The sequence below is a fragment of the Anolis carolinensis genome, chromosome 1 (assembly GCF_035594765.1).
Source record: "Anolis carolinensis isolate JA03-04 chromosome 1, rAnoCar3.1.pri, whole genome shotgun sequence".
NCBI lineage: Eukaryota > Metazoa > Chordata > Lepidosauria > Squamata > Dactyloidae > Anolis > Anolis carolinensis.
This window is the reverse complement of record NC_085841.1, coordinates 109,295,815-109,555,855: the sequence shown is the minus strand read 5'-3', so window position 1 is coordinate 109,555,855 and position 260,041 is coordinate 109,295,815. Positions and strand designations below refer to the sequence as shown.

The 260,041-nt window shown below is 40.4% G+C and overlaps 3 protein-coding genes across 12 annotated transcripts; 1 reads left to right on the top strand and 2 right to left on the bottom strand.

The window, feature by feature from the left end:
* Positions 1-63,167: 63,167 nt before the first annotated feature.
* gpr63 (G protein-coupled receptor 63) lies at positions 63,168-98,647 on the bottom strand. Of its 4 annotated transcripts, XM_008119318.3 has the most exons (3): positions 98,244-98,647; positions 81,600-81,724; positions 63,168-65,144 (listed from the first exon to the last, which is right to left on the bottom strand). In XM_008119318.3, the coding sequence occupies exon 3, from the start codon at positions 65,006-65,008 to the stop codon at positions 63,752-63,754; it is 1,257 nt and encodes a 418-aa protein (XP_008117525.1). In that variant the 5' UTR covers positions 65,009-65,144; positions 81,600-81,724; positions 98,244-98,647; the 3' UTR covers positions 63,168-63,751. The 4 variants fall into 4 exon arrangements, with proteins under 4 accessions (XP_008117525.1, XP_003215571.1, XP_016852754.1 ...); XM_003215523.4 differs by lacking the exon at positions 81,600-81,724; XM_016997265.2 differs by lacking the exon at positions 81,600-81,724 and having other exon boundaries at positions 98,273-98,647.
* Positions 98,648-123,323: 24,676 nt separating this feature from the next.
* On the bottom strand, positions 123,324-130,227 carry ndufaf4 (NADH:ubiquinone oxidoreductase complex assembly factor 4). The gene is made up of 3 exons (XM_062969043.1): positions 130,034-130,227; positions 127,686-127,783; positions 123,324-124,349 (listed from the first exon to the last, which is right to left on the bottom strand). The coding sequence occupies exons 1-3, from the start codon at positions 130,164-130,166 to the stop codon at positions 124,068-124,070; spliced, it is 513 nt and encodes a 170-aa protein (XP_062825113.1). The 5' UTR covers positions 130,167-130,227; the 3' UTR covers positions 123,324-124,067.
* Positions 130,228-149,446: 19,219 nt separating this feature from the next.
* On the top strand, positions 149,447-255,086 carry klhl32 (kelch like family member 32). Of its 7 annotated transcripts, none has more exons than XM_008119236.2 (12): positions 149,448-149,781; positions 152,152-152,211; positions 166,860-166,936; positions 173,582-173,762; positions 186,860-186,967; positions 202,318-202,416; positions 216,832-217,047; positions 242,183-242,909; positions 248,429-248,487; positions 252,029-252,221; positions 252,987-253,081; positions 253,787-255,086. In XM_008119236.2, the coding sequence occupies exons 3-12, from the start codon at positions 166,914-166,916 to the stop codon at positions 253,946-253,948; spliced, it is 1,863 nt and encodes a 620-aa protein (XP_008117443.1). In that variant the 5' UTR covers positions 149,448-149,781; positions 152,152-152,211; positions 166,860-166,913; the 3' UTR covers positions 253,949-255,086. The 7 variants fall into 7 exon arrangements, with proteins under 7 accessions (XP_008117477.1, XP_008117443.1, XP_008117459.1 ...); XM_008119240.2 differs by lacking the exon at positions 149,448-149,781 and adding an exon at positions 149,814-149,923; XM_008119270.2 differs by lacking the exon at positions 216,832-217,047 and having other exon boundaries at positions 149,447-149,781.
* The last annotated feature ends 4,955 nt before the right edge of the window (positions 255,087-260,041 follow it).

The following is a 260,041-nucleotide window of genomic DNA, read 5'->3' as shown; positions in this document are numbered from 1 at the left end:
GGGGCGCTAGGGGTTCAACCCCTCCTTCCCCCCCCACACACATTTTTCAGGTTTTTTAAAAAACTTGGTTTACTCATTAATTTTAACTGGTTAACAAAAATCCTCATGAGTGTCCACTGAAGTTTATCAATGGAGCCTGATTTCTAAATTATTTTGTGTTATGGAACTACTGTACTATTCATGATTTGCTAAAAAAAAGTTTCAACACCCCCTCACGAATTTTTTTCCTGGCTATGGCCCTGCTAGGGACACATGAACTGAGGTATTTTCCACACTCAACTACAGCCCCAATGGGTAGAATATAGTGTTCTATTTTCTAAGTGCCAAGGCAACATCTGATGAAACTGGGAAACTTATAGTGTGATGAGGCATAGAGTTCTCCAATTGCCAGAAGGAAGTGCCCAGCCACATGGATCAGGGGTCAGCAATGGAGGAGCTCATCCCCTGCTGGCAAACCACCACCTCTCTGGCAACATGGCTCCAGCAGTCCTTGCCTCATCAGTGGTCCCATACGGCTCAGCACCTCATTCTGATGCCAGTGGGAATGGCAGCAGCAGAGCCAGTAGGGCTCCAGGGAGGTGCTTTTGTCAAGAAGAGAAAAGGGACAGTGGGATCAAACTCCTCAATCACTGATCAGTTATTCATATGTCTGGGTGCTTCATTCACACACCATAACAATGGTCCCAGTACCAGTGAGGCTTAAGGGAAGTGTTTTGATAGGAAGGCGGCAGCAGCAGCCTCAGGGAGAAGGGGACAACAAAGTGATGCCAATTTGGATGTGAGCAGGAGAACTGTTTGAAAAGAAAAAGATGGCTTCAGATAACTTTATTGGTAGTTGTAGTGCAAACAGATGAATCCGAGCTGTTCTGGGGCAAAATACTCTGGTTTGCATACAGGTTGGTCGATCTACCTCATGGCTGATCACATGTGGCTAGGCACCTCATTCTGAGTGAGCAAATAGCACAACCAACAGAGGAAGTGTTTTGCCAGGAAGGCAACATCCCATCCCTATTCGGATATCAGCCAGCCCACCAATGCCTTAAATCAAGAAATAGTTTTCTAAGATCTACAGAAATACTCACAGGAACACCTCAGCAAGTGAGAGTCCAAAAGTGGCAGGCTAAAACCCGGAACCTCAAGCCATGGCTGATGCTGAATGAGAGACTCTCAAGAGAAACTCCCAGGAAAAGACTGGGCGACTTGGAAGGTGCTGAACAGATTGTGCTCTGGCACCACGTGATGCAGAGCCAACCTTAAAAAATGGGGCCACAAAGTGGAGAAGAGCAAACCACAGACCACGTATTACAATGCAGTCTGAGCTCTGTCACATGCACAATGGAGGACCTTCTTACAGCAACATCAGAGCCACAAGTGGCTAGCTACTGGTCAAAGGACATTTAGTATAATGCCAAGTTTTTAACTTTGTGTTTTTAAATACATTACAACTGTACCCTCAGTTTGCTTCTGACACGATAAATAAATAAAGTAGCTCTGACCCCAAAGAGAAAAGAAGGCAATGGCAAATCACATTGAAAAAGGTTGCTAAGTTAGGAAGGCAGTAGCAGTGACCCCAAAGAGAAAGAAGGATTAAGGACCTCCCTCTCCACACTTTGCCACTTCCCAGAGCAGAAATTAAGGTATCCCTAATATCTTTAATATCATCTCAGCAAGTAGAACTGCACATTTTTAAAAAAATTGGCAATGCTTGCCATCTGTCCCAACAGTCTTCCCCAAAACTACCCCAATCTAGATGTATACACATAGAAAAACACAGACTTCATTGTGGGGGACGAAGCCATGCAAAATACAAATGCTACCTATCTAAATAAAGGAATAACTAGTAATGTGGGACTGTCTCAAAAACATGGAGTAGAAAAATGTTTTGCTATATAATTTTACAAAGCTAACATGATCATAGTACACTCCAACTTGTTTTGTCACTTTTTGAAAGGTATAACTCTAAACTCTAGAAAACACACTTTGAATTCCTTGTATCACAAATGACCAGAGATTCACCTTTCAGTATGACTGGCTTGTCATCATTCCTCAGACACATAAGACAAAGCAGTCTCTGAACAGTATCAAGAGCAACCTAAACACAGAAAACATTCTCAAATACTTCTAACACTTATTTGTTCTGTAGGAAATGAAAAATGGCATAGACGGTTAGTGAGTCTCAAGTGTTTACTTCTAGGTCTGTCCTATGGCATTATCCCACCAGCCTGTTGTTCTGCAGCAATCATGTTGTTTAAGGAAATGAACACATACTAGAATAGAAACAGTCACTATCACACTTCTCTGCAATTGTTATGATGCTCCTGTAGTGATGCGTAGTCTTGCTATCGGCCTTTCCACCCATGTCTGCCCTACTTAGAGCATGCATGCCATTTATTTTAAATTTTTGCTGCAATTATATAGTTGCAACAAAAATGTCTAAAATGCTTATTTGTTTTGTCACCTAAGACTATCTCCCGTCTCTACTTCCTTTCTCTCCCCTTTATGTTTGCAAGTAATGCAGGTTTTTTTCTGCCTGTATAAGAAATGTGTGTGTGTGTGTGTGTGTGTGTACTAATGGGAGAGAGCCTGGTGCTCACAATCTGCCTCATTTCTCTTTGCCACCTCTGCCAGTGCCTGATTCCCAGGCCAGTGAAGCCCATCCATTGTAGGTTTCTCTAGGAGCAAACTATATCATAGAGATTTTGCCATAAATAAATATTTATATTCATACTGAATCAACTAGGAGAAGTTTTAAAAGGCCTTTAAGCAATTGTGAGACCTAGATTTTTTTTTTCATCTCAAAGATATCCAGGTGTCCTCTGTAATTTTATTTTTTTAATCCTGCAGCATTTCCCTTCTCTGTTTGTCCTAGTTTGTCCTCCTTGCCTGCTATGTTCTTATTGTACAAATATAACAGGAATATCAGCATTTCAGCACTGTTCAACTCCAGTTGTATGAAATATTGACCAAATTCCTATAGCAGTTATTTAGTTAAAGTATACTTCAATTTCCTGACTCAATACCCCCAAATCTGAAGTGCTATGAGCTTCAGTTGCTGGCAGAATGGACCTCCTTTTCCCCATGCAAATGATGCATGGTAAAGTAGGTTGTGTAATGATTATAGCAATAGTGATTTAGGACCTCATCACATTGGGAAAATTCCTCATCGTAAAACACGTTGCCGGATCTCATCACGTGACACACAGCTGCTTTCAACAAGGCTCCGTGCTGGCTACATCGGCAACATGTTCTACAACAGAGAATTCTGAACACAGGAGACTACTTGTGTTCAGATTTAAAATGTTGGGAGTGCAGGAACACCCTGGAAAGATACGTTTTCTGGCATGTGATGGGAAAGTGGATGATGCGGGCAATGTAGAGTGTTGGGTGATGGATTCGCCCTGCTGCCCCATGATTTTCTCTGTTGCCCTATGAATCCCCCCGCTGTCCCCTGCATCAAGGTTCTAAGTAGCAATTGGAAATACAAAACAATTACAGATGAGCAAATCTAGGTCATTGTTTTGTATTCATGATTACTATTTTGTTATGACTGAGACACTACTGCCACAATTGTAATCGCTCCACCCCCAATAAAACCTACTTTGGTGGGGATCCGCTGCATGAAGAAAAGAAGGTCCATTCTGCCAATACATAGAGTGCAGGGAAATGCTATTTCATTTTCTGTCCAGTTTGGTGGTGTCAGGCCAGGAGAGATTACTTGGTTAACTAGCTGATACCAGAGGCTTTTGCTTATCTGATATGCTAGGGACTGCAGCATTGTTCGAAAATGTAATCCTTTATAGCGTGGAAATTGGGGTGGGGTTTTTTTAGCACTTGGCTGTTCAAAAATGTAAATAACACACCACAGTATACTGTAGTGAACGTGCAAGTGGGCCAATGGCAAAAAGAACTGATGAAGGAGTGGAGCTCTAATTAAATTAATGGAACGTGCTGTAATTTGCAAGTATTGAGAGAGTGAGTAATCAGAAAACAAGTAATCCAAAAGCAGGGAAAACCTGTACAGTATTCTAGCCATTTTACAATGTTATATCAGAAAAAGCCACATAAAATACCAGCTGCTTTTCTTTTTCCACAAATCAGGAATGAGGAACATGTGAATCTCCAGATTTGTTGGACCGCGGTTCCAGATCTCCTGTGATCAGCTCTCCCAGATGGAGCTTCCTGATCACAAAACAAGGAAATGTATTTCTTTTCATGTATTCGGAAATGTGCATATTGGTCAAAATGGAATGGCTGGAATTCAATGACAATATTGTATGTAGATGGAAATTAAATGATCAGATTAACACAATTGTCTAAGAATACATAAGACTGGCCTTGTTCTTGTTAATTACAACAACTGAGATCACCTTGGAATCATATAATCATATGGTAGGAAAAGATAACATGGGTCATCTAGTCCAACCCCCTGCCATGCAGGAAAAGCACATTCAAAGTACCCCTGACAGATGGCCATCCAGCCTCTGTTTAAAAGCCTTCAAAGAAGGAACCTTCACCACACTTCGTGGCAGTGAGTTCCACTGTTGAACAGTTCTTATGGTCAGGAAGTTCTTCCTAATGTTCAATTGGAATCTCCTTTCCTGTAATTTGGACTCATTGCTCCAAGTCCAAGTTTTGCATATTTAAACATGGCTATCATGTCTCCTCTCAACTTTCTCTTCTGCACGCTTTAAGCCTCTCCTCATAGGGCATGGTCTCCAGACCCTTGATCATTTTAGTCGCCCTCCTCTGAACACATTCCAGCTTGTCAATATCTCTCTTAAATTGTGGTGCCCAGAACTGGACACCATATTCCAAGTGTGGTCTGGCCAAAGCAAAATAGAGAGGCACTATGACCTCCCTTGACCTAAACACTATGCTCCTTTTGATGCAGCTCAAAATCCCATTGGCTTGTTTAGCTGCTGCATCACATTGTTTGCTCATGTTTAACTTGTTGTCCACTATGACTCCAAGATCTTTTTCACATGGACTGTTGTCAAGGCAGGTGTCACCCATCCTATGAATTTCTTTTCTTTTTCTGCCTAAGTGAAGTAACTTACATTTCTCCTCGATGAAATTCGTTTTGCTAGTTTTGGTCCAACTCTCTAATCTGTTAAGGTAATTCGGAATTCTGATCCTGTCTTCTGGATTATTCGCTATCCCTCCTAATTTGGTATCATCCGCAAACTTGATAAGCATGCCCTCTGCATCTTCATCTAAGTCATTGATAAAGATGTTGAACAGAACTGGGCCCAGGACCAAACCCTGTGACACACTACTAGTCACTTCTTTCCAGGATGAAGAAGAACCATTGGTGAGCACCCTTTGGGTTCAGTCAGTTAACCAATTATAAATCTACCTAACAGTGGCGTTGTCTAGACCACATTTTTCCAGTTTGTTTGAAAGATGATCATGGAGGATCTTGTCAAAGACCTTACTTAGATTAAGATATACTACATCCACAGTATTCCCTGCATCTACTAAGCTTGTAACTCTATCAAAAAAAGAGGTAAGATTAGTCTGGCATGACCTTTTTTTGATAAATCCATGTTGACTTTTAGTGATCACAGCATTCTTTTCTAAGTGATTGCCGACTGCCTCCTTAATGATCTGCTCCAGAATCTTTCCTGGAATTGATATCAGGCTGACAGGTCATTAATTGTTCAGGTCCTCTTTTTCCCCGTCTTGAAGATAGGGACATTTGCCCTCTTCCAGTCTGCTGGTAATTCTCCTATTCACCAAGAATTCTCAAAGAATATTGCCTCTGGTTCTGAAATTACTTTTGCTAGTTCTTTAACCTGAACAATCCACAATTGCTTTAATTTTTTTTCTCTTCCTCTATAATGTTCTCTGTTTGCCAACTTCTAACAAGATTTATACAATTCTTCAGTAAGGTGGTATGCAACTGCAACTATAGTTCTTTTAAAAATGAGTGTGTTAGAGACTAACACACTCATTTTTAAAAGAACTACATAAAATGAGCATAAAATGGAGAGGATGTTGGATAAAACAGTTAATAGTTAATAGTATGCAACATTAATTGGTTTATTTTAACATTGGGATATATCACAAATTACAGCTCAGAACAGAAGTTTGAACAGAGATAATAGTTTTATATACATTAAAATTCAAGATCCTAATACTGCGATGTCTAAAAATATGCCTAGAAGAGGAATCTCACCCCAAAGGGTTATCTAGCCCAGGAAACTGGTTTTCCTCAACATTTTTTAAAACTTTTATTAGGTATTGCTTTACGTATTGACTTTCTTAAGCGTTGTTTTAGGTATTGCTTTCACACCCCAGAGCAAAGAGCTTTTGCATAGGCCTGCGTCACCAAAAAAAGTCCTTGAAGGCATTTCATCTTTGGGTGAGTCTACATTGGTTGGCAAATCTGGGCAAATCTGGGATAAATCTGAAGCAGAAATTCTCTTGAGCCTGTGGCAGCAGTTAATTGAAGTCTACATGACTCAGCTTGGCTGATATCACATTGATTCCACTGGGCTGTCACCTATGTCATCATTGCTACTGTAAGATGGCCGCAAAGCTCCATGTGAGCTCCTAACATTGTGAGCTCCTAATTATTGAGCTCCATGTGAGCTCCTGGCCATTGTGAGAAGGAAGGAAGGAAGGAATCAATTGGTGGTGACATGCAGAGCAGGTCCAAGGTCATTTTCAAGTATAGGCGAACAGAAATTTTGGTCCCCCCCCCCCCCCTCAAAACCAATAACTGAAAAATAAAAGCATTGGATAAGCAAAAATGATGGATAATAAGGAAGGATTAAGGAAAAGCCTAAATAAAGAACAACACTCAGGGGAAATCCAGACAGGAAGCAATCAGGGACAGCTAACACCTCCCAAAAAAAGATTCTCCCAGGCAAGAGGAAGCCAGGCCTTGAAGCCACAGGGCCATTAAATGCTAATCAAAGTGATTAATTACATCCACACCTGCCTCCCAACAGACAAGAGCTCTTTCTCCCACCCTGGACATTATTCCATAGACAAATAAGCCACACTTGCCTTGCTTCCAACAGATGGCAGCGGGCTCCAGAAGGCCCAGCACAGGCTCCAGAAGGCCTGCCCAGCCCGCCGGAAGGGCCGACGCGGGCTCCAGAAGGCCTGCCCAGCCCACCCAAAGGGCCGACGTGGGCTCCGGAGTGCCCGATGCAGGCTCCAGAAGGCCCAGGGCAGGCTCCGGAAGGCCTAGCACGGGCTCCAAAAGGCCCGCCCGGCCCACCGGAAGGGCCGACACGGGCTCCGGAGTGCCCGACACAGGTTCCAGAAGGCCCAGCGCAGGCTCCGGAAGGCCCGCCTGGCCCACCGGAAGGGCCAACGCAGGGTTCCGGAGCCTGCGCTGGGCCTTCCAGAGCCCGTGTCAGGCACTCCGGAGCCCGCAGCGGCTTTTCCGGTGGGCCGGGTGGCCCGAAGAAGGCCCGCAAGGCCCGAAGGAGGCGGGGGGTGGCGCCATCCTCCCGGGGGCCTCACCGCACCCCCGGAATGATTGCACCACAAGCGACCGCTTAAATGACCTCGCCGGTGGACCGCCTCTGGTGACATGGGGACAGTCCATTCTTTTCCCCTGTGCTTATGAGCTGTGAAGCCATGGGATTACTCTGGAGTTTCAAGCAAACTCTGGAGCATCCCCTGACCTTTCCCAATGTGGGGCCTGATTTTCCCTGTAATAGTTACTGGAAGTGGAAGAACTTCATGGGAACAGCCAGGAGTGAACACAGGATAATTGTGATTATAATGTCTGTGTAGATACGCCCAACATCACAAAAGGCATCTTTCTGTATACTTATACACTGTGATTTCAATCCCCAGGACCCCATAATTCCAGTTCACCTACAGTTGTACTTCTATCTCCATGACTCCACCTGCAGAAGTAAATCGATGTCTCCAAAAGCTCCTGCCAATGTAATATTTAACCATATTCCATGAAGGTCAGAATCAAAAAGAGTACGTTGATTTAAAGATTGAATTTTTCTGTCACAGGTTTTCTATTTTCTAGTTCTTCATCCTCTGCAGTACCATATAAAGGTCTTAGAACATTTAGTTTAGTGTCCTTACATTCCTTGTGGGGTCAGTATGGAAAGGACAAGAGTGTATAATGTATTGTGAGAAATGATTTTTTACAGTTTTTAAAATACTGAATGGCAATAGGAGTTCAATGCAACCTTGAAAATTAACAATTTCATTGTTGGCTTTGGTATACTTTAGCTTATATTATTGGGTGAAAAAATTAAGCAGTGTTACTTGAAAGATGAGAAGACAAAGCTTATTTCTGCATTGTGGGAAATCCAGTCAAGACACAGCTTTACCAGTTCTATTAAAATATAAGCTATTTCACTAGGTGAAACAATAACTGGATTACTGAGTTTTTATTTGTATAACTCTCAGGATCTATCACACACATTTAGATAGAAAACCTGCATTGCCTCAATCATACTGAGTCACACTATTGTGATGCTATACTTAACGTTCCATCCCTGTCCTCACCTTCAGATATTGCTAACTGAGCACTTACAAAGAATTTTAAAAGGCCTACTTATTACCAGCTGTGTGAATGTTCTTGCCTTTTCAGATATTGATGTAAACTAATTAATTCAGCAAGAAAGCACAACTGCTGAATCTGTATTGGTCTAAGCAACTAAACTAAGGCTATAAACATTGCAGACCTACGTGGCTGAAATTTAGTTGCTTTACATTTTTTGCCATATGGGATTTTTGCCAATTAAAAAATAGATAGACAAACCGAGTCGGCAAGAAAATGTTGCAAAGGGCACATCCAGACCTTTAGTCCAATTCTCCTGTTTAGGATTTCAGTAGCCTTGATAATTATAGGAGCCAAAGAGTGCTCTTAAGACCTCTTGAAGACAAGTATAAGCTGTTAGGTTCCTGAGAAGGTGCCCTCCCTCTTCTATTGCCTTCAAGTTATAGTCCAAATTATACACCATCAACATAGACAATAGGGTTGTGGAATTCGGCTGAACCACGATCCGTTTTGGTATCTGAATTTCTGCCAACCAATGGATCAGTTTTTGGGAGCCTCCCAAAAACGGCCAGTGTCTGAAAACTATTTTTGGGTCTGCAGCCAAAAAATGTGGGAAAATCCATCATTGGTGGCAATTGGGAGGAAGGGGCTTCCCAGGCTCCCCTTCGCATCATTTTTAGGGCTATCAAGATGAAAATGGCGACACTTCAAGGACACATCTACCACTGTCAGTCCAGGCTTTTTTGTGATTTTTTGAATAGAAGTTATTCCTGAAGGAGCTAAGACAAAAGGCTGGATACAGTGTGTTCCTTCAGACAAAGGCTAGGCTTCTGCTTTGCCCAATTTTTTTCTCTTGGCACAACAGCCAAGAGAGGGGGGGGGGGGGTCTTCTTCAACTATTTTCACCCTCACACCACCACACTTCCCCAAAAATGACTGAAATGTAATGAACAGAAGAAATTTAGAGAAAGGAGAAAAATGGATGAGACTACAAATGAAAGAAATTAAGGATTGGGACTTAGGTATGTGTCTGCTGATGGAGGTTGGAGTTAGAGGAGTAATGATGGGTTCTGTAGTGTAGTTCTGTAGGCAAAGCTTCAACAAAAGCCAAGCCCAATGTATACTATTTTTAAACACCAGCCAAATTAAATGAAATATAGTAAGAAATTAAGAGCAATGAAAGAAATATTTGGATTTAATAAAACAACAGAGAGAACTTGTTAAGATTGCAAAAGAAAAATTAGTTATTGGTAGGTAGGTACTTAGGTAGGTAGGTACTGGTACTGGGGTAGGGAGTGGTTTTTCTGAGACTGAGGCTTTGCTGTTTGCTGGAATTATTATTAATAATCTTTTAAAAGTATTTTCTGAAGGAGGGGAGAGAGGAGAAAAAATATGAAGAGAGGAGAGAAGCTAAAGAGGGTGAGTCAAGGCTCAGAGCCACCCTAATATATTTAAAGAAAAACCCTCACTCACCCAAGAGATTCTGTTTCTCTCATGTCTTCAAACACCCACCCACACTTTCCAACGCCCAATCCCACTGAATAAAGAATCAAGGAAATAAAGGAAAAGCAAATACATAATAAAACTAGATTCAAAGAAATAGATTTTCTGCTGTTAGTGCTATTTGTTTTGGAGCCAAAATCCTAGTAGAAGGCCAAGCCAAGCCAAACGCTAAAGCTGCAAGTGGCAATCGGACTAAAGCACAATAGATCTGCCTCTCTCTAGACCTAGGATACCAATGAGAAATGGAGGTGCCTGCTCCATTTATATAGACCCAGCTTGGGTAAGACATGTCACGGTTTTCTTCTATTCTGATTAGTTCAACAGGCAAGGCTCACAGGAAACCCCTTGCGAGCACATGGCGACTTCTCTGCGCTCCTCATGTTCCTGAATAAAAACTGAAAGTAGCCACGATTAGTAGCTGCATGATCCATTTTGGACAAACAAAGATGATGGTGGAGCCCTTGCCATTACGGACATCCAAATAAGCTGAATCAGTCGAACCAACTAAAGATCTTTTTTTTAAAAAAAAAACGGTTCCATTCATAACCTTAATAGACAGCACCAGCAAGAGAGTAAAGGCCTCTGGCATAGTGGGGACAAAAGAAGAAAGATGTGGGAAAAACAGGTGGTTCTGAACAGACTTCATCTGCCTTCACTCACTATTGCTGTGTGATTCAGAGAGAAGTGCAACTACCAGCTCAGTACACCAAAGGAATTCTGGCACATTTTTTAAAAACTACTTTTGGGGGGGGGTCAATTTCATCACCACTCTGATAGTTACCCAAGTTCTCTATCTGAGCAAATACTACCCTGTTTCCCCTAAAATAAGACATCCCCAGAAAATAAGACCTAGCAGAGGTTTTGCTGAATTGCTAAATATAAGGCCTCCCCCGAAAGTAAGACCTAGCAAAGTTTTTGTTTGGAAGCATACCTGCCGAACATAACACCAGAGCATGCAGGATCGGTAAATGTACGTACCATAAAGTGTTGTACATGGAAATATTAGTAGTAACAAGAAATTCTTGATAGGATTCAGTTTGTCTGGTTATGCTGGTTTATGATGACAACTACTGTACAGTATATAATAAATGTTCATTTTTTGTTCAACAATAAATGTGAATTCTTCTTCATGGAAAAATAAGACATCCCCTGAAAATAAGACCTAAAGCATCTTTGGGAGCAAAAATTAATATAAGACACTGTCTTATTTTCGGGGAAACACGGTATTAGGAATATATTCATAACCTGTTAGGATTATGATACCAATATGGTTAGATATTGATGCAGAGTAACAAAAAATACAGAAGTCTAGGAGTTTATGTGAGCGGAGGTGAGAAAAAGCAAAATAGCCAGCCTCCCTTTTTCTTTAAAGAGTCATGCGCATAAAATAAACATCAGAGACATCAAAAGTAAAATAGTAAAAACACGTTTACTCACAATCTTGTATGATGATGGTCATACAGGTAAAAACATTTTAGTTCTAAAAGAATACAGTTCAGGATACTACATATTTCTTAACAAGAAGTAACATCAGCATGGCAGAATCAAGAAGCAGGAAGGGCAGGAAGAAGCAGGAAGAAGCAGGAAGAGAGAGAACAAAAGAAAGTCTCCCCTTTTAGGCCCAAATGTCACTTCCTGTAAGTCTCCAGGAAGTATACTCCCATTTCCCACATCACATGCAAAACCCCTAAAATGGTGCCATCAACTCTGGAATGCAGCTTTGGCTTCAGGTTACTAAGCAACAAACAAAACTAACTGCATAAACCATCCCACATTGAAAATGCATGCATGATTGCTAGATAACCCAGCAAATACTGACTGGAAACCTGTTGTTGATTCGCAACTAGAGTAGGCCCACTGACTCAACTACTGAATGGTGAGTCAACACATAGATAAATCCAACTGATTAAATGGCTCTACTATATTTAGGCCAGTATTATAGCAGTGGATGCATATTAGATAAAGTGGAAATAGTGTATTTTATGTATTCATCATTGATTTATTCATGATGTTTACATATCACTTAATACAAGAAAATGTTAGTCACATGCGTGTTTATATGAGTTGGCTTTGCCAGAAGTGGAGGAGGATTCACCCACTAGGGTTGTGTGTGTGTCATTCTCCTGTTGCACATAGAATAAAACATCATCCTAACTTGGAAAAATATTTAATCTTGTAACTGTTTTTCAAGACCTACTTGGGGGGGGGGGGGGGGGACTTTGGTTTTGCTAATAAGGATTACATTATTCTGCTATATTCTCCTCAGTGACAAAATAGTATATGACAACTTAATGGAACTGTTCCTATAAACACACAATTAGATCCCAAAGCCTATTTCCATAACTGTTTCAACTGAGGATTGCCCTGGGCATTTCTTAGTCAGTTCCATCAAAATCCCCCATTTTTCAAAATGCATAAAATGATGAAAACAAGTATTTGCTTTCAAATGCCTAAGAAAACCCACCCATTCCCAAATTGTATCTTTGGCTTGAAGTCTTTAGTCCAAATCCTATTTCTTGTTGTGTGTCTTCAAATTATTTCTAACTTATGGCAACCCAAAGGCAACCATGTCATGTGATTTTCTGGAGCCAACAATGTGTTCACTTGACATGAGTCACCCAGTGAGTTCCTATGGCCAAGTGGAGAACTGAACCCTGATCTCCGTACTTAAATGAAGCTTCGGTAAACCTAATTGATTTTTGTTTGATCCATCCCTTATAATCATTCTGCCTCCCAATTCTATCATCTCTCTTTTTTCTCTTACCTTTTGATCCTTTTCTTTCTTTTCTTCTCTTGGTTGTTTCTCCCCATCTTTCTCATAAAACACCATGGTAGCTATCTTATTACCTGTACTAAGAACACCATACACGATCATTAAGTAGAAAAAACAAATATTTAAAAATGTTTTTAATGTTAATCCCTGATGTTTTGCCATGTCAAAACAAACCCTAAGAAAAACATCAACCATCAGAGATTTCTCCCCTATTTTAGGAAATTGTGTCAACACAAAGGTATTGTATCTTGTAAGGAAGGGAGACAGACAGACAGAGCATGTTTGTGCAAAAAAGTTTTGTGTATGTATGTGTCTAAAATCAATCTCTTAGTGGGAAAAAAACCTTACCAAAAAGCCCTGCAATACCAAAAATAACATCAGAAATGCAGAAGACTCTAATAATTGCACCCAGCACAGAGAAATAATTTGATACTGTGTTTGTGTGTGATCGTGCACAGGAGTGAAATAAATGAAGATTTACAACCCTTATCATGACTATACTGCTTGGTAGTATTGAGGACTACAATTTAAATTATCTGAAGCAAAATGATATCTGGTTTCCTGGACCTGGGGTAAATATTATATGGATGTCCAGAAATACATATGAAACCATTATCTTTATCAAACAACCTCTTAGAAAGTTATGAGGTTTACTGGGATTCAAACTGAAGATTTTAGCACTTTTACCATGACCAGAAATGCACTCCCAAACCCACCTTAAAATTCAGGAAGTCTTACTGAAGCACTATGTATGAAGGAAGAGTCAGATCCAGAGACAGAGTGTGGCCATGATATTAAAGCTATGTGTGTGATTGTGTGATTCAGGATATCGGACACTGTTTTTTGCCACCCAAGATCTTTTACTTATTTTCCTCCATGTTTGTACATTCCTTGGGGCATTTCCATATCTTCTTTTGTGCTTCAGCTTTTCAAATACCATAAAGTACAATGTGCAATGACATTACTGTTGAAGATCGTACATTGGAGTATAACATAAAACACCTTCATGTGAGGTTACATACTGATTCTGCTACATGGCCCATATGTTGAATGCCAATGTCGTACCACCAAACATAATCTGATCTGCAATTGAAGATGCAATGCCACCAATTTCAGAAGAGGCAGTCAGCTAGATATCAGATGAGAATGTGGAACCACATTTGCAACAACATTGCATGCGCAATTCCACTTTTGAGATCTTGAACTCACTGTAGACATTTTGCATCAAACAAATCTCCAATCACTTCTATGGGGCAATTTGTGCATGCATAAAATACTAAAATAAGTCTGGCCATCTTGTAATCATAATAGTAGCAGCAACATAAAAATAATGTCAGGGGTCCTATGCAGTCATTAATCTCCTGTTCTTGCGGAAGTTACTCTATTAGTTCTGGTTAAGGAACCAGGTATCCAAAACACAATTGTAGTAGTCTTCCGCTCAAACAACAAAACATGCAGGTACTTTTGTTCTTTCCCAAATAAGCAAGAAGACTTTTCTTTCTCCCTTGTTGCAGCAGTATGCATAGTATATACAAAACATACAAATGTAAACATACATTTACAGCTTCTTCAGTAACAATTCCTCAACACACTCTCTAAACCACCATCTGTCCCTCGTCAAACTTACTCAGTATAACTGCAACCTATATACTACTCCCATGGAATTAAGCACCACGCCATAATTACAGTGGCTTAGCTCTCAGGTAATTTCCAAATCCTGACAGATGATATCAACTATAGCCTCTGATCAAATATGGCATGCCAGGAGCCAATGGTGTGCATGCATAATCTACTGGAAACCTTCTTCAATTGTTTGGGTGAAGAAAGACCAGCAGTAACTATATTATTTAGCAACCTCACCAGGGCTTCAGATTCATCTCAAGGATTTTGAAAATGCAATCCTGAGTCTTGGATCAAGAAGTGGAATTCTATGTCCATCACACTCATTGGCATAAGCTTTCACCACACTAGGACTGAACACTGTGCACATGTAGTCTCCAACTGAATTGGGATATCTGTGCCTAACGTCTCTGCACTAGTTTAATTATTTTCATTCTTCTTGGATTGGCATTCACAGGGGGATACACCATGAGAATGCTACTTGCTAAGAAAACTACTATAAACTATAAATATTAAAACAACAGGGAAAATGAAGCATCAGTATAAATCATTTCTTTATGCATCAACAGACTTTTGTTGTTATCATTCACATGCAGCTTTTGTAACCACAATTTGTAGAACACAGCAGGAAGCCAAGTAGTTTGAACTCATAAAGAAACATTTATGGTTTATTTAAGGCAAAACTATATTAATAGCAGATAGTCTGCTTTGCAAAAATTCCAGTACTCATTTGACAACTTAAAGTGGCTTTTGTGTGTATGTGTCTTCAAAACACCTGTCACCTTATGGCAACTGCATGAATTTCACAGGGTTCTCTTTGGCAAGGAATACACAAAGGTAGCTCTTGCTGTACTTATGCGGAAATGTAACCCACAGCACCAGGTATTTGTTGGGGGTCTCCCATTCAGGGTTGAACCTGCTTAGCTTTCAAGGCAGACATGATCTGGTACATTGAGGGTACCTAGAATCCTGTCTGAAGTCCAGTGATTTCTAAAAATGTCAAGAGATCTATTATCAGAGAGAGAGAGAGAGAGAGAGAGAGAGAGAGAGAGAGAGAGAGAGAGAGAGAGAGAGAGAGAGAGAGAGAGAAGACGGGAAAATCTGTGGTGGACTCTGTGACCACTTCTCAGTCCCATCCATCAACTCTCCAGTCTGCCCCTGACACCCTTGTTGTCTCTGAGAAGGGCAAGATGGCTATTGTCCAGTAAAGATCTCCAGAGGTGAACACCCCCTTCAAAAGCTCGGTTGGTGGGAACGAGAGAGGGAGCCTCCTCTGTGATCGCTCCCCATTTCTGCATGCTGCTGCTCAATCGCATAGTCGTTTCCGACTCTTCGTGACCTCATGGACCAGTTCACGCCAGAGCTCCCTGTCGGCTGTCACCACCCCCAGTTCCTCCAAGGTCAAGCCAGTCACTTCAAGGATACCGTCCATCCTTCTCGCCCTTGGTCGGCCTCTCTTCCTTTTAACTTCCATTTTTCCCAGCATTGTGATCTTTTCCAAGCTTTCCTGTCATCTCTTGATGTGGCCAAAATACTTCAACTTTGCCTCTAATATCCTTCCCTCTAGTGAGCAGCTGGGCATTATTTCCTGGAGTATGGACTGGTTGGATCTTTTTGGCTTTGTTCTCTATGGTGTCTCTTTTTACATTGACTTGGGCATTGCTGAGACTGTTATAGCAAAGAAAAGGAGAAAGTAGACCTAAGACAGCCTGAGAATGATCTCTGTTATAGGAAACAATATAAATTTATATTTTGTATTGTGTGAAGCAGTTTATCAGGTTGAGTAGAATGTATAATAGCTTTGCTTTTTAGAGACGCCAGCTGTTCCTAGCAAACAGCATCCAACCAAGCAGATGAAAGCATTTGAAGCAAAGGAAAACAAGCCTGTCTCCTTTCCTTGGCTTGAAGAGAAGTCAGCCCTAGGATGAAACAAGTTCTCTCTCTGACTCTCTCTCTCTCTCTTGGCTAAAATCTCTTCCCTCTCTATGAATAGTTTCCTAGGGAACTGAGGAGCCAAGCACTGGAAGAAGGCAGTGTCTATTTAATTGGAATGCCCTTTCTTTCCTAGAACACACTTTCTTGTTCTTTCCCTGCAGCACCAAGACTGATGAGCACTTAAAACACTGTCAGTTTAGGATGATTCATGATCCAACTGAAAAAGCAAATAAATAAATAAATGGTGGTCTGTATCCATCTCAATTAAAGCAAATCAAATATAGCATTTTTACTTATTGCAGGTGGTCCTGAAACATAACCCCCGCGATAAGTGAGGGAACACTGTATTTGTATTCTGCCCTTCTCACCCTAAAAGGGGACTTAGGGCAGCCTTATAGCAGGCAGCAATTCGATGCCAATACATATAAATATAAATATAAACAGATATAATTAAAAACCATACAATTAAACATTAATTGTAAACATCAATTAAAATCATGCAATCCAGACTGGTAGTCCAAGACCTGTTTAATTGTCAATTCCACTAATCCTTCATCATTGTTGCACTGTTTACTGGTTGAATGCATGGTCCTACAGCTGCATCTTAAGATTTTTTTCTGAAAGACAGGAGGTAGAGGGCTGACCTGATTTCATTGGGGAGGGAGTTCATAGACAAGGGGCCACCACTGAATCATAGAGTTGGAAGAGACCTTGTGGGCCAGGAGAACGGTGGCACATATTTCACATTGGCTGCTACCTTGTAATGAAATACTGGAGGGCTTATACAATGGTTCCCTAGACTATTGGATACACAGGGATTGTGAATCCAAATCTGTTAGAATACATTGCATAGCTCTAGGTTACACATTCATAACGCCATCGTGAATTCCAGCCTGCATTTCTAAATGCTGACCTAAAGTTTTAAGTTACTGGAATGGTAGAAGGTTGGGGAGTAAAGGAAAATTTTACAAGGAGAAAGAATTCCGATTTGAGGAACAATTTGTCTCCTTTGTAGCTACTCCCCTGAAAGTGATCTTTATTTGTTTTTGTTTTTTTTAAAAGCCTTCTGTCTTTGTCTAGGGATAATGAAAGCTGTTGTACCCTGCCTTTCAACCTGCTGCCAGATGCTACACTGTCTGACAGATTGGCTTTGTATGGCATGTAGTGAGGGATAAGCAGAGGAAGTGTAGACTGCGTTAGTAGGTGGTAGGCAACTGCATATTTGTTGTAGTTCAGCCTGTGATACCTGTGATAGTGTCTGATATCAATGGGGGTGCTGGGGTTTCTGGGCCTGCATCTGATGGTAATGGGAATTATGGTTTTCCCGGCAGGCCTGGTTCCAAGAGGCCTGAGGTTTCCCTTGAACAGAATGTGGATGCTCAAGGCCAAATTCCTGAGAGAGACCCTCAGCAGTCTTTCTCTGAGAATCAGTCTTCTGAGGATGATTTGTTAGGTGCATAATTTAATGAGCTTCAAGATAGAAGACAAGACTTTTACAAACAAAGGGAAACTTCACAGGTCTATCAAAGGTCAGCCCATCTCTGAGAAAAAAAGAAAATAAATCTTTATCTGGTGGGAAAGTGAAATGGGATGTATTCATTTAATAGCATGAGACAGGAAAGGCTTTATAAGGGACAAGGGAATGATTTTTACCTCTGTCTGGTCAACGATGAATTTTCATGTCAGTCTTGTTTCCAAGTGGATTTCTAGTTTCATGGTTCCTGTTTTGCCAAGTTCCTGTTCTGAGTTTTGGGATCCTAAGCTGCCTTGTTCTTGTGAATTTTGCAACCCTGTTCCTTGTGTTTTATCTTTGTACATGGAGATTCATGGATAGAGTTACGAGTTGGGTTGATACAGGGAACTCTGTGGATGTAGCCTACTTGGATTTCAGTAAGGCCTTCGACAAGGTAACTAGTAAAATGTGGGCTAGACAAAACTACGGTTAGGTGGATCTGTAATTGGCTAAGCAAATGAACCCAAAGGGTGCTCACCAATGCATCGTCTTCATCTTGGAAAGAAGTGATGAGTGGAGTGCCACAGGGTTTCGTCCTGGGCCCGGTTCTGTTCAATATCTTTATTAATGACTTAGACGAAGGGTTAGAAGGCACAATTATCAAGTTTGCAGATGACACCAAACTGGGAGGGATAGCTAACACTCCAGAAGATAGGAGCAGAATTCAAAACGATCTTGACAGACTAGAGAGATGGGCCGAAACTAACAAAATGAAGTTCAACAGGGACAAATGCAAGATACTTCACTTCGGCAGAAAAAATGGAATGCAAAGATACAGAATGGGCGACTCCTGGCTCAATAGCAGTACGTGTGAAAAAGATCTTGGAGTCCTCGTGGACAACAAGTTAAATATGAGCCTACAATGTGATGCGGCTGCTAAAAAAGCCAACGGGATTCTGGCCTGCATAAATAGGGGTATAGCATCTAGATCCAGGGAAGTCATGCTACGCCTCTATTCTGCCTTGGTCAGGCCACACCTGGAATACTATGTCTAATTCTGGGCACCGCAGTTGAAGGGAGATGTTGACAAGCTGGAAAGCGTCCAGAGAAGAGCAACTAAAATGATCAAGGGTCTGGAGAACAAGCCCTATGAGGAGCGGCTTAAAGAACAAGGCATGTTTAGCCTGCAGAAGAGAAGGCTGAGAAGAGACATGATCGCCATGTACAAATACATGAAGGGAAGTCATAGGGAGGAGGGAGCAAGCTTGTTTTCTGCTGCCCTGAAGACTAGGATGCGGAACAATGGCTTCAAACTACAGGAACACCTGAACATCAGGAAGAATTTCCTCACTGTGAGGGCTGTTTGGCAGTGGAACTCTCTGCCCCGGAGTGTGGTGGAGGCTCCTTCTTTGGAGGCTTTTAAGCAGAGGCTGGATGGCCATCTGTCAGGGGTGCTTTGAATGTGATTTCCTGCTTCTTGGCGGGGGGTTGGACTGGATGGCCCATGAGGTCTCTTCCAACTCTACTATTCTATGGTTCTATGATTCTATGATTCTAATTGTTGCCTATTGAAGATACCTTTTTATTGCTTTTCTCTCGTATATTCTTCAATAAACTGCCTGCTGATTATACTCAACTGGTGTGGTGTCTAAGGTCAGAGGGGTTCCTGCTCTAGGATACAACAATAATACACCAGTAAGTTTCACCAAATAAGGCTGCATGATTCAACAATTAGAAGCAGGATCCTATCACTGGTAGGTCCATAAACTGAATTTTGAGCGCAGTGAATATTTGATCCAGTGACTATTTGATCCATATACTACTTGCATGTCCCATGTGTTGCTCTGCCCCAATTGCAAAAAAATTTCGGTGAGAACTAGGTGTCATTGCCTTCCATTTGTAACCCATTAAAATCTGGTAGAGGAAAGACAGAAAATACCTTTTGGTTAAAAGCACTGGGACTTCTCCATCTGAAACTGCTTTGATGCTATCATCTAGTTAGGAAGAAAAAGCAACTTAGGCATAACTGCAAATAGTCATTGGTGCAAATAAATAGCTAGTATTACAAGTCATAGTCTCTAGTTCACAAGCAAAGCCTAGGAAATGTGACATTGCTGTTCAAAATAATTTGGATTTGCATTGTAGCCTCAAAGTACATTTTGTAGTCTTATAGAAATACTTTTATCTGAGTTTGTTTTTGAAAGTCTACCAGTGGCTTCTTCAGCAGTTTTATTATTATAAGCTGGAAAATTACCTTGAAAAGCACAATGAACAAAACGACAACTGATTGTTCTGCAAAAAAAGGGTAATTCTGCCAAAGAATACCTATCTCAGGGAGCCTGCACCCACCTACCACACGCTGCAGTTCAGAAATAATGAAAGGAATAAGCTGATGCAAAAAGAAGGAATTAATCAAAGCACTGTCCTTTATCCCCCTTTTCTGAGTGTCTCTTTTCAAGTGCTTTGGAACAATTTCTCAGAGCAAATAATTCAGCTATTTTCAGAGCTTTTTATTTCTCACTGCTATTACCTAGATAACATTTTTTCTATATCCTAATTTTAATCCTTATCATTACAATTTTATGTTTGGATGCTTGGTGAGGCAGTCTAACAGCCATGACTATTTCAGTACAGTTAGCCTGCAAGGCTTTAGACCTCATTCCCATAGTATTTTTTGCCCGGAGAAGGCTGCAGAAACTGGAAGGGTGGCATGGAGTGGACTGCCTTCATAATGGGTTCACACTGAGCCCAATTTATGTGCTTACACTTGGCAAATATGTTTATAGATGCTGACCTGTGGGGGAGACTATTCAGGCCAAAGCACATCTCCTAGGAAATAATGAGCAGGCCAGCATGAATATACACAGAACACCTTCCCAGGCAGAGCTGAAAGTAAGTAAGGAACATGTTCCAGCCCAAGTAAAATTCTTTATTCCATAGTTTGACCAAATGATTGGTTGGGCTGTGGCAGAAGCTGCAAAGTAATAATAAAACAGCAGAGAATCTGGCAGATGGCTATTTGGGACCTTGGACAGTTCTGCTATTGGTCACTGAATACGGCAATCATGGATGGACAAAGTAGAAAAAAGTATCCAGTGGCTAAGCAACAGGGGCAGCCATTTTTGGTCATTTTTGACCCAAAAATATTGGAGTTCAATTAATCATAGAATCATAGAGTTGGAAGAGACCTTGTGAGCCATTGAGTCCAACCCAATATACCAAGATCTTTGTCTGTCTCTTCTTATTACTAGAGGGAAGATCCACTTCACCAGGCTCAGTGGGAGGAAGACCCAGGGCCTGTACCCCTGCCTGGTCAGAACCATTGTCCCCACCACACAAGGTACTTACTCCCCTTCCAAATTAAGTTCCTTTTTCTGGATTCCTGTGACCTACCTTATCTAACCTTGTGCTCCTTTTTCATGTCAGCGGCACAGTCTCGGGACATGGAGGTAAAATGCTTTTATCTTTGGAGCATCTTAATTAAAGCACCAGCAAGCCTTGAGAAGAAGTGTTGTAATTCCCAGTGTTTGGAGTTTTCAGTTTTCTGTTTTGGGATTCTTTCTGTTTTTAGTTTATATAGTTCTAGTTAGAAATTGCTCAGCAGTGGGTATTGTTTGCAGAGTAACAGAGATAAGTCTGAGCAACAAGGAGTAGGTAGAGGCAGAAGCAACACAAGTAATGCGAGCAAATAATGATTCCCATAAGGCCATTCAGTGCTTTTCAACCTGGCCAACCAAGATTTCCCCTAGGTGAAAAATCCCCAGGCTTTGAAGCCACAAAGCTACTCCATCCCATTCAACCTGACCTAACAAGGATGCCCTATGTAGAAAGCAGCCAGGCTTTTAAGCTGCAAGACTATTCAGTGCAATTCAATCTGGCCAAACAATGATTCCCCTACAAAGGACGTAGCCAGGCCTCACAGCGGTTCTTTAATTGAGGGTGCTACTCCAGCTACTCGAGAAAACGGCCAGGCTTTGAGGCTGCAAGGCGATTCACTGCTATTCCACCTGGCCAACAAATGATTGCCATAAGCCACAGCAACGCGTGGCCGGGTAAAGCTAGTTCTTTCTGATTTTTACGGTTATTATGTGCTATACAATTGGCCAGAAATGTTTAATTAAAAACAACAGAAAACATTATTTAAAAGCTTCGGGTTCTCTCTAGACAAAGAAAACAAACAAAGCTCCAATTCTCCACCAGTTACCACAAATCATTGAATGCAGTTCCTCCATCTTCCTTTCATTTTTTTTTTAAATCTCGCAGCAAGTCGCTTGGCAAACCTGCATGAGTCACCCAGAGCTATTGATTTGTTCAGTCCCTCCCTTCTGCTTATTCTCTACTTTGGGTACACTGTGGCCTGGCATAGATTGCAAAGGCTTTTCTGAAAAGAGAGAGAAATATACTCATTGTTTTGGGGCAAGCGGTTGAATGCTAAAACTCCACAGCTCTGAAATGAGAGTGGTTTTTCTTACCCTATGAAATATTACAGTGCAATAAGACATAGACTGACAGATTTATGAGATGTCAGATAAAAACCCAGACAGGTAAAAAGGGGGTTTCTCTGAATCAATCTAATTAATTGCCACTTGAACAGTTAAACCAAATCAGTTTGGCAGAGCAGTTGGAATGCAAATGTACCTCCCCACTCAGCCATGAAGCTTACTAAATGATGTTGAGGTAGTCATTACCTCATTGACTCAATTGTGTCATAGGATTGTTGTGAGCATAAAATGGAAACACTGTCTTGAAGGAATGGAGATTTGCTGGATGAAAGTATCATTTATAGTGTAGTCAGAAAACTTTCTGCCTTTCAGTTTCTTTGAGAGAAAGCAGCTTGGAAAGGAGTTTGGGTACCTCTACATGGTAGAATTAATACAGTTTGACCACTTTAGCTGCCATGGCTCGATGCTATGGAATCATTGTCATTTTCCAAGGTCTTTAGCCTTTTCTGCCAAAGAATACTGGTGCCTCAAGGAAACTACAAACCCCATTATTCCAGAACACTGAATCAAGGAAGTTAAAGTGATTTCATGATGTCAAGTTGCATTAATTCTACAGTGCAGATGCACCCAGGGTGGGAAAAGAAGGGCACCAAATTCTTTCTCTCCCCCCCCCCCCCACCCTACCTTTTAAAAAATTACTTTAATTGATAGGTAAAGATAATGGTTTTGCCCTGACATTAAGTGTAGTCATATCTGACTCTGGGAATTGGTGCTCATCTCCAAAGAGCTGGTGTTGTCCATAGACACCTCCAAGGTCATGTGGCCGGCATGACTTCATGGAGCTCCATTACCCTCCCGCCGGAGCGGTACCTATTGATATACTCACATTTGCATGTTTTCGAACTGCTAGGTTGACAGAAGCTGAGGCTAACAGATTCGAATTGCTGACTTTTTGATCAGCAAGTTCAGCAGCTCAGTGGTTTAACCCACTGCACCACCAGGGGCATTAAATTGATACAACCATTTAATTAACAAACTTTTGCCATACAAGTCTTATCTCGATATACATTATTCCAAAAGCCACTTTACTTTATATGACACTTTATACATTACTTAGATGTGTATTTCCCATTACCCATGCCCTCCCCCTCCCATTTCCTCCTCCCTCCTGGAACAGCAATTATAAATGATGTCATTGCATCAATCTAACCATGTAGAAAGCCTGGTTCAAAGTCCTATATCTATCATCTCTGTCTATTTTGTCAGTTAGAATAAACCATTTTCTATACCAGTCTTGTTTTGTATGACTATTCATATACTTGTTTTTCCTTTGATGAATGAAATCATTGATTATATATTCCAATAGATAGGACCACCAAGTTTCTAAATCCCATCTCGTATTGTCTCCCCATCCTTGGGCTATCATAGCCTGTATCATATATTTTAGGATTTCTGTCCAGTTATTTTTATCTTCCTTTCACCATTTTTCTTCTGAAATTCTACCCACCAGAAGAAGTTTTGCAATGGAAAAACAGCCAACAGAGTGGAAGACTTCTTTGTGCCATTAGAGAACATGACTTGTTAGAACACAAATGTGGTGGAATTAATGCATGTGGAAAAAGAGTGGTCTCCAACATAAGTTGATTTGAGAGGATGAAGAATGTGTACACATATTCATGCACATGGGCCTGGGGAATCTGTGCAGTTGCGAATCTTGCCATTTTGGGACTTTCAGTTGTATGGAGAACTTCCTGTGGGAGCTCTATTTAGATTTTATAGTAAATAGCTGTAGCTCTGAGATGAGCACTAACAGAATAATCCTACCACATCCTGCAAATGTTTATCCACACTGATTGTCTGAAAAGCCCTGGCATAGCAAGAATCTATGTGGGCATAGCCAAGGCAAGAGAGGCAGAGTGGCATAGCCATGGGCAGCTTGATCCCTATCACAGATGCTTTGTGAGAATCAGAGTGAGCAGAAGCTTCTCCAATATAGTCAGCATTGTGTGTACTAAAGCTAATTTGTACATTCAGGCAGAACAAGAAAGAGATGCATTGGAAAGGAAATGCAACACATAATACATTCTTAACATTGCCAACAGCAAATGTCTATTATAAACATGTTGACCATGCCAAATGTTTAGGTTTCAGAATTCAAGGAAGTAAGGTCAGTTCTTAATTAAAAGGCATTTCCTCACAATACACATAGCCATATAGCACTGGGTCTTTTTTCTTCAGGGAATTTTTTTAACAAAATTGAAGATTTGATATTGATATTAATGTCCATTGCCCTACAACATGTACATATAAATGTATATACATGCATCTATATCTGAGAACTCATTATTTCCATGAAAATGTATGGTTCTCTCCATAATAATATCATACTCTACATTTACTTATTTGGTGAAAAGTTTGATCAACAGCACTACAAAGTTAGGTCTCCTTTGAATGGGGAGCAGGAGAAACATATAGTATCTTTATCATATGCTTTGTTTAAAAAGAAACAAGAAAGCGTGTTGTCAAACAAGAAAGCATCAGTAAAAGTAAACAAGCATTCCTTCGATGGACAACAACTCTACTGATCTTAGAGTCTTGAATGCAATAAGCATGAGGGGAAAGTTCACTCATCACATGGATGTTTCCCCCATGTTGTCTCAGTTCTCGCACACTGGTGAAACGAAGAACCCATAACACACAGTCACCCGTGGGACTCCATCTTGCTAGCATGCTACAAGGGAGAGAAGACTCCCTTCTCAGGAGTCAGGTAACACCCAGAAAGTGAGGGAAAAGCAATGGAAAGTAAAAAGAAGACGGGAAAAGGTTGTGGGATGACTGGCCATCCCCGAAGACGGACCCTGCTGGAAAAGAACATGGTATAATGTTTTCTCCACTCCTCCCAACACTTTCCCCTGTTTCCCTCCTGCCCATTTGAAGTCCTTAGGTCCCCACACACCCAAGGCCATTTCAGAAAAACAGTTCTTTTAGGCCTGATCAACATCCAAGGTAAAAAAAAACTGCTGTCAGAAAAAACTGTCATTAAAATTTCATATTATTAACAAACAAGGAACTCCTCCCATAATATTGAGTAATTTTCATATTTGTGCATGTTTTGTATATTACATTTATATTTGTGCATTTAAGAAGATTACATATTCTTAAAATGACTTTAACTAATCTGATCTTCACTGTCCCATTGATCACAATGAATTTAGTCCCTTTCTTCACATATTCTAATGCAGTTAGGAGTTTGGTGCCCATTTGGGTAGCAAATCTCAAAGCCCTTTTTCAATGCATTGAAGGCAATAGGAAAGACATAACATGAGCTGAACCATAGAATCATAGAGTTGGAATAGACCTCATTGGCCATCCAGTCCAACTCCCTGCCAAGAAGCAGGAAAATCACATTCAAAGCAACCCCGACAGATGGCTATCCAGCCTCTGCTTAAAAGCCTCCAAAGAAGGAGGCTTGAAGCCACATTTGGATCACTTTGTCCATCCCTGATATAGGCTCTCAGTTGGAAAGTAATAATATAATAATAAAACTTTATTTATACCCCGCCACCATCTCCCCAACGGGGACTCGGGGCGGCTTACATGGGGCCATGCCCAAAACAATACAATGTAAACAGCATATAAAAGAACAGCACAACACAATACAATAAGCAATACAGTAAATAATATCCATTAAAAAATAAAACAAGGAGACAATAAAAACAAAAAAGTAGTCCCTTCTATGGTCTCTACTCTGAAGTTTAAGCATTGGCTATAGGAATTAGACATTCTGTGCCTCATAGACATAAAGATATACCATACTATGTGTTTAGTAGAAATGAGTATTTATAATCCCAATAATCCAATGCTTCTGAAACTATCTGATGTGGGAACCAGCAGGGTTTTCCCCAGTGCATGTGCCAGTGTTTCAGATATGTTTTTGCCCCTGAAGCCTGAATATTAAGAATGTAAGTGTGTCTGTGGAGAATAAAAAGCCAAATATCTTTGCAAAGTTAACTAGCTTGTGGCTCTATATAGTAGATGGTAATTCCTTGCAAATCTAAGACTATATGTCTACTTCATAATGATAATGATGCTCGCTAAAATGCTAAGGTGATGTCAGATGTGTGATGCCATACATGAAGTGAAAGGTTTATATAAAAACTATGGGCCCAGACAATAAGACATCTATGTTACTCAATGGATGTGTGTGTGTGTGTGTGTGTGTTTGCAATGTTATATACTTAAGATATACTAAAATAGCCTAAAAGATTATTAAGTTGTCTGCTTTATTACAGTTCAACTGGGACCCCAGATAGAGAGGTTCATGCTTCTGCTAAACCAAAATAGCCAGGATAGAAAACAAGCACTCCAGGTTGAAGGCATAGTTTATTCAGTGTAGCCAAAAGGGATGCAAGTTCCAGCAATAGCTTCAAATGTACAAGCACGCCTTCACAGAAAAAATACAAGACTTTATGCAGTTCTGACAGCTATTCAGACTTTCCATGTCTCCCTCTAATTGGCTGAAAAATAATGCCGGCTAGGATCAATGCAGGGATTGGCCAAAGGTATCTCTGATGTCACTGATAGAAAGAGGAGATCCTATGGTGGGAAGAAGAACAGCAGATGGTTGGTTAGTGTAAAGGTCCAGTCCATTGCAGTGACATCCCCTGGGAGGGTGCAAAACTGGGGGAAGTGATGATGTAGATGATTCCTTAATTAACTTTAGTATCCAGTTCCACAGAAACAAAGGTGTAGACTCAAAAGACAAACCCAAATAACCAGAGGCTCAGCTGCCTATTCAGAAGGTAATTTAGCTTTCTCTTCTGTGAGAATGACAATCTCTAGCCTTGTTTAAACAGGAAAACATCTTAAGTTCATCTTAGTGACAAAAGGGTCATCTGTCTCTCTCTCTCTCTCTCTCACACACACACACACACACACACACACACACAAATAAAGGGTTTGGTTTTATCTGGCTTGGGAGATGGCTAGAATGAACTTTGTTAATTATGTTGTGATCTCCGTTTCCAGGAGCCTATGCAAACAGGGGCTACAGGGATAGCAGATGCTATCAGGATATATTTGATGCAAGTTTATACATTTAAGAATTGACACAAGCAATACAAGTTACACAAAAAGTAACATTTTTATACATTTATTAAAGAGTTTAGATTTGATCAGGTTTGACATACAGCTGTTGCTGGATCCCACTAGAACCTGCAGCAGCTTCGATATTGCAAAATTAGAAACTGCAAAAAATGTTGCTTTCATGAAACCTTTGGGGGGTTGCTGTGGTTTGACAACATGCTCATGTTTTCATAATAAAAATTCAAAAATTTAATTATGAATGCGTACATGAATGTGTGCAGGGGCATGCACACATGCCCCTGGTGGCACAGTGTGTTAAAGCGCTGAGCTGCTGAACTTGCGGACCAAAAGGTCCCAGGTTCAAATCCCGGAAGCGGAATGAGCGCCCGCTGTTAGCCCCAGCTCCTGCCAGCCTCAACCTCTGTAGCTCTTCTGTAGAAAAAAGAGAGGGCCTAGCAAGAAAGCTCTGTGCAGGCAAATGGACTGTAGTGAAACTTCCACCTATTAATTAATTTCTCCATGGCAGATAACTGAAAAGTTACTGAGTTAGTGAGTACAACAAACTCATTAATTCTTCAATATTCTGTCTCCTGAATATTGGTTTACTATATTTCTACCCCACTCTTCTCACCCGGAAGGGGACTCAGAGCAGCACTTCAGTGCCACATTGCAAATACACAGTGTATAAATATGATACAATACAAATCAAAGCACATTTAACATAAAATCCAAGACAAAAATCACACAAAGCATAATAACGGATGCTTTGGATGGTCCAAGACTACAAGAAACAAGAAGATGGTGACAATTCAATTTCATATACAATCAGAATTTGTAGCAGAATCTTATTTCAGTACCACCAATTCTGTTTCTTTTCATGATACAGTTATCTGTACCCAGGTCCTCCCTTACTATGGCTATGTCTTCAGTACAAGGAACTGCACAATAACAGTTACAGGAACACTGTCAGAATAAAAAGAACAGTACAAATGATGAAACAGACAACTGGGGAGTCAGTACATCACTTGGAAAATAAATAAAACTCAAATATTTGGTCAATTAAGTTGGAGAAAACAGAATGAGATGCCCTTAGGCTCCTCTAGTACATCTATGGGAATCTGACAAATTATTTTTAAGAAGAATGGCAATCATGACATACTGAATCCATTCCTAAGCCCTGCATTATGTACAGGATGATGTTCTGGGTATAAACTTTCCAAATTCTGTGGCATCTGGAATAGTTGGTCTGCTGTATTTAAAAGACACTGGCCAGTTTAAGAGACACTGAAAGGAGAGAACTTTAGTAATGTGAGCTTTTTATACATTTCAAGGTTGCTTTTCCTGTTACAAAGGCACAATGGTGACAAGATATATTTATCCTTCTGTTGATAGAGGCCACCCAATTCTTTGGCTGGATATAATTCTGTTCTCAATTCAGTACCATGATTTTATTGTTGATTTCAACAAACAGCAAAATTACATTTTGAGAGTTTGATGAGTAGAGTCTTTCACAGGCAATTTTGATTTCAAATAGTTTTTTTTCCAAATATTTAGCATAGAAGAAGAAATAAAAATATGTAATTTACCATCTGTTTTAAATTTTCCAGCTTATCCAACATATATAAAAGAGGTGATATTGAGAAATTGAACCCCCAAATTATGAATTATATAAAATTATATGAAATGGAAACCATGACTCCACAAAAATAAGCCACACCTTCTGTCTAAGATTAACCTTTTATGTAATGTGTTCCTGGAATGTTGTCAGGTCACACCCAAGACCCCTGCCTTTCATTTCCATAATCTCCTCACAATGGACTGGGAGACGGGGGGAAGGGGGGTAATTACTCTAATTCAGTGGTTCTCAACCTGGGATCTCCAGATGTTTTTGGCCTTCAGCTCCCAGAAATCCTAACAGCTGGTAAACTGGCTGGGATTTCTGGGAGTTGTAGGCCAAAACCATCTGGGGACCCCAAGTTGAGAACCACTGTTCTAACTCAAGCATGGGAAAACTTCAGCCCTCCGGGTTTTTTAGACTTCAACTCCTACAATTCCTAACAACAAGTAAGCTAGATAAGTTTTCTGGGAGTTGAAGTCCAAAAACAGCTGAAGGACTGAAGCTCACCCATGCCGGCTCTAACTCTTTATGTATTGACACTGTATTCCTTTTGATTGCGCCCCTCTAACAAATTGATACTTCAAATGCTACAATTATAGTTTATTGAATATCCCACCACCACCAATTGCCACTCAGGACACGGATCCTAGCTGGACTGTTTTCCAACCAATTGGAGCAGGTGCGGGTTTCTTGGATAGCTGTCAAGTGACACACTAAAATGTTCTGCATTCACAATTGTGATATGTCAGTACTTTGGAGTGCTTTTTTCTGTGAGAATAAACCTTGTTCTATGCTTTCTGGCCTGTCTGTGTCTGATTTGGTCTTCTGGATTAGCTAGACACACCTGACTTCCAAACCCACAGTTTTTGCAGCAACTGAAAGCACTCATCAGAAGGACAGGTGTAAACCTTTTCCTGCCAGGTTTTTACTTCTGCAGGTTTACTGGCTAAATATGTGGCATGCAGATAAATAGATGAGCAACAAAATCGTCATGTCACAGGTAGTCTGGTACCCTTCATATTGATTGGCACAGTTGAGGCATTACTGGCATATTATTGTATCTACTACCCTTTTCCGCATATACAAGGAAAATATATGTACATGACACAAGCTCACCAACTACTTTCAAGTGAAAAAGTCTCAGAGTTGCTAAGCAACTAATATAAATTTCGTAACCCCCCCCCCTTCAAATTTGAAAAATGGCTGTCTGAATTGTAAGATTGTATTTTAAATGGAATAGATAAAGTTAAGTACATATTCAAATGTTAGAGATATTGTCTTGCAAACATTTCCAAGGTTCAAAAATGTTTGAGAGGTGTGTGTGTGTAGAGGGAAGGAGGAGGCATTCATGAGAATAAATCTAATTTCCAAGTTATTACACATGTTTCATAATGTGAATTACTGCATCCACACTTAATGGAGTGAATATGTAGAAAAATATATTCCTATACCTTTTGCACATATTGCATGTCTTCAGGAAAAAGCAAGTGCAGCTGTCTAAAATCTAGAAGGAAGAAGAGCTGTTATTCAATCCTGCCCCGATTCAAGACAAGCATTAAATTCCCCATGTTTCATTGCTGCATTCCACACCTGTATGAGAAAGCAATGAGGCACAAGTTTATCCCTGTCCCTTAAGCTGGTTTCTGTTGTCTCTACGGTCTAGGACACATGAGAAAGAATTCTAAAATATAGCATAGTCAAGGAAAAGGATCAAAAGGATGTAGTTTAACTATTTACAGCTCTGATCCACAACCTGTTAAAAATGATTACCTATACGATCAAGACTGGAGATTTTTCCAAGCAATGACTGAATTCTAGAAGTATCCTGAGTCTTTCCTCCTAGGTTCTGAAAATCCAGATTCCATTATTTCATTCAAATCTAATTTGAGATTATATGGATTCAAACTGAAGAATCGGTGCTGCCTGGAGACCTGCAGTCAGTGAACAATGACATAACAGATGGGGTAAAATCTTTCTGCAACATAGTGTCCCCATAGCTCCCCATGTTGTATTGTGCAGAGGGAGAGTGTGATGATGTGTTCAGACAGGCATGTAGCTGGGGGGGGGGGGCTTGAGGGGCTTCACCCCCCCCCCCCCAAATTCTCAGGTTGGTCCACAAGAAGGCCTTACTGGTATTATTTAAACTGTTTTGTTTATTCATATCATGATCTGATCACCGTGCTCAATATATCCCATATGCATGGAGGTATTGGGATAACGATACAAAAGGTTTGCTAGGGTAGATCCTGTCTCACCCAGACTAAGCCCCCCCCCCCCCGAATCAAAATCCCAGCCCCGCCCAAATCAAAATCCTGGCTACGGGCCTGTGTTCAGACTTCTGCCACACAAAAGATGAACCTAGAGAAACATGCCATGCCTGCAGTGTTATACACTCTTATGGGGTTGGGGACACCAGTGGAACCTACTGCTGTGTCAGCAGACAGAACTGCAAGAAAAAATTTCCATTTGGGTGATGGCACATCTAAAGTCACAAGGTTAAACTATTGCTGGACATTATACAATTAATCAATTTTAACAATTGTGACTGTTTGCTTTTTAATATCATTAATATTTAATTCTATTTTAATGTTTGTATATTTTTAGATATAAAATTGTATTGCATTGGTTTTATTATAAGAGCCACTTTGAGTTTCTGTTGTAGAAAGAAAAAGCAGGGTATAAATAATAATAACTCTCCAGCAATCTCTGCCTTGCTCAGATCATATATTTAGTCAAGTATCCATTACGATTTGGTTCCAGGACTCCCTCTGGATGGATACCAAAAGCTGTGGATACTGAAGTGCCATTATATACAATGATATTGCCAAATGGTGTTCCTTATACCTGCTTTTCAGATTAAAAAAATATTTTCCAGGTGTGGATAATTGACTCCCTAGATGCAGAATCTGTGGGTATGGAAAGCTGGCTGTAAGCAAAAGTAATGCTACAAGTATGTGTGACAGATCTTGGACAAATCTGCTTTAAGGCGTCTTACCACTTAAAAGTAAGGAACTCATGTAGAATTATGATAATGATGGTGGTAGTAGGCTCCTTTCACTTCTTGTAAATTGGATATAAGTTACCAACAATATGTCAAAATTAAATTATAAAATGCTACCACCTTTGTACTGAACATAAGCATACAGCTGCCAGGAAAAAATAAATTTCATTAATCCCTTGACAACTACAGTAAACAAAACAAAGTTGCTTCTGTAGCCAGAAGCAACCATACATTAGTGTAAATATGTGAGTCAGTTTCAAAATGGAAAACAAATGAGAATCTAAAAGGAGACAAAATATCTCTTGGAAAAGATGGACTCTGACCCCTAATTGATCTGAAATGCCAGTAGTGGTCCTTGCAAAATGAAGAGGGCAGGCATTCTTTATAAAGGCTTTATTCACTTTCAATATTACATAGTGTATATGTGCATGTGTGTGTTTATATGCCTATTCTTCACACCCACAGTCTATCAACATATGGGTTAACCATGGCTTCCATGCCTCCTGATTTCCAGAAAAATGACTAAACAAACCACACCCTTGATCATATGTTGTCCTGCAGAAACTTGTTCTTTCTCGTGTTGTGACACAAGAGCCAGATTGACATATGAGCCCATCACTGACAACAAAAATGCAGAGGATCCCTAGATGTCTCTACCCTTGCAATATTTACAGGGACCCCTTTTGATATCAAATGCAACACAGTATTTAACAAAACATATCTACTTAGTTACAATTTTGAAAACATACTTTGTGTTGGAAATAGTTTTGAGGATTATTGATGAGGCAAGAAATATGAAGGTACTCAACTAAACTGTCATATGTCATCTGCAACTTTGTACAGAGGGTGAAAGTCTCCTTACACTACAGGTGTACTATATCAGGAAGAGCTACCTTGATTTCATTTCAGTTGATACATTTTTCCTTGAATCCTTTATCTGATCAACACAAATCCACTTTTATTTATGCACACACACAAGGAATCACTTTCTGACACTAAAAAAATAGAGGACTTCCATTTCTGGTTCCCCAAGATGTACTAATTGTGAAGTGGCAGAACACATAACCAAAGTTTTTTCCATAATTCCTTTTTATTCATCATGAATGTTTTCTGAATATCAGTTATATCTTCATTATGGACCCCAGGGAAGATATGTTTCACATTCTGTTCTATCTTCTGGAGGTTATTTTTCTATAAATAGCTGCCTCTAACTCTTGTCTCAGTTTTCTCATTTGAGTCACTATGTGTTTGTGAAAAAAAAAGGTGGTGGTTGTAATTTTTCCTGGAAATTAGTCAATTGAATGTCTTTCCCTGGTTCATCAATAGAAAGGTAATTATTAGACTTGTGCATTTGTATAAAATTACGTATTATTTCTATTGGTTCCATTCGTATGGCCCCGTTTTTGTCCGCTGCTTATGGAAACGGGCGCCTATATGAATGGGCTTTTCTGTCCAAGGTCCAAAAAAAAACCCAAAGATTTTTCAGGCCTTGGGCAGCAAAGCATCAGGCCCTGCAAGCCAGATCTACTAGCCATTGAACACTCAATGGCATGTAGGCCTGGCTCGCAGGGCCTACAGTTGAACGCTTGACAGTAGGCCTGGCAGGCAGGGCCTACAAGCCATTGAGCTCTCAGTGCTTGGCTGTAGGCCCTGCAAACCAGGGCCTACATCCAAGCACCAAAAATCAGCCAACCAAATGGCTTCCATTTCCTTTTTTAATTTGTTTCACTGTTTCTTTTGTTCCTGTGGGGTTGTGCCATTCTTTGCAATTTGAATGGACAAAACAGTACAAAACCACAAAAGAAACAGATGAAACAGGATTCGGGCCCTACTCTAGTAATTATTATTATTTTTTATTAATGTTCAACTGTGAACTTGCCTTTGACCTTTCTTCTTTGACTTTCTTCAGTTCCAAATATTTGCGCTTTTCATGCTTGTAGTATGGTGTTAGCTACATACCTTAAATTGTTGGTGTTCCTTCCTCCATTTTTCATGCCATCTTCCTCAGATTTAATCCATCTTTACATATGATACATTCTTTACATACCATATGACAAGTTAAACAGCTTTGCTTGACCCCTTGCCAACTGGAAACCATTCTGTTTCTCCATATCATGCCCTGACTCTAGCCTCTTATCCAGAGTACAAGTTATGTATCAGGATAATCAAATGTTGTGGTGCACTCATTTCTTTAAGAGTGATCCATAGCTTTTTATGATTCAAACAGTCATATGTGGTGTTTTTTTCTTGACTCATTTGATGTGCTCTATTATCTAACATATGTTTGCAATCTCTATCATTCCTCTGGCATACACATCTGTTGATTGATGAGCTTGAGTTTTTGGTCCAATACCAGAACTTTGGAATGACAGAAAAGATCCATATGGGTGGATGCTTTGTTTGGTCAACCTGCCACCAAACGATTTAGGAAATGTGTCCACACCTGAGTTGAGCATGACCCTATTTTGCATCACACCTCCAGTATTCCTTAAAGCAGGGGTCCTCAAACCTTTTAAGCAGAGGGGTGGTTGACGGTCCCTCAGACAAATGCATCCCTGTACACACTGTGCATATCGTATTTGTAGTGCAAAAAAGAATGAAAGAACAATAGAATATTTAAAATGAAGAACAATTTTAACCAACATAAACCTACCAGTATTTCAATTGAAAGTTTGGCCCTGCTTTTAGTTGATGAGATAGTCACATTAATTAGAATCGTTGTTGTGTGCCTTCAAGTCATTTCAAACTTAGAGCAACCTTAAGACTAAAGTTTAGAGCAGGGGGCAGATAAAGGACCTTGGAGGGCTGCATCCAGCCTATAGGCCTTACCTTGGGGACACCTGCCTTAAGGGGATCACTTATTAAGGCACTTATAGATGTCTCAGACCTAGGATCGATGCCAACTGCCCCAAAGTCAGGCTGGGAAGGAACCTCCTTTGAGCCTGCTTTCCACCAACTCACCACTGCTGCAACCAACACCAAAGAGCCTACTGCGCACATGTTTACAAGCAGGCTCCATGGCCTGTCATTACCTGGGAAATGTACAGCCCTTTCAAGGCATGAAGACCAAGTCCTCAAATTCCTGACATAGTCATAGCACCCATAAGTCTTCCATTTCTGTCAGGATTGCCATGACTTTGCTGGGCTACTCCCCTTATCTTCATTTAACACATCAATAGTCCTACAATTCCAGCCTAACAAATGCCATTTCCACTTCTCTTTCAATCTTGCCCTAAAATGTAATGCACTGTGATGCATCATTTCAGACTGTTAGTGCTCTCTGCATCCACTAAGCCCAACACAGTGTCCTCCATCTATAAGCCAGGCTCACCTGCTCTCAATGCTGTTCTGCAATTGAACAGACAGCTTCTTATCACATATCTAAAAATAAAATCATTGTTAGTAAGGCTCTGAATGGACCAAACATTGAGTTAAAGCAGTGTAGTAGACAGCTGTAGACACAGAATCTGGAAAAGTGAAGAAATACTATCAGTTTCCTTAACTTATTTTTTAATCCCCCATAGATGTTACCTTAAGTTCCATATGAAGCAGAATTTAGCACCAGGTTGTTGTACATATCCATAAAAATGGATCCTTTCCCACAGAAGAGTTCACAACCTAATTAATACAGATACTAGAATTGTTCACCTGACAGTCTGACTTCACAAGTTAAAGTCTTCAGTTATCTCAAACCTCAAAGATATATAAACCCCAAAGGTTCTCTAAACAGAAAATGTTTAACATATGTCAACATTACAGTTGACCTTTTCAGAACACTGATCCTTAAGTTGTGCTGTTCAATTGAATATGTATTATAAAGGGCAAAAGGTTTTAATCCAAGCATTTCTACAAGTAAGGAGCACATTTTAAGGTATTAAGAATGGTTTCCCTGAATTTAAATTTACTGAAAATGGAAAAGAACTGAAAAATGGTATGTGATTCTGTTCAGCCATTTTCTGTGTCCTTAGACTTGAGCAAAATTCAGCGCAAAATCGTGTTCTGAATATTTAAAAAGATTTATAAAGCTAAACAATTTCAGTATCATTTACTCAGTTTAATTGTAGAAATGGCAGAAATTGGCAGAAATGCTCATATGTTAGAGATTTTCAGGAGAAAATAATAGCCAAAATCAAAAATCTCAAATGCATGACATCTATATACAAGGGTTGAATGAAAAATAATGCCTCCACCTTTGTAACTCCTCAACAGATGGCAGTACTGGTAGGCGGCAGGTACTGACTTGTTCAGTACACTCTCCTCTGCAGTTCCATTTGGCAGGAAGCCTTAGCAATGAATGGTTGTGTTGTTAAAGTGTGAAGTATGGAACCCTGCACAGATGGTTGGTCAATGTGACGTAAGCAATGTGCAGTCATTGAATTCTTGACAGCAGAAAGTGTCACCGCAAAGGAGATTCATCAGAGAATGCAAGCTGTTTATGGTGATTGTGTTGATGTGAGTACTGTGTGTCATTGGGCGAGTAAGTTTAAAGATGTTGAGGTGGGAACATGTGACTTGCGTGACAAAGAGTTGGAGGTCCTGTGACAGCAACCACTGAGTTTCACAGGTAAAAGGTTGACAGATTAATTTAGGACGATCATCCTATCACTCAGAGAGATATTTCAAGCATAATCGGCATTTCACAAGAATGTGTGGGTCACATTATTGCTTTGCTTGGCTATCAGAAGATCTGTGCACAATGGGTACTGTGAGACATTGGTTGTGAAAACAGAGTGTCAACTTCTTCTGTGACAGCTTCAGAAAACTTGTTCATCGTTGGCAGAAATGTATCCAATTGTCTGGTGATTATGTGGAAAAGTGAATAGTGGTAGTTAAAGAGCACATTCTAAGGATTATTTCTGTGTTTGATTTATTAAAATATTCCCATCCAGAGGCATTACTTTTCATCCAAATCTTGTACTACATATATAACTAAACTGGATTAATTATCAGATAGCTAAATATGGGTCCTTCTACACATGGCTAAAAACCTGGAAGTAACCGGGAATAAAGGAGGGGTGGCTAAACGACAATTGGGGAAAGTGCGAGTGGAATCGGATTAACAGCTGAAAAAGACATGTTAAGAAAGGTGCACTTAAAACCCAATTTTGCCTGGAAAATGTGCACCTTCGCATGATTGTATATTCCTGCAATAATGCAAACTGCTCCAGTGCATATGCACTTTTTAAAAGCCTGAAACAAGTGATTAGCTGATTGGGCTGTCAATTGGACAAACAGATGGGTCAAGTAAGCACAAATGCAAGGCAATTAGAACTCTCTGAAACTCTGTTTTGCACTTTATAATATTAAACAGTTTGAATTAACATTTGGATAAAGAGAGAGGTAAAAAATTAGCTTGTGTTTACATCAACATATTTGCATGTGCTCATATCAGGTCCAGTGCAAAGAAGTTACTTTAAAAAAAACTTCCATCATATGCCCTCCATCTGCCCTCCATCTTGATCCGCTTCAATGGAAGATATGAGGACAGCTGAGAACCATTTCTCAGGATTCACAGGTCTGTGTGTGGACCTACTTATCAGGTCCTGGGATTTTTTGCCCCAGATTTAATACAAGCATTTTGGTGCTGTCTGGAAGAGCCCTATGTTAACCTGTTTCAGAATTAGCTAATACACTGTTTTTATAGGGAGTTATTTGGGCAAATAATTACTCTTGCAAAAATAATCTGGGATTTAGTTACTTTTTTTTTTACTTCTAATGGCCATTGTTGAATTCAGTGCTTTTTAGTGGCATGAGAACAATAACTCCCCTTTGCTCCTTGGCAATATAAGGATGAATGGCTGTGTGAGTTACAGCCTTGTGCTTGCATTTTTCTCAGAATTTCCGAAGTGCAGTATCTGAATTGGACATTTGGAGGAACCAACTTATGCTAGTGGCTCTATAGAAACAGTAATGGTAATGCCATGTGTTTACCTTCCTGGATTTCTTTAAGAATAATAAGGAATGATCCCTTGAGTTAGGAGAATATAACTTGATTTTTTAATAAATGTAACATTCTGTTACAGCCAAATCCCATTAATGAAAACATGTGGAAGAAAAAATAATCGAACAACAAAAAATCAAGTTATTGACCCAGGAATTTAAAAAGGAACAATTTTATAAGATTATCTCTTCGCAAACATCTACTTCTTCAAATGGTTTTAACTTATTCTTTAGCGCATTTACTTGGGAACAAGCACCATTTAATTTAGTGGAACTTGAATCTGATCTGATATGCATATGACTGATCTATTAATCATTCATCCCCACCCACATTCTAGCTAGCTTGGGCTGGCCTTGGAAATATGGCATCTTTTTCCGATGATTAAAAAAAATCAAATTGTTAAAAATAATTCTAGCAGCTCAGGTTTAAAAATAGGGTTGCATGGCACACTTTTTATTTTTAATAAGCCTGGTTGCCTTTCTAACATGCACTCTTGAATAAAATGAGCTGAGGGAAGAAGGCCACCTCCTCCTCATTGCAAAGCATATGTCATTTACTATTGATACAAAAAGTCCTGGCACTTTAAATGGCCAAAAATGGAATCTGAAATGTTCAACATTTTTTTAAAAGTAACTCAGAACATAGTTTGGGGAAAACAAAAGGTGGTTTCTCAGGTTTTTTTAACCCAAACAACCTCACTTTATTATTTGACAAATCAGGCCATGCCAATGGTTGCCAAAATGGCCAAGACTCCTTCCCTGTTCAGGAAGGGCAGTGCTACATTGATTGAATTATCTTTTTAGAAAATCTAGACAGGCCTAAACATTGAAAATTACAAATATAGTGCTACTTGAAAGAAATAGCAATTAAAACAACGAGAACTAAGAGACAGCAATAAAAGTTGGATATGAACTATGGTCCCATCTACATTGACAATTTAATGCAGTTCAAATGTAGCTTTAAACTGCAATGGCCAGACAGCAAACCTCCACAAAAGCATGTGAAAGAAAGCGCTTAATGTGCATCAGTGCTTTGTGGTTTATGTAATCACCATCCAGGCCTGAAACTGGTTCCAGGATTTCCTATGCAATCATCTTTATCACTTTTGATAAACTGCATTGAATGGTCACTGTAAATGAGACCTATGAGAAAGAATTGTTACTGAGATTAGTACTCTTTGTGGTTTACTCAAACATGACGTGTGTGCCTTCAGGTTACCTGTCAACCTATGGCAACTCTATGAATCCCATAGGGCTTTATTAGGCAAAGAATACTCAGAGGTGATTTTGCTAGTTCCTTCCTTTGAAATATGGCAGCCTTCCATCCAAGTAATTATCACTGTTGACCTTCGTAGCTTTCAAGATCAAATGGGATCTGGTGTCTTCTGTAGGAACAGTTGGGATCTATAGCAGAACAGTATGCGGCACAGCCAATCCTATATATGAGCTTACGGTCAGAAACAGGAGAGAAAATGCACAGGATGCTCTGGTAAGGTTTTAAAAAGATTTTTAAAAATCATGTTTATTGTTGCAGGTAATACAACTTGGCGTTACCTAACTTTGATAGAAGAGTCCCTAATGCTGACTCTCATTTACCCACCCACAACGAAATAACGAGACAAGACAACTGTGTTGGGATAACTATGGGCAACCTTTATTAATTGTTACCTATTTAAACTTTCTCCATGATCTGCAACTGATTATAAGTGGGTTTGTACTTGATGTTGGATAAGCTGAGGCAGTGGCCTTACCAGACACACTCCTCAGCTAATTTGGGTGAGACACCTCAGTTCCCTGCATAACTCATCTGAATCATAAACAGGGAACTGCTTGGGAAACTGCATAGAATATTCAAACCCCCAGTTGAGAGACTTCCGGGTTTAGAATTCTCATACAGCTCCAAGGCCATTTCTGTTTGCCCCTGAACTCAACGCAGGAGCCAAAATAGGGAGTGCCAATACAGGTTCTGCCCCCACTTCTTTTAAGAAGTTTGCCTCACTTCATTGGGGCAGCATAATAATAATAATAATAATAATAATAATAATAATAATAATAATAATAGCAAAAACACTTTATTTATATTCTGCTCTATCTCCTTGAGGGAACTCAGAGCGGATTACTACATACATAGGCAAACATTCAATACAGTGGAATAACAATAAAAAAATAACAATGACATACAAATACACAGAACAAAGGTAAAGGTTTCCCCTTTCATTTCCAGCTCTCTGGAGACGGTGCTCAACTCTGGCCATGGGGAGGTGCTCTTGTTCCATTTCCCAGCCGAGGAGCCTGTTGTCCGTAGACACCTCCTGGTCATGTTCCCAGCATGGCTGCATGGGCAACTTTATTACCTTCCCGCCAAAGCGGTACCTATTGAAATGTGAGCGGTACTCACATTTGCATGTTTTTGAACTGCTAGGTTGTCAGGAGCTAGGGCTAACAGTGGGAGCTCACCCTAACCCGCAGCTTCAAATTGCCAACCTTTAGGTCAACAGATCTAACAGTTAAACAGTTTAACCCATTGCGCCACCACAGCCTTAAATAGCCCTCCCCTCCCAGGCTTGCAGGAAGGGGAAAGCAGTCTCTGTGTGAGACATATTGAGGCAGAAAAGACTCATGATGCTCCCTTCTCCACATTAATAAAGTATTAAAGACCTTTGGGAAGAAGGGGGATTGACCTCTACATGTAGTAAGGAAGCAAAATGTCTTGAGTTACATACATCTGGGAAATAGAAGTGAAAACAAGACCGCAGGCATAAACCACAGAGTTCCCTCTGTCCTTAATTGCTCTATATCAGGGGTCCTTCAGCTTTTGAAGCAGAGGGTCGGTTTCATGGTTTGAAGAAAACATGAACAAATTCCTATGCACACTGCACACATCTTATTTGTAGTGCAAAAAATGAAAGACAATATTTAAAATGAAGACCAATTTTAACCAACATAAATTTACCAGTATTTCAGTGGGATCTGTGGGCCTGATTTTGGTTGATGAGATATTCAAGTTAATTAGGATTGTTGCTGTTGTGTACCTTCAAGTTTTTTCAGACTTAAGGTGAACCAACATCTAAAGTTTAGAGCGGGAGACAGGTAAAGGATCTTGGAAGGCTGCATTGGGCCCACAGGCCTTACTTTGGGGAGCTCTGCACTTCCAACACTTTCAGGGTAAGAGGAATTTAATGTTTAATACTTTATTAAGAATTACTTTCCCGTTCTGTATGTTTAGGTTTAATAACAGTTGGATAATGGAACAAGACATATTGTTAGCAAATGGAAATATAGTTGAGCTACTTAGCGTCTCGGTGTCTCAGCTCTGTCATTCTAATTGATATTTGCAGGTATTGTGAAAATAGGCTACTGGGCTCATTCAATTATCCCTATGACCCATATAAAACAGATTTTACCTCAATCCATCTTGCATTGTTCAGTTCTATTTTGGAAGCTAGTTATCTTTCTTTGGTTGGGGGGGGGGGTTGCTTTTTAAACAAGCTACTGCTTGTCATCTTCATAGCTGCCTTGAGATGCTAGTTATAGTATCAACCTACTTCTCTCTAAGAATAAAGTTACTTTGAAAAATCATTCTGCTGCAATGCAAGCACTATCATGGTTCCAAGGCAAAGAACAATTAGAACCTTTAAACTTGCAGATGAGTCAGGCAGATAGCGAACGATGATGACATCTTAAGTCTGCAGTTACATATAAATAGAAATGTCTGAAATAGAACAGTCAGAATATATACAGCATTGGGTTGCTGTGAATCTTTCGGGCTGTATGGCCATGTTTCAGAAGCTTTCTCTCCTGAAGTTTTGCCCACATCTATGGCAGGCATCCTCAGAGGTTCTCAAGCAGAAGGGTATGCCCAAAGCAAAAAATTTCCATCAAGAGGAGGCATTAATTTTCCATGAAATTATCTACAGTACTGTAAATATAAAACAAAGATAACTGCACTAGTATTATTATTATTATTATTATTATTATTATTATTATTATTATTATTATTATTTTCATTTATATTTTGCTTTATCTTTCCTGGAAGAGACTCAAAGTGGCTTAACATAAAAGAATTAGCATAGAATTTAAAATATAGAAATATGCAAACATTAAACATTAACAGAATTAAATATAAAACAGTATTAAAATCACATCCAAGATCCATTAAAATGTATTCAAAACTGTATTCAGATTTCAGTAATCTTAGCTCTTTTCAGATCATAGCATTACAATTACAATTGTCCCTTAGATTCTGTGGAATGTGCCCACAAGTGAATAGGGGAGACTTTTTTAAAATTCAAAATGCAAGTTTCAGCCATTAAGTCCAATATAAATAAGCTTGTCAGTGAAATACGGCGCCAGCTTTCCCATTAATTTAAATTAGCAAGTAATATGAGACCATGGTTCAACTTTCAGGAATGATGATGAAATCATTCCAATAAAAGTATTATAACAGAAGTGTGTGCATTTATTTATTTATTTCTTCCTGTTCTCCACATTTGAAGACTCTTGATGAGCAATTTTAAATAATTGATACACTTTAGGATTTTAAAACTTGAAAGAAGTCTTGGAGGTCTGCAGCAACAAAAGATTTTTAAAGGGGATCTCTGGTAAACAAAGGGTTAAGGATCACTGTAGAGTCTATATTGTATTATGCTTATGCTCAGCTTTGTAAAGCAGCACTATGGAAGGGCATCTGGGAAGGCTGCTGTGTCTTACTGCCAAACATGATGATGATCCAGTCTTTCTGTGCTTCTTCAGAGACTTGATTTTTTACTTCCAAATGGATATCCATACTGGATATACCCACAGTAAATCAGATGGGTTTATTTCATTACATGAATAGTGAACACTTATATCACCAAGGGAAAAGTATAGTAGTGACAAACTCAAGGACTTCATGAGAAGAAATGACATGCTGTTGGCCTCCTGGGTTAAAAAAAAAGAAGAAGATGATGAGGGGAAAAGGCTAAAGCTGGATGGAAAGGCATAGGCTTTTCTCCTTCTCCTTCTTCACTTTATTTATGCCCCACCTTTCTTTCTAAGGAGACTCAAGGAGGTTAACAACCACACACTTTGATCAATTTAAAACAAAGCAAATACATAAAAAAAAATAATTGCACAGTATTCTTGGCAACCCAGACTTCTTAATTGTGAATGTATATACTGGAGTTGGGCTTGGTCCCCATGTGAACCACTCTGAGTCCGCTCAGGGAGATAGAAGTGGTTATAAATAAAGTTTTATTATTATTTATTTCTTATTATTTTTGATGTTTCTTACTATTACTTGATGCTTCTTACTATTACTTTTGAATAGTCATGGAAATAGCTAGTGGTAGAATTCAAAGATCTGCTTTTTTATGTTCTTTAAGAGTCCAGAGACGCACTCCCGCTTTGAGAACTTGAAGTTAAGTTAATGCTTTGTTTCCCTTTTTACCAAATGTATTGCTTTAGATCAATGATTCCCAAAGTGGGCGCTACTGCCCCCTGGTGGGCGCTGCAGCAATCCAGGGGGGTGGTGATGGCCACAGATGCATTTGGGGGCGATGAATAACTGTAAGGGGATGGTGAAAGCATAAAAGAAAGAAGAGAAGATTTAGAAAAATTGAGTTATGTATTCCACTCATAACGCTTAATTTTTCTTTGAACAACGTACTGGATGTTGGCTCGGTTCCCGCTTACTCCCTCACTTGCATTGAGGTATGTTCAATCACACACTGCTACTGTTCACGTGGTACTACTGAATAGCCATTCCAAAACACGTGAGCACTACAAGCATTGCTGCAGCAACTTCCACTCGTGCGATTGGTCGATCGCAAGGCCAAAGCCTGGAACGGCAGTGGCAGTACTGGCTACTGGCAGTACTACCAGCAGATTTTGGAGCACACTATGAATCAGGAGATTTCCCATAATTATTATGGTAAAATTACGGCGTAATATAACTCTAAGTTAGATTGTTGTGATATTGTGACAAATTAAAGTTAACTAACAAATAGTGCGACTATAATTGGTGATTATTAGTTATTTCTTTTGTAATAATTATATGTGCTTTACAATTAATAATATGTTTATTTCATTAATATTTATTTTAATTTGTTTTTTTACAAACATATTGCAAAAAATTGCAAAAAAAATTAATTAAAAATATCTCTATAAATTTTTTTTTTTACAAACAATGGCTCAACAAAAGAAAACATGTAGAGAATATAATATTGAATATTTGAAATATGGCTTTATTGAGTCGCTTGTATACAATACATTACCAATGTGCCTGATTTGCCAGAAAGTTTTATCAGACGAAGCTATGAAGCCTTTCAGACTACAAGAACATTTGACTAAAGTTCATGGTGATAAAAAAAGATAAGGATTTATCTTATTTTTGAACACTAAAAGAAAATTTTATCAAACAACCTACATTAGCAAAACTCTTTTCAACCGCAACCACACAAGATGGCATTGGCTTGCTTGCTTCTTACATGTTTTCGTTAATTATTGCCAAATCAGGAAAACCTCATACTATGGTGAATAAATAATTATACTGGCTATAAGTGAAGTAATACGTACTGTGCTACACAAGCCAGCATCTGATATTATCAAGATTATATTATATTATTCACGTAACCGTGAAACCAACAGGAAACTGAAAGTTACTTGGGAAGGCCAAGAGCTCGAATACTATTTCCATCCTAAATATCTTGGTGTCACCTTAAACCGAACACTAACATATAAGAAACACTGCATGAACACCAAGCACAAAATAGCTGCACGCAATAACATCCTGCAGAAACTGACTGGCAGTGCATGGGGAGCAGACCCACAAGTAATAAGAAGATCAGCCCTGGCCTTGTCTTTCTCAACTGCAGAGTATGCCTGTCCTGTTTGGCACAAGTCTGCCCATGCGAAGCAAGTGGACATAACACTGAATGAAACATGTAGAATAATCACAGGATGCCTTAAACCTACACCTGTTGATAAACTCTATAAGCTAGCTGGCATTGCCCCGCCTGATGTGCGACGGGAAGTTGTTGCTGTGAGAGAAATAAGGTCAAACATTGTGAAAGCCACACACTGCATGACTATCAGCCTCCTCCCACCAGACTCAAATCAAGGAAGGGCTTCATGGGAACCACCACTCCTCTTGATGTTCCCCCAGCAACAGCAAGGGTGTCCCTCTGGGCAGCTAAACCAGGCAATCCCAACTGGATGGCCCCTCATGAGGTTCTGCCTCCGGGGCAAACCAAGAATGGTCAATTTGGAAATCCCTAAACAGACTCAGAAGCGGAGAGGCAGATCAAAAGACAACCTGGTAAAGATGACACTACCTGGAGGAATCTTCCACCTTGTGTGACTGTGGAACTGAACAAATGTATGTATGCTTGCCCACAATGCCCTGCCTCATGCATGGAAAAGGAGTTGTTTAAACCTACGGACAATGCAATTGCTGTTGCCCACTTTTGGTCCAAAACTATTTAGTTGTTTGTGATTCCTTTATTTTATCACTTTTAAACTTATTTATTATGCAGTGCTTTTGACACGAAATAAATAAAACCAAGAAAAATTTGTTGAGCAATAATATAGTGCAAAGAATTGATGAAATGGTTCAAGATGTTGAAGATTCATCGTGTGGCTATTTAAAAACATCTCGGTTTTCAATTCAACTTGATGAGTCAACTTTGTTAGGAAATGAAGCTTTACTTTTAGCATACGTGCGGTTCACAAAGAACAAATTTGCCAAGAATTATTATTTGTTAAATATTTGCAAACTGATACTAAAGGAGAATCAATATTTCATGCACTGGATAAGTTTTTGAAAGAAAAAGAAATATCTCTGAGTAATATCAGTAGCCACAGATGGTGCTCCAGCAATGGTAGAATGCTACAGGGGTTTTCTTGCATATTTAAAAAAGGAGGTGCCGAATGCATTCACAGTACATTGTATCATCCATCGTCAACATCTAGTTGCCAAAAATTTAAGTGCACGCCTACCTAATTCATTACAATATGTAATTAAAACTATCAACACAATCAGAAGCAAATCATTGAATGATAGATTATTTAAACAGCTTTGTATTGAAAACGATGAAGAATTTAATCGTTTGCTGCTTCATACAGAAGTTCGTTGGTTGTCAAAGAGTGCCTGTTTAGATAGGCTTTATAAGCTGTTTAACTCGGTGCTGGAGTTCTTGAAAGGTAAAAATGATGCTTTACGATCCAATTTAATTCAATCCAAAAGTGACATCTCTTACTTGACCGACTTATTTAAAAAATTTAATGAAAGCAATCTTCAGCTTCAAGGTGATGAACTGAATTTAATAAAAACAAAATCTGTTATTTCTGCATTTGTGACAAAAATTTCTTCTGTACAAACGAAATTTTGGATGAGGTGAATTCAGACAGTTCCCAAATTTATCAGGAGCAGGAAAAAAAAGATGAAGACATACTTTCTTATTGTGAGCACTTGGATGCTCTCCATTCAGATTTTAATAAACGATTTGATGATATTTTGGAAATGAACATACCTGATTGGATTTTGGATCCTTTTTCAAGTGCAAACACAGAAGAATCTCCACAATTACAAGAAGAACTGATGGAAGTAACTACAAATGATGAACTGAAATTTAAATTCAAAAGTGGCTACCAACAATTCTGGATGCAAAAGGAGATCCTTACAGCTTATCCTGAAATATGGGCTGTAATTCAGTTCTTAATTTCATTTCCTTCATCATATTCAGTGGAACATGGATTCAGTGCGGTAACCAATTATTAACAAAAAAAGAAACCGACTGCAAATAGTCAATCACGGTGATTTAGATTACTGCTGATGAAAATAGAGCCGAGGATTACTAAATTGGCAGCAGAATACCAGATTCATCCTTCTCATTAAGATGATTTTGAATGTTTTAACTTTTTTTGTATTACCTTTCTATTCTGAGTTCAAAAAATGATTTCATAATTTCAAACTTCAATGTTTTTAATTTACACCTTTCTTTACTATATTTTATGAAAAAGGTAGAAAAATTAATACATATATATTTCTGTTTAATTGCTATTATTTAAAAAAAAATTCCAGGGGGAGCTGAGTAATATTTTTTCTGGAAAGGGGGCAGTAGGCCAAATAAGGTTGGGAACCACTGCTTTAGACAGTGGTGTGAAAATGCCGCTCACATGCTGTATGATCGACTTACAATTCTGTTCATATGAGAAGCTGGCCATGACCTGGAGAAAAAACTGACAAATCTTTTCAAATCTTGACAGTGGTACCAAGAAAGAAAAGGAAAGCAGCAGTTCATGGCACCTGATTGCTAAGAGCAACAAATATCTGACTCAGCTACTGAACACTATATTAGGCACTAAAAATGTTACTGCAAATTAAGAGTTAGTAGTTCAACCAATTAAGAGTTAATGGAAATCAGTTGCCTAGGGAACCTCTTTGGAACTCTGCAAGAAAAAGCAGGAAAGACATCTAAACTACCAATAACAGAAGTTATTTGTCTACATATATCAGTTTTCTAAATCAGGAAACTTTACCATCTTTAATGGTCCATATGGGCTTTTTGAGGACGGGGATTTGTGTTGAGCACTGGAAGAAGTGAGTAAATTAAAACTTTTTTAAAGCAGTTGTGGCTCCAGATTTTGTTGGGCTGCTTCTCCACTAGTTATGTTGTTTAAGGCTGAGGGGAATTGTAATACAGAAATATCTATAGGGCCACAGCTGATCACCCCTGCTATAAAGCCTTTTGTGAAATAGATACAAAATAGTAATTGTAACACAAGGCACTCTCTGATTACCTCATTACATTACCTGTGGGATGCACCACCCATTGTGGTGAAACCAGTGTGGAGTGTAGGGAACCCGTCACCCCATGCCTCGCATTGCCCAGCTTCTCCTTTACCCATCTCACAAGGGTAAGCATCCACTGCCCAGCTTCCCCCTGTTGTTGGCCTCCTGTGTTGCTGCTGATGTATGACGTTCATACTTTGTGCCACAGAGACCTGCCAGAAGTAATTTCACATCCTGGGATTGGGGCCGGTGGGCTCCATGGTGCAAGTAGAGTAGGACCGTCATAGACAGGCAATTTTGTCCATCTGATGAGGTCCTGAGTGATTATTAGGACCAATCCTAAATGTAGAAATATGGCAGTAGCAAAGGCAACAGGGTCCTTGTGATTCTGTTCTGTGGATCACAAAACTAAAGTCAAGACAAGAATCAAACATATGTTTTGTCCCATAGTAAAGGAATGTGCAGAAGACATCCTATAGCCTCTGTTTAACTGCCTGAGCATGTTTCTTTTCAAATCTAGAACATCCCATTGTTTGAACTGGCCCAGCAAAAGTTTATTCATAGGACTGAGTTTTGAATCCATTGATTAGTTGCTATGTGCCTTCAAGTTGTTCCCAAGCTACTATGACCCCAAGGCTATAAAGAGGATTTGACCCTATTTCTTTGCCGGCAGGTTTTCTTGATTTGTTTACCATTGCCTTCCTCTAAGGTTATGAGAGTATAGCTTGCTCAAGGTCATCCAATTAGGCTTCATGGCCAAGTGGGGATTCAAGCCCCTGGTCTTCAGACTTATACATCAATGCTCAAAGCACCATTTCATATTGTATTATTTAAGCTTAACCAACTTTTCCATTAGTCATGTTCCAAGAGTTATTTGTCTCTCTCGTAGAATCAGAGTTGGAAGAGACCTCATGGGCCATCCAGTCCAACCCCCTGTCAAGAAGCAGCAAAATTGCACTCAAAGCACCCCCAACAGATGGCCATCCAGCCTCTGCTTAAAACTCTCATGTAGTTCCGGCATGAATGCATTGAGTGAAAAGTGAGAGTGGTGAGTTTGGTTTTGCTTTGAAACTGGCACAAAATATCTGGAGGAGGCAGTGGATGTAAATTCATTCAAAATCCTTATAATGTACATATTGGCACACCTTTATTTTGACTTGTAATTTGGGGCTAATCGGCTCAGCACACATAAATCTGCCTGTTGAGACTGTCAATTAATGCCAGTTTTGATGACAGCTTGTTACATTTTCGAAAGGTCACTTAGACATTCATCTTCCCTGACACCCTATCAGAACCAGCTAGATATAAATAATACCTCACTGAGATTTGTCAGCATTGCTTCTACCTTATTTAGCACAGTGCTAAGTGGAAATTTCAGAATATTTCAGGCTCGCAGTGTTCTGCAGCAGAGACTATATTTAGTGACCTTATGCACAATGGCCGAATGCAGAAGGTTCATTCATCCAGTCAACAGATTGTGGAAACAATTCTCTGCATGGCTGATTTGCAGAGTGAAAAAGGAAAGTTTCAAGAGGAAAAACACTATTGATCGTGATTTGGAATGTGAAAACTAACAATGTGTTTACTGAGTACAGAAATTTGACCAACTAAAATGTGATATATTTTACGAATTAATTTTCTATCCATTACATAGATAACTCTAGCATATACTATGTTTCTCTGAACTGTGAGATTCCAGATACTTTGTACTTTCACATCTGCCGCAGCAAAGCATAATTGTACAGCAGTTTGCACTCCTCAACTAGGGCTGTCTATATATGTTCCTTATGTGTATGGTTCTGTATTTGTTGACCTACTTTATGCAATACTCTAAGTTTAGATTTTGCTTTGCTTTTCCCAAAAGAAACATGGTATACACCAGTGCCAGTTAGTCTATGTATGAAAACCTAAAACAGAACTTGGGAGGAGGAGATCTGGACAAGAACTGCCAGAATCCTACTCGGAGTCGACATTGACTATGCTGACTAGCTGTTCTGAGAGTTGTTAGCCAAAAAAGAGACATTATTTATTTATTATTATTGATTTACCGCATTTGTAGCCCACCTTTCTCCACCCTGAAGGGGACTCAAGGCAGCTTACACAGGCACTTGTTCAATGTGTACAGAATACATATTCGACATACATTTTAAAAATCACAAAATTAAAATTCAAACAATAGCATTAAAAACTGACAATCAATTAAAATCACATTACCAAGCTTTGTTCATATTACACTAACACTTCACCTGTTGCAATGGTTTTTGAATTAATTTTGAACTCAAGTCAGTATGCCTTGCAAATAGCAGCAAATTAGAAGGATTACCTATTTCAACACATCCTTATCTCTTCTTCAGGAACCCTGCCATTTGAGAAGTTTTTGTTTTCATGTCAGGAACAACTTGAGAAACTGCAAGTCACTTCTGGTGTAAGAGAATTGGCCATCTGCAAGGATATTGCCCAGGGGACGCCCGGATGTTTTGATGTTTTTACCATCCATGTGGGAGGCTTCTCTCATGACCCCGCATGGAGCTGGAGCTGGTAGAGGGAGCTCACCCACACTCTTCACTTTGAGAAGTGACAGATTGCTATGACAGAAAGGGCCTTTTCTCCACTTTCTTCTATATAAATTAAGTAAATCTGTAATTTGTGAACTGGTCTTTCCCATACATAAGATAGAATATTCATGACTTCAACAACTAGCTTTTAAATTGTGACATTCTTATCAGTTGTACTGATCATATAGCAGAACTTTGGTTTAAATGCTTTACTTCAAAATGAATAAAACATACCCCAGAATGGTGTATCATCAGCCACCCATAGCGGCTATCTTTTATAATTTAGTTTCCCTTTAATTGCAATTCATATCAATTGGGCATTATAGCCTTTGCCTTTGAGACACCAAACAGAATGTGTTGCTTAGCAATGGTGGCCTTCATGGAAATTAGTTTGTGCATCAAAAGCACAAAACATCTCTTATTAGGCATGGGTTTCAAAATAATGAATTCTCCTGAGAGTTTTATTAGGATCAATGTGGAGTCAACCTTTCCTGGGCAACAGCAACTAGAGAGATCTTCAGCTCCACATGACAAAGAAAGTGATCTTTGTCAACTCATTTTCTTGCAATCTTTATGTTTAATATGCCAAGTCTCTACATTGTGTCAAACTAATGCAAAATCTTTATGGAAAATGAATTGCACCACTAATAACATGGTTAATTACATGTTTTTCACAAGCTGTATTTATTTATGTTTAAAACTGAACAATTTAGTATGGGTAGATTCTTTTAAGATGAGATAGACTCTAACATCTATTAAATTAAGACTTTACTAGACTCAATATTTTGTGTCCCAAGACAGGGAAGGTACATCTATGCTGTAGAACTGATGTAGTTTGATGCCACTTTAATAACCATGGCTCAATGCTGTTGTGGAATTTATAGTTTCACAAGGTCTTCAGCCTTCTCTGATAAAGAGTGCTGGTGGTTTACCAATCTACAAATCCCAGGACTTCATATTATTGAGCCATGACAATTAAAATGGCATCAAACTGCAATAATTCTAGTGTGGATGCATGCAAAGAAATCTTGCTAAGACTACTGTTGTGCATATGGGGATAATACAAATCACCTTTTTAATGTAAGATAATCTTTAAGTTGATTAGATAGATAGATAATAGACAGACAGACAGACAGACAGACAGACTGTAGTCACGGAATGCCCTGTGATCAAGTTTTTATGATCCAATACTTGTGATGCACAATAAGCAAATTATATTCAAATCTGGCCAAGAACTTTATGCCATCCTTCCAAGAGATCGGTGCCTGGTTAAGCCTAGGATGGAGAAAAAAGATGGAAAGGCTGAATGCCAGTGTGGGAAAAGAAAATGAGTTGACAAAGAAAAAAGAGAAAGAGCATTGGCATGGTGCATCTGTATGTATGTGTATGTGTGTTATAACTGGCACAATTGGCTGGTACAGGCCAACTAAGTATAAGGGCAGAGGAAAATACAAACCCATCATGAAAGACACAGAGTTGGAAATGGGAGAAAGAAAGCAAGAGGGTGGTGAAGATAATGAATCTTTAGCCCGGGGAAAGTTAAGTACTTTCAGAAGTTAAGGCACATGCTACCTTTTCCCTTCTGTATGTTCATGTCATCTGCTGATGTATAGCAACTCTGAATTTCATGGAATTTTCTTAGGCAAGAAATACTCATAGGTGGTTTGCTATTGCATCTCTCTGACATTTAGTCTATGGCATCCTACTACATCATTAAAATCTTAATAGGAAGCCTTGTTTATTCTGCCACAAGTTATGGAATCTCATTTAGGATGACCATGATTTTCCCCATGGTACAACTGATCTTCCAGATGCCGTTTTCCATCAGAGACCCAAAGGAATTAGTAAAAGAAATCACTCACTGAAGGAATTATTTGTATATGGTTATACAGTCTACTACATGTGAGACAAATATGTTTCATTGGTAATGATTGTTTATAATTTTGAATATGGGTTCAATGGATACTTTGATGTTACACACTGCTTTGAGGGTTCTAATACTATGCAGCATTACAAAGGTTTAAAGAAGCCAGAAAGGGAACTTTTCACTCCGCGTTTCTTCTTCAGCAGAATACAGTCACCATTAGTCTAGCAAGAGTGGGAATCATGCACACCACACCCAGATATTGTTGGATTGCAACTTCTAGGAGTCCTAGATATTAAAAGAAATGAGCAACATCTGAGGGCACCATCTTGTTCCCACACCTGGCCTAAACATTTGTCAAGACCCAGGCTACAGAACACCAATAACCATGCGCAGAGGCCGGATTCTATCTAATATCTTTATTATAGGAATATATAAAGTCAATAAAAACAAGTGAAGAATATAGTTCAGAAGTAGACCTTTCAGGAAAGGTCAAATATATGTCCAATATGTGATATTAGAGTCCAAAGTTATAATCCACTTGACCGAAACACACACTATTTGGCAAGCAATAGTGTGGGGAACTGTCCATAGTCTTTCGAGGCTTAAGGTAAATCCGAAGGAAACTGGAAAAACAAGGCTTGAATCTAGGAAGCAAGGTCCGTGGTTTAAAACGCAAGGCAAGGCAAGACTTGAAACTTGGCAAGATCAAACTTGAAACAAGGCAAACATGAAACAAGAACTGAGTCCATAGAAGTCCGTGGAACAAGGCAAGGCTGGAAACTTGATCCGGGAAACAGGGAACTGGAGTACGAAGTCTACACACGATCTCACTCCTCAAGCTGACGAATTGACTCCGCAAGGTTTCTTTTGTGGCAAGACACCTAAATAGGGTCTCGTTTCCCGCCAGAAGAACACTTTCCCTGGAGAACTAGAAGTGAAACCCAACTCTGTCCAGATGCATGACTCCTTAGAATTTCCCAAGGGAAGCAAACCTAATCAGCTAATTGTTTGGCTGCGATTCTGGCGCTCCGGCGATTCGCCTCCCTAGTTCCTCTATCTCTATTATAATTGTCCCTTCGAGAAAACGGGGGAGAATTCTGTCCAAAGCTTGTTTGGCTGACTTCTTGAGGGCAAACATCCTCCAGGTGCAGGGGCTCCGATTCTGGCTGAACCGGTGGAAATCCCATGTTTTCCTCCTCATCTGCCACAATAGTACTAGGAACGGGACTACAAGGCCCATGAGACATCACAACATTATAAATTGTATTACACCAAGATGCAATTTTGTAGACAAGTGTATAAAGTACAACTATATAAGCACACGCTATAAAGAGAGGCAGAGGATCATAAAGGTCATTGCATTGTTTGGAAAATAAATCATGCACTGTAGCAATGTTTCTTTGTAGTAATGCCATCCGGTACTACTACAGACTTTCTGCAGTCTGTGTGTGGAAGAGGCCTTATTGGTGGCTGCTCCCAAGCTGTGAAAATCTTTTCCACTAGGAGAATAGGCTAGTCCCCTTTCTGTTCTCTTCCTACCAGCAGGGAAAAGACATTACTTTATTTAGACTGGCATTTGGCAACTGCATTAGTTGCACACATGTGTGCACGTGCTGTTTTATATTTAATGCTTTCAAACTTTGTTAAATCAGTGCTTAATAAAATATATATATTTAACATTTTTAGAATCAATGTATTTCAGCTGTATTTTGTTTTTACTGTTTGCTATGAGTTATACAATGGGGGGGGGGAAGTATTTAGTCAGATACCAATTGTACAAGTTCTCCCACTTAAAAAGATGAGAGAGGCCTGTAATTGACATCATAGGTAGACCTCAACTATGAGAGACAACATGAGAGAACACATCCAGAAAATCACATTGTCTGATTTTTCACAAATTTATTTGCAAATTATGGTGGAAAGTAAGTATTTGGTCGATAACAAAAGTTCATCTCAATAATTTGTTATATATCCTTTATTGGCAATGACAGAGGTGAAACATCTTCTGTAAGTCCTCACAAGGTTGGCACACACTGTTGTTGGCCCATTCCTCCATGCAGATCTCCTCAAGAGCAGTGATGTTTTGGGGCTGTCACTGGGCAACATGGACTTTCAACTCTCTCCCACGATTTTCTATAGGGTTGAGATCTGGAGACCAGCTAGGCCACACCAGGACCTTGAAATGCTTCTTATGAAGCCACTCCTTCGTTGCCCTGGTGGTGTGCTTGGGATCATTGTCATGCAGAAAGACCCAGCCACGTTTCATCTTCAGTGCCCTTGCTGATGGAAGGAGGTTTGCACTCAAAATCTCACGATACATGGCCCCATTCATTCTTTCAAGTATATGGATCAGTTGCCCTGGCCCTTTTGCAGATAAACAGCCCCAAAGCATGATGTTGCGATCCCCATGCTTCACAGTAGGTATGGTGTTCTTTGGATGCAACTCAGTATTCTTTTTCCACCAAACACGACGAGTTGTGTTTCGCCAAACAGTACTACTTTGGTTTCATCTGACCATATGACATTCTCCCAATACTCTTCTGGATCATCCAAATGCTCTCTAGCAAACTTCAGTTGGGCCTGGACATGTCCTGGCTTAAGCAGGGGGACACGTCTGGCACGGCAGGATCTGAGTCCCGGACGGCGTTGTGTGTTACTGATGCCAGCCTTTGTGATGTTGGTCCCAGCTCTTTGCAAGTCATTCACTAGGTTCCTCCATGTGGTTCTGGGATTTTTGCTCACCGTTCTTGTGATCATTTTGACTCCACGGGGTAAGATTTTGCGTGGAGCCCCAGATCAAGGGAGATTATCCGTGGTCTTGTATCTCTTCCATTTTCTAATTATTGCTCCCACAGTTGCTTTCTTCACACCAGGCTGCTTAGCTATTGCAGATTCAGTCTTCCCAGTCTGGTGCTGTCAGGACCCTGGCTGCAGAGCACCAATAACCTTACACAGAGGCCAGTCTCTATCTAATATCTTTATTAAAGAAATATATAAAATCAATAAAAACAAGTGAAGAATATAGTTCAGAAGCAGACCTTTCAGATGAGGTCAAATATAGTCCAGAAATGTATTGTCCAATATAAGATATTAGAGTTCAAAGTTTTAATCCACTTGACCGAAACACACACTTTGCCAAGCAATAGTGTGGGGAAATAACGGAGTCTTTAAAGTCCAATGAAGCTTGACAACAAGGCTGGAAATAAACTTGATTCTTGACTAGATCCGTGACTGGAGGCAAGACGAACATGAAGCATGAACAGAGTCTGTGGTAAAACCGTGAGACAAGGCAAGGCTTGATGCTAGATCCGGAAAGCAAGGAACTGGGATTACGAAGTCCACACACGATCTCTCTCCTCAAGCTGATCAATTGACTCCGCAAAGAATCCCTCGCGCCAAACACCTATATTGGGTCTCGTTTTCCCGCCAACAGAACTCTTTCCCTAGAGAACGAGAAGCGAAACCCAACTCTGTCCAGATGCATGACTCCTTAGAATTTCCCAAGGGAAGCAGACCTAATCAGCCATTTGTTTGGCAGCGATTCTCAGGCTTCTCCGATTAGCCTCCCTGACTCCCCTATCTTTAGAATAATTTTTCCTCCTGGAAAACGGGGGGGGGAGTTCTGCCCAAGGCCTGTTTGGCTGAATTCTTGAGGGCAAACATCAACATCCTGCAGGTGAAGAGACTCCGGCTCTTGCTGAACCGGCGAAAACCCCATGTTTTCCTCTTTGTCTGCCACAATAGTACTAGGAACAGGACTACAAGGCCCATGAGTCATCACAGGTGCAGGGCTACAATTTTGTTTCTGGTGTCCTTCGATAGCAATTTTGGTCTTCATCATAATGGAGTTTGCAGTGTGACTGCTTGAGGTTGTGGACAGGTGTCTTTTATACTGATAACAAGTTCAGATAGGTGCCATTACTACAGACAATGAGTGGAGGACAGAGGGACCTTTTGAAGAAGTTGTTACAGGTCTGTGAGACCCAGAAATCTTGCTTATTTGCAGGTGACTAAATACTTATTTTCCACCATACTTTGCAAATAAATTCATGAAAAATCAGACAATGTGATTTTCTGGATGTGTTTTCTCATGTTGCCTCTCAAAGTTGAGGTCTACCTATGATGTCAATTACAGGCTCTCTTATCTTTTTAAGTGGGAGAACTTGTACAATTGGTATCTGACTAAATACTCCCCCCCCCCCCGCCACTGTATAGGGTCTCATACTCTGAGAAAGATGGAAGGGATAAATGACATATTTTATTAGATGAGGGTAAATGAAATTGTGGGTCTGGCAGATACAGGGATCTTATTGTATAAATATATGAATAAAATTATTAAAACTATTAATTTATAGCATGTTTACCTTGTCCTTTAGAATATTGTCTGGTCTTTAAAGTTCAACTTTTATGGTGGTAGGCCTTCTACATTCTACTTTGCAGAATGAACTCCATAGTACCTTCATTTCTTTATATAACCAGTTTCCAGTGGAATCTTGATCTCCTTAACATAATCTCCCATCAAAAAATATTTCTTATTGCAATATCATATTCAGGAAAATAATTGTATTACTTACTAACAGAAAATGGAGTGACTCATAAAGGTCATTGCATTGTTTGAAAAATGAATCATGCATGGTAGCAATGCCTCTAGCATGTTCTGTTTACTTCAAACATTTACTCAGCTATTAGTACAGCTACTTTAGGGAAACAGTAATAGGTTGGTTCATGCACTCTTCCACATAGAGGCCTTGTAGATGGTGACATTGGAAACACTAATGCAGTACAAACATGACAAAAAGAAATTTTCTCATCAGCAGATATCTTTAAATGCACTTACTAACCTTTGCTTTCTTGTGGAAGTCTTCTCTTTCTACCATGCACAGAGATATGTGAAACAAATGATTAGTGCCACTTACCAATGTGACTATCTTGGTTGATTCTCCTGTTACATTTGGAAAGAATTCAGTATTGAGAAGCATACTTTGTGTACACATTCACACGTGAAAAAGATTTAAGTAATGAGAAAAAACTTCCCCATGAATCTGGAGACAAGGCGATGTGAATATGGGACCTTGCCTTATAGCTGCTCAGACTCTTGCTAGATGGAGCAACAGTCTGAGCTGCTATAAGGCAAGGTTCCATATTCATATGCGTATAGAGGAGTTTCTGAGTGTATCAAAGGGTCCAGCTCTCATCTATCCTGGGACCACAGTGTTCAGAGTTCCAAATAGCCATGATCAGCATTATGTAGTGTAGAACTATTTGCACTGGAAATCACAAGCCAATGAAACCCCCTGGAATAGGATAGCAGACTTTAAAAAAAGCTGTGTTGATCATGAGTAAAATCCCAAATCAGGGGCAACCGTCTAAAGTATCATTTTAAGAAGGTGAGTTTTCAAAATATCCAGGACTCTTCAGCTCTGAATGGGAGGCAGGAAGAGGAATTGAAGAGCCTCAAGATCATCCTAGCTAGATGATGAAACCATGATATCTGTCATTAGACTGAAGTCCTAGAGCAGAGGCCATTCACATTAAACAAATATAGTGTGATATTCTACTTTGTCATGACAACATCCTATGCACCCCTGGGAGTTAATAGAGTTCTATGGTGAGAATTCTAAATGTTTCTCTATAAATTACCATATTGGCATTTTATGGACTTCACTACCAGTGTAGTTAAAATGGGCTATAGCACTATCATTCTGTAATGTGAACAGATCCAGAATCTTCAAAGCTAAAGAATGATTTTGAGCTATAGTAGTATCTGGTTTCACGGTAGAAAATATTTTCTACTGTTTTCCTTTCTCTAAACAAAAGGTTTCCTGTCACTTAGTGAATTCTCCTTTGTCTTTATTCAAAACACACAGCTAACTGGGAGCAAAAGGACCACAAACATGATCCTTTAATTTTACCAGAAATCTTAGTCATACACCTCCCGTTCCATTTATCTGACATGCTGTGATGTTATCCGAAGCAATTCATAGCTCCCATCTGAATGGCAATATATATGCTGTCCATATTAGGTGCCAGTCTTCACAATATGGAGTCTAATATTTCTTAGTGTTCAAACACATACACACACATATAAAATGAATTACTATAAAAATTTTAATAGGTCAGCCTTTCAAGATTGAAAATAATTGGTCAAGAGTAGTAGACATAATCTGGACTGATAGGGAAAAAAACCTTTCCCATTAGTTTTCTTCTATTATTACCACTGAAATCATATATACACCATTCAGTTTTAATTTAAAACTATACATTTGAGTTCACCTTATATATACTGTTTTGTGGTGTTTTTCTAAAGAAAGAAAATCATTTAATTAATTACCAATATTAATTCTTAAAAGAAATACATTTAAGAAACGTATCATTTTTTCATTTGCAACAAATGCACATTCTGTTGCCTTGTTATTACATTGCAAAAATAAATACATCTGTCTGTGAGAACAATGTTGTTTGGACATTAACTATATTGATTAAAGTATTATGCTGATAGCATGACTGAAGTCCCTCGATTAAAGAGTAGTAAACTCTGGCAGCGACCAAAGCATAAACTGGGTTTCCTAAAAATATGAGTCCAAGTAGAAAAGGAGGTGAAATCAAATTATTCTCTATACAAATGAAAAAAAAGTATACATCAACATCCCTTCAAGGCATGTTCAATGTCCCTTTAGAATTCCCAAGAAGGGGTAAAATCCCTTTCAGCAACAGATACATACAATAAGAGTGTGATAGTGTTGACATATTTCTGTTCAAAGTAATTACATATTTTTTTTAAAAAAAAATCAATTTGATCTTTCATCTCATCCGTCTGTTTTGTTCCCTAGCAATATAAAGCATACAACATCAAGCAAAAATATATTTGGAAATAAAATGGTACAATCCATACAGTCAGTGCTCTCATCAATAGATTGGTTTTCATCATACTTTTAAACCACCTATTTGTTGCCTTCTGAAATGCATACAAATAACGCTTGTAAACATGGGTGTAAACTTCAAAGAAGATATGTGCCCAATTACCACTGAGAGTGAAAGATTCTCAAGTCTGAGGATATAAAAATTCGTCTCAAATTAAGAAGGCACTGTCCTAAAACATTTTAAAAACAACTGAGCCAAATGTGCTTTAATACAAAATTATTTAAATCCACGTGTTGAAACTTTCCCCTTCAACATAAAACCTTGTGTTTTCCTGATTCACAAAGGTTCTCTTTATATCTGCCTATTCTAAATACAGCAGAATCCAGAAAATCTAATCAGAAAGATGGGGTGATAATGTTTTCTTTAAAAAAAAAAACAGAATCAGGAGTTGCTGCAATAAAAAAGATATCAGAAAGTTCTCTCTCTTAGGACAGTGGTTCTCACCCTGTGGATCCCCAGATATTTTTGGCCTTCAACTCCCAGAAATCCTAACAGCTGGTAAACTGGCTGGGATTTCTGGGAATTATAACCCAAGAATCTGAGAACCCACAGGTTGAGAGCCACTGTCTTAGGGTGTAACTAGACTGTATGGTTATAGCAGCTTCATATCACTTAATCCCTTTCTACACATAAAAATCTCCATATAATGAAATGCAGGGAGGTTGAGTCTAGAGTCAGTTGCTAGCAAGCCTAGTTCCTGTCTAGACACATGGCTAAGAATATATGTAAACTACAAATCCCAAATTCCTTAAATTGAGCTACAATAATTGCTATGTCATGGGAATGATATAACTGTACTGTACACATGCAGTCTGTTCCAAATATCAAATTCTTCTCTTGTAAATTTAGGTGCATAGCAATAATACAATCTTGCTCTGTCTTCCAAAGGGGTTAAGAGGGTTGTTAACTCAAACTAGAACACTTAAACTGGAGCAAGAAGCAATTAACATAACTTTGAACTGAACCAAGGCAATGCTCAATCTTGTGTCCAAGGACTATCTCCTTGTATTGATTGTAATGAGAGATTTGCCTTTCCTCTCTGTAATGTCAATGCCCTTCAAATTCCTTAGCTCACTGTGAACAATTAGTGAAATATGGCAGATGAAAAACTATGCAGGGTGAAAAGTCACATCCAATTTATTTGCCATTTTCTGTCAAGCACCCATTTATACCATAGCATACCATCCACTGCCATTTAACACAAGAACCATAAATTTTTTATAAAGATATGCTCTGAATGCTGATCTGTTGCTCAAAATTTCTATGCATAAAAAGAATGTAATGGGGGAAAATCCAATCCAAGAATGCATTAACTGTTAAGAACTTAAAGGAACATATATCCCCACACTTATTCTTTAAAATGCATTTCTAGATTATAGGCATACCATTTTCTTGGGGACATCATTTTTCTCTCTCTCCATGATAAACCTATGATAAACAACAGTCTTAAAACTGATTGTATCTGACCTAGCACCTTTCTTCAGGTATTATTAGAACCTGCACATATAGGCTCTTCTCTCCCCAAAGGGGTCCCAAATTGAAAGGAATATTGGGGCCTTGATGCTGGAGTTGCTTAGTCCTATTCACTGAGACTGGAACACTAGCCAACAGACAAGGGAGCTGAGAAAGTCCATGCAAGACACCTATGAATTTAGCATTCCAGCTGCAATTAACATCTGTGGGCAGTGAGGTCCACCTCCAAAAGTTTCTGAGATCAGATGCCTCAATCAATCTGGAGCAGTTGTTCTCAAGCTGTGGGTCCCTAGGTGTTTTGGCCTACAACTCCCAGAAATCCCAGTCCGTTTACCAGCTCTTAGGGTTTCTGGGAGTTGAAGTCTAAAATACCTGGGAATCCACAGGTTGAGAACCACTTATCTGGAAGAAAGGAGTCATTAGTCTTGGAGGCAAGGTCAGCAATATGACTCTACAAGAGATGCTCTTCAAACAATGAACACATGATGAGTCTTATGATACAATATGTTGGAAGACAGAACAATGGGATTGGGATTAGCAATGGCACATTACTTTATTGAGAGCAATAATATTTTAAAGAAGAAGTTATATCACTGCTGAGGCGCAAAATGGAAAATCTTTTTTACAGTAAAATAAAATAGCGAGCCCGAACTGATCGTTCTGAATCAGTTGACCTACTTCAAAGCACACAGATTTTTTAAAAGACCTTCACTGTTTTTCTCCTTTAGAAGTACTGTATTGCTTCAAGTAATGCCATTTGCTGCTATTAAAGAATCCAAAGGGGAGTGGTTCAATAAGACACAATAAACCTAAAAATAGCTTTCATGCATTCACATTACTCAAATTCATTTAACATATTACAGATAAGTCTTCTAAGAGGATTCTTGATAGTAATATTTATTTCTCTACCCTCCCTTCCATCTTTTCTCAAATAGGAATGGATGCATTGAGGGAAAATATCAAGAGACAGAGGTAGTGGCTGATACAACTCCACAAAAAAAGCTTGACTAATGGAAGGAGAGAGAAATGTCAGGGCTGGTTCATAACCCATTCCCAGTGGGAGTATAGAAAATGTTCATTCTCACTCAACGTTTTTTAATTTTGTTACTCCTCCAAAAGTCAATTCTATTGAAGAAATCAGTGTTATTAATAGCTACAATTTATAATAAATCACAAGTTAGCATTTTCACCTTGTAAGACTCTTGCCATCTTGGAATAAGTACTTCCATATTTTTCCTTCTTGGGAATCTATTTTAATCTGAATCAAAGTTTAGATGTGTGTTCAATAACCACATCAATCTGCTCCATGATACATTTCTTTTAAAATCATGAATTGTTTCAAAAAGCAGTCTGTTACATTAAATAAGGCAGTGTTATTTCAAAGAAAAGTCAAAATGTCTACTGGACAGCATGCTTATGATATTCCTAAAGCAGCTCTTTGGATCCTGACATTCTGATACTTTTTAAAATACAGCTGAACAGGGCTTAGCCTATGACATAGAACATGCCCAGTCTACAGAAATCTAACTCACACCTATATTCCACTGAAAAACACGACTAAAACCAAGCCTTCAAATTCACAGGATTAATTCTTACTGAGTTCCAGCTGGACTGCACTGAGAGTTACATATAAACTATCAGTGGAAATATATGCATGAAATACTTCTAAAATTCAAGTAAACTCAAGAGAGACAGTAAATCTGTGAGATCAAAAACAAAAAATGCTCGTTGTCATTTACTGAAAGAGATTCATTAACAAAACTTTTACAGGAAGGAATGAAACAAAATAGAATACTTATACACACAAACTAAAAGGTATTGTAAAGTGCACAGAGGTGCTATACTCTATTTTTCATATCACTGTAACTCTTGGATATTTTAAGAAAATAAGAAATTTCTTGGCTCTACTTCATTGGCATAAAGCAGGAATGTGATTTCAATTCTGCCAATGAACCATAAAATAGCAGCATTAAAAACATCTACAATTAAACAGATCTCTAGTCTTTAGCATCAACCCTGACAAATCAAACTGAGTTTTGTCTCTTCACCACAGAACCCTGGAGGTAGTGACCACAATCCATAGGCAGCTGCAGGTATGTGTAAGGAAAATCTTTACATGTCGTAGGGTTTCTTAAACTGTGCTCCTCCAGGTGTTTTGAACTTTAGCTTCCCGAAATCCCAGCTAGCTTACCATCTGTTAGGAATTATGGGATCTGAAATCCAAAACATCTGGGGGAGAACAGTTTGAGAAACTCTAATCTAGAGCAATGGTTCCCAACCTTTGGACCTCCAGTTGGTAAGCTGGTTGGGATTGCTGGGAGTTGAAGCCTGGAGGCCCAAAGGTTGGGAACCACTGATCTAGAGCAGTGATTCTCAACCTGTGTGTCCCCAGATGTTTTGGCCATCAATTCCCAAAATCCTAACAGGTGGTTAATTGGCTGGGATTTCTCGGAGTTGTAGGCCAAAACACCTGGGGACACATAGGTTGAGAACCACTGATCTAGAGTGTTGACTTCTGGTTTGTTGGCATATTTCAGCCAACAAACCAGACAGTACTTATGTACTGAATGGCTCTTCTCCATATCAACCCTTGCATACACCCCAATCATCTCCGACGATGCATTGGGACACTCTCTAGAAGAGATTGTAGGATGTGTACAAGGAGCTGGAGAAGAAGAAGGAAATCTCCCATGGCAGAAATGGCAACCCGAATTTAGAATGTTTATTTTTTTCTATTTATTTATTGAATTACAGCCAGCCCTCCATATTTGATGGAGTTAGGGGCACAGAGCCCTTGAGAAAATGAAAAACCATGAAAAAAGAAGTTGCTAAATATCTCTCTAGGAATTTCTAAGCTTTCTATCACAAGAGGTGTTATCTTTCGAAATCTTTGGTCCTCCGGTATGACGAGGAAATTGACTAGAGTCATGCTGGAGGACCTAGAGATTCCTAGAAATAACATTTGAAATCAAATAGATAATCAAATCCACAAAAGTAAAAATCCCCAAATGTGAAAGGACAACTGTAATTATTTATATCCCACCTTTCTCTCAAGATGGGATTCAAGGCAAATGTTGAATTGAACTCGTGTCTGCTGAAAAGAAAATAAACTGTGGCTGCTTTCTAAAACTTTTTAGCCCATAACTTTGTTGAGTTATACTCCGGCAGCAACTGTAATATTTTTCTTGAAATTGGACATTTTACTGGACTATACACTAAAAGTTGTAAATATGGCTGCTAAAGAAGCCATGTAAAAAAATTCACCAAGACAAGTATACATCAGAAAAGAGCTATGGTTCCAAGTTTTACACTACTGACCGGTGCTCCCCACACACATACACAGCACTAGGCCGGATACGTCTTCTGGTGTTACCAGGTAGCTGTGGCAAAAATTTGAAGTACTTGGGCATCAAGTCTAAGCACGCATCATGAAACTTCTTGATCCTCCAATAGTAAATCAGTGGGTTCAATGCTGACTTGAGGTAGCAGAGCCAAAGAAGCCAAGTGCTTATCTCAAAAAAGTTGTGCTTGTGGTAAAAGTGGCTGTTGAATGTAGCAATAAGGCTGTAGGTGGTGAAGGGGGCCCAGCAGATAATGAAGACAATGAACAGAATCAAGATGGTTGTGAAGGCACGAGTTTTAAAGCTCATATCAATGTTCATTTGAAAGGGTCTCTGGAGGCTCATGAGACCAAGTTTGCTGGCTTGACTGAGGCAAATGCTATCTGGGTAGCTATGGATGCGAACTGCGTTGTGCCGTACCGTGTTGAGGATGCCCATAAAGGAATATAACATCACCAGGAATGGAATAAAAAAGGAGATCAGGACCACCAGTATCACGTAGGCACGGTAGCCAGGGCTTGTTGAGTAGCCAAACACACACTGAGGTGCTTTAGAAGGTATCTGTAGGCTTGGGTTCCCCACAGAGAGTGGGAAAGCAACTACAAAGGCTGTAGCCCAGGAGACAGCAATAAGGACTTTTGCACGGTAAGGATTCAGCTTATCCTGCCTCTGAACTATAATAAGGAATCTGTCAATGCTAATGATGAGCAGAATGGCAACACCTTCAATGACAAACAGCCAGAAGAACATAGCAGAAACTCTGCAAAAGGTATCGCCAAAAACCCATCGAGTTGTGATTATAGTTATCAGAGCAAAAGGCATATTCAGCAGAGCAAGCAGCATGTCTGCAAAAGCCAAGCTAGCTAGGAGAATGTTAATAGCAGATCGCATTGCAGTCTTCTGATAGACCATGAGGCAGACAACAAGGTTACCAAGGAAAGAAACTAGGAATATAAATACCATGACAGCAGAAAGTATGATCTGAAATGGCAGGCTCAAGTTCTTGAAGTCTTGCAAAGGAAGGGCAGGTGTACTGCTGTCTGTCAAAGCTGTTGCCTCAGTGGTAACCATGGCACCTAAGTGGTATTTCAGTGGCCGCACTGTACCACTACGAACCAAGAAGAAAGGAGTGGTGATATTTCCATAGGCATTTTCATAGACAATGAAAGTTGCATTGAGGATTGCAGAGTGAGCACGGGTCAGCATTCCAGAAAGAACCATCACTTCAGCAGAGCAGAACGAAGCTTCAAGGCATTTTAATTAATAAGGGTAGTATGTCATGATCCATGGGCCAAACTGTAGTTACATATCCAACAGGAGGAAAGTAGCGCTTCACTCATTGTGGCAGCCCTTTGGTCTGGAGGAGGGAAAAACAAAATGATAATGGTGAATACAGTTCTTTGGATTTTACTAACAATTGCTATGGCATACAGCATTGATGCCCAGTGGGTTCTGAAAAAGAGTGGGAGAGAAGAACTATAGTTCAAGGCACAATGAGTCAAGTTACAAACACATAACCAGATATCATGAAAGAGCTGTGGGCATTTATTTCTAACCAAAGCAAGGAAGATCAACAGGTGAAAGAAGCATCTCTTACCACTATGCAGAACAGGGGAGGGTGGAGGGATGATAATGATCAAAATAGAATTAACACGGAATTTGGCTGAATATTGTTTACATTCACATTTAAATGGTACCATTTAAATGCTATAGTAGAACATCGTACAGCCTATTTGGTGAAAGTACCTGGTCTATATTCCAGCTGTATGGCAACTAACAGCCCAGGCTACTCCATGTTTGACTGGTATGCCATCCAAGGCCAATCTGTAAGGAAGTGTCACATCTGGCAGCAAACTGAAAATATACACCAGATTCAATAATCCCTATTAAAAGACAGGAGGATTTCTTTCACAAACATCACTTTTAGGGGAAGAGCTATGGGAAATGTGTAATATGAGACTGTTGCCCTCTAAAACAAAAATCCCTTCTCGTGGAATTTTCTTTTAGTTCCTCAATTTCTAGCATTGCAATAACTTAAGACTTCAGTTTTCACTACAGACATTCAAGGAAAAGGGACAGGCAAATTACCAAGTAAATGGGAACACAAAAGAATTAAGAATTCTGGGTGTAAATGATAATTTCATTGAAGGACATTCAGTGTTTGTACGCAAACGGTGTATTAGAACCAGTAAAATGCATGCATCATTAGTGAAGCTTTTTAATGGGTTTAAGCATAAGGAGAAATATATTAGTTTTGGGTGCTTAGTGAAAATTGTGGTTCAAAATAGGAAATAATGTAATAAATTGAGAGAAAATGAGAACTACATTAGATTAACAAACTGAATATTCTAATTCTCAGTGGTTAAAATGAGGATGTACAATATTCTAGCCAGTTTCAGCTTCATCATTTTTGGCTATTTATTATTTGTATAATGGTGCACACTGATAATTACAACAACAACAACAACAACAACAACAACTTTAATTTTGTATCCCACCTCCATCTCCCCGAAGGGCCTTGGGGCAGCTTACACGGGGACACACCCAATCAACATAATAGATAACATAATAAAATTCATAAAACAACATTATAACAGAACAATATAAAATAACAGTATAAAACACCATCGAACAAATCACCAATGGACTGAGTAGTAAACCGCTTCTGAGGGGTGGGTGGGCTAGTGCAAATCAGCTGCAAGGACAGAGCTGATGGATAAAGTGCAGAAGCCAGATGACAAAATTAGCAATGGAGGGCAATATGAGATAGAGCACTATATCTCTGGGTAGGGAGCAGTAGTAAAGTGCAAGGACTAGACTTGGCTATAACTGGGGCTTTAAGTCTTATTATTTATGTTACATGTATAGAGAGGTAATCTATACTGTTCATGTTTAGAATGTTTGTGTTCAAAGTTTTTACAGAATTGCTGTTACGAAGTAGGATTTATTACGCTGGTTAACTTTCTTCATTTTTGTAGGATGTCTTTTGCCATTATCTTATTCCATTGCCTTGTTATGTTTGTTTGAAACTGCATTATTTTAACATGTTATATAAGGGATTCTAATTTAATTGTTACCTATACAGTGATACATTCTCAGAAGAATCTGTAATCCTTGAGGACTCATTAACTGTAGGTTCACACCCGATTGTAGCCTTGACTCTGGATATCATAATCAATGACAGAGAGCCAGGGAGGTTGGAGTGGACTATATAAACAGTGTCTCTGTGTTTTGGCATCAAGCCTTGAGGTGTGAAGGAGAAGAGGTATTTTTTGTCAAAGACAGAACGCCACAAGATCAAAGATAACAGAGTTTATTGGATAACAGAACTCAAAATGCCCGTAAAATACAAGGGCCAGGCAGTATTAGCCTTTAAAAGCAAAAAGGGGCAAGGAAAAACGTTCAAAAGATAAACCGGATTAAACCGGAGTTTAATCCGGGTAAAAACAAAACAGCTTGCTTCAGCCTGGGGATAAACAAAACAGAAGCCGGGGAACAAAGTGTTCAAAAGAATGCAATTAATTGGCAGCAGATTCCTCTCTGCTGCCAGCACTGTGCTTTGAGTAACTTGAGTCACTCCTCCACACAGCAGGCAAGATTTCCAATACACACAGATCAGCCGAGGATTGAAGCAGTAGAGTAGACCCAGTTCCTTTCCGCAGTTCAAGCCAGAAGCAGACGTTTGTAGTTTCACCAAGTCCGAGTAGGGGGGAAGTCAAGCCGTGGTCAGTTCAGTCCGAAATCCAAAGCAGGAGATGGCGTCCGTCAAGAAGACGACGGAAGGTCAAAGCTAATGAGATTAAGCACAAGTTTGCACAAACAAAAGCCCACACAATTCCTCCCGCCGTCTGACCCCAAATTCCAAAACAACTTACGTATCAGCACACGAAAACACACCAGTCTTCAGGAAAGCGTCCCACACAGATCCCAAGCGTTCGTCCAGATTACCTTGCCCAACGCAATTTGCAATTGCTCCCAAGCCTCATTTTATGCCAGTTACAAATCCTCATCACTATCAGCTGCCCTCCTTAACCCGGGCGTTTCCTCATCACTTTCCTCATCAGAGCTGGAACACCTCTGACTACGCCCCACAGTATCCCCAGCTGTGGATCCCGTCCCATCCCTCCAGCTTGTCCATGGGTCTAATCCTGAAGGTCCCCATTCATCTTCCATCCCATCATTGCCAGTGGCACCCAATTCCTCCCTCACCCGAGTCCAATCCATCTCATCCTCCTCCGAGCTAACCAGCCCCTCCTCCATTCTCTCCGTAAACCCCTCAAAAGACTCTTCGTCAGATGGTGCTGCAAAGATATCTCGCAGTCTCTTTCTTTCTCGCTCCTCGAGAGTATCTGACTCTCGAGGAGTCTTACGCCCACGTCTGCCAGTAACAGAGCCATGAGGCTCAATCATAACACTATCCCCTCTCACAAAGGCCTCCTCCCCCGAAGGCGGAGAGGTGGCAGTGATACCCTCCGCTATAGCACCACCACGACTGGAGGTATCTAATTTTAACAGTGAACGATGGAAAACTGGATGGACCTTTAAACTAGACGGTAAACGCAAACGAAACGCAACGGAAGAAATCTTTTTAACGATAGGAAAGGGACCCAAATACCGAGGCGCAAACTTTCCCCCAGCCTGTTTAATATGTTTGGAAGACAACCACACCAAATCCCCTTCTTCCAACTCCTCCCCTGCCTGCCTGCGGCGATCGGCCTGAGTCTTTTGCGTTGCCTTAGCTTCCAACAGTAAGCGACGGGCAACATCATGCAACGCAGCCATTTCCGAAGAGCGGTACACAGGGTCAGAAGAGACCACATTGGTCGACGGCGCCACACCTCCCCGTGGGTGAAAACCATACATTAGTTCAAATGGCGTATGCTGACTAGACGTGTGCACCGCATTGTTGTAAGCGAACTCCGCCACCGGTAGCCACTTCACCCAAGCAGTGGGTTGATCTAAACAAAAACAACGTAAATATTGCTCTAAGAGCCCATTAACCCGTTCCGACTGACCATCCGTTTGCGGATGAAACGCTGAAGAAACGTTTAACTTAGTACCTAAGCACTCATGGAAGTGTTTCCAAAAGCGTGACACAAATTGCGGAGCCCTATCCGAAATAATCACCTCGGGAGCTCCATGCAAACGATAGATGTGTTTAGTGAACAGTAAGGCCAACGTAGGGGCCGCCGGAATGGTTGAACAAGGAATAAAATGAGCCAGTTTGCTAAATAAATCCACCACCACCCAAATACAAGTATAACCCCCAGACTTAGGCAAATCCGAAATAAAATCCATGGAAATGATTTGCCATGGCCTCTCAGGAACAGGTAGAGACGACAACAAACCTCTAGGGCGCCCAACAGGCGTCTTACTCTGCTGGCAAACAGCGCAGCTGTCACAAAAGCGCAGAATGTCTTGCCGCATCTTTGGCCACCAGTAGCTCCTGGTGATAAGCTGCACGGTCTTGAACCTGCCAAAGTGCCCAGCCATGGGTTCGTCATGGTGGGCTCTAATCACCTCCAACCTGAGGGCCCCCACTGGTACATAGACCTGCCCCCTGCGTACCAATACTCCGTCTTGATCTTGTAGATGAGGCAGTATTGTACGGTTACCTGCTGATAACAGCATAAGTTGCTCCTGAGTCCACACATCGTCCCTCTGAGCCTCAAGGATCTGGTCATGTAACCCGAGCTCATTATCTACAACACATAGAGAGGCAGTAGGCAAGATGGTCTGACATACTACCTGCTCATTGGTCTTAAACTCCGGCTTGCGGGACAAGGCGTCGGCCCGCAAGTTTGCCTTCCCCTCCACGAACTGCACTTTGAAGTTAAACCTGGAGAAAAACAAAGCCCATCGGATTTGACGCTGGTTTAACTTTTTTGCTGTTTGCAAGTGCTCCAAATTCTTGTGATCAGACCTGACCACGATTTGGTGCCGCGCCCCTTCTAGCCAGTGCCGCCACACCTCAAACGCCACCTTAATCGCCAACAACTCCTTCTCCCATATGGTATAGTTCTGCTCGAATGGTGTTAGTTGCCGCGAGTAAAATCCACAGGGACGCAAGGTCCCTGAGGAATCTTTCTGAGACAATACAGCCCCCAACGCGTAGCTAGAAGCGTCCGCTTCTACCACGAACGGTTTGTCAACATCAGGATGTGTTAGTATGTTGTCTGATTGAAAGCTAGACTTTAGTTGTAAAAACGCGTCGTGAGCTTCCCGCCCCCACACAAATGGCTGTTTCTTACGCAGGAGCTGCGTCAAAGGCACCGTGAGCTTTGCAAAATTAGGGATAAACTCCCGGTAGTAATTAGCGAATCCTAAGAACCTTTGCACATCCTTCTTAGTCTTAAGCTCCTGCCATGAGTTGACGGCGTCAACCTTATGTGGGTCCATTTTAAGTTCCCTACCTGACACTACATGACCTAGGAACTCCACTTCAGGCACATGAAAGACGCACTTGGAAGCCTTGGCGAAGAGCCCATTAGCCCGCAGACGGTGCAGAACCTGCTTGACATGTTGACGATGTTCTTTCTCGTCCTTAGAAAAAATCAAGATATCATCCAAATAAATCACTAAAAATTGGTCAATTAGGTCCCTAAACACATCGTTCATGAACCTCTGGAAGACCGCAGGAGCATTGCAAAGTCCGAAAGGCATGACTCGGAACTCGTGGCATCCGAAGCACGTGTTAAATGCCGTCTTCCATTCATCACCTTCCCGTATTCGGATTAAGTTATACGCCCCCCGCAGGTCAAGCTTGCTAAAGACCTTAGCCCCTTGCACCCTTGATAACAGTTCCGAGATTAAAGGCAGCGGGTACCTATTCCGAATGGTGTATTTGTTTAGGATCCGATAATTGCAGACCAACCTAAGTTCCCCAGTCTTTTTGGCTACAAAGAATACCGGTGCCGCAGTTGGAGAGCTAGATGGGCGAATAAACCCCTTGGCTAAATTTTCATCTAGGAACTCTCGCAAAGCTTGCCTTTCCGGTACAGTCAAGGCATACAGCCTTCCTGCTGGCAATTTCGCACCTTCCGCTAGCTTAATGGCGCAATCATACGGCCTGTGCGGCGGTAACTTGTCCGCTTCTTTTTTACAAAATACATCAGAGAACTCCCCATACTCAGCAGGCACTCCCTCCATATCAGATTGAGAAACGTTCAGAGTGCAACAATCCTGCCTCTTTAAGGTCAACTTACGCGTCACCCAATCTACTTGTGGATTTACTACAGCTAGCCAATCCATCCCCAGGATCACATCTGGGCAAGCTTGTAATATCCCACACAAACGTTCCCGTTACTCCCTGCACCTCCCACATTACTGCTGAGGTCTCATGGTTAACCACCCCAGTCTCCAGCAGTCTCCCATCCGCTCCTTCCACCCACACGTCGCATGCCTTGCGCACTCTAGGAATGCCATGCTTCCTAGCAAACTCAATATCCACGTAAGAGACCGTAGCCCCTGAGTCCAGCAGTGCCAAAGTAGAAACAAGTTCCTTTCCCCCAACAGATAATGTAATGGGTACGAAAACATGCTTCCTCCCCTCAGTTGACTGCTTTAGTAGCCCTAATGCGTTGGACTCACGTCGCACTAGGGCTGGCCTTTTCCCGAAAGCTGGGAAGGTTTCACATTACAGTTTTTGGCAAAATGCCCAGCATTCCCACAGTACAAACACAACCCCAGCTGCCTCCTGCGGTTCTTTTCTTCTGTAGACAGCTTTTTAAAGACCCCAAGCTCCATAGGCTCTTCCCCCATCACCACAGGTGCCCTGGTTACATGCATAGGTGGCGCACACATTGCTTTCGAGTGTTTACGGGACTCGAACCTGGCGTCCAAACGCAGCACCTTAGCTACTAAGGCATCCCAATTCTCAGCCGGCTCCAAGCGTGCTAATTCATCCTGGAGATAATCACTTAACCCAGCAGTAAACAAAAGCATGAATGCATTTTCCCCCCAGTCCAGCTGGTGGCGATACAAATTAAACTTATTTAAATAATCCAAAACAGTCCCCTTTCCCTGTTTCAACCGATACAGAGCCCACCCAGCATTCTCCGTGCGGAGAGGGTCCCCAAAAGTGTCAGTTAGTAACTTCTTGAAATTATTCAAATTGTCCTTGACTGGGTCATTTCCCAAAATTAAATTAGTGGCCCATTGTCCTGCAGGACCAGTCAACAAACTCAAAATAAATGCCACCTTGCTAGTGTCTGTAGGGTAAGCATGAGCACTGAGCTGGGAAAAATAAAGCTCAACTTGTGCCAAAAAAGTTGGCAACTTGCACCTGGTTCCGTCAAAGCGTTCAGGAGTTAAAACATGTCCTTTAACAGCATTAGCTGTTTGACTGACAGTAAAGGCCGTCTGTAATTGATCGAACTTAGCCCTTAACTCATCCATCGTCTTCCTGACGGGATTTATTACTGCAATAAACCTTTTTTATGGCGTTGGGCAATCTGTCAAAGACAGAACGCCACAAGATCAAAGATAACAGAGTTTATTGGATAACAGAACTCAAAATGCCCGTAAAATACAAGGGCCAGGCAGTATTAGCCTTTAAAAGCAAAAAGGGGCAAGGAAAAACGTTCAAAAGATAAACCGGATTAAACCGGAGTTTAATCCGGGTAAAAACAAAACAGCTTGCTTCAGCCTGGGGATAAACAAAACAGAAGCCGGGGAACAAAGTGTTCAAAAGAATGCAATTAATTGGCAGCAGATTCCTCTCTGCTGCCAGCACTGTGCTTTGAGTAACTTGAGTCACTCCTCCACACAGCAGGCAAGATTTCCAATACACACAGATCAGCCGAGGATTGAAGCAGTAGAGTAGACCCAGTTCCTTTCCGCAGTTCAAGCCAGAAGCAGACGTTTGTAGTTTCACCAAGTCCGAGTAGGGGGGAAGTCAAGCCGTGGTCAGTTCAGTCCGAAATCCAAAGCAGGAGATGGCGTCCGTCAAGAAGACGACGGAAGGTCAAAGCTAATGAGATTAAGCACAAGTTTGCACAAACAAAAGCCCACACAATTCCTCCCGCCGTCTGACCCCAAATTCCAAAACAACTTACGTATCAGCACACGAAAACACACCAGTCTTCAGGAAAGCGTCCCACACAGATCCCAAGCGTTCGTCCAGATTACCTTGCCCAACGCAATTTGCAATTGCTCCCAAGCCTCATTTTATGCCAGTTACAAATCCTCATCACTATCAGCTGCCCTCCTTAACCCGGGCGTTTCCTCATCACTTTCCTCATCAGAGCTGGAACACCTCTGACTACGCTCCACAGTATCCCCAGCTGTGGATCCCGTCCCATCCCTCCAGCTTGTCCATGGGTCTAATCCTGAAGGTCCCCATTCATCTTCCATCCCATCATTGCCAGTGGCACCCAATTCCTCCCTCACCCGAGTCCAATCCATCTCATCCTCCTCCGAGCTAACCAGCCCCTCCTCCATTCTCTCCGTAAACCCCTCAAAAGACTCTTCGTCAGATGGTGCTGCAAAGATATCTCGCAGTCTCTTTCTTTCTCGCTCCTCGAGAGTATCTGACTCTCGAGGAGTCTTACGCCCACGTCTGCCAGTAACAGAGCCATGAGGCTCAATCATAACATTTTTATATTGTATAAATCAAATGTTGTTAAGTATTTGGCTGAAGTTGTTTCTTTGTAAATATGTCTATCTTGAATATCAATATGAGTATGTATTTTCCCCAACACTTTAGACATTTGTCTGGAGGAAATATTAGGCAACATAAGATTTACTGATGAAGACTTTAAACAGTGTTGCTATTCCTTCCAAGAGCAGGGGTGAGGTGTAGTGTACTTGCATTAGAGCAGTGGTTCTCAACTTGTGGGCTATGAGAACGAAAATCTGGTCCACAAACCTCCTTCCTCTTTATTTATTTTATTTTATTAATTTTCTTTCTGCTCCTTTCTGCAGAGCTGACCATTAATAATCAGCTAGATTATTAAATATGGTTTTCTGTGAGTGAGCAGATGGCAACTACTGGATGGCATATGTTCTGCATCAGAAACTAGAGCTGATGTGGTCTATTCAATGCAATTTTCTGAATCAGCACCCCAAATAACCAAACCAAATCTAAAGTTGACCAAAAATTGATTTGTAACCCTTTTGGTACTAATGTTGGAAAGTGGTCCCTGGTCAAAGTGGTCCCTGGTTTAAAAAAAAAGGTTGGGAACCACTGCATTTGAGTATGAAATCCTCAATCCTTGTATGAATATATATATTCTTATCAGGGACATGCTCTTTTACAGAGAGAACAAAATAATTAAATACTTTCACAAAACAAGAATGATTATCATCCATGATTAATTGGTTTTTCACATAGACTTGTGGGCTCCTTTCTTTCCCATTTCACTTTCCTTTGATATTAATACTAATGCAGCCCACACTAGTGTTAATAATTAACTGGATATAAACACTAGGACAACAGCAAGGAAACATTTCAAAACTTTACCGAGATAAAGCAAACACATTTATTTCAACCAAGACTATATTTTAGTCCAAATGCTAATGTGCAATTTATAACCACCAAAGGAAATACACTGATTGTGTTCTTTCCAGTTGTGAAGAATAATTTAGCATCAACATCTCTAGCAACAAGGCTCACAAAGGCCTATGATTCAAATACCGCAGAAAAGCAATGAAGGAAGACGGCTGTATCCCTCAGGGGAATTATGTGAAACAAAGCATGACAGGAACAAATAATTCAGGATAAAGAATGGCAGGTAACACAAAACATGGCAAGTCTTTATGTTTATGTTCTTTAGTTATTTTGTAGCATCTATAGTCAAGTCAATCGGTAAAAATAACCAGGTAAGTGGAAATCCTAGAAGTTCAGGATATATTACTGAGGCTATATGCCGAAGGGTGCTCCAATTCAGGGGAAAGCTTAATTCTAAAAAATACCTAATTCTTCAGTTCAGCTAACCGATAATTGAGGCAGATGAATGCAATTTTATCAGGAAAGAGAAAAATTCTAGAATCTACCTCACTCGTTCTGAAGAATGAAGAATGGCATCTAATCAAGAATAACCTGAGTTGCACCACTTTCACCGTAAGCTGGCGAGAAGATTTCCTATGCAGCTCTAAAATGATGAATGTAATTCATCACATGTGTCATTCTTACCAGGTCTGCCTCCTTTCTCCAAGCAAATTGCCAATTTTTATTTATGTGTTTATTTAAATAATTTCTGTATTGCCTTCCAACCCACAAGGGCTCCTCAGATGATTAACAAATAAAAACCAATTAGAACAATACAAAGATGAAAACATCTTAAAACACATTCAAATGATATTTAAAATCCCCAAAGGCAGTCTAAGGACCTCTTCACATAGGGCATTTTAGCCCCGTTTTGCCACTTTTATTTATGGCTTGGATGGGGGCTGCCACGTCACATCACACAACGCATGGCAGACCCCGCCCACATTTCTCCGAAAGTAGAGGGGAAGCACCAAAAAGCGCTTCCTCCACCACTACCATCCCCATATGATCCCCACTTTCTCCTATCTGATGGGGACAGCGGCAGGGTGCCAATGCACCCTGTTCCACCCCAACCGTATGATGGGGGAAGGAGGGAAGGCGCACAGGGTACCATGAGCTGCCCCGCATGCCTTCCCTTTCGCCGGTGACTGCCAGTGAAACACATAGCTCGAAAGGGCAGTGTGAAGAGGCCCTCAAAGCAATCTTAGAACTCAGTTTTGAAACACTTAATGCCATACAGAACAGTATTTATCTGCATGCTGAAGATTTAAAAGAGAAGGGATCAGTCTAACTTCCTCAGGTAGGGAGTTTCACAGTCAATGTGCTTCTATGGAGAAAGCCCTGTTATACCTCACCACCAATGTAACTTCACAAGTTATTCAGACACATAACACAGCCTCCTCTAAAGATCTCAACTTTCTGGCAAACTCATATGGGAGAAGGCGGTCAATCAGGTATCCTAACCCCAAGTCATTTGAGGTTTTATAGGTCAAATTTAGCACAATGAATTAAGTTTGGAAGCAAATTGGCAGCCATTGTAGTGCTTGTAGAATTGGTGTGACATGGTTTCCAAAACAGTTTCTGCAATGTGTACTAGCTGTAGTTGCCAAACACTTTTCAAGGCCAGCCTCGCATACAGCTGTTATATTAGCCTAACTGAGAAGTGATTAAGACATGACACATGGTGGCCAGATCTACCTTCCCCAAGAAAAGGTGCAGCAGATGCACTAACAAAAGCTGACCAAAGGCGCTCCTGGACACTGAAGCAATCTGGCATTCCAAGAGCAGAACTGGGTCCAAGAGCACCCCAAGCTATAAACCTGATCTTTCCAAGGGAGGGTCTCATCCAGAGCAGGCTGTTATCTCAATCCCAGGTTGGCTTTTGTAATGACCAACAGCACTTCTGACTTGCCTGGATTAAGCGCCAGTGAATTCATCTGCCTCCAGTCTTTTACTGTGTCCAGACAATGATCCAGGACTACCACAGCCTCAATTTATCACAATCTGAATTGGGAAGAACAATATCTATCTCACTCAGTATCTTGCTATAACACAATGGCCAGAAATGTAGAATGAAGCCTTATAAAATGAAAGAGAGTAAGCGGGCAAAGCAGGTCAAGAGGTTTCATCAGTCTGCATGAAGTGATTACAGTGTTGCATATCTATTCATCACCATTACTAAAACTCTTTTCCACATTTTGTTCTGTTCCAACTTGGAAGTAAAATGGATTAAACGGTCTGTGTTACTCTTGATGAACACAAATACGAACTAGCATGTGCTGTTTGCTTCAGAATTCATCATGGAATCATAGAGTCGGAAGAGACCACATGGGCCATCTAGTCCAATCCTCTGCTATGCAGGAAAAGCACAATCAAAGTACTTCTGACATACGGCCATCCAGCCTCTGTTTAAAAGCCTCCAAGGAAGGAGCTTCCACAAGACTGTGAGGCTGAGAGCTCCACTGCTGAACAGCTCTTACAGCCAGGAAGTTCTTCCTAATGTTTAGGTGGAATCTCCTTTCCTGTAATTTGAACCCATTGCTCTGAGTCCTAGTTTCCAGGGCAGCAGAAAACAAGTTTTTTCCCCTCTTCCTTATGACACCCTTTCACAAATTTATGCATGGCTATCATGTCTCCTCTTAAACTTCTCTTCTGAAAGCTAAACATACCCAGTTCTTTAAGATGCTCCTCATAGGCCAAGGTCTCCAGATCTTTGATCATTGCCTTCCTCTGGATCCCTTGCAGCTTGTCAATATCCCTCTTGAACTGTGGTGCCCAGTCCCAGAGGGATATTGACAAGCTGGAAGGGATCCAGTTGATGTCTAACCAAAGTCGAATAGAGAGGCACCATGACTTCTCTCAATCTAGACACTATACTCCTTTTGATGCAGCCCAAAATCCCATTGGCTTTTTAGCTGTTGCATCACACTGTTGGCTCATGTTTAACTTGTTGTCCATGAAGACTCCAAGACCTATTTCACATGGACAAATCCCTTAAATCAATACTTGGTAGAAACCTCTTTGGGAGCAATTGCAAGAGTGAGTCTTTGTGGGGAGTCTTTGCACATCTGGATCCTGATTTTTTACCCATTCTTCCTGACAAAACAGCTTCAGTTCTGTCAGGTTTTATGAGGACTATTAGTTAACAGCAACTGTGAAGTGTTGAGATTGAATCGCGGTTGGACAAACATCTAACCTTTGGGCTATTCCAAGACATCAACGTTCTTCCTTTTAAACCACTCATCAGACGGAGATCCATAAGTGAGGGGACAGTGGAGGAATCCATGGGGCATTGGGGCAAATCCAAAGGGGCAGTGCTTCGTATCACCCTCTTACCATCACACGGCATTTCCCAAATGCCCCCGGCTTCATGCCATGCTGTCCCTGGCATCATGAATGAGAACACTCATGTTCTCAGGGCAGCCTCTAAACACACTGCCAAGATGCAGCCAGGGAGCAGTCCCGCTGGAAGTAAGAATGAACTTAGGACCACATGCATGTGTCATGCGATGGGCTCTGGTGGCGTCTCAGAAGCATCATAGGACAGGGGAAAAGCCGTGTGATGAGGTCAAAAGTGAACCTCCACCTCAGTATCAGGTTCATGGCAGAGTAAAACAGGTTTTCACTAAGCTCCATCTATCCTGCCTTCAATCCTAACCAATTTCCCAGTACCTGACAAGAAAAAGCAGTTACGTAATATGATGCTGCTATCACTATGTTTCTTGACAAGAATAGTGGCAAGGAGAACCACTGTTAATTCTCCTCTACATATGTCATTTTGTTGTAAGACCATGTATTTCAGTTTTGGTTTTTTCAGACCAGAAAGCCTTTGTTCACATGTTCACACGTTTCCCACATGGACAGTGATCTGGTTTATTTCAGCAATCACGTTTTCCTACTATTCCTCCATAAACCCAGTTTATGCAGTATGTGATTGACAGGTGTACCATGAACAGCTTCTTTCATTTCAGCTGGGGGAAGTAACAACTACCCTCTTGGCAGGATGTCTAATACATGGTTGCTGCATTTTATGCAAAATTATGTAATAGTGCTCTAGAGATGTTCAGAACGTGGCATGGCTTTTAAAATAACCAAACCCTGATTGGTGTTTGTAAAACCTTGTCTGGACTAGTTCTGATACTTCCTATATCTTCATGATGCTTTTGTTAAGATAGGTTCATCAAAAGACTTGTGGGGTGCATCTATACATTAGAATTAATGCATTCTGAAACCACTTTAACTGCTATGACCTAATTATATGAAATCCTGGGAGTTGTAGTTTAGTGAGGCATCAACACCCGCTGAGAGGGCTAAAGATCTTGTAAAACTTCAACTCCCAGGATTCTATAGCATTGAGCCACAACAGTTTAAGTCTGTGGAACTCAACCTGTGGGTCACCACATGTTTCGGCCTTCAACTCCCAGAAATCCTAACAACTGGTAAACTGGCTGGGATTTCTGGAAGTTGAAGGCCAAAAAGCCTGGGAACCCACAGGCTGAGAATCACTGGTTTAAGTGGTATCAAACTGTATTAATTAGTGTGGGTACATTCTGGGGCTTCCAGAAAAAGTTACATGCAAACTGAGATCATGTGCTACTGAAATCACACAAGTGAAGGTCATTCACTGACTCCTGGAGGCAGTGGTGCATGACAGCTAACAGGCTGAACTGCAACAAGTAATTGACAATTTGAATTTATTTACTTAAATATGGTGTCACAATAAAAAAAATATTTGGTTCCTTCAGAGTGTTGAGAATCTTGTGTACATCAAATTGTACCAAGGTCCATTAAACCAAGGTTGCAACACAACAAAATTTGGAAAAATCACATTGGCGATAATATTTCTGCAAGTCACTGTAAAGAGGAGAATAGAAAAGTACTTCATGGTCCATCTAGACAATTCTTGTTTACACTGTATCCAGGGTTTGGGGTAGGATTCATATTCACCATTACCTGAATATGCCAAAGAATGAACTTAGGAATACGTGCATGTAAACCATGCCTTCTCGCACTGAGTTACAGTCTTTAACTCTGCTGCTGTAAGTATATAATGCTTTATTTGATGGTTGAACAGCAAAAGCAGATTTTGCTAACATGAGAGGGAAATAGAAACTGGTTACACATTTCAACTCATTATTTTAATTTTTATATGGTCCACTGTGTTTAATCAGCAGGGTATTGTTTATCTAGGACGAAGATGATAAACCTGTTGGTTTCCAGCTTATTTTGTAAAAAGGCCCTGATGAGTCACAAAAAGGATGCATTTTCTAGCAGTCCGTTCCCAGCCACTACTTTTGAAGAAAGACATACAAATATAAGTGAGTATTTCAAAAGGCTCTTCTTTTTTTCTCAAAGGAACTAATAGTGTTAAAGGTCCTTGAAGCCATCTTAGAGGTCCTTTCCACATCTATGATCTCAGTCAATTATATCTCAAACAATTTGCAAAAGATAGCGAGAGAAAACTTGATGGAGAAAAAAAACTGCCTTCTTAAGGAGAGGCAAACACCTCTCCTTCTTCAAGAATGTTGTTGTTTCAGCTGGTATGCAATTAAGAATTCTATAGACAGGCCACTATAGGTATCTCAAATGAACTTGTTCAATATTGATTGACTGTTTACATGCTCTGACTCAAGAGAGGCAATGGTGCTGCTCTATTCAGCTTCGGTCAGACATCACCTGGAGTACTTTATCCAATTCTGGGCAATACTGTTAAAAAAACATCTTGACAAGCTGAGATTATTCAGAGGAGGGCAAGCAAGATGGAAATAATGTCTTATGAGAAATAACTTCAGGAAATGGGACTGTTTGACTTTGAAAAGAGAAGACAGAGGAGAAATGATAGCCAGTGATAGAGCTCCAATATATCTTTTTGGGTTTTTTAAATACATTTTTCATTTTCATAAGCAATTACAATCAACTCTCTCAAATTACTCCCAAATTTTATTTAACCATTCTGAAATTGGAGATTTACTCTGGCTATCTATCCTGCCTTCTTTCCTGCTGCAGAAAGGAAATGAAAAAGTAGATTGTTAATGAACTACAGAACAAGGAAGTCATTAACTGAGCTGAACTAAGTGAGTGTGTTCTGTCAATCTATGAAGAAAGGTTTTTATATGGCATTGAAAGTTTGCCTCTCTATATGTTGTAAGCCGCCCTGAGTCCCCACTGGGTAGGTAGCGCAGGATAGAAATAAAGTATCATTCATTTACATGCTAAAGCTGGGGTGCTTTGAATGCAATTTCCTGTTTCTTGGCAGGGGAGCTGGACTGGATGGCTCATGAGGTCTCTTCCAACTCTCTATGATTCTATGATTCTAAAACTGCCCACTGTCTCCAGTTCCATGACCCATGTGGAAAGCTATGTGGACACAATCCAATTTTCATGCTTATATCATGAATGTTCAGAGCTACTGTTGTAAGCTCCCCCCCCCCCCAAATTCATAGGAAAATCCAAATGTCTGCCTTAAGTAGCAAAGACATCTTTACTTCCATGAATGAAAATAATTTTTGCATCAGTCCTTTTACATAACTACTCCATCTGCTCCAAAGAGATGAGTGGCCCTTTGGAACAGCATGAGAGGCTATGAAAGAAGGGAAGGATGTGCTAAAAATCATCTTCCACCCACTCTTATTCACAGAAACTTCTATTGGGGCATGTTATCTTTGTGATCAGAGGAATGTGAAAAGCAGTCATTCAATAAATAGAACTGTATACCTGACAAGCATTTTATCATTATCATTTTGCTACTCCTTTTGCTTCTCCACAACTACCATATACATCTCCTCTTCCCCCAAAATATATGCATACATGTACATTTTTGCGATGTACTCTGACATTATTTGAGTTCAACAGGAATCAGATCTGCATCTGCATGCTCAGAGTCTACCTGCAAATTGATAAAATTCTCACCCACTAATTTAACATGTATTATGCTTGTCTGTCTGCAATCCATATCCCCTTTATGAAGAGCAGCCCTATCAGATTCAAATTGGCTTTATCTTCAGCCTTATGCCTGCTTTGAGACTTGTCTCTGACAATAATTCTTTATGTGAACAAAGGAGTTCCACCCACACACTGAAGTCTGCAAGAGAGTAGGCGAAGTATATAACCATTTATTAATGAGGATGCAATCTGAAAAGGCATAATAAGGATAGCCAAAACTGTTTTTATATCGTTAAGATGAAGATCTCTTCAGACTTTTTCTTGCATTACATAAGCTACTCTCAATTTGCCCTAAACAGAGGAAACAACACTATGGCTGTAATTCCCCAAAAGATGAATCCTGCAAGTGACTAATCACCAAAGCTTTATAGAAATGCATACCAGGTAGCTGACAGAAAACACCTGCTTTGTATGATTGAAAATGTAATCCTTGCTTGAAGTGGATTCCACAGAATAATGGAACTTGCCTCTAATAATCATTTTCATTCCAAGAAATGCCAGGGCACCTGAAATCAAATAAAATGAAAGATATGGCAGAAGTGTTCTTGACTACAGAACAAGAATAGTCATAGTGGTTTGATCATTAGACTACGGTTCTAGAGAGCAGGGTTTGATTCCCCATTCAGCCATTGAAATCTACTGGGTGACCTTGGACTAGACATGGCCCATCGTCTTACAGCTGCCATTGAGCAAAAGCAACTTGAAGGCACACAACAACATGAAGTTCTTGATAAGAAATGCAAAAAAAGGCATAGGAACAGGCCTTTGATAAATAGTGCAGTGCAATAATTTTATCTGGAAATCATACAATGGCTTATGGAATGGCTTTAGAACTTGTCTTTGGATAATGTGTCTCATATTGGAATGTATTTTCATTATGCTTTTATGTCTGTTTTAATTTTAATAATGTTATTCATGTCTGTGTTTTATGCCCAAGGCACTGCACAAGTGCCGTTGGTAAGCTGCCTTGAGTCCCCCTCGGGGTAGAGAAAGGCGGGATATAAATATTGTAAATAAATAAAATAATAAAGGAAAACATTTTTGGCATGATTCAAAATATAATGATCAGTATGAAAACAATTTTCCACAAGTTATTGTCTAAAATATAGTTAATCTTTATTTAATTTGGAGAACTAACAGCAACGGAGTCCAACTCTTCACTTTAATTGTTAGATCTTTTCGATTGTATGGCTCAGGGATATGAGATGTTGGTGGATTATATCTTGTATCAGACCTAAATATAATAGGTAATAGTGAAAAATGATAGAAAGCCAACTGGATCTGCAGTCCAGAAATATCTGCAGAGTCACTTTTTCACATTGTTAATCTAGGCATGGATCAAAATCTGTACTACATTCATTTTGCATTTTTCAAAAACTGTATTAAAATTTGTTTTTATCTTGCATTCATCACTTGTTGGCATTTGAGATAATTGGGATGCGCAACCATGAATGCAAGCAGTTAGATTAGTGGCTAGCAAAAGCAGCAATTGAAAAACCATAAAGCTATTCTGAACTTGTTGAAAGAAAGAGTGGGATACAGTGTTATAAATGTAGAGACACTCACTTCTCTAGGAGGGGACCTCTCATTTGTATATCTGTGCACACACAAAACATTTGAATGTTTTCTCTCATTTTCTCATAAGCATAAGCTCTTTGGCATACATCAGTGAAAATTAGCAAGGTATATTCTGAAAGTCTGAAAATTAATTTTTCATCCTTCTGCTTTATCAGTCTACATAGATGTAAAATACCAGGTCCAAACAGCATGATGTTCTATGGACATTCTGTTGCCACTTCATTTCCAAGTCTGTTTCCTTAGCAACACCTTAATCCATCTGGCTGCAGGCTTCAATTTTTTACTGTCATGTCCCTATCTATACTAGAAATAGACTACAAAGGAATTTATAACACCAATCATGCAAAGTCACTAAAATAATTAATCATGCTAATAAAACAAATAGTGAGATTAACACTACATAATTGGAGAGTGAGGTTGGCTTATTAGATATAACATGCTTATTATCACCAATCAATAACTGAAATGTCAACTAGCTTCCAATCCAGGTTTGCTTGGAAAATTTTGCCTACCTCTTCCTGCCAAACAGACACGGTAGACTCCAGACACAGTAATCAGCAAAATAAATACAAGATGGCTGCTCTCTGTTTGATATGGAATAAAAGGTTATTGTTATGCAGTTTAGCAAGCCATATTTTGATTCTAGCCCACTCGCCAATTTAAATAACCCGACAAGGTTCTAAACCAGTGGTTCTCAATCTGTGGGTCCCTGGATGTTTTGGCCTACAGCTCCCAGAAATCCCAGCTGTTAGGATTTCTGGGAGTTGAAGGCCAAAACATCTGGGGACCCACTGGTTGAGAATCACTGTTCTATCTAAATTTCGTATCTGGCACCATTTCCTCACCGGCTGCACTTTTGCCTTGTTAATCTTGAGATAGCCACAGGATCCACCCCATTCCAAGGTGCTCTCTCAAGAATTTGCAGCACTTTATCAACTACCTCAGGTTTACAAAATTCTCTTGGCGCACTTCGCCCAGTTCATTTTTATGATTTTTATTTTCGTGTTTAAATCATGTTTTATTGATGTTTGCCATTTTATCCTTATATGTTAATGTTTAAAATTTTATATTTGCGCATGGTCTTGTCATTTGATGTGTGTTATGCTGTTATTGTTTTTATGTGGGCTCAACCCCATGTAAGCTGCCCCGAGTCCCCTCAGGGATATGGCGGCGGGGTATAAAAATAAAGTTGTTGTTGTTGTTGTTGTTATTATTATTATTCTAAACAGAAGGATATTTTTAATCTTACCCCAAGTATTTGTTGAACTAAGTGATTTCCCCCATCATCGTATGCAGTTGTTATACTCCTTGAGTCCCCCACAGGGTGAGAAAGGTGGGATATAAATGAAGCAAATAAATAAATACTCCACATACAGTACATATTTTTATACAAAAGTGGCTCATATTTGCACACTAGAATTATTTTGGGTTGTTGTTGCTGTGGCTTATAGTGAAAAAGTAAAACGTCCAGGCTGTTACAAACATCATTTGAAAATTTTGGAACTACTGCATGAAGCAAGACTGAAGGCTGCTTTTCTTGTGTGGCAAGAGCTTGGACCGGATAGCCCTTTTGGTTTCTTCCAACTCTTGTTATTCTGTGATTCTTTTCCAGAAAAAAAGACTAGAGCACCTTTGACTCAGATTTCCTTTTGTTGTTCTTTGAATCCTGGTGTGTGTAGCTCTTTGCACAGCTCCTCATGCCCATTTATCTGCTATTAACTGTTCCTTTCTTCCTACTTTTATGCTGTCTGTAAAATTGCTCTCTATTCTCTGGCCTGATTTTGCCGTCTGTCAAGTCACTGTCCCATCTAACCTTAACACTGACCTTCTAAGACAATTTCTATAAAAGTTTTAGCAAGTTTTTTTCTTGTCCATGGCATTTTCTATCCTAGTTTTTATTTACCTGTATCTTCACATTTCTTTATGAAATTTGTGTACCGCTTTCTTATTGTAAAAATGTTACTGCAACATCACAAAAGCATACATAATAAAATATAACAGTATTTCCTGGGAATTCACTATTGCAAATCATAACAAATTGTAAATAGTCTTGCCAAGATGTTAATCAGAGTGCCTCATGTTAATGGATATATAGCTAAGATTAAACAATTCATCCAGTCACAAATCTCAAACCAGCCCAAACTCTGATCGCATCCACAGTTGTGGTGTGGCAAACGTACTCTAGATTTTCCCCATGTTCCTCTCATCTGAACAGGAGCTCTGCTGGTTCTGTTCTCTGAAGGGATAGGGTCCCATTCCAATACAGTTTCCAATTGAATCAAAGCAGCTGCAGGAGAAGGACCACTAAAATCCAGAGTAGTCTGAACCTTCTCTCAGAAGTGGATTGATCAGTCTCATACCATACACTGCTTGATATCTTCATGTCCATTCAGTGTCAGGAGCAGCCATGAAACTGGAAGCAATCTAGGCCCCAGCCTGCTGGGCCAGGTGGAAGAAGGTCAGCAATCTGGCTACTTCATTTGCTGAGTTCAACTCATGTTTCAAACTTAATACTAAGATATAAAATTTTGGACATTTAAATCAAGTACATAAGCAGGAAGGCAAGCAAGCAAAAAAAAAATATTTAGTCTAGTCTATATGTATAGCTACACAGATCTCATGCTCATGCATAATGATAATCATGTGATTCGCATTAACAGAAATAGATATTCTTGATGGTAAGATTTTGAAATGCATGTTCAAGCAGCCATCTTTAAAGTGGTATATTGCAAATAGGAATGGAATGGATGAACATTTGTGTCTGGATGTCCTAATTTTGCCCAATCATTTAGATTGGTTGCTAAGTTTTTTCTTATAATAAATGACCATGAAAAATATGACATAATGTAAGAATGTGTTCAAAACTTTGAATGACATTCAACATTTTGGATCTATTCATGTATGTCTTGTTTCCTGATTTTTTCAAAGACAGATGGGTTGGTGAAAGGTTTTAATGTGAACCTCTGCAATGTGATGACAGCATGATGTTATATTGCCTCAACCCCATTTTAAATAAGTCATTAAAAACATCATGCCAAACAGTAAAGAAGGAAAAGAAAGAAAACAAATAGGGAATGGGCAAAATTGGATGCTTGGGCCTTAAGTTTTTGCATGAAAACTAGAGTCATCTAGTCATGTTCAAATTCCCACACCATCAACAAAGAGATTACTGTACAAAATAGTTTTCTCCAACTTCCTCTATCCATAGCAACTAATCATGGCAATCTTGTCATCTTTTAAACTAGGGTTAGGCAACATGCATCTCTCCAAGTGTGATTGGTGGGTGAATTCCAGCATTTCTCTCTACTGGCAATGCTGGTAAAGATTGCTGGGACTTGCAGGTTGACAACCGCCTGAGGGCTGCATGTTTCCTACCAGTAGTATAAACTGTCTTGCATGGTGAGAGGACAGGAAAGTAAGGCAAATACAAGCATGCACATGGATAGAAGCAGCTCGATCAATCAGATTTTCCTTTATGTTTTCCTGACTACTTCACTCGTATTCTTCTATTCTCAAAGGTAGATTTCCAAAGTTATTGAGGACTACAGTGGGACAGACTGATTAAAAAGCCCCACCACATAATTGTCATGTAGTGTCTGAATTCAAGAAAATGTGTGGTTTATAATTACAGTCAATATTGCATTAGTATTTTAAATGGTATTTAAGAGTCCTAGAATATATTCTTAAATATTATATCCATAGTTCAAACCCTAGAATGCTTCCACTAACACAGCAGCCAAGTGCTCTACAGATGGCTTTTCATACCCCCAGTTTCTACATCCAAGGATTCAAACATTCATGGTTTGAAAAAAAATGAAAATGATCCCAAAAGCAAACCTTGGTTTTACTCTTTTATATAAAGAAAGACATGTTACTATGCCGTTATATATAATAGAATTAAGGCTGGCAGATACCAAGGGCTCATTGTACGTACTTGCATTATTGGAAATTTGTCGATTTAAATCATAATTAATGTCTCAAGAGATATCACAACAGAAGAAGCAAGCATCCAGCCCCATAGCATAGCATTTTTGCAGCTGAACTGCTAAGTTTCAGTTCTAACTTCACCCTAGAGCAGGGGTCCCCAAACTAAGGCCACATGTGGCCCATTGAAGCCATTTATCCAGCCCCTGCGGCGGCAGCTCCCTCCTCCTCCGCCAAGGAAGTGCATGCGGCATGGGGTAGGAGGGAAAGGCGCACACCTTTCCCATCTCCTCCCTCGTCTGGTGCGTGCCTTCCAAAGCTTTGCTTGTTTATAATGTTATTTTAGTTATTATTTAATTATTAATGGGTGCTTTGCTATTGCTTTTGGTACACAAAGGCAGAAGGAGGTTAGACTAAATGGCCCAAGGGGTTTCTTCCCAACACTCTTTACTATTTTTATTATGATTATGATTAACAATGAGACTGCATTTATTCCTGTTTTGTTTTTTTACTTCAAAATGAGATATGCAGTGTGCACTGCATAGGAATTTGTTCATAGCTTTTTAAAAACTATAGTCCGGCCCTCCAACGATCTGAGGGACCGTGAACTGGCCCCCTGTTCAAAACGTTTGGGCACCCCTGCCCTACAGCTTTAGCAGTTTATTCTATTTCAAAGGCAAAACTGAATGGCAAAGACCTTTTCTACAGCATTCTCACAGAAAAGGCTGCAATGCTTTTGTAGAAATCTAGTGACAAGATACTGGAATACAACATTTACTTGATTGGGTTGTTGTGTGTTTTCCAGGCTGTATGGCCATGTTCCAGAAATATTCTCTCCTGACGTTTCGCCCACATCTATGGCAGTCATCCTCAGAGCTTGTGAGGTATAATATACCTCACAACCACTGAGGATGCCTGCCATAGATGTGGGCGAAACGTCAGAAGAGAATACTTCTGGAACATGACCACACAGTCCGGAAAACACACAACAACCCTGTTATTCCGGCCATGAAAGCCTTTGACAACACATATACTTGATTCTAGTCAAATAAGTAATTAATCCAAGGTCCTCTTCACACTCAAGCAGAAAGGAGAGAAAACCCTTGTGGTTAGACTGCCTCGTGAAACAGAAGGAGATACTAAAAAAGATATGCCAGGGAACTATTGTTTTGAAGAGTACTGTACCTCTGCCAAGGCAAAATGTCAGTGACAGTAGATTCTGTAAGCAGTTCAAATAAATGAGGGCCTGTCATTGAAAAAGATGTATTTGTGTGCCATGCATTTCTAACTTAAAATTCACATGGGGGGGAGGGGCATTAACACCTCACTGGCATGCAAAGCCTAGAAAGTAGCAGTTTTGGTTCAAAACTCCCTAAACAATTTTATATCTACCACTGAAATAATGCAGCCAGTTCCCTGTATAGTTCAGTTAACGAAGGGGCAGAAATAACGTGGAAAGAATTGAGAAAGGTTCCTATTGCATAAAAATGAATATGCGTTCAATGTGTTTCAGCAAACTTTTTATTAACTAAGTCTTGCAAGAGTAAACAAAAATATTTTGAATCTTTTCTAGATTATTTGATCCCACCCACAAATGCACCTGGGTGAAATAGCTAAATATGTTGTAAAACTACAACTCTCAGGATTCCGTAGAATTAAGCCATGGCAGTTGAAGTGGTATCAAACTGCTTTAATTCGACGATGTAGTGTAGATATTTAAATCCAGGGATTCTTGAAGAAGTTGCTTCTTACCTTGCCTGTTGGTTGCAAGCACATATAGTCACACTTTTTTTTCCCAGCTAAAGATTTATTGCCTTGTTTACTTAAGTCACACTGTTGTCTTCATTCACTATTCACTATTCCCCTACCCACTGTGAGAGGTGTACTTGCATTTCTAAAGAATAATTTAACAATGACAGAAATCATGTATAACAGTTCTGATCAATTTCAGAGGGCATCCCAAAACACTATGTTATGAAATATAGAGAACATCTACAGCAGTGGTTCCCTACCTTTTTTTGATCAGGGACCATTTTGACCAGGGACTACTCTACAACATTAGTACCCAAAGGGTTATGAACCAGTTTTTGTTCAACTTTAAATTCAGTTTGGTTATTTGGGGTGCAGATTCAGAAAACCACATCAGACCACATCAGCTCTAGTTTCTGATACTGAACATATGCCATCCAATAGTCACCATCTGCTCACCCACAGAAAACCATACTTAATAATCTAGCTGATGTTGTCTATACAATGCAATTTTCTTAATCAGCAGCCCAAATAACAACAGGAACAGGCCTAAAAATGAAGACACATTTTTTTTGGTTGGGCTGTGTTATTATCCATAGTAGTAACGGTGAGGCTGCAGACCATATTTTAGTTCTTGCGGACCACTGGTGGTTCACGGACCACAGGTTGGGAACCACTGATCTACAGGGTATACATTTTAGTATTTTCAACCTATTTGGAGAACTATATATAATTGATCCTTCACATTAGCAAGTTTAACTGTTAAAGATTTATTATAGATTTGTTTTATATATTCTCTCTAGAAATCGCTGTCTCCCAAGAGAAGCTGACCATAGAGTTGCACTGGAGAATCTTGGGAGAGAAAATCTCTCTAGGCATTTGTTGGTCCTCCAGCATAACTCTATGGCCAGTTTTCAATTGAAGCTGATCAAGACCTAGAAATAACATTGGGGATACACTCCATATGTGTCAGCATCAGTAACAACAAAAGACACTACCTCAAGTTGCTACAGCAATGGGATTTAAAGGTACACAATAAAAAAAAACATTATTCAAGAGGGTGAAGGACATCATGCACACTTGATCACATGTGGCTATATTGTCCTAAAGTAATCTAGCTTTCTCTGTGATTATTGAATGAATTATTAAATATTAAATAGTGAATTATTGAATGGTTAAACAAAATGACAAACCAAATAATCCAACCTGATGAACACTTAGTGAAACTGTTAATTTTTGCAAGTACAAATGAAAAATCAATACAGAAGGATATGCTCCCAATACTCTTCAGCACAGCAAGAACAGGTATGGCAAGAAAGACCTGTAGGGGCTTACATTTTAAATAGTTGAATAGAATTTAGACACTTATTAAACATTGACTTCCGAAACTCATAGGGCAAGAGGAGGGGTCATGGAGATTAATTTTGAAACTATAGTTTCCCTAAATCAAATTTGTTTTAGAAATTAACTACACTCATTGATCCCCATCAAAATATAAACGAACTTCAAAATTATATTTATATTAATGACACTGCCTGATTTATGACACAGAAAGTAATTAAACATACATTTTTTTAAAATGTTAATAATGCAAATCAAATTCATTTTTAGGAATAAATGAATTAGGAAGGAATAAGTGTGAAGGAAGGAATAGGCAAGGAATGAGACTACTTCTGGAAGACACTTTTGTAGATTCCAGTGGAAAGTCACAGGCTTGCAACCCATATATGTAATATCTGTAGGACTTCTTATTGACTATTCTGACCACAACTACAAATAAAGGTTCCAACTAGCTCATAACAGGACGTCTGGTAGAATTCACAAGCTTCGTTAACCTGAAATGCCTTAGGGTTTGGTTTTTTTAAATGCACAGAAGTCAAATAGAAGGAAACTAGCTTAAAAATATCAAATGATATTTGATATTCAAATCAAATATCTGTCTACTCTATGAAAAAGCACAAATTTGAATATTCATGACAGGAAGCTAGTGCTTAAATCTGTGAATATGCATCAATTGTTAAAAGCCAAAGTAATGGCATAGAACCCAATCTTTGAGAAAATTCTCCTGAACAAATTTCATCAAAACGAATGAATGCTACTCAACAGACTGCTTATCAAGTATGAAAGCAAATTTCCGGTCTTTACATATGAATTACTGGAACACACAACAGCTACAGAAAAATTGTTTTTCCAGAAGTATATTTTAAGAAGCTTGTGGATGGAAATTAAACTGAATGCACATTATGCACATTGCTGCTTAACCAGGCAACTGTTGAGTGGTATGCTTAGCATATTTCATTCCTTTTTAAAAAATCATTTTATATCAAATATATGTGAATTTCCTGTGTGTGGGAGCCCCGGTGGTGCAGCGGATTAATCCGCTGAGCTGCTGAACTTGCTGACCGATTTCTCTGCTTCATGCAGATTCCCACCCCAACACTGCTTATCTGAGACTAGCTTACCTTTAATTTTCCTAATATTGTCCCCAACTCCCTATCTGGAATCAAACTGTTGATGCAATTCAAAATATGCAAAATGGTCACTTTTGGAAATACCAATGTGCCTTAAAATAAGAACAGCTCTTCTACATTTTTAAGGAAGACAATTAACTAGACAATGCACTAAAATAGTTGGGTTTGATCCAAAGCTATACTTGTTGTAATAATAAAGTTTTTTCTTATCCTCCAGAAAGGTACAGGATTGCTGCTTCTACTACGCCAGGGAATTGTTCAATATTTCCTTATTGTAGGAATTGTAGGGAAACAGGGAATTGGAATTTCAAATCATGTGCTCATCAGCAGTTTTAAACCCAGCTTGTTCTTTAGAGAGAGAAAGCCTATTCTATCCAAACACAAAAAGCCTCAAAACAGACCAAGATGCCCTAGAACAGACCTCCTGCTATGAATTAGCAGGTGCTATGTACGAATAGCAACAGAAATATAAAATCTGTAGGTATGGTGATGAGGAAACAAGTTCAGTTTTAAATATGTTCATTGAGAAACAAAAGCAAGAGGAAAGATGTTATCTAAAGCCAAGGTGGACAGGTAATGATAAGTATGGTGGAGACAGTTATCAGAATGTAGTGTGATGTTGGTTGGGAACATGGTCAAGAAAATTCATGAATCTGGGTTGCTAACAAATATTATAATGGAGTACAGCCCCCATATCCATGGGAGGACACATCCCTGGACTTACAATGGAAATGAACAACTTCTAGCAGAAGCATACCATAGAACAGACCTGCACAACCTCCAGATGTTTTGGACTTCAGTTCCTAGAATTAGTGACCATTGGACAATCTGACAAACGCTTCTGGGAGTTGTAGGCCCAAACACCTGTAGAGCTGCAGGCTATGCAGGCCCGCCAAAGAATCATGCTGGAGGACCTAAAATTCTATGGAGAGAACACCTCTCCAGAATGCCTAGAGCCTCCAGGTTGACTCTGTGGTTAACTTCTGGTGGGGGCATATCATAGAATCACACCAGGAGACCTAGAAATCACTTAGACATTCTTTTTTTGGGACACAGATAGGTAAAACTATGGGCAATGGAGGCATACATATAGTATGCCAGGAAATCATTGTCTCCATTCAATCCACTGCAAATGGACTGGCATTTGTTGATATGGAGCGTGCCAGTTTTGGAAAGTTTGATTTGTGATAAAATCAAACTTTCTAGCAAGTTATTGGTGAGCACCTCATGTGATAGGAAAGCCTTAGGTAAGGTAAAGGTTTTCCCTTGATGATAAGTCCAGTCGTGACCGACTCTGGGGGTTGGTGCTCATCTCAATTTCTAAGCCGAAGAGCCGGCGTTGTCCTTAGACACCTCCAAGGTCATGTGGCCGGCATGACTGCATGGAGCGCTGTTACCTTCCCGCCGGAGTGGTACCTATTGATCTACTCACATTGGCATGTTTTCAAACTGCTAGGTTGGCAGGAGCTAGAGCTAACAGCGGCCGCTCACGCCGCTCCCAGGGTTTGAACCTGGGACCTTTCGGTCTCCAGCTCAGTGCTTTAATGCATTTCGCCACCGGGGCTTCCAAATGAAAGCCTTACTGAAGAATAAATTCTGTATCATACTTTGGCTGGATCTACACTGCCCTATATGCCAGGATTTGATCCCAGATTATCTGCTTTGAACTGGATTATACGAGTCTATATGGCTGGATAAACAGATAATCTGGGATCAGATTCTGGGATATAGGGCAGCCTGCTAGAAATAACCACTACAAACAACTAAAATACTACTATAGAATACAAAAACTTAAACTGCCTAAACTGTCTGATGACTAAGGTTGCATTCCTCAATAGTTCCACGCCAGATGTTTATGGTTAGTGCAATTGCTTATGTAGACACAACAATACCTTTGACTCTCTCACACTCACATACAGACTATTGGCTGCAAATGCTGACCAGCTACAGTAAGGGGAGGGAAAGATGGGAAAACCAAATTGGGGGAGGGGGAGGAACAGAATGAAATAGCTAGAATCCTTAACAACAGCACTTAGCAATAAATTATTTTTGTTACAGGTCCCACTGAGACAGAAAGCTACACTATGTAGTGCTATTCTTCAGGACCATAACTGTAGCAGGAGAGGTTTGACAGCCTAGACTGATGCAGGGAGGTATCCAAGACTTCCTTGACCAAATGGAAGAGAGGCAGAGAAAGGGAGCAGCTTGCTCCTTCAAGAGCCAAGACATTATTAAAAAGATGGCTTGGGAAATACCTTCCACAACATTTCACAGGAGCTGGATAGTCAATCTTTCCATAGTGCCTTAGAACCCAATGAAGAAATAGCCAATTCAAAGCTGGCCTCTGGAGAAGAACTTCTGAAAAAATGTGATCTCAGGGTGTAAAGGTAAAATGTATACAGTAATACACATATATTACAACTGTGCTTAGCTTTTGGAAGTAGTCTTGACATTCTCAGGTATAATTATTACAGATATCAGAACATAACCTGCCCAGTTTATGGAAGATTTTTTGATATGATCCTGCAACTGCTTATTTGGATGTAATGATATTTAGAGCTCCTTTCCAAGCAAATAATTAAAAGACTATAGTCTAATCTATTACATATCCACTGTATAGTATTTTTTTTTGCTACATAGCGTTCAAGGGACTTTGTGATCTTCAGTCTTCAGAGAAAACAATCTGCTATGTGAAAATGTACATAGGCAGCCCACAAAAGACAATCTGATTGCCTCCATGAGATCACAAAGTCTGACTGGTCACAATGTATTCTCAGTGAACTACATTTGTCTTGGTGAATAACAGATTTTCAGTCTTCTCTAGTATGTGCTCTTGGACCACAGCTGATATTGTGCTTTCTCACAAGTCATACTTGTGATGGCTCTCATAGCATTTATGACAGCTATAGTCCAAAACATCTGGAGAACACTGGATGGGGGGCTGTTAAAAATGCAATTTTTGTTTTTTCAAAAAAGAGGTCTCAATTACTCCCACATTTAATTAATGTGTTTATTTAATTCTAAGAGCCTTTTAGAACAAAAAGGAATAGATTCCTTATTGAAAGCAATCCCTGCAAACCAAAACATTAGAACAGAAAAATAAACATGCAACAGTTTGCCTAATCTAGAGCCTACATATGAAGTCTTAGTCTAACAGTGCACTAAACTGCAAAAGCAAACTTCAATATAATTAACAGTCTCTCTGAGGATGAATTTAGACAGCAGCGAGCTCTAAGAAAATCACTGCATGAATTATTTTAAAGTAGCTTGCTGCATTAATTTTGAATTCCAAACCCTTGTGCCAACCTAAAGGATGCTTAACAATAATAGAAACACAGCATAACTCTACTTTTAAAATAAAGGGTATACAGATCTTAATGGAAAGAAATTGAAAGTATATGTTATACGCACACACAAGTGTCTTGGCCTATATTGCTTTGCTAAATACAAGTTTTTAGGGCTTACAAACAAACACTTATAAGCTCAGGCTGTAACAGTACAGATCCATAGCCTCATCAAATTCTGTTGGACTGGCCTGAAATAAGAAGCTACCAAATTCAATTGTAGTTCTAAAGAATGAGAAATAAGTGGTAATGAAATATTTTAAAAATGACAACCAACCATTGCAATTTAGCTATTAATTTGCTTTCCTCTGCAAGATGACAATGCACTACATGAATCACAGCTCTTTAAATATACTCATCCCACAAAAGCAGTTGTCAGTTTCTATGATAAACCATTTTAAGAAGAGGACATTTCATTAATCAGACTGTGAAGCTACCATTATTTCTAGTAAGCTAGATTTAAATCAGATGACAGGAGGGGAGGGGAGGGGAAGAGAAGTATTGAAACAGCACATTAGAAACTCAAGTGACAATCCTATGTGCGTGTGTATATGTGTGTGTGTGTACATACTTTCAAGTCACCTGTTGATGTATGTTGATCTAAGACCACCTCATCAATTTCAAAGGGTTTTTTTAGGCAAGGAATATTCAAGAGGGGATTTTTGCCAATTCTGTACTGTGAAACAGCCTACAGTACCTGGAACTTGTTAGGTGGCCTCCCATACAAGTACTAACCAGGATGAACCTTTATCAGTTTCTAAGATCAGATGGTACCTGGTGTCTTTAAAATGCCTCTGTAGGATTGCTCTGTTAAAGTACTTCATTGACCAAACTTTAAGGGGTTTTTCCAGAGCTATGGTTTCTCTCTGCTTCTAACTAGGACTCTGTTTCCTATACTTCAGTACAACCAGTTCAAGAAGCCAGATTCTGAATGGCCTCATCAACCCACCACATACATGCAGCATGCAAATGCATATAATGGGTTCCTGACATCCACTGGGGTTTGGTTCCTGGATCTACCATTGCTGCCAAACCCTATGGACGATCAAATCTTATTATATACAGTGGCATACTAAAATACTGCCCCTTATATAAAATCACCAAATCAAGATTTGCTTTTTCGAAATTTTTTGCAAGAGGGAAGATTTTCAAGTGGTGGAAATTCATGGATACAGAATCCATAGATATAGAGTTGACTGTATTATTATAATACTCTTTCATTCTGAAATGGCACCCCCTTGGTTCTGCACTCATAACTCAAATATGGAGCAGGCATTTAAGCAACTGGCAATAGATCAAAAAATCCCACTTGTCTAGCACCCCAATTTTAAGTATGGCTCAAGAGTTGCTATTTGTGAAGGAACAACTAAAGTGCATTACTGACTTGTGGAAAATATCTTTAGTTCTCAATTATTGATCCCCTGTTGCCAGTGATGCTGATGTTATTTCGGGTGTTTAGGCAAAGTTCAATACAAAAGAGTGGTGGTTTTCTGGGAACTTATCGTGACTGCCAGAGTTCTCAACATCAAGCCATGACAGGACTTTGCTTCCTAGCAATGCAGGACTACAGTCGATCTTCAGCCTATCTAAAGATGCAAGCCAACTTTGGCTTCAAGACTTCTCTTGATTCAAAAAGTAACAAGCACTGGATTCAGGGATGCAGGTTACCAATTCCTAAAAGCAGCACAGCAGGTTCTAAAGCCTGCACTACCTACTTACATTTTGGGATGAGCCACACTGAATCTCACTTTTGGAACAGAGGTATGATATACAGCATACATACATACATTCACACACACACATCTGATCACGTCTAATATTGGGAACTAAGCAGGGTGAGGTCTAATTGGTTCTTGGATGGGAGTCTGCCAGTGAACACCAGGTGCAAAGGAACTGGCAAACCAACTCTGAGTCTTCCTTGCCTAAGATGAACTAATGATGTTTGTAGGGTCACCATAAGCCAACAAGTGACTTGAAGGCACAGTTGCCATACTAACTCCAATATTTCCATCATTGTAAAGTTATATATGTCGAGTTGCTTTTCATCCTGTTCACTTTTGGCTGAGAATGGCACCTTCCCCACCCATCACAAAACACTGAAAGAACTTGAGGTGATTATCGTGGTGGGGGAAAACACATATACATTAAGGATCCCTTATCTAAAATGTTTGGAATTGTGCATTTTTTCAGATTTTGGATTATTCGTATTTGGGTATACCCTCACAAGGAGACATCTTGGAGATGGGGCTCAAGTAGAAACACAAAATTCACTGATGCTTCATGGACATCTTAAACACAGAGCTTGATTTTTAATTGCTTTGCGCATGAAACAAAGTTTGTGTGCTCATCAGAAAGAAAAGGTGTCACTCTCCCAAACACCCACATAAACAATTTGGAAGTACTGGGTTGATCTGAGTTTTCTGGGCTGTATGGCCATGTTCCAGAAGCATTATCTCCTGGTGTTTCGCCCACATCTATGGCAGGTATCCTCAGAGGTTGTGAGGTCTATTGGAAACTAGGCAAGGGAGGTTTATATATCTCTGGAAGGTCCAGGGTAGGAGAAAAAACTCTTGTCTGTTGGAGGCAATTGATCACCTTGATTAGAATTTAATGGCCTTACAGATGCAAAGCCTTACTGCTTCCGGCCTGAGGAAATCCTTTGTTGGGAGGTGTTAGCTGGCCCTGATTGTTTCGTGTCTGGTATTCCCGTTTTTTTAGTGTTCTTCTTTGTTTACTATCCTGATTTTAGAGTTTTTAATACTGATAGCCAGATTTTGTTCATTTTCATGGTTTTCTCCTTTTGCTTGAAATTGTCCACATGCTTGTGAATTTCAATGACTTCTCTGTGTACTCTGACAATGGCTGTTAAGAGTGGTCCTGCATTTCTGTGTTCTCAAATAATCTGCTGTGTCCAGGTTGGTTCATCAAGTGCTCTGCTATGGCTGACTTCTCTGGTTAAGTTAGTCTGCAGTGCCGTTCACATTCCTTGATTTGTGTTTGAGCAATGCTGTGTTTGGTGGTCCCTTGGTAGACTTGTCTTGGAGTTGCAAGACTTTTCAGTGCTAATCAAGGTGATCAATTGCAGCATTCACACTTTGCCGCCAAGAGACAAGAGTTCTTTCTCCCACCCTGGATCTTCCACAGATATATAAACCTCCCTTTGTTTAGTTTCCAACAGACCTCATAACCTCTGAGGATGCCTGCCATAGATGTGGGCAAAGCATCAGGAGAGAGTGTTTCTGGAACATGACCATACAGCCTGGAAAACTCACAGCAACCCCGTGATTCCGGCCATGAAAGCCTTTGACACCAATTTGGGAGCATTTCAGATTTAGGAATTCCACGCAAGGGACATTCAAGCTGTACTTTCTTGATCTCTTGATGATCCCAGCCACCCATGGGGACACATTTTGGAAGATCTCCCCTTCAATGATGTTCAAGTTTAACTCCCATCCGCCCCAGAAATGTTCCTCTTCCCTGAGCATTGCCCCAAAGCAGTAGAAAAGTCAGCTATTGTCCTCCTTCTCACTTAGGGCACAACTACGCTGTAGAACAGGCATGGGCAAAGTTGGGCCCTCCAGGGGTTTTGGACTTCAATTCCCACCATTCCTCACAACCTCAGGCCCCTTCCTTTTCCCCCTCAGCCGCTTAAGCGGAAAGGGCCTGAGGCTGTGAGGAATGGTGGGAATTGAAGTCCAAAACTCCTGGAGAAATTGAAGTCCAAAACCCCTTTGACTGCCATAGTAGCCCAGTGCTGTGGGATCCAGGGAGCTGTAGTTTGGGGAGGCACCAACACTGGGTGGAAGAGATGCCTAAAGACCTTGCAAAACTGCATGACATCGAGCCAGGACAAACTGCATTAATTCCACAGTGTAGATCCACCCTGGGGTCCAACCCAGGGTGGGGTTGGAATGTGTCCCTCTGAGAAGGAGAGAAGGAGGGAGGGAGGGAGGGCATACCTTGCGTGGGATGCCAGGACGAGTCTCACCTCCTGGAACTTTCCTGACCCAAAGCAGGAGGAGGAGAAGGAACAGCAATCCACTTCTACTTCCAAATCGAGGAGAGCCGAACAAAAGCTTCCCGGAGGAGGAAGTGGCCAAGGCAGCAAGTGGGGCGCATTGCCTGCCACCGGAGGGGTCTCTCTCTCTCTCTCTCTCTTTCTTTCTCTCAGGTTCCGCTGACTCAATGCACAGCCCGCCTTTTTCTCAGCTGCCGGAGCCTATCAAAGCGCAAGGAAAGGGGAAACGAGAAGAGAAAGAAGGAAGGAAGGAGGAAGCCTTGCCAGCAGCTGCTGCTTCTCACCTCCGAGCCCAGCCAGCCTTCGCGGCTGCTCTCGCCAGCTTTCGGGGCGGAGTCCCTACCCGAGAGGGGTGGGGATTCAAGAACCCCGGGCGTGCGCGCCAGCCAATCACCGCGCTCCCCACGGACGAGCCTCCTCCCCCCTCTATGACGTCGGCGGAGGAAGCTCGTGGAGGAGAGCGCCGCCTTTGCAAAAGGGAACGAGGGCAGGCGTGGGCGGACTTGGGCCCTCCCACGAGGGAGTTGAAGTCCAAAACACGCGGAGGGCCGAGGCTTGCCCATGCCTTCCATAGAACCATGCCGGAGGACCTACACAACGAATCCAGAGGGCTGACTTGATTCCCTTACTACAGGCTACCCCTCTCTTTCGCCTTGGTCAGACCACACTTGGAATACTGTGTCCAATTCTGGGCACCACAATTGAAGGGACATGTTGACACTCTGGAATGTGTCCAGAGGAGAGCGACCAAAATGATCAAGGGTCTGGAGAACAAGCCCTATGCGGAGCGGCTTAAAAAAGCCTGTTTGGCCTGCAGAAGAGAAGCTTGAAAGGAGATATGATGGCCATGTATAAATATGTGAGGGGAAGCCATAGGGAGGAGGGAGCAAGCTTGTTTTCTGCTGCTCTGGAGACTAGGACTCGGAACAACAGCTTCAAACTACAGGAAAGGAGATTCCACCTGAACATTAGGAAGAATTTCCTCACTGTGAGAGCTGTTCAGCAGTGGAACTCTCTGCCCTGGACTGTGGTGGAGGCTCCTTCTTTGGAGGCTTTTAAGCAGAGGCTGGATGGCCATCTGTCGGGTGTGCTTTGAAGCTGAAGTTTGCCCATGCCTGCCTTACTAACTTGGGTACCCAGCGATGCCCGGGTTATTTGAAAAGGGCCTTGTTTGTTTCTGGATGTTAGGTATTCTCAGTTTGATCATATATTACACTATTTCTTAGGAAAAAAACTCAGTCTTTGTTTTTATTTTTTATTAATGCGCCCATTAGAAAATGCATAACGATGTGGGTGAACTATAATTTCCAAAAATCTTGGATCAATCCTCCCAAAACTCCCCCAGTATTCACAGTTGGCCATGTTGGGTTGGTGTGCCAAGTTTGGTCCAGATCCGTTATTGGTGGAGTTCAGAGGGCTCACGGAATATAGGTCAACTATAACTCCTAGAGTTAAAAGCTAATCACCCCAAAGTCCACCATTGTTCCCAGTTGGCCATATTGAATTTATGTGCCAAATTTGGTCCAGATCCGTCACTTGCTGGGTTCAGTGTTCTCCGAATACAGGTGAAGTATAACTCCTGGATGTCAAGATCAATAACCCCTAAATCTCGCCAGTATGCAAATTTGGCCATGTTGGGTCTGTGTGCCAAGTTAGTTACAGGTCAATTGTTGGTGGGGTTCAGAGGGCTCTTAGATTGCAAGTGAACTATACATCCCAGTCCCTACAATTCCTAGAAATCATGGTGAATTTTCCCCAAACCTCTCCATTATGTTCAGTTGTTGAAATTCCTCTGTTTGCTGTGTACTATAGGGAAAGGATAGGAAAGGGTTAAGGGAGAGGCAGTGGGTGAGGTCATGTAAATGGAAAGAGAAAGGAACACTGGGATGTGTTCACTGTAATCTGCAATGTCCTTGCAGAGAGTGACTTGGTAGCTCCTCAACACTGGGAACTATAGCCTGTTTGGGGAGGCCGGAGGCTGTCTGTGTGAACGGGCACTCGTGCCACATATACACACACATATACAGATTTTCACTTTTATTATGTGTATAGATAGATAGATAGATAGATAGATAGATAGGAACATGGATAGATGTACATTGAGAAAGGTAGCACCCATGATATTCTCTGAATCCCTAATGATGAACTGATCAGGCCTGAGGGAGGAGGCCTTTGGAGCCATGCAGACAGGCAGACCAAATCAAGCAGCACCCTGGAGAGCTCCAATTGACAGATGGTTTTGTGTTCTAGTTCTGATTGCCCTTCTAAGGCTGGTTCTGCACTGTGAAATAATCCACTATTTGATTCCAGATTATCTGCTTTGAAATTGATTATATGAATCTACACTGACATATAATCCAATTCAAAGTAGATAATCTGGAATCAGATACTAGATTATATGGCAGTGTAGATGACCGTTAGTCTTAACTCCCATTAACTCTCGGGGGTGGAAATTGCATGCTTTTCACTTTCTGTCCCACTAAGCTATTATTTAAAAGAGTAAAGAGTGAATTTATTAATCCCAATTTCTCTTTTGTTTCACATTTTATTTTTCCTCACTTTTTTTCAAAACCACTTTGCAAATCACTTAATTGTTGGGGTTCAGGGTAACCATTGATCAACAACAATTGTTTCCTTCTCTTTTTTTAGTGAAAATATACAAACAAAGCTTGGCCATTGATCTGTGTTGCCCTTTCCTTGAGACCATGTACCAGTTGGCTTTGAGAAATGCTCCCTGGGTCTGTACAATCTACAAAGAAGTATTAAACAGAACACTGACAAATTGCACCTTTTGATTGCTTTAGTCATTCTCATTACACTTCATCCTGTTGAGCAGTAATCAACAAAGCAGACCAAAATGATTCAAGAGACTTGTTTCCAATTTTAATATGAATGCAACAATACTAGCCAGTTTAGTTTACAATCTAATTCTAGCATGAGAGATGGCAATATGAAGAAATGTTCAAAGAACAATGACTACTTCAATAATAAATCACATCTTCACAGTTTTTAAAGTGACAATCTGTTATATTTTTAGAACACTAACCAGCCAAATATATTTCAAGGGTAGAGACTTAAATTCCTGTTTAAACACTCATTGAAGCCACCTAGATTTGACTAGCTTATGGCAAAAGTTGGCAGCAATACTGTCCTTGTTTTACTCCATAAAGAAATAGTTCAACCTAGTCTAAGGAAAAGATATAACAAATAATAGTATTACTATTCATACCTCTTGCTTCTTCTTTACTTAAACTTAGACGATCCACTCCTCATCTTTCGTGCAGACCACTACAGTAGTATGAATTAGGAGCACAGGGTTTCAGCAAAAGCAAGGAAATAGCTAATGGGCTGTTTGGGAAACCACTTTTACCCCTAGGAATCTGTGGAATCATGCTGAAGGACATAGAAATTCATAAAGAGAACATCTTAATCAAATCAGTGAATAATCAAACTTGCAAAAGTTAAACATACAAACCCTTATTAAAAGACTAAGCATTTTTCTATGCAAAACAGAATCCACAAATCTAGGATGGGACTCATATTGCAATATTCTTCCCAATCCCTACAATCCACCTAGTATAGTGTGACGATATAGATGTGAATTGCATTCCTCATCTACTAGCTGATGCTGGTGGCTTTACAATAATACTCTGTGGAACATGGCTGTCTGAGAATTGGGGCCATGTGTCAACTGTCTGAGCCAGTGGTTCTCAACCTGTGGGTCCCCAGATATTTCAGCCTTCAACTCCCAGAAATCCTAACAGATGGTAATCTGGTAGGGATTTCTTGGAGTTGTAGGCCAAAACACCTAGGGAGCCACAGGTTTAGAACCACTGGTCTCAGCCATTTCCCCATACCAAAGGTCAGCCAGGGCTTTAATACAATCAACTGCTGTAAGGTGGCAGGAAAATCCACATGAGACATCAGAACATTTTTCAGATCCATCAGTCTCCTGTGGCACATTGTCTTCCCTGACTCCCTATCCTTGCAGCATCCCTGGGTCCTTAAATCTCCTCAGGCAATAATCTATCCATGATGCAAAACAACAGAATGCTCCAGCACCCTCAGAGAGCAGTCCTCAGTTACATCAAACAGGATACCCTCAATCTGTACTCTGAAATTCCCAAGGATAATATATGAGGGGAAATTCAGCTTCACGCACGTGGGTAGAATTATTAATTTAAGAATGAAAAATTTGTGCAGGAGATACAGTGATTAAATGATTATAGACATTGTACAATTATATAGCATTATATTCCACTTTAACTGTCTTGACAATTTCCATGTAATTCTGGGTTTGGCAGCAGAGAGAGGGGCATCTAAGAAAACCATATGAAATGTACGATGTAGCCATAAGTTGACAGGTAGAAGAGGTTTGTGTCCAATTATAACTTGCTACAGTAGGTATTTTTTTGAATTAGCACGAATTTCCACATTAGTGCAGCTCTAGTGCATCGCCAATCAAGCATCAGCATTGCAAACCTTTTTACCATATCAGTGACATGGAATATAGCAGTAAAATTATGTTGTGTGAATGGGCGCTATATCTGTGTAATGTGAAAGGGACCCAATTCAAGGAATTCCACCTCCCTATTCACTACTTACCTTCATATCTGGGCAGCAAAAGTAGGAGAGATTGACACCTATGCCTTGTCTGTGTTCTCTTTTGTCTCCTACCCAATGTATATAATACCACTGACATAGTCACAAAAATTACGGCACTCCTTCCTTCCCAATACTGGACAAAAGAATGAACAGAAGAGCAGGGCATGTTGGAACAAATCCTGAAATTAGATTAATTTAGCAAGGCTATGTGAACTAAATGGAACTGCCGTGCTGGAATCAAACATGGTGCCATGGGAATTAGCACTCACTTTCATTAGGACCAGATTGCTCACAAATCCTTTACAGCTTCCTCATAGAAAAGGCCTATTAATCAGACCCTGTCAGCTCAGCTTTCTTTTCCCAAGGAAGTTTTGGCAGTTTCTGCTTTTCAAAAGTTAGGTACCATAGCAACAGTCAAAAGTGATGCTTTTCTTCTGAAGCCAACTGTATATTGGTGTAAATACAGGTAGCAAGGAAGAAAACAAAAGAAAGACAGAAAATGCGAAAACACCAAGCTGCTTCAACAACTGTATATAAAGTAACCAACAGACACAAGTAATTATTTTGGGCTCAAATAGCATTACTACCTAGTTATAGCAGGATCACATGCATACTAATTCTGATTCTATTCACCCAGCTTGCTCCTAAATCCTTTATACCATGGACACCGCAGATTTATATCACTGTTATTGCGCTTTAACTGCTAGGGTTCCATCTTATGGAATCCTGGATTTGCAGTTTAGGGAGAAACTCTTAAAATTCTTGGCGACAGAGCTTCAGTGCATCACCAAACTACAAACCATAGGGGTAGTAGTTAAAGAGGAATAATAACACTAATTGTGTAATGTATATGAGGTCCTGGGTTCATCATTTGGGGCTCTAAAATGTCTACAACACTAGGCCTGGGAATGTGTTCTGGTTTGCACTAAGTTGTGCATACGGTAGCTGGTTTCCTCTTAAAGCCCTCAACTGAATGATCCTCAGACAAATATGTAGATAATAACAATAGCAAAATAGCAAACTATTTTTTGGAAACATTTAATATGTAAACTGGCACTCTACTTATTTCAGAATACAGTAGAGTCTCACTTATCCACCACTTGCTTATCCAATGTTCTGGATTATCCTACGCATTTTTTTAGTCAATGTTTTCAATATATCGTGATATTTTGGTGCTAAATTTGTAAATACAGTAATTACTACATAGCATTACTGCGTATTGAACTACTTTTTCTGTCAAATTTGTTGTATAACATGATGTTTTCGTGCTTAATTTGTAAAATCATAATGTAATTTGATGTTTAATAGGCTTTTCCTTAATGCCTCCTTATTATCCAACATATTCGCTTATCCAACATTCTGCCGGCCCGTTTATGTTGGATAAGTGATACTCTACTGTATGAGTTTAGCCACACTGTCTCATCAGATACTTTACCACCAACTTATCCTCTCCATCTCCCAACACATTAACCTCACCCACTTTCTTATCTGACCCCTTTTCTATATGTCAATTAAAGCATCCAGCTTCTTCTTCTATAACATTCCCTCTCAGGTTGCGATGTGTTGCCTAGTCAAATGGCACACTGTTTCTCTGCCTTTTTGTCCAACAAAGTGATTGTTTCTTGAAGAAACCAAGCCAGCTGTCTATTGGCTGAAACAGAGTAGCAAAAGCAAGCAGAAAATATGGCAGCACAAAAACAAGGAGTGCCTTCAGCAATAGCATTGGGCCAGGGGCTGTCCATTGATAGATATGAATAATAATGTTCAAGCTCATTATTAATTTTTTATTTGTGGTTAGTGTGTGCCGTCAAGCCATTTCTTACTTATGGCACCCCTAAGACAAATCTAGCAGGTTTTCTTTGTTCTGGAGTAGTCTGCCATTGCCTTCCACTGAGGGCTGAAAGAGTGTGTCACCCAGCGAGTTTCCATGGCAGAGCAGGGATTTGAACTCTGATCTCCTAGAGTCCAAGTGTAGCATTATTTCCTTTGCCACTGTCAAGCTAGTTTTGAATTAAAGTGCTTTCTGCAGGAAAAGCTTGCAACTGTATCAGAGAGAGAAAATTAACACAGGCCCTTCCTCTGCTTTATTACATCCCTCCTGTCCCCTTCACGGGGAACTTCCCTTATGCAATCTGGATTGTCATTTTGCTACTTGATTTCCCATCACCTGCAGAAAGTTCCTGAGGATGCCAGTCACTGTGCCCTGTGCTACAAAGTCTCAGAAAGAAACCCATGCTGTCCTTGGTAACAGTTCCTGCTTAGGGAGTTCTGCTGAAACACAAGCCTTGGGGAAGAAAATAGTGCTTTAAAAAAGATGTTCAGTAGACATTCAGAATGGGAAAGTACTACAATAGTGCTAGCTAAGCTGTCTCTAAGAGCCTATCTACATGTGGAAAAAAAATCTTTATTCACACTATATTTTCCGGATCTGCATAGGCCCTACATTAACACCATGCGCAGTATGCACATTGTGATGGGCTTGTCTTTGTGTGTGTGTGTGTGCAATCTCCCAAACCCTTTTGTTTTGTTCTATTCTTTTTTGAATTTAAGTGTTTATTTATAAAGACATTTACATACTGCATTTGAGCACCTCCTCCATAAGTGCCCTCAAGGTGGTTTATAACCACCTTACAAGAAAGAAAAATGAGACTATAGAAAAAAAAGATAGCACAATTAACAGAAAAATTAAACCCACTGAAAACCTGGCAAAATATATATTGTCTTCACTGCCCACATAAGAAAAAACTCACTAGAAGGTATTAACTATGATGAGCATTGCAACTATTGAAAGCAGAGATTGTTACATTGCAAAACCCGAGGCATAGTTATGCTGTTACAGATCTGGTTTAGAATCCCTGCATAATTTCCATTTAAGGAGGGCAAAATCTATCTTGAGAAGATAGGCTTGTCTTGAGCAAGCCACACATATCCCTTTAGTGAACTCACCATGATATAAGCTTCCTTTTAGCAAACATTGCAGTGGCTACTTCGCTTTTTTTCTTCCTGTCATAGATGTGAATATGTGTATTTCTGTCTATGTTGTCTTTAGCCATCCTTTTCTGTGGAGTGGTGCTAGTACTGATATACAAGTATACTGATCTGTGAGTTAACACCTACATCAGTGGTAAAGATATTTTTATGTCCTGTGTAGAAGTAAGAATTTTATATGTCCTGTGTTGAAGCTGTAGATGACATAGAAACTACTTTGAGGACATGTGTGGCTGAATCATAGAATCGAAAGAGAGCCCAATTGTCCTCCAGTTCAATTTCCACAAATGCAGAAACAACCAGCTAGAACATCTCTGACAAGAGAGCCATCAAATTCTTTATTTTTAATTTCCACCAATGGAAAGTCCGACATATAAGCGTAACTCTTACAACCATAAATATCTTTTGTAATAGTCAGTTATCGTGTTATCATACTTGCATTGTGCATTTTTGCTGCCATTTCTTTCAATAGTGGGCCAAAGATAAATGCCAAATGGTCTATTCTGTAGATCCAAATACATTTGTCTTCATACAAGGATTTCTTGGTATATGATTACTTCTTTGTTATTTTGAAGAATAGAACAAAATATTCAAGTTTTCATTTGTAAATCTAGTCTAGGTCCTTTTGTTTTCTGGTTCTTGAAAGGCTGTCACACAGAAAATGGAGCAAACCTCTTTTCTGCTGCTCCATATAGTAGATCCCAAACGAGTGGTTTCAAACTACAAGAAAGGAGTTTTCAGATAAGCATGAGAAAGTCATTCTTTATTAGAACAAGTCTTTATCGGTTATTGGTAGCTTGTAACCTTTGAAGACAGAGGGCTCACTTTCATTGGAGGCTTTTAAGCCAAAGTCATCATTCAGGTACTCTTTAGTGGTATATTTGCTCAGCAGGGTTAGAATAGATGAGACTTGAGGGACATTCGAATACTTGAGTGCTATGTATCTATTAAAGCAGTGGTTCTCAACCTGTGGGTCTCAGATGCTTTGGCCTTCAACTCCCAGAAATCCTAATAGCTAGTAAATTGGCTGAGATTTCTGGGAGTTGTAGGCCAAAAACACCTGGGGAACACATACTGGAAACAACTATTGTCATGAGCTGTACAAAATCAAGGACATCTCAGACTTTTATTTCCTTCAGTTTGTTGTTTCGGGCATTTAGAACATTTCTCAAAGTGGTCTAAAGTGCTCTATTGCACAGCATTATGGCTGCAGGAACCTAAATCTGAAAGCATCTCAAACAGTGTGAATGCTAGTTAGCTTTGTCACTCACTGAAATGGAAGCAGAACTTCTTATAAATGGGTTTCTATTGAAATGCAGACCTTGAGCTAATGCAGATTTCATGCCATCTCATCTTAGCCTGTTAGCCAATTGCAGTCTAGTGCTGATTAGAAGATATTGTTGAGTTCTCACTGGAAAATACACATTTCATCAGCTTTCACAGAAAGTCAAAACCAGTAATTTTTAAAAGATTTATCACCTACTTAATAAAGGAATCTCTGAGGCATGCATTTATTATTGTTATTGTTATGTATTTTTTAATATATGTATATCCCATCCTATATCAAAGATCTCAGAACAGCTTACAAAAAGCATTCAGACAAGTCACACCATTTAAAACCATTATGTGTGTACATTTACAGTTGGTTTTACTTAAAAGGAGAAAATAATATGAATATTTCAAAGCAGCTCCAACTCTGTGGAGGAACAGAGGTGGGGAATGGGAGGGATGTGAAATCTAAAAAAATTATGTAGTGAGGATAAAATTGAGTTTAATTGTTTCCTTTCTGAGCAGCACTGTGTCTGCATGGAAACCATGGTGATGATTGGGATGGCATCAGCTGGTACCTATTTCCTGAGCGATATCATTGAATGTAGAGTAGGCTTTGCTCTTGAGAATAAAGCCCTGCCAATTGGACTTCGCAGGGAACAGTCCTAGCTTCCTGCCCAAAGGCCCTTGCCATCTTCATCCTGTGCCTAAAAAGTACTCTCTTCTTTGGTTTGCTTTACTGGAAAGCCTCATTGTTCACAGACCTTCCACAATATAGAAATGATAATTGGATGCAAAACAATGTAATGGAATATCCCTGATATGAAGCTTGGGTTTCTTTTCTCCACAAATATTTCGACTGAGCTTTGAAAATGTACTTTTTGCTGTACTCCTCCCTGGACTCAATTGGCTAGATATCCCTTATCTTTAGAGAGGTCCATTTTCATAGGAAAGCTTTTCATTTTATATAGACTGAGTAAGATGTCCCAAATTCCTGTATTTTGGTTACTGGGCTTTACATAATTGTGCAGGTCTTGGTCACAGTCATTAAAAGATATGGAAGCAACCAGTTTAATATGTGAATGCTGAATGTATATAAGACATGCATCAAATACATTAAAGCATGCAATAAAGACATTGCAACATAGATATTGCTAGCACAGAAAGATGTGAAGTGATCCCAAATTGCTTTGTAAAGTCCTAGTACTCATTAAAACACTAGCACCACTTTATTAATTTCCAGAATATGGTAGTAAACTGACCTCTCTATGAAATAAAGCTCTTCTGTATGTTATTCTCCTACTACCAGAACTGGGGAACATTACCTTTTGGACTACAACTCCCAGAATCCACCAGCCACCACTGGATCTCCCACTTGAAGGATTCTGGGAGCTGCAACCCCAAAAGTACCTTTTCCAAGCTTTACAGCTATAGTCTTCTATAATATCCAACTATCCAAACTATATGTAACTAACTATATTATATACATTGTTCATGTATCAATAGGCGTTGTTATACAATTTCCTCTTAAATTCTTACATAAAGTCATAGAAATAAATTCAGCCTTGACTTATAGAGGTGTACGGCTTGAACATGTAAAAGGAGACTAAAGAGGTGGAACCCAGGGTCTTGGTTTTATTTAACTACCATAATTTCCAGCCTCGGAGGTGACATAGCTGCATGAAGGACACACAACTACATAGAAATATCTATGCATGTACCTAGAGAGATACATATAAAAATATACTTGTAGCAAATTGCCTCTGGGTATTCCTTGCCTATGAAAACTGTATGAAACCTATGTTATGGGGTGCTATAGATTGGCAACCAACTCAAAGACTCACACACAGGGATGCATCGTGCTCAAATTTACCGACTTTTAGAAACTTGGAATGTTTTTTCCCACACAAAGGAATTATGGGTGGGGGGTGGAGGTGGAGACAGAGTCAGATTTATACAACAGTGAAGTAAACCATGGTTTAGTCACCAAGGGGTCTTTTTGCCTTGATATAGCTTAAGGCCTTGACATTTTTAATTCAGGCTCAAGCTGCAGAAAACTGGATATGAGTGTGTGAGTCATGTATTATTGTTGTCGAACACAATAATGATTTATTGTTTCTCCAAGGGCACAACAATAAAAATATAATTTTTATTTCTTTTCAAATTATTTTCTGGACATCTGTAATTGTGGAGAAGAAGTATGTCAAAAACAGATCACAAGCAGCAACTCCCCCCAACAAAGACTATATTGTTTCAGCCGCCCTGAATCTCCATGGGGAGATGGGGTGGGATATAAATGTATTTATTTACCCTATTTATACCCTGCCTTTCTGTACCCTGAAGGGTACTCAAGGTAAACAAAGCTTGTTCGTTGTTGTTGTTGTTGTTTCAACCCTTTAATAAACTATCTTTTTATTTCAAATTTCTGCCTACTTTGTATCTTTTGATACTATTTCTATCTCCCTGTGTATAATAATATATGAAATTCATGCCAAGACACAAGAAGGTGACATAACAAGCCACCCTGCAGAGACATTTCCTGGACAGAAAGCCGGGGCTGATCCCCGGCTATCCCTGGCCAGGGAGATAATCAGGACCCATTATGTATATGTATGGAACAGTAGACAGTTTCCATGTCCTATCTGATAGCGTCAGCCAATGTTTGTCCGGCCAAGTATTCCACTCGGGCTGAGTGATTGCCGTGGATATAGCATATCTAGATTTCAGTAAGGCCTTCGATAAAGTCCCTCACGACCTTCTGGCAAACAAACTAGTAAAATCTGGGCTAGACAAAACTACGGTTAGGTGGATCTGTAATTGGCTAAGCGAACGAACCCAAAGGGTGCTCACCAATGCGTCATCTTCATCTTGGAAAGAAGTCACGAGTGAAGTGCCACAGGGTTCCGTCCTGGGCCTAGTTCTGTTCAACATCTTTATTAACGACTTAGACGAAGTGTTAGAAGGCACGATCATCAAGTTTGCAGATGACACCAAACTGGGAGGGATAGCAAACACTCCAGAAGACAGGAGCAGAATTCAAAACGATCTTGACAGACTAGAGAGATGGGCCGAAACTAACAAAATGAAGTTCAACAGGGATAAATGCAAGATACTTCATTTCGGCAGAAAAAATGGATATATGCAAAGATATAGAATGGGGGACGCCTGGCTAGACAGCAGTACATGTGAAAAAGATCTTGGAGTCCTTGTGGACAACAAGTTAAACATGAGCCAGCAATGTGATGCGGCTGCTAAGAAAGCCAATGGGATTTTGGCCTGCATCAATAGGGGTATAGCGTCTAGATCCAGGGAAGTCATGTTCCCCCTCTATTCTGCCTTGGTCAGACCACACCTGGAATACTGTGTCCAATTCTGGGCACCGCAGTTGAAGGGAGATGTTGACAAGCTGGAATGTGTCCAGAGGAGGGCAACGAAAATGATCAAAGGTCTGGAGAACAAGCCCTATGAGGAGAGGCTTAAAGAACTGGGCATGTTTAGCCTGCAGAAGAGAAGGCTAAGAGGAGACATGATAGCCATATACAAATATGTGAAGGGAAGTCATAGGGAGGAGGGAGCAAGCTTGTTTTCTGCTGCCCTGCAGACTAGGACGCGGAACAATGGCTTCAAACTACAGGAAAGGAGATTCCACCTGGACATCAGGAAGAATTTCCTCACTATGAGAGCTGTTCGGCAGTGGAACTCTCTCCCCCAGACTGTGGTGGAGGCTCCTTCTTTGGAGGCTTTTAAGCAGAGGCTGGATGGCCATCTGTCGGGGGTGCTTTGAATGCGATTTCCTGCTTCTTGGCAGGGGGTTGGACTGGATGGCCCATGAGGTCTCTTCCAACTCTACTATTCTATGAGTCTATGATTCTATGATTCTATGATTGCTGACTGTAGAAACAGAAGCTTAAAGATGTATACATTGCAGACTTGATTGAAGAGATCAACACCTTTTGTTCCTGGGGTCTCATGCCTTTGTTTCCCCATGTTTCTCCATCACCTGAAACTGAACAATTAAGCAACTTGGAAATTCATTAGTACAGTATTTCCAAATATGAACCCGGATCTTCCAAAACTCACCCCCTCCCATGGGGATGCCTCCCTCAGCTGATGAGCCCTCCAGGACCAACCTCACATCATCTCTGAGTCTCTCAATGAGGGAGAGAGGATGGGATATAAAACCAAGTAAATAAATAAAAGAATAAATAAATCTCCTCCCTGCCAGAGGGAAAAAAACCACTTCCCCCATTTTCCTGTTATTCCCCGCACCCATGCACCCATGTTGCCTTCGTGGAAACAACTCTCATTTAAGAAATTGGAAGTGGGGAGGGGGAATAACCAGCAAAAATGGGGAAAATGGTTTTCCTCATTCAACCCCTCCCCTGTCAAATAGACTATTCTTCTCTGTCTAGTGCCCCCTTTTGGCCTCCGCCCAGATAATGGAACAGTACCATACTTTATTTTGACAGGATCATATTTCAATAGAAACCAAGCGTACATCCACTATTTTTTTTTCTTTTTGGATAATATGCATTGCATGTGTACTATCCTATTTTCATTTTTCTTAGCTTTATCAGAGAGGGATCAAGTAAATAAGAGAATCATGTATTTGGTGTGTAGATTAAAGAGCCAGTACAGTGCAGTGAGCATTGGGTTGCAGCTCTGGAGACTTGGGTTTAATTCCCTATTTGGCTAAGGAAATCCACTTGGTGACCTTAAGTCATTCTCAGCTCCAGAAGGCCCCATGATAGGTTCACCTTCAGATTTGCAAATGTTGGAAACAACTTGAAGGTACACAGCAATAAATTCCATAAATAAGTTTCCAAAAAGAAAGTCTACAATAATATGATTTATACAAGAATGTGCTGAAACAGTTTTCATTCATTTTAAGAGCATGGAGAGGATATTACAAAGATAAATGCACTGCAATGTATCCTCGTACTCCAAGCAACTCAGCTAGAATCAAGCATGTGAATGTAGAAAAGTGTTACATTGGCTGACAGCTATAATAGTGTCCATTAAATGATCATATGTATTCACGGGCAGAGCTGCCTAGCATCCTTTCTAGAATTCCAAATGAACTATCTCAATAGTGCCTCTAAGGAAGACTTCTATGTTTTAACTATTAAATCAGAAATTTATGCAAATCTGTGGTAGCTATATTTATTTTAAATACAGCAGTCAAACCACAAGTCCCGTGTAGTATCACCAACAAGATTTTGCTGTATCTTCATTGCACACTTTAAAGAGAATGTCCCAGACAAAGGAAGAAAAGAATAAAACAAGTAAATGAAGGTGAAATTGTGTTCTTCTAGTTAAGGTGGTTTTTAGACTGAATTGCAATACTGCTTTAAAGCAGAAGCTAAAGAACCTGCTTCTTGATAGAGTTTGGAAATGCTACTGTTTGGGACTACAAATCCCAGAACACTCAGGCTGACAACTTGTATCTAGAATTTATAGTCCAAAAAGCAGCTGTTTCAAACTCTGCTTCTTTATATAGCCACTCAGGTACACTGTTATTTATCACATTGCTGAACACACAGATACTTGTTTAAGGCAACTATGAGCAATCTGAGGCAATTCACAAAATGGTTTTTGTCTTGAGTACCTTCCCTGGAAATATATGGAGGCTCCATTACCAGTTGCCAAGTGAGCAAGTTTTTATGTCAGGAAATTGATAGAGAGAATATTTATATCAAGGCAGGCCAAAGCTTTTTGAAAGGTGCCCAAATGGATATCCAGCCTTGTCTTTTGGACACCCATGGATATATCAACTTTAATCATTCCAACACCTGGTTCAATGACTTCTGCAGGTTATGCAAACGGAGTTTAAATATAATACTCCAAGAGATGTATTTTAAATTTTCAAACCAGTTGTGTTTTTTTTATTATTTTAGTTTAATTTTTAAAATGATATAACAATTACAACTAGTACAAAGAGTTACAAAAAAAACAAAAAAATGCAACAATGACAGTAACAAACACAATAAACAGAACAAATCTCTCTTTCCCCACATCTGTGAACTCAGCACCTAGAGCTTCAGTAGCCACTCAATATGGGCACATCAGACAGCCCCTTAAAAGTGCAAGCTCCCGTGTTTAACGTGGGGCAGCCAAACGACTCTCCATATAAAAGCGAACGCATTCAGCGCAAAGCAGGAAAACTCTGCTTTGTGCTGAATTAATTTGCTATTGAAAAGACTGGGTCTTCCTAAAAGACTCCAGTCAAATCCAGTATGGTTGCTGCCTGTACTGTGCCCTTGGACGTTTTGGGGCTTCTGAGGGGGCTATCTGCACAGCCGTTTCATGTTTTCCAGGCTGATCAGCCCGGAAAATACGAGAGGGCTCTAACTCCCTCCCCAAAACCTCTTTAAAATGGAGGGGAAGTAAAATAATTTATCCGGCCACCATTTATCCGGAGTTCTCTTGGTGTGTAGAAATGACACACCAGGAGAAGGGGGCAGGGGAGGAAAATTGCTTCCTAAACTTTACATTCTTTACAGCCACATGGCACTTCATGCTCTGTTTGCTGTGAGCTGAATGCTCATCTATAAGTAACCTGCTTTGTCATATTTTGGATGCTCTGCTGTTTTTTGGGTAGTTTCCCCTAACACAGAAATTCTGAACATCTTGTAGCTACAGAAGCCCAAAATGACCTTGCACTTATGTCTTACTCAGCAATGGTGATAAGACAGCGCCCTCCACAACCCTAAGGGCACAAGTGATACAATATGAGTTATAGAGCTCTATCTGGTTTTTATCCTTCAGCATCTGTTGCCTGAGATGATTCATTCTTCTTGATGAAAGGGACAACCTTGTTCAGTGGCTAATTCTGCTACATAAAACTTGGATGGCTCTGCATGCTGTTAATTATCATAACCTTCAGAGGATCCATAGAAGAGGATACCAAAGCACTACAGTGTTGTAGATTCAGACACCTTTCTACTCTCTCCAAAGTGTAGACTATAAAGGAGGAATATATTTCTCTTGCCTGTCTCCTCACAGTTGTCTTCTTAAAATCAGGATGTTCATGTTAGCTTTTGAACACCAAACAACTATTAATGGGAAAGAACTGGCCCCATTTGTCATCTCTGAAGGACAAAAGTGATGGGAGTGGAAAGAAGAAGCCTGCACTCATAAAACAGCATTTTTTTCAAAATCAGAAGGGGGACTTTGAACTGCTTGTGGGGTTAAATTTGAGGGCATTTCTGGCATTTCAGTTCCAGGGCCAAACATTGGCTCCTGGTCCCATCACTGTTTGCTCACTTCTGATATAAGGTTACCTTTTTCTACACTGTAGAGGTGGAGCCGGGGGTCAGGAAATATATATTTTTTAAAAAAACAAACTGACCAATATATAGGATTGCTCCTTTGTAGGGTAAGGAAAAAGGAAAAATTGGCGAATTGGGAGTGGAAAAAATCAGCTGATACAGAATATGGTCAAAATCCAGATTGCCTTCTCTTGTAAAATATGATGCACAGTGGAAAACTGTATGAGATCTTTACCTTGTTATAACTCTGGAGTTTTAATTGTACTGTTTTTTTTTTTCTCGTGACAGGAGCAATCGGAGTTGCTTCTGGAGTGAGAGAATTGGCCGTCTGCAAGGACGTTGCCCAGGGGACGCCCGGATGTTTTGATGTTTTATCATCCTTGTGGGAGGCTTCTCTCATGTCCCCGCATGGAGCTGGAGCTGAAAGAGGGAGCTCATCCGCGCTCTCCTCGGGTGGGATTCGAACCGTGGCAGCTTTCAGGTCAGCAACCCAACCTTCAAGTCATGAGGCTTTTATCCCCTAAGCCATCGGAGGCTCCTAATTGTACTGTTGATACAACATTTGTGCTAGAATATGGCACCAGGGCAATGCTTTCAGTGTTCAGAATCCAAATGTCAGTCTCTAGTCAAATCTACAGTTAAACAATGTTAGGAGACTGGATTTGGAAACACCTACAACAGAGCACTTGAAGAGTCATTGCCACCCAAAGTAGACAACCCTGGGCTAGGTGCACCATTCCTTGGAGTCAGAGTAGTATTCTTTACACAGGAACATCAAATAGCTTTTGCCTATAAAAAAGATTCCAAGAAATTCACTGAAAGCATCCAAAGATGAATACAATAGACGGCAAGATTTTGAGATTTCCACATCTCTTCTGGCAAGAAGTTATAAAAATGAAAGGAGATAAGAAAAAAGAATGAGCACTAATGAGAGCAAAAGAGAAGGCTAAAGTCTGACTTGGCAATGAGATGTGAATTGAAGGATTCTTAATGTAGAGAAAAGCTTTTCAATTCCACCTATGACTGTTGGGAAAAAATAAATACCCTCACATTATGCTTGAATTCATTCGTGTTGTAAATCTAACATCTAGTCATCAATGGTAACTAAAGATTCTCATTTCAGTGGGGCACAAATCTGGTTTGGGTTTTATTCTGAACTTTAAAGGAACTGTCCAAGAGGATCAGGCTGTTTTGCGGTTAGCGTTCAGCATTTTGGATAGTTCTTTTGAAGTCTCTAAGTTCATCATAGAGTTGGTTCACCATGCCACTGGTACTTAAAACAGTAGCCACCAGATATAAATTTTTATGTGTATGCCAACCTTAGACAAAATATAAAACTTACTACAGAGGCAAGGGGGGGAGGGGGGTGAAGAAAATGTAGCAACGTTTTTATTAGTTATGGTGGAAATGAACTACAGATAATGGACCATGTGTCAGAAACGGTAGATAGGACCCCAATTGCCCATTGTTACCTAGTGACTGGAGGGAATAAAATCCTTTAAGAATAAACCTTTATCTTCAGGTGGCAAGGGATCATTTTGCATGTTTCTTGAGTTGTAGAATCACACAACTATAAAACTATTTTCCATTCCAAGTTGTAAAAGCAGCTCAAAAAGCAATAGTGGTTCTAGGCTGCATCAGCAGGAGTATAGTGAGGGAAATAATAGTACCAGCCTATTCTGCTTTAGTCAGAACCCACCTGGAATACTGTTTCAAGTCCTGGGTATCCCCATCAGGAAGGATATTGAAAAGCCGAAAGATATCGGGAGGAGGGAAACCAAAATGGTTAAAGGTCTGGAAACCAAAATTATGAGGAGAACCATGGCGAGTTGGGTATGTTTAACCTAGAAAAGAAAAGGCTAAGAGCCATGTTAAAAATGTGAAAAGATACTATATTAAAGGCATAACCAGCATATTTTCTGCTGCTTCAGAGACTCGGACATGGAGCAATGGATTCAAACTTTAGGAGAAGAGATTACACCTAAACATTAAGATGAACTTTCTAATGGTAAGAGCTATTTGACAGTGGAATACACTGCCTTGGAAAGTGGAAGAATTTCCTTCTTTGGAGGCTTTTAAACAGAGGCTGGTTGGCCATCTCTCAGGAGTGCTTTGATTCTGTGTTACTGCATGGCAGGGGGTTGGACTGGATGGCTAATCTGGTGCCTTCCAACTCTATGTTTCTGTGAATATATTTTGTTCATTCGCTTTATGAAAATGGCCAGTTTTAAACTGACAATACTGACAATGCGAGAAAATTGTATAAACCTTTAAAATAAATGTGCATATCTGTTAACTCAAGCACAGACTGTTTTGTTGTATATTGAACAGATGCTTCAAGATGCCTCTGATCTTTCTTGGTGGGCAATAGGGACTGAGCATATTTGAACCAACAGCAACTGTAGCCCAGCATTGCAGATTGTGAGTGCACCCAAAAGGAAGGTGGAAGAGGGAAGGGCTTTTGAGCTGCTCTTATTTTTTGTTAAAATATTGCACACATGCGCATAGAACAAACAGCAATAACAATTGCTTTTAGGACAAAGTCATTATCTCTTCTGTTACAGCATTGTCACATGCCTTGTTCTTATTTATTATCTCTCAATGAACTTGCAGCTCATGTACATTATTTTCATCCACGCTTGAACAGCACGATAAATCAAGCTCCTTCCTTTGTCTGCAACCCATAAAACATCTAAAAACGGTATGAAAAAGCTGGCAGATGGCACACACTCATACAACTGCAAAGAAAGATAAAGACTATTCTGTTTACTTTATAGCATGGCTGACTGTTTATGGACATATTGTCTCCATGGAAATGATGGTTTATAATAATGGTAAGAGAAATAACAGGGGGGAAGGAAGGAGGAGGCATTATCTCTGATTTTCCAAGCACGGAGTTCATACTTTCTCTGCTGAATACTGTGAAATAAATATGTGCCTGGTAAAGAAAATATGCTGTATAATAACAACATATACAAATTGCCATATAAACAAAAATATAACATGTGTATTATGACAAACAGAAGATCCATTTGCTATAAAACTGCTTTGAGAAATTGGGATGGCCAGGATGTGACCAAAGGCCCTTTGTTCCCAGTGTCCAATCGGATGCCTATGGGAACCCCAGCATGAATGCAATAGCAGCCTTCACTGTTGCCAGCAGCTGGCATTGAGAAGCACACTGTTTCTGATACTAGATGACAAAAAGTCAACATGCCTAGTAGCCACTGATAATCTTATTTTTCATTAATGCAATCCCTTCCAAAATTATCCAAGCTTGCTGTCACTGCATCTTGAGGTAGCAAATTCCATTTTAATTATGCACTGAGTGAAGGACGGTCTTGACCACTCAGGACCATTCGATGACCAAGGGACTCTTATAGGGACAGGTTTTTCTCCTTACTATCTAGTTTTCCCCTTCTGATGTTGTTGCTCTGCGACTCCCAGCACACTTCACCATTTGCTATGCTGACTCGGGCTTCTGGAAGTAGCAATCCAACAATATCTGGAAAGAATCACATCTGGAGTGTGGTAGATTTCTTTTATACATAGGCTCAATGGACATCTGCTGCAGTGTGCCTTAATTACATATTTCTGCATGGCAGGTGCTTGGATAGGATGGTCCTTGGGGTCTCTTTTAACTTTATGATTCTAATTCAATTCAATCTGCAGACTTTAAAACTACTCTGACATGCCCCTCACCTTTGCTTTCCACTCCCCAAAATGGAACATTACCATAAAGTCTGACTGATGCACCACCACGGTATGGAGATGACCCTGCATCTTCTATGTCAGCTTATGTATATTGAAAGCCTTACCATCCCAATAAAGCCTTCCTGCAACTCAGAGCTGTGTGTCTGTCATTTTCAGTGCTCTTAAGGTTCATCAATAAAGTAAAGTGCAACTAAATGAAAATAGAGTGCAAAACTCATTACAGCTGACAAGCTTGCATATATCTTTACTCAGTGGTCATGAGTAGACAACTCAGCAGCACTAGTCTTAGTAAATGCCATCCTCTCCAGCTAAGAGGAGGGCTACACCAATTAGTCACTCTAATGGGACATGGAGACACGCAGAACTGAGCTGTATATATTATTTTTCTCTTGCATGTTTCATTACCTTATTTGACCTTTCTGTGATCTAATATTGTTGTCTTCAGGCATTAGTACCACTGGCTTAAGTCTCTCTTTTAAAAAGGCCTTAAATATATTTTTAAAGATTTGGAATCTCGCGGGCAAAGCCTAAACAGAATTTTTAATACTAAGAAGGAGCTAAATGTCTTTCCTCTTCTCTTTTCAGACAAACTACAGGTCATTTTTAAAGCTCAGATTTTAGAATTTGTAAAATATATTCTCTTTCCAAATAATGTCAATGGTGATTTGCTTAAATTATGAAGTAAGACCATTTAGCTTCTCTTAGTCCATAATTTGGTGGATATTGACTCTGTCATTTTATAAATTGGCAGAAGTATCACAGGACTACAACTCCCAGCATTCCATTAACATTGAACCATGGCAAGTCTGTTTCATCTTCAATATGACATGTGGCATGCTTCAACGTGGAGTTTTAGCCAACTAAAATATATATATTTAACTTTGCTGACTTTCGGGGTGTTCTCTGGCTTTGAGTCATTGCAAAATTTTGAAGCAATTAATGACTCAGAGCCAGAGAACATGTGCTATTTTATGTATAATTACAGTAGAGTCTCACTTATCCAACGTAAATGGGCCGGCAGAACGTTGGATAAGCGAATATGTTGGATAATAAGGAGGCATTAAGGAAAAGCCTATTAAACATCAAATTAGGTTATGATTTTACAAATTAAGCACCAAAACATCATGTTATACAACAAATTTGACAGAAAAAGTAGCTCAATACACAGTAATGCTATGTAGTAATTACAGTCTTTATGAATTTAGCAGCAAAATATCATGATGTATTGAAAACATTGACTACAAAAATGTGTTGGATAATCCAGAATGTTGGATAAGCGAGTGTTGGATAAGTGAGACTCTACTGTATGTATTTTATTATGTTGTATTTCTTTCTGGTGGAGGATTCTATATGTATCTTTTCGTATTTTCAGCTTCTTTGTTGTTTCTCAGCGACAGCCAGCCTTAGTTACTCCTCCTTGCAATATTTCCTAGTGGATGAATGTGAAGATACGTTTATTTCTTCTCTCATAGCATTGGTCCATCTTACGCACAAGTCTGTTGCACAAACAAAGTAAAATAAATTCGGAAATTTTCTGCTTGTGTGACACATGCAGGATCTGCAGCAATGTAACTCAACCATTAAGGCATTGTGCAAATCCCATGAAGGTTTTTGAAGAACAGTGCTAACAGCTAACTCTTCCTTCCACTCACAGTTCTTTTAATCCAAACCATTTTTTTGCTGTGAAATGTACAAAGGAACCATAACAAGTGCTCTTAATGCACAGTTTGTTTTTGGCCATTTAATCTTGAGTCTTTACATCTTGGTGAGAAGTCTGGCTCCCTCGTCGCCCAGAATGTGAAATGGGAGGCAGTTCTATCTGCAGAGAAAGCCCAGGAAGATCTATCATAATAGGCAATGGGTTTCTGTCTTGCTCTAATCCAGAACTTTCCAAACTGTGTATCATGGTTTGTTAGTGTCAACTGCAGTGTGTAGGTGAGTCACATCAATGTCTTAGTCTATGTGAAATAAGCAATAAATAATATATTTTTAGAATATACATAAGATATGTTGGGTCCACATACATTTCGTGAATACAATTTATGGATTGCTGTGAATTTTTTGGGCTGTATGGCCATGTTCCACAAGTACTCTCTGCTGACGTTTCGCCCACATCTATGGCAGGCATCCTCAGAGGTTGTGAGGACGTCAGGAGAGAATGCTTCTGAAACATGGCCATACAGCCCGAAAGACTCACAGCAACCTAGTGATTCCGGCCACGAAAGCCTTCAACAATACAAATACAATTTATGTTTGTGTCCATATTTCTAATAAGGGTTTGGTTTAAACCTGGTTTGCTAGTAAAACTGCATTACTGTGTTGAGAAATGATGCATGTCTAAAAAAAATGTGTCATCAACATGAAATGTTTGGAAAGCTCTGATCTAGTTAATGCCAAGCAGAATGATGGCAAACCCATACCAGTTACGGATTTTTAAAAACCTATATCATCTATCCTAATTTTTGTACTGGATGCATTTAACTTGCTTAAACTGGAAACACAAGGGATATATGTATTATATTGTGAGTGTATACGAGTAATGCTCATTCTCCTTACAGCCCCAATTTATCAAATGATATACTGATAGCTCAATCCTATACATGTTTACTAAGAAGTACATCCTAGTATATTTAATGGATTTTACTCCTAGGGTATTAATTTGATTGCAGCTCACACTTCAAACCTCAATTTTACTTTTTCCAAATACTCTCAAACACTGCTGCAGAGTCAACTTTTTTGGTGTGCTGCAGGCCTCCATTACGCACACAGAGATTCCAGCTGCTGCTGCTTCCCACCTCGTGCTTCCAATTATAGACACAGTTCACAGGGAAGGTGTCCTGGCTATTGTCAACACAATATGGAGCTCACAGCAGCTTCTGGAGTCTTTTTTTCCAGTCCTCAGAAACAGGAAAAAGAAAAGTCCAGAGGGCAGGTTTTGTTCTCAGGTTGTTTAGCTCTGTGAATGTCTGTCCTCTATTTCACATGAAAGCCGCCTGTCTCTTCGGGGATTCTAATTTTAGAATCCAATCTATAAGGTGCAGAACAACTTCCATTTCCAGGAGAGGAAAAAACACCAACACTATTTTTAGGGATGTTTTAAAAATAAAAATGATGCAGATGCTATTTAAATATCCCAAAATATAAGTGGATCCAGACATTTTGAGGCAAAAAAATCCAAGGAGCAGATGCCCACCCCATATAGGAAAAATAAAATCATTAAGCCATCAAGACTGTCTAAACAGTTCAAGATAGCCACTTTAAAGATCGTTCTCATATGATCTTTTCTCATATAATACGGGGATAAAGTTGCAACAATTCAACAAAAATGATGGGAGAAGCAACAGCTCATGTGGGAGAAATCCGCAGCATGGCCATCCAGAAGAAATATTTATCATTTTTCATGAGTCTAGCATGGCTTGAACACCTTGGGCTGAAGGATGTGAATTCAATTCCCCAACACCACAGAGGTCCTAGGTTGGGCATTTGCATTGCACAGATGTGGCAGAATAGGATTTTCCTTTGCTTGCCAGTCTTGCATTGATTTCACCATTCACTTTGATTCTTTGGTAAGGCCCTGCAGATACCTTCCTCCTTAGTCAATAGGCCATGGTGGGTAAAATGCCAACTGCATGGGACAGAAAGTTTCCACTTTAGGTGGTCTCACTGTCAAAGGATGAATGTAGAGAGCCTTCTTATTGCAGATGCTGGTCTTTTAAGAGAGCTTGATAAGCAAAGATGAGCAAGAGAAAAAACATGACCAATAGGAACATGAGGCAGGAATGAAGACATACCCTAAATGTTAATCTAACTAAAGGGTATTCTTCAAAAGTTTGCCTATTGGGTGAGAGGGACAAGCAACCCATCTTGGAATATTGAATCTTTTACTACTGGGAAAATTTGAGACCATCCTCTCTAGCTTAATACAAGGACTTTACCTCTGAGATATTGGAAGGAGCCTCACTGAACAACTCCACCTTCCCAAGTGTCATGTCAGAAGATTCTTGTCACACTCTCTAGCAGCAGTCTGTCTTGCCTGCTCAGTGTATCTTGCCACTGTAGGATTTTCAACTATCTAGGTAAAGGTAAAGGTTTTCCCCTGACATTATGTCTAGTCGTGTACAACTCTGGGTGTTGGTGCTCATCTCCATTTCTAAGCCAAAGAGCCAGCATTGTCCGTAGACACCTCCAAGGTTATGACTGCATGGAGCGCCATTACCTTCCTGCCAGAGCAGTACCTATTGATCTACTCACGTTTGCATGTTTTCAAGCTGCTAGGTTGGCAGAAGCTGGGGCTACAGTGGGGTTCAAACTGGCGACCTTTTGGTCAGCAAGTTCAGCAGCTGTGCCACCAGAGGCTCCGAACTTTCAACTATTTACAATCCTATAATATACAATAATATATGATGGACAAGCTTGGCTTCCAGACCACGCAGAATGTCCATCAATTGGAGGGAAACACAAACCCCCACTACACGAGCACCCCAGAACCACATCCTTTTATATTCCTCTACAGTCCCTCTCAAAATGATGAAGAAATGACATGCTATGATTTATCACTATTCTGGAAGAGACTTCAAAACAAAATAGATATTTTGGCTTGCTATGAAGGGGAAGCCTGTGGGAAATTTGGTCCTTGGTTCTCAGTTGCGTATCCCTTCAATATAGGCAAAAATGTAAGCAGTCCTAGCAGGACTTTACTTAGCAGGATTTTAGACGCTTGTCTGTGCACCACATCTTCTCTGGTAGATTTGATCAGCATGGAACCCACAACCTAAGCTAAGTAATGGAAGACAAGAATACCAAGACTGAAAGCAGAACTTTTACATCCAGATCGATATATATATATATCTAATTAAGTCCTGCATAGACATCATTGAGAGTACAACAGCTGAGTCAGCTTTTCAGTGAGTACAATGCCAGCTATTGAAGTTATGAACCAGTCAGATACCAGAAAAGTGTTCAGGCACTCAGTGATAGCCAGGCTTATACAGGTACTAAGCAATTATGGCAGACATACATTTCTTGGCTCACACACCATTTGCACCACATATAAGTAATCTTATTAAAATGAAAGGCAAACTTGCTCTAACTCAATTGCCCCAATGGGTTCATTTGCCCCTGTTCCAAGTAGACGCAAGAATACTATGCAAATAAATTCCCTCTCATTTCTCTGATAAAAAAACAGTGCAATTTTGTTTGCTTTAATTAAAGCTATTTACAGAGGATTATTACAGCAATAGCTTCTGCAGAACGCAAGGGCAGAAATGACGAGGATAAGATATAATCAATTTTTGGAGTCATGTGACATCTGCACAACAGGCAATGTCTTCCAAGTAGATTGTTTTCCAGGCAATGTTAGAAAACCCAAGACAGCTTTCTCTTTTTGTATGCCTTTAGAATATTATATAGAATAGGGATTGGCACAAAGAAATCGGGGGACACAATCCCTTTTGTAACCATGAAGTCCCTACATGGTTTGGGGTGCTTTTGCTGCAAAACTGCATGGAACCTCCCTCCTGCTCATGAAAACATGTAAAAACACTTCCACCTCATCCTCACAAACACATCAGAATCCCAGTAGCTCCAAATACTTCCGTTTTCCTCTACACATCTTTTCAAAGTGTCTACAGGAAGTGAACACATGAGCATGAGTGGGATACTGAGACTTGTGAGTGTTGTGTGGAGCTGCAGGAAAGTCTCAGGAGGAAAAATTACCCCTTTCCCACCATCCATTTGCTTACCCTGGTTGAGAGAAATGGGAGTTAGGCTTCAATATAACTGGAGGACAAACCTGCCCAGGATGCATGTGAAAGACAAAATAGATACCACTCAATGCAGGCACATTTGATGGCAACTGGTGAATTAGAACACAAGACATTAGGACCAGTTCATTACAGATTTAGGAGACTTTTCTTTATCTAGGTTCCAGAGTTTTTTTTGTTTTTATCAGGAAAAATTTCCACAGCAAAGGGCATGAAGAATGTTAAGAGAGCAGTCACATCCTTCAGCTCCAAAGAATATTCTATCGATATTTTTTCTGCAGTCCAGGTCTGTGGAGAGCGGTGATGATTAGTAAGAATTGTCAAGACTTCAACTATTGAGATTTTGCCTTTTGGAACAGTCTGAACATCCAGCTGGCTTAAATTGCCTATGTTTGTAACGCTGCGTTCTTCAGTCTTCAAACTTCTTCCTTTGTTCACCTAGAAGACGGAAAATTTAAAAAGGAAACAGTTTTATTCCATAAGCATTACGTGCATTGCTTGTTTTCAGTTAAGGCTTTCCCTCCCTACTTTAACAGAATATAACCAAAGCCTACGAAATGGGACATTGACAGCATGAGATGTTTTGAATCTCCCCCAAAGGGAAGAGAGAAAGAGAGGTCTGAGTGCTAAGAGGGAGATCAACAACATGCCTCCCCTCCAAATCCACTATATAATTTTCCATGGCTCTTGCTTCTCTGGCATGGGTGAAAGCAAAATGCAAGTATTTGTGAGAAAACACTGGGGCACTGGAATCATAGGTATCTCATTCTCCCAAAAGCTCCATGGAAGTTAAAGCACCCCTGGAGCTAGCACACATCATTGTCTGTATATTGCAATCGCCACTAGGGAAATTATAGAAATAGGAAGAAAAAGAGAAAAATAAGAAAATATGGAAATAAGAAGTCAGCAAGACCCACATAACAGGCAATTTCCAGGAGCTAGAAGGCCAGGCTGCCCCTTCCAAGTTGCACCTCTCTCCACTGCTGCTAAATCTCCAATGAGAAAGTAATCCTGTCTTGTTCTATTAACAGCATTTTTCTTTAAGGCAGTGGTTCTCAACCTGTGGGTCCCCAGATGTTTTTGCCTTCAACTCCCAGAAATCCTAACAGCTGGTATACCGGCTGGGATTTCTGGGAGTTGTAGGCCAAAACACCTGGGGCCCTCCAGGTTGAGAACCACTGCTTTAAGACATTATGCATCCCATGCACTTTCCTTTCCAGCAGATTACCCCTTGCAGGAAACCTTGATCACATGAACTGGCTTGTCAGCAAGGTGTGTGGGGAGCATTTGCCTTGTTTTAAAAGAAAATACGCTTTTGAGATTTTTTTTCACAGGAATTGACCACTGGCGTGATCCTTGCAGGCCACGTGCTGATTGCTTCTCATATGAATCCCTGAAGATTCTTCAGAGATCTTTCCACAGATTATCTCCACTGAATGACAGGGATCTGTCTTTCCTCCAAGTATTTTAGCTGTAATATATTTTATACTGCATTTTTCTTATTTAATCCATAAATAAGTATTGCATTTACTTTTCTGGAACTGTCAAAGAATTGAATAAAAGTTTTGTTATTCTGCAGACTAAAAATATAAAAAACTTCTTCGCCATATCTTCTAGAAAGCTTAAGGGCCAACCTCTTCTCAGAGGCCACAGAACAAGGGTGGTTGAACCCAAAGGAAGGCATTGAAATGCCATATATTTTAGCTTAATGTTCTTATTGCTAGTAACCTAAACTTCTTATTGCCATTTTCAATAGCTACCAACAGTAACTCCCAAAGGGAGGCAGAAGGGGAGACTTTATAAAGAGTTAGGAAACTACAGAGTGGGTCACTGAAGAAGAGCAGAAGGCTGGAATTTGAAGCTAGTGGGACCAGATTTTACTCTGTAGACTGAGGTTGGTCAGATTTTGCCTCCTGCCTTTCTAGATCTCCTACTTGCTTCCATGGACTTATTATTAGCAAAATGCTACAGTAAACAACAAGTTTTGCTGCTTGAACAGCCATCTCAAACATCTCTAAGTACTGCTGGAAAAAATCCCTGTCTAAAAGCTTCAGACTTGCTAACAGTTAACAATGCTGAATAAGCAGAATAATAATCATACTGGGTACAAAAAATATTTGTTTGTTTTTTTAACTTGGGCATTTGTCTGCTTAAAATTAAATTGTGAACCGCCCTGATCCTTCCATATTAGAAAACATAGGCTGGTTCAGCTGATTGTGTTTCTCAGCTAATGAATGCAGCACCACAGGAAATCTATTTTTATCTCAAGTCACCCCATGCACAGTGTTTATCAACAGGGTCATTTCAAACACAAAGCTCTGAGTGATCAGGTATTGGCTAGTTAAGTCATATAGATCAAAGCATGAGTAATCCAGGATCTGGAGGCCACAGAACTACACAGATGGAAGGCATCTTAGTCCAAACTTAGTCTCATTCTGGCTCAGTGTGGGAACCAGATGAGAAACTCTCACCAAAATACTTTCAGCAAAGGAACGTCTCTTTTTGCAGCAGTCTGTCCCACAAAAAAGTCTCCCAGTCAAGAAATATCTCCAGACATCTCCTTCTCCAGAATTTCTACCCAATTCATTCAATTACCTAGTTTTTCCAGAGGTCTTTTTTGTAGGACTGCATGTATAAAATGTGAAGACTGTTATCATGCCAAGTCCAAATCGTAGCTCAATGCTGAATTAAAATAAGGTTTCTCTGCCTATCGTTGTTTTAAAATGTAGACAAGATCTAAACAATCTTGCTGGCCACATAACCAGAAGGTGACAACACAGGCTCCTTGGCTTGAAAATTGAGAAAAAACACCTTCCAGAGCCAGAGATGAGCAACACCTCCAGATGCCAGAAATGAAAGGAGAAGCCTTGACTTTGTTTGTGTGTCTCATGTGATTGTAAATGCATTTAATGTTTGCTTTTGTATGTAAATGCTGTAATCCGCTCTGAGTCTGAGGGGAGAAGGACAGAATAAAGTGTATTATTATTATTAGTAGTAGTAGTAGTAGTAGTATGCAAATACAAGACTTAATTTATCACTTTAAGTTTATCTTGGTCTGAACCTGTCAAGTTTGTTTTGAAGTGTGATGATGCCTCCTATGGCACTCACCTGAGTAATCAAAAAGAAACTCAGGTTAAAGTTTGACTGTCTTTGTAATACATCAAAACTCTTCGCTCAGTTCTGGAATTCAGTCTTACACTTGTAACTGATTCTACAAACTACCACAGTTTATTTATGGAGTTTTGCTAGTCTAAGTACAAATACAAAGGAAACTGAGAAGAAGGAGAGGACAGGAACAACTTACTTCCAAAATGAGAAATCGGAAATTACCTGTATAGCAGTGGTGATAGGACAGAAAGGATCCTTGAATGTTTTTTTAATTCCCTACAATATGTACTAATTAGGAGCAATGAGAAAGCAAAAAACAAGCAAGAATGCATTAAAGGATAAAAAATTATTTCCTAAAATTATAACTGAAATGCGCAATTATAAAAGATTTTAAATAGAAGATTAAATGTGACTTAGCCCCCTTCTATACTGCCATGCAATCCAGATTATCAAAGCAGATAATCTGCATTATCTGCCTTGAACTGGATTACATGAGTCTACACTGCCATATAATCGTGTTCAAAGGAGATAATCTGGATTTTATATGACAGTGTAGAAGGGGCCTTAGAACTGCAGGACAAAAAAGTGGGTACTACCCTTGTGGCTGGTATATGTTTGAAAAGGAGAATGAACCTATGTAAGTGCTAAGAAGACAATCCTACTCACCTGTTTAGGGGGATCCCTGGAATCCACGTAAACGTCTTTTAATAGAGTAACAAGGTGCTCATCTTTTTTCATAATCTCTTCCTGGAATTCAATCGAGCCTAATGGAAAATATGCAAATCTGTAATTATTTGCTATTTCTCCCTAGATTAAGTAGATGTTACATTTCTTCATGAAATTATAGGGAAATTATTTGGTTTAAGTGTTGGGAATATGACTCTTGGAACCCATGGTTTAAATTCTTTCGTCTTTATGGAAAACCACAGTATGACCCTGGGCTAGTAGCACTCTCTCAGCCATAGGCCCCTTCTACACTGCCACAGAATCCAGATTACCGTAGCAGATAATCCACATTACCTGCTTTGAACTGGATTATACGAATCTACACTGCCATAGAATCCAGTTCAAAGTAAGTAATCTGGATTTTATATGGCAGTGTAGAAGGGGCCTTAGAGGAAGGCAATGGCACACACACAAACAAATCCTGGTGAGAAAGCCTCTAGTTTGGTCACTCCAGGGTAAATTGAAATTGGAAGTTACTTGAAGGTACATGACACAAACAACTTCATATAAATAGAGGAAGTATAACTAATTGAGTAAAGTGCCGTTTTCAGAAGTCTTGTTAACAACACACATCTCTCCTAATATTCCACCATTTGGGACATTAGTTTCGAAATCCACATTTATTCATTTACTAATCATACAAGTTGTTATTCACTAGAGTGTTAGCAGTTCCAATGTTTTTAACACATGTCCTTTCAACACTTTATAATCCAGTTTCTGAATCCAGATTATATGCTTTGAATTGGATTATATGGCAGTGTAGACTCATACAATCCAGTTCAAAGGAAATAATCTGGATTCAGAAACTGGATTATATAGCAGTGTAGATCCAGCCACAGTTATTCTGAGAAGCTAAGGCAGAATGAAAGAAAAGGCACGAAAGAGAATAAAAGGTAAAGGTTTCCCCTGACGTCAAGTCCAGTCATGTCTGACTCTGGGGGTTGGTGCTCATCTCCATTTCTAAACCGAAGAGCCAGCGTTGTCCGTAGACACCTCCAAGGTCATGTGGCTGGCATGACTGCACAGAGCGCCGTTACATTCCCACCTATTGATCTACTCACATTTGCATGTTTTCGAACTGCTAGGTTGGCAGGAGCTGGGCCTAACAGCGGCAGCTCACCCCGCTCCCCAGATTTTAACTGCTTACCTTTCGGTCAGCAAGTTCAGCAGCTCAGCGGTTTAACCCGATGTGCCAACAAGGACTCCAGCCATATAAGTCTCTATATATGTAGTTTTGGATAGCATAGGGAAGGGTTAACACCCCTATGGAGCTTGTTTTCTGTCTGTGACTCTGTTCTAAATATTTCTGTCTCTGTGATAATTGGATTTGAAAAAAACAGGCCTGTTGTGGAAACAAGGATTGGTGAGGCAGATTCAGTGGAGACCCCTTTTCTCCATTAAACTCTTCCAGGAGTGAATTTCCCTTCCAAGGGGTAGGTTTCTCTCACTTCCTCTTGTCTCACCGCATTCTCATTACGAGTTGCTTCTATGTCAGATATTAGTAATTTGGGGACTGCCTATAACTGATGGAAATAGCTGCTGATTGCTCTTAGGTGAGGGTTCAGACCACAACTCCCAGCCTGCAAATCTCTCCTCCAATGAATGACGCATGCGCTCAGCAATGGGAGGGGCCAAGGGCGGCATGGCTTCCAGAAGCTCCTGGACACCAAAAGGGAATCTTCAATGTCAAATGGGTTGCTGTGCGTTTTCCGGGTTGTATGGCTACGTTCGAGAAGCACTCTCTCCTGACGTTACGCCCACATCTATGGCCGGCATCCTCAGAGGTTGTGAGGTCTGTTGGAAACTAGGCAAGTGGGGTTTATATATCTGTGGAATGTTCAGGGTAGGAGAAAAAAACTCTTGTCTGTTCGAGGCAAGTGTGAATGTTGTAAATGGCCATCTTGATTAGCACTGAAAGTCTCAGCTTCCTGCCCGGGGGGGGGGGGGGATCCCTTGTTGGGGGGTGTTAGCTGGCCCTGAAACCCCACTTGCCTAGTTTCCAACAGACCTCATAACTTCTGAGGATGCCTGCCACAGATGAGGGCGAAAAGTCAGGAGAGAATGCGTCTGAAACATGGCTCTGTGCCAGACATGGCAAACTTGGGCCCTCCCTCCAGGCTTAAGCGTCTGAGGGGGAAAAGGAAGGGGCCTGAGGCTGTTAGGAATGCTGGGAGTTGAAGTCCAAAACGCATGGAGGGAGGGCCCAAGTTTGCCAGGCCTGATCTACCCCGTAGGTAGAAGGAATGCCATGAGGCGCCGTTGCCTCCATCTCCCGCGGCGAGACTCACTTGGCTGCTGCTCCGTGGCGGCGGGGAGCGGGTGCCTGGGGGCGGGCGCGGGCTTGGTCTTCCCGATCTCCCGGTGCGCGCGGCTCTCCAGGTTGAAGTGCCTGAACACGCGGGTCACCCTCGCGCCCATCATCCCGGCACCCGGGACAATCCCGGGAACGCCCCTTCCTGCCTGCCTGCCTGCCTCCGAAGGGCTCCTCCTCCTCCTGTTCTCCTCCGCTTCTGGGCCCGAGGAAGCTCTGGGGCGACGCTTAGCGGAAGGAGGCCGAGCCAGGGGCAAGCTCTATCTATTACTGCAGCCAGGAGAATGGCATTGGCCTGCTGTGGCTCTCAGTGCTGCAACATTCACACTTTGCTTCCAACAGATAAGAAGTCTTTCTCCCACCCTGGACCTTCCACAGATCTATAAACCTCCCTTGCTTAGTTTCCAACAGACCTCACAACCTCTGAGGATGCCTGCCACAGATGAGGGTGAAACGTCAGGAGAGAATGCGTCTGGAACATAGCCATACAGCCCGGAAAACTCACAGCAACCCATTGATATTGATATTTCTACTCAGAGCTCATAGGGAGAACAATTTGCTGTTGCTCTTCAGAGATGTGACGCTAATTAAAATTCTTAACCAAAGCATGGTGTAACGAATAAGCCCCCCCCCCCCCCCCCCGTTTGTGTACCCAAATTAACAGTAGAGTCTCACTTATCCAAGCTAAACGGGCCGGCAGAAGCTTGGATAAGTGAATATCTTGGATAATAAGGAGGGATGAAGGAAAAGCCTATTAAACATCAAATTAAGTTATGATTTTACAAATTAAGCACCAAAACATCATGTTATACAACAAATTTGACAGAAAAAGTAGTTCAGTACGCAGTAATGTTATGTTGTAATTACTGTATTTACGAATTTAGCACCAAAATATCATAATATATTAAAAACACTGACTGCAAAAATGGCTTGGATAATCCAGAAGCTTGGATAAGCGAGGCTTGGATAAGTGAGACTCTACTGTACTATGTAACACGATTTTTGTTCCTGGGTTGTAAGTATAATTTCTGAATCAATTCTATCATAAAAACATGAAACAGTTTATTAAACTGCAAATTTTTGTTTTTGTCTGCACATTGAAAAGTTGTAAATGGCATTATTTTCATTAAGGAAAATTGCAAACAAAGTTCCGAGACAGAAGGAAATACTGTAATAGTACTACCCTCAGCCACAAAAACAAAGTTTCTGGAGCAGAACAACTGCTTTCAAAGTCAATACTGCGCAATTAAACAGGAAATAACACATTCAAACCAGGAACAGTTTTTTTTCAAATTTTGTTACATAGTGTGATAATAACAGTATGATGGCTCGAGACAGGTACAACAAAGTAAAAAGTCACTCTATGGTCAACTTTTGCTGGAAGCTGACTTTAGAACTGCATTGGAGGACCTGGATTCTTAGAGAGATGCTTCTCAGAGGGCATCTACATTGCACTAGTGATGTCTAGAAAGAACATCTATCTAAGAAGCAAAATATTTGTTTGTGTTTGGGGACATTGAAGAAGGGCCCCCGTGTGGATCATCATGCAATTTCAATAATTCAGAGAATGTGATTTAGGAATGAAAGGGGAAGCTTTTTACATAAATGGCTCTTGAAATTGGTGAGCAATGAAGTTGTGGTACTTAGATGAAAATGCAACAATGTTTGTAATGAAGACATCCCTAATTATGTTTTGGTCTTTAACCACTCTACTAAGAGAAAGGTATGATTCCTTTTTTGATATGAGTCACCCACATTGACCTGTGGATAAGATTATCCAATTTTGGGGGGGTTGATTTTTTGAGTAAACTTTCTAAACTTAAGACATGAGTATATAGCAGGCATGGGCCGGTAGGCTGTTAGGAATGGTGGGAGTTGAAGGCCAAAACACCTGGAGAGCTGAAGTTTGCCCATGCTTGGTATATAGGGTAACTTTCTCAGTTTTATTCCTACTTTTTATCCCTACTCTATGTCAATGTAAGATCTATGTAAGATGAATGTTTAAATGTAATTTGTGCTGTGCTTGGAATTGCAAAGTGATTGCATCATCTGAAGTGTATGGAGGGTGAAAGAGTTAATCAGTAATGAACTGTGATGACCCTGTGAATGTCTGGAAGGAGGAAGGATCCAGATATAAAAGTGAATTCCTTCCTCTTGCATCAGCTATTAGCTACCAGCTACCAGCCACCAGTTATCAGTCATTGGTTGTTAGTTGTCTGTCTGCCTTGTCTGTATGTGCTGTATTTGCTGCTCTACACAGTAAAACGGTGTGCATTGATTTGACTGACGTCTCCCAGTGTCCGTTCTTCTACGCTCCCAAGCTTTCAAGCTCCAAAAGCTTCTTCACAACGTTGACACTCTAAACAATGAAAGCTGAAGTACAGTTTGCAGGACTAAGGTTTGTGTGGGTTGCATCATTATTGGCAAAAAATGTGGTGCAAGTGTCATTCATCCTCAGGTTTCATTAATAATGCGATTTCTTTCTTTTTTCATTCTTGATTTTATTTTCCTCTTGTTCCTATTCTCCTTCTATCATCTCCCCAAATTCCTTCTCTCACACAGTGTGTCAAATCTTCAAATCTGAAAGGACTCGAAGGCATACCACCACAACAAGCAAAATCAAGAAGTAATATGCACACATATATAGTAACAGGTAATAAATATATTCTCTTAATTACAGAAGGAACAGAACCAAAAAGTTAAAAAAACAACAACAACAGAGTGTGTGTGAGTGTTTTGGATTAAATAACGCTTTAGTAGTGAGTATTTTTATGATGGTTTTTACTGAATTATGTTTTAAAAATAACACAATTTAAACTTTATTTTCTGTCTGATACAGGCCCCTTCACACAGCTGAATAAAATCCCACATTATCTGCTTTGAATGGGAATATATGGCAGTGTGGACTCAAATGACCTAGTTCAAAGCAGATATTGTGGGATTTTCTGCCTTGATATTCTGTGTAGGATGTTTCACTATGTAATGGCGAAGATCTAGGAAGAACAGCAGCTCATCAACATATCTTTCCCAGTAGACTTTGCTAAAGTTGTAATGGACAGAAAGGCCGAAAAGGTGAGGAAACAAGCTAGCAGCATGTATTTTATTTACAGTGTGTAGTTATAGTCCAAAGAGCTATTATAGTTTGAAAGAGAGTCCAAAGAGCTAGTATTATAGTCTGAAAAAGAAGAAAAACTAACTGCAGGATCAGGGGCAGGTGGCTTTATAATGGCCTGCTACAATGTGTGTGTGATATTGATTTTCTTGCCAGAAAACCTCCCTGACTACACTTGCAGCAAATACAATTGGTGACTTTCTTGGAAGACAAGGTCAGCTTGTTTCAGCAATGTATTGACACTCTTTAGAGCAGAGTTTCTTAAACTGTGCTCCTCCAGATGTTTTGGACTTCAGCTCCCGCAGTTCCTAACAGTAAGCTGGCTGGGATTTCTGGAAGCTGAAGTCCAAAACACCTGGAGGATCATAGTTTGAGAAACACTGCTTTAGAGCACCAGAAGAATTGCTTTTACAGAATCAATAGAAAGAAACTGCCAAGGAAAATCAAGAGGATAGTAGCATTAAGGAAAAATGACTGGAGGACAGTCACTGTCAGGACCAGACTATACCCAAGAGTCAATCCAACTCCATCTCCAACAAAGCAATCGCTTCTTACATCTTCCTGAAGATCATAATGGTGAAGTTCTCCAAGCAGGAAATTAGCAACAAGGAATGCTGCAATCCGAGGAAGAAGTCAACTTAATGACTGACTGCCACAAAAAAAGGTACCGGTGATAGGGAACTCATTGCTCCAAGGTATAGTATAGTGCAGGCATGGGCAAATTTCAGTCCTCCAGGTGATTTGGACCTCAACTTCCAGAAATTCTAGTCAGTTTGTCAGCTGTTGGGAATTATGGGAGTTGAAATCCAAAACATCTGAAGGGCTAAAGTTTGCCCATGCCTGGTATAGAGGAACCTGTGTGTCAGCCTGAGAAGATGAATGAGGAGGTGTGCTGTCTCATTAGTGCAGCCATTTAGGATGTCACTAGCAATGTGTTGAAGCTGATCAAGAATACAAATGATACCCCTATTTGCTTATTCATGTGAGTATAACATCACTGCAAAAAAACACCTTGGATTTCCAGGAAGCTGATTTTATCAAGATGCTAAAGCAGCAGTTCTCAACCTGGGGTCCTCAGATATTCTAGGCCTACAACTCCCAGAAATCTCAGCCAGTTTACCAGCTGTTAGGATTTCTGGAAGTTGAAGGCCAAAAACATCTGGGGACACACAGGTTGAGAACCACTGTTCTAAAGGAAACAAGCAACCACAATGGGTGGGATATTATTATTATTATTATTATTATTATTATTATTATTATTATTATTATTATTATTATTATTTGTCAAGAGTGACTTGAGAAACTGCAATTCACTTCTGGTGTGAGAGAATTGACCATCTGCAAGAACGTTGCCCAGGGGACGCCTGGATGTTTTGATGTTTTTACCATCCTTGTGGGAGGCTTCTTTCATGTCCCCGCATGGAGCTGGAGCTGATAGAGGGAACTCATCCGTGCTCTCCCTGGGTTGGATTCGAACTAGCAACTTTCAGGTCAGCAACCCAACCTTCAAGTCATCAGTCATGTCAGCACAAGGGTTTAACCCACTGCACCACCAGGGGCTCCGGCAGAATTTTATGAAGAAGGGGTTCCAAAAAGCATAATAGAAAACAATTTCAAGAAAGAAGAAAAATGGGAAACATCTGAAAAAGCAAGAAGTAAGAAAAAAAGAGTATAAAGAATGGAAGGAAGGACAAATCATAGAATACCTATAGCCTAAACTTGCAGATATAGTGTAAAGAAAGATAAAACTCAAAATGAGTTGAGTCCAACTAGGAAAACAGAAATCTGAAGTATGGGTTAAAATATGTTTGAAGCAAGAGAATGGCCAAGAATGGTACTATGCAAGGATGGTGTTGCACCCCCAGGTTTCAGAAACACCTCAAAAGCATGCTGGAGCCCCAGACTATAAGCAAAGCAAGTTGTTTATTGAAGAATATATGTAAGCAATAGCAATTCAAAGTTCAAGTTCAATGAAACAAAGTTGTAGTCCACCAGGTACAAGATACTTGAGCTTCTTGAAGCAAGGGTCCAAGAAAATCAAACACAAGAATAAATTTCAACAAAGTATCAACATTAGTCTAAGGAACAGGAACAAAACTGGAACAGATAACAGGATCTTTGACTGGAACAAGGAATCCAAACTGCGAAACTTCCAGGAGCAATGGCTGGACAATCCATAATTCTCCAAGAGCAAGAACAAAGACTTGAACAAAACTCAAGATACAAGGCTACATGAACTTGGCATGAAAATCCACAGGAACATGGAAACAGGATTCTTTGAGTCCATGAACAGGAACCACGCTCAATGAGCAAAGTTACCACCTCTGAAAATCTCTCTCTGAGGTAGCTTTTCTTAAAGCTGAAATCAAGGCCCCTTTCCATGTGAAGTTTGTTCAAAACCCTTTCTCATTAATAGCTTTTTGCTGCACCTCAGAAACTCCCCTTCTTGTTTCTGTTGATATATATCTTTCTTTCTGTCAACTTCGTTAGCCTTGTCACCACTGAAATGCCCATCTGGCAGAAGAAAGTTCAACCTTGACTCTCCCAAGGAATGCGGTTCAAGCTGCCTGCTTGAAACCATTGTGTGCCTGTTCCCAAAATTCTCAGCAACCTCCTCTACCTCTGGCTGTCCAGAACCAGCAGATCCATCTGCCTGCATAGGAATGCTAGGCTCCAACCCAGAGTCTACTGGCAAGTCAGGCACAGGAATGATCACAGGCTGAACAGACCCAACCCAAGGCTCACAAGGCTCACCTGACAGCTCAGGTGCAGGCTGGGCTACAACAGATGGTAAAATGCTAATAATCACAATGAAAGGGCAGAACTGCGCAATACCTGTTTTGCTTGTTTGTTCCCAAAAAGAAAACTCCGCTTCCATGTATCAGAAGAGAACCCGGTAAGGAATCTATATCCCTAGCAAATCCACCTAGGTTTTGGTTTACCATTATCCTTGGCAACAGAGAAGCAGTGATTCTTGCTGGTTACAGGTACTGTCGAATGGAGAGGATCTCCTCTCCCATGTTAGTGAGACTGAACAGGATTGTTGCCCTGGTTCTGCTAGCAGCAGCAGCAGTATCACAAAATTATTGCAACCCTGTCATCCATGTGAAAAGTGCTGGAAGCCAAAAGGGATCTATGCTTATATAAATTGATTAGTGGAAAGGGGAATTGAGAGAATACCTACTCTTTTTTTTCACCTTTCTGTATCTTCCTTTGGTCTATGTACTTAAGCCGTTTGTCTCCTTGCCGGTTAAAGTCACTTCCTCCAACAAGTGTTTCCTTCTGTCTTGAATGGGAGCATCCATGAGGCTCCAACAGTTATAATGTCTTCTAAGTTGTCCCTGGTTTAGGGGGTCTTGTACCTAAGTATGGGCCAACTTCTTTTATTTGTCTCTTTTCCTACCCCAAAACTGATTTCCTGAGCAAATAAACTAAGTTTTCTTTTTATCTTACGAAAGCATCCTGAGTAATGGCTCCATTTTGGCTACATGTTCACATTGAAATAGCCCTGCTTAATATAGATTATAAATATTTCTGCAGAAATAAAGCAACATAAGTCAAAACCTAAGCACCTTGAAGGATTAAGATAAAATGCAATGAATGAATAAGTGGCCCTGGAAAGTTATCTATAGTGCACACCCTTGATCAAAGAATGATGAAAAAACAGACTGAGTCCTTACCTGAGATCACTTTGAGCAAGAATCAGCACCTCCTCTCCACCCAGATTCAGCCATTGAACTGCAAGATATTCAAATATGTAATCTGCCTTTTCAATTATCCTTCTGCTTTTCTTGTGAGAACAAACTTGCATTACCTATAAATACCGCAAAACACTAGGGAATGGTTCATTTTAACTGCCATTTGAAACTAAAAATAAAACAAAATCTGTATTTAAGTATAAACAAACTGCATTTGTATTCTAAAGCAATGAACTGCACCACTGGTATGGAATTCTTATGGGCTTGTGATGATATGGCAGATTAGGGCTGGATAGTTTTACCTTGCTTGTAAAACATAAGCGGGAAGCTGGTCATTTTTGATAAGTTGTTGTGTCAATCTATTCACAAGGGAGGAATGGCCTCAGGCAGAATCCAAGACTGAGTTATATAACCATGCTTCTATAAAGAAAATGACTGTTCTCTTTGAGAGATGCTCCTTGTGGGATACTTCCACTGGCAAGAGCAAAGATGGCTAGTGAATAAGAAATGAGTGTGTGCACCCTCAACAGGCACAACAATCCTTGAGGCTATGTGTTAGTACAACATACAAAATTATGTCTGAAGAAATAAGCCTGCAATTCATCATAATGTTGCTGGCCGCAGTAGATTTACTCATAAATTATGTTCTATCAATCGCATCTGTATCAACAGATATATAATAAGCGTTCATTCATATATAATCAGTCTCACTTAAAGCTGTTGGATTATAAGTAGCCAGATAACAAAAGGCAATGAGGTTTCTGTGCCTTTGATAGTTTCACAGAAGAGAGAAGATTGTCCTCTATCATTATAATATCAATTTATTTATATAGCACCAGCACCATATATAGCTCTTTATAAAATCTACCAAAAAAACTCTAATTCCCTGCCCTTAGACTTAAAATCTTACTATGATTCAAAAAGATCACAAAGGGAAAAGGGGAAGGTGGTGAGGGAGGGGATTAAGTCCAGCAAATACTGTTCAGCAGTAGAACTCTCTCTTCTGGACAATGGTGGAGGCTCCTTCTTTGGAGGCTTTTAAGCAGAGACTGGATGGCCATCTGTTGTGTGTGCTTTGAATGTGATTTTCCTGTTTCTTGGCAGAGGGTTGGACTGGATGGCCCACGAGGTCTCTTCCAACTCTATGATTCTATGAATATAGTTTAAAATAGAATGTGCTTATACACATTGCAGGCTCTAGTTTGGACTATTTCTGACTTTGCTTATCTTGGTTTAAAGTGCTTAATGTGCATTGCAGCATGCTTTCACAGCGTATTTTCAAGCTAGCTTGAAGGTCCTTTGAAATAGTGTAGATGGGGCTATTGTAACTTGGTAATAACGGCATGAAAAGGTTCAAAATGTAAATTAATACTGAGTTTTTACCTTGTTGGTACATTGATATAGAACATATGAGTTGGGCTTATGAAAAGAGCTTTTTGTGTTTCTAACTAGCAATACAGACCCACCAAGAAAATCCAACAAATGCTATGTTCAGCGAAGGACAAGAGGGATCCTCTCACCTCTGCAGGAGTCTACCGTATAGCATGCAGCTGTGGACAAGTCCACATAGGGACCACCAAATGCAGCATTGCCCAGATACAAGTCAAAGAACATGAAAGGCACTGCAGACTAACACAAACAGAGAAATAAGCCATAGCAGAGCACTTGATGAACCAACCTGGACACAGTATATTATTTGAGAACACAGAAATGCTCGACCACTCCAACAACTATCATGTCAGACTACAAAAAGAAGCCATTGAAATCCACAAGCATGTGAACATCTTCATCAGAAAGGAGGAAACCATGAAAATGAACAAAATCTGGCTACTAGTATTAAAAAACTCCAAAATCAGAACAGTAAATAAGTAGCAGCACTCTGAAAACAGAAGAATTCCAGACAGGAATCAATCAGGGGCAGCTAACAACTCTGAACAAAGGATTTCCCCAGACCAGGCTGCAAGGCTGGGAAGGCCATTTAATGCTAACAAAGGTGATTAATTACAACATTCACACTGGCCTCCAACAGAAAAGAGTTCTCCCCCCCCCCCCCCCCCCCCGCCACCCAGGAACTTCTACAGATATATAAGCCTCCCTTGCTTGTTTCTCCATACCTCACAACCTCTGAGAATGCCATTGGGGTGAAACGTCAGGAGAGAATACTTCTGGAACATGGCCATATACAGCCTGGAAAACATACAACAACCCTGTGATCCCAACCATGAAAGCCTTCGACAACACATAGCAATAGGGATTTTTAAAATTAAAAACCCATATATTTGAGCTGAAACAAACCTGCACTAAAATGTTGCAGAAAGTAATTTGGGTGCTACCCCATCAGATGAGGTACCCACTGCAGTTCACATCCCTCTAGTGATGCTACTGTAGGGACAGTTATTTGCATAATGTATCCCCCCTGTATGTAGTTCACTTTTTTCAAGTTTTTAATGCTCTATATCAGCTGAAGAAATTATAGTTACTACTACCATCTCTTTCCATTTGAATGGCTTCTCTGCTGATATGAATGACTGTAAAATCAGAACAGTATTTCATGGAAGGGCGGGCGCATTATCTAAGATTTGCATTTGTTGACTGTTGCAAGATTAGACTTCCACATCTGTTAGGAATTGCATATTGTTCTGTTTGTTTCCTTACAAAACGCCACATCTGGCCTCACACTGTGGGTTTTATTTTATTCATTTTGTATTCGTTAATAGGATGTTTAGGATTTTAAGCATATTTATACAGTAGTGTTATATTTCATCATTATTGTTTTTGATGTTTGATGTTCCACCTTTTGATGGAAAAGGGTATTATAAATATTATTGCTGTATTATTCGTATTTTTCTTTTCTGCTGGTCCTTGCCACAATGGCATTCGTCTGTTAGCACTGCTAACACCATTTGTTAAGGATAGAGACTGTGTTTTTCACATCCAGCACTTTTGGCACTTTATTTATTGACTGGGGCTGGCTCAAGCATTCAGCAAAATGAGGAAATGGCTTCATGTAGCAGATTTTAAGCTTCATGAAAAGACTCCCAGATGTTTGCTCTTCCCTTTGTTTCTATTCTATAGATGGCAGAGAAATTGGGGAAAGGCTCATAGAGTTTATGCCTCACAATATGCTGGAATAATTTGACAGCTTCAGCCACTATGTATCATGTTGTGATGCTTCTTTTCAGGAGGCAAAGTGTTGTCTTTGTCTTTGCTGTTGGGCTTTTACATATAAGTCAGGAGAAAAACATTACTACTTGAGATGGCAGATGAAATTGAAGCCTGAATCCCGTTGCTCATCCTAAAGAAATATATAGAAGTAATTGATGAATTGATTCATAAGTAATTTCTAAATGTGTATTTTAATGATTTGGTGGTTCTAGTCTGATAGAGACTAGCAATTAGATGTGTATCGACACCAAACAATTATCACACTTCGATACCACTTCAAATCATCCTCAAATAATCAAATCAGAAATGAAACTCACAAATGTGGAGGAGTGACTGTACAGAAAGTGGCCAAGGCATAACTAAGTTACATATGTTATTGTCTCTCTTTGGTAGTTTCATCATTAACCTTTTTACATTCATTACAAAATTAATGGAATATAAAGAAAAAAATTATAAAGTAAATAAATATAAATAAATAAATATTAATATATGAATTTCTGTCAATATAGATTAATCAACTAATTACTTTTACTTAGTGGACACCAGATATGTTAAGTCTTAGTAAAATATCTTCATACTCGGTACATACACAACTCCAAATAATGACTTAAGAACTGAGTATTCCCAAGTGCCGATTACTAGCTGTTTCACTTTTACCAGGGGGCTCAAATTCACTCTTCACAGCCCTAATGTCAAGAATCTTGCTAGCCATTGGAGTTTCTCAAGTCTCATTTAATGAGGCCGTTTCACAGGTCACATTGGCAGCATATGAATCTAAAATTGTGAATATCATCCATATCATCCAAATTGTGTTAGGAATATTTCTAGATATACCTTTTTGCACCAAAATAGTAAATATATTCTTGGACCTGTTATGTTATTCTTGACCAACTATATTATAAACTGTATCATGGCTACAGTTTATAAACATGCAAAACTATACCAAACATAAAAAATGCAGCTTTTAAAAAACATCTGATCTGTAGTCTTAGGCCAATAATTGTACTATCTGTTCTGCTCTTGGAAGTTAGGTGGACATTGCAGAAACCTCAGATCTCATCTGATCTTGGAAGCTAAGCAGGGTCAGCTATGGTTAGTACTTGGATGGCCATGAACAGATACCAGATGCTGTAAACTGGCAAACTCCCTCTGAGCATTTCTAGCCCAAGAAAGCCCTATGAAATTAATGGGGCCATCTTAAATTGACAGGTGACTTGAAGGCATATATGCACACATTTATTCTTTACTATATTTTTCTTCCAGGGTTTTAACTTTTTTTCCAGATTATTTCTGTTACATGACTTTTGTTGTTTGTTTGTGTTTAAAGAAATAGCCTTATTACTTGGTTTCAGGGCTTATCCAGAAAGAAAAAAAGTCCCTAGAAGCATGAAGACTTTTCTGTTTTTTTTGTCTTGTTTTTATTTCACCTGCATATTTAAGGCTTTGATTTAGGATAAAGATAATGTCACATAGACCCCATTCCTCCCCAAATCAGCAAGGACAGGAACACAAACATTTTTTTATCAATCCATCTAAATGGCCCTTTGCAAAAATAGGAAAGGAGGGGGAAGCAACTCACTAGCACCTTTATGTGTAATTGGTTTATTTTAGTATGTGCTTTTATAAATTTCAGTTCTTCATTTCTTCCAGTGCAGTGGCTTATTCTGAAGCCATCCGCCCTGCAGAATTATAGCAACCCAACACTATGTTAACTGCCATGGCTCCATCTTATGGAATTTATAGTTGACCATGGCACCAGAGCTGACAAAGTAGAGTAAATACCTAACAAAATAACAAGTCTCAGAAATCCATACCATTGACCCAGTTAATGTAGTGTCAAGTTGCTATAATTCTGCCATATGGAGACAGCCTCCGTGTATTTTTCATCATTTTCTTTTAATCAGAACAATGATGTTTAATGATCTTTCAAAGTAATAAAAATAACATCTATAGTTTCCAGTTGGAAAGTTGGCATTTTTGTGACCATTCATTTTATTAGATTAGTCATGATAGTCCCATTAGGTTTTCCTACAGCTCTTTCATCATCACACTGCTCCCTCAGAAATAGTTTTTATTTATTTATTATTAATAATAATAGTATTTTATTTGTTACCCACCTCTCCTCACAGCTCAGGGTATTTATTTATTTATTGCATTTATGTACCACTTTTCTCACCCCTAGGGGGACTCAAAGCAGTGCACATCGAATAAATGGCAAAAATTCAGTGCCTCACATATGATAAAATAATGCATCATACATCTAAAAGTATAACATATAATTGTAAATTAAACCATTAAAACTATAAAACCATCAAATATAAACATGAAACAATTGACATTGCATTGATCCCGAAGTTGTCATCCATCTGCTACGCTATTGTAGTCACTCAGCGAATGCTTATTTACATAACCAAGTTTTTAGTTGTTTTCTAAACACCAGGAGGGAAGGGGCCAGTTTGATCTCACTGGGGAGGGAGTTCCACAGTCGAAGGGTCACCACCGAGAAGGCCCTGTCTCTCCTCTCCACCAATCACACTTGTGACACAGGCGAGACCAAGAGCAGGACCTCCCCATCTGATCTTAATCCTCTAACTGGCTCATAAAGGGAGATGCATTTGGATAGGTAAGCTAGACTGGAACCTTTTAGGGATTATAGGTTAAAGCCAGCACTTTGAATTGTGCCTGGTAGCAGACTGATAGTCGGTGGAGCTGACGCAGCAAGGGGGTTGTATGCGCCCTGTATGCTGCTCCAGTAAGAAACCTGGCTGTCACCTGTTGGACTACCTGAAGCTTCTGACCAGTCTTCAAAGGCGACTGTACGTGGAGCGCATTGCAGTAGTCTATTCGCGATGTAACAAGGGCGTAGACTACCATGGCCAAGTCTGACTTCTCAAGGTACAACATTGGGCTCACAAAACTGCTATAAACTGGTCCAGGAGCTGTCACACTCTACTGTAATTAGAAATTATATTGTATACAATTATCTAAAAACTGAATATTATCAAATGCATGGCTTGATATGTAACTTACCAGATAGGGAAACAGAATAAATAACTATGACCAGAGAGCATTGAAAATGTGCATTACAGGAAGATGATGAACACTGAGATCATACACTATGGCCCCATCTACAGTGCCATATAAAATCCAGATTACCTGCTTTTAACTGAATTATATTTGTCTACATTGCCATATAACCCAGTACAAAGTAGATACTGTATCTGGATTTGATATGGCACTGTAAATGGGGCCAAAGTTTCTTGGGGGCAACACAACCGGAACTTTAGGAAACACAGTTTAAATGTATTTTCTGATTGTTTTGTCATTCTTTAATTTCCTGTTGGTGTACAATTAAGTCTGGCTGCTAAGGAGTCCTCTCCTCCAAACACTGCCAGCATGGTTTGAGAGGCATGTTCAGTTCACACAGTGCATTGCCAAGGCTTGTGACCTGAAAAATAATGCATCGAATACCCAGCACTTTCTTGTACTTCTTGCAGGAAAAATTTGGCAGTAGTGAACAAGATGCCTTTCAAGTATTATTTTTTTACCCTTCCCCCTCCTTCAACTGAGAAAGGCCCCAAAGAGGCTTACAGAGATCAGGAATAGGAGAGTCTCTGCCTGTAGGCTTATAATATAAAAGTCACAACACGAAAGAAAAAGGATTAGGAGAGAAGGAAAATGAAATCAGACACAGTTCAAGGGCTGGGAACTTTTTGTCTTCCGTGTGTTTTGCTTTACACGTATCATCCACACTCAGTCTGACCAACTGAAAGGGAGGCTGGGAATTTATAAATCTCACCTTCCCAACCCTCCAAAATGGTAGAGCCAAAGATTTCCAACTTCCCACTGGATGTTAGTTACAAGATGCTTACCGAAACAGCTGAAATGCAAACAGATGGATGAGAGACCAAGGGACAAAGGTTTTGATCCTTCAGCTAAGCCTCACTTTCCTTTTCTCCTTTGCATCAGCTTGGAGAAATGGATGCCACCAAGGTGCATTTACACTATTGTATTAATACAGTTTGACACCACTTCAACTGTAATGGCTCAATGCTATGGATTTATAGGAGTTGTAGTTTGATGAGCACCAGCACTATCTAACAGAGAAGACAAAAGATCAGAGAAGACGACTCCCATGATTCTATAGCGTTGAGCCATGGAAGTTAAAGTGGCGTCAAAGTGCATTAATTCTAGATGTACCCCAAGTTATAGTTTGATGGAACCAGGCATCTCAGCAAAGAACAGACATCTCAAGATGATCAAAAGATGGTCCATTTGTTATAAAAAAAAAAACCCAACACTTTCAATGTATGTGTATTCTCAAGATCTTCTTCAGGGACTATTTAGAATTTAAGAAAAAATTTAATCAGGAACTCCCTGAACATTTATGGGCAAGGTCTATAAGGAATGACCCTGCTCCTCTTCTCTTCCCTGCTGCAGCCTGATTGAATTGTGGTTGTTTCTTGTCCTAAGGGGAGATTAGACAAAAAAAGTCTGTTATGAGATGACCTATTAGATGGTTGCAAGAAAAAATGAGACGGGAGAATATTGTAAACACATGATAGCCCTTCGGCTGTACTTGTATTAAACATCACCTTAGCTTAAGTGCTTCCTAAAGTGTAGTGGGATTTTATAAAATAGAATTAATAAAGAATCAAAGAGGAGATTTTGCCTTTCAGCTGATTATTTTTCAAGAGATCTAGAGTACTTGAGATTGGATTTGATAATATAGCACATGATGAAATGTTCGGAAACACAGTACAGTACAGACAGTGCTCTGTATTTTTGTTTTGTTTTGTTTTGGTTACTTGGACAACTGACCCAGAAAATACATAGCCAAGTATTCCTTTCAACCACGATTTTATCTCTAAAGTGAATATCATAGCTACTTTTTAAAAGTTTGGAATTATTCTTAAGACAAAATGAGGCACTTCGGGGATCTGTTGATCTATCTATGAAATCAGAATTAAGTAGGTGGGGAAGTCCAGGTCTTAATATTGAATCCTGTTTTCACTGAAACTTTATTATTGTTTTTACAATGGGAATAACTTAAAGATGTCTTTTAGAGATCACAAACAAATAAAAGTTTAATACAAAAATCTATTTCATCATACAGTTACAATGTAATAGGCACAACGTATACCTGATGGGACGAGTCCTATAGTGGGACTGTAGCAATGGAGGGGTATAACCTATTTCAGTGAAATAGACCAAACAGGAGAGGGGGTGGAGTAGCATCGTATGTCAAAAATATTTACACCTATGAAGAAATGCGAGACTTCAATCCTGGAAACCATGTTGAGAGCATCTGAATAAGAATTAAGGGAACAAGGACTGGAAAAGATCTAGTTGTGGGGGTCTACTATAGACTCCCAAGCCAGACTGAAGAATTGGATGAAGCTGTCCTTTACCAGATGATCAAACATGTAGAAAGAAAAGATATAGTAGTAATGGGGATTTTCAACTACTCCAATATTTATCGGAAAGCAAACTTGCCAAGAGTACAAACTCCAATAAATTCATCACTTACCTCGTAGACAATTTTATTGTCCAGAAGGTAGAAGAGGCAACAAGCTATTCTGGGTTTGATCCTAACCAACACTGAGGATCTGGTCAATGGAGTGGAAGTGGTGGGATCCTTGGGTGGGAGTAACCATGTGCTCCTAGAGTTTGTAATACAAAGTAAGGGTGAAACTAAGAGAAGTCAGACATGCATTGTAGACTTTAGGAGAGCTGACTTCAGGAGATTTAAGGAAATACTGGGCATGATTCCATGGACAGGACTAATAAGGGAGTTAATGATGGATGGGAGTTTCTTAAGCGTGAGATACTGAAGGCACAATGGCAAACAGTAATTGTATTAACTAATATGTTTTAATGATGTGATTTTAAAGTATATGTTGTTTTATGTTGATATGTGTTCAAGGCATTGAATTGTGCCTTTATTGTGAGCCGCCCTGAGTCCCCTTTGGGGTGAGAAGGGCAGGATATAAAATAAATAAATAAATAAACAGTGCCAGCAAGGAGAAAAAAATAAGAAAAATGTAAAACAACCAGAATTGATATCCAAAGAACTTTTAACTGAGCTAAGATTTAAAAGAAGCATTCATAAGAAATGGAAAAGGGAAAAAATCACCAAAGTGGAATTCAAAGAAATAACCAACATATGTAGGGAAAAGGTTCGTAAGGCTTAGGCGCAAAAGTAGCTCAGGCTTGCCACACAGATTAAAACCAATAAAAAGGGATTTTTTTGGTTATGTCAGTAGAAAAAGGAAGAAAAAGGAAATGGTAGAGCCTCTGCATGTAAAAGGCGGTGAAATGCTAACGGGATGAGGAAAAGGCAGAGCTGCTCAACACCTTATTTTCCTCAGAGCTGGGTATATTTAGCCTGCAGAATAGAAGGCTGAGATCACCCTACTGATGCGCACGTGCACATTCTGGATATGGGAGTTTTAAAAAACCCTGATATCTTTGTGGCTATCATGCCATGGATACTGCAAACCCTGGAGCCAGTTTGAGGCCAACCTCTGCAATTATTTATTATTTATTTATTTGCGACATTTGTGTGTACTATTCACCATTTAGGCATTAAACTGGTTTCAGGATTACCAATCTAGACATTTCCATACCAAAACCACTTTTTTCTATGCCGATTTGAAACTGACCTAACGAGTCAGTGTAGATATACTCAGTGATGCTTTGAATCATGTAGTTTAATCTGCAAGCTCTAAAAGCAGTTTTAATTGCTACTGGCTTTTTACAGTTACTGAGTTCGTCAGTTATGAGTGGTGATTTACTAATCACGTTAGTCTAAAAACATTGCAGGTTGAGTATCCCTTATCCAAAATGCTTGACACCAGAATTGTTTTGGATTTCCTCGTCAAATTTAGGAATAACTGCATTTGTAGTACTTGATGTGATGTGTTGGAAATGGGACTTAACTCTAAACATGAAACCCCTTCAGTGCCACATACATTTTACACATATAGCCTAAAGTTAATTCAGTTTGTGTATGCTGAACCATCAGAGAGCAAAGGTGTCACTATCTCGGCCACTCATAGGGACCATTTTAAATTTTGGAGTATTTTGGAATTTGGGAGTGGGGAAAAACAACACGTACTAAGGATTCTGTCTAGTCTCAATAGGAGGAGGTCCATGGGGTGGCACTGTGAGTTACCACATTGGGTGACACTATGTCACTGGTAGCTAAGGTAGCAGAGGCAGACTCGATCATAGATCTGTAGTTGGAAGACATCCAAGGGCCATCCAGTCCAACCCCAATTTGCCATGCAGGAACACAGTCAAAGCAGATTCTGCTTAAAAACCTCCAGAGAAGAAGACTCCACCACACTCCAAAGCTGCATATTTCATTGCCCACCAGATTTTCTTTCTCAAGTATTTAGGTGTATTCTCTTAGTCTGAGCTTTCCAAACTTTGTGTCACAACATGTTTCTGTGTTGGCTGCAGTGTGTAGGTGTGTTGCGCGAATGTAAGGAAAAATGACAAAATTTTTGGAAATGCATGTTACTATTTTACAAATTATACATTTTAAAAATAGAAATAAAAGTTTTCATGAGACATATCATGTCCCCATACATTTTGATATTACAATGTAGGTATGTATATTTTATAAGAGACTGGTTTAGTCTCCATTTTGCTAGTGAGACTGAATTACTGTGTCACAAAATGATGCATAAAATATTTGGAAAACTCTGCTTGAGGAGGATCAACCAAGCTTGGACACAACAAGGAGAACCTAGGATATTTTCACATGGGGCCAAAATACTAGCGTTGTCTCCTTGCAATGCCTAGAACCTAGGATATATACACATTGGGCTAAACTACTAGGGTTGTATGTTGTTGAAGGCTTTCATGGTTGGAATCACTGGGTTGCTGTGAGTTTTCCAGACTGTATGGCCATATTCCAGAAGCATTCTCTCCTGATGTTTCTCTCACATCTATGGCAGGCATCCTCAGAGGTTGGGAAGTCTGTTGGAAAACTATGCAAGTGGGGTTTGTTTATCTTGGAATGTTCAGGGTGGGAGAAAGAACGTCTGCCTGAGGCAAGTGTGAATGCTGCAATTGGCCAGCTTGATTAGCATTGAATAGCCTTGCAGCTTCAAAGCCTGGCTGCTTCCTGCCTGGGGGAATCCTTTGTTGGGAGGTGATTAGCTGCCCCCAATTGTTTCTTGTATGGAATTCCCCTGTTTTCTAAGTAGTGTTCTTTATTTAGTGTCCTGATTTTAGAGTTTTTAAAATACTGGTAGCCAGATTTAGTTCCTTTTCATGGTTTCCTCCTTTCTGCTAAAATTGTCCACATGCTTGTGGATTTCAGTGGCTTCTCTGTGTAGTCTGACATGGTGGTTGTTAAAAGTGTCCCAGCATTTCTGTGTTCTCAAATAATATACTGTGTCCAGGTTGGTCCATCAAGTGCTCTGCTATGACTGACTTGTCTGGTTGAGTGAGTCTGCAGTGCCTTTCACATTTCTTGATTCGTGTCTCGGCAATGCTGCGTTTGGTGGTCCCTATGTAGACTTATCCACAGGTGCATACAGACCTCTAGCCAAGGGGAGGGGGATTAGGGGTTCAACCCCCTCGAAATTTTTCAAGTTTTTAAAAAACCTCATTCACTCATGAATTTTAACTGATTAACCAAATCCCCATGAGTGTCCCCTGAAGTTTATCTGTCTTGAGTATCCAATGAGGTTTATCAATGGAGCCCGATTTCTAAATTATTTTGCATTATGGAACTACTCTTCATGATTTGCTAAAAAGAAGGTTGAACACTCACGTCCTATAATTTTTTTCTGGCTATGGCCCTGGGTGCATGGTATACAAAGATTGTTCTCCCCATGAGCTCTGAGTAGAAATGTCAATATGAATGCAGGTCAACTGGGGGGGGGGGGGGAGGCATCTACACCAGGCATGGGCAAACTTGACCAGTCTGCAAGTGGCTTTTGTGTCTGTTGATTCATGTTTGGGACAACTAGGGTTGTCTCCTTGCAATGACTAGAACCTTGGATATTTTCACAAGGAGATAAAACACTAGGGTCTCCTTGCAAAGTCTGGAACCTAGGATATATTCACATTGGGCTAGGGTTGTGTTTTGTTGAGGGCTTTCATGGCCGGAATCACTGGGTTGTTGTGCGTTCTCCGGCCTGTGGCCATATTCCAGAAACATTCTCTCCCGACGTTTCACCCACATCTATGGCAGGCACCCTCAGAGGTTGTGAGGTCTATTTTCGCAAGGGGCTGAACTACGGGTTGCCTGCTTGCAATGCCATTGCCTACACAAAGGTCAACAGAAGGCAATGCGCTTTGCTTTGGGAGGAAGGCGGCTCTTGCTGGTGCCCCTGGCCTCCCTCCCTCCGCCCTCCGCCCTCCTCCTGCAGGTGCAGACGCCCGGGCTTGGCCTCGCTTCGCCTTGGCGCTCGGCTGCCGCTGCTCCTGCGCATTGGAGGCAAGGAGACCTGAAGAGCTGTGCTGCCGGGAGGAGGCGGAGCGCGGAGGCTGGAGAAAGGGGGAGGAAGAGAGAGAAAAGAGGAAGGGGGGGAAAAAGAAAAGACTGGGCAAATTCCCCTCCTCCCCCTCCCCCTCCCCTTCCTTCCACGGCTTTCCCGCAGCACCGGCACAGCATTGAGCGCCGCGGCGTCTCTGGGCGCACAAGTGCTGCAAGCTGCGCCTGCCTCTTCCCTCCCGCGGCGTGGGTTTCTTTGTGTCCTTTGCCCCTTCCGAGGGCCCGGAGCGGCGGTGAGTGCGGGCTTCGTGCGTGGGTTTGTGCCAGGGAGCCGGGTGCCTCTGAGCGCGCGGGATTATTCCAGGCGATCTCGCAGGCTTGGAGGCTGCCTTGCGGCCGGCTAATCCGGAGCGGGGCTAATGAATCATGCTCGAGGTAGGGCTTTGTCTCAGAGCGGCGCTCTTCTCCCTCGGAAAGGACGGGGCACGGGCTGCGGGCCTGGCGGGGAAGGCAGAGGCAAGCGGCCACCCTCAGCTTTGCCGCATGAAGGCGAAGTCCGCCCGAGTCCGCTTTAGGGCTCTCTCTCTCGGGGCAGCACCGGATGCGAAACCATCGCGGGACTCCGTTGCCCGGACAACCCAAAAGAGCGAGTATGAGATCGCCTTGGGCTTGAGAGCGCCTGCACTGGAGCCCGAGTGGATTCCATCCCCGACTTTGGCTCTTTCAAGTGCTGAAATTTTAACCAGGGGATCATTCCGGTCAGGGATGGGGCTCCCTTTGGTCCTTCCCAGCTCCCGTCACCCCTCAGGCGGGGCTCAGGGTGCAAGAGTATCAGGAGGGTCACATGGTTTTTCCACCAGTGATGTAGGTTAATACACGGTGGGGATCCCTTATATGACATGTCTGGTATTAGAAATGATTTGGATTTTGGAATGGTGGTTTGAATCCAGGGAGCGAGGTGATCTCCTGCTATTAGCCTCAGCTTCTGCCAACCTAGCAGTTCGAAAAACATGCCAATGTGAGTAGATCAATAGGTACTGCTCTGGAGGAAAGGTAACGATACTCCATGCAGTCATTCCAGCCACATGACCTAGGAGATGTCTATGGACAACGCTGGCTCTTTGGCTTAGAAATGGAGATGAGCACCAATCCCCAGAGTCAGACACAACTTCCTTACCTTCCTTTACCTTCCTTACATAATCAATATCTTGGAGATGGGATCCAAGGTGTTGGTTAATACGGGTTGAGTATCCCTTACGTGGCATGTTTGGGACCAGAAGTACTTTGGATTTCCCCCTGGATTTTGGAATTTGCATTTGCATATATATATGTAATAAGATATTTTGGAGATGGGAACCAAGAATATAAACAGGAAATTCATTTGTATACACTTTATACACGTAGCCTGATGATTTTTCTTTTCATGTCAGGAGCGACTTGAGAATCTGCAAGTTGCTTCTGGTGTGAGAGAATTGGCTGTCTGCAAGGATGTTGCCCAGGGCATGCCTGGATGTTTTTATGTTTTACCATCCTTGTGGGAGGCTTCTCTCATGTCCCCGCATGGAGCTGGAGCTGATAGAGGGAGCTCATTCGTACTCTCTTTGGGTTGGATTCGAACCGGCAACCTTCAGGTCAGCAACCCAACCTTCAAGTCATCAGTCCTGCCAGCACAAGGGTTTACCCACTGCACCACTGGGAGCTCCAGTTTGATGATAATTTTATACAACATTTTAAATAATGGGTTGATGTGAGTTTTCCGGGCTGTATGGCCACATTCCAGAAGCATTCTCTCCTGACATTTCACCCACATCTATGGCAGGCATCCTCAGAGGTTGTGAGGTTTGTTGGTTGTGAGGCCTGTTGGAAACAGTTTCCAACAAACCTCACAACCTCTGAGGATGCTTGCCAAAGATGTGGGTGGAACGTCAGGAAAGAATGTTTCTGGAACATGGCCATACAGCCTGGAAAACTCACAGCAACCCAGTTATTCCAGCCATGAAAGACTTCGACAACACATTTTAAATAATGTTGTGCATAAAATAAAGCTTGTGTACATTGAACCACTAGAAAGCAAAGGTGTCACTCCAGCCTCTTTTACACTGCCATGCAAAATCCAGATTATCTGATTTGAATGGGATTATATGGCAGTGTGGATGGGGCCTCACCCAATACTTTTGTGGAAAAGTTCAGATTTTGTAGCATCTTGTGCTGATAAGGGATGTTCAACCTATATTTGTAGAAGTACATTGTTTTAGTTTTCTCTATAATTAACACCCAATGGAATGAGAAAATGAAATTGTTATTGTGTGTCTTCATGTCTTTTCTGACATACACTGACCCGAAGGTGAGCCTATTCCAGGCTTTTCTAGGCAAAGTTTGACCAGAGAGGGTTTGCCATTCTCTCCCTCTGAGGCTGAGAAACTGTGACTTGTTCAGGTTCACTTAGTGAGCATTCATGGACAGGTAGGAATTCAAACCATGGTCTCCGAGGACATAGTCCAGGCTACATCACATTAGTTCTTATTGAAATAGTGTCTGTGCTTTTAATAGAAGCGGAAAGGGGGACATCTTGGCAGCTGAGGCCGAGAGAAAAGTGGAACAGTGCTGACATTGCGTCTTTTCCCCTTTCTGCACATTTCCTCAAAGAGTCTGCTTCTCTTTAGTGTTTGGCCACCCTGTTGTCCATGACCCCTGGCATCTCTGACTGGCAAGTCAACATGTAGGTAAGTCCAATTCATTCATTGTCTTGAATGTAGTTGGTACTAATGATAGGATTTAACCTTCGGTCTGGAAACAAGAAGTTTTTGCTGTGCCAGATATATAGGGTTACTACCACCCCGAAGGTAGGATCAAATCCTGGAATATAGGACAGTGTAAAAGAGGCCTAGGAGAGAATCCTGCCTGAAATTCTGGAGAGCAGTTGCTAATGCATGTCTAGATGGACTAGTGGTGTGTTCATAAGGCAGTTTCTTATATTCTTCTGTATGATTTTTCAGAGATATATAAGTTATTTTTGTTGGAGTATTGCAGATAAGCATGTTTTGTTGTGCTGGTGAGCTTTATCCCCATGATTTAACAGAATGTTGTTTGAGAAACAGACTTTCTATGAATATTTAAAAGAGAACCAGAGTGGTATATTGGTTTGAATGTTGGGCTGGGACTCTGGGGAATCTGGGCTTGTATCCCGCTCACACATGGAAAGCATCAACTGGGTGACCTTGGGCAAGTCACATTCTCCTCGCAGTCCCTGAGGAAGGCAGTAGCAGCTCCCCTCTGAACAAAATGTGCCAGGAAAACCCTTTGATAAGTTTTCTCTAGGGTTACCATAAATTTGAAATGCCTTGAAAGAACACAACAACAAACTTCTTGTGTCCTGTATTTCTAAAGACCACTTTGTTTATTGTCCAATTTTCTTCCTCTCTGGCTGTCCAGTGCAATGGGTAAGGAATTCTATCCAGACCTGTTGGTTTCAGCAAAGGGCCAGCGTCTGATCTTTCAGGTTGTGTTCTGAGACACATTGTTTATGCTTTTCTTTTTTCAGTTTCTTTTTTTTATACAGATTTGTTACTTTTTCCTTTCTGCCCTAAAAATGGAAGTATAACATAATTTATGGACTTTTTCTACAGACCCCAATATGCTGTAAATCTAATTTAACATTTAACAGTACTGTTTATTGAAAAAGATGCTTTTAGGTGTAGACGGTGGACTGTTCTGAGAATGTTCTATCGCCACATATACTGCTCTTTCAATGCTGATTTTGTTATTATCTGGCAGTGGATATGGAAAACAACATATCTTGGTGATGCAAAAATGACCCAGAGACTTTTGTCAGAAATGTTTCAGCTGAGTTCAAAAGTGCTTTCATTGGTGTGTTAGGCTAGATAGCCCCGGTGGACTAGAAATCTTTTGTAGTGCCTTCTTTTTTGTGATTTTGCAGGTTTATAAATGTGAGCTTTTGACCCTGGGGAAGAACACCAGCTGTGAATGACTTTATTTTGTACCCTTTTCATGTCCTACAACCCAACAGCAATTAAACCACATGATGTGTGCTCTTACCATCTCTTTACAATTTTGTAAGGGAGTCCACATAATAAACCTCATCCCATTTCCCTTGCCAGCAGCCAAACAGTCTGGCCTATAAACCTCACAGAGATGGCACCTCTTTTTCCCTCCTGGCGTGGATTCTGTGTTTCAAGAAATGTGCTATTGAGTTAAGACGTAACTTTCTACACCATGTGCCGTTTGCTTAACTCACATCTTTAAAGGACACAGGATCCCTGCCAAAAGAACATGACAGTTCTGGAAAGAGTTTCTAAATTATTTATGAATTGGTATTAAGAATATAAGAAGAGTTCTATTGCATCAGACCAAAGGCTTGTCTGGCATCATATTCTACTTTGACAGTGGCTAGCTAGAGGCCTATGGAAATCCAGATGTAAGTGCAACTACATCCTTCTATCAGCTGAAATTGATATTGGATGATGATCACAATTAGCATCCATCATAAAATGCATCCCATTTTGAAACTATCTAGGTTGATGGCTTTCATGACATTATGACATAGAGAATTTTATAGCTGTGTGTAATGCCAATAAGTATTTTTCTCTGTCTGAACTTTCCACCATTTGGCTTCAGTGATGGCTCTGGATTTTACTGATAAAAAAGGAGACATTTTCTCCAGATCTCCTTTTTTATTCTGTGCATGTCTCTCTTTATTTGTCCCTTTTCTAAACTAATCTGTTCATCAAATAGTGTAAACATTAATCAGAGTGAACTTGGTGTATCTTAGTAGGCTTGTATATAGAATGGTTTTAGTAGCCATTTGATACTATTAATTTAGAAAAGGTTAAGTTGTGGCATCCTGGTTATTATTTAATTTGATTTTATGGCTGGGACTAAGAAACATGATTTTTTTTCAGTTAAAGATTAGCTATTGTTTTCATTGAAGTATTTAATCACATTCCTGCCTATTTTGCATACTTGCAGTGGTCCTAGTATACGCTGACCTAGAAGTAGGTCCCAATATGGATTTTGCTTTTTTATGATATGTGTTTATTTATTTATTTATTTACAGTATTTATACTCCGCCCTTCTCACCCCGAAGGGGACTCAGGGCGGATCACATTATATACATATAGGGCAAACATTCAATGCCCATATACACATAGAACCGAGACAGAGACAGACGCAGAGGCAATTTAACTTTCTCCTGAGAGGATGTTCAATTCTGGCCACAGGGGGGAGCAGCTGCTTCATCATCCACTGTGATGGCACTTCCTCATTCCAACGTCGTAAATTAGTTAAATTTGCCTCCCCACTTTATAAGTGGTACCTTATTTCCTACTTGATAGATGCAACTATCTTTCGGGTTGCTAGGTCAGCAACGAGCAGGGGCTATTTTTTATTTTTTTTAATTGATGGGTGCTCACCCTGCCAGGGCTGGCCTCAAACTCATGACCTCATGGTCAGAGTGATTTATTGCAGCAGGCTGCTCACCAGCCTGCGCCACAGCCCGGCCCCTTCTATGATATGTGTTCAGGCTTGCAACCTCACTGACTTTAGCAGGCATGTTTCCAAATACTTAAAAGAAAAAAAATATATTGCTAAGGAAGTATTCTAAGCTTGCTTACATGGACCCGAAGACACGAGGCCTAAGGGGCTTGAGGGATGCCAAAGCTTAGGCTGGAAGTGCTGACAGTCCCTGGAATTATTTAGCAAAATTGGAGCACCATGTCACCAATGCAGTTGAGCCTCCCCAGGCATTATTCATCAGAAGTGTGCTAATCGATCATTTAGCTAAGTTACTAAGTCCTTCCAGGAATAATAAAAGCTGAGTTATCTGTCGTGTGCACACTTATTTCGGAGTTAGCCACACTGAACACATGGAGAGGATTTCTAAATAAGTCTTTGTAAAAGTCTCCCTGTTTAGGGATGTTTGAATCAAATGAGTGGAAAACAAGCAGGCAAAAGTTTCAAGCTCCCACCTGAAAACAGTTCTGTGGCCTGATTATGGCACAGTTTTCTGCTTCTGTCTCTTCTTCTGAAGCCTCATTCTGTTTCCATCCAGCATTTATTAGCTGCATTTAGGAAAACATTGCCTATTCTCACCCTATTTTCAAAGATGTCCTGACTTTTGTGTGTGTCAAGGATGACTTGAGAAACTGCAAATCGCTTCTGGTGTGACAGAATTGGCCGTCTGCAAGGACGTTACCCAGGGGACTCCTGGATGTTTGATTTTTTAAGCCATCCTTGTGGGAGGCTTCTCTCATGTCCCTGCATTGGGAGCTGGAGCTGACAGAGCTCATCTGTGCTCTCTCCGGATTAAACTGACAACCTTCAGGTCAGCAACCCAACCTTCAAGTCAGCAGTCCTGCTGGCACAAGGGTTTAACCCATTGTGCCACCCGTGTCCTGATGATCTGTTTACTAGTTTGGTTATGGTTAGCAATGGGAAACAAGTCATAGAGTTAAAATATAAAATCCCAACCATCCACCTCATTTTATGGATATCTGTTACATAATTCAATTAGAATTGATATGATTCATGTTGCTCTGTGCCTTTGCCCCTTTCTGACTGTAATGTCAAGGTAATTCAGACTAATAAATAAGACCGGAAAAGTTACTATGCAATTTTTCACTAGCCTGCAAAAAGCATAGCAGTACATGTGTTCATGTTTAATGTGAAGCAAGAGTTTCCTCTCTTTAATAGCCAACATAAAGATAGACTAGTGGGGAAAGGATGATTTCAGCCAATAATCCACCATCTTTAACAGTCTCCTCATTCCTGTGCATGGGATGCCTGTTCTTCTGTATTTACTAAAAGTGTTACTAAAAACAAGCCAAACATGTGATGTGATATTATCTTGTACTATTTTCAGCCCCTATTGCCCACAGACTCTGAAGTGTCATAAAGCTAGAGTCGCAAACATTGCAGCGATGTCATGGTGGTCATAAGGAAGATGGTATGAATCGAGGGAGCAAGGTTGTTGTATTTTTAGGCTCCAGAAACTAGGACACAGAGCAGTGGATTAAATGTGGAGAAATGAATTTAAACTACAGGAAAAGAAAGCCCACCTAAACATTAGGAAGAACGTCCTGATGGTAAGAGCTGTCCAACAGTTGAATTCTCTGCCTTGGAGTATGATGGAGTCTCCTTTTTTGGAGGTTTGTAAACAGGAAGGATGGACATCTGTCAGTGATATTTTGCTTGTATGTACCTGAATGGCATGGGGTTGGATGGTCCTTGTGACCTCTTTCAACTCTTATGATTCTGTGATTTATGGAATGGAGGCAGGACTCCATTTCTGGAACATGGCCATACAGCCCGGAAAACATACAACAACCCAGAGGCAGGACTGCCTTATAATATTGAATGCATCAGAATATCAGCAGTATAGGTGCTATACATTTATCATTGAAGGCTGTTGATTAAATCTTTTATTACTGCTCAGGGTCAGTCAGTAGGAAAACTGTTGTGCATCCATTCTGCAGCAACAGAATTGTGGCATGAAATTAGTCCAAGGTGACCTTTCTATACATGCAGAAATAGATGCATGAGTGGTTCACTGAACACTCAGCTCGAAAACTGACCCACTTGTTGGATTGAGGAACATTTTTTTTAAAATGGGTCGCCTCACTGTGAATTGCCTGGCTGTCTCAATTCAAGGTGAACCACACAAGATAGGAGACTTTTGCTTCTAAATTTCCTGTAGATTGATGTTGGTCTGATCCCGGCAGGTCAGAAAGGTGTGTGAACCAACTCCTGGACTTGTACTACATAGAAAACGTAGTTGCTATTCTTTAGATAATATGGTAGCCAATTTGGAAGAATTCTCTGAACAAGATTGAATGAAGAGCTGCTGAATGTCTTTTGACTCTGTCTGCTAGGCTTAGAGTTGCAGATATATTAAAATCTGACACTTTCTTCCTACAGATGTTCAATGTGGTTAATGAGCATGAAATCTCAATAAGTATTCAGCTTCCAATGATTATCTTGATTTGCTCCTTCTTTTCCGACCAGATTAGATTCTCGGGAAGGTGTTCCTTTCAGATGCTTTGTAAACACATGGTGCTGTGTATCCTTCAATAAAAGAGTCATCTGATTTCCTTTCTTATAATGATTATAATGTAATCTAATTTAGATAATACAACTATCTGGTAGTACACAAAAGAACTGATTTTATTCTATATACCATGCAAAGACTTCTGGCTAAGGCATATATAGAGACTTCGTCGAACTCCCAGGCAGCATATTCCACTGCTGAACAGCTCTTACCATTGTGTGGTTTTTCCATAATGTTTTTCTGCAGTTTGAATCCAATTGTCCTCAATACGATATCCTTTCAAATATTTACAACTTTGGGGCCCCTTCCATCTTTAGGCTGCCTCTCCTTCTTGAATAGTGTCCAAATCAGACACAATATTATTTCAGATTAGATCTGACCAAATAATAATATGATTTCCTTCGACCTAGTGCTACTAATGTAGACTAGAATCGCATTGGATTTTTTTTTTTGCTGGCATATTACATTACAAGTCATGTTTAGCTTGTGATCCACTGCTAGATGCCTTTTTAAGAGGAAAAAAAGTTGGATATCAATAAAGGAATAAATAAATACCTTTCACAGGTATTTCTTGTCAAGCCAATTATCACTCATTTGTATTCTGCGTATCTTCCCTTGATCTAGACATTAGACTCCTATCAATGCAGGCCGGGCTTCAGCATAGAAGGTTAAACCACCAGCTGCAGTAAATCTTGTCAGTCGAAAGGTTGACAGTTTGAAGCCCGGGTCAGGGTGAGCTCCTGGCCTTTCGCCCAGCTTCCACCTATGTAGCGGTTCAAAAGCAAATATGAGTAAATAAATAGGTACCGCTTAAAGGTAGGAGGTATTTTAAGGCACCCATAAGGAAATGCCAGAAAAATGGTGGTAGTTCTGCCAAGGAGGAAGTTTATGAACAAAGCTCTCAACAGGGAGGTGGAGCGACAGCATCCCCCCCCCCCCAAAGTGTGGCTGGAATGGAGCACAAACTTCCAAGATGCCAAAGATGGGAAAAGGCTATATATCCCTCTATCTATGTACAATTGTCTGTCTTATCAGTGTATAAAAGGCATTGAATGTTTGCCACATATGTATGTTCTGTGATCCACCCTGAGTCCCCTTCAGGGTGAGTAGGGCAGAATATAAATACTGTATTAAATAAATGTAATCATTTCATCACGTCAAAATGTCAGCAGCTGGAATTTCATTAATTGTACTTTCACAACAGAATTGTTTTACAGTATTTATCAACCCTCTCTCTCCCTCTCTCTCTCTCTCTATCTCTCTCTCAGAATGCATCTACACTGTAGAATTAATGCAGTTTGATATCATTTTAACTGCCATGGCTCAATGCTATGTAATCCTGGGATAGTTTGATGACACATCAGCACTCTTCGGCAGAGAAGGCTGCTTTGTTTCTTTTTAAAAATCAGTTGAAATTTTCATGAAATACAAATTAAGTGGAATTTATAGAAAAATGGTTTCTGTGAGTCCTGCTTTAAAACATTTTGTAAATTTGTTGTTAGATCTGGACATAACTTGTCCTTCTATGGAGATATCCTTCTGCATTTGTGGTTTATGTATTTAAGTCATGGAATGCTGTATTTGCCACTGCCTATTGTGCTCTGAATCCAAATGAAGGGAGATTCAGGATCAGCAGCACATAGACGTAGGCCCCAAGAGATCATGAATAGTACAAGTTGCACATCTTAAAAAGAAAGGAAAATGATTAAACAAATGAATAAAGAACATACCGTGTTTCCCCGAAAATAAGACAGTGTCTTATATTAATTTTTGCTCCCAAAGATGCTCTAGGTCTTATTTTCAGGGGATGTTTTATTTTTCCATGAAGAAGAATCCACATTTATTGTTGAACAAAAAAATGAACATTTATTATATACTGTACAGTAGTTGTCATCATAAACCAGCATAACCAGACAAACTGTGAATCCTATCAAGAATTTCTTGTTACTACCAATATTTCCATGTACAACACTTTATGGTACATATATTTACCGATCCTGCATGCTCTGGTGTTCTGTTCGGCGGGCATGCTTCCAAACAAAAACTTTGCTAGGTCTTACTTTCAGGGGAGGCCTTATATTTAGCAATTCAGCAAAACCTCTACTAGGTCTTATTTTCTGGGGATGTCTTATTTTAGGGGAAACAGGGTAGTATGCATGCATACCCAATGCTAGTCATAATATGTATGTTTGTTTGTATTTAATAAACCTCTAATGGTTAGTGTAACCAGAAATGTCTGTACAGCACTTTGGTTCAGCTCTATGGCACTTTGGTCTGATCTAGCTTAGTTTACATGTTCTCATGGCAAGAATTTCACTGGAGTTACTTGAAGCTAGGAAGATTTTTTAAAAGCCATATTTATCCTCCTTACATTCGAGCACCTTTTCAGCAGCAAACATAATAACATAAAATATTATTTACTTTATTCTCACACTGTTTCCACTTTGGAAGCCCATTCTGCACTGTCAAGGTCTTTGTTAGCGGTAATCCCTCTTTTTGAAATTCATAACCATACAGCAGTAAAGTTGCTTGGAGTTTCATAAAAAAGAAGTCTTTGCATTTACGATCAGGTTGATGGCTTTATTATGTCGGAGACATTTTCCATCACAGTCTGCTTTATCTGGAATTGATGTAGACAGACTCCTGGCTTTTTCTTAATGCTCAACAATGGAGCAAGGACATTTAACCTAAACTTTTCATAATGGCTTAAATTCAGGGAATTCTTGTTTTGTTTATATATTAGATGAGTGTTTCTGAGCATTGAAAATAATATATCTTCTCATTTATAGCCAGAATCATTTCACTTTTTCTTCTTCTCTAAGCTCCATTCACTTTTAATTTTTTTTCTATAATGGGGTTGAGAGAACAGAATAATCTTTATAACTAAGGAATAGCACCATTCAAGCTAAAATTTACGAAAAGGAGAACAGAATCAGAATAGCACTTTATCACATCTCTCTCTTGCACACACAACCTATACATAAGGAGTGTTTTCATTTCCTAATGAACCAGCTTCGATATAGCTCCAAGTAGTTGTTGTTTCATGGGATGTGCTGTGCCTGCTGGATTGTAGCTTTAATCTGGTCATAATGTCCTTCCTGGAGTGGACTGTGCTTTTCAAGTCAGCCTAGCCTTTCCAAGGAAGTGTTTGCTCACCGCTGGGTGGTAGATCAAAGCAGCTGGAATCAAATATCCTACATGGCAATGTCTAGACTTATTAAGACAGTAATTGCTGGTCATGCTGACACTATCAATAGTAAGCATTAGAGTGCGACCCAGAAGATATTACCTCTGAAAATTTTGAGGTTTTTAAAAGCACTGACAAAATTGCTTTTAGGACAGAATTTTGGCACCTGCTCTGAAGTGTAACATATTATTACTAGGTGGTCTGTCTGATAATGAGATTACAGTGACAGCCCAATGGATAATGAGGTCCATGTACTCGGTAGTATTAAGGAGCAGAGTGACCCCCTTATCTCCTAAGCAGCTAGCTTTTTGGATAAGGGAAAATAATTCAAGTTCATCACAATTGGTGTCGGCTCTATTTTTCAACTTGCTAGCTGTAATTAAGATGAAGTCTACTTATCCTATATACTCGTGTATAAATTCAGAAATTTTAGTCAAAAAAATCAACTCAAGAAGTCTGGATAAACACAGTCATTGGTCATTGTGAGTACTGTACCTTAACTCTTATATAGAGAAGGATCTGCCCCCTTCTCTGTGCAGAGTGGCAAAAGGCAAGAGTTTAGTCCCAACCCGGGAGAACGTTAAAAAGGCAGTGATCTACTCTCTTTGCTGTGGCACCACTTCTGGCTTTATTGAATGTCTGGGTGATGAAATGTCGGCGGTGCTCAGTGGCAGCGAACTCCCTGAGGTGGTATTGGGGCTTTTCCCTCTCCATGGAATGACCCTTGACTTATCCACTGGTCATATAAAAATCTCCAGTCTTGGTCCCCAAGCTTGTCCTTGACTTATACTGTACATGAGGTTGACTTATACATGAGTATATACAGTTGGGAAAAGAATAAAGTGGCAGTTCATGGTGAAGGACTATGAAGGGTACAGCTGTAGCTCTGGGAAGTGCCATGTTTGAATACTTTCTCCCAAAGCAGATAACCTGGTCTGTTTACATGCACCAATCTATATCAGGACGCATCTTTACTGTAGAATTAATGTACGTTTACTGTCATGGCTCAATGCTATGGAATCCTGGGATTTATAATTTGGCAAAGCACCAGCACTTTTTGGTAGAGGAGTCTAAATACCTTGTAAAACCATGACATCTATGATTCCATAGCATTCAGCCATGGCAGTTAAAGTGGTGGCAAAAGTAATTAATTCTGCAGTGTAGATGCATCCTCATTAATGAATCCTCTGGCAAAGAATACACTGTTTGCAAAGGGTTGCTATATCCGGCCTTCCAGCCCTATCCCCTTTTCACCCCATTGACATTTATCTAGCTTGATTTTTTTTTAACAGCATCATTTGGAATATAGAAAAGGAGGGCTAAAATCCCACAGGTAAACAATTTTCCAAAACCTCAACTGAGAAAGAATGAGATTATATCTGCATGTGTGCCTACCAAAACAGGGAAGATAAATAATTTGCTAAATATCCACGAATGGCAAAACAGAGAGAAAAGGGAAAAACAGATAAGCAGTCCCACCAGCTGTCCCTAGTTTGTTAAAAAGCATATATCTATAGGTTTGGCTACCAGAATAGAAATCACAACAAAAGTAGAGGCAGATGAATGAGAGGAAAATCTTCCCTGGAATATTTTGGGAGAAACTTTCAGTGGTCTCCAAAGCCCCTACACTGCCATATAAAATCCAAATTATCTGCTTTGAAATGGATTATATGGCAGTGTAGATTCATATAATCCAGTTCAAATAAAATAATGTGGATTATCTGCTTTGATAATCTGGACTATATGGCAGTGTAGAAGGGGCTCAAAAAAGCCAAACTTTTTTGTTTATTTCTACAAGGTTTACTGATCTGGTTATTTCCTTTCACATACCCTGTTTCCCTGAAAATAAGACATCCCCTGAAAATAAGACTTAGTAGAGGTTTTGCTGAATTGCTAAATATAAGGCCGTCCCTGAAAGTAAGACCTAGCAAAGTTTTTGTTTGGAAGCATGCCTGCCAAACAGAACACAAGAGCATGTAGAATTGGTAAATGTACATGGAAATAATGGTAGTAATAAGAAATTCTTGATAGGATTCACAGTTTGTCTGGTTATGCTGGTTTGTGATGATAGCTACTATATAATATAAAATAAATGTTCGTTTTTTTGTTCAATAATAAATGTGAATTCTTCTTCATGAAAAAATAAGGCATCCCCTGAAAATAAGACCTAGCCCATCTTTGGGAGCAAAAATTAATATAAGACACTGTCTTATTTTCGGGGAAACACAGTATGTATGTTGTACCTTTTGATAAACATTGAGCTGTTCATTTTTTAAAAAATGTAGGAACGCATTCCTACGTACACCACTGCCATTTCACTGCCCAGGTATTCAAAAACACCAAAAATGACACCACAGCAGCGAAAGCAGAGGCCAATCAATGCTCGTTTTAGGTCCTCCTTGATATGAGTTAAGCTCTCGCCTTTCACCACTTTACTCGTAGTAGGGGATGGTTGATTTTTTGATAAGAATTAAGGTACGGTTCTTACATTGACACACAGATAAGTTAATCCAGTTTTGTGGGAAGTGATGTCTGTTGAGAATTTGCAGAGAGATATATTTTTATAGATGATTTTTGAAGATATTGAAAGGCTACTTTTCCAACATGTTGAAAACAAGAGTGTCTGGGAAGATTGTTTGGCTTCCCTGGGAAATGAAGCACTAAAATAACACCAGCTGCACCTTGATCAGTAAGCCTCATGTGGGAACAATTACTTATGGGCTTGCATCATTTTGCTTTGTCATTGTCTTTTGGTTGTCCTTCCACCTTTCTAATGACCTTGTCACACTTGTTGTCGCAGTGGCGGCATGCAGTGCTCTTGTCATGCAGTGAAGATCATGTCCACTGTTCCTCTGAAGGGGCAGAAGCCATTCTGGGATTCTGGGAGGGTGTCTTCTGAGACAGGAAGAAGGAGGTTTGCAAAGATTCTTGCGAGGATTTTCCCAGCGGAGGTTAGAAGGGAGATACCGCGATAGTTCCCGCAGTCTGTTCTATCCCCTTTCTTGAAAAGGGTGATGATGTTGGCATCCTTGAAGTCTGCTGGGATTTTCTCGGTCACCCACACCTTTTCAATGAGCTGGTGGAGTTGTTGTATCAGCTCAGGTCCACCCTCTTTGAAGATTTCAGCAGGGATCCCATCAGGTCCGCTGGCTTTGTTGTTTTTTTGTTGGCTGATGGCATTGCTGACTTCTTCCAAACTAGGCAGTGCTGCAAGCTCATCCCTGGTTTGTTGTTGCGGGATTTGTGAGAGGGCCTCTTCGGCCACATTGGAGCTGCGATTCAGCAGGTTCTGATAGTGCTCTTTCCAACGTAGTGAAATTGATGTTTTATCCTTCAGAAGTTTGGTTCCATCTGATGAGCGTAGAGGCTGTATGCCATGGTTTCTTGGTCCATAAATGATCTTTGTGGCTTTGAAAAATCCCTGAGCATCATGGGTATCTGCAAAGTATTGTACTTCTTCAGCCTTCTTTGTCCACCAAATGTTCTTGAGTTCTCTGGTCCTTCTTTGGACCTCAGCTTTTGCACTGCCATAGATCTTTTTCTTAGCAGCATAGTTGGTGTCTCTCTGCCATGTTTGGAAGGCTTTCCTTTTGTTATCAATTAGCTGTTGGATCTCTTTGTCGTTATCGTCAAACCAGTCTTGATGTTTCTTAGTTTGGTATTCAATGGTTTCTTCGCAGGCTGTGATGATGGAGGTCTTCAGTTTGTTCCAATGTTCCTCAACATTTTTGGGGTGTTCTGTGGGTAGGTGATCCTTGAGTGTCGATTGGAGAAGGGCTCGTTTGGAGGGCTCTTGAAGGGCTTAGGTGTTCATTTAGCGCCTTATTTTTCTTCCTCGGAGTCTGCGTTTAGGGGCGATCTTGATAGCCATTGTGGATCCAATTAACCTGTGGTCTGTCAAGCAGTCATTGGCACCTGTCATGGCTCTTGTGAGAAGCACATCGCGGCGGTCTCTGGCACGTGTAATTACATAGTCCAAGAGGTGCCAATGCTTTGACCAGGGGTGCTTCCATGATGTCTTGAGCTTGTTTTTCTGGCGGAAGAGCGTGTTGGTGATGACAAGGTTGTGCTCTCCACATTTGGTGAGAAGCAAGATGCCATTCGAGTTTCTGTTTCTGACTCCGTCTTTTCCTATGATCCCTGGCCACAGGTCGGAGTCCTGTCCGACTCTTGCATTAAAGTCCACCAGGAAGATGATTTTGTCCTCCTTAGATATCTCCGATAGGATGGTGTCCAGCTGACAATAAAAATTTTCCTTGATGTCTTCGTTAGCATCTAGTGTTGGTGCATAGGCACATATGATGGTTGCCTGTTGGTTTTTGGCAAGGTTAATTCGGAAGGTTGAGAGTCGTTCGTTAATGCCAGTGGGTGTTTCAGTCAGGTGTTTCACCAGGTCATTTCTAACAGCAAAGCCAACTCTGTGTATTCTTCGCTCTTCTTCAGGCAGTCCCTTCCAGAAGAAGGTGTAGCCTCCTTTTTCTTCCTTCAGCTGTCCCTCTCCTGCTCTCCGGGTCTCCTGAAGGGCTGCTATGTCAATCTTAAAGTGTCTCAGCTCCCTTGCAATGACAGCAGTCCTGCGTTCGGGGCGTTTGCTGTCAGTGTTATCCAACAGTGTCCGTACGTTCCATGTTCCAAAGTTCATTTTAATTTTTTGGTCACAGAGTGGTGACCCCTCTGGACACGGCAGTCCAGTCAGGGATAAGAGGCAGACTATGTTTAGGGCACCTTTTCTAGCCCCTTCCCCATGTGGGGTGAGCAGAGCAGATCCTGAAAAGGGCTGCTCAGTCATGGATACAGCTGCCAGACTACTCAACTGCCTCAGACCTTGAAGCAGAACGACCGAGTCCATATCCACTGCCCATGTGCCAGTCTGTGACTGTGGGGGTTCTAGATTTCACAGTCCTGCCCCTGTCGCTACTCGCTGATCGCCATGGGATTTTTGTTGGTTTGTTTTTATTTTTCTTGGAAGATGCCTGTGCGTGATTTTTTTTAATGTGTGGAGGTCGGTGCACGGCCGGTCAACACACAGTCTTCACAGAGTGAGGTCCCAGCAGTGGTGTGGTTAACACAACAAGAGTGGCTTCTCAGTCTGTTGCAGCCTTCTTCCGCCTTCACAGCCGTTGTAACATGTACCATGTTATCCTCCATCTGCTCCGCCGTTGTGGTCTTAGGGTCTTCGGATTGTTCTTGGTCTGGATCCTCCCCTATGGCCCCTCCTGGGAGTGCATGACTTCAGTGGTTGTGCCCTCAGGTTCATTGGAACACGCAAGCCCCCTCACCACGTCAAGGTGACAATCCATCGAGGGGGGTTTCCTCTATAGCTGCTTCATATGGCTCAATACAAATTTGGCAACAGATTTTCTTGTCTTAATTAGAAACCTATCTATTTTAGTGGTAATTACTGCAACTCAATCAACAAATTGTGCAAATTATAAAAGTTAGATGGCCATTGAGAGGAAGAAGAGGGTGCCGGTGCCTTGGTCTCCATGCCGCCTGAGCTGCGGCCACCACTACTGTTGCTCCTTTTGGCACCTCCTCCTTGTTGTTCTACTCCTGGGGTGGCCAACATGCTTTCTTTCTCCAGCAGCTGCCAAGATTATTCAGGGAAATCAGCCTTTGTTTGCAGGGGCAGGAAGTGCATTTTTTGTGTGACACACCTGTGGATGGAAAGTGACACGCTAGGTGCTTGCCATCCACATGGGCCAGGCTTAGCACAGGGGCTGGGCTTCACATAGCAGGCTGAACCACTGTGCTGCAGAAAGATCCTGCTGATCAAAAGGTCAGCAGTTCAAGACCAGCTTGGGGATGAGCACCCGCCATTAGCCCCAGCTCACCTGCCCATCTAGCAGAGGTCTCTTGTCTGTGTAGTATCTACCACATTTTTCTCCATTTAGCTGACATTTAGCAGCCACACTGCAGTCAGGCAATGACCTACTTTTTTCATTTTTATGTATATATTTTTTTCAAAAAATGCATTGGTGTTATTTTGTGTACCTGTCCAGTTTTTGCATCAGTTGTCTTCTCCTAGTAGTAGATTTTTGTGCTGTGGTGGGTTTTTTTTAATGAAGGTAACAGAAGCTTGGTTTTTAAATTCTGACTTTTTTGTTTTTCTTTCTCTGTAGCTGGAATGTGTTCTGTTTTTCTGACACATTTTTAAGGACCTGGAAAGCTGAAGGATGCCATCAGAAGTGTGCCTCAGGTATGGGAGCTGTTTCACCCAGTGTTCATTTTGTTCATGTCCATTTACTTGTGTGCTGCTAGTTTAGGATGACAGCATGACAAACAGCATACATAAATATTGCATTAAAATTACTGGACTAAACCATGGCTTTTATATTACTGAGGCAGACTGTCATGATTTTTTAAAAATTCAATATTTAATTATAACAAGGATTGGGTAGGGGCACATATTCTGGCCCATCCTGGACCTTAAAGGGCTTCCACTACAGGGGTTCCTCAGACTGTTGGGGGGCCAGACTATAATCTGAAAAAAAAACAACCAAATTCCTATACACACTGCAGATATCTTATTTGTAGTGCAAAAAACATGGAAGAACAATATAATATTTTAAATGAAGAACACCTTTAAGCAACATAAACCTACCAGTATTTCAGCAGGAATTGTGGGTCTGCTTTGGGCTAATGAGATAGTCAAGTTCATTAGAGTTGTTGATGCTGCTGCTGTGTGCCTTCAAGTAATCTGAGACTTAAGGTAAAGGTAAAGGTTCCCCCTGACGTTAAGTCCAGTTGTGACCGACTCAGGGGATTGGTGCTCATCTCCATTTCTAAGCCGAAGAGCCGGCATTGTCCATAGACATCTCCAAGGTCATGTAGCCGGCATGACTACATGGAGCACTGTTACCTTCCCACTGAGGCGGTACCTATTGATCTACTCACATTTGCATGTTTTTGAACTGCTAGGTTGGCAGGAGCTGGGGCTAACAACGGGCGCTCATTCCGCTCCCGGGATTTGAACCTGGGACCTTTTGGTCCGCAAGTTCAGCAGCTCAGCACTTTAACACACTGTGCCACCAGGGCTTAGGGCAACCCTAAAAGGTGCTTCCACACTAGACTTAAAATCATGCCAAAGCATGGGCTTTGTTTGGATACTCCCGGTAAAAACCTAGACAGATCCTAGGACATGGGCCTGTCTGGATGAGCCCCTAAGTCCAAAGTTTAGGCTGTGAGCCAGGTAACTGGACTTTATTTTGGGACCCCTGATCTAGAGATTCTTTAGAGAGAACACTTCCCTGTGCATTTGTAGATTATCTACTGCATATCTATAGTCAATATTGGCAGAAGTTGACCATATAGTCATAGTGGAAGACCTAGAGATTCCTAGAGAGATGTTCTCACAGGTTAGAAAAAGCTATTTTTATGTGTAGTTTTTCCACTTTCACAGTAGACCTGCAGTCCTATCCCTATGAAAGTGGAGAGAGTATTAGAACATCTACCCAAGTTGGAGATTTCAAACAGCCATGATTGGGTTTATAGGCTATATTGCCCTATAGAAATGCTTCAATCGAACTTTTTTCCTCCAGTGTTTGCCAGTTTATGCATGCCTGTTATATGTTATATATATTATGTTATATGTATTCTGTTATAGAAGAAAAGAGTTATATTACTGTTGGAGAAGAATAGATAGTTAACTGAGCAGTTCTGGCTTGATCCTCATATTTCTGCCAATGGGCCAATACTAAAACATTGAATACAAATTGGGTTTTTTTTTTTTTTGTAGATTATTATTGTTAAAAAGGAAAGAATACTGAGGGCCCTTCCAGACAGGCCCTATATTCCAGGAGTTGATTCCAGGTTTTCTGTTTATCCCAGATTATCTGGCAGTGCAGACTCATATAATCCAGTTTAAAGCGGAAAACCTGGGATCGGATTCTGGGATATTGTCAAAGACAGAACGCCACCAAATAGAGTACAACACAGTTTATTGAAGTTACAGAACTAAAAAATGCCCGTAGGAAGCAAAGGACTAGGCAAACACTTGTCTTCAGTGTGAAAAGTAACAGAAACAGCTCCGTTTGAATTAAAACGGTTCGAAAGGATAAACCGGATTAAACAGGAGTTTAATCCGGATTAAATCAAAAGTGCTTACTTCAGTCTGGCAATTTAAACAAACAAAAGTTGGTAAACAGAGGTCAAAATGAACACAAAAAACTGGCAGCAGATTCCTCTCTGCTACTCAAAAGCTACAGATGAGTAACTCAGGCTGTTTACTCCTCCGTGCAACAAGCGAAATCCGGGTCCAGGCACATCAATCAGGGTAACGGCAGTCAGCAGGGTCCCAATCCGGTCCAAGGTCGAAAGCCAAGTGCAGATGTCTAAGTTCCACAAGTTCCACCGATAGCCACAGAAGGGATAGTCCGAGGTCGTAGTCAGTCAGTCAGTCCAGCGTCAATCCAGAGTAGGTAATTAATGTCCGTCAAAAAGACGACGGAGGTCCAAGCTATCAAGATTAAACACAAGTTGCACAGAAAAACCCCACACAGTTCCTCCCGCCGTCTATGCCCAGTGTCCTTGGTAACTTACGTATCCAGCAACGAATCACACCCGTCTTCAGGAAGTTCCCCAACAAGAGCCCAAGCGTTCGTCCAGATTACCTTGCCCAACGCAATTAGCCATTGATCCTAAACCCCATTTTATCCCAGTTCATAACTCCTCATCGCTGTCAGCTGCTATCCTAATTCCAGGTGCCTCATCATCATCATCCTCATCAGAGCTAAAACACCTTTGACTACGCCCCACAGCATCCCCAGCTGTGGATCCCGCTCCATCCCTCCAGCCCGTCCATGGGTCTGATCCTGCAACCCGCCAATCGCCTCCCATGCTATCATTGCTGGTGACACCCAAATCCTCCCTCACACGAGTCCACTCCATGTCATCCTCCTCTGAGCTAACCATCTCTTCCTCCATTCCCTCGGTAAAACCCTCAAATGAGTCTTCATCTGTTGGTTCTGCAAATAAGTCCCGGAGCCGTTTCCTTTCACGCTCCTCAAAAGAGTCTGACTCTCGAGGAGTCTTACGACCCCGTCTCCTAGTACCGGAGCCAGAAGGCTCAACCATAACAGATATAGGGCATGGGTTCCTCATCCCATTTTTTAAATTACGGAAGTCTTTCCCAACTTGGTCCCAACAATTGAGGTCTGCAAAGCACTGAGTTTAGAAGATACCTGTGATTTTTTTTTTATTGTGTCAGAAGCGACTTGGGAACACACTTCAAGTCGTTTCGTGGTGTGACAGAATTGGCCATCTACAGAGATGTTGCCCAGGGATGCCTGGATGTGTTACCATTTGCTGGGAGGCTTTTCTCATGCCCCCACAAGCTAGAACTGACAGACGGGAGCTTAACCTGTCTCGCGGATTCGAACTGGCAACCTTCAGGTCAGCAGTCCAGCTGGCACAAGGGGTTAACCCATTGCGCCACCGTGGCTCATGCATCTGGAAAGAACTGAGTTTGGAAGGTACTTGTGATGCAAATCATGCAAAAACTAGCATGAAATAATTTTTACAGCTCTGACAGCTGTTTATTTATACATTTTATATGCAGTATTAAGCATGTGTTAGAAGATTTAAAACTTCTTTCATCCCATCCAAGTTCTTTGTCAAGTAACATCATATATAGTAGAAGGGAGTTCACAGAGTAGGCTAAAATTTTAAAATTTGAAGAATTTTGACTTGGCACTTCAGTCTTCCATCCTCTATTGTTTTTATCATAATGTTGGCAAACATTGTTAACATGGAGTGAAAAAGAAAGTAGCTTCTAAAATGTGTGCTCCATTATAGGTTTTGCATATAAATAACACACTGGAGCCAGGTTCTTGAAAGAAACCTGTGTCGGATTTCAACTCTCATCTTCTCCAGCCAAGCATGCCTAACATGGAAAATGTGCTTTTGATGTTAATATGCCCTCAGTGTATAGTGAAATAGTCTTTGCGTGCATGAGTGTTTTTATTTGTGTTATCTAGCTTGTGCATATTTATGTTTCGGCAAGAAGTGTTGACAGGAATTGGCAATGGTAATTTAATAGATTATCAGAAGAAGCCAGTGCTATATTTAGAATGCTATTCCAGTACTACAGGACTTTAACTTTTCTGTGTTTTGAGAGGTTATGCCTGACTCTGAGGATTGCAAAAACTTTTTACTCTATGCTTTTTCCAAGAATAAAGGTCCAAATATTTTAATTTCTCCATTTCCCTCTCACTTTTTATTCAAAAGTTTACTAGAGATAGCAAAAGAACAAACCAGATGCTCCGGCATTTCAATAACATACACAATAGAAAGATTTCAGAGGTGATATTCTGAATCTTTGTAACTCGCATTCATTTTGACTCACCAAGTTATCATTGGTTCAATGAGTCCATTGCACCTGGGGGGAAAGCATAGGAATCAGAATAACACAATGATGTAGTTTCAATAGCACTGATTAAGAAAATTACACTTGGCCTTGAACCTGAACATTTGGAAGCATGTTGCTTCAAAGTTTAATAAGGCTTATTTCTAGCTGGTTTAAAACTGCATCACCTCAGCTCCTTGTTAATTACTTCTGGATTGTACTTTTGTTCACAAACACCCATTGTGCTGCGACATTTTGGTGTGGTGATGATAGTGGAGCATGAAGAAGCTCTAGCTGTGGAGCTTCAACTTCCACCTTGATGCAATTGGACAATGTTCTGATTCATTATTGTTGAGCTCTGTCAGTAATTCTTTAAGGTTATATTGTAACTCTTGGGCACTTGTTTTTTGTATACATATGTATAGCAGGGGTAGAGAAAGTGCAGGTTGTGGGATGCATATGACCCCAGTCCTGTTTTATCAGTCTTGAGGGTTATCCAAAGTTTTTTTGGAGCAACAATAAAAATGCTCCCAAAGGACTGAATGATGCTCCTCCTGCCTCCAGAGACAGTGGCTTTGTAGATCTCTGCCCCAACACAAGAAATTGGATCTGGAAAAAAATCCAGATTTTTTAAAGGCTGAAAATGTATCATGCATCACATTTGTTGACCCCATTTTCTGGTGTCTAGATGCTCTCAAGGTCCTTGGGGGTACTTTGAGAAATTAACTTTGACCATAAGATCATACTGGTGCTCTAATATCTATTTAACCGCTCAATAAGTAACAATCTTAATTAATGGGACAGATTCTGTATCAATTAGACTCCTGAGGGGCACCAAGCAAGGCTGTCCACTATCATCTCTTTTGTTTGCTTTATTGATCAAACCTCTGACTAACCTAATTTCATCTAACCCAATGATGTTAAGCTTGCAAGCTGTTTAATGGCCACCACCATAAAATAGCTCTATATGCTGATAACATTTTGAGCCTTCATAAAAATCATGAAATGTTCTGCCCTCATGTGAAACAGATCCATATTTGAAACTTGGGTGTCAAAATTAATTTCAGAAGTCCAAATTTCTGTGCTTAAAATGTCCACCACCACAACAAAAATGCTGACAATTCGTCACTAATTCACAACTTCAATCCTTGGAGTTTCCATATCTTGGTATAGTAATTACCTATGCTTATCACAATTGATTCATTGTAACTATAATCCTGTGACTAAGGTCATATCAGCCCTGACCATTTAATGCAGCTTCAAGCCGACTTGAAACTGTGGTGTCTAATGCATGCTGCCAAAATATACTGCAATGTGAATCAAGACCTTTCAGTCACATGAAGTACAGTCACAAAAAGTTTGAGTCAATATATTCACCTTATTAACAATAGTCAGTCAAAATACAAAAGATTAATTTGTTTTCTTCCTTGCAATTGCTTGAGCAGAAATGGTTAAATGTTGGCAATCAGCAGACTCAATTTACATAATTAGTGGATAAAAGTATTGCATACTTGGCTATTAGAAAAACTCAGTTATTATAGAAAAGCCTAAAATAGATACAACAAAGACAACATATTTTGTGATGATTGTTTTTTATTGATTAAGTCAACAAAAACCCACAACAACTCCAACCACCAAATAGTCAGCTGGACTTCTGGAAGGTCATATCGTACCTTAATGAATGCTGAATGAATTTTGCAAACAGATCTCATGAATCAAGCATGAACTAAATGACTTTCTGTTCCAGGAGTGATCTGCAGTTTCTCTACCCATGTCCCATGCCTTTGTTTATTTCTCTTTCATAATGTATTTGTTCTTATTCTTTGAAAGGAAATTTTCCTTTCATGTTTTCTTTAACAAGACTGAAAATGCAACATTGTGGCTCACTGTAGGGATGAAAAATGGCCTCCTCTAGAGTTGTACATTTCTGATGTATCAGGCTGTTTAATATGCTTACTATTAGTCATCTATAACTCTCAAAGTTTAAGTACAAAAACAACCAAAAATGGTTTGGCTTATCAGTGTAAATAATGTACCCTGTCAAAAAGGAAACAATCCCTACTCCAGTGGTTCTCAACCTGTGGGTCCCCAGATATTTTGGCCTTCAACTCGCAGAAATCCTAACAGCTGGTAAACTGGCTGGGATTTCTGGGAGTTGTAGGCCAAAACACCTGGGAAACCACAGGTTGAGAACCACTGATCTACTCTGATTAGAGTAGTAAAAGACAAAAGGTTAGTCCATCCCAGGAGAGCTGAAAAGAAGCACCGACCCCCTGTACTCTCCATCACACCACCACTTCTGCCTTCTTTAAATGTCTGAGCACAAAAATTGTGGTGGCCAGAAGTGGCTGGCCCCATGAGGTCATTCTGGCACTTTCCCCTTCATGTCAAGTGATTTTGACCCTCCAAACCAGTTCTCAGCTTATACATGAGGTCGAATTATATACGGAAATTATAAATGAAATTATTTTTGTCAATGCAATTCTTCATGTCTTGCAGTGTTCAAGATATGCTGACTGGTCAGAGACTCTGTCAGTCCAGTTCTCATAATGATGCTGTTTTGGCTGCTCTGAACCAACAAAGAAGCGATGGCATACTCTGTGATATTACCCTCATTGCAGAAGAGCAGAAATTCCATGCTCACAAGGCAGTCCTAGCAGCATGCAGTGACTACTTCAGGGTAAGTTCATGCAGTAACATGTTGGGTTAAAAAACACATGTCATTTAGATTTTAGATTAGATTATTATATTTAGATCTAGATAAATATTGATGTTTTGTTACTATAAACAGTGGTCATAATCCAGCTACATATTTCAGTGATAAAATATTAATGTTCAACTATTTGAAGTCAATCAATCAATCTATCAATCTATCTATCTATCTATGACCTGCTATGAAATCATGTGACTAGACACAAAGCTGGGTTAAATAAGGCCACTTTATTGAATCTAGTTAAGCTATAATGGATATGGTAATGGTAATAATGAAGGAACAACCTCACGTCGGTTCAGCTGAGTCACTTCTTGACTATGTCCTCAAATTTCCCTTGGGGAAAACAATTGGGTCTTGAGGGCAATCCTATAAGTGAGTTGCTCCCTGTCTGGTCACCAACTGGAAGGCAAATCCAAATCAACCTCAAGTGTAGAGTCCATAACCACTCAATCTATTAACAAGGTTCTGGATATGTGTGCATGTGTTTTATGTGACTTGGGTGTGGACCTGTGGCAGTGGAACTATGCCCAAAATACTTTTCTAAACATAAAAATAATACAATTGAACTAAATTTCTTTGCAGCTCTTTGAGACTGTACTTCAGCCTGCAGTTTCATGAAAAGAATAAAATCTGATCTTCAGTTTTCAATGTTTGTTTTGACTAGTAGTAGATCAATGGTAGCTTTTAGTTAAAATCAGTGATTTGTGGTGTTGGTGCTATGTGGAATATTTGCATGATACTTTTTCATGGCAGATATCTGAAACTTTAGAAGTTCAGGGTAACAATAATGGTGACTTTTCAATTAATCTCCTATAAGACAGAAGTTCATTGAAGTACATTTTGAAAACTTAATACACAATTATTCTGGTAACATGGCAGAAAGAGAAATATAATATCAATGAAGCTGAAGATGAATTTTAGTTAGTCACAATTACTGATCCAGAATATGAGGAAGGGAGTTGTCTTATTTTATTCAAAATATTCTTATTTTCAAGATAATTGTTGAGAAGGTCAAGATTGTGAGGGGTTTGACAAGATTTCACCTGCTGTAATGGGTGGGATTACAGTAGTTTTTGTAGTTTGCATCTTATTCCCTGATCTGGATCTTTTCAGGTACGGCCTGGTGGCAACAATATTAGATATTGTTACCCTTTATCTATCCATATAGAAAACAAACTACTAATGTAGCTCAATAATAGATGATCAAGGCTGGCTTAGGAGACTGTTTGCAAGCTTGTATTAGTTTAGTCGTAGTGCTGAATGAACTAAAAGTGCTGGATGAGATATTGTCAATCTGTCACTAGTTTCTAGGCTTGTGCACAGATTTGGAGTGGTTGGTTCCCTTTGGCCAATCTGGCTTGTTTGGCCAGATGGCCATAATGGTAAGGATTCAGCTGTCACATATTTTTGTCTGTTACGGGACTAGGTGGCAGCTGATCATGGCTCCTTCTCCCCTATTTAGCACCACGCAGTGTGGAGAGGATGCCTGCTGCTCGCACAGGGTTTCCCTGTGAGTCCTGCCTATTGTGTCTTACACATGCTGTGTCTAAGGAAAGGGTTCCAGGAAGGATGCTTCCTTAATCCCATTCTTCATACCCAGACTCCCCGTTGCTCAAACCCAGGCTCCCTTGAAAGGAAAGGATCTCAGGAGCAGAAAAGGGAGCCTCATAAGTTCCCCATTCCCACCAATGGACTAGATCTTCCCAGATCTTTTGGCTGTGGACTGGAAAAGGCTATTCAGCAATATTAGGCCATACTCCTCTGGCCGCTACCACCATTTCCTCAAGCAGAATTCAAAAAGGCCAGAAGTGGTGCCACAGCAGACCAGTGCTATATTTCAGGTTCTCCCAAGACGGAATAGGCTCTTGTTCCTTACCACTCTACTCAGAGAAGGGATGGAATTTTTTTATGCGAGTCTAGGTACAGTACTTATACTGATCCTTAGATAAGTAAATCAGGTTTTGGGGTTGATTTTTTGACTAAAATATATAGGGTACCTTTGGTTCCATGGCAGATAGATATCTCCTAGGAGGGCTTTCTAGTTATAACTCCTAAGATCTAGAATTACTTTGCATGAGTGGTATGATTGTCATTGTAGCTGTTAATTTTAGTTGGGCTGTGAAGAGAACTTTATTCCACTGGGTGTTTTCAGAATTGTGTTATTAACTAGAAACAATCACATCTACCATTCTTAAGGTTTGTTGATCCATTTCAGTTTGGTGTTGCATATATAGTTTGTGTTTTGATTTTTTCTGATCTCATATTTGGATATTTCTATAGAAAGTCTGGGTGAAAATTAATGCTACGGTATTTCCTGAGAATGGATAGAATCTTGAGCCAAATGTAGAGCCAATAAGTTACGATCTTGCAAGTATCTGTGACAGGCCAGAGCATTCAAATGACTAGTTGTTGTGCTGGTAGGGAATCACCATATGTTGCCTTCATCGGATCAGTCGGCGTTTTAATTGTTTGCCTGAACACAGTCTATGCCTCAGTGGTGATCTCTCACTTAACCAGCAGTGGCGTAGGAGTAGTTCCCTTGGGGCTTCTTCACAAGCTGTTCCAGAACTGTGAGTGTAAAGGAAACCCTGTAGGCGTGGATGAAGATTTCCCCAAATGTTGCCTAGCCAAGAAAAACAGCAAGGTTTCCATATGAAGGAATCATGTAAACAACCAGCCCACATGTTAGCTTCGGAAGTACGCTGGGAAAAGAAATGAACCAGTAAATAAGTTGACCTATCAGTATTGAAATGAAGTGTCTTACATGGGATGTAACTTCTACTAGTCTACTATTCACTGCATTGCAAAAAGCAAATTTTGAATACATGGTGTTATATTTGAGGACCTAATATCTTTTAGATGTAATTGGGAGTTTTGGTGCATTAAGGAATAAACAAATTGCTTCTCATTTCTGAGAAAGTACACAAAGGATTATAAAGAATAAGTACACATGTTAGTGCAACTACCAATACCTTTATTAATTATTTAATCTGGAAGAGGCAGAAATGTAGGAATTGTGAAGCTGATCGCTTTTTCTATTATTTTGGCTCATCTAGAGCTAGGTTGTTCTTTGGAGCTGCCTACCTCCGATACCATTCAGAACCAACAGTCTTAGATGACTTTTTTCATAATAACCCAAGCACTGTTATTCATCCTGGTAAACATTATAAAAAAGTTACTTCAAAACTTAAGTGTTCTGATGGGCACATGGTTATAGCAACTCTCTCATTTTTCCGCCCCGTTATTATCTCGGCCACATTTCAACCCCCACTTTATTTATTCTGCCTGTTTATTGTGTAGTTACTCAGTTTTTCAAAATTTAATGTTTTGTGGAGTGAATAATGCAACCAGGATGAGCACAGTAGGTAAGTCAGCTGTTTGGAGCAGTCAAGTTGTTATGATTGAGCCTCATGGCTCTGTTACTGACAGACGTGGGCGTAAGACTCCTCGGGAGTCAGATACTCTCGAGGAGCGAGAGAGAAAAAGACTGCGAGACATATTTGCAGCACCATCTGACGAAGAATCTTTCGAAGGGTTTACGGAGAGAATGGAGGAGGGGCTGGTTAGCTCAGAGGAGGATGAGATGGATTGGACTCGGGTAAGGGAGGAATTGGGGGCCACTGGCCATGATGGGGCAGAAGATGAATGGGGACCTTCAGGATTAGACCCATGGCTTAGCTGGAGGGATGGGACGGGATCCACAGCTGGAGATGCTGTTGGGCGTAGTCAGAGGTGTTCCAGCTCTGACGAGGAAAGTGATGAGGAAACGCCCGGGTTAAGGAGGACAGCTGACAGTGATGAAGATTTGTAACTGGCATAAAATGGGGCTTGGGAGCAATTGCAAATTGCGTCAGGCAAGGTAATCTGGGCAAACGCTTGGGATCCGTGTGTGTGTGGGACGCTTCCCTGAAGACTTGTGTGCTTTCCTGTGCTGAGACGTAAGTTGATTGGAATCCAAGGTCAGACGGCGGGAGGGATTGTGTGGGCATTTGTTTGTGCAAACCTGTGTTTACTCTTATTAGCTTGACCTTCCGTCGTCTTTCTGACGGACGCCATCTCCTGCTTTGAGAACCCGGACTGAACTGACCACGGCTTGTCTTCCCCCCTTCTTGGACTTGGAAAAACTACAAACGTCTGCTTCTGGCTTTGATCTACGGAACGGAACTGGTCTACTCTACTTCTGCAATCCTTGGCTGAATTGCTCGTGTTGGAGATCCTGTCTACTGTGTGTGTGTGGGAGCGACGCAAGTTACTCTAAGCACAGTGCTGGCAGCAGAGAGGAATCTGCTGCCAATTAGTTGCATTCTTTGTATCTTTTGTTCCTTGGCTTTCGTTCTGTTAATACCTAGGCTGAAGCAAGCAGTTTGTTTTTACCCGGATTAAACTCCGGTTTAATCCGGTTTATCTTTTGAACATTTACTTTTGTCCCTTTTTGCTTCTAAAGGCAAAAACTGCCTGGCCCTTGTGTTTTTACGGGCATTTTTGAGTTCTGTAATCTAATAAACTCTGTTACTTTGAATCTTGTGGCGTTCTGTCCTTGACAGATTGCCTGACGCCCATAAAAAGTTTATTGCAGCAATAAACCCGTCAGGAAGACGATGGATGAGTTAAGAGCCAAAGTAGACCAATTGCAAACGGCCTTTACCGTAAGCCAAACAGCTTTTGCTGTGAAAGGACATGTTTTGACTCCTGAACGCTTTGACGGAACCAGGTGCAAGTTGCCAACCTTTTTGGCACAAGTGGAGCTTTATTTTTCACAGCTCAGTGCTCATGCTTTTCCTACTGACACTAGTAAGGTGGCTTTTATTTTGAGTTTGTTGACCGGTTCCGCAGGACAATGGGCCACTAATTTAATTTTGGGAAATGACCCAGTCAAGGACAATTTGAATAATTTCAAAAAGTTGTTAACTGATACTTTTGGGGATCCTCTCCGCACGGAGAACGCTGGGTGGGCCCTGTATCGGTTGAAACAGGGAAAGGGGACTGTTTTGGATTACTTAAATAAGTTTAACCTGTATCGCCACCAGCTGGATTGGGGGGAAAATGCATTCATGCTTTTATTTACTGCCGGGTTAAGTGATATGCTCCAGGATGAATTAGCACGCTTGGAGCCGGCTGAAAGCTGGGACGCCTTAGTAGCTAAGGTGCTGCGTTTAGACGCAAGGTTCGAGGCTCGTAAACACTCAAAAGCAATGTGTGCGCCACCCATGCATGTAACCAGGGCACCTGTGGTGATGGGGGAAGAGCCCATGGAGCTTGGGGTCTTTAAAAAACTGTCTACAGAGGAAAAGAGCCGTAGGAGGCAGCTGGGCTTGTGTTTGTACTGTGGGAATGCTGGGCATTTTGCCAAAAATTGTAATGTGAAACCTTCCCAGCTTTCGGGAAAAGGCCAGCCCTAGTGCGACGTGAGTCCAACGCACTAGGGCTCCTCAAGCAGTCAACTGAGGGGAGGAAGCATGTTTTCGTACCCATTACATTATCTGTTGGGGGAAGGGAACTTGTTTCTACTCTGGCACTGCTGGACTCAGGAGCTACGGTCTCCTATGTAGATATTGAGTTTGCTAAGAAGCATGGCATTCCTAGAGTGCGCAAGGCATGCGACGTGTGGGTGGAGGGAGCAGATGGGAGACTGCTGGAGACTGGGGTGGTTAACCAGGAAACCTCAGCAGTAACGTGGGAGGTGCAGGGAGTAACGGGAACGTTTGTGTGGGATATTACGAGCTTGCCTAGATATGATGTGATCCTGGGGATGGATTGGCTAGCTGTAGTAAACCCACAAGTGGATTGGGCAACACGTAAAGTGATCTTAAAGAGGCAGGATTGTTGCACTCTAAACGTTACTCATGCTGATATGGAGGGAGTGCCTGCTGAGTATGGGGAGTTCTCTGATGTATTTTGTAAAAGAGAAGCGGACAAATTACCACCGCACAGGCCATATGATTGCGCCATCAAGTTGGCAGAAGGTGCGAAACTGCCAGCAGGGAGGCTGTATGCCTTGACTGTACCGGAAAGGCAAGCTTTGCGGGAGTTTTTAGATGAAAATTTAGCCAAGGGGTTTATTCGCCCATCTAGTTCTCCAACTGCGGCACCAGTATTCTTTGTAGCCAAAAAGACTGGGGAACTTAGGCTGGTCTGCGACTATCGGATCCTAAACAAATACACCATTCGGGATAGGTACCCGCTCCCTTTAATCTCGGAACTGTTATCAAGGGTGCAAGGGGCTAAGGTCTTTACCAAGCTTGACCTGCGGGGGGCCTATAACTTAATCCGTATACGGGAAGGGGATGAATGGAAGACGGCATTTAACACGTGTTTCGGATGCCACGAGTTCCGAGTCATGCCTTTTGGGCTTTGTAATGCTCCTGCGGTCTTCCAGAGGTTCATGAACGATGTGTTCAGGGACCTAATTGACCAATTTTTAGTGATTTATTTGGATGATATCTTGATTTTTTCTAAGGACGAGAAAGAACATCGTCAACATGTCAAGCAGGTTCTGCACCGACTGCGGGCTAATGGGCTTTTCGCCAAGGCTTCCAAATGCGTCTTTCATGTGCCTGAAGTGGAGTTCCTAGGTCATGTAGTGTCAGGTAGGGAACTTAAAATGGACCCACATAAGGTTGACGCCGTCAACTCATGGCAGGAGCTGAAAACTAAGAAGGATGTACAAAGGTTCTTAGGTTTTGCTAATTACTACCGGGAGTTTATTCCGAATTTTGCAAAGCTCACGGTACCTTTGACGCAACTTCTGCGCAAGAAACAGCCATTTGTGTGGGGGCGGGAAGCTCACGAGGCGTTTCTACAACTTAAGTCTAGTTTTCAATCGGACAACATACTAACCCATCCTGATGTTGACAAACCGTTCGTGGTAGAAGCGGACGCTTCTAGCTACGCGTTGGGGGCTGTATTGTCTCAGAAGGATTCCTCAGGGACCTTGCGTCCCTGTGGATTTTACTCGCGGCAACTAACACCCTTCGAGCAGAACTATACCATATGGGAGAAGGAGTTGTTGGCGATTAAGGTGGCGTTTGAGGTGTGGCGGCACTGGCTTGAAGGGGCACGGCACCAGATCGTGGTCAGATCTGATCACAAGAATTTAGAGCACTTGCAAACAGCAAAGAAGTTAAACCAGCGTCAAATCCGATGGGCTTTGTTTTTCTCCAGGTTTAACTTCAAGGTGCAGTTCGTGGAGGGGAAGGCAAACTTGCGGGCCGATGCTTTATCCCGCAAGCCGGAGTTTAAGACCAATGAGCAGGTTGTATGTCAGACCATCTTGCCTACTGCCTCTCTGTGTGTTGTAGATAATGAGCTCGGGTTACATGACCAGATCCTTGAGGCTCAGAGGGATGATGTGTGGACACAGGAGCAACTGATGTTGCTCTCAGCAGGTAACCGTACCATACTGCCGCATCTACAAGATCAAGACGGAGTATTGGTACGCAGGGGGCAGGTCTACGTACCAGTGGGGGCCCTCAGGTTGGAGGTGATTAGAGCCCACCATGACGAACCCATGGCTGGGCACTTTGGCAGATTCAAGACCGTGCAGCTCATTACCAGGAGCTATTGGTGGCCAAAGATGCGGCAAGACATTCTGCGCTTTTGTGACAGCTGCGCCGTTTGCCAGCAGAGTAAGACGCCTGTTGGGCGCCCTAGAGGGTTGTTGTCGTCTTTACCTGTTCCGGACAGGCCATGGCAAATCATTTCCATGGATTTCATTTCAGATTTGCCTAAGTCTGGGGGTTATACTTGTATTTGGGTGGTGGTGGATTTATTTAGTAAACTGGCTCATTTTATTCCTTGTTCAACCATTCCGGCGGCCCCTACGTTGGCCTTACTATTTACTAAGCACATCTATCGTTTGCACGGAGCACCCGAGGTGATTATTTCAGATAGGGCTCCGCAATTTGTGTCACGCTTTTGGAAACATTTCCATGAGTGCTTGGGGACTAAGTTAAACGTTTCTTCAGCCTTTCATCCGCAAACGGATGGACAGTCGGAACGGGTTAATGGGCTCTTAGAGCAGTATCTGCGTTGTTTTTGTTTAGATCAACCCACGGCTTGGGTGAAGTGGCTACCGGTGGCGGAATTTGCTTACAACAATGCGGTGCACACATCTAGTCAGCATACGCCGTTTGAGCTAACTTATGGTTTTCACCCACGGGGAGGTGTGGCGCCGTCGACCAATGTGGTCTCTTCGGACCCTGTGTACCTGTGCATTGCATGATGTTGCCCGTCGCTTACTGTTGGAAGCTAAGGCAACGCAGAAGACTCAGGCTGACCGCCACAGGCAGGCAGGGGAGGAGTTGGAAGAAGGGGATTTGGTGTGGTTATCTTCCAAACATATTAAACAGGCTGGGGGAAAGTTTGCGCCTCGGTATTTGGGTCCCTTTCCTATCGTTAAAAAGATTTCTTCCGTTGCGTTTCGTTTGCGTTTACCGTCTAGTTTAAAGGTCCATCCAGTCTTTCATCGTTCGCTGTTGAAATTGGATACCTCTAGTCGTCGTGGTGCTATAGCGGAGGGTATCACTGCCACTTCTCCGCCATCGGGGGAGGAGGTCTTTGTGAGAGGGGATAGTGTTATGATTGAGCCTCATGGCTCTGTTACTGACAGACGTGGGCGTAAGACTCCTCGGGAGTCAGATACTCTCGAGGAGCGAGAGAGAAAAAGACTGCGAGACATATTTGCAGCACCATCTGACGAAGAATCTTTCGAAGGGTTTACGGAGAGAATGGAGGAGGGGCTGGTTAGCTCAGAGGAGGATGAGATGGATTGGACTCGGGTAAGGGAGGAATTGGGGGCCACTGGCCATGATGGGGCAGAAGATGAATGGGGACCTTCAGGATTAGACCCATGGCTTAGCTGGAGGGATGGGACGGGATCCACAGCTGGAGATGCTGTTGGGCGTAGTCAGAGGTGTTCCAGCTCTGACGAGGAAAGTGATGAGGAAACGCCCGGGTTAAGGAGGACAGCTGACAGTGATGAAGATTTGTAACTGGCATAAAATGGGGCTTGGGAGCAATTGCAAATTGCGTCAGGCAAGGTAATCTGGGCAAACGCTTGGGATCCGTGTGTGTGTGGGACGCTTCCCTGAAGACTTGTGTGCTTTCCTGTGCTGAGACGTAAGTTGATTGGAATCCAAGGTCAGACGGCGGGAGGGATTGTGTGGGCATTTGTTTGTGCAAACCTGTGTTTACTCTTATTAGCTTGACCTTCCGTCGTCTTTCTGACGGACGCCATCTCCTGCTTTGAGAACCCGGACTGAACTGACCACGGCTTGTCTTCCCCCCTTCTTGGACTTGGAAAAACTACAAACGTCTGCTTCTGGCTTTGATCTACGGAACGGAACTGGTCTACTCTACTTCTGCAATCCTTGGCTGAATTGCTCGTGTTGGAGATCCTGTCTACTGTGTGTGTGTGGGAGCGACGCAAGTTACTCTAAGCACAGTGCTGGCAGCAGAGAGGAATCTGCTGCCAATTAGTTGCATTCTTTGTATCTTTTGTTCCTTGGCTTTCGTTCTGTTAATACCTAGGCTGAAGCAAGCAGTTTGTTTTTACCCGGATTAAACTCCGGTTTAATCCGGTTTATCTTTTGAACATTTACTTTTGTCCCTTTTTGCTTCTAAAGGCAAAAACTGCCTGGCCCTTGTGTTTTTACGGGCATTTTTGAGTTCTGTAATCTAATAAACTCTGTTACTTTGAATCTTGTGGCGTTCTGTCCTTGACACAAGTCCTCTTTTGCAGATCCTTGAAGCTCCATGAGCTCCTCAGAAATGGTCATGGTTAAGTATTGAAATTTAGCAGCAACTATATACACTATAGTTTATAGGAGAAAGGATATTAACTATCTTCAGTAGAATAGTCAGTATTGATGTCAATATCATACTAAAAACAATTTAACTGCATTTAAGATTCATATAACATTTTATAATAATCACATACCAGAAAGGTGATTATATTAATTAATGAGAGAAATTTAGAGACTTTAATCATGTGTAATGAACAAATACTTAAATTCAGCTAATTTGCAGTATACCAGAGAGAGAAAATGCATGTGAGAGAACACTAATTTAATGTATTTTAACTTTTAAAATTTACATAGTCATACTTGAAAAAGGTTGCTGCTTGCATTTTTGGTCAACCTGAACAGACCTCACCCTCCAATTGGGTCAGTTACTCCTGCTTGGAGAAGGATTGTCCAATTCCTACAAAAGATGTAAGAAAAGAGACAAGAAATCCCCCCATGTCCTAATGTTAGGATCAGGTAGCAATTCAGATGGCTACTCTTTGCATAAGAGTAGGGATCTGACTGTAGATGCTAAATTAACCAGTTCATCTTATTGGTTTACTAATCCAAATAAATACTTTAAATGTATTTTATTCCAGAAACGTAAGTACCATTGAATTATGTTTTCATTCTTCTGTGAATAGTCATTTTTACCTCATAGTTTATTGATTACCTTTGTCAGAAAAGTACCAAATCTGTCAGATCAATTGGTGGAAGATAGGAAAATGTAAGATGGATTCTGTCCGACCCCAACTCCTTTTCCTTCATTTCCCAAGTCCCTTCGAGGAGATGGAAGCGGGGTATAAAAATGAAGTTATTATAATTATTATAAAGAATATTTTGCAAATTCTGCCTATTCCATTTATGTCCTGCATTTATCAATGGGAGTGATATCAATAAGATCATATCTATTTGCTATTCTCTGCAATTTTTTGTGAATAAGCACAAGTATGCTAAATCTAATTTCTTACAGCTCAATAACTCACTTTCAGTGGGCATGGAAGAAAATCCAGTGTTTGGAAATACATGGTCATATTAAAAGAAATTATAATAGTATCTTCAGTACACAGCTATATTGAAAAGTACGTTGATCGTCATGTTAACTCTAGCATAGTTAATCAGGTGCATTTCTGTGTGTTTATATAATTCGGAAAACTGTCAGGCTGCCATTAACAGTTGCATCCTCAGTAACAGATAAGGGATAAAAGGAGGTCACTCAGCAGATATCGTATCCAGGGTTGTGTAGTTTGTAATTGTTTTTGCTGCATGCATAATGGGTGTTAGCAAACCTCTTTATGGTTGTGGTTTCAATCACATCGCCTTTGGTGGATTGTAGGTCATTCAGCTTTTGTAGCATTGAAAGCAGTCTGTTTTTTTTTTAACACAACAACAATGACCTACTATTACATAGCCCAAATTGAAAAATCACAGTACTTTGATTCAAGCTCTAAAAGGCACAGATTTTAATCAGTGATTACTGTTGCATTACAACTGTCAACTGAATTCACAAAATAGTGATAATTGTTAGGGTTTTTTTTTAAATAGAAATTTGTGATGCTTTTGGCAGGCCCTGAAACCCATTAAGTTTCAGATGGAGACACTGATGAAAAGAGCCAATGAACCAACTATAGAACCAGTAAAACTGACTCCTGAAATAGATACCATGCAGCTTAATAACTATATTAGATTGCATTCAGATGGATTGTTCCATGAATAAAAGGACTTCTTCCCATTATAGGGTCAAGTGATACTGTGTTCCATGTTGGGTTGAGTCATGTTTGTCTAAAATATCATATTCTGATGTATGAACATATCCCAATTTTAAGATCTTCAGGGAAGACCCTTCTCTCGGGCCCACCACCCTCATGGATACTTCTAATGGCCATATATTATAGGGGCTCTCAATGTCTGCTTCCACGCTCTGAGTCTCATTTCCTGGAGATGACAGGCCCTTCCATGGGACCTGTACAGTAGCAGGAGAAGGTAATTTTATTTTGGCAGGGCTTTGGGAAGTGAATACCTACGTAGAATTAGCTTTTAAAGTGCTGTTTTGCATTTGTTTTGTTGGAGTCCCCGGTGGCACAGTGGGTTAAACTGCTGAGCTGCAGAACTTGCTGACCGAAAAGTTGATGGTTCAAATCTGGGGAGGGGATGAGCTCCCGCTGTTAGCCCCAGCTAATGCCTACCTAGCAGTTTGAAAACATGCAAATGTAATCAATAGGTAATGCTCTGGCAGGAAGGTAACAGTGCTCCATTCAGTGATGCTGGCCACATGAACTTAGAGGTATTTATGGACAACACTGGCTCTTCAGCTTAGAAGTGGAGATGAGCACCAACCCCCAGAGTTGGACACGACTAGACTTAATGTTAGGGGAAAACCTTTACCTTTACCTTTGCATTTGTAAAATTTATTATCTATAAATATTGCTTTTTAAATAGATGTTCTTAAATTGCTATTAATTCTATTGATTGTAATTGAATTTTAACTTCTGCATATTTTACTGATATCAGTTTTTATCTGTATGTTTTAAAATCTATATGCCACCTTGAGTCCCAGAACTGGGGAAAAGCAGGATATAAAATCTTAAGTCCTGCATAACGAAGACATACGGTCATCCAAACATTTTGTACAGACGAGTTGAATATTAATTATCCAAAATGCTTGGGACCAGAATTGTTCCATATTTTGGGTGGCGTCGGATATCCATCAAGACACAATGAAATATCTTGGAGATGGGACCCAAATTTTATTGATATTTCATATACACCTTATATACATAGCATGAAGGTAATTGTATAAACAATACTTTTAATTATTTTTGCACAAGATGATGTTTTGGTATGTTTGAACCATCAGAAAGCAAAGCTGTCACTATTTCAGCCATCCAGACTGACAACTGGATTTCATAATTCAGAATAAAGAATGCTCAATTGGTACTATTACTAATTTTTATAGCAGCTCTCTTAGGTAGGCTAGTTTGCACAAGTTTATGCAGTAGGGTTATAGCAAGTACTTTTCATCTTGAGAAATGCTATGGGTTGACATTCTCAAAGTTTCATAATTGTATATACTTCAGAATCTAATATGAAATAAAATGTTCCTTCAAATATTATGTTTATTGATAACTACTTTGATTTGGTTCTACATGGATCACTCCATGAATGGAAGTATTATTAACTGAAGAATAGCAAAGAAGTAATAATACCCATAATGTTCAATATAATAACTAAATGTATATAATAATTTTAATAGAGGCAAATGTTTTCATTTCTTCTTTTTAGGCAATGTTCAGCCTTTGCATGGTTGAAAGCGGTGCAGATGAGGTGAATTTACATGGCATCACAAGCATAGGTTTAAAGCAAGCTCTGGATTTTGCATATACTGGACAGGTATGTTACTAAAATGACCTACAGAAATACAGATACTGTGGGGAAGATGCTTTATGGTAAATTTACAAAAACCTATTGAGTGCAGAATATGGGTTGAGTAGATCTCCCAAATGATGAAATGGCCTTGTGATTACTGTAGCACCTTCTATGTATGTTCAACCTATTTTCACAAATAAGAATACCAGCAGATTGTTTCCTCTCAACAGGAAGTCAGTTTATTTCTGCCAAGAAGAAGAATGTAACAATTAATTATGTACTCTGAACAGGTGCTTGAGAAAAAAAAATTCAGGATACCAAAATGCTTGTTTTGTGGCATGTAATGATTTACAATAATTCTCTTTTCTGAAATTGTGAATTTTCACACATAGTCTGAAAATGTATTGACAGTGGCATTTATCAAACAAAGTAAGACCTATAGTTTTACTCACCACACTTAGGAAGGTGACAGTAAGATGCTTGATGTAAAAGGCTTTGTGTCTTATTGAGATTTTATATATAAGATTGTGGTGCCTTTGGGATGTTGAGTCTTATTTTTCACATCATCCCTCTTGAGAGGGGCAAGAAGGAAAAGTGCAACTGATACTAATCCAGAAGGAATATATTGACCGTGGGAGCTAGTAGAGTCCCTATTGATCTTGTATAAACATTCTCTAGGGTCAGTAAGAGAGGGAGGTTGCTGAACAGCCTTCCTCATGCTTTCTTTGAGTAACATCAGCCTGTTCCACATTTTCCTCTGTTCTGTGAGTTCTCTGGTTGATTGCTCTGGAGTCTGACTGCCAGTCTGTCTGGCCTATATTGCTGGTCCCTAACAGATAAAGAGTCTTTTGGTTTCCCAGTCTAAGACACCTCCATCAAAGACTACAGAATGAAATTTGGCACTTGTTCAGGACATAGTTTTATGTTTCAAATTCGAATTATCAGCTGTTACTGTTAAGAGGGCAGGGGAAAAAGTCAATTGTATTATAGAAAGAAGCTATTTCCCTTTGAGATGGGTTTGCAGAGTCAGTACATTCCAATTTCATGGCAAGCTCAAGGTCCACACTCATTTTCAGGGAAAATTTAAAAATATGTTGGCCACGGTCTAAAAAACTAGGCAGCTATCTCTCTTCCTTCATGAAAGAATTCGAAGATTATATATACTGTTACGGAGTGCTTTAAATTTGAAGCATCTGAGATGGTACATAACTGGTAGAGAGAGCCCAAGTGGTCATGTCTTACATCCTTTTTTAGTATGTGTGATGCCTCATGGGCCTTGTAGTCCTGTTCCTAGTGCTATCGTGGCAGATGAAGATGAAAACATGGGGTTTTCGCCGGTTCAACAAGAGCCGGAGTCCTTTCACCTGCCGGATGTTGATGTTTGTCCTCAAGAATTCAGTAAAACAGACCTTGGGCATTCCTCGCCTCCGTTTCCCAGGAGGGAATCTTACTCTAGAGACAGAGGAGTCAGAGAAGCAGATCGCAGGAGTTTACGGATCGCTGCCAAACAACAGGCTGATTAGGCCTGCTTTCCTTGGTAAATTCTAAGGAGTCTTGCATCTGGACAGAGTTGGGTTTCGCTTCTCGTTCTCTAGGGAAAGAGATTGTTGGCGGGAAAACGAGACCCAATATAGGTGTTTGACGAGGGAGATTCTTTGCGGAGTCAACAGAGCTGCTTCAGGAGTGAGATCGTGTGTGGACTTCGTAACCCCAGTTCCTTGCTTCCCGGATCAGGAATTCAAGTACTGCCTTGCTTTGCTGTTATCCACGGACCTTGTTCCAAGATCCACTGTTCGCCTTGTTTCTAGTCACGGACCTTGTCAAAGAACCAAGTCTATTTCCAGCCTTGTTGTCAAGCTTCATTGGACTTCTAAGACTCTGACATTTCCCCACACTATTGCTTGGCAATAGTGTGTGTTTCGGTATTGGATAAAGAACTTTGAACTCTAATATCATTTATTGGACAATACATTTTAGGACTATATTTGACCTCATTTGAAAGGTCTGCTTCTGGACTATATTCTTCACTTGTTTTTATTGCTTTTATATATTTCCTTAATAAAGATATTAGATAGAGATTGGCCTCCGTGTATGGTTCTTGGTGCCCAGCTGCCAGGGGTCTGACAGTTTGACTCCGCCACCCACAGCACCAAGCAACCTAAGGCCAATATGTCTGTCACACCAGGAGCCGGAGCGGGCGCCCCTGCTCCACCACCCAGTTACACCATTTCCCAGGACGAATTCAACTGGATCCGGGACAAACTCCGAGAGCAGGAGGGAGAAATACGGGGCTTGAAGGAACGTGGAGCCCGTCTCCCTGCCCTAGCGCTACCAACCAAGTTTTCCGGAGAAGCCTCCAAGGTTCATGTCTTCCGTCGCCAGTGCCAGGCGTACTTAGAAGCCCGCCACGCCGAGTTTGCCCAAGAAGATGTCAAGGTGGCGTGGATTTTCAGTCTCCTAGATGGGCCTGCGGCCACTTGGGTGACGGCGTTGTACGATGCGGGTTCCACGCACCTAAACACCGCACAGCAATTTCTGGTCCATCTTCGAAAAACCTGGGGGATCGAGGACGATGAGGAGGCGGCCGGCCACAAACTCCGACGCCTCTTCCAAGGGGACAGACCGTTGTCCCGGTACATAGCCGAGTTCCGGGTGTTGGCTCAAAACACCGGCTGGAACGATGTAGCCCTCAGAGGGCAGTTTCGCGAAGGCCTCAACCTCGAGATGCAGGAAGAAATCTCTAAGGTGGACCCCCCTGAGACTCTTGAAAGACTCATCGCCCAGTGTTTACGGGCTGAAGTCCTGCTTGCCAACAAGAAGCAGTGGCTCCGAGGTCAGAGTGGAAAAGCCGGAGTAAAGCCCCCCACTCCTACCAGTGTCCAGCCTCATCCAGTATGGAGACCCCCACCGCCAGCCCCTAGCCCCATGGGAAGCGAGGAGGAGCTGATGCAGTTGGGCAATGTGCGCCCCAGGCTGGATGTTGCTGAAAAGGCCTGCCGCCAACGCTTGAATCTGTGCTGGTACTGTGGGAATGGGGGCCACTTCGCCAGGTAGTGCCCAGCCAAGAAGAAGCCCCCCGCCCGTCTGGCGGCAGCGGCTTCCACGGAGGCAGAGGCTGCCGAGGCGGCTGGAACAAAGCCGGCGGGTGAAGCCAGCGACCGGGCGTAGAAGGGCTCGCCAACCCGGTCAAAAACTCCACTCAAGAGCCACAAACAGGGGTCCTATTTCTCCTGGTGGTCACACTGTGGTCAATAAAAAAGGGACCCGTCATGATCCATGCCATGATAGACTCAGGGGCAACAAACAATTTCATCGATAGAGACTATGCTAACTCTCTGGGACTACAATATCATGATTTCAAGAACGCCCGGGTGGTGCAAGCCATAGACGGCCGACCCCTGAAGACAGGTCCAGTAAGCCAATGGACCGAGCCCACCAGAATGTGGATAAGGGAACACATGGAAGAAATCTCCTTCTTCGTCACCGAGGTTCCTCATTTCCCCGTGATCTTGGGTATCCCGTGGCTGACACTCCATGACCCAAACATCTCTTGGTCCAACAGAGAACTGCAGTTCGCCTCAAGGTATTGCCAAAATCATTGTCTAGTAGCCAAGGTCTGCCATGCCACAGATGCAGAACCCATCATCACCTTGCCCAAGAAATATTCGGACTTTTGGGATGTCTTCAATGAAAAAGAAGCCGAGAAACTACCCCCACATAGACCCTATGACTGTGCCATTGACCTGGTGGAGGGGGCCCCAATTCCGCGAGGACACCTCTACTCCCTGACTGAACCAGAGCAGGAAGCTCTCAGGGAGTTTATAGAGTCAAACCTCCGCAAGGGGTTCATCAGACCCTCTCAATCCCCAGCCGCCTCCCCAGTGATGTTTGTGAAAAAGAAGTCAGGGGACCTACGCTTGGTTGTGGACTATCGGGCACTGAACAACATCACGAAGCGGAACCGCTACCCATTGCCACTAATCTCGGACCTATTGGACCAACTCCGAGGGGCCAAGGTTTATACCAAACTGGATCTTCGCGGGGCTTACAATCTGGTTCGCATAAGAGAAGGGGACGAATGGAAAACTGCCTTCCAGACCAAATTCGGATTATATGAGTCCCTAGTCATGAATTTCGGATTATCTGGAGCTCCCGCAATGTTCCAGCATTTTGTCAACGATATCTTCCAAGACTATCTAGATCGGTTCTTGATCATATACTTGGACAACTTTTTGGTGTTCTCGAAATCACAGACGGAACACGACCAGCACGTCAGAATGGTGCTACAACGATTGCGGGATCATGGACTATATGCCAAGTTAGAGAAATGCGCCTTTGATTTGCAAGAGGTAGACTTCCTGGGATACCGCGTCTCACCACTAGGACTATCCATGGACCCGGCAAAGGTTTCGGCCGTATTGGAATGGCGGGCGCCAACTAACAAAAAGGAAGTACAGCGCTTCTTGGGGTTTGCAAACTACTACCGCAAATTCATCCCAGACTTCACTCGCTGGTCTGACCCAATCACCAGCTGCATCCGAGGGAAACAACCTTTCCGTTGGACAGAACAAGCCGAAAAAGGGTTCCACCAGCTAAAGCAATTATTCACGACCCAGCCAATTTTACAGCACCCTGATCCTAAAACCCCTTTTGTTGTGCAGGCTGATGCCTCTGATGTGGCAATAGGGTCTGTACTGATGCAACCAGTGGGAGAACATCTCCATCCTTGTGCCTATTACTCACGACAACTAACGGCTCCAGAGAGGAACTATACCATTTGGGAAAAGGAACTCTTAGCCATAAAGGCAGCCTTTGAAAATTGGAGACATTGGCTAGAAGGGGCCAAATTCCCCAAGTTCATACTGACCATCGGAATTTGGGGCATCTAAGAACCGCACGAAAGCTAAACCAAAGACAACAACGCTGGGCTTTGTTCTTTGAACGTTTTGACTTCCGGATCCATTATGTGACTCCGGCTCAGACCAAGCAAGCAGATGCCCTGTCACGGAAACCAGAGTATGCAGCAGGGCGCAGAGACACCTCAGAATCTCGATTGCTGCAACCCGAGAACTTTGCCACGCTCACAGTGGGAAACACCAAATCCACTTCAATTGAGCCAGCTCCTCCTAACCCAGAATCCCCTTTCACTCAAGAGATTAGGGCCAGTCAACAGACAGATGCCTGGGCTCAAGAACAGATTCGCCAAGGACTACGTTTCACTTTCTCACTCAAGAACGATCTATTATGCTACAGGAATCATGTTTACATCCCTCCAGGCCCCGGCAGAGAAAAGGCACTTCGTTTGTGCCATGACAGCAAGCCTGCCGGACATTTTGGGCTATTCAAAACCATACACTTAATTCTGCGAGACTTCTGGTGGCCCAAGATTCGCAAAGATGTGGAGAATTATGTTAACACCTGCCCTGTATGCCAGCGTTCCAAGACGTGAAGGGAGAAGCCGTCAGGGCTACTACATCCCCTTCCCACTCCTTCTCGCCCATGGGAGATAATTTCTGCGGAATTTATCACTGATCTACCACCCTCCCTTGGATTCACCACGATTCTAGTAGTGGTAGACCTTTTTACCAAGTTGGCCCATTTCATCCCCTGGAATGGCCTTCCCACGGCCAAAGAGACTGCAGACTTATTTCTTCAGCATGTATTCCGACTACATGGATTGCCCAAGAGTTTGGTCACTGACCGTGGATCTCAATTCACCTCTCGTTTTTGGAAATCCCTACAAAAACTATTGGGCATAGACTCTCGTTTATCCTCAGCTCACCATCCCCAGACAGATGGGCAAACTGAGCGCACCAATGCCACTTTGGAACAATACCTTCGCTGTTATGTAAACTACCAACAGGACAATTGGGCTTCCCTATTACCTCTGTCAGAGTTTGCTTACAACAATGGTGTCCAGAATTCAACTAAAGAAACATAATTTTTTGCGAATTATGGTTTTCATCCTCGTTTCATTCCTCCCATCATGGAGACCTCAGAAGTCCCTGCGGCAGAAGATTGGCTACAGGAACTCACAGCGGTGCAAGAACTCTTGCACCAGCAACTTGATCAAGCCAAGGAGGACTACAAACGCCACGCTGACAGCCATCGCCAGCCTGGCCCCGAGATCAAGGTAGGAGATCGGGTTCTGTTGTCCACTCGCTTTTTGCCCTCCCACCGTCCCTGCCGGAAGTTAGACGCCCGCTTCATTGGTCCCTACCCAGTGGTGGCGCAACTTAACCCCGTGACTTTCAAACTCCAACTTCCGCGCTCCATGCGCATTCATCCGGTGTTCCACCGTTCCCTGCTCCTTCCGGCGGATGGGGTACGCCCCGACGCGAATCGGCCGCCCCTGTTTTAGTGGACGGAGAGGAGGAATTCGAGGTTCAGGACATTTTGGATTCTCGCTTCCATCGCCGCCGCCTTCAGTATCTCATTGACTGGGTGGGTTTTGGCCCCGAAGAACGCTCCTGGGAAGACGCTTCCACAGTCCACGCCCCTGATTTGGTCCGCCGCTTCCATCAGGCCTACCCTACCAAGCCGTGGCCCCGCGACTCTCGGGGACGGGCCCTGAATGAGGGGGGCCTTGGGAGAGGGGATAGTGTGATGCCTCATGGGCCTTGTAGTCCTGTTCCTAGTGCTATCATGGCAGATGAAGATGAAAACATGGGGTTTTCGCCGGTTCAACAAGAGCCGGAGTCCTTTCACCTGCCGGATGTTGATGTTTGTCCTCAAGAATTCAGTAAAACAGACCTTGGGCATTCCTCGCCTCCGTTTCCCAGGAGGGAATCTTACTCTAGAGACAGAGGAGTCAGAGAAGCAAATCGCAGGAGTTTACGGATCGCTGCCAAACAACAGGCTGATTAGGCCTGCTTTCCTTGGTAAATTCTAAGGAGTCTTGCATCTGGACAGAGTTGGGTTTCGCTTCTCGTTCTCTAGGGAAAGAGATTGTTGGCGGGAAAACGAGACCCAATATAGGTGTTTGACGAGGGAGATTCTTTGCGGAGTCAACAGAGCTGCTTCAGGAGTGAGATCGTGTGTGGACTTCGTAACCCCAGTTCCTTGCTTCCCGGATCAGGAATTCAAGTACTGCCTTGCTTTGCTGTTATCCACGGACCTTGTTCCAAGATCCACTGTTCGCCTTGTTTCTAGTCATGGACCTTGTCAAAGAACCAAGTCTATTTCCAGCCTTGTTGTCAAGCTTCATTGGACTTCTAAGACTCTGACATTTCCCCACACTATTGCTTGGCAATAGTGTGTGTTTCGGTATTGGATAAAGAACTTTGAACTCTAATATCATTTATTGGACAATACATTTTAGGACTATATTTGACCTCATTTGAAAGGTCTGCTTCTGGACTATATTCTTCACTTGTTTTTATTGCTTTTATATATTTCCTTAATAAAGATATTAGATAGAGATTGGCCTCCGTGTATGGTTCTTGGTGCCCAGCTGCCAGGGGTCTGACAGTATGACATTTCTTTTGATTAATCCAGGCCCCATCCACAGTGCCTTAATCACGAGAGTTCCCATTTCAAAATGGGGAGTGGCTAGACAATATCACTTGAAAACTCATGATATTCACTATAAAGAAGGGAAGCCGTGGGATAAAAGTCCCAAGTTATCCCATTTCTGGTTGAAAGATGCAGATCTGTACATGTTTGTGCGACCCTGTATGGTGAATCTTACCTGGTAGGCCGGAAAGGGAGCCTGGATAACAGTATGGCAGGCCTCCATGTTGGGAGAGAATGCCAGGGAGGCAGCCATCTTGAGTGAGGAAGGTTGGAAAAGGGGAGGAGTGAGGAGACTCCTAGGATTGGCCAGAGGAGTGGGGAGGGGCCGAGAGGAAAAGAAGAGGAGAGGGTGGGAAGTGGAGAGGTCTGAGAGAGAGCTGGTGCGTGAAGGTGTAGGGTTTAGAAAACTGGGTTCACAGGGAGAGAGTGGAGTGCTGTGAGTTGACAGGAAAAGGTCAGACAGCAGTTTGATTTCTTGTAAGAGTTAGCACAAGAGATTGATGCTCCAGGCCGGGTTAGTTAACAGAAAGAACTCTAAGGTAGTGTTAGTTAAGAGCCCAGGGGGCTAACTAGATAGATTAGTCAAACTCGTCTCTATTCTCTGAAATATAGCGAAGGTTCTGTTAATAACAATTAGATCAGTTTGTTTAAATCTGTCTATAACAAAGTGAAGAGAACTGAACAAGCAGCCGATTCAAGCTGAAGTGCTTTCGTAACAAATAATGCTTTTTTGTACCTCTCAGGAGTGGTTAGTTGTCTGTTTTAAAATAAATACATCTTATTCTATTTAACTGTCAAAAAGTTTCTACAGTGCATCATTCCATCATCAAGCTTTTGTGATAGTTCCATCATTAGTAACATCTAGTTACTACAGAAAAAAACTCTTTATAAACAGTTGTTTGGGAGCCAGGAGTGAAAGCAGTGCTGGCAGGAGTGGGAGCAGTTTACCTCAAATACCTTGGAAAATTCCAAAAACCTATTAGGTTAGTGGCAGCTTTAATTCAAAACAAAATTTAAAAGGCAAGCAGGGTTCACTTTACCCTAACACATAACCATCGTCATCCTGCTATCATATTGTAGGCACAGGGGTGGGATCTTTTAGGTGTGTGGAAAGGTCTGCCTTTCCTTAATTATAGTTGTCCATGTCCGTGATCTCTCTTCCCCTTTGTGATACCCTGCATGTCAGAAAACACATGGTTTCCTTCCCTCCCCCTGTGGAGACTGCTCCAGGTGATATCCCTTTAAAAAACCCTGATACTGACGATGGGCTGATTGGGCTGTCAAATGGAAGCAGAGCTGATTGACAGGAAGCACAAACGGAGAGCCATTAGAACTCTCTGAAACTCTTTATTTTAAACTGTATAATATTAAACAGCAGCTTAATAAATAATTTAATAAATAATTAGTGGAGGGGAAAATTCAGTGGAAGTTTTTTTTTTTAAGTTCCTGTTATGCGCTAAATTGTATACGCACAAATGCAAATATGCTTATATTTGTTCTATTCATCTTAAGGTTGCTATTAAGTCAGAAATAATTTGAAGGCACACAATAAGAAGCCCAGTTTACTCCAGTGATGTATTGGAAAGTTGTCTCTCAGTCCTGCTAACTTCATGGATTTGGGTTATATGAACACCACACTAAGCCATTACAACCATTAGCCATTTCATTGTTTATTTCATTTCATTTGTTTATTTAGGACAGTTCATGTTGACTTCTGGCCTTTGGAAACTCAGGTATCACAGCTGTGTTCAACCTGAGAACACTGTGATATGATTAAATTGCATACATCCTTTAACGTGCATTTTGCTTGTAAAGGTGACATTGCGAAGCAAGAGCTAAAAGGCACATTTATATTTGCTGGAATTGTGAAACAAGGGCCTGAAAGGTGTTTTTACATTTGCTGGAATAACTTCCCTGAGAGACAGTAGTCATGCCAATGTGAGGAGCAGCTGTCAGAGTGGTGAGAAGCCTTGACACCCATGAGGTTACTCAAAAGCACTGAAATGTTAATGGTGAGAACTTCAAGGTATTGTGTGGGTGTAATCCAGAAACACTATTAACAAATAATTGGATTTGTACATGTGCCTCCTACACAATGCTCTGATAAAAAGTCTTAGTCACATTAAGTTTTGGTCCATCCATACAAAATTACCAATGAATAGGACATTTTCTTTGTGAAATGGACAATTTGCACTGGCTGCCTCCTGTCAGTATACTTTAGCTCTCTTTTATATCACCACAGCCCCAACTGAGATAAAATAATAAGAATAATGCATTGTTCAGAACATCAAGTCTGAGGCCTCTGATTCTTTTGTCTCATTGGCATGTGGGTGGGTGAATATTATTTTATCCAACTTGTAACAGAAAGTGTCTGAAAAAGAATTAATTCAAGTTAGGCAGAAAGAATCCAGTTTTTAAATTTCTATCTACTCCTAGGCAATTGTGATAATGGTAATAAAGGCCAGAATCGTTGGGTAATTATGAATGCGAAAGTGAGTTATGAATTTGTGAGTGCTTCGTATTCACAATCCCTATGTAACCATTAACTTATGGGATAAGTAGGTACTGTGAAAGCCTTCCAGGGTCCTTCCAGGCAGGCAACAAATACAAGAGAAATTGGGATTTTATATCCCAGTTCCCCTTGGGATGGAGGCCAAACAGCTGGCCTAAACCCTGGGAGTCTGCAGGGGGAGTGTCCAGATACTAATCCCTGCTGATCTGAGACCAGCAGGCGTGGGCACCTGCACTCCCAGCCTCCCCCTCCCTGCCCTCCATTTCCCTCTGCACTTACCGGGAGAAGACTCCACAAGGCCTGAAGATCCCCTGCTTCCTTCCCCCTCTCCTTTGGAAGAGCCAAAAGAGGAGGATTTCTCCTTCAAGGCCTTCTGTTGGATCTTCCAGGGAGGAGGAAGAGAGGCAATGGCTGCAGGCCTGCATGGAAGGCTTCCTTCGATAAGTTGAGAAGGAAATTGGGAAAGGGGGGCAGAAGGGAGTCTAGATGGGAGGGAGGGAAGGAAAACACATTTTTCCATGCTTGCAGGGATACACAGGCATGGAAACATATGTTTCTCAGGAAGAACCGAGTTTAAAGGGCAACTTTTAAACAAGTGTTTTGCAGCCTTTAACACGAGTCCTCCTGCATTTTAGCTAAATATCTTTTAGCCAGTTTAATCTGGGTTATAATGGAAGGGCCCACACTTACTGGTCAGCAGCTGCTGCAATTGATAGAGTTTTGCTCCTCTATTATCCTGGAAGTGGCTGACTGATATTCTCACTTGCATTTTCACTTACAAGTTATCTTTGTTGTAAGGGGGATTGTGACTTTTACAATAGAGACTGTTCAAGTAGAGATGATAGTCACTTTCAGAGCAATTGGAAAACACACCCTGTCAATCTAACAGTTGCTAACTAGTAAAAGGGGATTGGGTGGTTGGGCTACGATTCATTTGATAGCCATGTAGCTACAGCAGTTAAGTAGCAAGAGAGTTCATAAAGAATTTGAACACTGTTATTCACACTCATTGATTTTGAAATAACAAATTCTGGTTCTAAAAATTGGAGTGGCTGACTTCTGCCTTGGAGATCTAAGAATTGTTGGTTCAACTGGGGAAAAATAAATTTAAAGCAATCCTAGTCTATTTTCCTTGTAGTAACTGCCACTTAACTGAAATTAAGACTTTCTCATAATTACTTCTGAGTGGATTTTAAAAAAAATCAGATGTAGTGGGATATGAATATCAGTAAAGGAGAAGTCATTGAATAGAGTTCTTCTACTCCTCAGAAAGACTCCAGACATCCCTGCCAGCTATGTGCCATCTCAACTTCTTCTTAAAATCTATTCTATTTCCAAAGCATTCCACAATAGCATTTGAATTCTTCAGATCTCTATTGGATATGAAGGTCCATGAGAAGTGGATCTGTCTTTCAGGCCTAAAAGGAGGAGCCCTCGTTGCTTGAGGCCCTTGGTCTAACACGAAGCAGACTTCCCTCCCTCCGCTCCATCTCTGGGCCCTTCCAGAAAGGGCCAAATCTTGGAAGGAACCTGGATATTTAATCCCAGTTCCTCCCAAGATTCAGTCCCCACAGCAACCCCAAACCCTGCACTTTTTCTGGAGTGGTGGCTATATTCTCTTCTGGGTCAACCAAGAGCTTTTGCCAATGGGCCTGAGCCTGAAGCTAAACCCCTCAGGTCAGTTTTGGGGGAAAATGGAGCAGGGAGGGGAGGGATGCCATCCTACTCCTTCAGGCTTTTAGAGCCCGAAGAACCAGGATGGCAATAAATATTGACCCCCGGGATTGCAGAACATCCACAGGCCCACACCTGGAAAGATCTGGACTTTTCAGTAAGGTCCAGGTCTTTCTAGATGTTAAATTAATCCATTCCAATACTAATTTTTTCATTTCAATTTTTTCTTCTTCACCTAATGTGGCAGCTTTTATGCTCCAAAAAGTTCCATATCTCCTGTCCCCCTCTGCTTTCTTTCTGTGGGTTGGAGACAGAGTGTGTAGCTATCTCCTGGCCAGTCTGGAACACTTCTGCTCCAAACTGCAATAATCACCCAGGGATATTGAGCCTCCAATTTTTATTTCTCCCATTGTTCTCATCTTATTCCAATTGCTACAAATGAAGTTCCAACTGAATATTAACTCAGTGAGAGGGGAGGAGAGAAAGTGACAGAATCAGGTATACTCAGGCAAAAGCAAACTACTGCAGCTTCTACTGTCTTGCATGTTCTACCTTGCTCTTGCCCTGATGTTGATTGGTCAGAAGTATTACCCAATTTTCATCTACGAAATGTTATAGGGTATGCTTCTGTGTAGGATTTATAAGCATCTTGCAGTCCATGCTGGTTTGTATTGCATGGGAAATAGTTGATCAAATAGGTAAATGTTTACTCTTGATATCTGACCCAATACTATACCTGTCACCATACCTGAAATATATGCTGTTGCTCCTTTCCCTATTCCACTTATTTATTCAAACGCTGGGGAAGAGAACCATTTCATTTTGTATAAAATGGGTGTCTTGAGACCTCTAGTGAAAACAGTTGGTGTTGCAGGTTTAGGTATTTAAACTGGGATTATGGATTTGCTGAAACAAACTTTTTGAAATATTTGTTCAGGAAGGGTTTCTCTTTTATTGTAAATTGTTCCCACATATTGCACATATTTAGTACTCTCTGGCTAAAATGTTAAATTATGAATTTCAGTTGTCATTGTGTATATTACTTTTTCAAAATGCTCTTCTTGTATTTGGTTAGCCACTTTTGTTATCCTGATCTTGCACTGTGTTTCTAGTAATACGTTTGGCTTCAGGGAGTAGTAAGGAAGCTGCCTTATACTGAGCCAAACTATTGGTTCACTTGTTGGCTTCATAGTGACGAACATTAGATATTCCAGTGGTAGATAAATGCCTTTCCTGGCTTCTTTGCTGGCTAGCGTATCTGCCCCAGTCAATGGTATTTATTTTAAAGCAGGGATGAGTAACTTCATGGCATTAGCAGGATGCATTGGACCACTCTCACAAACTACTGGGGAGCCATTTGAGGGCTGTTTCCAAACCACTGAAAAGCTATATACATTTAACAGTGGTAAAAATGGGCAATAGAGAGTGCATGGCTAATATTAAAACAAATCTTCCTTTTTGTTCACCTTGGCTTGATTCTGCATTGGGAAGTATAACTGTGAAAATTTAGTTATGATGTCTCTCCATGTTACTCTCCAGAATAATATCTTCTCCCCAACATACAGTAGAGTCTCACTTATCCAAGCTAAACGGGCCGGCAGAAGCTTGGATAAGCGAATATCTTGGATAATAAGGAGGGATTAAGGAAAAGCCTAGTAAACATCAAATTAGATTATGATTTTACAAATTAAACACCAAAACATCATGTTATACAACAAATTTGACAGAAAAAGTAGTTCAATACGCAGTAATGTTATGTTGTAATTACTGTATTTACGAATTTAGCACCAAAATATCATGATATATTGAAAACATGGACTACAAAAATGGCTTGGATAATCCAGAAGGTTGGATAAGCGAGGCTTGGATTAGTGAGACTCTACTGTATCAATTTCCAAGATGTTGGAGAGCAGAGCAGTGAGTAATGATTCATTCGGCCCTTACCCAGTTGCAGGAAATATTGAGGTGGGCAGATGCAGAAATCCCTATGAAGTCTTGTCAAGATCCTGTCACAACTGTCTATCTCAGTCCATCCTGCAACTGGGAGAGGACTGGAAAACTCACTGCACTGCCCCAGTTCTTCAAGCCCTTGGAAAAGACTGTGTTGTGCATTGGGGAGATGGGGCGGCTATGAAGCTTCAAAGGTAGGATTTGGTTGTTGCAATGACTGTATTCATGAATTGGAATACAGTAGAATCTCACTTATCCAACCTTTACTTATCCAACATTCTGTATTATCCAACGCAGTTTGCCTTTTAGTAGTCAATGTTTTTGTAATTAACATTTTCAGTACATTATGATGTTTTGGTGCTAAATTCGTAAATACAGTATTACTACATAACGTTACTGTGTATTGAACTGCTTTTTCTGTTGATTTGTTGTAAAGCATGATGTTTTGGTGCTTAATTTGTAAAATAATGTAATTTGATGTTTAATAGGCATTTCCTTAATCCTTTCTTATTATCCAACATATTCGCTTATCCAATGTTCTGCCAGCCTGTTTATGTTTGATAAGTGAGACTCTACTGTATTTAAATTTTCATAGGTCAGGCTGCCTGTGCTTGCATTTAAAGAAAAGTATAGGGTTTTTCTTCTTGCTGCTAAAATTTAGCAGCAGGACAAGACTGCTGGAGAGCAAGGAGATCAGCAGCAATGTGCAAACTATTCTGCTTTAGTTTGATGTATTACAACAGGCACTGGCTGGAGTTCTCAGGGGTCCCTTCGACATACTTGCAGAAGATGTCTTTGCAGTGTTTTTAGCTAAAAGAAACTAGCTAGATGCATCCTATCTCGTTCCAACCACCTGGAAATGGCTGCATTAGAAGGTAGGGGTGATTGGAAGTTTATAAGGTAGGTTTTAGAAAGTCCTTTCAAAGTTTGGAACAGAAATTCTGACCCATGCTACAACCATAAAAGTGAGTTAAGTGGTCATGAGGTAGATTTAGGACATTGTTACTTATGAACAGGATGCCAGCCATTGTTTAATTCAGAGCACTGTGGCCTAGAATCTGCTTCACTTGCTTCTGATCTGTTCCTAAGCACAATTCAAAGAGCCTTATTGGTATCTGGGGCATCTGATAGATTCTCTTTTTCCAAAAGTACTGACCTCAGCATTTAGTTTATCATTAGAAGCCCTTACCATATTGCAACCAGTGACACAGCAGCCTTGTGCTGTAAGAAGAAAACTTGACAAGTGAATTGAAAAGGAAGTAAAAAGGTATCCTCCCACATGCCCAGAAGAACATAGGTGATGGTGGTTGGTTTGCCTTGGTTTCTCCTTCCCTCATTATGGAGGATTCCTCTGTTCATGGCAAGAAACAGAGTAGGGAACTATAGTTCAGGCATCCCATGCCCATCCAATGTTAAACGTGGTAGGACATTTCAGTGCAAATCTTTCTGAGTTAGATGGACCAATGGTCTGACCAGTTATAAGTTAGCCTATTCAGAATAACCAGTTTTGATGGTTGTCAGTATGCTTCATCCTCCTTTTTTGAGGAGAACCAGCTATGTCAATTCTCCTTTTTAATAGTCATTACACATTTGTGTTTGTAACATTTGTTCATCTGGAGTGTTGTAAAAACTGACAGCTACAAACACCAGTACTTTTCATAACACTTTTAAGGGCTGATGCTTTACCAACTTTATTGTTTTATATTATTATTTTCTACCATAGGTTCTTTTGGAGCCAGGAGTAATCCAGGATGTACTTGCTGCAGGGAGCCATCTGCAGCTTCTGGAAATGCTTAGTTTGTGTTCCCACTACCTTATCCAGGTAAGGATAAGAGGCTTAATAACTCCCTCATTTGAGTACTCTTAATTTCATATTTAAACCTCGGTTACATATGGGATCATCTGTTGTTAGGATGAACACTATGAGTTATGACGAGATGTGAATAACCATATAGTTTCATCTTGACTTTTTTCTGGTATTTTTTATCTTTCAATCTATGGAATACATATGACTTTTTTGAACTTCAGTTAACCATGTTCTAATAAACAGCAGGTTTTGACTATTGTAATATGCTGTGTGAGGGACTATTTTTGAAAACTTCACTTATAGTGCATAACACTGAAGAATCAATACAGTTTCATACCATGGCTCAGTGCTGTGGAATTATGTGCCTATTTATTTATTTATTTATTTACTTACTTACTTCATTTCTATCCTGCTTTTCTCCATCCCAAAGGGGACTGAAAGCGACCTACAAACATTAAAATACATCTCAACAAAATCAACAATCTAAAACTTGAGCAATTAAAACACTTATCAATCAATCTAGTGTTGGACTGCAGGTGCATCTACACCAGTGGTTCCCAACCTTTGGCCCTCCAGGTGTTTTGGACTTTAACTCCCACAGTTCCTAACAGCTGGTAAGCTGGCTGGGATTTCTGGGAATTGAAGTCCAAAACACCTGGAATCCCAAAGGTTGGGAACCACTGATCTACATTGTATTATTAATGCGGTTTGACACAACTTCAACTGTCATGGGTTAAGTTTTAAAATGTCTTTAGCCTTTTCTGCCAAAGTGTTCTGGTGCTTTTCCAAACTAAAAATATCAGGATTCCATAGCATTGAGCCATGCTAGTTAAAGTGGCATTAAATGGTATTGATTTGATTTGACAGTGTAGATGCACGTTCTATGAGAAAGTAGCTGCTAGTTTACTTGCTGGCACTGGGTATAATGCCATGTTAGCAGACCTTCCCAGCTTGACCCAGGTTAGACGCCCTTTACTCTGTACCCTGTCCTGTCCCTCCATACTCTCCTAGGTACAGTTTGCTTATCCCCTTAGTATCTATTTGTCCTAGTGTCTTTTCTTTCCTCTCTGCTTTTTCTCCTTTTCACTCTCATGCTTTCTCACAGCTTTTCTTATTCTCTTTCCTGGCACTTATTTAGATTTGCGCTCTTTCAGATATCAACATCTTTTCCCCTCTCTTCCTGTTCCTCAGCTGTTTGAAGAATTCAGATACCCTAAAGATAGAAGTAGTAGTAATGTATAACATGCATTTCCCTTGCCTCCTCTCTGGTCCAAGTAGAAATGCCTAGAGGCCTTTTGGAGAAATGAATATGCCAAAATTGATTGGAGCTTCCTTTATGATGGTAAAGATAATCTGTCACTTACTGAGTGACTGTGGTGCTGCAGGCTACAGACAGAGTTAAATTAACCAAGCCAATTAATCAATTTAATGTCCCCAAGGTAAACAGTTTTACCCCAAATTTCAGGTGTCTCAAAGTGGACCATTCCCAAGCCATGTCTTATTTATTGATTGAGTTAAAACATTTATATTCCGCCCTTCTCATCCCAAAGGGACTCAGGGCAGAGCACAATATATATGTAGCAAGCATTCCATGCTGGGACATAAAATAACTATAAATATACACAAACATTAAAATCAGTTATATCTACTTTAAAATCAGCTGTTTAAACCAACTAAAGACACCATGCTGGCTCTGGTCCGCAGAGTAGGTTTCCTATTATTGCCTCATTACACTGCACCAAAAGCTTGGTCCCACAGCCAGGTCTTTACCATCTTTCTGAAGGACAGGAGGGAGATCTAATATCACCAGGGAGGGAGTTCCATAGCCAAGGGGCAATCACTGAGAAGGTCCTCTCTCTTGTTCCTGCCAAACACGCCTGTGATGGTGGCGGGACTGAGAGCAGGGCTTCTACAGACGATCTTAGTCTTCATGGTGGTTCGTAAAGGGAGATATGTTCAGACAGGTAAACTGGGCTGGTGCCGTATAGGGCTTTATTGGCCAAAGCCATCACTTTGAATTGTGCCCGGTAGCAAACAGGCAGCCAGTGGAGCTGACGTAACATGGGAGTTGTGTACTTCCTGTATGCCACCCTAGTTATTAACTTGGTTGCCTCTTGTTGGACTATTTGAAGCTTCCGAACAGTCTTAAAGGACAACCCCACATAGAGCATGTTGCAGTAGTCTATCCTGGATGTTCCAAGAGCATGGAGCATTGTGGCAAAGTCTCACTTCCCAAGGTACTGCACACAAGTTTTAATTGTGTGAAAGCCCCCCTAGCCACTGCTGCAACCTGAGATTTCAGGCTCAGCGATGAGTCCGGGAAGACTCCCAAGCTGTGAACCTGCGCCTTCAAGGGGAGTGTGAACCCATCCAGCAAAGTCTGCAACCCTATACCCTGTTTGGCCTTGCGACTGACCAAGAGGACCTCTGTCTTGTCTGGATTCAACTTCAATTTTTTCATCCTCATTCAGACCGTCACAGCGGCCAGGCACCGGTTCACAACCTGGACAGCCTCCTACGGTATCGAAGGCCGCTGAGTGGTCCAGAAGAACCAACAGGGACACACTCCCCCTGTTGCACTCTCTGCAGAGATCATCCACTAAGGTGACAGTGGCAGTCTCAATTCCATGACCCGGTCTGAAACCAGACTGTGACAGATCCAGATAGTCAGTTTCATCCAAGAACCCCTGGAGCTGCGAGAAATTCTTATAATTTATATGGATATGGAAACACTCTCTCAGTGTCAGGCATTGACACTGGCAAACCCCCTCTGAACAAACTTTGCCAAGAAAACCCCCGATAGGCTTGCCTTAGGATCGCCATGAGTTGGAAATGACTGGCTTTTAGTCTCTTTCCAAGCTCATTTCATTGTCTACTGTTTGATGTTTCATGTTCTTCAAAGCTTAGAATCCTGATGGTTTGGTTTGGTGAAGTGACCCAGTTATCCGAAATAAACAGGCAGGTGTCTGCCAGAATGAGACCCATTGTAACAATGACACCTAGGTTCTTTAGAGTGTTTGGCTTTTCCATGTCCAGTTTTTAACATACACTTTTAACCCTGCTGATACTATTTGCTGGGTTATCATTTATTTTCATAAACTATTCATATATATATAAATTCATATAATTCTAGTTTCCTGGTGGTTTCATTTCAATCTTTAGTGAGACTCTAGGAAGGTTTTAAGGGTTTCCTTCCATATAACTCTTAGAATCAGGACAGGAATTTATACAGAAACAGCTGTAGAGAAATCTCACAAAACCACTCTGGGGTACACTGATGTTGTGCCTTAGGAAGAACTACTAACTACAGCAAGATGTTCTCTTTTCATCTTTTTTGTTGTAACTGGCAGATAACAAGAGTGCTGGAAAGTGTTGTGGTTTTCTTTCCCACGGGTTTCACTTAGAAACACTGATGAAACACTGGGGGTTATATTATGATGCATCTGAAGTCTGTATAGTTAGGCTTGTAATGTCTTCTCTGCCACTGGGTTGCAGGACGGGGAATTCACTGTTTGCAAGCCTCAGGGAACCCTGCCTTCAGATCTGCACTCAGCATATAGGTACTTTGTAACATGAATACTGATTATTATCTTAGAGGAGAACAAAGCACACCAAGCAACGCAATCTACAAATGAAGCATTAGATGTACTCCAAACTACAGGACTAAAGCAAACTTTTACTGTATTAGAAGAAGGACTATACCATCCAAACCATATACCACAAGGTTAAATCATAAGCAAATCCACAGTTTAACATTTATTTATTTTATTTGTATGCTATCTTTTTCTCAATATGAGACCCTAAATGAATTCAAAAGATTTAAACAGCCTAATAAAATTATAACAAATGACAGTAAAAATGAATAAACTATCCTATTAAATGGCACTAATTTATAGCAGCTTCCATGCATTTAAAACAGAACAATAAGAATAAAATTACAGCCCCCTCTTCCTTATTGAAAAAAGACTAATCTCCAACCAGGCAACCAGATAGTTGCCAAAGACCTGTCAAAATAAATAATTGTTTGACAGAAAAAGGAAAGCAGAAAGATAGCAAGCTATTGTGTAAGAGGGAATTTCATAGCTGGAAGCTGCCACTTGGAAGGCCCACTCATGCATCCTCACCATTTGTGCCTCTGATAGTAGAGGTACTCTCCCAGCAGGCCCATTGGATTCAAGCAGGTGAGTCTAGGGAGGTGCAGCCTGGAGCCAAGCCATACAAGGCTTTCTATGTCATAACCAGTACTTTGAATTGTATCTGGTAATGAACCAGTAGCCAGTTCAGCCATTGCAACAGGGGAGTTATATGTTCCCTATAACCAACTCTGATTGGCAGTTTGGATCTACAGAGTGTCCAGTTTCATGAAGGAACAGGATTATGGATCTGTAGCCAGTTCTGACATCTCCAGGAACTTGCAGGGAGTTGATATTCTTAGCAGTGCATCACTACAGCCGCAAAATCTGCATGGATTGATGTTATTTATAAAAGGACCAAAGGCCAGATGGTGCATGCAACTCTTAAACTCAGAGGCAAGGGGGCGCACGCCACCAATGTATGAGGCTGGTTGGCATGCCAAGTACTTATTTATTTGCCTTTTTTCTTTTTTAACTGGTAATCTGCTGGAGAGAGGAGAAATTGCCCTTACAGAGGCCTGAAAGCATCACTTTTGCAAATGCTTCTGAAATTAGGCCGAGAGCTTCACGAGATCGGGCTATGAAGCATAAAGTTGCTCATTTAGTTGACGTCTGAATATAGCCATCATCTCGCCATTCATGGCTATTTACGGTATTAAGCAGTGGCTTTCATACAAAAGCATTCCCAGCAGTGTCCACAGGGTGGCGGTATCAAAAAAATTATCGTTACAATTTGAACATCCCATATCCAGAAGTCCAAAATCCAAAATACCTCCAAATCCAAAATTGTCCACATGAATGACTGTGATAGTGACATCTTTGCTTTCTGATGGTTCAAGGTACACAAACTTGGTTTCATGCACAAAATTATTAATTATGTAAATTTTCAGCCTGAGGTATGTAAGAAACATGAATAAATTTCATATTTATGCTTGAGTCCCATCTCCAAGTTGTCTCATTATATATGTATATGCAAATGCAAGTATTCCAAAATGTGCAAAAATCTCAAATACAAAACATTTTTGGAGCCAAGAATTTCTAATAAAGGATTCTATATGTCTATTTTGCATCATTTATAGATTGCTTTCTATTAATGTTCTCAGGGCAGTTAACAACAAGAAATGAAAACAATAGTTTCTCCCTCCCTCCCTCCCTCCCTCCCTCCCTCCCTCCCTCCCTCCCTCTCTCTCTCTCTCTCTCTCTCTCTCTCACACACACACACACACACACACACACACACACACACACACACACACACACAAACACATGGACAGACAGACAACATTTCAAGGCACCTGGAACCATTATGTGCTACCAAATGGGGAGGGTAGGCTTGGAAACCTGCCCTGGAACAATTCCTCCAAATTTTGGATTTCACAGAGTGTGTCATTCTCCTTTTTGATTGTCACTTTTTAAAGAAGTCAAAGGGAGACAAGAGTTGAATTATAAAGTGATATTTGACTGTTTTGCATCATTGGTGGTAATGTATTGTTTTAAATGATGAAATAAACATTTGCTCTCTCACCTGAATCAATTGTTTTATGTTGTCCTTCATACAACCTTTGAACTGAATATAACAATGATGTGTACACATAATATTTTTAACAATTAGTTTTGTGTTTCTTTTTGCAAATATAATGAGTTGGTATGTAAACCAATATTTCTAATTGCCAACCAGTCTTTCCTTATTGGGTGGAAGTACTGGATTCTAAGCAACCAAATAAGGATTATAAATGCTTGAATGTCTTGGTTTTAATGACCTGGAAAGATATTCCCACAATACTTGGCATTAGGCAGTAGGTGGCAGTGTGAGTCCATGAGTGTGAATAAATTAAATAATTTGATTTGGGGGGGGGGGGGCGAGAAAAAAGAAATTATTTATTTTGCTCCATATTAGTCGTGTGACCTAATCAGTAAAAAAGTCATTATTCACACAACACTGGGCAATATGCATTGTAATTTTTAACAAATAATGGGAAACTGTTAACGGTTTCACAGGAAATACAGCCCTGTCTTATGCAGCAGTGGTCATTTATCATTGCACTTTGTGAAATCACTCATTTGTTCTAATTTGAATGTAAATGACTCTAAGGTTTTACAAATAAGGTGACAGACTCACATAAATGTAATTGCAGGGTTCATCTCTCTCTTTTTATATATCACTCATTAAGTTATGAATTAAATACATCGTATTAAACCAGGGGCATGTCCAATGATGATATTGTAATGGCAAATTACTCTATGCTATTAGAGGTGTATTTTTTATTCATGGACATTAATTTGTCATTAAACGGCATTAGTTTAGCACTTTTATGTGAGAGACGTGACCTGAAAGAGGAGACTTGCTGCTCTAATGCGAGAGAATAGAAATATGAGTACCAGATGCATGTAGCCTCTTTAGTTCTGGGAAAGAAATAGAGGAATATTTATTTCAGTTCCCTCATTCCTTCCCACCCACATGCACAAAAATTTTAAATTGGATTCTATCCCTGTTAATAGACATCTCTGAAGAACGAGTAGCCTTCCTATTTTAAATCTTGTTTCTCAACCCAAAGCTTCAGAGAGAGGTTAAGCTAGGAAAAGAATAAGTTCATCTTCAGATGTGTGTCAGATTCTTGCTGGGTTTTGACTGATTACTCTTTTTTTGAGTAGCTGAAAATAGAAGCAATAATCTGCTTTGCTTTTTGTAAAGTGGGTAACTTATTAGGTGGAACTTAGTGTTCTGTTTCTATGTTGTAAATGTATTTTCACACACAGATATGAGTGCACAGTAAAACCTACTTAATTCTGTACTTCTCTCCCCAGCCCTGCCATTTTCCATTCTTGGAATGAATTAATGCCGGTTTCATATTTGATTGATTGGCTTTTGTGGGAATAGCTAAGTTGGTGCTTGGGAAAAGGGAAGGCATAGTTCAGTGCAGGCGATGAGAACTTTGGAAATAATTTTAAGGCCTTTCTATAGGGCACCGAAGTGCCACCTTATCATCATAGTCAAGAAGGTTTCAAAATATTTAGGAGATACTTGCCTCAGTGAAAACATTCAGATTTCTCCATATGAATGGCAATTGCTTGTGGCAGACCTGGGTGCATTGCTTTTGGAAAGGAACTGTCAACAAAGAATGATTTCTTAAGATGATAAACATGGTTAAGAGTAATCAGGAGTAATCAGAGAGTTTATTGGCTTCCTATTCCTATGGTGTCCTATTGCATCAGTTAGGAACCCCCGGTGGCGCAATGGGTTCAACCCTTGTGCTGGCAGGACTGATGACTTGAAGGTTGGGTTGCTGACCTGAAGGTTGCCAGTTGGAATCCAACCTGAGAAGAGCGTGGATGAGCTCCCTCTATCAGCCCCATAACCAAGCGGGGACATGAGGGAAGCCTCCCACAAGGATGGTAAAAATATCTGGGCGTCCCCTGGGTAACGTCCTTACAGACGGCCAATTCTTTCACACCAGAAGCAACTTGCAGTTTCTCAAGTCGCTTCTGACACACAAAAAAATCATATCAGTTAATCAGGGTTACTCCTACATTTACACAGAAGTTAAAAAACTAGAGTATGAAACTCAGATCAAAATGAGTTAATACTAACTTTGATTAGCATTAAAATTGAAGTGTTTCAGTGTTTGGGAAAGATGACAAAGTTTTGGTTAGGAGAAACACAGACAGAAGAGAAAGTGTAGGAGCCCAGGTGTTAACATAACATGGGCTATTGCTCTTAAAGCACAATCTTTTCAGAAATTTTAAATACTAATTGAATTTAATGGGAGGTGTCCAATAGTGTAATGTGTTAAAATCCTGTACAAATCTTGTATGTCTCAGTTTGGACAGATAATTTCATAGTGGAATTGCCCTTAATTCAAGTCTGCAGTTAAGTATCTGCACAATTGATGTAGCTGCAATGTGGCAAAGATTTTGCATTATCAAGAATCCTGATTTTTGAAGGGACAAGTTGTTTTAGTGCATTTGCTTTAGATTTTTTTTTAAAAAAACATAATGATCTCTGATTATATTTGGCTTTGAATTATGCATATTATACATTTACTTAAAATAATAATCTGACATGTAGTGAATAGAACAATACTGTAGTTCATTCTCTCGTTGTGCATGTATGTGTTTAGGATACGGAATTACTATAGCTATTTTGTGTATAGTTCTGCGCAATTTTTGTAAATTGCCATATGTGTAAAAAGTGGGGCAGTATGGCTTGGAAAACACTTAATGTCTTGTTTTATAACTATTCTGTAATCCAGAAATAAAGCAGGTGGAGTAATAACTGGGTATATGATGCCTTGGATATTAATGGCTTGGCTCAGCGATGGAATTTCTAAAGCTGTATACACTTTTTCTGTCTTAATTATGCATTCATTAGAAGCTTTTATACCCAACAGAATAAAGTAAATATTTTTTGATCTCTGTAGTGTGCTCCCAGATTGTAGATTTGCACAGCAGGGTCTTGATAATCTGAATAAATTGCATTTCCCCAAGGAGTTTATCTTTCAAATAAGGTCATAAAGAAATGCAGTCTCTCCTCTTAGTTCTCCTTGTTTTTTTCCTTTTCTTTTTATAGCACAGCACACAGGAACAGAGGTATATTGTACTCTGCTGTGTACTTGGTTGTGATTAACTCTAATTTATCAGACTGTTACTTACATGCATTCTTTCTGTGGCACATGCAGTGCTTTTCTTAAATATATAAAGGAAAAAGAAAACAAATGTGTGAAATACCAAAATAGAGAGCATATACTGTTTTACCATCTGTACTGCCATCTGCAAGCTCTGTGTTAAGAGGTATAAGGGTAATAAATATTTGTAGCGCTATGTCATAGAAATGTACAAGATCTGCATGTGCCACTTAAGGGGTCAGGAGAGGGACTCTGAAAAATATGGCAGCTAATTTTTTTAGTTTTGCTGAATCTGATGAGATTGTTTCAGTGCAGTTTCATTGTTAAATCTCTTTGGACTCCTTTCCATGTTTACTCAAAAGTAAATCCCACTGAGTTCAGTAATATATATTTCCAGATAAGTGAGCAACCTTAGCAATGTGCAACTGTATATATATTTTCAATAAACGTATCAACATAATGGGATGAAATTAATGCTAAAGAAAGTGGAGTTCAAAATGAATCCACGTAAATTCACAGGGTATAGAATAGTTTCACAGAGATACAAAAATACAATCATATTTTATTGTCTAGAGCAACCCAAGTACCATATATAAATAGTATTTTGAACAGTAAAAGGTAAAAGATTTATATGATCTGAAGAGAAACCAGAGTATTTTGAACAATAAATAATTGAGCAAGTGGGACATGATTCAGCCCAAGCTAAGACGGATTTCTAAGTAGTCCAAATGTTATTCATATTGGATTTTCTTGTTTGGAATGAGTGGAATTAAACATGCATTGTGCAAACTGCATGTGAATCAGTGGAGTTATACTAAAATTGTAATTCTGTTTTCTTAGTTATGTGCTCTGTTTTCTTATGACAGCCGTAATAGGTAATAGTAGTATAATTTATTGCAGAATTAATAATGGTGGCTGTAAACCTTATCGTTTGCAGTGTGCCTGAAATGGCTATACCTGAACTTCTCAGAATATGAGGATTATTAAAAGATCTGGCCCAGACGGGGGGGGGGGGGGGGGGGGGGACTGCTGCCACTTGAGTTCTCAGACAGTAGCATCTCCTGATAGCATGGCAACACCAGTACAACATACATTCATGTGTTGGGGGCAACAGACTATGAATTCTAGATGGAGAAGTAGAAAAGTACAAAATGCTGAAGTGCATAGATGCACCAGAGGTTCATACGAGATATATTTGGGAATTTCTATCGTGGACAATTTAGTTATGCAACCATCGAACTACATACATATTATTGACTACAGGTCTATTCATAAGTTATGAAAAGGAAAGTCTGATTTTCTATGGGTGTATTCCACACTACTTCAGTAATTTCTGAAGAAAGTAATTGTATGGATAGAATAAATGATGCAATTAAAGAGAAGGGAAAAAACATGGGCCAGAACAGGAATCTCTAGACTGCTTTCTGCAAATGTCTGATATGTCAGCTATAGTTGAGTGGCTCCCATGATGTTCAAGTACATTTATGAATCAGTCCTACTGATTCAGTGAGTATTGATAATCCCAACTGATTTTTGACTGTTTGAAAGTAGTTAGTGTTCTCCTACTTTTGCAGTGTTCCCTGATGAATGTTGGGTAATCTCAGTATCTCTCTCTAAATCTACAGCCATTAACAAAACCTTGGTGGAATTATCTTGGCAGTATACATAGAAATATAAATAAATAGGTCTGAATTCAATTGCTAGTCTCAATTTGAGAAAATCCTTTGACTCAATTGCAAATAGTAGAATCATGGGATCTGAGAATTGGAAGACACGACAAGGGCCATCTAGTCGAATATCTATCATGTAGAAAAATAGATATACCTCAGTTAATTAAAAAGATGTGCTCCTCAACATTATGTCTTTAACAGAAAATTTGGTATCAGAGATAGAAATGATATGAAAAGAGGGATATGTTCCTACACCACAAAAAACACTTCAATTTGTTTCACCAACTTTTATTCAGCTAGGTAAGATAAGCCTTAGATAAGTAAACAAACATATTTGAACCTCCCAGAGACTATTTGAAAACGTCTTTCAAAATAAGCCAAGAGGTATATACTGTATTTTGCTTTCCAGCAGCTTCAGTTTCTGTTATGATTTCCATTTGATGGCCAAATTTATACAGTGATCACTACATTCACAGATTAAAAAATGCTCTTTTTTACCCAATTAGACACCTCTCTGGAAATCTTTAGGCATTCCAGTGCGATTCTATGGCCAACTTCCACCAGAGGCTAACTATTGTATTGCACCAAAGGACCCACAAATGTCTAGAGAGATAGTCTCTCCAGGAATTTTTAGATTCTCCAACACAATTATTTAATCAACTTTTAGTGGAAGTTGAGCAGAGTTATACTGGGGGACCTAGAGAATTCTAGAGATAACCTATTAAGCCAGTGGTTCTCAACCTGGGGTCCCCAGATGTTTTTGGCCTTCAACTCCCAGAAATCCTAACAGCTGGTACACTGGCTGAGATTTCTGGGAGTTGAAGGCCAAAAAACCTGGGAATCCCAGGCTGAGAACCACTGTATTAAATAAATCTGTGAATATCAAATCTCAAAATGTGACACTGTAAATGTAGAAGGCTGGCTGCAGATCTATACTGGAGGAAGCTAATGAGGCTAATTCACTTTTCCACTTTCTCTCTCTCTCTCTCTTTTTTTTTGTATCCATTCTCGGTGAGGGATTCCAAAGGAAGTTGCTATTACTTGCCTTTTGTACGCACTAGGGAAGGATTAACTTTCCTAGTTCCTAGTTCTAGCTTTATTGAAATGTTTCCTGTTAACATACTTCTGTAGCACAGGAACTGAAAGTCCATCTTTCCCCTGTCCTTCACCACTTCCTCAAAACGAAGTTTGTAAAAACAAACAGAGACCAACAAGGAGTGAAATGAGCAAAAAATGCTTTGTAAAAAGGCTGTTCTTCGTGAGAGATTTAATTAATTGAGAAATACCTACCTCTGTTTAAAGACATTAAAGAAGTCCACCAGCATCCAATGCAATCTATTCCGCTCCTGAACACTTCTTACAGTAAAAAAAATGTTCCTAATATTTAGGTAGAATATATTTTCTTGTAAGTTGAATCCACTGGTTTGTGTTCTAGTTTCAAGTAAGCCAGCATTTAGAACTAGGTCTAATGGTTTTAAGTTGCAGGAGGACAGGTTTTTCATTTAACATTAAAAGGAACTGCTTGGCAGAAAGGGAACAAATGGTCTATAGAAGTGATGTAGTCTACTTTTTTGGGTGTCTGAAAAAGCAGGCTGGACAGCTAGCAGCTGGGGGTGCTTTAGCTCACACATGGCCAAACTTCGGCTTACCAGGTGTTTTGGACTTCAACTCCCACAATTCCTAACAGCCAATAAGTTGGCTGGGATTTCTGGGAGTTGAAGTCCAAAACTATTGAAGGGACAAAATTTGTCCATGCCTGCTTTAGCTGAAGATTATACATTGAGCAGAGGGTTGGGCAAATGACTCATGCCCCCCATCTCTATGATTCTATGTTTCTGTTTTACTACTTTAGTGTGTCTCCTCTAGCAATTACAAGTAAATCATAGTTTTGAATGTAGACTTCCATATATGAATATTAACACCCGTGATCTTTCAACATATAATGCAACAAATACAATCAAGTGACAACACATTTAAAAGGAAAAAAAAGCTATAGCAGTTTATAAAAGTCAGTTCCCAACTACGTTAGTTTCTAAACTTGAACAACTTTGTAACATACTTTTTAGCATATTACTTTTCCTATAGCTCTTTTTGTTTGTTTCAAAATGTATTCTGATAAAATTGATGAGACTGATTTTTTTCTTATAACTGCTTTAATTTACTCCTCCTGGAAGAGGAGGTACCAAAAGAAGATAAGAAAGTTCATCTGTTGTAGACAGGATTTTTTTACTTTTGATCATGTCATTATATTTCCAAAAGCCTGTCACTGATTGGAAGCTGGGTTATCTGATCAGCTGTATATATTTCACAATCTCAGCATGACATTTTTGGTGTGCAGCTTCATCAGCTGGATAGCAGTGCATCACTGTATAATTTTAAGATGAAGAAGTGATTGGTATTAAAATGGGGTGAATTTTGTTGGAGGAGGCCGATAGACTTAGCTTCTGTGACTGAGTAATTCAGAGGAAAAGCTTTTAAGCTCTGAGTGGGCAAGGACATAGCCATATTTAAAATACTGATTAAATGTGGAATAGATAGGAACACTGTTAGATGAATCCATAATTGGTTGGAAAACTGTGCTCAAAGAATCATCATCAATGGCTTTGCTTCAAACAGGAAGGAGGTGTTGAGTGGAATACCTAAGGGTTCTGTCCTAAGGCCATTACTCTTCAACATTTTTATCAATGACTTAGATGTTGGAGTGGAAAGAATCCTTAAGTTAAGCTTGCTAAAAAGAAGGCTGAGGGCTGACATGATTGTACTCCTTAAATACCTCAAAGATTGTCACAGCCTGTTCAGTGCTGTCCCAGAAGATAGGACCAGGTCTAATATTTTGAAGTTCCAGCAGAGTAGATTTCTACCGAACACTAGAAGGAAATTCTTGATAGTCAGAGCAGCTGGGCAATGGAACCAATTGCCTAGAGAAGTTGTGGGATCTCCTTCTCTGGATGTCTTCAGAAAGAGGCTACCAGTTGGGGATGCTATAGCTGAAGATCCAGTATTGAAAGGGGGTTGGAATTGATGCCCTATGAGGCCCCTTCTAATGCTGTGACTCTAATGTGCAGGTGTTTGAATTACTGTTTTGCAGACTGACTACAAAGGAAGGGTAATATGACCATGGTGATCTAAGTTTCTGTCCCATATGAGCAATCATTTTCTGGCAACCTAATTATCCTTGTAGAGTTGTTCCAAGAATAAAATGTGATAGTCACACTCACTGCCAATAGAGAAGGGAGGAGAAAATGTGAATAAAAATAACAAGAAACAAATCATTGCAACTACTTTAGGTGTTCTCAAAGGATTGGCTGTTTGTATTTGAGTTGCTGGTTTTAAGCAGCAGATAGTTCACAAATCTATTGTATGGGTTTTTAGATCGACCCACTGAGTTGTGTTGCAGAATTACAGAACTCGGGAGGCTCAAATTAGCTCCTGCCTTAAAAAAAATAAAATACCATTTTGCTCAGTTTTAAATACAGCAAAGTACAACATGGGTGATGCTCCCCTGAGGGAGAAGAGCAGTATATAAAATAAATAAATAAATAAGACCATAACACAAAATAGGACATTTTGGTGTTGCAGATCCTAGATTTGGTGACTTTATTCTATAGGGGTGAGCAGACCACTGAAATTGGAAGTGATACCAGAGAAAGAAATAGGGAAGTGGAGTGACAGCTTCTTATAGCATTCGAATTCAAAAAGAAAAACTGATGCAAACATGGTTTTGTTTTTGTTTTTTGCATTTTTGCATATAATGAACTCCAAGTTTTCGAAGACTATACTAGTGTCATAAATATCCTTGTATATTCAAAAGTCTAAATACATTTTTGCATATTTGTATAAGTTAAATGGTTTAGTTGGTGATTATGGAAATTTTGAGAGTTTTTTCTTCTTCTGTATTTAAGACAATGCACCCTAAAAAAAGCTTAAAGGTGCATGGTCCTTGATGCTGTTCTTTGTATGTTACATTCTTTCTTTAAAAATTGTGTTTGTGTTTTATCTGACTAGGAGTTAAATAGCTTTAATTACTTGGACCTTTATAAGCTTGCTGACCTCTTTAACCTCACTCTGCTGGAGAAAGCGGTGGTCGACTTCTTGGTGAAGCATCTCTCTGAGCTACTGAATAGCCACCCTGAAGAGGTCCTGGCGCTCCCATACTGCCTCATCCGGGAAGTCTTAAAGAGTGATCGGCTTACGTCACTGAGTGAAGAACAAATCTGGCAGGTAAAGAACAAGACTACCATGCAGCATGTTGAAAAACAGGAGAGAAAGCAGTAATGCAATTCCTTGAACATTTCAGAGGACAAAATCAGTAGCAATCCATGGATGTCAGCAATGGCCTTCACTGCAATCAATTTAGGGAATTCTTCAGGGGCATAACAAAGTCCTGTTTCATCTCTTTGGCATAACTGCAGACATAGCACCATACTGTTATAGAAAACACATAATCCCTGACCAAGTAGAGAGAATATAAGAACCATTGACCAAACAGAGTGCCTAGGCATGTTTGCCAAGTTAAGATTGTTATGTTTTACAGATTTTTTTTCTGTGCATTGGCATATATTGGCTGAGATCCTGTTTTGGTTGGGTGTAGCGTTAATCATTGCCTGCAGAATTAGAGAGTGGTCCTGCTGTTTTGCCACTTGCAGTGCATGGCTATGTTGTCCAACAGACTGCATATCTGACTGTGATGGCATGCACCTGTATTGCTCCAAGATTAATGTGAAGCTCAGACTGAAGGTACCATTGAGCCTCATGGATACTAGGAGATGACTGTTGACACCACATTTATACAGCAATAGACAGTTATGCATTGGTCTAAACAATGCACGTGCTTGTGCAGTAATAATCACCTTTAAACTAGATACAAGCATTACATGACCAAAAACTAGTCTACTAATGGAAGGGAGCTCACACTAGTGCATGTTACTAATATGAGTTTGGGCATTGTATTCTTAGTTCTGATATGTGATGTCTGGAGGGCATTTCAGTTGTAATGTAATATAGCATGATGTAGTAGTTTAAGCATTGGACTGTGACTATATGGAGATCAGGCTTCGATTTCCTCACTTGGCCATGGAAATCCTTTGGGAAACTTTGGACGAGTCACACACTCTCAGGCCTAGAAAATCCTGTGATAGGTTCACCTTACAGCTGCCATACATTAGAAACAACTTGAAGGCACACGATAAGAACAATGCAGCTAATTCCTTTGGTAGTCTGAAGTTTTCATTTAACAGATTACTCCTCCTTGATATTCAACATTCAGAGTTTCCAGCTAAATATCATGGTGTGAGTCTTTGTTAATGAAGCATTGTAACCCCCCAACCTCAACCCCCAGAATATGACAATAGGAGTAAAAAATGGAAGCATTGTTTACTAAAATGCTTTGTAGTAGTTGCTTTCTTCTCTTGTATTTAATAAGATTAGTGTAGCAATATTATCTCAGACAGCTACTGTGGTATAATGGTTTTCTTCTGAACTATGATTCCAGAAGATCAAGGTTCACATCCACATTCAGCCATGGAAACCCAGTGGGTGGCATTGGGCATACTGTACTCTCAGCTTCGGGAGAAGGCAATGGCAAAAGCCATCTGAACAAATCTTGGCAAGAAAGTTCTGTAATAAACTTGCCTTGGTGTCGCAATAAGTTGGAAATGACTTGAAAGTAACTCAACAGCAGCAAACTAATACTGGCTAATGCCTGCTATACATTTGTTGAAGGGTAGGATATAAACCCATGTCACTGCCACTCTTGTTGAAAATACTGCTCCTGGTAAAGATACTCATTCTTGCTAATGGTGAGGCCACATATCCCAAACAGTTCATGAATATATTGGCTACCCCATAACCTATCATCACAAATTGCATGGAGCTGCCAGGTTTTTGAGCTTTATATAATAAAATGTAAATAGTCTAAACAGTCATTAAGAAAAAAGGTGTTTAGTATGTATAGATCACTGCTTCTTAAACTGTAGGTTCCAACTCCACATAGTAAGGTCCTATTAGTTCAATGTTCATGTCACGAAAAGTTTGGCAACAGTAAATGTTTTCTGAACATCACCTAGTGCAGTAGTTCTCAACCTGTGGGTCCCCAGATGTTTTGGCCTTCCAACTCCCAGAAATCCTAACAGCTGGTAAACTGACTGGGATATGGGAAAGGGAGGCATAATTTAATTCGGCCTAGGGTCAGGAAGAGAGTTCTTGTAGATTTAAAACAGTCTCCTGACATAGTAAATTTGGGTGTCCAGGTTGGCGGGCCCTCCAATCTGAAGGTGGTGCTGCTGAATGCCAGGTCTAGCAACGGAAAAATGGCAATCATCCAGGATCTTATTCTGGATGAGCGGGCAGACCTGGCATGCATAACGGAGACCTGGTTGGACAAGGCTGGGGGTGTCAATCTCACCCAGCTTTGTCCACCAGGCTATGTTGTGCAGCACCAACCAAGATCTGGAGGAGGGGTCGCAGTGGTCTATAAGGAGCCCATCCCCCTGACCAGGTGCCCCATCCCGCAGTCAACCTCATTTGAATGTGTTCATCTGAGGGTAGGGAGCCGGGACAGTTTAGGGATTCTGTTAGTGTACTGACCACCCCACTGCACTACAGTCTCCCTACCTGAGCTAGCGGGGGGTGATCTCAGGCCTGGCAGTGGAGTCTCAACGGCTTATTGTGCTGGGGGACTTCTTTTTTTTTTTTTTTAAATAATTTTTTATTGAGGTTTTACAATGAGTTGTGGGGGGGGGTGAGGGAGGAGGGGATGTGATTCTTGTATGTGAGGGGAAGCATAGGAAAAGGTAAGGATGGGAATATTGGGGAATAGGTGGTTGGGAAGGGGAAGGGCAATAGGTAGATAGGGGGGGGGGAGAACCCTATCCTAGGGGGGTAGGATAGGGGGGAGGGGTACATGACTTCCAGTCAGCCAGCTTCCATCTTCAAACATGTAGTTTCTTCCTTTCATCATCATTGAAGATATTCTTCCAGGGGTGACCAATTTGTTTCTCTCATAGGTCTTCCTGTAGTTTTTTTGATCAGGAATGTTAGTCTGTCCATGTTTTTAATATCCATTAGCTTCTCCAACCACAGTTCTTTTGAGAGTTTTTTTCCGTCCTTCCAGTTTCTTGCAACCACAAGCCTGGCGGCCGTTACCATGTATGTAAATAGTCTCTCCTTATTATTCTTCTCTTGCTCTAAAGTTGTTATCTCCCCTTCTTTAAAGTTATATAAACCTAGTAAATAGTATTCCGGTTTGCACTCGAATTCCAATTTTAATATCTTTTTACATTCTGTGTGAATTGTTTTCCAATACTTTTTTATTATCTTACAATTCCACCACATGTGGAAGTATGATCCTACTCGTTCCCTACAATGCCAACATCTATTATCTCTATTTTTGTACATGAATCCTAATTTTTTGGGTGTTAAATACCATCTGTGTATTGTTTTCAGCCAATTTTCCTTTAAATCAGTAGAGTAGCATAATTTGATCTTTTTATTCCATATAGTGTGCCATTCGTCTATAGTTATAGATCTTCCCAGGTTCCTGGACCATTTTATCATTGATTCTTTGACTATTTCGGATTCCGTATTCCATTCAAGCAGTTTTTTATAAAGGATTGTTATAACTTTTTTCTCCCTTTTCAACAAATTGTCCCAGAAATTTGAAATGGTACTGAAACCTAATTTTTTATCTTTTTTATAACTTTCTTTTAATTGATGGTATTGTAGCCATGTGACATTTTTATATTCTTTTTTAATATCCTCCCATTCTTTCATCGGGGGTATAGCTATCCCCGCCTCTGCTTTCTTAATTATTTCCGAATACGTCGGCCATTTTTGCCAGCCGAGCAACCTACGTTGCGTTGCCTCTAGCGGAGACAACCAAAGTGGAGTTTTTTCGTAAAAAAATCTCTTATATTTTTGCCAGATTGCCAATAATGCTGCTCTAACAAAGTGGTTACCAAATTGTTTGTCTATTTTCGCTTTGTCTTGCCATAAATAGCCATGCCATCCCCATCTCAAATCGCTTCCTTCTAATGACAGTATTTTAATTTTTTCCAGTCTTACCCAATCTCTTATCCAATCTAGCGCGCATGCTTCATGGTATAAATTTAAATTTGGAATGTCAAATCCCCCTCTTTCTTTTGGGGTAGTCATCGTGGAAAATTTAATTCTAGGTTTTTTATTTTTCCAGATAAATTTGTTTAGTTCGCGATTCCAATCGTTGAATAGTTTTTTACCTCTAATGATGGGGATGTTACGGAAAAGGTATAGTAATTTGGGCAATACATTCATTTTGATTATTGCTATTCTACCCAGTAATGATATATTTAGGTTTTTCCAATTTTCTAAGTCCCTTTTAATCTCGTTCCATTTCGTTCCATAATTAAGTTCCAATAATTGATTATTTCTATTTCCTATCCAGATTCCTAAATATTTAAATTTCTTGACAATTTTTAATCCCGAAATATCTTTAAGTTCCCCCTGACTTTTGTTTGACATATTCTTTGTTAAGATCGTTGTTTTTTCCTTATTAATTTTAAAGCCTGCCAGGGTCCCATACTCCTCTATTTTCTCCAACCAATCTTTTATTCTTTCTTTTGGGTTTTCTAATATACAAATCACATCATCGGCGAAGGCTCGTACCTTTAGTTCTTGTTTCTCTATTCTTATACCCTTTAAATTTTCCTCTTTTCTTATTGATCTCAATAAAATTTCTAAAGTAAATATAAAGATTAATGGGGACAGTGGGCAGCCCTGTCTTGTTCCTTTTTGGATTTCGAATTCTTCCGTCAGCCTGCCATTTATTTTTATTTTTGCGTATTGTTTTTCATAAATTGCATTGATCCCGTTTAGAAAATGATTTCCCATGTCCAATTCTCTAAATAATATTTTGAAAAAATCCCAATTAACATTGTCGAATGCCTTCTCCGCATCTAATGCTAAGAGGCCGACTTCCTTTTGGTGGTTTTGTTCAAGATATTCAATAGTGTCAATGACAATTCGGATATTATCTTTTGTGCTCCTGTTGGGCAGGAAGCCTGTCTGATCTTCCGCAATCCATTCATTTAAGAATTTTGTGAATCTTTCCGCCAATATCTTGGTATAAATTTTATAATCATTGTTCAGTAACGATATGGGACGATAATTCTTTACGTTACTTGGGTCTGTTCCCTCTTTATGTAACAAAACAATCTCGGCTTTTTTCCACGAATCTGGTATTTTGCCTTCGCTTAAAGCTATGTTCATTATTTTTTTTAGGTATCTCAATATTATTTCCTCATCAATTTTGTAAAAGCCGGCGGTGAATCCATCCGGACCTGGGGCTTTATCTGAATTTAGTTTTGCTATAGCTTTTTTGATTTCTTCTACTGTAATTTCTCTATTTAAGTTAAATCTATCCTCTTCCGATATCTTTGGTAGCTTTTGTTTACAAATATATTTTGTTATAGCTTCTAAATTAATTTCATCTTTTTTATACAATTTTTTGTAGAATTTCTCGAATGCAATTATTATTTCATCATCTGTACACATAGTTTTTCCATTTGTTTTAATATTAACAATTTGCTGTTTGTTTGTTTTTTTCCTTATTATTCTAGCCAGCCATTTTCCTGGCTTGTTGGCATTTTCAAAGGCATTTTGCCTTATCCACTTTAGTTGCTTAGCCAGATTCTCTAATTGGAGGTTCATTTTTTCTTTTTGTAAAAAATTTAATTTTATTGATATATTACTTTTACCCGGGTTTAATTTCAATTTTTTTTCCCATTCCTCAATTTCTCTTTGTATTTTTTCTATTTTTTGGTTTTTGATCCTATTTTTCCTTGCCTTTTGTTGTATAAAGAACCCCCTCGCGTATGCCTTATATGCGTCCCAAATAGTATGTGGATTGGTACTGGAATTATCGTTTAGTAGGAAATATTCTTTAGTCATTTGTCTTACCCTCTCAATGTCTCCTTCTTGTTTTATCAAATTATCATCTAATCTCCAATATCTTGTTAACTTACTTCTATTGATTGACATAATTATTGGGCAATGGTCTGATAGATCTCTTGCCAATATTCTTGTTTCTTGTATTTTGGATATCAAACTTTTTGAAGCCCAAATCATGTCTATCCTTGTCCATAGCTTATGTCTATTTGAATAGTGTGTAAAATCTTTTTGTTTGGGATTTTTAATTCTCCAGGTGTCTAATAAATCAAATTCTTCTACTAGCTGTAGAAAATTTTTCGGGAGTGATTTCTTTTCCTTCTTTTGTTTACTTCTTTTTTGTATTGATTTATCTAAGTTATTATCTATAATACCGTTAAAGTCACCCATTATTAACCAATGATCCGCTGGGGGACTTCAATGTCCATACCGAGACCACTTTTTCTGGGGTGGCTCAGGACTTTATTTATTTATTTATTTACATCACTTTTACCCCGCCTTTCTCTCCGAGGAGACTCAAAGCGGAGACTTCATGGCCGTCATGGCAACCATGGGGTTGTCCCGACTTGTATCTGGCCCTACCCACATTTCTGGGCACACACTCGACTTGGTTTTCTGTCAGGGATGGGAGGAAGGTGGCGGTGTGGAGGAGCTCACCATCGTTTCTTTGCCATGGACCGACCATCACCTGATCAGGTTTAGGCTCACTGTGCCCCCTAACCTCCACAGGGGTGGAGGACCAATTAAGATGGTCTGCCCCAGGAGACTTATGGATCTGGATGGATTCCTGACGACTCTTGGGGAGTTTTCCGCCACCTCGGCTGGTGACCCTGTTGATGCTCTGGTCGCTCTCTGGAACAAGGAGGTGGCCAGGGCAGTAGACACGATTGCTCTGGAACGTCCCCTCTCGAGTACCCGAGCTAAACCATCTCCTTGGTTTACTGAGGAGCTGGCAGCGATGAAGCAAAAGAAGAGGGGACTAGAGGACCTATGGCGCTCAGAGCCGAATGGGTCAAACCGAACACAGCTGAGCTCCTTTCTTAGGGCATATGCCACGGCAATAGATGCTGCAAAGAATGTTTTCTTTGCAGCTAATATTGCGTCCGCAAAGAACCGTCCGGCGGAGCTGTTTCAAGTTGTCAGAGGTTTGTTATATCCCGCCCCTGTGGACGGGAGCCCTGACAACTTGGCAGCCTGCTGTGAAGCGTTTGCTCGGTTCTTTGCGGACAAAGTCACTTCGATCCGCTCTATCTTTGACACCATATTAACGGCAGTCTCCGGGGATGTAACACGAGCACCTGCTTGCCCCATTTTGATGGATTCTTTTCAATCTGTTCAACTCGAAGATGTGGACAAGGTGCTTGGTGAGGTGAGGGCTACCACATGCACCCTAGACCTCTGCCCATCCTGGCTGGTGAGAGAAGCCAGAGAGGGATTGGCCGAGTGGGTGAAGGTGGTGGTGAATGCCTCCCTTCGGGAAGGCATATTTCCAGTGAACCTCAAACTGGCTGTGATCAAACCACTGTTGAAGAAGCCATCACTGGACCCCACTGAATTGGAGAACTTTCGGCCTATTTCCAATCTCCCCTTTTTGGCAAGGTCGTGGAATGTGTGGTGGCCGCACAACTGCAGGCATTCTTGGATGACACTGACTTTCTGGATCCTGCGCAGTCTGGCTTCAGGCTGGGCATGGTATCGAGACAGCCTTGGTCGCCTTAGTCAATGATCTATGCCGGGAACTGGACAGGGGGAGTGTGTCCCTGCTGGTTCTGTTGGACCTCTCAGCAGCCTTTGATACCGTTGACCACGGTATCTTTCTGGGACGCCTTGCTGGGATGGGTCTCAGAAGCACTGTTTTGCAGTGACTCCGGTCCTTCCTGGAGGGGCATTCCCAGATGGTGTCATTGGGGGACACCTGCTCGTCCCCACAACCATTGTTTTGTGGAGTCCTGCAGGGGTCAGTACTGTCCCCCATGTTGTTCAACATATACATGAAGCCACTGGGAGAGATCATCCAGAGTTTCAGAGTGTGGTGTCATCTGTACGCAGATGATGTCCAGCTCTGTCACTCCTTTCCACCTGTCACTAAGGAGGCTGTTCAGGTCCTGAACCGGTGTCTGGCCACTGTGTCGGACTGGATGAGGGAGAACAGATTGAAATTGAATCCAGACAAGACAGAGGTCAGTCATAGGGCTGAACAGGGAATAGGGTTACAGCCTGTGTTGGATGGGGTCGCACTCCCCCTGAAGACACAGGTTCGCAGTTTGGGTGTTCTCCCGGACTCATCACTGAGCCTGGAGCCCCAGGTTTCAGTGGTGGCCAGGGGAGCATTTTCACAACTAAGACTTGTGCGCCAGCTGCGCCCGTTCCTTGGGAAGTCTGACTTGGCCATGGTGGTCCACGCTCTGGTTACATCCCGTTTGGATTACTGCAATGCCCTCTATGTGGGGTTGTCTTTGAAGACAGCCCGGAAGCTCCAATTAGTACCATGTGTCCAACCCCATTCGGCCAAGAAGCAGGAAAATCGCATTCAAAGCACCCCGACAGATGGCCATCCAGCCTCTGCTTATAAGCCTCCAAAGTAGAAGCCTCCATCATACTCCAGGGCAGAGAGTTCCACTGCCGAACAGCTCTCACAGTGAGGAAGTTCTTCCTAATGTTCAGGTGGAATCTCCTTTCCTTCAGTTTTAAGCCATTGTCCCGCGTCCTAGTTTCCAGGGCAGCAGAAAACAATCTTGCTCCCTTCTCCCTATGACTTCTCCTCACATATTTATACATAGCTATCATGTCTCCTCTCAGCCCTCTCTTCTGCAGGCAAAACATGCCCAGCTCTTTAAGCCGCTCCTCATAGGGCTTGTTCTCCAGACCCTTGATCATTTTACTTGCCCTCCTCTGGACACTTTCCATCTTGTCAACATCTCCCTTCAATTGCGGTGCCCAGAATTATACACGGTATTGCAGGTGTGGTCTGACCAAGGCAGAATAGAGGGGCAGCATGACTTCCCTGGATCTAGATACGATACTCCTATTTATGCAGGCCAAAATCCCATTGGATTTTTAAGGCACTGCCACAGTGTTGGCTCATGTTTAACTTGTTGTCCATGAGGGCTCCAAGATCCATTTTGTAACAAATGGTACTTGCTCTTATAACTGAAATACACTATCACATTGTACAGACTTTCAGAATGAAAATGGGATTTATTCCAGGGGTTGTTATTTTCATTTTAAAAGCTTAAAAAGGATGAAAGTATGTAAAGTCTGTATTGCAACATCTGTAGAGAATAGTGTAAATCAGGCATGGGTAAACTTTGGCCCTCCAGGTGTTTTGGACTTCAACTCCCACAATTCCTAATAACTAGCAGAGCATGGGTCACTTAAAACCAACAGACAGGTTTGCAGTAAAACTTATCATTAAACATACCTGATCATTAAACAGCATGACTTCTCTCTTGGTACAGAGACACACAGCATCTGCAAAAACCAGTTTATCCATCCCTTTGACTTAGAGCTCTGCCTCTTCTTTCTTTCTTTCTTTCTTTCTTTCTTTCTTTCTTTCTTTCTTTCTTTCTTTCTTTCTCCCTCTCCCTCTCCCTCTCCCTCTCCCTCTCCCTCTCCCTCTCCCTCTCCCTCTCCCTCTCCCTCTCCCTCTCCCTCTCCCTCTCCCTCTCCCTCTCCCTCTCCCTCTCCCTCTCCCTCTCTCGTTCTCTTTGGGGACATCTACACTGTAGGATTAATGTAGTTTGACCTCATTTTAACTATGGAATTGAGAGAGCTGTGGTTTGATGAGATCCCAGCACTCTTTGGTAGAAAATAATAATAATAATAATAATAATAATAATAATAATAATAATAATAATAATAATAATAATGTGTTGTCAAAGGCTTTCATGGCCAGAATCACTAGGTTGCTGTGAGTTTTCCAAGCTGTATGGCCACGTTCCAGAAGCATTCTCTCCTGACGTTTTGCCCACATCTATGGCAGGTATCCTCAGAGGTTGATATCTGTTGGAGACTGGCGAAGAACCTAAAGCCCGAAAAACCTATAGCAATCCAAAAAACAAACTGCTTTCTCAAAATGTTAATTCCCCCCATTAGTGTTTCTTTGTATTGACTCTTGTTTTCTAAAGTTTTAATTTGTATTTATTTTACTGAGGGATATATGTACATCTTAGGACCTAAGTACCCTAAAAGTACTAACTCCTATCAGATTTTGGGAGCTAAGCAGAGTCAGCCATAGTTAGTCTCGCTTATCTAACCTTCACTTATCCAGTGTTTTGGATTATCCAACACAGTCAGTCTCCCGCCCGGATCCACAGCTATTTCTGTAGGCAGCAAGGACTGAAGTTTTTACGGATTTAACTTCCGACAATGTTCTTACTGCAGGTTTATTTTATGCAAGTCTATCTTTATTTGCAGCCAATTTGTTAATAATAATAGCCAGTGTTTTTGTAGTCAATGTTTTCAATATATTGCAATGTTTGGTGCTAAATTCGTAAATATGGTAATTCCTACATAACATTACCATGTATTGAACTGCTTTTTCTGTCGATTTGTTGTAAAACATTATGTTTTGGTGCTTAATTTGTAAAATCATAATGTAATTTGATGTTTAATAGGCATTTCCTTAATCCTCCTTATTATCCAACATTTTCGCTTATTCAACGCTTTTATTTTTCAGTGATTGGTTTGGGGGGGGGGGGCGCCAAAATTCTGTTCACTTACACTTGAAAATTACCTAGGGCTGGCCCTGCATGTCGGACAGAATTATTTATAGGTTGGAGGTTGGTATTCATTGCCTTTTTGTGAATGTTTTCTATGGCTGCTTTGAAAGGAGCAAACAGATATCACAGAGACATCCCATGAATACAGAATTGACGCTTGTAGAAGAGTGACGATTTAGCTTTTTTCAAATCCGAGTCAGGCAAATTTAGGTCTTGTGGCCATCTATTCCTATACTGAAGGACACAAAAATTTGTGTTATGTTTTCAGGGAGTAAACACCCTATAAAGAAAACGCAAGTGTCTAGTCTTTTGCTGTCAATGTTTCTGTAGGTAATGCTCTTCTCAGCAGTAGTTAATGTACTCCTTTCTGAGTGGCGTCAAAGTCTTTAGTGTCCATCTTAGATGTTACCATAATTGCCTCTCCAATGGGTACAAATATTGCCTCTCCAATGTGGCAAATATTTAAGCTATTTTACTGCTGTGGGCAAGTTATATATTTCCTGATCCTCCAGAATGAATTAAGACACCCATAAATATTTCCAATTGTAAGCTTTGAGTGAGCAATAAGAAACTGTTTTTGCTTTATCTTAGTAAATAAGTAATTCCCTCATAGTCAACCCAATACAGGAAAATCAAATCAGGCCTGCTCTGTTGCCTCAAGTGTAGTTAAGTTCATCATTTTTGCTAAGGTTATACTGGTAATGCAATATGCCATGGAAGAATCTAATATTCAGCCCAGGGTGAAGATTGGGTATGCCAGAGGATTAGTGTCAGGGTGCTTTATAGAAGTGAAACTTGATATACAGTCTGGAGACAGAGCTACAGAATCTCATTAAATTGCTGAATTGTTCATTACTGAGCACTCTCTCTTTAATAAAGTGCTCATTGACTTTGACAAATCCCCATCCCGCGTCTTAAAGGACAACAACAGAGCAAGAGGTACCAAAGAACGAAGAGGAAATTGCCCCCTCTTTTTTATTATTATTTTAAATGGGTGGGATGTAATAGGAAAGCTGATGAGGAAGTCTGCTCTTTGGTTACTGTAGCATGCTAATCGGTGTGACACTGGCAAATGCCATCCACAGCCATGTTGTGTATGCACATGTGTGAGCAGGAATAACTCTGATTTGATATTTCCCCCAAGGCATCATCCACTTGTTGAGCTTCCAATAAGCATCGACCACAAATTTAATGGTGTCTCTCCTCCTTTTCTTTTCCCAAGGGCAGGACCCCAGGAATAGATGGCAATATTGCCTAGGCATAAATAATTCCTTCACTGTATTACTGGAATGATGACTCACCGAATGTATATTCAGCTTTAGAAAGTTAGAAGAAAAAACCCGATTATTTGACTTTTTGTATACTGTTGAGATCTGGTTATGGACAAAAGCTATTGCAACCAACGGACAAAGAAATCCTTTGCCAGATAGTTCTGAATTTCCTCATTTGGAGTGTCAAATATGCTGTAGTAGCTGTAATAAAAATGGTAGAGGTAATGATAATACACTCTTTTGAAGAGTATGAATAAAATCTGTTTAAAGTAAATGCTGTGGGTGGCATTTGAATTCAGAAGAATGTATTATATTCATATAAATAATATTGGAGTGTGAGAATTCTTAACTATGTTATACTATATTTTCTTGTGATGAAACCTCTATGGGTCTCTTCTCATTGCTAGTCTAGCCCAGGGCAAATGTATGAAGCCAGGGTGGTCAAAGTGAAGCCCTGTAGCCACTGCTGGACTGCAAATCCCAGCATTCTTCATCAATATCTGTACTGGTTAGAACAACGGAATGTAACTCTCCAGCAATATCAAAAAGTGAGTGTTAGGGAAGGATCATACTTCCTCCCATTAAAAATGCAGCCTATGCTGACTTTTTGACTATGACATTGCATTTTGAAACCCTCTCCTTTAAAATAGATACTGAATGCTCCTATGTCCCAAAGATATCCTATACTGGTCGTTGTCTTGTTTCATTTACCCCCCCCCCCCCCCCTGCACTAATAAGCAAAATGCCTTGTGGTTCTAACATTGCTGTGCTTTTTACTGGTTGCATGTTTTGTGGGTTTTTTTAAAAAAGCTAAATGATACTGTAAATATGTTTTCATATTAGCAGATTTGTTAGCTAATGTGTCATAAAGGCAGTCAGCCTATCCGCAGGTTCAATTATCCATGATTTGAAAATCTTTTAAAAAATCCAAAAAGCAAATTTTGATTTTGACATTTTATATATGGGACAAGATTTTGCAATGGTGCTATATATTAAGGGACCTGAGCATCCATGGATTCTGGTATCCATGGGCGGTCTTGGAACCAAGCCCATTCGGGTAGCAAGGGCCCACTGCAATTGAAGTAACACCATAAAACAAATATATGTCTTTCTATCTGTCTGTAGCAAATCCTGAGAATGTGCTGGAACAGGAGCCGGAATTATCCTGCTCCCCACTATGATGTCTTTATCTGTGGTAAGAGTGTCATTAATCTCTGCTGCTAATTCTAGGTATACAGTTCCCTTAGATACTGAGCTTGTGCATTGGTATAGCAGTCTTTGGAACAGTGCTGTAATCACTCTCTATTGCAGAGTAGCCAATTAAAAATTCTTACGCCACAAGTTGAACCATTATCTTCCTGAACAGTTTATGAAAGTAGACATGTATACCCTGGATCCAGGAGGAAACTTACTCCTCTTGTGCTCATCACTTTTCCTGCCAGTTTGATCAGCATCAGTAAGATTGGCAAAAATCACATACACACTAAAGGTAAATTATTGTCTTACTGAAATAAATAAAGATAGGTTAGAGACTTCACTGATATATAGGAGTTTCTCTTTACTGATTGCTTTCTATGAGACCCTATGCCTCCTGGATATTGCATCTAGTTTCCACCTTTTTCTTCTACCCCAATTCTCAAAAGTTATCTGCTAAATACCCTAACGGCATCAGCTCCCATCTGATCTTGGAAACTCATCAAGGGCAGCTTGGTTAGGATTGTATGGGAGACCATCAAATAATACCAGATGCTGCAGCCTATATTTCAAAGGAAGAAACTGGCACAACCTCCTCTGAATATTATTGCCTAAGAAAACTATGAAATTTATGAAATTGCTGTAAATTGACAGTCAACTTGAAGACACATAAAGACACACATATACAATGCCCCACTGTTTTCTGTCGGGGAATTTAGTCTTTTCATCCCACCCATTTATATTAGAACTTTGGAGTACAGATAATCAAGCTGCTACCATAGGCTTCTGCTGACCTAGCATTTTGGGAATAGCTAGTATTTTCACTCTCAGAAACCTAGGTAGCAAAAGTGTTTTCTCTTATGGCTTGGGACCATAGAAGGATATTGAAATATGGTTATTTGGAAAGAGGAAGCACACAGAAGCCCCTCACTTCTGCAGGGTAGGTGTACCATGTAATGATATATTATTAACAACAATTTAATTTTCTAATATTACGGGTCATTAAAAATGAATACAAAATGTAAAACAGAAAATGAGAGAAGTGAAAACGTTGCAAGCAAAATTACAGTGCTGACTTTTGTGGGAGGAATAAAGACAGAACCAGTTCAAAGCTTGAAACCACACTGAGTACATGTTTTGACTTTTGCTTTAAACACCCAAGTTCAGAGATTGAACTATAGATGTCTGTATTTTTTGCCATTGATGAAACAAAACAGGATTGGAGGTCAGGGATGTGTGAGCAAATTACTTGTCTCTCTGTGTGTATGTGTATGCACCATCAAGTTCCCGGTAAACTTATGGCAACTGCATAACAACAACAACAACAACAACAACAACAACAACAACAACTTCTTTATTTTTATCACTCCCTATCTCCCCAAGGGGGCATACATTTCATAAGACTTTCTTAGGCAAGGAATACTCAAAGGTGGTGTTGCCAATTTGTTCCATGGAAACATAGCCTGCAGCACTTGGCAATCATTGGTGATCTCTTATCCAAGTACTAACCAGATTGGCCCTGTTTAGCTTTCAAGAACAAATGGGATCTGGTGTTTTTATGGTATTTAGGCAATTTGCAAAAAAAGTACCTGATTATTATTGTAAAAGTATAAGCAAGAAAACTGTTAAGAAGTTATGAAAGCATAACCTAGAACTACATCCTAATTGGTTGATATGATCACTACATATTTCCTAGTTTAGGAGATATATAGAAACCACAAAAGCCCCCAAATTCACACTTACCCATGGTTACTTTATCCCATTGAACATTTTGTTTCTTGTTATATATCTTCCAATCTTTTGTTTGTCACAGCAAATATCAGACTTTAATACTGCTTTTTCCTAACTTTTAAAAAAACCATCAGGCATGCAGCCAGGCCCCTCATGTAAATTTTGGGTGTAAATGGGGGACTGGGAGAGGAGGGTGGGAGTGCTGCCATCCCTCTCCTTTGGGCTCTTGGAGCCCGAAGAACCGGGATGGCGGAAATGGTTCCTGGAGAATTCCCACCAGGCCCACACCTGGAAAAATCTGGATCTTACATTAAGGTTTGGATCTTTCCAGGTGTTTTATCAATCCAGGTTTAATTGAGGCATCATTTGGATGCTTCGGGTAAATCCATGACAGGTTCTGCATTTTGGACCTGTCTGGAAGGGCCCTTAGTTTCTTTAATGATGAATTTTTAGTTTTACTGATTGTCTTTTCCTGAATTTACTTTCTTGTCTGTTTGCTTCCCTGCCTGTTTGCCTGTCTACACAGACACAAATGGTACTGAAGAGCATACTGGAAAAAGAAGTGACATAACAAATGCTTTAGTAAGAAAAGTCAGTGAAACTTCACCCTGAAGAATCTGAATGTTAGGCAGCAATAAAATCTAAGGGAAAGGATTGGGGAAGTTGGAGTTTAAAAGGGGAATTATAGAAAGCTGGAAACTTCAAAGTGGGATTGCCAACTTGGAAGCCACACTGAAAACAAGCATTGGATATTGATGTGGGGGTACTCTGCCACACAAACAGCCAGTAGTCAAAGGGTGTTCCTTGTTAGCTTTCCAGTTTCTGACTTCTATAATTCAGACCATTTTGTTTGGGACTTGGGCTGTAATAAGAGAAAGAAAGTTACAGCTTAAGTGGAGAGAAACACATTTGTGTCAAACAAAGTTTTACAAGATAGCCTCAGTAATCATATATCTGTCAAGACCTTAAGGAAAAAGGAACCCAAATTGGCTGTTGCAACCTGCTGATCAGGAAATGCATGAATGTTCATGCAGCTACCATTACTCGCCTAATCTCCCGTGGTGCTGAGCTGTAGTCCTTGCCTTGGCAGCTCATAAATGCTCTGACTATACATCTGCAATCAGATGCCTGATTATGTAGCTACTGAAATGGATAAGAGAAGAAGGGTACGTGTTATTTATAGTGTTTTGTAACCTGCTCTTTCACCAAGGAACTTAGCATATCATTTTAGCCTTACAACAAGCCTGTGAGGTAGGTAAGACTTAGGAATGATGACCTACCTAGTAACAAGTCATAGTTGATGGGACAGTTGAATGTGAGGCTCTCCCATCCAGTAGTCATTTTGAAAAACAATCTCACATGAGAATGAGACCTGTGTACAATCCCAACCCCTCAATCTCTGAAATATGTTAAGGAAATAAATATTATTTCTGATAAAGGAAAGAAACTGGAAGAGGATTACTGTATATACTCGAGTATAAGCCTAGTTTTCCAGCCCTTTTTTAGGACTGAAAAAAACCCTCCTCAGCTTATACTCGGGTGAGGGTCCTGGTGGGCTTATATTCAGGTCGGCTTATACTCAAGTATATATGGTATATTTATTATTTTTCTCTATTATTATTGGTATTGTTACATTTATTATTTTACTCTATTAATTATTATTATTATTACATTTATTATTTTACTCTATTATTGTTACTTTCACATTTATTTTACTTTATTATTATTATTAATACATGTATTATTTTACTGCATTTATTATTATTATTAATACATTTATTATTTCACTCTATTATTATTAAAAGGATACATAAGCACATTTACATTGAAGAAAATGAAAATAATGATTTAATCCAAGTTGAACAGTCATACCTTAAATTACAGTTTGATGTAAAGATTCAAAAACATTTAAACTACTGAGGCCTCAATTAATGTAATTTTACTGGTATATCGGCTTATACTGGAGTCAATGTTTTCCAGTTTTTTTTGTGGTAAAATTAGGTGCCTCGGCTTATATTCGGGTCGGCTTATACTCGAGTATATACAGTAAGTCTTCTTTAAATAAACAATTTGGTCATCATACAGATTTTGCTTTTGTAGTAAGTATGTGTTCCATCTTTCCTTGGCATATTTTGCCTAGACAATCCATCTCAATCTCCTGCCCTCCAGATGTTTTGGCTTGTAACTCTCAGCCATCCCAGCCAGCTTGAATACAGAACAGAAATTGTGGGAGTTTGGTCTCAAAAATCTGAAGGATTCCTGGTTTGGGAAGAGTATTGAAGACACATTACCACTGACCAACACACATTTTGGTACCTCAAATATCAGACCTGTTTCTGGGTATTTTTACCTACTGATTTGAAAAATGGCACCAGTTCCCCCCTATCAGCTTTAGTTTTTGAGATACAGAACATATGCCATCTACCTGTCACCATTTGCTTGCCCATAAGAAAACCATGATAACCATATTTGAGAAACTAGAGCTAATGCGGTCTAACCAATGTAATTTTCTGAATCACCGCCACACACAACCACAAGAACTGATCTAAAGATCCATTTTTTAGACTTGAAATGCACCAATTGTATATTTATATTTATATTTTATGAATGTTTATTATATTTAATTTTAATTGATAGAATGTCTATATTATTTTTATATATGTGTTTTTATTGTAAGCTGCCCTGAGTCCCCTATTGGGTGAGAAGGGCAGAATACAAGTACAGTAATAAATAAATAAATAAATAAATAAATATCAAGACACCAAGAATTTTTTTTGGTCAGGCTATGTAAAATACAGGGTATCCCAAAAGTCTCCATACATAGGGAAAATGGGAGATTGTAGCTACAGTATGTGTACATTTTTAAACAAAATATTGATTACAAAAATTTAAAAAATGTTTCCAGTTTGTATAATATAAAATATAATATAAGTTTGTTAATTATTTCTATGTATAAAGAACTTTGAGGCACCCTGTATATAGTGAGCAGGTTGTGGGAACACGGAGAGTGTCAAACTATTTTTGCCATGCAAATTTTTGCCAGTTAGGTGTCTGTGAATGAATAAATGCATGAATGCAAATGTATTTATATTTTAATTCTTTTTGGAATCTGTAACTTAAAAAGCACAAAATGTTTTAATTGATAAATATAAAAAATATTAAATAAATATGACAATAAGATTAGTTGCAGAATTATGAATGTGCCATTATGAATTAGGCACTTGTGATTGTTTTGTCTTCACAGTCCCTAAATATAGCTTAGGGACATGGTAAGGATGATAAAAGTCATCTAATCGCCATTTAATAGGAATCAACTGCTGTGATTGACAGGAATCTAATTCCCTGTTGATTGGACGGCACTGCCTGATGTGTGGAGGCAAGAGTGAACTCCAGTGCAAGGGGGATTCCGAGGAGGGTTCTGCTTCTGCCTGCCACACCAGAGATCACTCATAGGTGGGACTGTAAGCTGCTTCCTGAACAACAAGGGAACAGATTTCCCTCGATTGCAGCAGCTGATTTCCTGTAAGCCAAGAGTGGGGAGATGGGATTCACTGCATGGCACTATAACAACAGTGTAAATCCTCATTCAGCCATCTTTTTTAAAAAAACAACAACAACAACACAGCAGTCAACAAATTGTTTTTCATATCTATCTGTAATGGGTATCGAAGCAATAAGAAACTAGGATGGCAAGAGAGATGGCAAGAGAAGCAGCACCATCTTTACCTGGAGAAAATAAATGTCAAAGCCAGGAGGTATTTTGATTAAGGTCTGTGGAGAAAATCCTAAGACCCAGCCATTTGTAGCTGCTACGTGTCATATGAACTGGGTTGAGTTTAGTCTAAGTGGAGTTGAATTGATTCTAATGAGGCACAGAAATCAGTAGACAAGTCTGCTTTAGAATCTCTTTTTCCCTGCAGAGGGAGAGATGTGTGTATTTCCGCAATCATTGGGAGCCCTTGCAAGTGCAGCATTCCCCATTTGTTTCAAAAAAGGCAGGAATTCCATGGATGCAACATGAATGAGAGGATTGCTTCCCATTAGATAGCTTACCTAAACACCTTCCTATCCACCATTCCCAAATGGCTGCAGCAAGTGATATTTGCAGGGAGGGGAAGAATGGGGATCGCTTTCGCAGAAGTAATGGCCTGTGATCTCATTGTGGGATGTTTCCCCTCTTTGTGCTCACATGCTCTGAAGCTGCTTATTACTGCTGCTCTTGCTATCCTATCACATCTTTCCTTTTTGTATGCTACCGTAAAATTTACTCACCCTTAAGCCCATTGATCTGAATGGGAGAGAACTGAGTACTTGTTTATCTGCTTTCCACAGAATTCAGTATGACCTGAACATGGTCAACTTTGACAGGATAATGCCCACTTGCAATAAAACTGGGAGCACACTAGTGGTTGGTGTAGTTTTTTTTTATTTATTATCAAATGTGCTTGTCATTGAAAGAATAAAGAAAGGGGTGTGATTGGTTTAATGCCTCTGTACTGAGCGGTTGTGGAATGTGGAGATCTTTTGAATTAGCATCAGCCTTCTCCCTGTGCTTGCTTTTCTTGGGATACAAATTAATCTTTGCCACTAAGCCTCCTTTTGTTTTGCTGCAGTGACCTGAATGCTTATATACTGTAGAGGTATATGATTGGCTAGATAATATCTGTGGCAGCTCATGAATACAAAATAAAGGGTCCCCTCTTAAAGTATGTAGAGTCCGTGCAGCAGTACAAAAGGGTTACCCGTTTTTAGTGCTTTTATAGCTCCCAGAGTCTATGGAAACTATCTGGGAGAATGATGCAGAGAGAGTTTAGGAATAAACCCCCAGAGTGGTTTGGGCATTTTAATAAGAGTTAACATCTAATTTGACTTGCGTTAAGCTTGCACATCATGCAAATAAATATTGAATGATTATTGTTTTCACAATTGATAGAGATTATAATGGATCTAGCCTTAAATTTTGATCTAATGGAATCCCAATTCAAAATTTTTAAAAAGCCAGTATATTGAGTATAATAATTACTTCTTACTTGGATTTCAGAAATAATCTTTTGCTTTGATTCCTTCCAAAAGGGAAAGTATAAAAGGGATAGCCTTTAAAATGGAGTGTATTAGTAAGGAGAAAATATTTAGAACAGATTTCTGCCCATCAATTCTGGCGGTCATTTCCCCTCCCACTCTCCCTGCATTTCAAAACTCTCCTGTCATTGTGAAGGATCTTTGTGGTAAACGGTCCTGCTAATCAAACAGCGCTCAAAAGTGAGGTCATTGGAAGTCTTCAGTCATTTTGCACCTCTCCTTCCAGTGAATTTTGTTAAAATTACGCAGCATATACAACACACGCACACGCACACTCCAAGCCTCCATTTGGAGGAAAAACCCTACCTGTGTTTGATAACTCTGCACTGCCAGAACTCATAATAAGTCAAATATTCTTTCTGAGGTACTCATAAGGAAGGGGGGGGTAGAGAACCTGTAAATTTAAGAGTAATTTCAGATTGTAAATGAAAAAGAGAGGCACGACTGTTCATTTGCACCAATCATGCCTTCCTTTCATCTGCTCTGATTAGGCCTGGTGCGGTTTCATCAAACTACTCCATCACTGAGCTGTCACTCCAGCCGTCTGTTGATTGAAAACAATCAGGGCTGTGATGGCACAATTATTCTGACCCTTTAACTAGAGGCTGCTGTGATAATGAAAGGTTGATTATGATAGTTTGTGCCTCTTTCAGTTTGCCAAGAAGGTTAATTTGGGCATCAGACGGATGTTTAATGGGCGCTTGCTGGCTACACTGAGGTAAATGAGAACGTGCAGCCTTCGATATTGCATGGATATAGTTTGGCTGTCAATCATTGTCATTTTGAGTTTGTGCCTTGCACTCTGGAAATCACATTTTATTTTATTTTTTTCCTAGGGATTTAATTTATTCTGTGCCCCGAGGAAGTTCTTTCGCTCTGTGACCTTCACCGTGCCTTTTTTTTTTTGCTTCCTTACTTCCCATCAGATTGTGCTCAAAGGCACAACAGATCTAGGAAAATGCTCCCTTCTCCTTTTAATTTTCGCTTTACTTTACTGTGGTTGTTTATCACCTGAGCTTGACATGGTAATTTTTTTTTTTTTAAAAAAAGTAGAATAAGAGTGTTGAAAGTTATTGGGCAGCTTATTTGCTTTCAATAGCAGTATGTCTCAAAGGATGCTGTTGGGGCTGTGTGTGTGTAGACTTTTTTTTTGTTAAATATAAATATAACACTACTATTTGGGAGACCAGATTGGAACAGAATAGTCCCCTTTGTCTCACTTTTCTGTGCATGGATACACAGAAACAAACATGCCCATGCCAATTGTTCACATTTCTTCTAGCTCTATGGCTATCCAAATAACTCCATATAGTTGCAATTAATATATAGGCAGTCCTCGAGTTACAAACATCTGACTTGCAAACAACTCATAGTTAAGAACTGGGTTGAGACAACAGGACGAAAGATACATCTACCCCATGGAAGGGAAATTCACTCCTGGAATATTTATCATGGGGAAAAGGTGTCTCCACTGGAGTATTATCACCAATGCATGTTTCCACAACAAGCCACATTTTTCAAAATCTACTTTTTACAGGGACAGAGGAGGGCGACTAAAATGATTAAGGGTCTGGAGAACAAGCCCTATGATGAGCGGCTTAAAGAGCTGGGCATGTTTAGCCTGCAGAAGAGAAGACTGAGAGGAGACATGATTGTCATGTATAAATATGTGAGAGGGAGTCATAGGGAGGAGGGAGCAATGGCTTTAAACTACAGGAAAGGAGATTCCACCTGAACATCAGAACTTCCTCACTGTGCGAGCTGTTCAGCAGTGGAACTCTCTGCCCCGAAGTGTGGTGGAGGCTCCTTCTTTGGAGGCTTTTAAGCAGAGGCTGGATGGCCATCTGTTTGGGTGCTTTGAATGTGACTTTCCTGCATCTTGGCAAAGGGTTGAACTGGATGGCCCGTGAGGTCTCTTCCAGCTCTCTGATTCTATGATTCTATGACAGAAAGTAAGGTGAAATCTTCTGAACTGGGGCACAGACAGCAAAACAGACACCAAAGAGGTGTTAAGCCTTTCCTATGCCCCCCTCTCTGTATGTGTGCATACACACACACACACACATATTAGTGCGCGCGGGGCTGAAATTACACTTTTAAAATGTACCTGTTCCAACTCACATACAAATGCAACTGAAGAACAAATCTACAGAACCTGTCTTGTTTCTAACTTGGGGACTACCTATACTATTGTTCCTGCGACTATAGAAAAAGTTATTTTGTACCTTTGTTGTTGTTAACTGCCATCAAGCCAACTTGGACTTATGGCGACTCTATGAGTAGGGGACTTCCAAATCACTCTGTCATCAACTCTTCAGCTCATGTCTTGCAGATTCAGAAATGTGCTTTCCTTGATTGAGTCTACCCATCTGGAATGTGATGTTCCTCTATCCCTACTGCCTTCTGTCTTACCAAACATTACTGTCTTTTCTGGTGAATCATGCCTTTTTAGTGAGTTACGTTATGGCCAAAGAATGACAGTCTCAGTTTAGTAATCTTGGTTTCTAGGGAGAGTTCAGGTTAACCACTGAAATATTCAGAGAATTATGAAAAATTAGTAATGTTTTGGCAATCATATTTCATCTTTTTAAGCTTTGATATGCATGAGCTTTTGGGCTATATATGTGGTCTATTCAGTGCCTCCTTTACATCAGCTATGATTAAACAGGCATGTCTGTAATGAATCACAGTTTCATTTTTCCTTGGAACAGGAAACCATGATTACCAGGTTTTTAGTATACCAGAATATCAAATCAACTTCAGACCTTTGTTTAATAATCCTGGGTTTTAGCATAGTTTTTTTATTTAGATGAAACAGGCCATCATGATCAATAAGGGCCCTTTTGCTTATGTCTTGCATGTGTACTGCCAAGTGACTTAGTAAAATGAGGTATTATTGTGTAGGTTAGGCATCAAGAGAAAGATTCTACTGAAGGAGTTTGTTCCATTCAAATACCTGTCAGCAATTTTTGAGATCATGTCAATCAAAATCCCATCTCTTCTGTGCTTTCGTTTTTCTAGTGGTACAGTAGAGTCTCACTTATTCAACATAAACGGGCCAGCAGAATGTTGGATAAGCGAATATGTTGGATAATAAGGAGAGATTAAGGAAAAGCCTATTAAACATCAAGTTAGATTATGATTTTACAAATGAAGCACCAAAACATCATGTTAGACAACAAATTTGACAGAAAAAGTAGTTCAATACGCAGTAATGCTATGTAGTAATTACTGTATTTACAAATTTAGCACCAAAATATCACGATATATTGAAAACATTGACTACAAAAATGCGTTGGATAATCCAGAACGTTGGATGAGTCAATGTTGGATAAGCGAGACTCTACTGTACTTTGATTCATTTGTCTTAGTAAATATTTGGGCTGCAGTCCAACATCCCCTAAATGGAGTGTAAATATCCATATGTAGAGTTACACTATGCCATAGTCTCACGGAGAACAGCAACTTGTTAGTGAATAGATGGTGTTGTACAATCAACAACTATTTTGCACCATCTCAGTGTGAAACCCCAGTGCACAACTGCTTTTTGTTGCTGCCAACAGAAGATATATGTTGCGCATTGACAAATTTTACACATGTGTGTTACTAACAAGGTGCTACGTCATATGTGTTACATTTTCAGCTGTACTAATTAGGATGTCTTGGTCTCTGTTTATCATCTTTCAGCTTTCTAGCTGTTGTAAAAATTCCTTGTTACTGTTGATATACTTTTTTTTAGTACACCTAGGCATAATTATGGATATTTCTCAGGTTTTAGGCACCTATGACTTGCTGTATGTTGTTTGGTCCTAGTTTTTGTCCATGTTATAGTACAATATAGATCATTTAGGTTGCTGGGCATATTTTAGGGGATTGTCTTCATGCCTGTGGAATGAGAAATGTCAGTTTCAACTACCTAGTTACAAGCATCCCATTTGAATCTGTTGTACTTAAAAATTCAAATGCTATTCATTTAGACCCAGATTGTTGTTTAAAATAAGAGGAACAAGTCACATGGAATATGAATAATCCCATTGCATTCACTTGGTTTAAGTTTAAATAATATGATCTGGGTTCAGTTAATGGCTTCTGTAGCCACAAAATGCTTACCAAGGTCTCATCATGGCTGCACAGTATTTTCAACTACAGTGCTACACAGAAATGTTTGGAGACAGACTCAAATTTGCTTCCTTTTATTTACTGACTTATCAACTATTATCAGCAAAGACTTTTTCACATTTTGGTTATCACTGCAAATTGCATAAATTCCTATATTTTTCAGTTTCACAATATGCTTAAATTTTTCTCTCTGTGGATGCATGCATTCTACTCATTGCCTTCTATGAGTCAAAATGCTCTGGACATACACAAAAATGCCTCTGAACAGGGGCATAGATTGCAAAATAAATACCACAGGAGTGTTAGCTCTTCCCTATGCTATCCAAAACTCCATAGATAGATACATTTGGCTGGAGTTATCCTTAAAAATATACCTGTTCTGACAACTTACATACAAATTCAGTTTAAGAACAAACCTACAGAACCGATCTAATTCATAACTTGGGGACTGCCTGTATTGTGCCTCATCTGGAGTCCTGCATTCAGTTCTGTGCACTTCATTTTAGGGAAGGTATAGATTAGTTGGAGAAGGTTCAGAAAAGGGCAACAAGGAGAATAAGAGGTATGGAGAACAAAACAGAACAGGAAGGGTTGAGGGAGTTGAGTATGGTCTGTCAGGTGAAGAGAAGAATACAAAGAAGATAAATTTTAATTGAACCTTTTGACAATAAAAATGGTTCAACAATTAAACCAATAGCCCGCAGAGATGGTGGGGTCTGTTTCTTTGAATGTCTTCAAAAAAATGGCTGAAGAGCTACCTCCTGCAGATGCTCTAGTTGAAATTCCTGCATTGAGCAAGAAGTTGGACTCAGTAGCCTATGGGGTCCCTTCCATTTCTGAGTCTATGGGTGCACTACCTAACTGGAGGAACTGAATCTGTAAAATATACTGTACTGGTGGGTGGTACAAAATCCCGTTCCTGCTGTGTAATGTGGATTTCTCCTAATCGTATAAATGCAGATGTAGACTAACAAATTCCAGTATACAAAATCATAGATATATGGTCATTATGAAAAAAAAAATCAGCTTTAGTATGTTTTGTCACTTCCTGTTTATGCAAGGCAGTTTTCTGTTGAATATTCACAAAAAAACATAAATGAGTTAAAAGTCAACTCATCCATATTATCATATATAAACTCTACAGATAGTCATAATTATTTTAGGGCAGATGAAGGGGATGTTTTGATGTATGCAGCAGATGAAATTTGGGAGTATAATTTTTTGTTGATAAGTTGGGTAATGCAAATGTATAGGTCTCACACTGAATTGTGTATAATGTAGATAATTTCACTTTTTGATTTGTTTTTTTTCCCTTCCCAGCTAGCTGTCAGGTGGTTAGAACACAACTGCCGATATCAATATATGGATGAACTTCTCCAGTATGTTCGGTTTGGACTTATGGATGTGGATACGTTGCATACCGTAGCCCTCTCTCACCCTCTTGTCCAAGCTAGTGAAACTACAACAGCCCTTATCAATGAGGCCTTGGTATACCACCAGAGCATCTATGCACAGCCAATTTGGCAGACCAGAAGGACAAGACCTCGCTTCCAGTCAGACACTCTTTACATTATTGGTGGGAAAAAGCGAGAGATTTGCCGAGTTAAAGAACTTCGATACTTCAATCCCGTGGACCAGGAAAATGCCCATATAGCAGGGATTGCAAACTGGAGTGAACTTGCTCCCATGCCAGTAGGAAGAAGCCACCATTGTGTTGCTGTGATGGGAGACTTCCTTTTTGTAGCAGGTGGCGAGGTTGAGCACGCTACGGGCCGCACATGCGCAGTACGGACTGCTTGTAGGTACGACCCTCGTAATAATTCTTGGGCTGAAATAGCTCCTATGAAGAACTGTCGAGAACATTTTGTACTTGGAGCTGTGGGTGAATATCTCTACGCAGTAGGAGGCAGGAATGAACTGCGCCAAGTTTTACCTACAGTGGAGCGATACTGTCCCAAGAAAAACAAGTGGACGTTTGCTCAGTCTTTTGACAGGTCCCTTTCATGCCATGCAGGATATGTGGTGGATGGTCTTCTATGGATATCAGGTAGAAATTATTCCACATACAACTTGAGGAACTGATACTGTCATTTGTGTTAATTTGGGGTAATATATCTGGGAAAGGTTTAGCTTGGTGTTCACATGACATCATGGAGGGGAAAGATGCGTTAACATGATTAAGAACAAGGGTGCAACAAGGAGGTTGTATAAACAATGGTGGGTATTTGTAACTCTCCAGATGGTATTGCTGCAGCTTCCATCCTCTCTCATTATTGGCTATGCTGGATGTGGCTCTCATGAGTTACAGAAATAAAACATTTGAAAGGCCACAATATCTGCCCCTAGAATGAACGGATAACCAAGGGGCTATGAGGATTGCCTGAGGATTGTTGTGGGTGCTTTCTTTAAAGAACAAGGCACTGTTACAGTGTAAATAATAGCAAAATCCTGTTTGCTGACAAACCATTTAAATAAAAGACCAGGCAACAGGAGTGGAATGAACTAAGGACAACTTTTATTAATTAGTTACCATTTATGCAATTTGATATGAGAGTGGCTGAAGCGGTCAGTCACCCTTGACTCGTGCCTCCAGACCCCCCTGGGCAAAACACCAAAGCACCTAAGAGCAATCCCTGATTAACATGGTTGCTCAAAGGTCCAGCACGTATACTAGAAGGCTAATCAAAAGGTGTATGTCCCCAAAGCCGCTTTGGCTTATAACTAGGGCAATATTTCCTGGATGCCACAGGAGCTTTTTTGCCCATTTATTATGATGATCTCTCACAAAGGGGCTGTGCAAGAGCATTCAGCAATATGTTGTATGTTGTGCTAAATTCATAAAGAACTTCAAGACAACTGAGGGTGTGGAGATGCTTGGGGGCAGGACTTCAGGTCTAAAGATAGCTTGTAAAGATAGCCTTTGGAGACCTATAATGAATGTAGGAATAGGAGTGTATTTTCCAAATGAAGAATGGTTTGAATATATTTCTTTACCTGCTCAGTGGAACTGTTAGAGTATATGGATAGAGATGTGCTCTGAAAGTTCTATTTAACAAGAAAAATGTACAAACCATATTTTGTAATGGTGTAGTGATTTCTAATTATTCCCATAGTTTTTGCTACTGCTAGAATGGGGCTCTTACTACAGCTTCTCCTTGGAGAATGCCTGAAAGCCCACTTAACACCAAAATATTTTGTTTAGGAACGATAGTATAAGGGGCTTTAAGGATGATTTCTCCATCATTTTGCCCACTGGACAGTATCAACAGGGACATTCCAGAAGTACATTCTACAGCAATATTGGGTGTTATTTCTGAGGCTTTATAGTACATCAAATTTTGCAGTTTCTGATAAGTGTTTGATATGGATGTGCAGCTCATAAAGAAGAGCTGTACAGTATTCTTGCTTGAAATGTGAGATATTCGGATAAAATGGTCATGAAATGCACTAGAACCATTAGAGGTTTATATTTAATGATCTCATTCTGAAGGAGTAAATGTGATATAGGCTAAAACGTCCAACACTTGAAGGGAAGAAAATACTCTAGCCTCATTCACTCAATTTTTCAGGACAAATTTTCCTTTTCTTATTTTTGCCTTCACATTTTGGCAACCTTTTAAAAAATAAAGCAAAGTCTGTGATTAACCTGCTCTTTTAATCTGAAAGCAAATGCAAAAATTGCACACAAGGCTAGAGAGGAGGGGGTAGCTGGGAGGGCAGGCAGGAAGAGAGGATTCTTTGTAGATGAAGTTGATAGGAATAAATTGGCTTAAATCCAAGTACGTCAAGCTAGCTCATTCTGGGATAATTAAATGGAAGAATTTCCAAAGTATCCTGAAGGTTCTGCAGCATCAGTACCCAACCGCTTGTATACAAACAGCAGAAGCCCCTTTGTTGTCTAAGCAGCACTGAGGTAACTGGTGACACATAGTTTGTTATGCATTGTGGCGGATTTAATAGCTGTTTTTGCTGGGAGACGTGCTGGAACCATATAGACCCAACCTCTGGCTGTGGCAGGATCTTGTTATTCCTGCTGCTGTGGCGCTGGGAGCCAGTTCTGTAGTTGGCCATGTGTTTGAAGGCTGCATTTCTGAAGGGTCTTTAAAAAGTTAAAAATACATAAATTAACTACAGATATGTAGAATAAATTAAATATCAGCTGAAACTAATTAAAAATTAATTCCTCATTAAGTATTATTAAATTACAATTCCCCCCACTCATTATTAACAAACGCAAATTCCTTTCTTATCCCTGATTCATTATTGTTAAATTTGTATTTGTATATACATGCAATTTAACTTTAAAGGTACTTCCATTTTAGTAGCAAATTCTGGCTCCCTGCCCTTTGTGACTCATAACTTAATACTTTCTTTAGTGTTTGTTTTCTTAGGTAAAGAATATTCAGAGGTGGTTTGGGCAATTCCTTCCTCAAAAATATAGCCTACAGTATGAATACCAGGTACTATAGGTCACTGTTTCTTCAGCTGTAGATCCCAATCCCAAATGGGGTCATTAGTGGGGTTAGGAAAATTTGGCAACAAAGGTGTCTTGACCACCAGCCATTACACATCTGTTTATCAACAACATGCAGTGTTTACAGTGGACTCTTCAGAAAATGCTTTAGCTTTACTCCACATAAAAAAGGGAAATTAGCTTGTTTAGCAAGCCTTGCAAATGCTGATTTATTATCAATTAATATTGAATTTTTAATCTATTTTACATACCTATATACCTGGGGTCATGTAAAAATTTATCAGACAGAAATGGATTGTAAATGGATTTTTTAAAAAGATGTGCTGTTAAGTTATATTTAATTTCCTAAGAAAATCTTGTGAAATTCTTGGGGGTCACCACAAATCAAGAGGCAACTTGCAGACAAGCTTCATGTTTTGTAATAATAAAGTTGCTGGAGGACTACAGCAAAACAGGATCTTGACTAAAGAAAGGTTGTATATCAATCTAAACAAAGATTAAAGATTCCTATGAGTTTCCTGCAACACTTGCTGGCCATTGTTTTGGGAGAAAAAACTTAGATGGAACTTTAAACCCATCTAGCAAATACGTTCTTGACCATCTTATATTTTCCTTTGGGAAGTTAGTCTCTCCGTTATCATGCTGTATGGTGCTGTGTGAAATCGTTGAATTGCTGCAAACTGAATTTGAAATGTTAAAAGTTTTTTTGCTCAATTATCTCAGAGGCACAGGAGAGGAGGAGGCTGACTCCCACCCTCCCCTGTAGACTTACATAAAGGCAAACTGCTGCATCTTCTCCTAGCTTGCCTGTTCTTACATCTGCCATGCTCACCACACTCTGGTATTAGTTGGTGACATAGGGTGACACCGTTTTCATCTGTGAAATGTTGAGGTATATGTACAATAAATAAAGACAATGGAGCCAAGCACACTACATACCAGTAGATGATATTTCTGAAATTTTGTCTCACTGCAAACCACATTTTTGGCTATAATGTCTTTATTTCCCATGAATATAGGTAACAATTTCTTACATTGCACAAAACACAAATAAAAGAGTACCACTAGTGCAGTTTTAAAAAATAAATAAATAGGCAAACAGCTAGGTTTTTTTTTAAAGGAAGCAAGCAAACAGTTTTTTATAAACAACCGAAGTATGGCTGCCCACTCGGTATAGTTGCTTTGATAATGTTTATGCTAAATCCAGTAGTAAATCTATAGAAGCATTCAGAAATGAAGGAAGGTCAGCATCAAAAAAGAAATGGATCCAAGCTCCAAGAAGGAGGGGATGAATGCCTGGAAACACTATGCTCTTCTGTTACAGCATTTTATGGCATCAAACAGAGGATACAAAGTTGATGGACCACTGGAGCAACATCTGCAGTTTGCTCTTATGTAGCGCAATTATTTATCTCAGTAGTTATATAAATTTAGCCAGCAATCAGCAAACCATTTTTTTTACAATCATTTACTGATACATTTTTCTCTAGATGGATTTGAAAGCCTATGAGCTATTTACAAGTTGCTTGACTTCTAAAATACTTTATTATATAGACTTTATTTTTAAATGCATCTTGATATCATCTTTCTGCCAGCATTATCATCCTCTTTTTTCCCTTTTGGAAAGCAGCACAGAGAAGTTAAAGCAATTGCCTTTTTTGATTGTCCCATTTTATGATGGAAAACATCACTTTTTCTGGCACCATTTAAACTTTTATTTCTCCACTATTATTATTTTTGAGGCATTTTATTTCTATTTCTCTATTGCCTAAAGTATTCTTAAAGTGGTTGCTCAAGGGGGCATTATGGGCTTGTTAAATGTGAATTTGGGTAGGATGTTAACACCCCCTCCCCCCCTGAAACTTTCATTATAGCACTTCAAAGTTAGGATAAACTTGGTTTGGAAAATTGATGCTGATAGGAAATGGCATAGTTAATGGCAGATGAATCTATAGAAAGCTGTTAAGATGCATATTATCCCCCTGGGGAGAAGGTGGGGAGAGCAAGAGGAGGAGGAGAGGGGCCAGAACTTCCAATCTATAAAACATACTTGTTGGCGGAGCATCTCCTCTGTCTCTTTCTCTTTCTGCAAATGTGTGATTGCAGGGGGCAGTGTAGCAGCATGTGGCAGCCAAATCTAAGAGCAGACAAATCAGCTTGATGACTTTCAAAGCCAGGAATTCTGCTGGAGGCAAGGGTATTTGATCTGATGGGGAGGGAGGCTGGAGGGGAGGGATTAAAACATATAGAGACTGCTATTAATTCCAGTTCTATTTTTGTGTAGTCAAATCTGTATGCAAATCCATAGCATCTCATTTTGGTAGATGATTCGTTTAAAAAAGAAAGAAAAGAAAGAGAGTAGAGGGGCAGGATGCAAAGGGTATGCCAGGGATATTAGATGTGCATATGACTATATTTCAGAAGAAGGGACTAGCAAACCACTTCTGAGACTGTCTTGCCTAAGAAATTCAGTGAAATTCATGGAGTTGCCACAAGTCCGTAGGCATCTTGAAGCACATACTCACATGTATAAAAAACGAAACCTGCATAAACCTGTGTCTTGGTTACAAAGAAATGCATGCTGTATAGCATATGATGGGGTAAGCAATGCATGAAAAGAGCTATAGTTCTCTTAAAACGAGACTGCATGGGGAAAATGACTAATTTCATTAACACCAATGGTAGGGAGCATAGCCTTGTTGACAGGACCTGAAGAATCTGGATTTTGTGACTTTCAAAAATAAAAAGTCTGAACACTTGAATCAATGTGGGTACATTATTGTCCCTCAATTAGATTCAATGGGAAAGAGTAGGGACAGGAAGCTGTTGTCCTCCAGATGTTTTTGTCTCTCATCACCAATATCCAGCCTAGCCAACGATGAGGGATTGTCTGAGTTTCAGTCTCAAAACATCTGGAGGGCCACACATATCCACCTCTAGAATAAAGGACAAAGAAATCTAGAAGGTAAGAATTGGCCAGAGTAATATTTTCTAAAGACATGATAAAAATTATGTAATGTTTTCTAATGATAGGTAATTTGCACATCCAACTGTGTTTCATTTTACTATATCACTGTAAATATTTGTTACAGGAGGAGTAACAAATACAGCACAATATCAGAACAGGCTAATGGTGTATGATCCCACACAAGTAAGTTTATATCCTACAGCTATTTACTTGGTATCCTTGAAGTGACTGGCTTGACCTTGAAGGAACTGGGGGCGGCGATGGCCGACAGGAAGCTCTGGTGTGGACTGGTCCATGAGGTCACAAAGAGTCCAAACCAACCGAACGAATAAACAACAACATTTACTTACATGAAGAAGTCTTGGGTGTCAACAATGGCACTGTTATATTTTCATTGCGAGTTCTAAATTAGAGGTCCCCACAGTCATGAGGCAAACTTATGCTCCATTCCTCTGTTTGCAAAAGTAGGTCTGCCCATGTCTTTGCTATGCTGACACAGCATCTGTATTAGACAAACCAGCTGTTACTGTAATCTGATTTGAGACTGTTTTTTAAAAATCGTAGCTAAAAAGAGCAACAGTTTGAGGAATAACTAGTTAAAAACAGACGTGAAAACAGATCTGTTCTTTGCTATATTGGAAAAGAAAACTCATGAGCCTAAGGCTACTTTGAGTAGAATTAAAGCTTAGTTTAGTTGAGGGTCTGAATGCAATATATGAAAAGAAAGGAATTCTCTATTGTAGATGTGTGGCCCTTTCTCTGCCCCATAAAATAGGGACATTAGTCTCGCTGGATGAGATTCAAAACAGGAGCTTCCAGGCTATAACTCATGTTCAGGGCTTATTATGAAACAATGTTCATTGCCCAAAATTACAAGTTGGATAAAGAGCCAGTGTGGAGTAGAGATCAGTGTGTTTGACAGGGATGTGAGAAATCCACGTTCTAGTCCTTTTTGAACCATGAAACTCACTGAGTGACCAGGGACTGGTTACACAAAGACTTGCCAGTATTTGTGGGATAAAGTGGGGAGGAGACTAAAGTATCCTGCCTTGACCTCATTGGAAGAAAAGTGACAATTATAATTATTACTATGAAATTGAGCAAAGGCATGAAGCATTTAATCAGGTAACTCCAAGTCATAACACAAACTGTTTGAAAGGTTAGGGAGACTTGCATTCCAAATCTCCAGTGAGATTCAGACTTCCTGGGTGAGCTTGGGCTGGTCATTTATCTCTCAGGCTTGTCTTCCTTGCAGTGCTGTTGTGATTTCAGAATGAAGAAAGTCCATTTGAGCATCCTAAGCGTCTTGAAAGCAAGATAGGATTATATCCTGGAATCCTATATCATGTTTTACTTAACACAACTTTATTTATACTTAGTCAAGTAGCAGAAGCATTAAGAAATCCTGTTAGTGAATTGCAAAGATGCATATGGGGCCCACATATGCAGTGTGCAATGTGCATGTACTTTGCCGTCTTTGCTACATTGTAATGTTAAAGCGGTTCGAATCTGGGGAGTGAGGTGAGTTCTCACTGTTAGCCCCAGCTTCTGCCAACCTAGCAGTTCGAAAACATGCAAATGTGAGTAGATCAATAGGTACCTCTCCTGCAGGAAGGTAACAGCGCTCCATGCAGTCATGCTGGCTACATGACCTTGGACAACGCTGGCTGGCTCTTTGGCTTAGAAATGGAGATGAGCACCAACCCCCAGTGTCAGACACGACTAGACTTAATGTCAGGGGAAAGACTTTGCCATTACTTTAATGTAACAGCAATTCCCCTTTTCATATGCTTATTATGAAACTGCCCAGTTCTAATTCCCACATATGTAAACTCACTTGTGCAGATACAACTGATACAAATTTCAATCATAATCAATATTGATTTATTTAAGATGTTTACATTTTTGCCTGCTGTTAACGTCAAAGGATTAGACTTTGGTGGCAGCCATTTGCTTTATCTGTTATACCAGCTTTTGCCAGATATCATGCATTCTTAATTGTCATCACCAATTTGTGGCTAAATAGTGATTTGTGATTATCCCAAAATGGGCTTGTATGCTAGCATTCCACTCAGCTGTCCTAATCTTCAGAATATACGAAGATGTACTTCCAATAATAAAAGATGCATCTACTCTGTAGAATTAATGCAGTTTGACAAAACTAACTTGTCATGGTTCCTTGCTATGGATACTTTGTTTTACCTCTCTCCTTCTCTGCCATAGTGCTGGTGACTCACCAATCAATAAATTTCAGGATCCCATAGCATTGAACCATGGCAAAGTGGTGCCAAATTGCATTAATTTTACAATGGAGATTAGGACTCCTAGCAATGGGTTGATATTACAGGAAAGGGGATTCCACTTGAACATTAGGAAGAACTTCCTACTGTAATAGCTGTTGAACATTGGAACAGTGTGGTAGAAGCTCCTTCCTTGGAGGCTTTTAAAGAGGCTGGATGGCCATCTGTCAGGGTACTTTGTGCTTTTCTGCATGGCAGTGGGTTGGACTAGATGACCCATGTGGTCTCGTCCAACTCTGATTGATTCCAGATGCACCCATCATCTAGCTGGCCTAATGTGCCAGTTTGAAATGTTTTACCCATTCATCTTTTCTCAGTATTAGCAACTCCCGACCTTGTCCTGAATAAATGTATGCATTTGTGCTTTAAATGCTCAAATGCCCTTATGTTCCAGGAGTAACCAATTTTTCTGCCTTAAAGATCCAGATGCTGCGGCTGGCTTTACCCTGGCCCACTTGAGGCGTTGAGCTTTAGCCTAGATAGTACTCAAATAGTTAAGAAAGTAGAGAAGATGCGTTAGCATTCTTCCAATGAGGTCTGCATCGTGTTTTTACACACACATTCTTTTTAAAAATTCTGCTGGCATATTGCATAGGGTGGGCACTGGAAGGAACCTCACATCTGCTTGCATCTTGCACAGAATCTCAATCACTCTATCATTTGGTGCGAGTGCCTGTTTCTGCACTAGGCTTTTGTGGAGTGCTGATAATGCCTACCATCTGCCACCGAGCACATCGCTACCTGCCAACAGGCAGGCTAGGGTGACCTCTGCTTCTCCACTGCTGATTAGTATTCACACGCTGGCTTATTAGGAATGACCCCACCAGGCCCCTCTGTTTCCTTGCCTTTGCAGTGCTTGGCGGCTTACCTGGCAGTCACTGCTGCGGAGGAAGCTAAGATATAATCAGGGGATGCAAGCAGGCTTTGCAAAGCAGATGGTGTCTATAGTTCTGTGTCAAGGGACTGGACTGTTAATGCAAATATTAATTCCTCCTAGTCAAATACTATACAGCATAATGGATAGCTATACATTATTTTTTGGGGGGGGAATTACACAGAGCAGTTGTTTTGCTGGTTTCGTGCTCCTCAAATGGCACAAAAATAGTTTCATCTTACGTGGATAGGAAAAACATACCACTATAACTTACATAAATGATAGTAAGACTAAGAAATTGTAACGTTTGGCAAGGATGTTCCTAATTAAGGAAGCCTTTAATCAATGTGAGTCTGGTTTAGGCATCGAAATCTAACCAATACATTAGAAGAGGAAGCAGTTATTAGCAGTTATTTGAATAGTGTTTTGAGGTGGTTTTCGGACTTGCATTTGGAAGTATTGTATTTTGAACTTCAGTAAAATCTTGTCCCCTCCCTCCGATATGTTAAAATTAATGAGACCCAGTTTTCTTTTCTCTATATATCTATAGAATAAATGGCTCAGCCGTAGCCCCATGTTGCAGAGGAGAGTCTACCATTCTATGGCAGCTGTTCAAAGAAAGCTGTATGTTTTAGGCGGCAATGACCTGGATTACAACAATGACAGGATTCTTGTCCGCCACATAGACTCCTACAATATAGACGCTGATCAGTGGACACGCTGCAGCTTCAGTATGTTGACAGGCAAGTATTTCTATGCCACTAAAACAAGGGGAGAAAATAATTTCCTACTGTAAAATCTCATTTGTGGGACTGCAGAATATGAGGCCACGGTACATAGGTGGGTCAGAAATTGTGACAGGTCTTGCTCTTCTTGCTATTTCTCAGTGTTATCACTAACACCTCACCTCCAGCCTTTTATCCTGCAGTGGCTGGCAACTTACCATTAATTAACAGTAAGGCAAGAGGACAAGGAGGAGGAGATTTCAAACAAATTGGCCAGTTTGTTTAATGTCAATATCATATGGGAAGTATGCAGCAGTACAGGAACATAACTTGTTTCCACATTTGCATTGTGGAAAGTTCCTATGCTTTTCATAATAGCTTTCTATGACTCATGGTAGGAATAGTAATTGTGAAGAGTAGGAGAAAATATTTTTAAATTAAATACATAGAAGTACTTCATCAAATCTGTGGTAGCAGAAGAGATATTATATATTCTGAGCACAAGCGGGTAATTCTGGTATTTTATATTATCCAGAACATTTATTTATTTCTCATCTATCCTTGTGGATCAAGTGAGAAACAACAAATAACACAAGACATCATAACATCAGTAATGTACTTTAAAATATGTGTCCAGTTCGGTTGTACATTTTTAGAAGGATGAGAACCTACATATTCCATTTAAACAGCTGGTGGCCTATGGTACACTATTGCACCATAAAGACGTTCAAGTTTCCTATGCTTGTGGCTAACACAGACCCATGTTTTTGTTTGTCTACTTAGGTCAAAATGAATCTGGAGTTGCTGTCCATAATGGTAGAATATATTTAGTTGGGGGCTATTCAATTTGGACAAATGAACCCTCTGCATGTATCCAGGTGAGCAATCTAGATGATTGTTTTAGTCTCATGAAATAATTTTGTAAAACTGCCTTTCACAAACATCAGAGACATCTGCTAGATGGGCAAGAGCACTCAAGGTTGATTTCAACTTTAAGAAAATGCTTGTATGTAACCTGCAGGTTTTAACAATAGCCACCATACTACAGTTAAATACTACAGACACATCCATAGATTCTGCATCCATGGATTTAAACGCACACTTTAACAATCCCATCCTAAAGCTTAAAAATGTGATAACCTCACAACTTTGCAGCATGTATAGACCAGACCTAAATCTCACAGCAGGGCAATAATTTAGGTCAATGGTTCTCAACTTGTGAGCCCCCAGATGTTTTGGCCTATAATTCCCAGAAATCCCAGCCAGTTTACCAGTTGTTAGAATTTCTGGGAGTTGAAGGCCAAAACATCTGGAGACCCACAGGTTGAGAACCACTGATTTAGGTGGATCCGAATTACTGCCAGCTGTAGATTTTCCTTCTCTTCCCATTGCACATCCCCTAATATTTTCAGTTCACCTGTTCTCTCCCATCTTTCCAGTCCTATTTTCGAAGTATGGGACAGTTGCATTTTTGATTGCATAGCCATGGAAAAAATAGGTGATGCACTGGTGTTATTATTCATAGGTGCTGCTTAATCTCTCTCTCTCTCTCTCACTGTATACATCTCCTTTGACTTTTACAGGTACTGGATGTTAGCAAAGAAGGAAAAGAAGAAGTTTTCTATGGACCCACCTTGCCTTTTGCTTCAAATGGGATAGCAGCCTGTTTTCTCCCTGCTCCCTACTCTGCGTGCCCAAATCTGCAGCCTTTGCAAGTGCCTCATCACAAGATAGGCACAATGTGAGACAAGGGAGCATGATTGATGGGAGAGCATCCTCATTTGCCATCATTTCCTCTTTGCATCACTACGATGAAGGAATTGTTGCAAAATTCTTCCTTGTATTAAAGTGCAGTAAATGCCAAAAGGAGGGCAGGGTGAGAGAAAGGGAAGAACATAAAGAATGTGAGTCAGGATTAAACTATATATGTACTCTAAAGAAGGAACAGAGCCTATTAAGATGTTTCTCCATCTGGTTATTCGAGCAACTTTTTGAACATTTTCTGGAGTCTATTAATTTCCAAAGGTGCATTGCAAAAAAAAAAAATGAAGTACATTAACAACAATGTGCTATTGTATATCCAGTTGGTTGAAAGGGACCTTCAGCATAGTCTCTCTTCCACTGTTTGTTGCTGCTAGCATTAGATGCTGTCTAGGAAGAAGAACCAAGTTTAAATTGGATGTGTGCAAATGAAACAAAGGGATTCATTTTATCTAGAACAGAAATTCTCGGAATATGGGCTACAACTGTAGTGAGCATGAACTTTTTAAGCCTTGAAAAGGGCTTATTTTGAATGCTTGTCCTTGGTATTAGGAGAACTTGAAAGTATAATTTCTGTGTATTCTCAGCTTTTCTGATCAGCAAAGGTGCTCTTAACCATCACTACTGAGTGCTTCTTACGTTTGCCTTACAAAGGCTAAAGTCATGTCATTGGAATACTTTCCACTGCATAAAAGACAAATATGTGGCAATGTTGTCAGAAGGAAAGTGCCACATAGCAGGGAGGAGGAAGACAGTCAAGCTAGAGGTCGTTGTAAAGCCTTTTGTAGTTTTCAAAATTGTTCCCCATAGAATTAGGAGAGAAGTTGCTGCTTAGAAATAGTACAGCTTGTTAGCAATCTTAAGTTATTAAATCTTCGTACTGATCCAAGTTGTGCTTTCTTTTCCAAACTATAGTATTTAACAGACAATTTGAGGAAAGCAAGTTGTTTTAATTCGAAAACCTTCATTTGTCAAAAGCTGTAAAGAGAAAATAAATTCATGTTGGAACGCCATTCTGAATATAAAGATTAAAATGTAATTAAAGGGGAAAAAAACATTACTGCCAATCCTAATTAGGGAAAGACTGTTTCCCTGATATAATAAAGCTCACAATTGCCTATCTTTGACTTTTCCTTAAAGAGTTATTTAACATAGTCCAGAGATGGATGCAAAAGTGCTATTTTGAATTGTTGTCTACTAACCTTTGTGATTTTCTTGTGGGCCTACAAGCACATGTTTGTGAAGCATTAGTGAAAGACTAGTGCAGACATTAGCAGGAATCCAGCACTGAAAGAAGTATGTGTGGCACAAGCTGCATCTCCCAATGGTATTCCCACAAATTCACGTTTTATGACAGGTGACCCTCCACAATAGTACCATTTCCATGTCAGCAGAGATGTGCCCAGATATTTACCTGTGGCTGGAATTGCTACAACAGGTGGACAACAGCTGCTGCTTTTGGGCTGCAGAATGGCAGCAAGATGCTGACCAGGTATCTCTGTCTATGAAATTGCTGTAGTGCACACGGTAGTGCTGTGGGTTTCCTTGGTATTGGGTGTATAGGTAAAATGTAACTCAAGGAGGCAATGCTTCCCCCCATTTTTAACAGGATATTCACTCATATAACACCAGGTGTGTATATATCATGAGTAGAAACATCACAAGTAGGACTGATGGATATTTGTTGCACTAAAAGAGAGGTTTTATATAGGAACTTGCCATGAAACCTAAAACAACTTAGAATCATAGAATAGTAGAGTTGGAAGAGACCTCATGGGCCATCCAGTCCAACCCCCTGCCAAGAAGCAGGAAATCGCATTCAAAGCTCCCCTGACAGATGGCCATCCAGCCTCTGTTTAAAAGCTTCCAAAGAAGGAGCCTCCACCACAGTCCGGGGCAGAGAGTTCCACTGCCAAATAGCCCTCACTGTGAGGAAGTTCTTCCTGATGTTCGGGTGGAATCTCCTTTCCTGTAGTTTGAAGCCATTGTTCCGCGTCCTAGTCTGCAGGGCAGCAGAAAACAAATTTGCTCCCTCCTCCCTATGACTTCCCCTCACATATTTGTACATGGCTATCATGTCTCCTCTTAGCCTTCTCTTCTGCAGGCTAAACATGCCCAGTTCTTTAAGCCTCTCCTCATAGGGCTTGTTCTCCAGACCTTTGATCATTTTAGTTGCCCTCCTCTAGACGTTTTCCAGCTTGTCAACATCTCCCTTCAACTGCGGTGCCCAGAATTGGACACAGAATGATTCCAGGTGTGGTCTGACCAAGGCAGAATAGAGGGGGAGCATGACTTCCCTGGATCTAGACACTATACCCCTATTGATGCAGGCCAAAATCCCATTGGCTTTCTTAGCAGCCGCGTCACATTGCTGGCTCATGTTTAATTTGTTGTCCACAAGGACTCCAAGATCTTTTTCACATGTACTGCTGTCTAGCCAGGCGTCCCCCATTCTGTATCTTTGCATTCCATTTTTTCTTTCGAAATGAAGTATCTTGCATTTATCCCTGTTGAACTTCATTTTGTTAGTTTCGGCCTATCTCTCTAGTCTGTCAAGATCGTTTTGAATTCTGCTCCTGTCTTCTGGAGTGTTGGCTATCCCTCCCAGTTTGGTGTCATCTGCAAAGTTGATGATTGTGCCTTCTAACCCTTTGTCTAAGTCGTTAATAAAGATGTTAAACAGAACCGGGCCCAGGACGGAACCCTGCGGCACGCCACTCATGACTTCTTTCCAAGATGAAGACGACGCATTGGTGAGCACCCTTTGGGTTCGTTTGCTTAGCCAATTACAGATCCACCTAACCGTAGTTTTGTCTAGCCCACATTTGACTAGTTTGTTTGCCAGAAGGTTGTGAGGGACTTTGTCGAAGGCCTTACTGAAATCTAGGTATGCTACATCCACGGCATTCCCTGTATCGACCCAACTCGTAACTCTATCGAAAAAAGAGATCAGATTAGTCTGGCATGACTTGTTTTTGGTAAATCCGTGTTGACTATTAGCAATGACTGCATTTGTTTCTAAGTGTTTGCAGACCACTTCCTTAACGATCTTTTCCAGAATCTTGCCTGGTATCGATGTGAGGCTGACCGGACGGTAATTGTTTGGGTCGTTCTTTTTTCCCTTCTTGAAGATAGGGACCACATTTGCCCTCCTCCAATCTTCTGGGACTTCTCCTGTTTTCCAAGAACTCTCGAAGATAATTGTCAGTGGTTCTGAATTAACCTCAGCTAGTTCCTTCAATACTCTTGGATGTAGCTGATCTGGCCCTGGGGACTTGAATTCGTTTAGAGCAGCCAGGTGTTCCTGGACAACTTGTCTTTTTTGTTGTTTTTAATGTCCCTGGCAAGCCTGAGCTCATTTTGCGCTTTAGCCTTGCGAACATTTTCCCTATAGGAGTTGGCTATACGTTTGAATTCTTCTTTGGTGATTTCTCCCCTTTTCCACTTCTTGTGCATGTCTCTTTTGAGTCTTAGCCGGGTTAGAAGTTCTTTGGACATCCATTCTGGCTTCTTTGCACTTGTCATATTTTTTTTCTTTGTTGACACTGTTTGCATTTGCACCTTGAGTATTTCACTTTTAAAAAACTCCCATCCATTCTTAACTCCCTTGTCTTTTAATATTGGCGTCCATGGAATGCCGCTCAGTATTTCCTTCATTTTTTGGAAGTCAGCTCTCTTAAAGTCCAAAATGCGTGTTTGACTTATCTTTAGTTTCAGCCTTCCTTTGTATGGCAAACTGCAGGAGCACATGGTCACTTGCCCCTAAGGATCCGACGACTTGTACTGTATTGATCAGGTCTTCCACATTTGTTAAGATTAGATCAAGAGTTGCTGATCCCCTTGTTGCCTCTTCTACCTTCTGGACCATAAAATTGTCTGCAAGGCAAGTGAGGAATTTGTTGGACTTTGTGCTCTTGGCCGAGTTTGTTTTCCAGCAGATATCGGAATAATTGAAGTCGCCCATGACTACTATATCTCTTCTTTGTGCCCGTTTGGTCAGCTGCTGACAGAAGGCTTCATCAAGTTCTTCATCCTGGTTTGGAGGTCTGTAGTAGACACCCACCACCAGATCCTTTTGAGTCCCGGTTCCCTTGATTCTTATCCAGATGCTTTCAAGCTGGTTTCCCGGATTACAGTCTTGCATTTTTTCTGCAACGTAACTGTTTTTGACAACTTCCAGCTCCACTGGACATGGAAAACATTTTTACAGGTTTAAAGTGATGTTTGGACTGAATAAATCTGCTTTGTAACCATTTTCAAATCTGTCAAAATATTTTGAAAACCTGTCTTTTCAGATACCCAATTTTATCTAGTTAAGAAATTGTTGACAAAATGAAGACACTCAGTGCAACTATCATCATAGGTTTTCTTGATCAATTTAGGTATTTTTTTTTCATATCAGGAGTGACTTGAGAATTTGCAAGTCGTTTTTGGAGAATTGGCTGTCTGCAAGAACGTTGCCCAGGGGATACTCGGATGTTTTGATATGCATGTAGTAGTCATGATAACCTATCAGGAACAAGTGTGCAAAAAACCACACCATTGTTTTTTCTGCTACACTGATTTATCTCCACTACCTAAATAATTCTTGTAATAAAGAAAAATGGCTCATCATTTTATATGAGATGAAACTCCCATGCACTTAAAAATATATCTTAACCTACCACGGGGGAAAAAAACAACGTAAAATTTCACAAAATGGACTCACAAATAATTGTGAATGGATTAGTAGCATGGATTTTAAACAATAATGCTTTTCTTTTATGGTATCAAAGATAATTTGATATTTATTTAGGACTGTTAGGAATGTGTGTGCATACTAGACATTTATTTCCTTTGTGCTAAAGTGAAAATGTCTCAGAAATGACCAGATTATTTCAGTTTCCAAGAACTAAATCATATCACACTGAAGAAAATCATACAGGGTCAAAGAGCAAGAGATATATTCCCTTAGCTGATTTCACTGCAACAGGTAAGCTAAAATCTACAGTAGAGTCTCACTAATCCAAGCCTCGCTTATCCAAGCCTCTGGATAATCCAAGCCATTTTTGTCGTCAATGTTTTCAATATATCATGATATTTTGGTGCTAAATTCGTAAATACAGTAATTACGACATAACATTACTGCGTATTGAGCTACTTTTTTCTGTCAAATTTGTTGTATAACATGAAGTTTTGGTGCTTAATTTGTAAAATCATAACCTAATTTGATGTTTAATAGGCTTTTCCTCAATCCCTCCTTATTATCCAAGATATTCGCTTATCCAAGCTTCTGCCGGCCCATTTAGCTTGGATAAGTGAGACTCTACTGTACTTGGTGACTTACATTAGCAAAACTACTGCTCATGTTACAGTAAGTATTTTTTCAAACATTAAGACAGTGGTTCTTAACCTGGGGTCCCCAGATATTTTTGGCCTACAACTCCCAGAAATCCCAGCCAGTTTACCAGCTGTTAGGATTTCTGGGAGTTGAAGGCCAAAAACATCTGGGGACTCCTGGTTAAGAAGCACTGGATTAAGGCAACATCTAGTACTTCTTTACACAACATTTTCTCCAAGTTCCACAAATGCTGCTGAGTAGCACCATACTACAGCTCTATCTCCAAACTAAACTGTGTGCACAATTCACAACTGATCAACAAAAGCCATCGATTTTGGGAGTACAGGTAGTCCCCAGGTTATGAGCAAGACAGGTTCTTTAGGTTTGTTCTTAGGTTGAAATTGTTTGTATATCGGAATAGGTACATTTTAAAGTGTAACTCTATCTATCTATCCTTTAAATAGCACATGGAATGGGTAACACCCCTGTGGCATTTGTTTTGGTGTCTGTGCCCCTATTCTGAAGATTTTACCTCATTTTCTGCTCTTGTGATTACTGGATTTTGAAAAAAAAAATGGCTTGTTGTGGAAACAAGGATTGGAAATAAAGCTTGAGACCCCTTTTCCCCATGATAAGTCTTTCAAGAGTGAATTCCCTTTCTGAGTAGATTTCTCTCACTTCCTGTTGTCTCACCCCTATTAACTATGTCATTTGTAAGTCAGATGTTTGTAACTTGGGGACTGCCTGTATCTAGCAT

Coding starts and splice junctions, on each gene's coding strand:
- ndufaf4 (XM_062969043.1), bottom strand. CDS start 130,166: ATGATGGGCGCGAGGGTGACCCGCGTGTTCAGGCACTTCAACCTGGAG. Junction 127,784..130,033: donor CGCCACGGAGCAGCAGCCAA/GTGAGTCTCGCC, acceptor ATTTTCCATTAG/GCTCGATTGAATTCCAGGAA. Junction 124,350..127,685: donor CCAGGGATCCCCCTAAACAG/GTGAGTAGGATT, acceptor TCCGTCTTCTAG/GTGAACAAAGGAAGAAGTTT.
- gpr63 (XM_008119318.3), bottom strand. CDS start 65,008: ATGGTTCTTTCTGGAATGCTGACCCGTGCTCACTCTGCAATCCTCAAT.
- klhl32 (XM_008119252.2), top strand. CDS start 166,914: ATGCCATCAGAAGTGTGCCTCAG. Junction 173,763..186,859: donor CATGCAGTGACTACTTCAGG/GTAAGTTCATGC, acceptor TCTTCTTTTTAG/GCAATGTTCAGCCTTTGCAT. Junction 217,048..242,182: donor GTGAAGAACAAATCTGGCAG/GTAAAGAACAAG, acceptor TTCCCTTCCCAG/CTAGCTGTCAGGTGGTTAGA.